This window comes from Hypanus sabinus, chromosome 8 (genome assembly GCF_030144855.1).
Source record: "Hypanus sabinus isolate sHypSab1 chromosome 8, sHypSab1.hap1, whole genome shotgun sequence".
NCBI lineage: Eukaryota > Metazoa > Chordata > Chondrichthyes > Myliobatiformes > Dasyatidae > Hypanus > Hypanus sabinus.
In genome coordinates this window covers 31349954-31638311 of record NC_082713.1, presented here as the reverse complement: position 1 = coordinate 31638311, position 288358 = coordinate 31349954, and the positions used below count along the sequence as shown (strand labels likewise).

The following is a 288358-nucleotide window of genomic DNA, read 5'->3' as shown; positions in this document are numbered from 1 at the left end:
TATATATATATATATATAGTAAATAGTTAAATTAAGTAGTGCAAAATAAAACAGAAATTGAAAACAATGTAGTTAGTTAGTGTTCATGGGTTCAATGTCCATTTAGAAATCAGATGGCAGAGGGGAAGAAGCTGTTGCTGAATCATTGAGTGTGTGCCTTCAGGCTTCTGTACCATCTATCTGATGGTAACAGTGAGAAGAGGGCATGTCCTGGGTGGCAAGGGTCCTTGACGATGGAAGCTGTTTTTCTGAGGCATCGCTCCTAGAATATGTCTTGATTACTACGGAGGCTAGTGTCCATGATGAAGTTGACTGATTTTACAACTCTCTGCAGCTTGCTGTGATCCTGTGCAGTAGCTCCCCCTCCCCATTCTAGATGGTGCTGCAGCCAGTCGGAAAGCTCTCCATGGTAAATCTGTAGATTTTTGAGTATTTTAGGTGACAAACCAAATCTCCTCAAACTCCAGATGAAATCTACACAACAGTATTGAAAATTGCTCAGGTATATCCCATTCACAAAAAGCAGGACCTATTCAATCTTCCTTAATACCACCTACTCTGGTCTCAATGATCAACAAAATGACAGAAGCTATTGTCCAAACATGGAATAAAGAGATGAATTCCAGAGGTAAGGTGACATTAACCAATTTAACATTGAGGAAACGTATAATCAAATGTGACATCAAGGAGCTCTGGTAAAAATTAGGTCAAAGGTTGCTATGGAGAGAATAGCCCAATAGACATTATAGAAGTCACACAAAGGAACATATTATAGAGGTCAACCTTTCCTGCCTCAGGTTGCCATTGCACATGTTCCACTGGACATAGCCTTGAACCCAAACACTTTAAGCTGCTTTATCATTTTCTTTTCATCATGTAGGACAGAAGTAGAAATGTTTACTCATGATTGTTTTCTTTTCAATTCCATTCTAGCTTCTCAGAAAAGGAAGCCATTTATGTCACTTGCAGCTATACACAGGCAACACAAGACCATAAGACAGAGTTAACAGAATTAGACCATTTGGCCCATCGAGTCTGCTCTGCCATTCAATCATGGCTGATCCTTTTCTCCCCTCCTCAACCCCACTCCCTCGCCTTCTCTCCGTTACCTTTCATAGCGTGTCCAGTCAAGAACCTATCAAGCTCTGCCTTAAATACACCCAACGACCTGGCCTCCACAGTTATCAGTGGTAATAAATTCCACAAATTCACCACCTTCTGGCTAAAGAAATTTCTCTGCATTTCTGTTTTAAATGGATACCCCTCTATCCTGATGCTGTGACCTCTTGTCCTAGACTCCCCTATCATGGGGAACATCCTTTCCACATCTACTCTGTCTAGGCCTTTCAATATTCAAAAGGCTTCAATGAGATCCTCACTCAACCTTCTACATTCTAGTGAGTACAGACCCAGAGCCATCAAACATTCCTCCTATGATAACCCTTTCATTCCTGGAATCATCCTTGTGGGTCTCCTCTGAACCATCTTCAATGCAAGCACATCTTTTCTTAGATAAGGAGCCCAAAACTATTCACAATGTTCAAGTGCCTTATAAAGACTCGGCAACACATCTCTGCTTTTGTACTCTAGACCTCTTGAAATGAATGCTAACATTGCATTTGTTTTCCTTACCACCGACTCTACCTGCAAGTTAACCTTTAGGGTGTTCTGCACAAGGTCTCCCAAGTCCCTTTGCTTCTCAGTTTTTTGTTTTTCTTTCCACTTAGAAAATAGTCTGCACATTTATTTCTACGACCAAAGTACATGTCCATGAATTTTCCAACATTGTATTTCATTTGCCACTTTCTTGCCCCTTTTCCTAATCTAAGTCCTTCTGCAGCCTACCTGTTTCCCCACACTACCTGCCCCTCCACCAGTCTTCATATCATCAGCAAATTTGACAAAGAAGTCATCTATACTAGTATCTAAATCATTGATATACAGCATAAAAAGAACTGGTCTCAACATCAACACCTGCAGAACACCACTAGTCACTGGCAGCCAACCAGAAAAGGACCCTTTTAATCTCATTCGCTGTCTCCTACCAATTATCAGTGTTCTAACTATGCCAGTAACTTTCCTGTAATACCATTGGGTCTTAACTTGGTAAGCAGCCTCATGAGTGGCACCTTGTCAAAGGCCTTCTGAAAGTCCTAACATACAACATCCACTGCATCCCCTTTATCTATCTTACATGTAATCTCCTCAAAGGTTTGCCAGACAAGATTTACCCTCAAGGGAACCATGCTGCCTTTGTCCTATCTTGTGCTGTGTCACCAAGTACTCCATCACCACATCCTTAACGATTGACTCCAACATCAACATCACTGAGATCAGGCTAACTGGTCTATAACTTCCTTTTTGCTGCCTTCCTCCTTTCTTAAAGAGTGGAGAACATTTGTAATTTTCCAGGTCGTTATGTGAAAACAGTTTCCTTATACATCTCGCTCTTAAGTGACTGTTAGTTTTTTTATTTAGACCCTCAGAGATTTCCTGCGTTTTACATTCTATTTAAGGGTATTCTGGACCAGCACTAGTCACTGATACCTGGATTTGTGTTCGTTGTGAGCTACTGTTTGTATGCTCAAGTCCTGAGTAAGTGAGTTCTGAGATTGAGGGTTCTTTACTGCCCTGTAGATACCTTTGATGTCACTTTCAATGAATTATGGGCCTGTATTCCCAGATCCCTTTGTTCTACTGCTCTCCTCAGTGCCCTACCACTCCCTGGATGACCTACCCTGGTTGGTCCTCCCAATGTGCAGCATCTCACACTTGTCTGCATTAAACTCCATCTGCCATTTTCAGCCTTTTTTCCAGCTGGTCCAAGCTGCAAGCTTTGATAGCCTTCCTTACTGTCCACTATGCCCCTAATCTTGGTGTCATCCACAAATTTTCTGAACCAGTTAACCACAATATCATCCAGATTGTTGATCTAGAAGACGAACAACAACTGACCCAACATATCCCTGCAGCATGCCACTCGTCACAGGCTTCCAGTCAGAGAGGCAACCATCTACTACCACTCTCTGGCTTCTCTCACAAAGCCAATATCTTTACTATCTCATCTTGAAGGTCGACAACATCCACTGCCTTGCTTTCATCAACTTTACTAGTAACTTCCTCAAAAAGACTCTATAAGATTGATTAGACATGACCTAACATGCACAAAGCCATGCTGACTATCCCTAGTCCCTGTCTATCCAAATATTCATATATCCAGTCCCTTAGAATACTTTTCAATACCTTACCCACTATAGATGCGAGGCTCACTGGCCTATAATTTCCTGGTTTTTTCTTAGAGCCTTTTTAAAAACAGCAGAACAACATTAGCTATGCTTAAATCCTCTGGTATCTCATTTGTTAAAGATAATTTAAATATCTCTGCTAGATCCCTGGCAATTTCTGCACTTGCCTCTCATTTGGTCAAAGGGAACATCTTATCAGGCCCTAAGGATTTCTCCATCCTAATTTGCCTCAAGACAGCAAACACATCATACTCCGAAATCTGTATAGGCTTTGCCTCACTTCTATGAACTATGTGGCCATCTCCTAAGGAAATAGAAATGTTTTGGCTCCATGCATAGATTACCATTCTGGTCTTCCAGAAGATCAATTTTGTCCCTTGCAATCCTCATGCTCTTACTATATCTGTAGAAGTCCTTAAGATTCTTCTTCTCCTTGTCTGCTCAAGCAACTCATGCCTTCTTTTAGCCCTCTTGATTTCTTTAAGTGCTCTGTTGCATTTCTTGTTTCTCATTTGTTTCTACCGATCTGCAATGCACGTTTTTTTTCTTAGCCAGGGCTTCAATGACTCTCAAAAACCAGGGTTCCCTAAGCCTTGCATTTTATTCTGACAGGCATATGTTAGGGCATATTCTGGAGTTCCACATGTGCCAGATTATTACCATTTTAAAAAAGAGAGTGTGCAGCAAAGGTAGAATAGGGGCATAGAAGGGGGTAAATGCAAGTAGACTTTTCACATTGAGAGTAGAACTAGAAGACATGTGTTTAGAGTGAAAGAGGACATTTTTAAGTGAAACACAAAAGGGTATTTCTTCATTCAAAGGGTGGAGAAAGAATGGAAAGGGCTGCCAGTGGAAGTGGTGTATGCAGGTACAATTTTAATATTTAAGAAAAATTTGAATCGGTACATGGATGGCAAAGTTATAGAAGGCTATGGTCCAAGTGCAGGTCAATAGGCAGATTAATAGTTTGGCATAGACTAGATTTGCTGAAAGGTATGTTTCTGTGCTGTAGTACTCTATCATCCCATGACTATGAGAAAATGCAAGAAAAGCTTAGCAGGAACCAGGAATCAGTATTATTATTGTCTTATATTATGTTTACAGGACTGTTTCGGGCTGGCCGGTGGTGTAGTGCCATCAGCACTGAACTTCAAGGCAGATGGTCCTGAATTCAAACCCAGCCAGGTCACAACCTGGGCAGCAGCAGTATCTGCGTGGAAGAAAAAGGTCTGGAAATCTACTTCCGTATCTTGCCATGAAAACCGAATGAGCCCTATGGTCTGTGAGGTCACGAAGAGTCAGATTCGACTTAACAACTGAACAACAACAACCAATTGTTTTGCAGCAGCTGTACAGTACAAAGACATAAGATTACTATAAATTACATCAACAAGTTGAGGAAAAAATGGTGATAAAGTAAATTTTAATATTGAATGACATCACCATTGCTGAAATGCCTACTATAGGTGCTTAGTGTAATTGCCTTACAGCACCAGGGATCACCAATCAGGATCTCAGTCCTGCCACTGTCTGCAAGGAGTTCATACATTCAGCTCATGACCACGTGGGTTTTGTCCAAGTGCTCCAGTTTCCTCACATATTCCAAAAATGTATGGTTAGGGATTATAAGTTGTGGGCATGCTATGTTGACATCAGAAGCATGGAGACGTTTGTGGGCTACCTGCCCCTAGCACAAACCTTGCTGATTTGATTTGATGCAAATGAAACATTTCACTGCATGTTTCGATCCACATGTTGAAGTGACAAATAACAATCATTGTTACCTTTGTCAACACCTTGGATCATCAGAAACTAGAAACTTAACTGGATCAGTCATCTATTGGTGGGCTGGCTGCAAGAGCAGGTTAGAGGCTGGGTATCCTGTGAGGAGTGACACAGTTGATGTTGTCTTGCAGCGCAGCCATCAAGCCAGAGTAAATACAATCATTATCTGTACACTACAGCATGGTCACTGAGGGTTGGGTGGCTGTTTTTTGAGTGTTCATCATAGGATTATCAATTTCTCATAAATAACAAAGATTAGTTGCACTTCCGTGGGAACTTCATTGGAGGTAAAATGCAGTATTAGAGCAAGAACCCAAGTTTATTTAACACTTGTCTTCAGTGAGACTGGTGCCACTCACCTGGTGGTTAGGATTTTGGCTTGCATTAATAAGGAACACATGCAATGCAAATGAAATTCTGTGGCAGTCAAATTCACTTTCCCTCCTGGCTAATGGAAGTAATAATTTTTGATATTTATTCCTGGGTTCTCACAAGATGAAGATGATGCTCACCATACTTCTAATTGGACAAAATCCACTCTGCGAGATGGGGTTATAGAGAAGGATCCTGGCAATGAGTTTCTTTGTGCAATACAGCAGGAAAACCTCTCTGCAATTACCACAGTTAGTTCTGTTTCCTTCCTCAAAGCTGAGAACGATGTTCTCTGTTATCTGTTAATAGTGAAAGAGGAGAGGATTTGGGGGGTGGGGGGGGCAGGGGGAGAGGGAGGGGGAGGGGGAGAGGGATCGGGAGAGAGATCCCTTCAGGATCAGTGTAATAATTTATACGCAGTGCTTTTATGTGACAATTCATGTGTAAGGTATTAAATTAATATTTCTCATCTGTATTTATCATGGAGAAGAACATAGAGGCCAGCGAATCAGGGAAATAGTGCTATCCTGAATCATCTCAATAGCATGATGTGCAGCATTATTAAGGATATTATTCTCTGAAAGTGTTGAGACAAGTAAGACCGAACGGATAAGAACTTGAATGAATTGATACAGGAGTTTAGACATCATATTACAGTTGTTGGTTAGACTGAACGTAAGAGCATTGTGTGTAGCTCTAGACATTGAAATAGGAAGGACACAAGGGTGAGGGAAGAATTCACAGGTATGTTACCTAGACTGGAGGGTTTGAGTTACAAGGTGTGACTAGATAACATGGAACTGTTTTCCCTAGAGAAAAGAGGCTCAGGAGTGCCCTTGTAAAATTCTGAGGGATACAGATGGTGTAGATGGTCAGTCTTTTCTCCAGGATAGGGGAGTCTAAAACTAGAGGGAATTGCTTTAAGGTGAGAGAGGAAAGATATAAAGGAGATATGAGGAACAAGTTTTCTCCACACAGAGGGAGGTGCATAAGTTTCCAGAGGAGGTAGGAGCAATGACAGTGCTTGAAAGAGATTTGGACTGGTACATTGCTAGGAAATGGTTAGAGGACAGAAACTGTTGATCAATCTAAGCTTAACAAATTGCATATGAATTCACATTTTTCTGTTATTTTTCTTACTGTCATATACTATGAGATATCTCTATAATTGCTGAGCAACCACTGTTTTTAGATTAACCCAATCAATTTCAGTAAACAGACCTTCCATACATTTCCTTCCTGACTCAGATCTTAAATTGGATATCTGATAATATCTTTCTTCTTGGTTGCTGCTGTATCTTGCATTTCATTTTCTGAATTCTTGAGAATAAACCTAGTCTTTAGATGCAGTTCTTACTTTTTATTTACATCACTTACCTAATTAGATCATAAATCCAAAAAAAACCCCCACCAAAAACTCTACCTGCGATCAAGGACGTACCTACAGAAGGGTGCCAGAAAAAGGCCAGTACCATCATGAAAGAACCACACACCCCACGCATGGACTGTTTGTCCCACTCTCATTAGGGGGGTGACATCCACGCCAAGACCACCAGACCCAAAACCAGTTACTTTCCCCAAGCAGTAAGGTTGATCAACACCTCCACCCACTAACACGCCTCCACACCACCCCCCACTACTATTACTTTATTATTTCCTGTCAGAGACACCTTATGTACAGACAATTAACCCATGTACATAGACTTCCTTATGCATTTATATGTTTTTATTGTATAGTTTTTTTGAGTACTGCATTGGATCCAGAGTATCAATTATTTCATTCTCCTTTAAACTTGTTTACTGGAAATGACATTAAACCATCTTGAATATTGGAAGATTACATTCCAATGACTTGTTAATTAACCTTGAGCTTTTTTTTATTCTGACTTGCCATTCTGCTGCTTCAGCTTTTTTTTTTCTGGCCTAAATTTATTGAAAAGAGAAAATGCAGTTCACACATGTCCACTTACTAATCACCCCACACGGTCTTGTGTCAATTTTAGACAATAGACAGTAGGTGCAGGAGTAGGCCATTTGGCCCTTCTAGCCAGCACCACCATTCACTGTGATCATGGCTGATCATACACAATCAGTACCCTGTTCCTGCCCTCTCCCCATATCCCTTGACCCCGCTATCTATGAGTGCTCTATCTATCTAATTTTGCATTACTCTATTTAATTTACTCTTTTTCTCTCCCCCAACTAAATCTGCAAACTCAATACCTTCCATCCCACAACACAGACTTCGCTAACTTGGCTTCAATGAAAAAATTTCTTGTGTGTTTTGAGCTTAAAAAGAAAAAGGAAGCTAGGCAATTATCTAGCGGTGTAGTGCACTTTTGAGACTGCTTGCACCTGGAGTACTGCATTGTTCTGGTCTTCATATTTAAGGAAAGATATACTTCTATTGGAAGCTGTGCAATGAAAGTTCACTTGATCGATCCATAATAAAGGAGTAATGCACGTAGAGACGTTGAACAGATTGTCTATAGTCTAAAGGAGTAGAATAGCCTTGTCCTTCTGTTTCTTATATTGTTAAAGAGCTTTATAGTCAAAGAAGTACTTTTGAAGTGCATTTACTATTGTAACTTTACAGGATGCAACTGCTGCACCTTAAGCATCCATTTTCCACACCATCAACCTTTTCACCCACACCCCGAGATAATTTTCCATTGCTATCATCTTTCTTGACATTTTAATCCTCTCCTGTATATGTCCACCTTTCTCCTCAAGCTCTCTGCATTCCTCTCCTCACACCTTTATTGTTTAGCCCCCTCACCACACCTTTCCCTTCTTCTTTCCCTGTAACTCATCTCATTTTCTTCTCCCCACGTCAAGCTCTTTGCCTCCCTCATCATTTTAGTTTTGTCCTCTAGTTTATACATTCTTTCCACCCTAACTTCTCCCTTTAACCTATTTTGCCTATTATCCCTCCCAAATCTCAGATGACCAGCCAACATTATTTTATCTTTGTAGTTCTTTTTGCAATGAGGAATGTACAAACCAGAGTTCAGAAGGCAAGTTAATAAACATCACCTGCTCACCTCCATTGGATTGAATTCTTTGAAGATATTACAAAATACATTGATGAAGGTAGAGCAAGCATGTCGTGTATATGGATTTCAGTAAGGCATTTGATAAGGATCCCCATGCAAGGCTCATTCAGAGAGTAAGGAGCCATGGGATCCAAGAAATCCTTAGTTTGTGGATCCAGAATTGGCATGCCCACAGAAGGCAAAGGGTGTGTAGACGGTTCGTATTCTGCATGGAGGCTAGAAGTGTTCCGCAGGGTTCTGTTCTGGGACCCCTCCTCTTTGTGATTTTTACAAATGACCTGGATGAAGAAGTAGAAGGGTGGGTTAGTAAGTTTGTTGATGACACAAAGGTTGGGGGTGTTGTGGATACTCTGGAGGGTTGTCAGAGGCTACAGCAAGACATCAATAGGATGCAGAACTGTTTCATTTGGTTGGTCAAATGTAAGGACAGAATATAGTATTAATGGTATGACTCTTGGCAGTGTAGAGGATCAGGAAAGATCTTGGGGTCCATATCTATAAAACACTCAAAGCTGCTGCGCAGGTTGGCAATGTTGTTAAGAAGGCATATGGTGTGTCGGCATGCATCAGACGTGGGATTGAGTTCAAGAGCCGTGAGTTAATATTACAGGTATACAAAACCTTGGTCGTACCCCACTTGGAATACTATGTTCGGTTCTGGTCACCACACTACAGGAAGGACATAGATACTATAGAGTGCAGAGGAGATTTACAAGGATGCTGCCTGGTTTGGAGAGCATGCCTTATGAGAATAGGTTGAGTGAACTTGGCCTTTTTATCTTTGGAGGATGAGAGTTGACCTGATAGAGATACATAACATGATGAGAGGCATTGATCGTGTGGATAGCCAGAGGCTTTTTCCTGGGGTTGAAGTGGCTAACACGAGGGGGGCATAGCTTTAAGGTGCTTAGAAATAAGTACCGAGGGGGTGGTCATGGGTAAGACTTTTTTAAAACAGTGGTGGTTGTGTGGAATGCACTGTTGGTGACGGTGGTGAAGGCGGATACAACAGGATCTTTTAAGAGACTCTTAGATAGGTACACAGAGCTTAGAAAAATAGAGGGCTATGCAGTATGGCAATTCTAGGCAGTTTCTAGAGTAGGCTACATGGTCAGCACATATTGTGACGAAGGGCCTGTAATGTGCTGTAGGTTTCTATATTCTATCACAGGAAATGGAACGAAAAACACTGAATTAAATTTTAACAATAAATCTTAGTTTCATTTTCTAGGAGTCAGTAACACTTATTCAGTGCACCCTTCCCTTGCTCAGTTCTTTTTCATTCAATGAAATTTGCCATCTTGCAGTGTAATTATGTATATATAATCTTAACGACAGGTTAAAGTCCTCTAATTCATCAGCCTATCATGAACAATTGCAGTGTGGGCACTTTTAAAATGCATGCACCTCCATCCCATCATAAGCCCATGTGATCTCCTGAAAAAGACTCAGTACAACAACATGGGGATTCTTTACCAATTTACCCAGGTAGTCAACACTAGTTCAGGAAATATTTCTAGCCTTTTATTCCCTTCACTCTGTAAATGGCAATACCACTCCAGAAAGAAATGAAGCTATCAATTTAAGGAATTTGGTAAGCTATCACAACACAAACCCACCTGACATCTAAAAAGGATACAGTCTTACGTCAAATATCTGTAAATTCCATCGCATATACAAATTACCAATAGAAGCTGCTCATATTTTTATTTCTTCTTTTCATAAACTTCAGAAGTAAAAGACTCCATGCTTGATTCCAGGTTCCATTCTGTTCTCACTACTTTGGAGGTGGTAGAGAGTTTCAAGTTCCTAGGTGTAAATATCACCAACAATTTGTCCCAGGCCAACCATGAGGATTCTTTGGTTAAGAGTGCAAACTGACTCCTTTACTTCCTTAGAATGCTAAGGTAATTTGTCATACACCCAATTACTCTTACCAATTTTTATAGAGGCACCACAGAAAGCGGCCTATTCATATGTACCACAGAATGGAAAGGCAACTGCTCTGTCCAAGACAACAAAGTTGTGAACACAGCCCCGTCCACCATGCAAACCAACCTTCCATCTATACTCCCGGCAACCTTGGAAAAACGGATAACATTATCAAGGATCCCCTCTGCCCCAGAGATTTTCTATCCTCTCCTGTCACACAAAAGATACAAAAGCTTGAGAGCACATATCACCAGGCTCAAGGACTGCAGCTATTATAGATTTTTAATCAGACTATTGAACATCCTTTCTCATATGCTAAAAAAAATTCTTAATCCCATAATTTATTGTATTGTACTTTCTCTGCAACAGTATATTTTTCTTTTCACTCTCTCGATGTAAATATGCATGTCATGATCTGTCAGAATGCCATGCAAAAGAAAAGCTTTTCACTGTGTATCTTGGTACATGTATAAATCAAAATCATGTCTCCTAATCCAGTTTGCAACATACTCAAAAAGTGGAAATTCCCATCAATATATTCCTGAGAGCCATTTTTGATTAATTGTTGCTTAACCATTGTTCTTTTGTTATTGACTCAAAGGCATAGTCTGCAGTTATAAAATGCTGAAGGAACTCAGCAGGTCAAACAGTTGTCAAGTTAAATTTGACCCCTTCTGCAAACATACGTTATACTTTCAGTCTTCCCAGACCATAGAGTAGCCGAATGGCGCAGACATTTCTCCCTTCCGGATTCAGATCACCTTTGGCTCGCATGTTCACAGGCACCTGCTGTGCGTGGGATTACCTGAATACCTGAACTCCTCTTTGAAAAAGGCTACAAGGCTGAACTTTCTCAGCAATGTATTAACCCAGGAGAATTAATTTCCCTCCGCGCTCTGCAAAATTGCCATTTAAGTATAACGTCAACGACGGGGGTCGACAATCCACCTCCCCCCCCCCCCCCCCCACCCCGGCTGAAGGCTGCGAAATGCGCAACGTGATCGTCAAACCGCGCCGTATATGACGTCACCGAGGCGCGCTCACGCACACGGCCCGCCCCCGCACGCGCCCGGCGCAGACGCGGGGACGGCTCGTGCCCCTCAGTCCGACATGGCCGACTTCGATACCATTTACGAGCTGGACGAGGAGGACGAGCGTGTGGTGATGGACGAGCACTTGATCCGATACACGCCGGATCCTGTCGTGGTGCGAGGGGCAGGCCACATCACAGTGTAAGTTTACGTGATGCAGGGGGTATGGTGGAGACCACCACCACCATCCGGTAGGAGTCGGGCTGGGAGCCGGCCTTTGCTGACAGTGAGCCGGCCCCGCTGTAACCAGGCAAGGGACGCGCAAACGCTTCCACGGAGAGCCACAGCACTGCAGTGGCTTCGGGCTCCTCTTGTAATTTGCAGATCGCTTCCTGTTTAATCTCGAATTTACAGTATTTTTAAATTCCTCGCGACTGTTAATCACTTTCAGCTATTACCACTTTTATAATGACATTACAATTTATTGTAAAACCATCTGATCCCCCCCCCCCCCCCCCCCAGCAGTTGTCACATCATTTCGCAAGAGCTGGGCATTCTGTCACCAGTAGGAAACTGCTTCGTGAAATTTATGTAACCTGAACGTTTTGGCTGCTAGTCTACTCAAGCAAATAGCATTTAATTTTGATCACGCGATGACGTTTCAATGAGTGTCCCATTTTAAACCCAAATTATTGTGATCTGTTGGTCCGAAGGTAAAAAGCCCTGCGTTTGTGTTGATTCCTTGATATTTATTCGTGATTTCATTGATTTAATCAGCGATGCAGTGTTACCCTGTTTTGCAATGCTTTAATCATCGGCTTTGAATAAATGCACCTCCCTTTTTGTTTGAAGTAGAACTATACAGGTTATACCTACATGGTTGTGGTTTTGCCCTTCCAGTTGCCTTTTGTACAAAGATTTGGAAGAATCCTGAAGAAAATGTTTGAATCAATACCTTTTCAGGTGATTCTGTTTCTTGATATTGAACTAATCCATCTCACTTAACAAATCTGAATATTGGTGATATGGCTTAACATGGTAAAACTGTTGTTTGTCTAAAAAGATGGTCAACAGTAAATCTGATTTGTAAATGCAGGAGGGCGATACTGCGGGGAGGGCAATGCACTTTGCTGTCTCAGCACCTTTGTGTTGTTAAAAGCAGGGTATTATATTGAAATTTGACACTTCTGATACAAATCTAGTAATTCGAGGAATATGAGAACTCCGAGAAATTAACTTTCCAATGAATAGAATAGGCTGCTATTATGGAATTGCTGAAGGGAAAAATATGCTTGTACACAGTTATTTCATGACCTTGGGATGTCACAGCCAATTAAATATTTTAAGTGTAGATGTAGTTGTTGTAGTGTAAGTGCCACAGCAGCCAATTGGAGAAGAGCAAGCTCACCCAAATAGAAATGTTAAAAATTGACTTGGCAATCTGCTTTATTTGATATAGCAGAAATAAGTATTAGTTAGGACACTAGGAGTAACTTGCCTCAATTCTCCAAAATAATGTCATTTTATCTTTTGTGTCCAGTAATGGAGGTGGGGGTGTGCTGGGGATGTTTTTATTGTCTCATGAGAAGCTGTCCACTTCAAATACCTTTTTTAAAAATAAGGAAACTAAATAAGGTGTAATATTGGTCACCTGATTTTTTTCAGTTATTTTGTACCATGTGTTTGTACCAAAACTATGGTTTGTGTGTATGCTATATGCAATTCAGTGATTATGATATTTTAAGAGAATATCAGTACATCTATTTGACCATTAGTATTTTCTCCAACTACTTGGAGATTCTTCAAAGTGAAAAATTGTTAAAGCTTTTCCTGAGTATGGGTAAATCAAATTGTTGTAAATGAACACTTGTCATTAGATTGGAGTGAATATATATGTGTATACAATGTGGTGCAGTATTGAAAACACATAATATTGTTTGAGCCACAAAGGTCCACTGTTCTTCAAGTCTGCTTGCTATCTCGGCTACTGGTGACAATGTTGTTGGTGAAGGTTCTGCATTAGACTTTGGCATCCTTGCACATAGGGGAAAATGGTTCAGCAAGGAGCTTTGGTAAATTGCTACCTCACGCTTTGAACATCTTTTGAGATTTATTCACATAGTGCTGGGATGTGAACTTTTTAAATGGACGAGGGGAGTGAATGTGAAGCTGATTATGCAGTATTGTAAATAGAAGGGAATGATTTCATGGGAGATGAGAATTTTTTTTCAGAAAGCTGGGAATTGGTGGCAAGGCCAGCATTCATTGTCTGCCTCCAGTTCTCTTGTAAAGATAATGGAGAGCCATTTTTTAAAATTGCTGTTTTTCTTATGGAGCAGTTGGATAGGGTTTAGACCAGCAAAACAGGATGGTGATTTATTTCCAAGTCATGGCCTGGCAGGGAAACTGCAGGTGGTAGTATTTGCATGCACCTATTGCCTTTGTTCTTTTTGGTGGTGGAAGCTACAGGTTTGGAAGGTACTGTCGATGTGGTCTGAGTAAGTACCAACAGGTGCAGCTTAAAGGAGGATATCTTTAATATGTAAAGTCAGAGTTAACTTGTGAAGTCAGAATTCAATGCAAGACTGTTTTCTTTGGAAAGGAAAAAAAAAATATGAAAATAGTCTATTTGTGATTCTAGTCAATCAATAAAATTGATTTCAGGATTCCGAAGTTATTCAGGATAATGCATGAGTGATTCATGATTCATTGTGTTGGGGAAACTTCCACAGGCATGTTGTGACTTGATAATGGTAATTGACATCTGGGAAATAGAAATAATGACATCCATGGGATTTGATTAATGCAGTGAGCCATTATATTTTAGACCATATTGCCAGAATGGCAAATGGAATCAAATTCAATATTAATTTTCTAAAGAAAATTGAATATATTCTACATATAAAAATGTAGATGTGGGGAAATGGGAAGAAGTGACTTCCTACCTATGTAAGATGTATGGGCTCCAGTGCTGTGATTGTTTTTCTGTGAACCTGACTGCCTTCATCCTCTCCTACTTCCAGCACGTTAAGTAAGTGCACACAGACATCAAAACAATGTTCTAACTATGCTTGTGAATATGTACAAAAAGGTTGAATCACAAAAATGGGCTTAGTACTAGGCCCAACAATGTTGAATCACCACTTCCCTCCTTATGAGTAATTACTTCCATTGGGAATAAATTTGTTTTTATGAGCAATTATATCAAGATACTGAAATTATTACGGCAGGTTTTTGAGAACATGACTTTATTATGTTTGTTGAAAGTAAAAAAAGAGATTGGGTTCTTATTCTTTTTGTGAAATGTTGGAGAAGTGAATCCTTTCTCAAACAGTAGATGAAACAGCAAAGGGAAGGTAATAAAATATCAGACTGTGATATAGGACTTTAAGAAGAGAGCAAGGAAGTTTGTAGGGAGAACTAAACAGTCTTCAGATTAATATAAAACATACAGGAATATATTGGAGTGGAAAAATCAAGTGTTGTATTGTTTAAGGAGGAACAGAGAAATGAATACAAAACAAAAGTATTGATTTTTCTGTTATACCAAAACAAAGTTGGATGTGATTATTAAATTCCTCTTTACTTTCACCACATTTACAGAAGAAAATCCTAAATGTAATAATCCAAATAGAATTAAGTAATTTTGAAATTAATTCATTACAAATTCCCAACAGATAGAAATAGGTTAATCAAATGAATTTCTGTAGGCAAACGACATTTATTCTTATGTAATAAGGGAGGTGGGGTATTAAGTTTGTTGTTTCTAATAAGTGTATTTATTAATCAATGGAAATTGAGATATTAGAAATGGTAATGAGAATGAGAATTATTCTGTCTTCTTCCTTTAGGTTAATTAGTTGAAACTTGAAGATCACTGTAGAATCAGCACCTGCATTTAATCTGGGCAATGAGCAGCCTACTTGACTCCTTGATGTATTGCACTCCTCGCAGCAATGGAACATTTTGTTTTTGCTTGTCCCTTGGCTGTCAAATGCATTTAGTAAAGTTTTCTTTAAACTTGAAAGTAGTGGATATTTAGTGAAAATCAGCATTATGTTGGGAATTGTTGGGCTAAGTTTTCTATCAGTAGTGTTAGAGGAGCCCCACTGGCTTGATATTTATTAACATGGATTCAGAAATTTGACACAAACACAAAGGGACATTAGCACACCTAATAAAGAAAAATACAAAGTGTGAAAGCGGGTATAATAATGTTACATCAAGTTTGATATGAGGGAAAAATATATTGGCATGACTACATTAGTATTGAAATAAAGACATTCTAAATTTTACAAATGTATTATGTTAATTATCAATTCTTGTCAAGCACTATTTGGCAGAGCTATTTGATATATAGATATTCACTATTTGATATACTGAATATCTGAACAAAACATAGAACTTATGAAAGCATGTCAAACAGAAGGGCAAATCATTAGTCATTATGCATTGCTGTTGTTTATTTTTGAGTTAAAACATAATTGATAAATTCCAGGATTGGTATTGACTGTTTTTAGATATGAGTGCCTTCTGTTCCTTTCAATTAAAGTTTGTGTCAAGTTGCTATTTGGAAAGATGAAAGTTGCCTTGCTGTAGTGATTCAAGAGAGTTTATTGTAGATACAGCAGATGCATTGGTGTACAATAGACTAAATATCAATATATTTATATTGGATTCTGGTGTATTGAAACATGCAACATATATCTCAGAATAATAATCCATGCTCAAACTTCAGATTTTGACCAAATGCTATTGTAATCATTCTAGAAAACAGATGGTAGAATTTGTATTGTACTAATCCATCTCCCTGTAAGCAGGTTTTTGAGATATGCTGCTTCCACAATTGTATCAATTTTGCTCTTCAGTGATAGACAGCATCTCACTGTAACTCATTTCAAAGTTCAGAGTGATTATCGAAGTACATATATGTCACCATATACAACCCTAGATTCATTTTCTTGTGGGTATACTCAATAAATCCATAATAAGACAATAATCATAATAGAATCAATGAAAGTCTTCACCAACTTGGGTGTTCAACCAGAGCTTTATTGTCTCCTTCCTTTTATTCCCTCAGGATTTTAAGGATGGCAACTTTTAGCTCTTCACAGCAGTATTCAATTCTTTCATAATAATTTGAAAGATAGATTTCAGTGATGTGACTATAGATGTGGAGGGAGATTTAATTCTGAAACTATTGACTGTACATCAAATCCCTAATTATAGCAATATTGTACAGATGTCCCCTGCTTTATGAATGTTCGCTTTACGCCACTTTGCTTTTACAAAAGACCTACATTAGTAACCTGCTTTCGCATTACAAAGAGGATTTTTGCTTTCACGAAATTTTTTCCCATATAAATTAATGGTTCTTTGCTTTGTGCCATTTTGGCTTAAGAAAGGTTTCATAGGAACGCTCTACCTTTGTACAGAGGAGAGACATAAGTAATTATTAATCTACTATCGGGGCGTCAAATAAATTGGCCTTTTACTGTTTCATACTTTTAAGTTTTCTGGATGAAGTTTTTAAAATTTTATTTTTCATAGAATGGTGAGACCTTTTAAATTGAGAAGAAAAATTTACTTTGAATTTATTTTATGGGAACATTGCATACTTTCAAATGTTAAATTTCCACCCCCCCCCCCACTCCCACTCATTTCATGTTCTTAATGTTTGTGTTAAAGATAAAAAGAATTACCTGATTTGAAAATTTTCTGATCATACATGGTACTTTTGAAAGTAACACTATCTAAAGAAACAACAAAAATCCAATTTGAAAGATAATCTTTCAATTTCAGGGCTAAGCTTTAACACTTTGGTGCACCCTTCACTTTGCTGCTGCCATTTAAAAGAACTCTGGAAATATAATATTAAGAGCAATTGAACAAGACCAGACACTGGTTTTATAGCTTGTTGCTGAAATTTATGTTGGCACATGTAAGGAGTTTGCACAGTTACCATTCTTACCTATAAGTAAAAGGAAACGGAGTCCCCTGGTGACAGGTGTATGTAAAAGAAGTTAGTAGTTTGGAATGTGGTTCCTGGTTATCAGATTTGCTGTTAATGTGATTTTAAACAACCTCATCAAATCAGGAAAAGTGAGTGTAACAGGTCTACCTATATCCTAATGCATCTTTTACTCATCCCATCTGCTTCAGCACATCACACTTTACATTCAATGTTATTTTCCAGTTACCCCCATTCACTAAAATCTATGCATTTCTTCAAGCTCATCTATCAAGCAATTCCTATGACTGAAACTCATCTAGATGTTACCATCAGCATTAATTTTATATTCAGGCATATGACAACAGGAAGACAAGATAGCCCTGGGACAATGCAGTGAACCAGAGGTAGCTGTATACCCATCTCTTAACAGCTGCAAAAAGTGGAAATAACTGAACGATATAATGCACAACTTCTGAGAGCTTCATAGCTATTTGGTGTCAGAATTCTACCTAAAAGAGTCATAATGCACCACAGCACAAAAATACTTCAGTCAATCTAGTCCAAACCAAACCATTAATCTGCCTATCCGATTGATCTGCACCCAGACCATAGCCACCCCCTTGTACCCCTCCATTTACCTAACCAAATTTTTCTTAAATATTGAAATCGAACCCATTACCACCACTTGCACTTGCACATTCTCACAACTAATTGAGTGATGAAGTTACCCCGGTATTCCCCTTAAGCGATTCACCTTTCACCTTTAACCCACAATCTCTAGTTGTCTCACCCAACCTCAGTGAAAAAATTCTGCTTGCATTTACCCTATCTATACCCCTGATAATTTTGTATATCCCTGTCAAATCTTCCCTCAATCTTCTATGTTCTAGGGAATGAAGACCAAACCTATTCAACCTTTCCCTATAATGCTGGCAACATCCTTGTAAATTTTCTCTGCACTCTTTCAATGTCTACTCATATACCGATGTATAAAGGCCAATGTGCTATAAGCTTTCTTTAGGACCCCACTACCTGTGATGCCACTTTCAGTGAATTATGGATCTGTATTCCTAGATCCCTCTGTTTTGTCATACTTCTCGGTTTCTTATTACTCTCCAGACTCCATAAGATTGATTAGATGCAACCTACCATGCAAAAAGCCATGTTGACTATCCATAATAAGTCCCTGTCTATCCAAATACTTATATATAAGGTCCCTTAGAATACCTTACAATAATTTTCCCACTTGATGTCAGACTCAACAGCCTAGTTTCCTGGCTTATTCTTAGAGCCTTTCTTAAACAACAGAACAACACCAGCTGTCATCCATTCCTTCAGGACCTCACCTGTGGATAAGGATGCCCTAAGTATCTCTGCTAGGGCCTATACAACTTCTGTACTAGGCTCCCACAGGGTCTGAGGGAACACCTGATCATGTGCTGGGGATTTATCCATCTTAATTTGCCTTAAGACAAGAAACACCTCCTCCTCTTTAATCTGTATAGGGCCCATAACCTCGCTGCTGTTTTGCCTTACTTCTATAGACTCTATGTCCATCTCCCAAATACATACAGATGCAAGATATCCATTTAGAATCTCCTCATCACTTTTGGCTCCACGATAGATTACCAGAGGATCAGTTTGTCCCTTGGTATCATTTTGCTTTTAATATTATCTGTAGAAGCCCTAAGGATTCTCCTTCACCTTGACTGCTAAAGCAACCCCTGATTTCCTTCTTAAGTGTTCTCTTGCATATCTTGTACTTCAAGTATTTCATTTGTTTCTACCTGCCTTTACCTGCTATACACCACCTTTATTTTCAGAACCAAGGCCTCGCCATCTCTCAAAAACTAAGGGCCCCTGAACCTGTTATCCTTGCTCTTTATTCTGACAGAAAAAAGTAAATTCTGTTCTCTCAAAATTTCACTTCTGACGGCCTCCCTTTAACCAAGTACACTTTTGCCAGAAAATAACCTGTTCAAATCCACACTTGCCATATCTTTACTGATACCATCAAAATTAGCTGTTCTTCAATTTAGAATTTCAACTTTAGAACCAGACCTATCGTTTTCTATAATTATTTTGAAAATAATTCATTATGATCGCTAGACGCATCTTACCACATTGCATATAACAATTGGAGTAAGCAATAAAGGGAAACATAACCATGTATTGATATAATCAGGTATTGATAAACATTATCTTGGTCTAATTTAAGTGTTTCGCCCTGACAGGACATTTATGCATTATGTAGAATGAGAGCAATACCTTGGAGAAGGACATTCACTGGAAATGCATTTCAGAAAATTATTACCAACTATATTCCAGCTTGGATGGTCCAAATTGGGCCTTGTTTCCAAAAAGAGAATGGTGCGTTTACATCTGGTAGTATACACATCACATATGATTGTGTATAGATGTGGAGTTGGGGAAAAGCAGTGTAAGAATCTTGGCTCAGCTGGACACTTTGGTGGGCATCCATGTACAGTGGTAGCAAAATGAACTTTGTACCACAACCTAAATCATTTTAGAAGGGTTGGAAGAGGTGGTCTTGAGCACGAGTAAATCTGTTGTAGGCATTTGCTATGATGGAAGAATTTGTGTCATCACTGCAAATGATGGTCTGTCCAGTTATGTTTTTCTAGTAGTTCAGGACAGTGAAATGTAGATATGATTAGAGACGTGTATTAAAGCTACATGTGAAAAGTGGCATGTTTTAGGTGATATCATTTGGGGTGGAGTATCCTGGTTACTTTACACCCAGCAGGATAGCTGTTATTGGCTGCTCATTAACAACAAACATGCACAAATTTTAGCCCACATTATTCTGAGAATTAATTTAATTCTACTTCAATAAAAATCTATTGCAAGGTTTTTAACTTACTGACAAGCTTAAAATGTAGAAGTCAATTAACTTTTAGGCTTGGTGATATTTTCAGTGAAATAGTTTTATCTTATGTTGACAAATTATGGTCATATGACCCCCCCCCCCCATCCCACTCTTTACTGTATTTCTGATCTAATCCATAGTTTGGATTGTATGATTGTAGACAAAGATTAAAGTTTAGCTTTATTTGTCACGTTTACATCAGAACATTGAAATACGCAGTGAAATGCGTCATTTGCATCAAAAACCAACACAGTTCAAAAAAGTACTGTAGGCAGTCCACAAATGTTGCCTTATTTCCAGTGCCAACATAGCTTGCTCCCCACCCCCCCCCCCCCAACCTAACCCATACATTTTTGGAATGTGGTAAAACACCAGAGCATCTGGAGGAAACCCACACGGTTGAGGGGAAATGTATAAACTCCTTACAGACAACAGCAGGAATTGAACCCTAATTGGTGATCCCTGACAATTAAAGCTTTGCACTAACTGCTATGCTCCCATGCCACCCACAATATTTGAACCATTCAATACTTTCTGTAATTGTATATAATGTTTAAATTGTTCTTTGCCATAAACAGACCTTTATAAATGTTTATGTGCACTCCATTCTAAGATAAAAAAAGAATTTTAAGGTGACAGGAATTGTTTCCTTCTCTTCTTGATTTTTGTATATAGTGGTAATCTTCCTGCTATATCAAACTATTTCATAAGCTTTATTTGCCTACATTTAAAATCATGATGTTTTTCACACAATTAATCAAAATTACATCTGCATATCTGTTGAATTAGTAGTAAATCAGGAATCCCAATGGGAATGGTTTCTACTCATTTTGGAAAATGTCCTAAGTAGAAATGTTGGTTTGAAACATGTCTTTTTATTATATTGTAACACACATAAGATGCTGGAAGGACTCAGCAGGCCAACCAGCTTCTATGGAAAATAGTAAACAGTGACATTTTGGGCCAAGACTCTTCATCGGGACATCCAACATTTTGTGTGTGTTGCTATGGGTTTCCAGTATATACAGATTTTCTTGTGTTTGTGGTTTTTATAATAGTTTTTCTCTTTTTTTACATACTAATTGGTTCTTTAGTGTTATATCATCTTGCTTTAGAACCAGCATTACAATTTGGATATACTACTCTGATCAGAGGTAGAATTGAGGTGGTGTTTTGAAAAGTATACATAAATAGACTACAATTTAAAATTTGAGAGTTATGGAAAGTCTTTTCATTCACATATTTACGATTGAAAGTTGATGTTTGTTTAAAAAGACAGAAGTGACTCCCCCCCCCCCCCCGAAAGTCTGTAATGTACATGTATCAACTCTGAAGGGGGAAAAGCACTTAAAACTTTGAAACTGATTTTATATTTTATTTCATTCCCAATTGGTACCATATCATTGACTCATCCTCGATGATATTTTCTTTATTGATTCAAATAAATCTATTCTTATTTGAGATTAGAGAGACATTACATGAAGTTATTTTGCAGGTTGAAATTAACACTCTTGTCTGTCTCTGTCCTGTGTAAAATATCTGTTTACTATGAAATAAAATTCTATTTGAGTGGAACTTAAACAGTTTTATTTGGTTTTTTTTAGGTTTGGCCTCAGCAACAAATTTGATCCAGAATTTCCTTCCGTTCTCACAGGGAAGGTGAGTTGTATTTAAAGAACTGGCAATTTTCCTCTGTTAGTATCTTAATTTCTTTCTCTCCTTTCCTATACAGCATGTATTGCTGTCCAAAATTTATTCAGAGAACCAGAAACTAAACTGATTCATACTAATTAAGCAGAAATTTTCCTGATGTACTTAGCTCCTTCTACTGAACTAACAAAAGGAGATGTTGGGTCATATAGACCAGATTCCATGTTTGGTCCTTGATCCATGCAGATCAATTATTTCTGATGAGTTTATAAATTTGGCTTATAATTTTGCTTTTGTAGCTGTGGATCATGAAGGATAATATCGAACCTGCTTTCTGTGTAGTCTTTGTGGCTAAAATGAATTCTAATGTTTTAATTATTGTCCTTTTTAAAATTGACAAACAATTCGAGCATTTGGCTCGAAGGCTCAGTAATATATGAGAATCCACTGACATATCAGTTATTAGGAGTTACATGTATTTTAGTTTCTTATTTCTCTTTGATAGCAACAATTAACTATTAAGCGAGTAATCCTAAATTAGTAAGTAACTTTATAATGGAATTTTAGTAGACACCAATTAATCTGAATTTGCCTTGATTATCATAATGTTCAAATTCACATAATGGTATCAAAACAGGGTTAAGAAAGAACATTTACTGTGGGTTTTCATTGTATAGAAAGTTTCAGATTATCAACAGCTGAATTTATTATTTAAGACATAGTCTAATGTTTGGTGAATTTAGGAAAATGTCGGTCTTTATTCGGTAACTACCTAGACAAAGATAATTTATTCTTTTGCTTGTATTTGTATTCTGCAATTTCCTGTTTCAGAATCATCATTATGGGTGTGATACAGTTACATCAATCTATGATTCATACTGCTAACTTGCATAACAAATGAAAATGCCAAACTACTGTAATTCTGTTCACTGTGATCCATTGGTAAAATATTTTCTTCTGAGTCAGAAGGTTGTGATTCAGATTCAGAGATTTGAATGCATAAGTCCCAAATCAAAACTAGACTACTTAGCTGCATTGTCTGAGGTGCCATCTTTAAAGTGGGGTATCTACTGATTTGCCACATAGTGAATATCTATTAATTTAATTTCAGGATTAATTAGGGGTTAGTGCAACAATTTTTCATAGAGAATCAAAATGGCCACAAAAATAATTGAAAGTTTCCAAAGTGTTCAGTATTTGTTGCTAGTAGTTTTGTAGGACTGCATTGTTTTTTGTGACTAATCCACATCAAAGCATTTAAAGATCTTTGTTTTCATTCTTCAAAGTACCCTCCTTAATTCTCCAAAAATTGCTTATCTTTATTCCATTCATTCAAATTATATTTAATGATTAAGCATAATTCAAATGTTAATTTGATAATTAATGAGTTAAATTTTGCTGAGGATTTTTGTGTGTTTTCCCAAAATACCACCCACATCTTTTCCTTTCCTGAAGCATTGAATGCTGGTTAGATTACAGTTCTGCAAACTGTAAACAGTTCTCAGATCTCCCAAAGAGTTTGTATGTCTTTGATGAATATTTCCAGCAGTGATCAGTTCAGTCCTTGAAAGAAATTGAGATTGAACCAATGCCACATAAAAATAGGTATCAAAGTGAGTAGCTTTTTGTGGCTTAAATGCTCACAGTATTAACCTACCCTGGTAGAAAAATGTGGTTAGATGACCATTAAGAGCAGCTGGGGAGGTGGGGTGAGTTAGGTGGGTTGGGGAAGAGAATCAGTGCAGAAATTCAGCATAATAATTAACACTGTAGGTTTTTGAGTTATTATCTGTATTTGCACAAATTTTTTTTATAAACTATAGATTGTAACTTAAACTATCATGAGTATAATCCTGAGCTTTCCTTTCAATGATTTGCTTAGAACTTATGATCATAGTTTTGTTCTTGACCCAGTACTTTCTCTTTGCTTTCTCCCATTACAACATTAGAACTGAAGTGTAGATTAATGCCACGTATGTTGTAATGTACAGCTACCAAGGAATTCACTAGATGAGTAGACACTAATACTTACTGGGGGGAAAAAAGAGCCTTCCCACTCTAAATCTGCAACAAAGCAGGGGCTTTTTGAGAGGTGGTTGTGCATTGCAGAGAAGTGCAAGCAATAAACCAAGTTGCATTGTGACTGTACCTGACAGTTGATAGATTACACGGTTTATTATGATTGAAGAGGTATGGTTAGCCTGCTGGGCTTTGCCAGTCTTTTCACTATTTGTGAAGTGTTTTTTGCATCCTGTCGTAAAATGTTACAACCATGTTTTATTAGCAGGTCTAATATAGAGGTAGGAGGAAGTATGGCTCATTTGAAGTGTGGGAATAATGCTTCCTGAGCAATAGCTAATAGTTACTTGCATTTTTTGCAGCAAAATACACAGCTCATTGTTTATAATAAATATTTTGTTATTTGCTAATAATTCAAAGGTGCTTTTTGACCTTTGATTATATTTGCAAATGTGTAATATTTGAACATTTCTATTAAGGTGTCTTGTACAAGTTATAAGGAGTATTTAGTTCATTAATATTAAAGAGAGTCAAAACCTGCTTTTTATAACGGCTGGATTGATAATAAATAAGTTTCAAAACTATGTATGCCCATTGCATTTGAGGCTCAACTACTGAAACAGTGAGTTCAATTTAATGCACCACAGTTAATGGCACTCAACGTGGAATCAATTTTCGATGTTCAAAAAGCTAGAGGATATCTGTAATGGGAAAACAGCACTTCTGCCTTGGTTAGTTTAAACTAAGTTAATGAGCACTTGTTTTTCCCCCTGCACCTGTTTCTTTACCTACACCTACCCCCTTTTAAAGGATAATGCAAGACTTAGCATGCTGTTTAGAATATTTTTGCTCATCTTCAGTTATTTAGGTGATCACTTGCTTTGGTGTTTAAAATTGTAAGAAAATATAGAAAAAACATTTTGTAAGCTATATTGTTAGTGTCCATTTAAAAATATTCACATTACCTCGCATGTCTAAAGAAAAACTAATATGTTACTTCATTGTCTCATTAGACAACTTTCAAAATAAGAAATCCAGTATACGATGTCCATAAATATGGAATGATTATTGCATCTTGGGAATTTAATATATCTGATTTTAAATAATATTTATATAGCGTTCATAATTTTGACTAGCAGAAAATAGAAAATAGTATTACAGTGAATCTTACCAGAATACATGAAGGGAGGGAATGAGAATGAGGATAGAATATCTCATTATATTAATTTCTTTTCTGCATTTTGAAGCCAAATAGAAAAATGGATAATGAATTATTTAAGAAAATTGTAAGAATATAGATAGCTTGCTCATCACTTTTATATTGAATTCACTAAATACTTTAATTAAATTGGATGTTTGCAATGTGAACAGAGCAGATTGCTAGTCTCAGGTAGAGGTTACAATCAATGTTCCCTCTAATTTTTAGTACTCAGTGTGTGCAAAAATTTTACGTTGTGCAAATATTTTTTCTGTGACAAAAATATATGCGCACTGAATGCACACATGGCACAGTTTATGTAGGTTTACAAAATATTTGACATAAAACTGCACAGAATAGCAACAAAATGACATACATATTTAAGTCACTCAGTTACCTTTTCTCTCTGCTGTCGTTGGCATTTACCCATTTTTTGTAAACTGTGTCTAGACTAATAGAACTACCATCCAATTGATAACTTTTGATTACCATTAACATATCCAAATGACATTCACCTAAATGGTTTTTCAGCTTGTTTTTGAGTTGATTCATTTGGCTAAAACCTCGCTCACAGGCTGCACAAGACACAAGAAATGTTCCCCCAATGACAATCAACTGTGCAAGGTTGCAAAACTGTTCATTTTGAAATACAAATGCCACCATTTGAGCAAAGTTAAGAATCCATTTGAATTTAATTTTTTCTTGCATGGAAAATTTGAAATCATTTAACTATTACAGTATTTTTCAGCTAGAAAATCATGATACTTTAGACATAAGGCATTAACTTGTTCATCACCAAATGTGAAGACACAATCTGCAATTGCGGAGAAATCAAAAGCTGACCATTCTTGTACCTCATCTTCAGGAAACCTTTCTTCTAGATGAACACAAAGACTATTTATAAAAGTCAACAGCGAACTTGTATCTAATGTGACATTTTCTTCATGTTGTTGGCTTAGCAAAACTTTAAAGAAATTTGCAGTTCTTTTGCGCTTCACGCCCTTTGCCTCTTTTGAATTCGACGTAGTGAATCAATATTTTTTTCAATAAAAATTTAGTAAGCTATCTATAGGATTTGAAATAGATCTTTGTAAACTTTACAATGTGAACTGTCCGCCAAAGATGGCTGCCGCCGTGATGCAGCTGTACAAAGTGGAACAGGAAAGGTGAGGTGACGTAAATTAGTGACGTGCATTGTGGTATTTGGAAAACCGACTAGTGAACAGAAACATTTAGCTAAAAGATTATTTTCAATAACTATAATTATTAATTACTATATTATTTTAGGTAACTAACCTTTTGTGTGCATATTAACTTCCTTTGTGCGCTGGTTGAAAAACGTGTGTGCACACACACTCGTACAGCTTAGAGGGAACACAGGTTGCAATATTGTCATTGTACTTAAGTGGTATACACAAGAACAAATCAACTGAAAACTGTAAATTGGGCTTGTTTCATTGATAGCTGTCAAAGAGATGTTTCTTACTTGTTTGCTAACAATTTAAAATGTACCTGTTTTGCTACAGACATCATTTTGATGCATTCTTTCTGGTACAGGTGGCCCCAGAAGAGTATAAAACGAGCATTGGTCGGGTAAATGGATGCTTAAAGAAAAATCTTCCCATCAATGTGAAGTGGCTTCTTTGTGGTTGTTTATGTTGCTGTTGCACCTTGGGCTGCAGTCTGTGGCCTGTCATCTGTCTTAATAAAAGAGTAAGTAGTGTGCAGTTCTTCATAAATTGTGAATTGTGTACAAACTAATGCTATTAAGTTGGTCTACTTATGAAACATTGTTTTTAGCCCTTCTCAAAGAAATACTGATTTTCTTGATCTTGTACATGTGCAAAAAGCAGTAATCCAAAAGACCATGACATAGGAGCAGAAATAGGACATTTGACCCATCGAGTTTGCTCTGCCATTCAATCGTAACTGATCCTTTTTTCCCCTCCTCAGCCCCACTCCCCAGCCTTCTCCCCTTACCTTTGATGCAGTGTCCAATCAAGAACCTACCCAGCTCTACCTTAAATACACCCAATGAACTAGCCTAAACAGCTTCCAGTGATACCAGATTCCACAAATTCACCACCCTCTGGCTAAAGAAATTTCTCTGCATGTCAATTTTAAATGGACACCCCTCTATCCTGGGGCTGTGCCCTGTTGTCCTAGACTCCCCTACCTCAGGAAACATCATTTCCACATCTACTCTGTCTAGGTCATTCAACATTTGAAAGGTTTCAATGAGATCCTCCCTCAACCTTCTAAATTCCAGCAAGTACAGACCCAGAGCCATCAAACATTCCTTGTATGATAACCCTTTCATTCCAGGAATCATCCTTGTAAACGTCCTCTGAACTCTCTTGTATGAGGAGCCCAAAACTGTTCACAGTACTTAAGTTGAGGCCTCACCAGTGCGCATAAAGACTCGGCATCATATCCCTTCTTTTGTATTCTAGACCTCTTGAAATGAATGCTAACATTGCATTTGCCTTCCTCACCACTGACTCTCCCTGCAAGATAACCTTTATGGTAACCTCTATAGTTGTGCCGTGGAAAGCATTCTGATAGGCTGCATCACTGTCTGGTATGGAGGGGCTACTGCACAGGACCGAAAGAAGCTGCAGAAAGTTGCAATTCTAGACAGTTCCATCTTGGATACTAGCCTACAAAGTACCCAGGACATCTTCAGGGAGCGGTGTCTCAGAAAAGCACCCAGGGCATGCCCTTTTCTCACTGTTACCATCAGATCGGAGGTACAGAAGCCTGAAGGCACACACTCAGCGATTCAGGAACAGCTTCTTCCCCTCTGCCATCTGATTCCTAAGTGGACATTGAATCTTTGGACACTACCTCACTTTTTTTTAATATACAGTATTTCTGTTTTTGCACATTTTTAATCTATTCAATGTACATAATTGATTTACTTGTTTATTTATTATTTTCATTTATTGTTTTTTTTCCTTCTCTGCTAGATTATGTATTGCATTGAACTGCTGCTGCTAAGTTAACAAATTTCATGTCACATCCCGGTCATAATAAACCAATTCTGATTCTGTTTTTGGATTTTTCCCCCATTTCGAATATAGTCTGCACATTTATTTCTACTACCATAGTGCATGACCGTTCTCCTAGTCTGTCTAAGTCCTTCTGTAGTTTACCTGTTTTCTCAACACTACCTATCCTTCCACCAATCTTCATATCATCTGCAATCTTAACAACAAAGCCATCTATTCCAGTATCTAAATCATTGATATATAGCATAAAAAGAATCAGTCCCAACACTAACCCCTGTGGAACTCCACTAGTCACTGGCAGCCAACTAGAAAAGGATCCTTTTATTCCCACTAATTATCTCCTACCAATCAGTCAATGCTCTAACCATGCCAGTAACTTTCCTGTATTATCATGGACTCTTAATTTGGGAAATCGCCTTGTATGTGACTCTTTGTCAAAGGCCTTCTGAAAGTCCAAATATACCGTACATCAACCATTTCACCCCCTTTATCTATCCTACCTGTAATTTACTTTCAGCAGGTTCATCAGGCAAGATTTTTCCCTTAAGGAAACCAAGCTGACTTTGTCCTATCTTGCCCTGGGTCACCAAGTACTCCATAACCTCATCCTTATCAATTGATTCCAATATCTTCCCAACCACTGAGGTCACGCTAAATGGTCTATACTTTTCTTTCTGGTGCCTTCCTTTTTCATAAAGAATGGAATGACATTTGCAATTTTGCAGCCCAGTGATGTTTGAAAGATCATTTCTAATGCTTCCACTATCTCTACCGCTAACTTTTGGTTTGTTGTATGCCCTCTCTTTTGCTTTTGCATTAGCTTTGACTTCCCTTGTCAGCTATGGTTGTACTATTTTGTTATTTGAGTATTTCTTTGTTTTTGGAACACATCTATCCTGCACCTTTCTTACTTTCCCCAGAAACTCACAGCATTGCTGCTCTGCTGTTATTGCTGTCAGCATCTCTTTCCAATTTACTTTGGCCATCTCCACTCTCATTCCACTGTAATTTCCTTTACTCCACTGGTCACTATTGTTATATGTGGTAACTCCGAAACATAAAACTAATTGAAGGGAAAACAAGGGAACCAAGAGATAACTCACATATGTTTGTTTTTTCACTTTAAGCAAGGCACACATGTATAACGAGGTGATGTATATCATTCGCGTAGTTTGTACATATAACCGTAATGAATTATATAAATAATAAAGTGTGCAATCAAACAATATATTTACAATATTACTCGTATATTACTGATATATTAAATACACAACAATCATCTTGCCTGAGCAGCTGGTGTCCAAGTTTAATCTTTTCCAAGTATTGTCAGACAATTTGATCATTGGGGTTTTCAACTGACTCTACTATCATCCATGTTTATTTGAGGAGCTAGTTGAAGAATATACATTCAATAACATTACCTACCTTTACACATACAGACTGGCCTGTTTTCTGCTGTGTTCACAAAATAATATTAATATTCAAAGATCTCAGCATTTGGCTGTTTTATTTAACATGAAATATTTCTTTTCAACAACATATTAAATTATCTAGGACCATGGTTTTACATTTAGAAAAAATCTTTATATACCAGGCTAAGAAATAAGCTAATTTGTTTGTACGTTCTTTTACATGATACAATGTTTTTCATTTCTCTTTCCCTAATCCAACTTCTTATCAATGCAGTCTTTGTTCTTTTTTACCTGGTCTTATTTGCCTTAAACTTCAAATATCTGCAACTCTGCCATTTGCTGAAATTCAAAATCCTTTATGTCTTTTACTCACTTTTCAAAATTTTCTTTCCATTCAGGATTTTTCCAACAAATTTTAAGTCTTCTGTTTTGTTCTTTTGTTCTTGTTTTGTTGTTTTGACTCCTCACTGTAAATATATAAATGTCTCTTAATAACTTAGGTTCTTGCTTTTTGTCTTTTTTTTTTTGCCTCCATCAATGTTGACATGGTGTGTGGGGATTCATATTGATGCATTTTGTGTGGGTTTTTAATAGGTCATCTTTTGAGTAAATTATTTATTGCATTTGTAGCAGTTATTTAGTTTTAATGATTGTAGAGGGTTAATGATTTTCCTTTCTAAATGTTTATGGTTGTGTTTTACATTGATGCAATGGATTAAGGTCATTATTCCTCAGTTGCTTCCTCCCAGTGGTTGCTTGCTCCTCAGAATCACAAGACAGGTTCTGACTATTAAGAGGCACCATTGACATGATCTTCATCATGTAACAAATCTAAGAAAATATCAGAAGATCAATCATCCATAATATAGAGCCATCTTTGACTACACAAAAGACCACAAGAGGATTATAGAGGATCCTTCTTGAATAAGGCTTTCCTCAAAATTGTTACCATCCTCTTCTCTAGGATGTAATGCAACCCATGATTCTCATCAATGGCTTCTGCACATTTATTTCTACTCCCTGTTGCCCTTGTCCTTGAGCCACTACAATTCTTCTCTAGAAGATACACTCACAACATGGCTGGTAAGATATTTGGAGGTTTGTACCCAATAAAAATGAAGGAATAGCAATATATTTCCAAGCCATTTCCCACGTATTAGTTGCTCTGGTCTTCCTTGTTGGTAGAGCTTATTTGTTTGGAAAATGTGAAAAAATTCTTATGGGAGTAATTACATATAGCAGCCATGGTGTGTGAATGGAGAGAGCAAACATTTTAGATGATAATGGAGTAATAATCAAATGGGCTGCTTTGTCTTGTATATTCACATGTTTAAAATTTGTAAGAGTTGCATTCGGCCAGTCAAGCAGATAGTATGACTTGTGCCTTTACAGGTGGTGGAAAGGCTTTCGGGTATCAGTGACTTGTAGAGGATATCTAGCTTGTGATGTGCTCTTGTTGCCACAGCATTTGTGACTAGTCAATGATGATCAACTCCACTCAGAGTTTGTTTAATGTTAGGAGATGTGGTGATGGTAATGCAGCTTAATATCATGCATAGGTGATTATACTATCTTTTTGGAATGTAATGCCATGCCATTTCACTAACGATTTTCTCGTTCCTCCTTGAAAATAGATTTCCTCACCTCCCAGAAATCTCCCTGATAGGGAGATGAACTCCCTGACAGTTCAACTTTTGCCATCTTCACTCCATACCAGATCTATTTCACTTACTGAACAATACAGTGGATTCTAGTTTATTGCAACAGCTGCTTATTTAGGACAACTCTTAAAGAACAAAAACAAATTGAAAATAGCTGGATTCCCTTTGTTTATTTTGAGCGATACCACTTAATTGGAGCAGAACACTGTTGTCAAACAATTTATAACTGGTGTCAGGCACATGTGCTTGTGTAGCTGTTAGACACTACTCCATGTTTAGAGCAAACTGTTTTTAAATAACATTAGTTGTGTGTGCTTGTGTTCAAAGGCTCTGATTTTATTTTGTCACTAATAGTTGGCAAGAATAAGCAGTCAGACAATTCAGAACTGTTTTGTTCACTGCAGTTTCAAGCATTCATGCTTGGAGATCCCAGACACAGCCGGGAGTTAAAATGAAATAATTTCACTACTTCCAAGTTATGAACTACAAAGGTATCGACAATCATCTTGAATGCTACAAGGAAAGTGAAAATTTGAAAGATGCGATTGTCGATACCATTGAATGAAGGCAGTCCATTATCTACATTAGGTGTCTGTGTTGATTTTGTTCATTTATAGTGAATCAAAAGAATGTACCAGCGTAATCTGGATGAATTTCTCTGTTGATAAATATTGGGAACTAATAGACAATTTTATGATACGGTTAGCAGTATTAGTCATGTTCTAATTAGTTTTGTATTTTATTTAAATGCATAATTTGTTATTCTATGGTAGCTTTTTATTCTTTTTTACTAGTTCCTTGAAACTTCAATGAATTGGGGCAGCCGTTTAATTGGGTCAAAATGTGCCAGTCCTGATGTGTCCCAATTAACCAGACTCTACTGTATTAAACACTTGCAGCCTGTGTGTATGCATACCTAGAGATGGTTCTCCAAAATCACTGAATCCTTTATTGAAGCATAGAAGTACATGAATCTAGAGATAACCATTCTAAGACAAAATAACTTCAATAATCTTCCCTGCTGCACAATGTCCCCTAATAATCAAGATCTGCGATGAGATCCTGATTAACTTGAATCACTTCTCAGATTTTGAAAGTAGGAAGGGTAAATAGAAATATGAAAATCTACCATACCCTCCAATGTACCAGCATAACTTTAAGCTGCCTGCTGAAAATTATTAATTAGGAACCAGGACCTCAGGTAACAATGATCCCTGACCATTCCCAATATTTGTCTGATGCACATACTCATGTTGAACAATAGATTCATGAAACAGACATTACACTGTGATCTCTATCGAGGCTAATGATTTCCAGGAGAACAGCAAATGCTTAAATCTCTCTGAGAAGCTGTAACATTCTCCCTGACTTATTGGAATCCCCAGACCAAGACAACTCAACCATCATGGAAGATGCCACCACACACTTGGTCTCTGGGAAAAATTACAACCGGCAAGTGAAACATGAAATAATACAATCAACCTATATGTGTAATATTTACTTGTGCCATGTGAGGCCGAGTCCACGGCTTTCACTTGGGCTTTGTCAGTCCAACAGAACTGGAGTTGATTTAAGTCAACTTTGACCCAAAGGGACAACTGAAGAAATAATCAGAATCAGATTTGTTATTGCTGGCTATTGCTCTCAAAATGACTTGAAATTTATTGTTTTGCAGCAGCAATACATTGCAAAGACTTTGCTATAGATTACAAAATTAAATAAATTGTGCAAAATAAAACGACCATGTTCACAGGCTGGTGGTGGAAGGGGAAAGCTGTTTTTGAATGGTTATGTCTGGATCTCTGGGTTTCTGTCCCTCCTCTCCAATGATAGTATTGAGAAGAGGGTATACCCTGGATGACAGGAGTCCTTAGTGATAGATGCTGACTTCTTGAGGCACTGGCTCTTCAAGATCTCCTCAATGTTGGGAAGTGTGCCGATGATGGAGCTGACTGAGTCACCAACCCTCTTGCAGTCCTGTGCTTTAGAGCCTTCACGCCAGGCTGTGATGCAGCCAGAGTACTTTACACTATACATTTATAGAAAATGTAGTTCAGTAATGGAGCAAGTGAAGTTGAATCAAGTTAACCACTCTGGTTCAAAGCCCTAATGGTTAAGGAGTAATAATTGTTCCTGAACCTGTGTGAGTCATGAGACTCCTGTACCACCTTCATGAGAGCAGCAGTGAGAAGAGAGTATAGCTTTGTTGGTGGGGGTCTTTGATGGTGGATGCTGCATATGACAGTACTCCATGTAGATATGCTTAGTGGTGTGGAGGGTTTTAACTGATGGACTGGGCCATATCCACTATTGTTTGTAGGCTTTTCCGTTCAAGGGCATTAGTGTTTCCATACCAGGCCGTGATGCAACCAGTCAATATACTCTCCACGCATCTATAGAAGTTTGGCGAAGTATTAGATGACATACTGAATCTTTGCAAACTTCTAACAAAGTAGAGGTACTTCCATGATATCTTCATAATGGCACTTGTGTGCTCGACCCCAGTGCGATCCTCTGACATGATAACACAGAAGAATTTAAAGTTGCTGATTGATGCTCTGATGAGGACTGGCTCATGGACCTCCAGTTTCCTCCTCCGGAAGTCAATAATCAGCTCTTGGTTTTGTGACGTTAAGAGGTTTTTTGTTGTTGCACCACTCAGCAATATTTTCAATCTCCTTCCAATGTGTTGATTTGTCACCGCCTTTGATTTAGCCATCAACTGCAAACATCAAGCTTAAATAAAGCTTGGAGCTGTGCTTAGTCTCACAGTCATAAGTATAAAGCAAATAAAGCAGAGGATTAAACACAGAGACTTGTGGTGCACCTATATTGATGGAGATTGTGAAGATGTTTTTACCAACTCGAACTGACTGGTCTGCAAGTGATCAAGGATCTAGTTGCACAGAGATATTGAGGCAAGGTCTTAAAGTTTATTGATTAGTTTTGAGGGGATGGTAGTATTGAATGCTGAGCTGTATAGACAATGAAGAGCATCCTGATATATGCATCGTTGCTCTCCTGATGTTCCATGGTTGAGTGAAGAACCAATGAAATGCTATCTGCTGTTGACCTGTTGTAATGGTAGGCAAATTAGAATGGATGCAAATTCATTTTCAGGCAGAAGTTGATGTGCTTCATCACCAACCTTTCAAAGCACTTCATCACAGTGGGCTAGTCATTGACGCAGGTTAACTTGTTCTTCCTGGGCATGGTATAATTGAAGCCTGCTTGAAGCAGTTGGGTACCTCAGACTGCCGAAGCAATATGTTAAAGATATCTCCAGCAGTTTGATCAGCACGGGTCTTTTGTACTCGGCCAGGTACCCCAACTGGACTGGATGCTTCCTGTGAGTCCATTGACTGTACATTTGCTAGCAAAGTACCGGGTAGAGGAAGTTTCATACTTCAGCGTTTTAGCCAAGCTTGAAGTCCTCCTCCCTTTGTTTTGGTTGTGGCAATGTACCTTCATCTGCTTAAAGGTTCCATACCTGCATGCCTGACAGTTAAGTCTGTCAAATCCTTCAGAAGATCATGGAATCACTAGTTTGTTAAGATGGTTCAAAAGTACTTTTATTCAAGGGAAATTACAGGCTACAGACTGCAGTAAGAGCAGTTCAGAAGAAGCACATTTGGAAGCTATCTTGCAACATCTTACACACTTTTATTGGAAGTCTCCCCATGGAATTTCAGGAATTATATAAGTTGAGCTAAAGAGCATCCAAACCACATTTACAACTGTGTGGTGCTGAAATAAAAAGCTTTGGACAATCAAATTTCTAAGATAAGAGTTGTTAATGTCAAAGTAGATCAAAAGCACAAACTGCAATTTGAAGAACTATTTAGCTGAGCTTACCATCACTCACATAGGTCATGAAATTTGTTTTATTTTTGCGGGCAGCAATACCATGTGATACATAAAATTACTAGAGTACTGTGCAAAAGCCTTGTGTACTTGAGATGCGCACACAGTCGTGCTAGAAAGTTTGTGAACCCTTTAGAATTTTCTACATAAATATGACCTAAAATGTAATCAGATCTTCAAGCGAAACTAGATAAATAAATAACACAAAAATTGAACCTTTTCATTTATTTACTGAGAAAAATGATCCAATATTACATGTATTTGTTGGAATAAGTATGTGAACCTCTAGGATTGTCAGGTCATTTAAAGCAGAAATTAGAGTCAGGTGTTTCAATCAATGGGATGACAATCAGGTGTTGAGTGTGGGACGTCCTGCCCTGTTTCAAGAACATATACGTGGATCTTCACCACCCAGGTTTTTCAAAGTGTGACAAACCTTGATCAAAGGAACAACACACATAAAGAGCTGATGGAATGCAGAGAGCCAGACAGCATCTATAGGAAGAAGCACTGTCGATGTTTCGGGCCGAGACCCTTCATCCTGCTTATTGGTTTGCAGAGTGTTCGCCTAAGTATTTTTCTTTTTGGCTTCCAATATTTCCAGTCACACTTTGAAAGGGAGAACACAACTAGAGCTGTGGAGATCCCTGCAGCACCTGATGACCCTGTGATCTCCATCTCAGAGGCTGATGTTAGGCTGTCTTTAAAGAGAGTGAACCCTCACAAGGCAGAAGGTTCCGATGGAGTGCCCGGTAGGCTCTGAAAACCTATGCCAACCAGCTAGTGGGAGTACTCAAGGAGATTTTCAACCTCACTGCTACGGGCAGAAGTTCCCACCTGCTTCAAAAAGGCAACAATTATACCAGTGCCTAAGAAGAATAATGTAGTCTGCCTTAATGACTATCGCTGGGTAGCACTCACATTGACAGTGTTGAAATGCTTTGAGAGGTTGGTCATGACTAGACTGAACTCTTGCATCAGCAAGGACCTGGACCCTTTGCAATTTGCCTATCACCATAATAGATCACCAGCAGACGCAATCTCAATGGCTCTCCACACAGCTTTAGACCACCTGGACAACACAAACACCTACGTAAGGATGCTGTTCATCGACTATAGGTCAGCATTTAATACCATCATTACCACAATCCTAATTGAGAAGTTGCAGAACTTGGGCCTCTGAACCTTCCTCTGCAATTGGATCCTCGACTTCCTAACCGGAAGACCACAATATGTGTGGATTGGTGATAACATATCCTCCTCACTGGCACAGCTCAGGAATGTGTGCTTAGCTCACTGTTCTACTCTCTATGTATACATGATTGTGTGGCTAGGCATAGCTCAAATACCATCTATAAATTTGTTGATGATACAACCATTGTTGGTAGAATCTCGGTGACTAGAAGGCATATGGGAGTGAGATATGCCAACTAGTGGAGTGGTACAGCAGCAACAACCTGGCACTCGACATCAGTAAGATGAAAGAGCTGATTGTGGACTTCAGGAAGGGTAAGATGAAGGAGCACATCCCAATCCTCATAGAGGGATCAGAAGTGGAGAGAGTGAGCGTTTCAGGTTCCTTGGTGTCAAGATCTCTAGAGGATCTAACCTGGTCCCAACATATCGATGTAGTTATAAAGAAGGCAAGACAGCAGCTATACTTTATTAGGAGCTTGAAGAGATTTGGTATGTCAATAAATACACTCAAAAACTTCTATAGTTGTGCCATGGAGAGCATTCTGACAGGCTGCATCACTGTCTGGTATGGAGGGGTTACTGCACAGGACCAAAAGAAGCTGCAGAAGATTGTAAATCTAGTCAGCTCCATCTTGGATACTAGCCTACAATGTACCCAGGACATGTTCAGGGAGCGGTGTCTCAGAAAGGCAGCGTCCATTATTAAGGACCTCCAGCACCCAGGGCATGCCCTTTTCTCACTGTTACCACTAGGCAGGAGGTACAGAAGCCTGAAGGCACACACTCAGTGATTCAGAAACAGCTTCTTCCCCTCTGCCATCCATTTCCTAAATGGACATTGAATCTTTGGACACTACTGTATTTTAAAAAAATATACAGTATTTCTGTTTTTGAACAGTTTTTAAAATCTATTCAATATATATAATTGAATTACTTGTTTATTATTACTATTTAATTTAATATAATTTAATTTATTTTATTCTATTTTCTCTCTGCTAGATTAGGTATTGCATTGAACTGCGGCTGCTAAGTTAACAAATTTCACGTCACATGCCAGTGAAAATAAACCTGGTTCTGATTCTGATCTCTCCAAAAATTAATTTCTCATGGCTTTTACAAGTATTTGCTGTTTACTCAATGATTAACATAAAACCCAGAAGTAAAAAATAGTTTCAGAGATTGCACAGAACTCCAAAAGCCAAGAGAAGAAGCAGCAGGTGTAAATTATTGGGATTAAAGGGTGCAAATGTAGAGATTAAATAAAGAGGGAGCTGAGATTACAGTACAGTTGTACCTGGATAAAGGGTTAAAGTGGATGATGTTGGTAGCTCTAAGTTGTTTCATGTATTTGCACAAAGATATTGGCCTACTTGAGCATTCAGCTTCACTGCAGTTTAACATAGGAAAAAGGTTCTGTTTCATCCACCCACTACATCCCTACTATTTCCTCACTGCAATTAAAATTGATCATAATTACCTATTACACTTGTTTGAAAATTGATGGACCTTGAATAACAATTATCTGTGCTGATTTTTGATGTTGTTATTAAATTTTCAGCTCTCAGTCATTGCACAGTGCTTAATTTTTTCAAATTACTGTTATTAGTAAATTAAAAAAAAACATTTGCACTCTATCATAGAACAGTTTTATTTACCACTACATCTCTACAACTTGAAAACTGTTTGATTTATACCTTTGTTCAGAGTAAAGATCATCAACCTGAAATGTCAATGCTGTTTTTTTCCTTTTTCCATTGATGCTGTTTGACCAGAGTATAGTTTTTGTTTCTGTTTCAAAGCATTCTTTTGTTGTACTACACTTGTCTTTGGAACATTCTCTATTAACTTCCAGCACTTCACAAAAAGTAATTGTTGCAATATTACTTGTGAAGTGGTAATTTGTAGGTTTGAAGACTTCGTAGTTTCTCAACTGCAGATGTAAATCACTACCATTGTAATGTTGTACCAGATATAGACGATAAGATATAGGAGCACAATTAGGCCATTTAGCCCATCAAACCTGTTCAGTCATTTTGTCATATAGGAAATACATGTAAGGAGGAAGTGTTATTCTCATTGTATTACTATATTTCTTCTCCTGAAAAAAGTTGTACAAAATGTTTGCAACATACTTTATAATTCCTAAGAATGGTGAATTTACAAAGTTACCTATTTTCTTAGTGTTAAAACATTATTTCCATCTCTTTCTACTCGTGCTCCCTGACTTGCTGTGTATTTCCACTATTTTCTCTTTTTGTAAAAAGATTTTCTTCTGTGCTTGCTTTAGAACGTAGAACGGTACTGTCTCTATAGTAATGATGTTGTGCCAACCTTTTAAACTTGATGATTCCCCCCCACATCGCCCTCCATTTTTCTTTCATTCATGCACATATCTGACTTCCTGATTTCCTGAAATTCCTGTTTAAGGCTAATACCTACTAATGCCGTCTTCTTGCTGCTGCCAACAGGAAGGAGGTACAGGAGCCTCAGGACCTGAACCAGACCGGATAACTTCACCCGATTTCCCTCACTGAATTGTTTCCACAACCCATGAACTCACTTCTGTGGACTCTTCATCTCATGTTTTGAATTTCTTTTGCTTATTAATTTTTTTTTTCCTCAGCTCAAACTGATAAAACCTGAGGTATGGGAATAGCCAAGCACATTAATTTCTGAATTGTTAGGAACTTTCAGATTATCCTAGCGGAGTTCAGGGCTTTGGCTTTCTGAAGATTTTCTTAAGAATTGCTGTGTAGGGCTAATTGTTTAATGCTATTGTGTAATGACTTTGGGATGATACCGGTAGTAGATATTACTATTGGGACAGTGTATACCCTATTCATGTTTCATAGTCGTTCAATTTCCTCTCTTAATTCAGAATATTTCTGGTGGTTTTCATTATTGATTTCTGTAGGTTATGTTGTTTGGAATGACTTTATCTATTAAATAAGTTGTTCTTGTTTATCATTATTTCTGGACAGTTATTATGGATCATCCTATCTGTAATAAAGGATTGGTTGTAATATAATTTGTAGGACTCTGACTCTAAACTGGATCAGGCTTGTATTTATCATAAGGCATAGCGTCTTTTATGAGTTGTATTTTAAAGCAAGATTTTGGTGAATGATGTTTACAACTTGATTGAGCTATAGGATCCTGCAATGAGTTGAATTGTTTCTGGTTTCTCTTAACATTTTCTGTATTTATTATCTTGAAGTTGTTGGTATTTTATTATATATTTTTGATAAATTTTGTGTAAACTGCTTGGTCCTGTATTGCCACAAGGGATCTCTCTGTTTCTGGGAAAAGGTCTCTAAGCCAGATGTTCGATGCTTTCTTGTAGATATCTGTTTTGCTCAGGTTACAGGGATGTCTTCCATGGAGGGGCATACTCTTCCATTGGTTAACCTTTTCTTCCATAGTGATAATTTCTTCACTTTACTGGGTTGTACTTTTATTTAAGTTTTGAAGTGTGCATTACTTATCAGAATTGCATGTGCTCACATGGCGTGCTGATTCCTGTTTTTGTTGATGAAAGTATACCCTTAGAAGTTTTATCTTACTGTTGTGTAGATTTTTAATGTCTGTTATTCCTCTTCCTCCTTCTGTCCAAGGTAATGTTAATCTAAATAGATTTGAGTGTATATAGTGCTTTCTAGAAATTTGTCATTTCCATTCTTATTTTTCTTTGTAAAATTTCCAGATTGGTTATTATTACTATTTTTTTCTTTTTTGTATTTGTACAGTTTGTTCTCTTTTGCATATTAGTTGTTTTTGTCCATCCTGTTGAATGTGGTCTATTGTGTTTCCTAGATTTACTATGAATGCTCAGGGTTGTTTATGGTGATGTATATGTACATTGATAATTTACTTTAAACTTTTGAACTTAATACTCTTGCTATTTAATAGTATTGTTACTATGTAAATTTCTGTCAAAAGTGTTTTGGTCTTTATGATTTTTAAGTTGATTGGTTATAATATCTCAGAATTTGATTTGGTAGATACCGGTAAATGTGGAACCATTAAATTCATGATCAGCAGCTTTTCTAATGCTATAGCAAAATTATAACTTTTTGCATAATTAATCTTTACTTGCCTTCTTTACTTTACTGTCTGTTTTATTGTATAAGTTCTTTGTGTTAAGTATAATGCTAAAAGAATATCTTCTATTCTGTCTTTTCCAGACTAGAAGATCAATACAAAAGCTGTTAGAGTGGGAAAACAACAGATTGTATCACAAGGTAAAAGCTGAGTAATTATGCATTGCGTATTCACACATTATAATTCTGTTATTTTATCACTTGAAAATGAAACTTTCTTGCAGGCTATTGATTAAAAATTATCAGTGTGGATTTTGAATGTAATTTCCACTTGGTGGCGCTCTATTTTGTTTGTACACTAACATCTGGACCCGAGGGAAAGTATTAATGCTATATTAAAGTGGCCGCCACAGTAACACAGCTGTTAATGTGATGCTATTACACGTCGGGCCTTTGGAATTCAATACCAGCGCCATCTGTAAGGTGTCTCTGCACATCCTCCCCTTGGAATGCTTGGGTTTTCCCAGATACTTCGGTTTCCTCCCACAGTCCAAAGACCTACCAGGTAGGCTAATTGATCATTGTAAATTGTCCTGTGTTAGGTTAGAGTTAATCGGTGTAATCGGGGATTGCTGGGGTAACGTGGCTCGAAGGGCCTACTGCGCCCTGTATCAGTAAACAAATAAATAACATCTTCTTCACAGTCAAACTATTGTATTAGGAATTAGAATAATCATTTGCATTGACTGTGAAGGTTTCTTTTAGGGAGGGCTGAATGAAATTAGGACAGCACAGTAGCTTGTGGTTAGCACCCCACTTTACAGTGTCAGCTGTAAGGACGGGGTTCATCTCCCACCACAATCTGTAAAGAGTTTGTATTTTCTCCCTGTGACTGCTTGGGCTTTCTCCAGGTGCTCTGGTTTCCTCTCATGTTCCAAAAGACAAAGATCAGTGGTGTTGTGGATAGCAAAGAATACAGCAGCATATAGATCTGTTGCAGAAATGGGCAGGGAATTAGTAGATGGAGATTAACCCAGCCAAAGGTGAAGCATTCCACCTTGATAGCTCAAGTGTAAAGAGGGAGTACATTACGGCCAAGACCCTTAACAATGTTGATGAGCAGAGGGATTTTGGGGTCCAAGTTCATAGCTTCTTCAAAGTGGCTACATAGGTTGATAGGGTGAGTAAAAAGGCACATGGCATACTTACCTTTATTAGTCAGGGCACTGAGTTCAAAGGTTGGGAAGTTATGCTGTAGCTTTATAAAACTCTAATTAGTCTGCATCTGGAGTATTACGTACAATTGTGGTCACCCCATTATAGGAAGGATGTTGAGTCTTTGGAGAGAGTGCAGAATGAGCATTGAAAATAGAAAAGAGTAAATAAGTCACCAAAATCCTCCAATATTCTGCAAGCAGATATTTTAATAATGTACTGATTTTTTTTATTATTGGTGTTAGTTGAGGTTTGATAACTTTTGCATTTGTAATTTGACCATATGACATAAGAACAGAAACATGCCATTGGGCCATTCGCTCTGCCATTTCAAAGTACACTCAGTGAGTGAGTGAGCCAGTGAAGGGGTGGAGATTTGAGGCTTTGACTCAAGAGGGTTCGACGAAAAGAGGCGGAGGACAAGCTTGTTCCCAGTTAGTCTTTACAATGCTTCCTGAGACGGTGATGTGCCTCTCCTGTGAGATGCGGCAGTCTTGGGGGAACTCCCCTCTCCTGCAGAGTCACATCTGCCAGAAGTGCTTGCGGCTGGGCAATCTGGAAGACCGTGTGAGGAATCTAGAGCAGCAGCTGGATGACCTTCGACTCATAAGGGCGAATGAGGCAGTCATAGATGAGAGCTACAGGGAGGTAGTCATACCTAGGCTGCTGGAAGCAGGTCGTTGGGTGACAGTCCTAGGGGGGGAAGCGAAGGAGAGTAGACAGGTAGTGCAGAGCACTCCTGTAGCAATTCCCCTGAATAATAAGTTTACCTTTCTGGATGTTGTTGGTGAGGACTACCGACCAGGTGTGAGCCACTGTGGCAGGGCCTCTGGCATTGAGTCTGACCCTGTGGTGCAGAAGGATGGGACGGAGAAGAGGAGAGCTGTCATCATTGGAGACTCTATAGTCAGGGGAGCAGACAGGAGATTTTGTGGATGTGAGAAGGAAACCCACATGGTTTGTTGCCTCCCGGGTGCCAGGGTCTGGGATGTCTCTGACCGGGTGCATGACATCCTGGTACAAGAGGGAAAGCAACCAGAAGTTGTGGTACATGTTGGGACCAACGACATAGGCAGGAAGGGGGATGAGGTCCTGAAGTGTGAGTTTCGGGAACTAGGCAGAAGGCTGAAGAACAGGACCTCAAGGGTGGCGTTCTCAGGATTGCTGCCAGTACTATGTGATAGTGATGGTAAGAATTGGAGGAGATGGCAGTTGAATGCGTGGCTGAGGAGTTGGTGCAGGGGGCAGGGTTTTAGATTTTTGGACCATTGGGATCTCTTCTGAGGAAGGTGGGACCTGTACAGATTGGTTGGGTTGCACCTGAACTCGAGTGGGAACAATATCCTTGTTGGTAGGTTTGCTAGCATGGTTCGGGAGGGTTTAAACTAATTTGCAAGGGGGATGGGACCCCGAGCGATAGAGCTGTGAAAGAAGTGCATGGAGTAAAGCTAGATCTAACATATAGAGAGGCTTTGAGGAAAGAGCAGCAGAATAAAGGGTATAAAGGTAGTAAGGTAGAAGGGCTAAAGTGTGTGTACTTCAATGCAAGAAGCATCAGGAACAAAGGTGATGAACTGAGAGCTTGGATACATACATGGAATTATGATGTAGTGGTCATTAAGGAGACTTGGCTGGCACCGGGGAAGGAATGGATTCTCAATATTCCTGGATTTCAGTGCTTTAAAAGGGATAGAGAGGGGGGGGAAGGGGAGGAGGGGTGGCATTACTGGTCAGGGATACTATTACAGCTGCAGAAAGAGTGGGTAATGACTCCTTTTGAGTCAGTATGGGTGGAAGTCAGGAACAGGAAGGGAGCAGTTACTCTACTGGTGGTATTCTATAGGCCCCCTGGTAGCAGCAGAGATACCGAGGAGCAGATTGGGAGGCAGATTTTGGAAAGGTGCAAAAATAACAGGGTTGTTATCATGGGTGACTTTAACTTCCCTAATATTGATTGGCACTTTATTAGTTCCAAGGGATTAGATGGGGCAGAGTTTGTTAGGTGTGTCCAGGATGGATTCCTGTCACAGTATGTTGACAGGCCGACTGGGGGAATGCCATACTAGATCTAGTATTAGGTAACGAACCGGGTCAGGTCACAGATCTGTCAGTGGGTGAGCATCGGGGGACAGTGATCACCGCTCCCTGACCTTTAGCATTATCATGGAAAAGGATAGAATCAGAGAGGACAGGGAAATTTTTAATTGGGGAAGGGCAAATTATGAGGCTATAAGGCTAGAACTTGCAGGTGTGAACAATGATGTTTTTGCAGGGAAATGTACTTTGGACATGTGGTCGATGTTTAAGGATCTCTTGCAAGATGTTAGGGATAAATCAGTCCCAGTGAGGAAGATAAAGAATGGTAGGGTGAAGGAACCATGGATGACAAGTGAAGTGGAAAATCTAGTCAGGTGGAAGAAGACAGCATACATGAGGTTTAGGAAGCAAGGATCAGATGGGTCTATTGAAGAATATAGGGTAGCAAGAAAGGAGCTTAAGAAGGGGCTGAGAAGAGCAAGAAGGGGGCATGAGAAGGCCTTGGTGAGTAGGGTAAAGGAAAACCCCAAGGCATTCTTCAATTATGTGAAGAACAAAAGGATGACAGGAGTGAAGGTAGGACCGATTAGAGATAAAAGTGGGAAAATGTGCCTGGAGGCTGCAGAAGTGAGTGAGGTCCTCAATGAATACTTCTCTTTGTTATTCACCACTGAGAGGGAGCTTGATGACGATGAGGACAATATGAGTGAGGTTGATGTTCTGGAGCATGTTGATATTAAGGGAGAGGAGGTGTCAGAGTTGTTAAAATACATTAAGATGGATAAGTTCCCGGGGCCTGACAGAATATTCCCCAGGCAGCTCCACAAGTCAAAGGAAGAGATTGCTGAACCTCTGGCTAGGATCTTTATATCCTCGTTGTCCACAGGAATGGTACTGGAAAATTGGAGGGAGGCAAATGTTGTCCCCTTGTTCAAAAAAGGTAGTAGGGATAGTCCAGGTAATTATAGACCTGTGAGCCTCATGTCTGTGGTGGGAAAGCTGTTGGAAAAGATTCTTAGAGATAGGATCTGTGGGCATTTAGAGAATCATGGTCTGATCAGGGACAGTCAGCATGACCTTGTGAAGGGCAGATCGTGCCTAACAAGCCTGATAGTGTTCTTTGAGGAGATGACCAGGCATATAGATGAGGGTAGTGCAGTGGATGTGAGTTACTAAGGCATTTGATAAGGTTCCACATGGTAGGTTTATTGAGAAAGTCAGAAGGCATGGGATCCAGGGAGGTTTGGCCAGGTGGATTCAGAATTGGCTTGCCTGCAGAAAGCAGAGGGTCATGGTGGAGGGAGTACATTCAGATTGGAGGGATGTTTCTAGTGGTGTCCCACAAGGGTCTGTTCTGGGACCTCTACTTTTCGTGATTTTTGTTAAAGACCTGAATGTGGGGGTAGAAGGGTGGGTTGGCAAGTTTGCAGACGACACAAAGGTCGGTGGTGTTTTAGATAGTGTAGAGGATTGTTGAAGATCGCAGAGAGACATTGATAGGATGCAGAAGTGGGCTGAGAAGTGGCAGTTGGAGTTCAACCCAGAGAAGTGTGAGGTGGTACACTTTGGAAGGACAAACTCCAAGGCAGAGTACAAAGTAAATGGCAGGATACTTGGTAGTGTGGAGGAGCAGAGGGATCTGGGGGTACATGTTCACAGATCCCTGAAAGTTGCCTCACAGGTAGCTAGGGTAGTTAAGAAAGCTTATGGGGTGCTAGATTTCATAAGTCGAGGGATAGAGTTTAAGAGACACGATGTAATGATGCAGCTCTATAAAACTCTAGTTAGGCCACACTTAGAGTACTGTGTCCAGTTCTGGTCACCTCACTATAGGAAGGATGTGGAAGCATTTGAAAGGGTACAGAGGAGATTTACCAGGATGCTGCCTGGTTTAGAGAGTATGGATTATGATCAGAGATTAAGGGAGCTAGGACTTTACTCTTTAGAGAGAAGGAGGATTAGAGGAGATATGATAGAGGTGTACAAGATATTAAGAGGAATAGACAGAGTGGACAGCCAGCGCCTCTTCCCCAGGGCACCACTGCTCAGTACAAGAGGACATGCCTTTAAGGTAAGAGGAGGGAAGTTCAAGGGGGATATTATAGGAAGATTTTTCACTCAGAGAGTGGTTGGTGCGTGGAATGCACTGCCTGAGTCAGTGGTGGAGGCAGATACACTAGTGAAATTTAAGAGACTACTAGACAGGTATATGGAGGAATTTAAGGTGGGGGGGGGGGGGTTATATGGGAGGCAGGGTTTGAGGATCGGCACAACATTGTGGGCCAAAGGGCCTATAATGTGCTGTACTATTTTATGTTCTATGTTCATCATGGCTGACCCTGGATCCCATTCAACCCCATACACCTGCCTTCTCACCATACTCCTTGATGTCCCGACCATTCAGGAATCTGTCAACTTCCACTTTGAATATACCCACAGACTTGGCTTCCACGGCACTCTGTAGCTTAAAAAAAATTCTTCCTTCCTTCTGTTCTGAAAGGTCACCCCTCAATTTTGAGGCTGTGCCCTCTAATTCTGGATACCCCCACAAGAGGAAGTGTTCCCTCCACTTCCACCTGATCTAGTCCTTTCAACATTCGGTAGGTTTCAGTGAGATCCCCATGTATTTTTCTAAATTCCAGAGAGTGCAGGCCCAAATTTGCCAAACACTCCTCATATTTGAACCCCTTCATTCCTGGAACCATCTTCATGAATCTCCTCTGGACTCTCTCCAATGACAATACAAGCTTTCTAAGGTAGGGTACCCAAAACTGTTGACAGTACTCCAAGTGTGGCCTGGCTAGTGTCTTACAAAGCTTCAGCATGATCTCCTTGTTTTTATATTCTATTCCCCTTGAAATAAATGCCAACGTTGCATTTGCCGCCTTTATCACAGACTCAACCTGTGCATACCTCTGTAATTCCCTTTATTACATTGTGATACTGATAGATGAGACTTGGGCTCCCTCTCAAATTGCAGTATGAATTCAATCGTATTATGATCTCTGCCTCCTAAAGGTTCCTTTACGTTAAGCTGACTAATAAAATCTGGGTTATTTCACAACACCCAATCTAAGATAATCTAAGGATAGCCTTTCCCTATTTAGAAAGGAAAAAAATTTAGAAAGGAAAGCCTTTCCCCTAGTAGGCTTGAGCATAAACTGCTCTAAAAAACCATCTTGCAGGCATTTAACAAATTCCCTCTCTTGTGATCTGGCACCAACCTGATTTTTCCAGTCCTGCTGCATGTTGAAGTCTCCCATTACAATTTTGCATTACCCTTATTACATGCCTTTTCCAGCTCCCTTTGTAATCTCAATCCAACAATCTTGGCTACTATTTGGAGGCCCATATATGATTTCCATAATGTTTCTTTTCTCACTTGCATTTTCTGAACTCCACCCACAAAGATTTGGCATTCTCTGACCCTATGTCACCTCTTTCTAAAGATGTATTCCATCTCTTACCAAGAGAGCCACACCACTGCTTATGCCCTCCTGCTTGTTCTCATGATACAAAGTATATCCCTTGATGTTAAACTCCCAACTATGACTTTCTTTCAGTCATGACTAGGTAAAGCCCACAACGTTATACAGACCAATCTCTAATTGCGCCACGAGTTCGTCTACCTTATTACAAATGCTATGTGCATTTAAATACAGCACCTTCAGTCCTGCATTATTCACTGTTATGAATTTTGTCATAATAATTTATTTCTCTTCAATTAAATCTACTTTTCTTGTTTTGGAATTAGCTTGGGTTGCACTGGAAGTTAAGTAAAAGGAAATGTGAGTCCAGTAACATGATGGAATATGTAAGTACAGCTGCTTTCTAGTCAGACAATGTTTTACACATGTGTGTGTATATAGCTTGTTAGTGTCTTCTGAGGAGATGCAGGTAACTGATAATGATTTTAAAGTCTATTTCTGACACTTCCCTCCCCTTTCTTGATCTTTCTGTCTCCATCTCTGGAGACGGCTTATCTACTGATATCTACTATAAGCCTACAGACTCTCACAGCTACCTGGACTATTCCTCTTCCCACCCTGTCTCTTGCAAAAATGCTATCCCCTTCTCACAATTCCTCCGTCTTTGCCGCATCTGCTCTTAGGATGAGGCTTTACATTCCAGGACGAAAGAGATGTCTTCCTTTTTTAAACAAAGGGGCTTTCCTTCTTCCACCATCAACTCTGCTCTCAAATGCATCTCTCCCATTTCCCGCACATCTGCCCTCACCCCATCCGCCCACCACCCCACTTGGGATACGGTCCCCCTTGTCCTCACCTACCACCCCACCAGCCTCCAGATCCAATGTATTATTCTCCGTAACTTCTGACACCTCCAACGGGATCACACTACCAAGCACATCTTTCCCTCCCCCACTCTTTCTGCTTTCCGCAGGTATCGCTCCCTACGCGACTCCCTTGTCCACTCGTCCCCCCCATCCCTTCCCACCGATCTCCCTCCTGGCACTTATCCTTGCAAGCGGAACAAGTGCTACACCTCCCTCACCACCATTCAGGGCCCCAGACAGTCCTTCCAGGTGAGGCGACACTTCACCTGTGAGTTGGCTGGTGTGGTATACTGCGTCCGGTGCTCCCGGTGTGGCCTTTTATATATTGGTGTGACCCAACGCAGACTGGGAGACCGTTTCGCTGAACACCTACGCTCGGTCCGCCAGAGAAAGCAGGATCTCCCAGTGGCCACACAATTTAATTCCACGTCCCATTCCCATTCTGATATGTCTATCCATGGCCTCCTCTACTGTCAAAATGAATCCAAACTCAGGTTGGAGGAACAACACCTTATATACCGGCTGGGTAGCCTCCAACCTGATGGCATGAACATTGACTTCTCTAACTTCCATTAATGCCCCTCCTCCTCCCCTTCTTACCCCATCCCTGACATATTTAGTTGTTTGTTTTTTTTTTCTCTGTCTCTGCCCATCACTCTGCTCCATCTCCCTCTGGTTTTCCCCTCCCCCTTTCTTTCTCCTAGGCCTCCTGTTCCATGATCCTTTCCCTTGTCTGGCTCTGTACCCCTTTTGCCAGTCACCTTTCTGGCTCTCAGCTTCACCCCAACCCCTCTGGTCTTCTATCATTTTGCATTTCCCCTCCCCCTCCTACTTAAAAATCTCTTACTATCTTTCCTTTCAGTTAGTCGTGACGAACGGTCTCAGCCCAAAACGTCAACAGCGCTTCTCCCTATAGATGCTACCTGCTGTGTTCCACCAGCATTTTGTCTGTGTTGCTTGAATTTCCAGCATCTGCAGATTTCCTCGTGAATGATTTTAAGGCCATTGACATTCACCTGTTCTCATGAGCTTGGGCAATGTCATATGTGAAGAAGATGCTGGAGAGTTTCACATCTGAATTTAATCTCATTCAAGTCTATTACATACATGAATAATTTGTAGCGGGGTCCACTGGATAGCATGGATATCATATGCTAACAAAAGATAAGTTAAGGCTTTTGACAACAATCCTAGTCAAAACTGCAAAGTTGGCACTGGAATATGTGGCACTACTTGCAGGCTGCCCCTAGCACATTCTTCGGTTGTGTTGGTTGTTAACAAAATGATGCTTTTCACTCTACGTTTGGATGTACATGTGATAAATAGATTAATCTGAATCTGAAAATGGATGGTTCTTCTATTTTCCTCCTGATGACACCATCATCACAATAAACAGCCTTCAAACAATTGAGTTTATTCTGTGTAATGTATTAAGAAATAGCTGCGTCTACTTGCTGAAACAAAGGCTGTCAGTCCTGATAACAAGTTGGCTATAGTGTTAAAAATTGGTGTGCTTTGATTAGAAACACAGAAAACCTACAGCACAATACAGGCCCTTCTGCCCACAATGCTGTGAAGAATATGTACTTAATTTAGAAATTATCTAGGGTTACCCATAGCCCTCTATTTTTCTAAGCTCCATGTACCTATCCATGAGTCTCTTATAAGTCCATATTGTATCCACCTCTACCACCGTTGCTGGCAGCCCATTCCACGCACTCACCACTCCCTGCAGAAAATACTTACTCCTGACATCTCCTCTGTACCTACTTCCAACCACCTTAAAACTGTGCCCTCTTATATCAGCCATTTCAGCCCTGGAAAAAAGCCTCTGACTATCCACATGATCAATGCCTCTCATCATCTTGTACACCTCTTATCAGGTCACCTCTCATCCTCTGCTGGCTCCAAGGACAAAAGGCTGAGTTCACTCAACCTAAGACGTGCTCCCCAATCCATGCAACATCCTTGTAGATCTCCTCTGCACCTTTTTTATGGTTTCTACATCCTCCTGTAGTGAGGTGACCAGAACTAAGCACATTACTCCAAGTGGGGTCTGACCAGGGTCCTATATAGCTGTAGCATTACCTCTCAGCTCTTAAACTCAATCCCATGGTTGTTGAAGGCCAATGCGCCGTATGCCTTCCTAACCACAGAGTCAACCTGCGCAGCAGCTTTGAGTTTTCCATGGACTCAGACCCCAAGATCCTCCACATCCGAGAGTCTTACCATTAATACTATATTCTGCCATCGTATTTGACCTATCAAAATGAACCACTTAACACATCTGGGTTGAACTCCATCTGCCACATCTCAGCCCAATTTTACATGCTTTTGATGTCCTGCTATAATCTCTGACAGCCCTCCACGCTATCCACAACACCCCCAACCTCTGTGTCATCAGCATATTTACTGACCCATTCCTCCACTTCCTCATCCAGGTCATTTATAAAAATCACGAAGAGTAGGGTTCCCAGAACAGATCCCTGAGGCAATCCACTGGTCACTGACCTCCATGCAGAATATGGTCTGTCTGCAACCATACTTTGCCTTCTGTGGGCAAGCCAATTCAGGATCCGCAAAGCAAGGTCCCGTTGGATCTCATGTCTCCTTACTTTCTCAATAAGCCTTGCATGGGGTACCTTTTCAAATTCTTTGCTGAACTCCATATACACTACATCCATTGCTCTACCTTCATCAACGTGTTTAGTCACATCCTCAAAAAATTCTGTCAGGCTCTAAGTCATGACCTGCTTTTCACAAAGCCATGTTGACTATTCCTAATCATATTATGCCTTTTCAAATTTTCATAAATCCTGCCTCTCAGGATCTTCTCCATCAACTTACTAACCACTGAAGTAAGACTCACTGGTCTAAATTTCCTGGGCTATCTCTACTCCCTTTCTTGAATAAGGGAACAACACCTACAACCCTCCAAACCTCCAGAACCTCTCCCGTTCCCATTGACAATGCAAAGAGCATTGCCGGAGGCTCAGCAATCCCCTCCCTCCCCTCCCACAGTAGCCTGGGGTACATCTTGTCCAGTCCTAGAGACTTATCCAATACAATGTTTTCCAAAAGCTCCAGCACATCCTCTTTCTTAATGTTTATATGTTTATAAGCTTTTCAATCTGCTGTAAGTCATTCCTACAATGGCCAATATCCTTTTCCTTAGTGAATACCAAAGCAAAGTATTCATTAAGTACCTCTGCTATCTCCTTCGGCTCCATACACACTTTTCCACTGTCACACTTGTTTGGTTCTATTCTTTCATGTCTTAACCCCTTGCTCTTCAAATACTTGTAGAATGCCTTGGGGTTGTCTTTAATTCTGCTTGCCAAGACCTTCTCATGGCCCCTTCTGGCTTTCCTAATTTCATTCTTAAGCTCCCTGCTAGCCTTATAATATTATAGATCTCTATCATTACCAAGTTTTTTGAACCTTTCGTAAGCTTTTCTTTTCTTCTTGACTGGATTTTGAACAGCCTTTGTACACCACGGCTCCTGACCCTACAATCATTTCCGTCTCATTGTAATGTACTTATGCAGAACGCCACTCACATATCCCCTGAACATTTGCCACATTTCTGCTGTACATTTCCCTGAGAACATCTGTTTCCAATTTCTGCTTCCAAGCTCCTGCCTGATAGCTTTATATTTCCCTTTACTACAATTAAACACTTTCCTAACTTGTCTGTTCCTATCCCTCTCCAATGTAATGGTAAAGGAAACAGAATTATGATCAATGTCTCCAAAATGCTCTCCCACAGAGAGATCTGACACCTGACCAAGTTCACTTCCCAATACCAGATCAAATACAGCCTCTCCTCTTGTAGGCTTATCCACATATTGTGTCAGGAAACCTTCCTGAACACACCTAACAAACTCCACCCCAAATAAATCCCTTGCTCTTGGGAGATGTCAATCAGTATTTGGGAAATTAAAATCTCCCACCACGACAATGCTGTTATTACACCTTTCCAGAATCTCTCTCCCTGTCTGCTCCTCGATGCCTCTATTACTATTGGAACATCTATATAAAAAAAACATCCAGTAATGTTATTGACCCCTTCCTGTTTCTAACTTCCACCCACAGAGACTCAGTAGGCAATCCGTCCGTGACTTCCTCCTTTTCTGGAGCTGTGACACCACAGGTTTTCCCCACTATCCAAAGGTAGAGTGTTCCTGTGGAACCTTTTGTAAGCCGAAATGTCATAAAGCGAAGAAGCAATTACCATTAATTTAAATGGAAAAATTCCTGAGCGTTCCCAGGCCCAAAAAATAAACTACCAAATCATACTAAATAACACATAAAACTTAAAATAACACGAACATATAGTAAAAGCAGGGATGATATGATAAATATACAGCCTATATAAAGTATAAATAATTTATGTTCTGTGTGGTTTCACTTATCAAAATCGGGAAGACAGTGAGCTGAAATTGATCTGGAGAAAAAAATCGGCACGTACACGCATGCACACACAACTGCCCACACAAGACTTCATGGTCATGGTAGTCTTTCTCGGGGTAAACACACGTATAAATCGGGTGTCTTTTTTTTCGTAAAAGCGTAAACCCTCTTTAGTTAGCAAAATCGGGTGCTAATGTAGGTCTTTCATAACAGCGAGCTGTAGTAAAGCAAACGTTCGAAAAATGGGGGCCACCTGTATCTCTGATCAGCAGTGCCACACCCCCCCATCCCTTTTTCCTCCCTCCCTGTCCTTTCTGAAACATCTAAATCCTTTTTCTTTTTACAATATTTTTATTCATAAAAAAAAGATTTACAGAGTGCAACACATTGATACATCTCAACATAACTTGAGTACATTCATATATTGTAATAAAATTGATCAAAATGTTATAGCATAACACATAAAGGTATACCACTCTGTAATCAAAAAATTTAAAGATAAGTCATACATCATAAAAGAAATTTTTTATATATAAAAAAAGTCAACGCCCACCAACTACCAAAGAAAAAAGCTGATGGATGACATTGGATAATTAGAAAAAAAACATAATCACATAAGAAGAGAAGATAAAAATATACATAAAAGTCTGTGCACTGTTAAACTTTATAAATTGGAAAAGTAATTTAGGAAAGGTCCCCAAATATCATAAAAAGATTGTTTCTAAATCCTGGCACTATAAATAACCATTCCTGCCTCTGAGCCATCCAAGTCTCTGTAATGGCCATAACATCATATCTCCAAGTACTGATCCATGCTCTAAGCTCATCTGCTTTGTTCATGATGCTTCTTGCATTAAAATAGACACATCACAAACCATTGGTTTGAGCATATCCCTTCTCTATCACCTGCCTATCCTCCCTCTCACACTGTCTCCAAGCTTTCTCTATTTGTGAACTAGCCCCCGCTTCCTATGTCTCTTCAGTTTGGTTACCACCCCCACAATTCTAGTTTAAACTCTCCCCAATAGCCTTGGCAAACCTCCCTGCCAGGATATTGGTCCCCCTCAGATTCAAATGCAACCCGTCCTTTTTGTACAGGTCGTGCCTGCCCCAAAAGAGGTCCCAATGATCCAGAAATCTGAATCCCTGCCCCTGCTCCAGTCCCTCAGCCACGCATTTATCCTCCATCCCGCTCTATTCCTATACTCGCTGTCACGTGGCACAAGCAGTAATCCCAAGATTGTTACCTTTGAGGTCCTGCTTCTCAACTTCCTTCCTAACTCCCTGTAGTCTGTTTTCAGGACCTGCTCCCTTTTCCTACCTATGTCGTTGGTACCAATATGTACCACAACCTCTGGCTATTCTTTCCACTTCCCGATATCATGGACGCGATTAGAAACATCCCGGACCCTGGCACCTGAGAGGCAAACTACTATCTGTGTATCTTTCCTGCATCCACCAAATCACCCATCTGACCCCCTAACTATAGAGTCCCCTAATACTGCTGCCTTCTTCCTTTCCCTACCTTCTGAGCCACAGGGCTAGACTCTTTGCCAGAGGTATGGCCACTGTTGCTTCCCCGGGTAGGCTGTCCCCCACAACAGTACTCAGGCAGGAGTACTTACTGTTAAGGGGGACAGTCACAGGGGTACTCTCCAGTATCTGACTCTTGCCCTTCACTCTCTTGTTACCCACTTATCTGTCTCCTGAGGCCCCAGTGTGACTACTTGCCTATAGCTCCTCTCTATCACCTCCTCACATTCCCTAACCAAAAGAAGGTTATCAAGCTGCAGCTCGAGTCCCCTAACGCGGTCCTTAAAGAGCTGCAGCTCGACACACCTGGTGCAGATGTAGCCATCCGGGAGGCTGGGAGTCTCCCGAACTTCCCACATCTGACACCCAGCACAGAACACAGGCCTCACAGACATACTTCCTGTTTCTATTCCTCACAGGTAACATACCTCGCCTCAACCCGTTATTGCCGAAGCCCGAATGAGCCAAAGCCCTACCACTGTGCCTCAGATCACTCTGTCAATGATGCTTCTTTGTTGATCGCTCCGCTAGACAGTGTCTCCATTTTATGCCTGAACCTTCCCTGCTATCAAGCTCACGATTAGCTGTAACTCTGCTCAAACTCTTTCAATACTGCTACAATACTGTCATCTACTCTAACACAGAGGGAAATTGGGTATGTCCTGATCACAGAAAGAGAGCAAACAAATCAGCTAGTACCCCGTTATTGCAGCAGTTGTTCCATTAGCCTACTCTCTAATCGCCATTACCCCGGTCAATAGTGCTTTCAAACAGCATCTGCTCACCAAAGCTATATTGGGTTTTGCTGTGAATGCGCTTCTGCACACTTCGTTAGAGTTATGCCCAAATATTGACAAAAAATTTAATTCCTGATGTTAGGTTACAGTAAATTCCTTTAAAACAATATTTGTCCAGAAGTGACTTTATTGAGACCTTGGAAAAGCAAAGTTAACAGGAATTGCATAGAAAACTCTACATTTAAGTTATAATGTGTAGAAAGAAGTCATGGGCAGTTATCTCAGCCTCAGAAAATTTTTGGAGAAGTTTCTCATGCTTGGGAGAGATGTTTCTCTATCCAGTGATTTTCTTGCATCATGACTTCAGAAGATGTTTACTGATTGCATACAATTCCATATTCAAGCTGAAGTGAGATCTTTGATTGGCACTTATTATGCAAATCCCAAGCATTGACTATAACCAGGAAGAAAATTTGACCACCTCTCTTGGACAATCAGTTACTGTTATCAAGTTATCCCACTGTCAAAATTATTGGTGTCAACTTTGACTAGAAACTTGGCCAGATCAGCCATGTTTTTACTGTGGTTAAAGCCATTCAAAAGTTGGGTGTTCTGTCTTGAGGGACTCTTCTGCCTCAGAGCCCATATCACCCACCCCATCTCAAGAAGTGAGTTATAAGCAGAGTGAAATGCAGTTTATTTTCCTAGATGGATGCAATTCTGGCTCTGAGAGTTTGAAACATTGAAGTAGCTTGTTTTACTGGCAACTCATCCACCATGTTAAACATTCAGTACCTCCAATGCAATGTACGTATATCATGTACAGTATGTACTGTAGCAAATTGTTAAGACTACTTTGATAAAAACTTCCAACTGTGCAAGCTCTTGCTGCTAAAGCAAGGACACCAAGCACATCACAACACAACCTATGAACACTATCATCCCCACCCCAGAAAATCATGTGTTGCATACTAGCTTTATTTGGATTTGCTGTGTCAAAATCCTGAAACACCTGTAAATCTATTTTCACTGCAAAGACTGGAGATGTTCATTTAGCAATATATCCCCAATGTCCCTGGGTGGGCAACAATGGGTTTTGGCAGCTACTCTATTTGCAATTGGCTAATCTGTCACAGACCTAGAGTTAAAGTGAAGGGAGGATGCAAAGGTTAGTAAAGCCATCAGCTCCATTCTTAATGGAGATATAAGTGCTGAATTCTCGAGCAATGAACAATTTGATGGAGGATCTCAATGAGTCAAACATCATCTATAGAGGGGTGGGGAGAGGGGAGAAACCCTGCATTAAGATTAAGAATAGAGAGTGGAACAGGTCAGTATAAAGTGGAGAAGGGCTATGATGGAACAGGAGCAGTTTTCCTGCTTGTTACCTTCCAGTAGCTGTCTCCACTTTCACCCTTCCTTCACCTCCACTTCATTCCATCTGCCTTCCTTTTATCGGTACCTCAATATATCATTGACCTGGTCATTATCCTTTGACCCTCAGGCCACCAATCAATTTGGGCTCCTGTCTGGGCAGTCCCCTTTTCATTATCATGGCTGAACTGCTGCTGCTGCTAAGTTAACAAATTTCATGACACATGCCAGTGATAATAAACCTGTTTCTGATTCTAATCAATTTGTATTCTCAGTCCTGATGCAGGGTTTCAACCCAAAATGTAGACAGTTCCTTTGCCCCTAGAGATGCCAATCGGCCCACTTAGTTTCACCAGCAGTGTTGTTTCTGATTCTTAATGGTGCCTCAAGAATAGCTTTGGTAGAAATATTAAAGTATAACTCTCCTGTTTTGGTTAGAATAGAGTATATATTTTTTTTAATGTACTGTGTGTATGTATATGTTTATAATACACATTTCAGGTTGTTGTTTTACTGTCTCGAGCATGTTTAATGCTAAATGTTGTTTAAGGACAAAGTAACTTCCTCTTGTTCTTTACAGGTAATACTAATAGAATTCTTACCAAAATTTCCTATATTCCGACCGGACTAAGAAAAAAAGCCAACTGTCAAGAAAAAGCATATCATTCCTGCCCTGAGTGCCTTGTAGATACCTGAACAGATGACTGCCAATACACCTGTTTTAAGAGTAATCTACTGTAGTGAGTGTAGATACCTTCCTAATGTACTTTTTCCTTCACAAGCATATTTTGCACATGTATTATTTTCTTTCTTTGAAGTGTTGCACTCACTCACTCGATAAAGACAGAGTTGTTTCACTTTGAAAGAATTTCAGTCTTGTACATAATGCTTCAGTTCATATTGTACAGTGTGGTATGTTAATGTTTACAGAATGTTGCTCTTTTACTACACCCCCAAATACTGAAATGTAGGACATTTTTGATTAAATGTGATAATGCGTAGATCTCAATCTGTATTCTGTATTCATAATAAGATTAGCAATGCAACCGGAAGAGAAAGTGCCTTGGTATTATTGTAGGAACAATTACTCCCATTGAAGTGCATATATTAAAAAAAACACGTCTAATATATAATGTATTTGAAAGTGACCAAGGAAGTGTAATGGATAAAACATATCAGGGGAGTAATAATTAGGTCACCATTGTGAAATTGATGGGAAGCATCAACTACAGTGTACCTGACTCCTGAAAATTGGATCAAATGGAACTAAGATTTTGGAGGCAGGTACATTAATGGTTAATATGCTCACAACCGAAACTAATTTCTCCCCGAATACTGCTGACAGCAACTGAATTAATCTTAAGTATTCTGGGCATTTAAGTGTAAAATTTACTCTGCTAATCATTGAAAATAAAATTGAATGTTATATTTCATTTTGGATGAATGAGGAAATGGATGAAGGAACAAGCATGCAGCAATTAAAGGAGGTCATTTTCTTACGGTTCCAGTGATAGTAGTCCTTAACCACTCCCACCCAACATTCACTGGTCAAAATCTGTTTTCTTTGTCTTTATCCTGCTAGTACTCCCTTAAATTTACTAAAATATTGATTTGAGAAAGTGTTCTTGTCTTTGTTGGTAACCCTCAAGTTTGATTCCTGATAAGTATTACTTTCAGGCTGATTAAATGTTGGAAGTTATTATTGTAGGGAATGATTTATTATCAATACATACTTCAATAAAATATATATATATTAATTCTTCTTGTCCAAAGCATGCTCTTATGAAATGGGAAAATCTACATCTCCAAAGATAGAGGAGAAAAAATATATATGTAAGGATATATATGTTACTGGACATTCTGCAATATTAATTTGCATTGCAAATTTTATATTTAAAACATCATTATACCTTTTAATGAAAAGTTGATCATCTGAACTTTTAAGAATTGAATTTAAATTTAAATTCCTTTTTTTAGGTTTTCAGTAACTTTTTGATTAAGAAATTCATTAGGAGTAACAGAGGTTTTCTTTGTATTATCACAGCACATGAGAACTTAGTGAACCCAATCCAGATATGTATTGCATTCAGAACAACCTTTTTCTGATGTAGAGGATAATCTATTTTTGTGTTAGAGATTAGGAAGTTGACCTTTTTGATCCAATGAAACCAATATTGTAATACCCTAAATCTTCTGTCACCGTATCTAACCACATTTTTAATGTGGCTGATGTGTTTGGCTCTACATCCTGGTAAATTATTTCAAGAGTCTGATCATTTAAATAAACCCATAAACTTGGCTTTTCCTAGATGCCTAAATGATCATAGTCAAATCAATTCACTTTTTATGTAGTACTTTAAAGATCCCATTTTTGCTACTAGCCCCCTTCTACTCAATTTCCGTCTCTTACCTCCCTTACAGTAAGCCATATTTTAATTTCTAGAATTTTTTAAAAACTGTCAGTTGCAAGTTTTAACTAGTTATTAGACTGAGTAAAATTGGTTGAGTTCTGCTGAAAGTGCCAAAATAACTGTGGTTATACCTGTGGGAGTAGTTGCCCAATCCACTGAAATCAATGAGAGTTTTGCCTGTTAATCTAAAATGACAGAATTCAGTACAAGTACAGGATTAAACTATTATAAAGGTTTATGGATTACAAATATATCAAGTCACAATTGACCAAGATAATTTCATGGTAATTCCTATGAATCAAATAGGTTCCCAGGTACACAATGCATGTTGATTACCATTTAGCTTATAATCAACAAACTCGGTTAAGGACAGTGAACCAGATCCTGTATTGTATTTTCTCATTTCAGTTTTGGGTGGATTAGTTTTAAAATAAGTACATGCACCAGTCGCTAAACCTTGCAATAGGAAAGAAAGGACATAACTACCATCTAATTATGAGGTAAAATTTAATACACATCAGATTTTAAAAGCTTGTGTGTTTGGCATGTTGGATCATAGTCTGGAAGTTTCTTGCATACTTGCTTTTTGTTGCCTAATTTACCATAATTGTGCTTTTTGCCAGAAATTTTTGTCATAAATGGATAAAATATTGTAATTATAATAATTTGAAATCTTCAGGCAATACCTGTGAAGCCTGATATTCCTACACAATGTCTTTTAAAAGCCTGTACTTAAAAAATGGATTGATCTTTTTGGAAGGTAGGGAATGTTTATTTTTGAATTTTGTTTATTTGAATGTGCCACATATGGATTTAAACTGCAGAATGACAAAAATGGAAATGCAGTTTTATACTATTGAGGATGCAAATTCCTCAAACCTGCCTGTGGATAAAAGCAGTTTCAAAAACAAAATAATTGTTCCAACAATCAAGATCATAATGCAGATGCATGATAGATTCGACACTTGTAAATTACATCAAAATGAAAACTATTATTTGCTGTCAATCTTGTAAGTGAAAAATGCAGAACACACATTCTTAATTCATTTTAGTTGTTTAGTAACATTACTTAACACATTAATTACCAAATGGTGCATGTTAGTTTTTAAAGTGATGTCAGCAGATGGATATAAATACATTTTCATTTGAATAAAGAGTTAAATTTGCAAAGATCCACATTATTTGTGTAATGTTGGCTTTATGTATTTATTATTAAACAAGCAGGAGAAGAGAAGAAATAAGTACCTGATCATTATTCTTTGTACTGTATTTCAAGTTTTCCATTCAAACTACATGCTAAAATGTTGAATGTACTGTAGTGCAATGGATAAGTACGTGATTAAAAATCCAGTGTTTTGTGAAAATAAGTATTGGCCAAAACAGTAAAATGCTGTACTTGTGAATTGTACATGGCATTAGAAAATTTTAACAGGCTATTAGTTAAAAACAATCATTAACACAGTTTTTTGAATCTTTATGACTGAATTCCTTTTCTTCTCTTCTCCACTCCTTTCCCAAAGTCCATGTTGTTATAGTTAAGCTGTTAGCTATTTGTCTATTTCTGGAATGTATTATTTTCAGCTGATGTTTTTCAACTTACCAAGTCATTTATCAATATGTATAAATAAAGTAAGTTTAAATATAGTATGTTTTGATTTTCTTCTAATCTTCTTTGTACTCTTATTAAATCTTAAAATGTAATTATTACAAAACTACAATCAACCCAACATTTTAATTTTGTGCAATGGATTTCTGTGTAAGTAGTGATGTTATGGGATTGCATATTAGTCATTAAAACCAATTAATTCCTATACACTATACCCTTTTCAGCCTCTAAAGAAGATGGAGATGGTAGGATGTTCACTGTTTGCTAACTAAATGGAACTGAATAGGTAAAATCATATTTTCTAAAGTTATTTTTCTTCAGAGTACTAGTTCGCATCATTTTAAAAGAAGTGTTTTGCACAGATTTGGTTACTTTATCCTGGAAAAAAGATAACTTTACACATTAAGTATTATAGAAATCTGATCATTGGTTCAGCTATGCCCATCACTCAATCAAATGTCAGAAAAACCAGTTGTGACATTTAGAGACGTGTTTAAAGACAATAAAACACTCAAAATTAACTTATTAAAGTATTGCATTTCTCTTAAATCTTTGAGGCTTACCTAAGCTTTCCCTTCTTCCCACCCTTTTAATTGAAGGGTAAAGCTGTCTGCACCAAATTCATCTTTGGCACCATTTGTTGGTCAATTTTCATACTACTGCATTCAGAAGCTTCACAGCTCCTCTCTTTCACTTGATTCTGAGGTGACTAATATATGAAGAGCATTAAACTAAGTACTGAAACTTGAGGTTCATGGTCAAGTTGGTTGTCAGCTGACTGTACATATATACAACAAAATGAAACAGCGTTCCTCCAGATCACAATACATAACACATAACACAAAATATTACCATAATTAATTTATTAAATATAATTCAAATGCATGTAATATGCAGCACAGGTAAGCAGTAAGTAGTTCACTGTCCTAGTAAGGAGACCACGGTGGTGGCAGGTATTATTTATTCTCATAGCCTGAGGGAAGATGCTATTACCCAGTCAGTCTTGATTAACTATAAAGACCCTACTGGAATCAGTCACATGAAGTCAAGGGAGCACGTGGTGCATATCACATGTCCTGGTTATGTGACAACTGATGCTAAACAGACAATCTCTTAAGGGTATTGATAGTGGCTGGGGTTATCCATCTCGTAAAAGACACTGCCCAGAAGAAGGCAATGGCAAACCACTTCTGTAGAACTTGCCAAGAACAACCATGGTCATACACCATGATTGCCACGGCTCAGAATGATGGTGACTGCAATTAACAGAAACAGAGACGCAGTTGTATGGTTTGTCCATTAGCTATTTAAGTATCCAATCATGCCTTTTATTTATAATTTAAAAGCTATTTATTATTAGAAAGTCACAGTAAGTTTGTTAAATACCATACACCCTTTATTTGTGGTACTACCACTGAGTAACACGTCTCTCAGATGTCTTCTTGCCGTGTAGCATAGATCTTATCTGAATGAACTACCAAATCCAGAACAACTTATCATAGGCAATGTGTAATCTACATTGAATTGTGAAATTGGTTGCTAATTTCTTAACTTCTTTCTCTTTCACATGTTGACAAAGATTAGCTCCGTGCCAATCCAATCTCACTGAGCCAAGTACAATTCCTTTTTGGAAACAATCCCTTCAATGAGTTTTATTGCTTTAAGCAAATGGACAGACTTCATTATCTTGTCCAGAGTAAATAGTTGGTCTTAGCCCTCCTACTTACTGTCCTCTAAAACCTTCAATACAGATGCCAGAAATTTGTGTATGTGTGGTGTTAATAGTGAAGAATAGACAAGCTGCAAGATTAGGCTGTCTCCATTTTCCTTAAGGCTGGTAATTACAGAGCTTCTTCTGTAAGCCTTTTGGAAGAACTGCCAAAACATTAGATGCTCTTCCCAGGGCAGACTCATTTGGAAAATGAACCTGTGGACTCTTAAGGAAAAGAGAGTGATCTGGTGGCTCTTTTTCTCTTGAAACTCATCCTTGAAAACTATCCCCAATCCAACCATAGCACAACCAGACTTTGAATGTTTTTCTGGCATTTTGACATTTTCTATTATACTCTCTCATTTTCTGAACACCATTAAGAATAGAGAATCTCTTGCTATTTGGTCTGATCCACCAGTGAATCAGAATCAAAGGGATGTTTGAAATCAGAGGATTACGTAGTTTTCCAATTTGTTCCTTTAAAGTTTCTCTGCATTTCCTGAATCATTAGCTTCATACTTAATGCCCATACTCCATTAGACCAAGTTACAGGAGCAGAATTAGGCTATTTTGCCTATCAAATCCATTCCACCATTTCCTCGTAGCTGATCCATTTTTCTCTCAGCCTCAATTTCTGCCTCCCCCCCCCCCCCCCCCATATCCCTTCATGCTCTGCCCAATCAAGAATCTATCAACCTCTGTTTTAAATATACATAAAGACTTGGCTATTCCTTCTGATTGTCTTTAAGGCTTCCTGTAGCAAACAATAAATGGGGAGCAGGTGGTGGTCAAACATTGGCATGACATTGAAGATTCAGAAAATGTTTGAGACAGAAATGGGAAGCATATCCTAAGCCAAATTGACCCATCTAGTCTTGACCAGTTATATTGCTGTAGTGCTCTACCTGCAGGATCACTAAAGGTATCAAACAGTTCAGCATCTTTCAACGTTTCATTCAGAATCTGGATATGGGATCCATTTGGCTGACAAGTCTTGCCAGGTTGCTCAGCTGCATTGAGAGTTGCAGTTTTATACCTATCACTATGACTACCAGCTCCTTTATTACATGGCAAAATGATCTTGCTGTTGCATAATGTCCTGGAACAATTATATTGCCTCTTAAGTGCTGTATAAATCTATGAATCTAAACATCACCTGCAAATGTCAAATCTGACTGATGTGCATCACTCTGTAATTTTGTCTCAGTTTCACTTCGCGCCATTGCACTCTTTCAATTCTCAGGCCAGAAAAGAGTACATGAGCCAAGTAAAGGATGCCATCATACTGCTTATTAGTAATGGCCAATATAATAACAACTTTTGGCCATTTAGGCATAGGCCTCCTTCTATCATGATTAGAAAAGTTCTGAATTTATTTTGCTATTTAGGCTAGAGGTGACAACACCAATTTTTGCATTGGTCTCACTGCGGTTAGCTAACTTTGTGACGGCTGTTAATCAAGTTCTGAAGTTTCTAGTTGTTGTGACTTTGATACAGTACGTGTGAAACCGGGCTTTGGTATTCATGCCATCAGGGACCAAACAGCCTCACCTCAGATGCACAGGTATGCATCCAATGGGAAACATGTCAGATCCCATTTATCTGAACAGGTTTGCACATATGCACAAACATCATTCATAGAATATAAAGCAAGCAGATTATGAATATTCAGCCTGCAAGGTAGATTTGTATCGAGAGCTGCCAAGACAATGGTTAGAGTGTCTTAACCTTGTACAATTGAAGACAATGTTAAACTGCAGGAAGGATGCCAAGCTCCTCCCAAGTCTTCCTAACCAATGATGCTTAAGGAGATCATAAACTACTCGTGAATTAGTTACAGGATTATTTTTTTTCTAGCTTTTGTTGCAAAACTGTTTTATAGAACCTTCCTACATTTGCCTAAAATTTCAGTATTCCATAAGGTGTATTGATGTATAAAATGGAGTAATGATGCAGGTAGGTGGAGACTGCAAATGTCACTACTGGGGAGTCACGGCATTAATTCTGTCTTGCCAGAGATGAGTAAGAAGAAAGGACAAGAGCTGTCAGCATGTCCAAATAATGGATTGTAGACTTCAAGAAGGGGAGCTTGGGAGGACATACACAGAGGGGACCACAGTGGAAAGTATAAGCTTCAAGTTCCTGGGCATCAACAGAGGATCTATCTACTGCAAAATAACACATTTCACAACATGTTTCAATGTTAATAAATATGATTCAGATAATATGTACAGAATTTATTCAGATTGCAGCTCTTCCTAACCATTGGGATTTCATGGTCTGACCGTGCACTTTGCAACATTTCATTGCTCCTTAACAAGTCAAGGTTTAACATTTTGACGTTCAGCCCTCACAACATTCCTCTGGATTTTAATCTAGAACTCAAGCATGTATACACAGCAAGACTATTGTGGGAGTGTCCAACAGAAACCTCCTTTTAAGAGCTGCTTCCAGTTTCTAAAGTGCTTTGGAAGAGCCTTACCACACTCAGCAAGTGAATATAAAGATTGGCTGCAGTGTGTTGCATACCATGTGACCAAATTATCCATGGGGAATTAGCCCTAACAATCACTGTCCAGTTACAAAGTTAGGAATATGAACATAAGGAAGAAGAGGTGAAAACAAGAAAGTGTGAAATTGGGAAATCATAAAATCAGTATCTCTTCTAAATCAATAATTCTGCATTCAGATTAAGTGTTGACTTTTTACTTCCTTCCATAGATGCTGCTTAACCCTCCTTGATCCAACCCACGTAACCTAATCACTACCTCAGTACTGCAACACTCTGACCACTTTGATCACTGCACTACAATCGATTTTTTTTGTTCTAATTGTGTTCTTGGAAAATGTTGTTTATAATTTATGTTTAATGTATGTTTTTGTGAATGTGAAATTTGATTCCACATGCCTTGATGCCACTCAAGTCAATTTTTCAATGCACTGTACATATATGTACTTGTGCATATGACAATAAACTTAACTTTGAAGTGCTGAGTTCCTCCAGCATCTTGCTGATCCAGATTCTAGCATCTGCAGTCTCTTGTGTCTTAAGACCTTAAGACATAGGAACAGAATTAAGCCATTCAAACCATTGAGTCTGCTCTGCCATTCAAACATCACTGATTTATTATTCCCTCTCAAACCTATTCTCCTGCCTTCTCCCTGTATACAGGTATACACAATGGCCATGAACTCCACAGATTCACCACTGTTAGGCTAAAGATATTCTTCCTCATCTCTATCTTAAAGGAGCATCCTTTCATTCTGAAGCTATGCTCTCAGGTCCTAGTCTCTCCCACTGCCGGAAACATCCTCTCCATGTCCACTCTATCCAGGCCTTTCAAAAATTTATAGGTTTCAATTAGAACCCCCCACCACCATGCTCATTCTACAACATGGCAGCCAGCATAGGCCCAGAGCCCTCAAACACTCCTCATACATTAACCATTTCATTCCCAGGATAATTCTTGTAAACCTCCTCTGTATGTTCTCCAACACCAGCATATCCTTATTTAGATATGGGGCCCCAAACTGTTCACAGTACTTCAAAAGTGGTCTGATCAACATCTTTTAAAGCCTCAGCATCACATCCACACTTTTCAAAGTTCAAAGTACAAAGTAAATTTATCATCGAACTACTTAGAACACCTATACAAATCTGAGATTTGTTTTCTTGTGGGCATACTCAGTAAATCCAAGAACCATATAGAATAAATGAAAGACGGCACCCAACATGGCTGACAAACAACAAAAGATAATAAAATGTGCAAATACAAGCGGAAAAAATAATTAAAAAAGCAATAAATAAGAGATGAAGAGTCTCTAAAAGTGAGTCCACAGGTTGTAGGAACAATTCAGTTATGGGGCAACTGGAGATGGGTGAAGTTATCCCCACTGGTTTAAGAGCCAGATGGTTGAGGGGTATTAACTGTTCCTGAATCCTGTGGTGTAAGTCCCGAGGCAGTAGCGAGAAAAGAGCATGGTCTGGCTGGTGGGGGTCCCTGATGATGGATGCAGCTTTTCTACGACATTCTAGCCCTCTCAAAATGATGCTAATTTATTTAAATGTATTATTAAGATTCCTTTAAAACCATTGTATCAAATACCAATGGATTTACATGTACAGTAAAGTTAATTAATTTTGATAGAATTGCAAAGCCATTCCAAGCAAGTGGAACCATACATAATTTTTAAAAGGGGCATTGTTTTGCCGGAAATTAATAGAACCTAATAGGCAGAAAATTGTCCTATAAACATGCAGGGGGTAACGACTCTCTCTAAGCAATATTTATCAAAACAGACTGATTAAAAGATGAGTGCTTAGTGAGTGGTATGGGTCTGTGCTTGTAGCATTGAGGTGGAAGGCGGGTGGGCGCTATGACCTAGCGGAGGTGCGCGCCGGTGGGATGGCGGTACGGACTCGGTAGAGTGGAGCGTACGGCAGACGCCAGCGGCAATGGGTGAGCGCCTCGATACTGGCCGCCGCTGACTGAGCGGCCCAGCGACGTCTTTTCAGTCTTTAAGATCTCGGTTTCGTGTGCTGGCTTTCGGTGCCGTCGGTCGAACTCGGCCTCCGCCTCACCTCCCACCACCACCCCCTCCCCCGAACACTCGGCAATGGCCACCGACATGGAGGCGCTGGGCTCGGCCGCGGAGTCTACGGCAGCACCGGGCAGTGGCAGCGGCCTGGACGATGAGGAGGAGAGCTGGTTGTACGGAGGTGAGCCTGTCCTTTCTTTGCTCACGGTAAATGCACTGGACGGAGTTAGTGCGAGCCCGCAGGAAACCTCTTGGGGCCGCGAACGGTGCATGTACTCGATTAAACACTTCCCTTAAAGGGTCGAAATCCTTTGTGTCGGCCTAACAAAATGCGCACACTTTCCCTTCTCCAAGGTTGCCTGACTGTGTGTCTTCAATGTGAACATTTACGCTGTCTACTCTTAGCTCATGCACTGTAGAGTGTTGCAAGGAATTCACTCGACGTACTCCAAGCTTCGAAGTTTATTGCAAAGGGAGGGACAACTACTGAGTTCACCAGTTGGCAGCTTGTGGAGGAATGCATTAAGTTTTTATTTATATATCTGTTGCAATAAACAAGTGTAGTAACTTGTATTTGGCTCATAGGGTCGCCAGCTAACTAGAAAGGACGGGTTGGTCCCGTAAATTGTTCCGGTTTTTATGATTTGACTGATTCATGGGGGTCATTACAACCAGAGGAGTACTTTTTGGAAGTTGTCTCTGGTGGGTAATGTGAAGCGCAAGAACGAGCTTCTGTACTGCAAGGTCGAATAAACAAATGTATAAACATCAACCAGAATACTAGGGATAACTCATCTATTCTTGGTAATTGTGCCTTGGGAATTTCACCGTCAACCCGAGGGCCTTAGTTTAACATCTCATCTGAAAGATGGTATCCCAGAATCACAATGGTTGCAGTAGGAAAGGAGGCCCTAAGACCTCTTGAGTGTGTACTGGCTTTTATGTAAGAACAATCCAAGTAGTCCCTCTCTCCACACTTGCAACATTTTTTAGCTGTTTATCCAAGACTTTTGTGCACTCTAATCGAATTGCTTCAATTAATAATCTTGCTGATGCATCACAGACCATAATAATTTGTTATGTAAAAACAAAAAAAAATCAAGTCCTATTTATCTTGGTTATTTTACTAATCACCTTCATTCTATTTCTGGTTCTTTTGCCTTCATGATTGCTACCTCCCCCTATTCATAAACCGGGAAGTTACTCTATTAGATTTCCTTGTAACTTTCTCTGTTACAGGAAGTATAGCACCGACTTCTTCAGAATTTCAGCATAATTTTAGTAAGTTTCTTTGGCATCCTATCCATAGTTTTCACATCTTTCTGAAGAATCTCATAACTTAATTTGCAGTCCAATCAGTATTCCATAATGACCTCTGTGCCAGGTACTCTGTACCTGTTTAGAAAGTTGAGGTTCCTATTTGCATTTTTTAATCTCTTTTCTCAACCTTGCCTACGATTTAAAACGAACTAACCATGGGCTGGTGAATCTGCGGAATTCATTGCAATTGCGAGGCAGCACTTCTACTTTGTAGGAGTTTGCAGAGATTTGGCATGGTATCTAAAACTTCGGCAAACTTCTATTGGAGATATTCTAGTGGAGATATTGACTGGTTGCAATCCAGGCTGATGTGGAAACACCAATGCCCTTGAATGGAGAATCCTACAAAAAGAAGTAGACACAGCCCAGTCTATCACAGGTAAGGCCCGCCCCATCATTGAGCACATCTATATGAAATACAGTTGCAAGAAAGCAGCATCCATCATCACGGAGACCCATCACTCAGGATACTTCTCACTGCTTCCTCATGAAGAAGGTATATGAGTCTTAGGACTCACCAACAGGTTCTGGAACAGTTACTACATCTAAACCATGAGGCTCTTGAACCAAAGGACTTAACCACTCAATTTCACTTTTCCCATCTGAAATGTTCACTTTCAAGGACTCTTCATCTCATGTTCTCAATATTTATTGCTTATTTATTCATTATTATTATTATTTATTCATTTTGCTTTTGCACAATTTGTTGTCTTATGCACTCTGGATAATTACTCTAGTTGGGCGGTCTTTCATTGATTTTGTTATTTCTATTTATAGATTTATTGGGTATGCTCACAACAAAATGAAACTTGGGTGTATATTGTGACATATATGTTCTTAAGTTGCTGGGTATATTTAAAGCAGAGTTTAATAAGTTCTTGATCAGTAAGGGTGTCAAAGGTTACAAGAAGAAGGGAGGAGAATGGTGTTAAGAGGGAAATTAACAATATTTAATGCCCAGCTGACTTTTTCAATTTTGTGTTTTATATTCTGTGTTTTTGCTCATTTGTTCTTGTTGCCATTTGTGCATAGTGGGGGTGGGGGGTGATGTTATTCAAGAAACCAGTTGGCAGAGAAAAAGCTATTCCTGAATCTGTGAGTGTGTGCCTTTAGGCTTCCATACCTCCTCCATGATGGTAGCATTGAGAACAAGGCATGACCTGGGTAATGGGAATTCTTATTGATGGATGCTGCCTTTTTGAACCTTCGTTCCTTGAAGATGTCCTGGATACTATGGAGGCTAGTACATATGATGGAAATGATTCAGTTTACAACTCTCTGCTGCTTATTACGATCCTGTGCAGTAGCACCCCCCCCCCCCCCCCCACCAAATGCAGCCAGATAGAAAGTTCTCCACGGTACATCTGTAGAAATTTGCAAGTGTCTTTGGTGACTTACCAAATCTCCTCAAACTTGTCATGAAATACAGTCATTGTTGTGCCATCTTTGCAACTGCATCGATAAGTTGGGTCTAGGATAGATCCTCAGAGATATTGACTCCCAGGAACTTGAAATTGCTCACCCTTTCCACTTCTGATCCCTCTATGAGGACTGATGTGTGTTCCCTTGTCTTGACCTTTTTGAAGTCCTCAATCATTTCTTTTCTACACAACTAGCTGATAATATCACACTCTTGTATACACCCTGTCATCACCACCTGAAACTCTGTCAACAATGGTTGCATTGTCAGCAAATTAATAGAAGGCACCTGAGCTGTGCCTAGCCACACAGGCATGAGTATGCAGAAGGTAGAGCAGCGGGCTAAGCACACATCCTGAGGTGTGCCATCGTTGATTGTCAACAAGGTGAAGATGTTATTTCCGATCCACACAGATTGTGGTCTTCCAGTTAGGAAGTATGATACACCACTAGCATTAAACAGTTTATTTTTTAACTTGTAGCATATATGCACAATATTATTTGTTAATTTATTTGTAGTAATATTATTTAATGTGTAATCTGTGTGAGTTATATGTGAGTTATCTGTGCTGTGTACATTGGTCCAGACAAATATTGTCTCAGTATACATGAGCATGGTTGAATGACAATAAACTTGAACTTCAAACAATTAAACTAAAGGCACAATTTTGCAAAACACACACAAAATGCTGGTGGAACACAGCAGGCCAGGCAGCATCTATAAAGAGAAGCACTGTCAATGTTTCGGGCCGAGACCCTTCATCAGGACTAACTAAAAGGAAAGATAGCAAGAGATTTGAAAGTAGTGGGGGGAGGGGGAAATGTGAAATGATAGGAGAAGACAGGAGGGGGTGGGATGAAGCTAAGAGCTGGAAAGGTGATTGGTGAAAGTGATACAGAGCTGGAGAAGGGAAAGGATCATGGAACGGGAAGCCTCGGGAGAAAGGGGGGGGAGCACCAGAGGGAGATGGAGAAGACAGAGTGATGGGCAGAGAGAGAAAAAAAACAAAACAACTAAATATGTCAGGGATGGGGTAAGAAGGGGAGGAGGGGCATTAACGGAAGTTAGAGAAGTCAATGTTCATGCCATCAGGTTGGAGGCTACCCAGCCGGTACATAAGGTGTTGTTCCTCCAACCTGAGTTTGGATTCATTTTGACAGTAGAGGAGGCCATGGATAGACATATCAGAATGGGAATAGGACGTGGAATTAAATTGTGTGACCACTGGGAGATCCTGCTTTCTCTGGCAGACCGAGCGTAGGTGTTCAGCAAAACGGTCTCCCAGTCTGCGTCGGGTCTCACCAATATATAAAAGGCCACACTGGGAGCACCAGATGCAGTATACCACACCAGCCGACTCACAGGTGAAGTGTCGCCTCACCTGGAAGGACTGTCTGGGGCCCTAAATGGTGGTAAGGGAGGAAGTGTAAGGGCAGGTATAGCACGCTCCGCTTACAAGGATAAGTGCCAGGAGGGAGATCGGTGGGAAGGGATGGGGGAGACGAGTGGACAAGGGAGTCGCGTAGGGAGCGATACCTGCAGAAAGCAGAAAGAGTGGGGGAGAGAAAGATGTGCTTGGTAGTGGCAGACATAACGGAGAATTATACGTTGGACCTGGAGGCTGGTGGGGTGGTAAATGAGGACAAGGGGAACCCTATCCTGAGTGGGGTGGTGGGCGGATGGGGTGAGGGCAGATGTGCGGGAAAAGGGAGAGATGCGTTTGAGAGCAGAGTTGATGGTGGAAGAAGGGAAGCCCCTTTGTTTAAAAAAGGAAGACATCTCCTTTGTCCTGGAATGAAAAGCTTCAACCTGAGAACAGATGTGGCGGAGACAGAGGAATTGTGAGAAGGGAATAGCATTTTTGCAAGAGACAGGGTGGGAAGAGGAATAGTCCAGGTAGCTGTGAGAGTCTGTAGGCTTATAGTAGATAAGCCGTCTCCAGAGATGAAGGCAGAAAGATGAAAGATCAAGAAAGGGGAGGGAGGTGTCGGAAATGGACCGGGTAAATTTGAGGGCAGGGTGAAAGTTGGAGGCAAAGTTAATGAAGTCAATGAGCTCAACACGCATGCAGGAGGCAGCGCCAATGCAGTCGTCGATGTAGTGAGGGAAAAGAGGGGGCGGATACCTGTATAGACTTGGAACATGGACTGTTCCACAAAGCGAACAAAAAGGCAGGCATAACTGGGACCCATGCAGGTGCCCTTGGCTACACCCTTGGTTTGGAGGAAGTGGGAGGAGCCAAAGGAGAAATTATTGATAGTAAGAACTAATTCCGCTAGACAGAGGAGAGTGGTGGTAGAGGGGAATTGGTTAGGTATGGAATCCAAAAAGAAGCGAAGAGCTTTGAGACCGTCCAGGTGGGGGATGGAGGTATATAGGGACTGGACATCCATGGTGAAAATAAGGCGGTGGGGGCCAGGGAACTTAAAATCATTGAAACGATTCAAAGCGTGAGAAGTGACAGCAACATAGGTGGGAAGAGATTGAACAAGGGGGGATAAGACAGTGTCAAGGTATGCAGAAGTGTATTCGATGGGGCAGAAGCAAGCTGAGACAGTAGGTCTACCTGGACAGGTAGGTTTGTGGATCTTGGGTCTTTCCCTTCTCCCCCCCCCCCCCCCCCCCCCCCCCGCTTTCCGCAGGGATCGCTCCCTGCGCGACTCCATTGTCCACTCATTCCCCCCCCCCACCCAATCCCTTCCCACCGATCTCCCTCCTGGCACTTATCCTTGTAAGTGGAACAAGTACTACACCTGCCCTTACACTTCCTCCCTCACCACCATTCAGAGCCCCAGACAGTCCTTCCAGGTGAGGCAACACTTCACCTGTGAGTGGGCTGGTGTGGTATACTGCATCCGGTGCTCCCAGTGTGGACCTTTATATATTGGTGAGACCCGACACAGACTGGGAGACCGTTTTGCTGAACACCTACGCTCGGTCTGCCAGAGAAAGCAGGATCTCCCAGTGGTCACACATTTTAATTCCACGTCTCATTCCCATTCTGATATGTCGATCCATGGCCTCCTCTACTGTCAAAATGAATCCAAACTCAGGTTGGAGGAACAACACTTTATATACCAACTGGGTTGTCTCCAACCTGATGGCATGAACATTGACTTCTCTAACTTCCGTTAATGCCCCTCCTCCCATTCTTACCCCATCCCTGACATATTTAGTTGTTTGTTTTTTTCTCTCTCTCTCTGCCCGTCACTCTGCTTGTTCTCCATCTCCCTCTGGTACTCCCCACTCCCCCTTTCTTTCTCCTGAGGCCTCCCATCCCATGATCCTTTCCCTTCTCCAGCTCTGTATCACTTTCGCCGATCACCTTTCCAGCTCTTAGCTTCATTCCACCCCCTCCTGTCTTCTCCTATCATTTCACATTTCCCCCTCCCCCCACTACTTTCAAATCTCTTACTATCTTTCCTTTCAGTTAGTCCTGACGAAGGGTCTCGGCCCGAAATGTCGACAGTGCTTCTCCTTATAGATGCTGCCTGGCCTGCTGTGTTCCACCAGCATTTTGTGTGTTTGAATTTTCAGCATCTGCAGTTTTCCTTGTGTTTGCACAATATTGCAGATGAGTTGGAAACAGAAACAGCCTCTGCAAGTCAAACAATTTATGTGGAGAGTGTTGGCGCACGGCCTAGTGGGCAAGGCATCAGACTAGTAACCTGAAGGTCACTGGTTCGAGCCTCAGCTGATGCAGCATGTTTGTGTCCTTGAGCATGGCACTTAACAACACATTGCTCTGCGACGTCACCGGTGCAAAGCTGCATGGGTGGCATGGAGAGGGGAAGGCCCGCAGCTTGGGCAACTGCTGGTCTCCCACACAACCCTGCCCAGGCCTGCACCCTGGAAGCAGATCCATGGTCTCTCGAGACCGATGAGATGCCACCACCATCTGTGGAGAAAGAAATAATGTTATCATTTCAGATTGATGGCCATTCATGTGTTTGGGGTAAGGAAAGGGGAAAGGGTGTGGAAAATGAAAGGACGCTCTGAAAGAATGGAGTTCAAGTAGATTTCATATGGTGGTTCTGATTGAAGGTACATATTGAGGAAATTATGAGGCCCCCTCACGGTCCTCGGCAGCCCTATGTCCACCGTGGAGAACTTCAGGTTCCTGGGAACCACCATCTCTCAGGATCTGAAGTGGGAGCAGAACATCAGCTCCATCTGAAGAAGGCCCAGCAGCAGATGTACTTCCTGCGGCTCTTGAGGAAATATGGTCTGCCTCAGGAATTGCTGCTGCAGTTCTATACTGCAGTCATTGAGTCTGTCCTGTGCACCTCCATCACTGTGTGGTTTGGAGCCGCCACCAAGCAGGATAGAACCAGACTGCAGTGCACGGTGAGGACTGCCGAGCGCATCATTGGAGCTTCCCTGCCCTATATTGTGGACCTGTACTCTTCCAGGTTGAAGAAGAGGGCGGGGAACATCATAAAGGACTCCTTCCATCCTGCGCACGGACTGTTTGAACTGCTTCCGTCTCGTAGGCACTTCAGATCCCTCCAGACTAAGACTAATAGGCACTGGAGAAGTTTTTTCCCTACTGCGGTCACTTTTCTGAACAGTTAACTGCCGGTTAACTGTCAGCTAACTATTACTTGGATTGCACTACTTGTATGTATAATCTATATTTTCATTTATATTTATCATTATTATTGTTATGAGCAGAGAGACAACATCTGCCGGAAGTAAATTTCTTGTGTGTGCACAGGTACTTGGCGATTAAAGTCTGATTCTGATTCTGATTCTGATTTAGTAAGAGACAAATTAAATCTAAAATACCAGACGAGGAGGGAAAAGAAAAATGCAGGAAATATGTGATACAAAATTGTAAGATCTTATTATCTGAAGCAATGAATTTGTTGTTGAGCAACACACACAAAATGCTGGAGAAACTCAGTAAGTCATGCAACACCAATGCAGGGAATAAACAGTTGACATCTCGAGTCCCTTCATCATGATTGGAAGGTGGAGGGGGGGGTGGGTCAGAAGCCACAATGAAAAGCTGGCGGGGTGGGGGGGGGGGGGGAAGGAATACTGGCAAAGTTTGTGGATGATATGAAGATAGGTGGAGAAGCAGGTAATGCTGAGGAAGCAATAGGGTTGCCACAGGACTTGGACAGTTGGAAGAATGGGCAAAAAAAGTGGCAGATGGAATACAGTGTTAGGAAATGTATGATAATGCATTTTGGTAAAAGGAACAATAGTGCAGACTATTTTCTAAATGGGGGAGAAAATTTCAACATCAGAGGTGCAAAGGGACTTAGGAGTCTGCATATTAAAACTTCTAGAAGGTTAATTTGCAGGTTGAGTCTGTAATAAGGAAGGTAAATGCAATGTTGGCATTTATTTCAAAGAGAATAGAATATAATAAAAATGCTGAAGCTTTATAAGACAGTAGTCAGGCTGCACTTGGAGTATTTGGGCTCCTTAACTCAGAAAGGATGCACTTTCATTCGAGAGAATCCAGAGAAGGTTCACGAGAATTATTCCAGAAATGAAGGGGTTAAAATATGAGGAGCTTTGGGCCTGTAAACACTGGAATATAGAAGAATGCATGGGGATCTCATTGAAACTACCGAATGTTAAAAGACTAGATTAAGTGAATGTGGAGAGGATATTTCCTGTGGTGGGGGTATCCAGAACTAGAAAGAGTGGTGATTCTGTGGAATGCTCTTCCACAGAATGCGGTGGAGGCCAAGTCCATGAGTGTATTTAAAGTGGAAGTTGATAGATTCCTGATCGGTCAAGGCATCAGGGGATAAGGTGAGATGGCAGGTGTATGGGGTTGAATGGAATCTGGGATAATCTATGATGAAATGGCAGAGTGAACTCTAGATCTTAGGGTCTTGTGGTCTGAGCTGGCAGGTGTGGGTGAGAGCAGATGAGGAAGATGGTGGGTAGAGTGATGGGGGGGAGGGGATTGGTGAAAGGTAGAAAGCTAAAGCAGATAAACACAGTGGACTATGGAAGAAAGGGAAGGAGGGGGGAAACCAGAGAGAGCTGATGAACAGATTAGGAAAAGAGAAGGGGTGAGAGGGTAACCAAAATGGGGAATGGAGAAAGAGAGGGAGTGAGGAAAAATTACTGGATATTAAAGAAATTGATGTTCATGCCATCAACTTGGAAGCTGCCCAGATGGAATATGAGATGTTGTTCTTCCACCCTGAGTTTGGCATTATCATGGCCATTTAGGAGGCCATGAATAAACTCCTTAACTTTTCCTGGCCTGACTCTACTTCCCTCGTTTCCCTCCTTCCCTTTCTTCCGTGGTCCACTATTCTCTCCTATTGGATTCGTTCAGCCCTTCACCTCTTTCCCCTATCCCCTCCCACATTCTTCCATCATTCCCCCTTCCCCCACACATCTTCCCTCATCTGATCTCACCTTTCACCTGTTAGCAGGTACTCCTGTCCACACCCCCAAACTTATTCGGGTTTCTGACCTCTGCCTCTTCAGTCCTGGTGAAGGGTTTCAGATTGAAACGTCGACTTGTTTACTCACTTCCATAGATGCTGCCTGACTTGAGTCCCACAACCAATTATGTCACTTTAAGGTCTCTTTACCTCCAACATTTTGTGTGTTGCTCAAGATTTTCAGCATTAGGGTTAGGGACAGTGATCAGAGCTGAAGTGGCTGAAAACTGGAAGTCCTGTGTGTTTGTTGTAGAGTCAGTGGTGGCAAAGAGTGGTCAGCCAGTTATTTTTTGATATCTCCAGTGCAGAGGCTATTTCATCATACATTTTAAGCTGTATACTAAATTAAAAATATAAGGTAATCACCTGGAGTTAAAGGAAGTTATCTATCCTTCCTGGTTCAAGTTGCTAAATATTGGGGCTGATGAGATGTTTGCATTAGTGGGGAAAAAAATAGCACTCAGTAATGTGGAAACAGAATTTGAATTTTTGGTGTTTTCAAAAACTCTCACGATCTATTAAGAACTTGGTTTTTATTATTTACAATGAAATACTGTGATGTCAATGAAATATTGGGCTTGAATTTCCAGTGTCTGCAGATTTCCTTGTGTTTGCATTTTGAAATATTAGCAAAATATTTTGCCTGAAATGTTCTCCAAAGTGCAGTGTTTTGTGCACAGATTGCTGACCAGTTACGTTTTTCATGATGAAAACACTCCGTGGTACCTCCTATACCTAGAAGTGGTCACTGAGCCTATGTTCATGTTCTTCTGCTGCTATAGCCCCTCCACTTCAGGGTTCAAAGTAAAACTTATCAGAGTGAGTGTGTGTGTGTGTGTGTGTGTGTGTGTGTGTATATATATATGTAACCACAAACAAACCTGAGATTCTTTTTCCTGCGGGCATACTCAGCAAATATAAATGAATAGCAATAAATAACAAGACCATGAAATAACAAGATCAAGAGTCCTTAAAGTGAGATAATTGGTTGTGGGAACACCAGAAATAGAATGAGTGTAGCAATCCCCATTTCTTCAAGAGCCTGATGGTTGTGGGGCAGTAACTGTTCTTGAACCTGGTGGTGTGAGTCCTGAGGCACTTGTACCTTCTACCTGATGGCAGCAGCGAGAAAAGAGCATGACGTGGGTGGTGAGGATCACAAACAAGTGAAAATCTGCAGATGCTGCTTTTCTACTACTAAATGCTTCATGTAGATGTGTTCAATGTTTAAGAAGGCTTTACCTGTGATATACTGGGCCAAATCCACTATCTTTTGTACGATTTTCCACTCAAAGGCATTGGTGTTCCCATACCAGGTCATGATGCAGCCAGTCAATACACTTTCCACCACACATCTATAGAGGTTGGTCAAGGTTTCTGATGACATGCAGTGCTGTCATGCTTTCTTTGCAACTGTATTTATATGATGGGTCTAGGCCAGGTCCTTTGAGATGGTGACACCCAGGAATATAATGTTACTGACCCTCTCCACCTCTGCTCCTCTGAATACTGGCTCATGAACTTCTGGTTTCCCTCTCCTAAAGTCTACAACCAGTTCCTTGGCTGTACTGACATTGAGTTAGAGGTTGTTGTGACAACACTCAGCCAAGTTTTCAGTCTCCCTCCCGTATGCTGACTTATCACCACTTTTGATGCGCCCCGCAATAGTGGTGTCCTCAGTGAACTTGAATATGGTGTTGGAGCTGTACTTGGTCACACAGTCGTTGGTGTAAAGCGAGTAGAGCAGGGGGCTAAGCACACATCTCTGAGGTGCATCTGTGCTGATGGGAGATTGTGGAGATGTTTTTGCCAATCATAACCAGTCTGCATGTGGGGAAATACAGGATCCAATTAGACAAGGGATATTGAGGCCCTTGTCTTGGAGTTTACTGATTAGTTTTGAAGGAATGATGATATTAAAAGCTGAGCTGTAATCAATGAAGAACATCCTGGTGTATGCATTTTTGCTGTCCAGATGTTCCGGGGTTATGTGAAGAGCCAATGAGATGACATCTGCAGTAGGCAAATTGGAGTGGATTTGATGTGTGTTCAGAGATGCTCTTCTGTACTCCTGTGTTGTAACACATCGTTATTTGAGTTACAGTTGCTTTTCTGTCAGCTTGTTCCAGTCTGGCCATCGTCTCTCATTAACAAAGTGATTTCCCACAGAATTGCTGCTCACTTGATGTTTGTGTTTTTCACACCATTCTCTGTAAACTCTAGAGACTTGTCCATAAAAATCCCAAGACAAAATCAGAGGATTCTGAGATACTCAGGCAACCCAACATCATTTCACAGCCAAGTCACTTCATTCAAAATTTCAAAATTCAAAGTAAATTTATTATCAAAGTACCTATGTGCTTGTATGTTCTTGTAGGCATTCGTAGTAGATTGTAATTGTAATTCATTCATTGTACACTAGTATCAATTGGTGACAATAAAGTGTTTGTATTTGTAGATTCAAACAAGCACAACAGAATCAATGCAAAACTGCATACGGTGGACAGACAAATAAAATAATGTGCAAAAGGCAACAAGCTATGCAGATACGAAAAAGAATAATAATAAGTAAGCAATAAACATTGAGAAGACAAGTTGTAGAGTCAATAGACTGGAATCAGTTCAGTGTTACCATGAGTGAAGCTATCCACTCTGGTTCAAGAGCCTTATGTCACATAAGATCATATTTCTTTCCCTTTTCTGATGTTTGGTTTGACCAACAACTGAATCTCTTGACCATGTCTATGTTTTTATGCATTGAATTGCTGCCACATGATTAACTGATTTGATATTTGTATTAATGAGCAGATAAATATGTGTACCTAATAGAGTGCAAACTGGGGGTAGGCATATAGAACATACTCATTTTAATACCCAACTTAGGCTTTGATGGAATGTCTTACAAAAATAAGGCATCTTGAAAATCTTGTGGCAGGTCTGATTGAGTGTTTGGTCAATGACAGATGCTGGGGTTTTGCTGACAAGAGCAATCATGATAATGTAATTGAATTTTGGTCACTCTGATTGAAGATAATCATTGCCTGGCACATATAACCATATAACAATCACAGCACGGAAACAGGCCATCTCGGCCCTCCTAGTCCGTGCCGAACTCTTAATCTCACCTAGTCCCACCTACCCGCACTCAGCCCATAACCCTCCATTCCTTTCCTGTCCATGTACCTATCCAATTTTACCTTAAATGACACAACTGAACTGGCCTCTATTACTACAGGAAGCTCATTCCACACAGCTATCACTCTCTGAGTAAAGAAATACCCCCTCATGTTTCCCTTAAACTTCTGCCCCCTAACTCTCAAATCATGTCCTCTTGTTTGAATCTCCCCTACTCTCAATGGAAACAGCCTATTCACGTCAACTCTATCTATCACTCTCAAAATTTTAAATACCTCGATCAAATCCCCCCTCAACCTTCTATGCTCCAATGAATAGAGACCTAACTTGTTCAACCTTTCTCTGTAACTTAAGTGCTGAAACCCAGTTAACATCCTAGTAAATCGTCTCTGCGCTCTCTCTAATTTATTGATATCTTTCCTGTAATTCGGTGATCAGAACTGTACACAATATTCCAAATTTGGCCTTACCAATGCCTTGTATAATTTTAACATTACATCCCAACTTCTGTACTCAATGCTCTGATTTATAAAGGCCAGCGTTCCAAAAGCCTTCTTCACCACCCGATCTACATGAGACTCCACCTTCAGAGAACTGTGCACTGTTATTCCTAGATCTCTCTGTTCCACTGCATTCCTCAATGCCCTACCATTTACCCCGTATAGACAATAGGTGCAGAAGTAGACCATTCGGCCCCTCGAGTCTGCACCGCCATTCTGAGATCATGGCTGATCATTCACTATCAATACCCAGTCCCTGCCTTGTCCCCATATCCTTTGATTCCCCTATCCATCAGATATCTATCTAGCTCCTTCTTGAAAGCATCCAGAGAATTGGCCTCCACCATCTTCCGAGGCAGTGCATTCCACACCTCCACAACTCTCTGGAAGAAGAAGTTTTTCCTCAACTCTGTTTTAAATAACTGACCTCTTATTCTCAATCCATGCCCTCTGGTACTGGACACTCCCAACATCTGGAACATATTTCCTGCCTCAATCCTATCAAATCCTTTAATTATCTTAAACGTTTCAATCAGATCCCCTCTCAATCTCCTCAATTCCAGTGTGTACAAGCCCAATCTCTCTGCGTAAGACAGCCCTGCCATCCCAGGAATCAACCTAGTGAATCTACGCTGCACTTCCTCAATTGCCAGAATGTCCTTCCTTAAACCTGGAGACCAAAACTGTACACAATATTCCAGGTGTGGTCTCACCAGGGCCCTGTACAAATGCAAAAGGACATCCTTGCTCTTGTACTCAATTCCCCTTGTAATAAAGGCCAACATTCCATTTGCCCTCTTCACTGCCTGTTGCACTTGCTCATTCACCTTCATTGACTGATGAACTAGGACTCCTAGGTCTCTGCATTTCTCCCTTACCTAACTCTACACCGTTCAGACAATACTCTATTTGGATTATTCCTACCAAAATGTAGAACCTCACACTTCTCAGCATTAAACTCCAATCTGCCAACGCTCAGCCCATTCTTCTAACCGGCATAAATCTCCCTGCAAGCTTTGAAAACCCACCTCATTATCCACAACACCTCCTACCTTAGTATCATCGGCATACTTACTAATCCAATTTACCGCCCCATCATCCAGATCATTTATGTATATTACAAACAACATTGGGCCCAAAACAGATCCCTGAGGCACCCCGCCTCCATCCCAATAAAGAATTATCCACCACTACTCTCTGGCATCTCCCATCTAGCCACTGTTGAATCTATTTTATTACTCCAGCCTTAATACCTAACGACTGAACCTTCTTAACGAACCTTCCATGTGGAACTTTGTCAAAGGCCTTGCTGAAGTCCATATAGACTACATCCACTGCCTTACCCTCGTCGACATTCATCGTAACTTCTTCAAAAAATTCAATAAGGTTTGTCAAACATGACCTTCCACACACAAATCCATGCTGGCTACTCCTAATCAGATCCTGTCTATCCAGATAATTATAAATACTATCTCTAAGAATACTTTCCATTAATTTACCCACCACTGATGTCAAACTGACAGGTCTATAATTGCTAGGCTTACTTCTAGAACCCTTTTTAAACAATGGAATCACATGAGCAATACGCCAATCCTCTGGCACAATCCCCGTTTCTAATGACATCTGAAAGATCTCCGTCAGAGCTCCTGCTATCTCTACACAAACTTCCCTCAAGGTCCTGGGGAATATCCTGTCAGGACCCGGAGATTTATCCACTTTTAAATTTCTTTAAAGCGCCAGTACTTACACCTCTTTAATTGTCATAGGTTCCATAACTTCCTTACTTGTTTCCCACACCTTACACAATTCAATATCCTCCTTAGTGAATACCGAAGAGAAGAAATCGTTCAAAATCTCTCCCATCTCCCTCGGCTCCACACATAGCTGACCACCCTGATTCTCTAAGGGACCAATTTTATCCCTCACTATCCTCTTGCTTTTAATATAACTGTAGAAACCTTTCGGATTTACTTTCACCTTATTTGCCAAACCAACCTCGTATCATCTTTTAGCTTTTCTAATCTCTTTCTTAAGATTCCTTTTACATTCTTTATATTCCTCGAGCAATTCCTTTACACCATGCTGCCTATATCTATTGTAGACATCCCTCTTTTTCCGAACCAAGTTTCTAATATCCCTTGGAAACCATGGTGCTTTCAAACCTTTAACCTTTCCTTTCAACCTAACAGGAACATAAAGATTCTGTACCCTCATAATTTCACCCTTAAATGACCTCCATCTCTCTATTACATCCATCCCATAGAACAACTTGACCCAATCCACTCTCTCTAAATCCCTTCGCATCTCCTCAAAGTTAGCCTTTCTCCAGTCAAAAATCTCAACTCTAGGTCCAGTCAGTCATGTGAAACAATTTCATTGCAGCCTTATTGTCCAAGGAGTTATAAATGGAATTGAGCATTGTGTAATTGTATGCTGTATTACAGGAAGGATGTGATTGTGTTGGATTAGAGTGCTGGTAAGATTGATCAGGATTGGAGGATTTAAGATATAGGGAGAGATCGGATAGACTCGGTTGTTTTTCCTGATCTGATCTGCCAGAAGTATATAAAATAGTAATAGAATTGAATTTACCATGGTATCAAAAACAAGAGGGCATTGGCTTAAAATAAAAGGATGAAGTTTTACACAATAGACAATAGGTGCAGAAGTAGACCATTCGGCCCCTCGAGTCTGCACCGCCATTCTGAGATCATGGCTGATCATTCACTATCAATACCCAGTCCCTGCCTTGTCCCCATATCCCTTGATTCCCCTATCCATCAGATATCTATCCAGCTCCTTCTTGAAAGCATCCAGAGAATTGGCCTCCACCGTCTTCCGAGGCAGTGCATTCCACACCTCCACAACTCTTTGGGAGAAGAAGCTCTTCCTCAACTCTGTTTTAAATAACCGACCTCTTATTCTCAAATAACCGACCTCTTATTCTCAAAAGGGTTTTGTGGGAAATTATTTTTTATGTATAAAAAAAATCAGAATGGTTGCTATCTGGAAGTTGCTGCCAGAGCTGGTGGTGGAATGAGATACATTCACTACATTTAAGAAATAGACCTGCATTTGAATGAACAAAGCATGAGGAAACAGTAGTTCAGCAGTTCCCAGATTGTGTTTTTTTTTTCATCTTTTACTTTCAGTAACTTGGGCAAATCCATTTTGAGCTGTGAAGTGTTAGGTTACATGTAAGTAAGCAGCCAATAAGCAAGATCTTTGAGGCAGTCCATCTGGCAAATGCAGAGTGTAGTTATGACAGAACAAGACCAGCAGCTTGTTTCTGTAATAAGAGACCAAAGCAAAACGAAAAATAGAGAAGGAAAGAAGGTCAAAATAGAGAAAAAGCAGGGAATGAAAAATAAGAAAATTTAAATATTTACATTTTAACAGCTTATTTTGTGAAGAAGAATTGGCACATGTAAAATGGTAGGCTTCGAGGTTGAAAGGGGTGCTTGTTATTTTAGGAACCTAAAGCTAATTTAAAAAGTTATTAACCTGATGAATTATAAACTTGCATTTTCCACAGCAAGCATAATTGACAATCAATGAGTAATTGCAGCAACTTCATCAAATTTAGAGGAAAGTTCACGGTTAACAGATATTTTTACAAAGTTAGTGCACTGGCAAAAAATCCTTTGCTGGTTCTCAGTTCACGATTAATCTTCACCACAAATAGCTTACTAGTTACACAAATAGTTGAGTTTTCTATTAATCTTAGTTCAATTTACAGGTGATTTCTTGGATATCATTGGTTGGCAAATATAGTGGAATGCTCTGTCACTCATCTCCCAATCCTCAACTCAGGCACTCTACTGGTCACTTATCATCTTTTATTGCTGCTGTTTCTCACTTATTTATACAACTGCCTGTTTTATTATATTCGTGCCAGTAAGCATTATACTGTTTTGCATAAACATTCTGTCAACCTGTTAATCTTCAGATCATGCCACTCAGGGACTTGTGCTATTATTTTGTGACTGTACTGTAAGTGTTGGATCATATGTGCTGTGTGTGATTATATGTACTTTATTTTATACCTTTACCACCAAGGAACGATGTTTTGTTTAGCTGTATACCTTTGAATGGCAATAAACTTGAAGAACAGCACCAGATTTTTCACAGAGAGTATTTTTCTTAAGTGGCCATGTATTTGGAGGATCAGCCTCTGAGGAGATCTTTGGAGTCTTCAGATTCTGTGAATGGTAGATGAACAGAGACATGCATTTGTGTCCATTTCTGCATTAGCCCCAAGAAGACTAAAGTTTCCTTTTATCAATCTCAAAGTCTGTAACAGTTCTCTTATTCTTTACATGACTGTAATTAGGCTACTTTACAGAAAGAGGCAGAGGTCACCTGAGAGTTTTTTGAACCAACTTTGTACTGAATATTGCAATCCCCTTCACCTATCAGTTCAGTGTAATTGAGAAACAATTGACATTTGGATTTCAACTGCAGTTCAAGTTTTGCGTTGTTACAATTTCAAAGCTGGTCAATTATACACCTAGTTACAATCTGAAGATTGCACTTTGTCACAGTGTTGGTTATTTTCCTAAAATTATTACATTTTAAATAATTTGTTTGCTGAGTTACACCACTTTTTTACTTACAGATGAAAATCCGGGTAAACAAGAAGAGGTTGCTTTGGTTGATGGGTAAGAATCTCAATTTTAATATACAATATTCCACTGGGTGGTTTGTATTCCTTTTGTTCGGAACCTGAATGTTGTTTCTCAGTACAATGGAGCTATCATTCCTAAATATTAACCATTCACTTGAAACCTTTTAATTGATTCCTTGTGCTTTTTTTTATCAGCACTGTATTTTTGGACATGTTTTATTTAACAATTTATCTTTTCAGATATGATCAATGTCTTAGCATGAAACACTATTTCAATCTGTCTAAGTCTTTTCTCTGTGGCTCTATGTATAAGGTATTTTTTTTTTGTTACAGAAATTATTCTCCCAGGGCCATCTAGCTCTAATCTTCAATACCCATGATGCTTTGACACTTAACTAAGTGGCCTATAAGTTGGATGTTCTCTAACTTTTCTGAATCTTGATAAGGTTATATTTTTAAGTGTTTTTCAAATATTTACATACTGCTTAAGTTGTAGTTTTAAATACCAATCTAGACAATGCACATTGATATTTTTTCTTTTAAAAAACATTGCTTGATATGACATGCTTCTTGTCCAGCTGTCATTGCCACAACTGCTATTGTTGCTGAACTCAGCAAAGCATTTTTTTTGGCATGAAATGAAAGAAAGTGGGTTATCAAATATGTATAGTATTGTTATTTGTGAATCTTAATATTTGTTTTGAGAAAGGTATTTAGTTAACTACCTACTTGCACCATAAAAATACCTTCCTTTTTTTTCCCTTTCGCTCCCATTCTGTGAGGTGCAAACATGATGAATTTCTTGCTCATAGTATAATCAGACATGAAAAATTAGCAGGTTAAACAGAAGCAGTTTGATTTTTTTTCTGGAAAAAAATTTATTCTAATTTTTATTCTAATTTATTTCTAATTCTAGTCCTAGCACGGACTAGGAGGGCCAAGATGGCCTGTTTCCGTGCTGTGATTGTTATATGGTTATAATTCAATAGTGTTGCATGTAAAAATTCGACCAAGAAATATAACTGGCAAGTACGTTTTGTGCTTTATCGTTAGAGTTTGCAAGCCGTTTATCTTGACAAGGGAGCATGTTACAAATAATACTTCTGTTTATACTGATAATTTCCAAGTCAACTGCAGCAGATTCCAGTTAATTGGGACACATTGGGACCAGTTTATTTTGGCCCAATTAAGAAGCTTCCTCAATTAGCCTAAGCTTAATGGAAATAGGTAAAAAGTATATTTTTTAAATGGCAAACTAACAAATTGTGTATTCAAATGAAAAAAATGAACAAATGAGAAAGAATATTACCAATACTACTACAGTACTATAAAACTGTATTAGTTCACTAATACTTATCCACAGAGAATTCATCTACTATACGCAATGATCAAAATCAGCACAGACACCTAGTGCGGATAATGGACTGCCTTCGTACAATGCTATCGACAATTGCATCCTCTAAATCTTCATTTTCATTGTAACATTCTGGTTTTTTTTTGACACCAGTCTCTTGCTCCAATTAAGTGGCACAGTGTCCCAAATAAAGGGATTCCTGGCAATTTTCTCAATTTTTTTTTGTGAAAACATGGTAGGCAAATGACGTATAGACCCACATTATCTAGACTAACAAATAAAGCACAGATTCTTGTATCAAATATTACTATAACTATTGGTTTCCAAGCAACGATTATAAAGGATTAACGCTAAATATAAAGAAAAGAATACCGTTACATAATTGAATTGACATTATTTCTTAACACCCTTCACATACATGAGGAATAAAAATCTTTGTTCTGTCTCCATCTAAATGTGCAATAACAGTAATGTATAATTATAAATAGAAGAGTCAGTGTAATATATAGTACACTCAAGTCAGCATGAGTTCATCAGTCTGATGGCCTGGTGGAAGGAGCTGTCCCGGAGCCTTTTGGTCCTGGCTTTTATGCTGTGGTACTGCTTGCTGGATGATAGCAGCTGGAATAGATTGTGGTTGGGATGGCTTGGGTCCTCAATGATCCTTCAGGCCTTTTTTACACACCTGTCCTTATAAATGTCCTGAATCATGGGAAATTCACAACTACAGATGCGCTGGGCTGTCCGCATCACTCTCCGCAGAATCCTGCGATTAAGAAGGTACAAGTCCCATACCAGGCAGTGATGCAGCCAGTCAGGATGCTCTCAATTGTGCCCCTGTAGAAGGTTCTTAGGATTTGGGAGTCCATACCAAACTTCCTCAACCACCTGAGGTGAAAGAGGCGCTGTTGTGCCTTTTTCACCACATAACTGGTGTGTATAGACCACGTAAGGTGTTCGCTGATGTGGATGCTGAGGAACTTGAAGCTGTTTACCCTCTCAACTCCAGATCCATTCATGTCAATAGGGGTTAGCCCTTCTCCATTCCTCCTGTAATCCACAACCAGCTCCTTTGTGTTTGTGACTTCGAGGGAGCGATTGTTTTCATGACACCACTGTGTCAGAGAGATGACTTCATCCCTGTAGGCCACCTCGTTATTGTTTCAGATAAGGCCAATCAATGTAGTCAGCAAATTAGGAGCTGTGGGTGGCAATACAGTCATGGGTATACAGGGAGTAAAGGAGGGGACTCAGTACACAGCCATGAGGGGCTGCTGTATTGCGAGTCAGAGGGTTGGAGGTGAGGGAATCCACTCGTACAATGTACTGGCGATTTGACAGAAAGTCCAGGATCCAGCTACACAAGGCAGGGTCAAGGCCGAGGTCTCCAAACTTCTTGTCGAGCCTGGATGGAACTATGGTGTTATGCTTGAAATGACCTTTCAAGTGTGTCAAATGACTTCATCCTAAATGTTATATTTTGGTTAAATTTGGCTGCTCATTTTGATATATTTGTTTATGCAGGGGTGAAGACTCTGTAAAACCGCTGCAGGAAACATCACCTGAATTCAAAGTCAGCAACTTAGAAATGGCTGAAGGTGTAAGTTTTAGAATGGCATTTGCATCATTAGATTGCATTCCTTACTTAATTGGCTAAATTAAATACATTCCAATTAAAATGAAATTTTACAGTGTATAATTTTGCATTCCATGTAAGAGTTTTAAAAATATTATTGTATTATCCCAGTGAGTTGTAGGAGTAATTGAAAAGATTGCAAAGAAAATTTTTGGCATTTTATACTTTAGTGCTGCCTTTGACACAGCTGCACTGATAAGACATTATTTTCTCCATTTTGCTGACAAGTGAGTGTAGAAAGTGAAGAATGGGGTAGTTGATATTCATGTTCTTTATCTGGCAAACTGGTTATCAGCCTGAAAAAAACAATTTCTGCTTTTACTGGCTGTGGATAGTCGGGAGAGGTTCATAAATGAAGTGCTGTGAGTGAGCAAACAAGCGACCTCATGAAAGGTGGTCTGATGAGGATAACAGAAGTATTGTGCGCCAATATTAGTCTATTCAGATCCTTTTTACTGATATTTAATGTTGCCCGCGTTAGTAGGTTACTGTGAAAGAAAGCAACCAAGCAATATGTTTCTGAATATTAGGTCAATCTGCCATCAAAGTGATTGAGGACTCCATAAGTGGGGGGAATAAAATCATGGATATTGGGTTGCAGTTTCATGAACTGGCATTTGAAGAAATTTTCCCAAAAGACAGATGTTCTGATTGTTTATGGATGATGGGGATAGCTGTCGCTCGGTCCAAAACTAAAAGATGAGGGCATTTGTAGAGAAAGCAAAAAGCGGGGAAAATCAAGGTTGGAGACAGAGGAGCTGCAGTAGGAATAATTGTCGGTTATGTGACATGAGGTCAGGTGCTTTGGTTCACCATGCCCATGCTGACTATATATTATCCATCTGCATCAGTCTCCTTAACCAGCACTTTATCCATAATGTTCTGTGATTTTGCAATTTAAATTCTCATCTAAATACTAAAATGTTATGTGAGCACCACCTTCTACCTCACAAATAGGCAATGCATTGGACAGCACTAAATTTGACACTATTCACTATTTTCTTGATGGAAATTTGACTTTTAAGTATTTTAATTCCTTCATAACCAGCTGAGTAGCAATAAAAGCAATATATTAAAAACAACTCTGTTCTGCTCATTGGATTTCATGAATAAATGATTGATTTCACTGGGGAGAATGACAGGTCTACAGGGGCAGCAAAAGCCAACGATGGAAGGAAAAGGAATTTCATTGTTGTTTTCTTGCATGCAACCTTTATTCAATGGTCACCACAGAAAGTCTATGTCTGGAACTATTGGCTGAGATCAGTATTTTCTGTGAATAATCCCTGCTAAATATGAGTACTATTGTTATTTGTGTAATCAGAAATGGAATATTATTTGCTGAAAATAGTTTTTCATTGTTTCTCAACAATGTTGTGTAACCCATGTCAAAAGGGCTGTCCATGCTGTCACTATAATGTTTCCATTGCCAGCCAAATGATAGCTATCTGAATTAATGTGCTACAACCACTTAAAAGTTGACTTGCTGGCTTTATTCGTGGCAAATTCTGCCAGCTGTTGCATTTCAGAAATTTCTTAAAATGTAAGTGTGCCAATGCGCTGCAGGATCCTTCCCCAACTAAATAAACCAAAGAAATTGATTGTACTTTAGGTACAACCGCCAGCAGCAACAAATTGAATTGAGCACATGTACAGTGCTTAATTGAAAAAGTATTCAGCCCCCACAACTATTTATACATTTTACTGTCTTATTTTCTAAATATAAAATATATTGAAGTGAGATATTTTGAGCTAATCTACAAAGCATTGTGCATCTTTCCAAAACTTGTCAACAACTAGAAAACAAAATTGTGAGGCTGAGAAAGTATTCATCCCCTTTGTAATTACTATGCTAACTTTCCTCAAGTGCAATACAAGTAATACCTTACCAACTCACCCACTTTATTGATGCATAAAATTGGAGGATTTGTTTTCAGTGAATTCATCAGAATAAACACCCCTTCTCTCTGAGATCCAACAGTATGGTAGATTTTCAACAGACCAAACCAAAATGAAGCCAAAAGAGCATTCAAGGAAGGTCAGAAAAGTGGTAATAGAGAAGCACAAATCTGGGGAAGACTACCCATCTCAAAGGCACTGAACATACCTCGGAGCTCACTGAAATCCATTGTGAAACCACAGCCATGTTGTCTATGTCACACCACCTCTCTTAACCTATTCACTGGTGTAGGAGGCTACTGTGATGCCAACAGTCACTCTGAGTGAGCTGCAGGAGTCATTGGCTGCAATTGGAGATGAAGCACATCACCCCACAATCTCTTAAGACCTTGTACAAATGGGTATTTATGGCAGTGGCAAGGAAGAAGCACTGGCTTAAAACACTTACCTGTAAAGACTTTGCAAAGCAACACTTAGAAAATACTGTAAAGATGTGGAAGAAAGTCTTGTGGTAGGATGAGACTAAAGTAGAACACTAACATCATCCCTATGTAAAGTATGGTGGAAGTAGCTTTATGCAACAGGGACTGGAAATCTGGTCAGGATTGATGGGAAGATGAAAGATCCTAAAAAACTTCCTAGCAGAGGCTAGCAGGATTTTAAAACTGGGGAGGAAGTTAATCTACCAGCAGGACAATAACTCAAAGCACACTGCCAGAGCGACAATGAAGTGGCTTCAAATGAAGAAAGCTGACGTCCTTGAGCAGACCAGTCAGAGTTCTGACCTCAGGATTGCCGTCCACCGCCACTCCCCAACTAAACTATTGTACCTTGAGCAATTTTGCAAGGAGGACTGTGCAAATCTTCCTCCATCACATTGTGCAAAGCTAATAGAGATTTATTCAAAAAAGACTGCTGGCTGTGATAGCTGCAAGTTATGGTTGATCTGAGTACTGAGAAAAGGGGATGAATACTTTTGAACTGCTAACATTTCAGATTTTGACGTTTTAGTTTTTCATGCTTTACAATTTTCCATTTTTTGGGCTCTAATGTGAAAAAGGAGCACACAATTCACAAATAAAAATTCTCAATTAAATTAATCAGAATTAATTAACCTGTTTGTAATACTCATTTATGTGAACAAATGATTAAGGGCTGAATACTTTTATAAGGCATTGGATCTCACTTCGAGAAGCAAATTAAGATATTTATGTCCTTACTTGCATCAAGAGGATACTGGTACATTTATGATTGTAAAAGATTTTTTTATGTTTTTAGGTGTCACAAAATGGTGGTGATGAGGATGACAGTGATAGTGACAGCGATGATGATGATGTGAAGGTCACGATTGGCAACATTAAAACGGGTGCACCGCAGTATATGTGAGTTGGCATGATTTTAATTAAGTAAATACTTTTTATTTTATTGAAGTTAGTAAAGTAACATAAATAGTGGTTTTGGAAATAACTTCACTGCTACATAGAACAGTACAGCACAGGTACAGTCCCTTCGGCCCACAATGTTGTACCAAACTGATTAAATCAGTAATCAAATGGCCAATTAAATGAATCTTTTCTGCCTGCACAATGTCCATATCCTTCCATTTTCCTCACATTCATGTGCCTATCCAAGTATCTCTGAAAAGTCCCATATGTATCTGCCTCTGCCACCTCCCCGGGCAGTGCATTCTAGTCACCCACCACTCAGTGGGTGTATAAATAAAAAATGCCACACCCCCATCTCCTTGCAACTTGTCCCCTATGCCCTCTGGTATTAGGAATTTTAAACCTGGGAAAAGATGCTGTCTGTCTAATCTATCTATGCCCTTCTAGCCTTATAAACCTCTATCAGATCTTCCCTCAGTATCTGCTCTTGAGGAAACAACAGAAGTTTGTCCAGCCTCTTGTCATCATGCATACCCTCTAATCCAGGCAGCATCCTTGTAGGCCTCTTCTGCTCCCTCTCCAAAACCTTGACATCCTATGATGAGGTGGCCAGAACTCAATGCAATGTTCGCAGTTCACGGCTGAACCCATTACCCACCTACGGGTTGTAGGGGCACTTTCACGTGTCTTGGGCTAGTGAGACCTGGCAGCACCCATCCCTCTTCAGGCCAGACCACAGACAATGTCCTACAGCTCAGTGGCTCTCCCTGGTCTTGAACACAGGGCCGATGTAGTTCTGCAAAGGACTCATTCAACAACGAGGCCTTTGCCCAGTGGTGCTGTGTTAACACATTCTCTAATGTCTTTTAGCCCGCCGGCTGAAGTGGTGTACGAGGGTGTGTCACTTGGGGGCAGACATGGGAGATTTAGGAAATGGATGAGGACCAGTAATGCCTGTCCATCCTACTAGATAGAGCAGTGGTCCCCAACCACCGGGCCGCAAAGCATGTGCTACTGGGTCACGAGGGAACAATATGATTTGGCGATATGAGTCAGCTGTACCTTTCCTCATTCCCTGTCATGCCCACTGTTGAACTTGGACCCACGCGAAGTCATTACCCACACGAGGTCATCAGTCGCCTAAACGCAGTGATACCCTCACGCCAGGGATCACTGGTTGACTTCGGGTAACCGGCCGCCTCACACGGCTGGTGGGAAGAGCCATTGCTACTGGCCTGGAGAGCAGACGGATGGGCGCTGCCACTAAACCTGTTTAGCACACCGAATGTTTATGGGGAACCTGATGCCAAAATATTCACAGACCTCATTTGAGCTCAGGGTTTTGTAAGTAGCAGAGTAGCTAACTCGCTGCGATCCGCTGAAAGTCATCCCTCGAGCCAAACTTTTGTCGGCCGATAGATCCTACCTACCTACAAGGGGGGCGGGCACGCACCCTGTTGCACTCCTTGCTTGGTCAGTTGCTCTCTCCAGACTGCGACCGCCGCGGCCCTGGCACGGGGACCTCCGGCCCTTACCTTGTCCTCTCACCCCTCCCACGACCAGCTGCACCTGCCCAAGGCGTCTGGTGGGAGGCTGGAGTTCAGGCCCGGAGACTTTCTATTGAGGCAATGAAGCCTTCAATACTGCTTCAGTACCTTGAGTTCAAGCACCCTGCACTTAAGGACAAACCCGTTGAGATTTTTGAGCGGAAAGAAACGTGAACAAGCGGGACAGAAGCTAAGTGCTGAGAGCCACATAAACTAAATTGTGGAATAGACTGGACATAAGGAACCTGCTTCGAGTATCGCAGTATTCCCATCGTGTTTAACAGCCCCCACCTTCCCACTGCAAGAATATTGTCAATATTAAACTGGTCCGCGGTGCAAAAAAGGTTGGTGACCCCGAGATAGAGTGCAGCTGCCAGACATCAAAGGTATTACCTCTATCCAGAGTCCACTACCCTACCTAGATACTCTAGATGCTGTCTAGAGTTTTACACAGCTACAGCATAATTTCCTGTCTTTTGTACTTAATGCCTCAACTAATGTAGACAAGCATGCCATATGCATTCTTAACCACCCTATCAACCTGTGTAGCCACTTCCAGGGAGCTGTGAACTTGGACCCCAAGATCCCTCTGCTCATCAACACCTTTTAAGGCCTTTAACAGTGTACTGTCTCTTTATATTTGGCCTACCATGGTGCAGGACTTCACATTTGGCTGGGCAATGCTTCATCTGACATTTTTCTGTCCATATATTCAACTGCCAGGGGTGGGATGGAGTCAATATGATAGAGGCTCATAGACAAATGAATGCACATAAAATGAAAGAATATGGACATTGTGTAGACAGAAGGGATTCATTTACTTAGTTCAGCACAACATCGTGGGCTAAAGGGCCTGTTCCTGTGCTGCTGTGTCCTATGTTTTGTGTCCTGTGGTCTTTGAATAGTAGGAAAGGAGAGGAGTAGATTTTTGTATCTGCTGTTGCCGTAAGGAAGACTGTTGTAAGAAGGGGAATGTGTGTTGGCAGAGATGGAAGAAAAAATGATGAGGTTATGAGATGAGCATTCTTTACACAATGCTGGAATGGGATGGTAAAATATGATTGTGATAAGAATTATGCAGCATTATCTGTTGAATAAAGTGTCTGGGAAGCAGTGGAAGGTGAAGACAAGGGAAATCCAATTGCTTCTCTGAAGACATAAAGGAAGATTTCCAGCATCTGTAGATTTTTGTTACTCAATTTTTGTTAATGTTTACACTCTGTGGCCACTGTATTGTACACCTGTACACCTTATTAATGTAATTATCTAATCAGTCAATCAAGTAGCAGCAACTCAATGCATAAAAACATTCAGACATAGTGAAGCAGTTCAGCTGCTGTTCAGACCAAACATCAGAATGAGAAGAAATGTGATCCAAGTGACTTTTGAACATGGAATGACTGTTGGGTGTCAGATGGGATGGTTTGAGTATTTCAGAAGCTGTTGATTTCCTGAAATTTTCACATACAACTTGCTAGAGTTTACAGAGACTGGTGGGAAAAGCAAAAAAACATCCAGTGAGTGGCATTTCTGTGAGCAAAGATGCCTTGTTAATTAGATAGGTCTAAGGAGAATGGTCAGACTGGTTCAAGCTTACAGGAAGGCAGCAGTAATTCAACTAACCATGTGTTATAACAATGGTGTGCAGAAGAGCATCTCTGAACCCACAACACATCAAACTTTGGAGTGGATAGGCTAAAGCAGCAGAAAGCCACACCAGGTTCCACTCCTGTACCTAGTGAAGTTGGCCACTTAGTTGATTTTCTAATAATTATCATTTTGCTGTGCCCAAATTAACCAGAGAAGTTCTTCCAGATACTAATTAATTGATTGCAAAGTATTCTAGGGATGACTTGTAGTCATGAGAAGGCAGCTCAATGGTGCAGCAGGTCGCACTGCTGACTCACAGATGCAGACACCAAGGTGTGGTCTCTATGACGTTTTAATATTTGCCTCTCACATCCCTGAGACATGCTGGTAGGTTTATTAGCTTGTGTAAATTAGCTCCAAGTGTAAGTTAATGGGGAGAAAAGAATATGTTAATGAGAGAATCAAAGTAGAAATGGTAGGCATGTGCTTGAAGGAATAGGTTGCAGGGATTCACAAAATGAGAGTGTGAATGGAGCTAATAGGATTGCTTCTCAAGGCACTAGCATAGATGGGATGGGTGAAATGACTTCCTGCATTATAATGTGTATAAGTAAGAGATAAAAATGTACATTTATGCTATTATGATATACTGCCTTCCGACTATCATAATCATCCTTTCTGAAGTAAGAATCTTTTTATAAAATAATGTATATAAATCTGTTTTTTTTACAATCATACACTGATGTGGAATATTCGATTAAATAATTGAAACATGTATGAGATGCACTAATTTCTTTAAAGTTATGTTTTATAAAATGTTTTAATTTAATGCTTTAAACTTACAAAGGGGCACTCCAATGAATTTGAATCTGAAGAGTGGACGCACATATGGTTCTTCTGCAGGTTAGTGAAGGTGTTTATTCAGCAGTTAGTGAATAAGTGGTGGTAGTTGACTCAGAATGCACATTTGTTTATAGACCTCGCGTTAATAACCAATATAGTTGAAATTAGATCACAGAAATTTCGAACATTGAAAGGACAAAGTAAATCCTTCCAGTATGGGCTAACCTTTGCAAAAGGAATCCCAATCCAATCTCACTGTTCTGTCCCTTTACATACCTCTGGATCTTTTTTTTAATGCATCCATTTACTCTTGAAACACTACCATGTTTCATTCTGACTTGCAGCTGGCACAAAAGCTCTTAATAACCCAGTACAAAGAAACTTCTCTTATCTCTCCTCTTTTTGTAACAAGTTTTACATTTTTTGGGTTCTGTCCAGAGGAAGTTGTATTTTTTCTGCTTGCTCTGTTGAAATACTGTAGGTTCTTTAGAAATATATTTGATTTTTGTCTTCAGTATCTCCAATTATTTTCTCAACATTTTTATTTAACTTGTATTCAGACCCAAAGCTGGGATAATTAATGTTGTATGCTCTCCGTTGTTTTCAGGTCCTCTTGTTGGACATGAGATGTCCTGAACCATTTACAGTGAACTAATTGGGCTAATACATCACTTTTATTCTTCTGTACTCCCACTTTGAAAGATTTAAATATGTTTTCATAGGTATATGTTTAGCTACATTATTCAGTGTTTTTACTTCCAATATTTACTCACTTTTGTTTTTTCATAGAGCATGGTTCATCAAATTTCTTTGCATAATTGCATCTACTACCAGTCAGCTCATTCCACTAATTTGAGTTCCTAAGGTCTTGTATAATTCTCGGGGGGGGGGGGGGGATCCTTAATTGAACCTCCAGGATTATCTTTTCTAGGTTTAGTTTTTTTTTATATATATATAATCCTTTAATGCAGAGATGTACAAAGAGATGAGGAGGTGGGCAGTCATATTTTTTGCTGTTCAAATAAATTAGCTAAAAATAATAAATACACTAGTAACTTCTATTTAATTATAAATGATTGGAGAGAGAATATTATCGCCAACAGCATTGATCCCTTGTCCTTTGCGCAATTTTAAGATTATAGCTTTTGTATTTATAATTTTTATTTTAGGAATTGGTTCATGGATTCTTAGATTGTTTGAAGAGGGAAATAAGCAGGAACAGAAGTGTTAAGATTGTTTGAGGAAGGTAGTAGGTTGTCAGACCCATACAGAAGTGTAAAAGATACACAAATCATTGTAGAATTAGGGAGCTTAGTAACACAGTATCTCAAAATAATATAAGATTTCAAGTTAATTAAACATAAAAGAAAGAAGACTATTGAGAACCTTGGAAAAGATGACGATGACGGTTTGACAAAAATATTAAGAGTGGAATAATGCAATGTAGAGCAGTTATTTCTGTTCTTAAACCATGACCTGCTTGGAAAGGTGATATTAGTTTACATTATATCTGAAACTATATGACTTGAGGAAGTGCGAGTCAATATACATATAATACTGTGTAAAAGTCTTGCGCACATATTTTTAAAAATTGTGTAAAGATGATTTCAAAAATAAATGAGAAGTTTATAATTATCAAAACAAACTAAATTACTGTATTAATCACTTTTTCTTGGATACAATTGCTGCAATCAATAGCCTGTAGCATCGCTTTCAGAGCTGAGCTTTTGTACTGCCTGTATAACCTGGCATTTTTGCAACGTGAACTGAAGTCTGGAAGGTACAGGATGGTTGCAGTGTGACGGGTACAGGCCGGATCGATGTGGCAGAGCCCAGGTTCAAAAGCAGGGAATGAGCCAATGTTTGTCCATTGCTGGAGTGGACTTGGATGTGGCAGAACTGAGGCCAGCTGAGGTGGCGTGGCCCAGGCCCAGGTCCGAGAGCGAGGATCTACCCAAGGTCTGCCGATTTAAGTGCCTGGCCAGATTGTAAAGTCAGGGTGTCAGGGCCGGAGGTGAGGGATGAACTGGTGTTCATCTTGCTACTCCACGAGGTATGCTCATCTCTGTGCAGAACTACGACAGTGGCCTCAGACAACGGACTCCTGGATTGGCTGCATTGATGTCTGGTTTTGAGGCTGTGGACTCCTTTTTATGAACTTCTGTTTTGAATGTTATTTGCTTGCTTTATTGTTTGCACATTGCGTTCAATGATCTTTTTTAATGGGTTCTATTGGATTTCTTTGTTTTGACAAATCTCAGGGCTGTATATAGTAAATATACTTAGAAAATAAATGTACTTTGGACTGTGATTTTGCTATAAAGAGCAGTAACCACCCTTTGCCTTTGAAACTGTCAATTCTCTTACAGTAGGTAGATTATCATGCAGTTTTATAAGAAAATCAGCCGGTAAGTTGTTAAAAGCATCTGAATAACTTGCCTCAGTCCTTTTGCAGACTTTGGCTATCTCACTTGCTTCTGTCTCTCCAGGTAATCCCAGACAGCCTCAATTATGTTGAGTTCAGGACTCCATGAAGGCCATTCCATCAGTTGCAGAAATTGTTCTTTTCACTAAAGATTGTTCTTTATGACCTTGGGCCTGTGTTTGAGGACATTGTCCTGCTGCAGAATGACGTTGGGGTTGATCAAATACCTCCCTGATGCTATTGTGTGAAGGATGAGAAAATGCTTATACTTCTCAGCATTGAGGATCCCATTAATTCTGACCAGATCACTAACTCCCTTTGCAAAAATGCAGCCTCAGACCTGCTGGGAACCTCCACTGTTTCAATGTTGGCTCATTCACGTAACGCTCTCCAGCTCTTCTATAGGCAAACTGCTTTCTGTTGAGCCAAACATTTCAAATTTTGACTGGTTAGTCTATCGTGCTTGCTGCCATTATTTAACACTCCAGTCCTTGTGTTTTGCAGCAACTCTTCCATGAAGACCACTTGTGATAGTACTTGTCCGGATTCTAGAGGGGTACGTGGATTCCAAAGGTTTCTGTGAATTCTGTTGATAGCAGTGCTGGACTTCTTCTAATTTAGGAGGTTTGCTAGTATGATGTATCTCTTCTCTCCTGCACTCAGTTTCTGTGGCCAACCAATGTGGTTGTGATCCTCAACCTTGCCCGTTTCTTTGTGCTTCGCTTCAGAAGAACTTGGGCAGCACACTTGAAACTCCCACCTGCTGTGAAATTTCAACTTGGGAGAGGTCTTGCAGATGCAGGGTGACCACCTTGTGTCTTGTTGCTATGCTCAACCTTGCTATGGTGTAAGAATTGATGATTTGAAGGTTAAACTGTCACATCTGTCATACCCTCACCTTTTAGTTTGGTTGTCCTTTGCCCAGTTTGGTTCCTTTGACACTGATTTCTGTTTCAGTTAATTAGTTTAGTTCATTCAACTCATCAACACATGCATGAGTAACACAGACTACCGCCATCTTCATCCCTTCCTTGCCCTGCACCTACCAATCACCCCTCCACATACCAACTGCTATCATCCCAATCTTCACGTCCCTCAGACCCCACCTTCCACCAACTTCTCAGTCATCATGGACTCACCTTCACTACTAACAGGTGAGAAGGGCTCTGGGAAAACTCAGACACGGCAAAACATTGGGACCTGATTATATGAACCCCAAGATCTTGAAGGAGTTTGTTGAGTAGTCGTGTGGAGTTCTCCAGCACATTTTTAATCTTGAGTCTCAGCCTGGAAATGGTCCTGACTGTGTGGAAAACATCATGTGTGTTTCCAGTACTTGAGGAGGGCCAACCGAAAGTCTTGAATGATTACTAGCCAGTGACCCTGACCTCACACTTCGTGAAGACCCGAGAGAGAATGGTCTTGGTTCACTTCTGACTCCTGGTCAGATCAGCCCTACATCCTCTGCAGTTTGCTTACAGGACCATGTTGGAGTCGACGACGCTGTCATCTACCTGCTGAACAGAGCCTACTCACGTTTCGGTAAGCGGGGCAGCACTGTGAGGATTATGATTTTTGCTTTCTCAAGTGCCTTCAATACCATACAGCCCTCATTGCTGGGGAGAAAGCTCTGTTCAATGCAGACTGGCATTTCCATTGTATCTTGGACAATGGGTTACCTGACTGGCAGACCACAGTTCGTGCAGCTTCAGAGCTGTGTGTCAGACAGGGCTATAAGCAGCACTGGGGCCCCACAGGGTACTGTATTGATTCCCTTCCTGTTTACCCTTTCACCTCAGACTTTAGATACGACACTGAGTCATGTCATCTGCAGAAATAATAACTCAACTATAGTTGGGTGTATAAAGGCAGGATGGGTGGATGAATATGGGGCCTTAGTGGAGGACTTTTTCAAATGATGCAAGGTGAATCATCAGCAGTTCATCATCAGTAAGACAAAGAAGATGGTGATGGACTTTAGGAAGACTAAGCCTGCATTGCTCCCTGTTACTGTTGATGGTGAGGACCCACAGGTACCTGGATGACAGACTTGAGTGGAGCACCAACACAGCGCTGTTTACAAGAAGGGCCAGAGTCACCTCTACTTCCCAAGGAGACTGAGGTCCTTTGGAGTATGCAGGCCTCTCCCTCACATGTTCTACCAGTCTGTTGTTGCCAGTACAGTCTTCTATGCGGTAGTGTGCTGGGGCATGGGAATCAACACGACTGATGTTAATAGGCTCAATAAACTGATTAGAAAGGCTGGCTCTGTTATATGAGTCAAACTGGACACACTGGAGACTGTGGTAGAACAAAGGATCCTGCCAATTCTCGACAACATTTCTCACCCTCTGAGTTCTCGACAACATTTCTCACCCTCTGCATGCCACCTTGGATGAACAGAGGAACTCTTTTAGTAATAGACTAAGACAACTTTGTTGCTCCAAAGAGCACTATATGAGGTCATTTTTACCCTTGGCCATTAATGAGACTACCTATAGCTGAGGAAGTTATGAGCCCCCTCCTGTAGATTGTTTGAGGTAGCCTTTTTTTATATTCTTTCATACTTCTAATATTTGTATATCTGAGAACTTGTAATGCTTCTGTGGCACTGTAATTTCCTTTGGGATTAATAAAGAATTTATCCAAGTCGTTGATCATTAGCACCTGCTTGTTATCTTTGTTTGATCAAGCACCAGGCTATATACCTACAGAGTAATCAAGTGGTCTGGTATGTAACTTTCTTTAGCAAAATACAAAAAAATCACTAACTTTTTTTGTAAAGTGTTTGGAAATCTAAAAATTTGTTCTTTTCTACTTGCACGCTAATGCAGAAGACACAAATAAAGCATCTAAAACCAGATTTTGCACTTTTGCACAGTACTGTATATTGAGTTGCCATATGGATGGAAAGAGCCAACTTCAGCTCTACTTTAATGTGCAAGACAGTTTAAAATGTTACACTATAATTTGAAATTACTGCATGTTTTCTGATTGTGGAATTACGTTGTGCTTGAATGTAAAAGTTGACAAATTGTATTCAGTAATGTCTCTGGGTTCTATTCCGTTCTGAATATCTTTGTAAATGTATTTAAATAGCAGTTCATCTAATATTATACAGTAATGTTGCTATTTGCCAAAAAGAAATGTAATCAGTGTTGATTGAACAGGTGTATGTAGGATGATTGGAATTGACCTAGGTTAATATCTATTTTTAGTAGCTGGACGATACAAATCCAAATATTTTTTTCCCCACTTAGTTTCTGTGTTGGATTGCTAATCTCAATTGGCAATTGGCTCCAACAGTTCTACAAGAGGAAGAACAAAAATTCTTTTATTTTTGACCACTGATTACTCCAATGGCTGGTATAGCAAACATGTTGGAGTGTTTCCAGTTGAAACAGCTTGATGAATTTTCAATGCCTGCCTACGATATAATAACCACATCAGAGAATAATTAAAAGCCAATATTGTTCTTAAAGCTGAAAGTTTGTAAAAATCACCATAAAAGTTCAGCTAACTAAAGCTGTTGTTTTAATAATTCACACATTAAAGATAAGTTGGCACATTTTATTGCTGAACCCATTAGCTTATTATTGATTAAATATTCATTTAATGTTTCACTTTTCATGTGATTTTAAAAATTACTTAGCAATTTCTGCATGTGAAAGTGAAGTTATGTAGACGATGGACAGTGAAAAGAGATTTCAACAGATCCTTAAAATTGAGATTCTTGGATATTTTATGTTTTGGTCTGTTTTCTGTTTACATGTTCACACAAATTAAGCATTTTATATTTAAAAAAATGCCACCTCTTGAAAGATTTTGTTCACTCTTATTTTTGATGAGAGAGAAATGCAGTGACCCTCCAAATATTGCAGTTATCCAACAGCACTAATGACCGAAATTTCATTATGCAGCTTTCAAAGTGGAATGATTGTGTGCAATTTCCTTGGGTGCTCTGAATTCCTTCCTTGTCCCAAAGATGTGCTGGTTTTTAGGTTAATTAACTATTGTAAATTTCCCGTAATGTATGTGGCTAGTAAGTGATGTAAGTGGCTAGAGTAGTGTTAATTGGCTTGTGCAAGAGAGAAGGTTACAGAAATAATTGTCAGAATGTGACTGAATTGTTCTGACAGCTGGCATGGATGTGCTGTGCCAGTAGCCTCCTCCTGGGTAATAAGGAAATATAATATGAGCGTAATATTATTATGGATCTGATCGAATTCATGTAGTCAATCTGATAGTGTTGGATGAATATGCATGTAGAGATAACCCTAGTCACTACTGGAAATCCATGAAAAGGCAGTAACAAGAATCAGGCAGGTTAAGACACATAGAAATTCAAATAGTGTTAAATGTCTTCTCTTCCTTGCCTCAGCAAAGCTGCATTCTAAAGGCATTGATCTTGAGGCCCCTGGAAGCATCAATGGAATTCCTGTGATTGAAGTGGATTTGGATTCATTTGAAGTTAAACCCTGGAGGAAACCAGGTAAGTTTGTTTTACCTTTCAGTGTTTAGCACAGTTTACCTTGCAAATGCACAGTCGGCTTCCCTTGTCATCTAGTTCCTCAGAGGCATAGCTGGCAGGAATGGTTGGGCTGGGGTTTTTTTTAGTGTGTTTTAGCACAATAATTCTTGATTGCAACCATTAAAACAGCTAATTCTGTAAAACTGACATCAATTTCAGCAACTTCCCTGTTCCTGTGGAATTTCCAAAGAGGAAGTTTTACGGAGCTTGAAAGAATTAAAAGGAGTCTGGGATCATTGGACTACAATTTTCCTGTATGAATTTATTTGAATATTGAGTTGTTAATGTGAAGAAATATGGATTTTGATGCAGGCAAAATTACACAGTGAGAAACTAGTTACAGTGAAGTTTTCTCCACAAATATAACATTAAAATGTAATATATGATTTAGATAATTAAATGTAATTATGTATGTATTTCATAATACATACAAGTATTATGAACAGTTCTGGAACAGTTATTACCTCTCAACCATCAGGCTCTTGAACCAGAGGGAATAAATTCACTCAACTTCACTTGCCCCAGCACTGAACTGTAAATATTTATTTATTGTTTATTTATTATTTTTTCCTTCACTTTGATTGTTCACCCTGTTGGGTACAGTCTTTCATAGATTCAGTTACGTTTCTTGTATTTACTGTGTATGCCCGCAAGAAAATGAATCTCGGGATTGTATATTTGCTTAGAACTTTGAACTTCTCATTCAAGGGCAGCATGGCCAGGGGATTATTCCTTTCTCTAAGGAAATGTTACTGTATATCTATGTCAAAGAAGCTAGAGCAACAAAGACAGATACTGGTTCAGGTTTGAGTGTCCTGGGCAAGAACCAGTGCAGAGAATGTGGGGCAAATGATGGCATCCTGTGTTGTCTACAATTTATATGGATGGATGTCGGAATAGAAGGGCAAGGTTAATAAAAATAAATAATCCACTTGGAAAGTTGGAAGGAAAATTTGCTGTTGGATTAATTGGCCCTTAAGCAATGTGTACCTATTTTCTTTCCATATTTTTTTTCCCCTTAGGGGCTGACCTTTCAGATTATTTTAACTATGGCTTCAATGAAGAAACATGGAAAGCTTATTGTGAGAAACAGCGAAGACTTCAGTTAGGACTTGATCCTGTCGTTGCATCTGGTTCAGAGAACAAAATATTGGTACAGAAAAGTTTTGTTGTTTAACAACTAAAACGGATAATGATTAACTTGTAACTGTGTCATAGAATGTAGAAATCTTAAAAATTCTTTGGATGGAGTAAATTCAAACTGAAATAAAAAATTACTTGAATATTTCTTTTGCTTTGAAAGGTAATGAGTCCAGGTTTTTTATTCTGAATTGGTTAATTACAAGAAACCAGGAACCTTGAGGAAGTCTCCTTGTCAGAAGTTGAATAAAATGTGTGTCAGTTCAATGGTCCGTATTTGGGGATAATGTACAGAGCACACTCCATGGGCCCCAGATTTTCTTCCTGGCATTTACAGTAGCATGTGAGCAAAGAAAGAACTCATTTTTGTACACTTGATTTGGTACTCAAAATGTCAAAGCACTTCATGGTTTATATGGTGTTATCGCATAGATAAATGTGGATGTTTAAGGAAAATGGATAGTTTTTTAATAAATAAGCTTTTGGTAGTTATAGGTATGAGAAATATTGTCTTAAGTGCATACTATCATATAATCCTTTCATCCATGGATTTCACTGATAAGACTTTGTTAACATTTTGTATATCTGCTTTAAGGTATTATTTAAGACACTTTCTTTTTACCTAGTTTCAGCAAGGGAGAGTGTGCAATGTGGAGAAGGATGTCGAAAACAACTTGCCAAAAGTGGAGTTGAAGACTGATTTCACATCTCCACCTGGAGGAAGGATGAAAGCAGGCCCACCACCCAATAGGTAAGATGCACAGCTACTAAAGTCACCCAGTGTTTCTGTTGGAATGTTAAATAAGTCTTAAAGTTCTGTACAACAGGTGGAGCTGAAGAGAAATGTAAATTCAGGATATATTTAACGTTGATAATACTTCAGTCAGAAATTACAGATTGTGAATGAAGAAAATCTAAAATGTAAAATTCAGCACTGAGCTATTCAGATTAGGAAATTTCCAACTCCAAAATCAGTCCATGATCTGCATTAATCTGACCAGTCTAAACCAGCTCCAACAGTCATGTAACATAATTAGCATTCAGGTTTACAGTGCAGTGATGTAACTTCTAAAAACGATGCAAGAGGAATTCCTCCGACGCTACTGGTTTCTTTAAAATGGAAATGAGTGTACACCAAATCTTTAATTTTTATACAATATACTGAAATGCATATTCATCACCCTTTAGAAATTTAATCTTTAGTCATTTAATCTGTAAAATTTAGTGATATCTTGCATGAATAAATAGGATATTTTTACAGCTAGTGAAATCAATGGCATTGTATTAACCTGATGCATAATCATTGATAGTGGCTTTACTGAAGACCATTAAATAGCCATGGGTATTACACTGTTTTTACTGGATTTAATATAATATTGCCTGAACTGTTATTTGGAGTCACTGGACAAAGCCAGCATTGTCTGCATGTAAATCTCCTTACTCACCTTTACTTCCAAGAACTTGAAAATGTAATTTTTCTGGACTGAACTCTGTATGTATCTGTGTGCTTTTCCTATCCATTGCAGTGAAGTAATACTGAACCCTCAGCATAAAAGGTTGAGCGAGCTAGGGTTTTTCTCTTTGGAGCAAAGGAAGATGAGAGTCAACTTGATAAAGGTGCATAAGATCACAGTATAAGAAGCATAGATAGAGTGGACAGTCAGCACCTTTTTTCCCCAGGCAGCAGTGGCTAATATCAGAGGACATCCTTTTGAAGTGAGCGAAGGAAAGTGTTTGGGGGTGGATACAAGAGGTAGATTTTTTTATACAGACAGTGATAAGTGGATGTTGGTAGAATTGGACACATTAGGGACATTAGGACTCTTTTATGTAGATGAAAGATTATGGGCTATGTAGGAGCAAAGAATTATGTTGATTATTGAATAAGTTTAAAAAGTCAGCACAACATCGTGGGCTGAAGGGCTGGTACACTGTTGTACTTTCCTATGCTCTAAATTAGTAATGTATGAAAACTAAAGTTTTCCCTTTATCCTAATAATTTCCTAATTATCGTGAAGTATCACAAATGTTTTCATTCTCCCCACCCTTCCCATTTTTGCAACAGTGCAGGACCATTTAACATTTGCATGCATGAGTTGTGGCTTGTGGAATTATTTATATATAGGCAACCCCTATGTTATGGGTGTTTGGGGTAACAGAAATCTGTCCTTACAGAATTCACAAATATGAAAACATTTAAATAAAGAACTTCCTCTTTCAACTTGTGTTTCCTGATGCATGCGTGTTATGGAAAGTTGTGATATGGTTTATTTTTTAGGAACACAATCCCCATTACGCAGGGATCATTTGTATTTACAGTATATATAACATTGTTGGAAAATCTGATTTAACCAGATATTTTTAAATGATACTAATTCTCAGAATTTTTATTTGACCCAACTTTTTGGAACTATCAGATTTAATGTAAAAATTAAGTGTTTCCTCCAGAAAACTTGCGGGCACAATTGACGTTATTGGTGGATACACGGGTTCCATCAGGAGAGTAGAAGGAAGGCGGCGAGACAAGCATGGAGGAGATGAGAGTACAATTCAGGTAAAGTAATTTCTTCCTGATATTAATGGCAAATAAAATTAGATTGTTTTGTTATAAGGATACATTGCTGTTAGATGTTATGGACAGAACATATTTCAGTTCAGTGCTTTGTATGGAGTTGCTTCATTGTGAATTGTGTAATTTTGATTTGCTTCTAAGCTGTTCAGTGCCTTGGTACAATATTGCAGCAAGATCATAATTTCAACAGAAGAGATGAGAAAGGTATTTAGAGTGGGTGTCAATCTTGGTTTGGGTCAGTATTAAATGAAAGTGTTACATTATATGAGAATGTAACACCATATACAAAATGTGTGAATGGTTTTGTCAGACTTGTCATTTTCCTAATCAGAAATTAATTCAAGACTCCTTCAGTCTGTTCAGGTGGATGGAAAAGGTTCTCTGAATCTATTTAAAGAAGAAAGTTTCCCCAGCATCACAGCCAATGTTTATCCTACATTTGGATCATAAATATTAGCTAGTCATTTGACTTGTTCCTGGAATCTTCCAACTTGACTATTGTAATGACACAGAAGCAGATGGGAATAGCAAATAATTCAAGACAAGTACAATTTTTGTTCATAGATTCTATCAGTAGGATGCTTTTAGACTCTTTTAATTACTAGTTTTGCGAAGAATTAATTGAGGTGGTTTCTGGAGTGCCATTCTTTAGCAGAAAGTTTTTAAAATGGTTTAAAATCCATATGTACTACGGATAATCAGAAAACGTTTTGCCTGATTCAGAAAGTCATTGAAATCATTTGTATTATGCCTTCATAATCTTCGCTGAAATCAAATTAAAAGGGTAATTTGTGCCATTATAACTTCTATAATTAATACTGATGTCCTTTGAGAAAGATTTTCCTAAAACCATAACTGAGTAGCTGTATATTTAGCAAATAGAATTGGCATATGCTGATCAAGGTAGGTTAAGGAATTGGGCAAACAAATGGCAAATGCAGTACAATAAACTCATGCACCTGGGCTATGGAAATCAGCAGTGAGATTGTTTTTGTTTTAAACTGCAAAAGGGCCTAACAGAAGAGTAGCCTCAAGATTGGTAAAGAGCTCAGTGAAACATATTCCAGAATAAATCAGAGCCAGTGAAAACTAGCACAATTTCAGTATATATAAAACAGCAAAACTCCTGACAATTTGGGGTAAGGGGTGGGCAAAGAAACAAGATTTTTTATAGTGCACTTGTCACTGCCAAGTTAAAACACTTGATTTTGATTTTATTTTAGACAGGATACTGAATATGTTGATAAAGAAAATTTGGCATTTGAAAAGCAAAAATGGTCCTTGCTGTGGTTACAAAAATATTAGTGGTTTAAGTATGTGTATATACAATGCAGTGAATTCTGATCGAGTTCTGAGTGGGAACACTAACACTGTTACATATTGCCTGCTATAAGCTCAAGAAGTCATCGTATCTGTAATGATGTTTGTGAAACCAGGAGAATTAGGGTAGGAAATCTGCATGCAAACATTAAATGGAAACACACAGCAAGTCAGGCAGCAATTGTGAAAGGAAAAATAAACATTTCAGGGTATTTAAATTGCAACATTAACTCTGCTTCTCTTCCCCATAATGCTGATTGACCTGCTGTAATTTTTATTCAGATTTCTAATACTTGCAGTCGTTTGGCTTAGTCTAGCCTTTTGACTTCGGACTCAACTCCTGCTTATTTACCAAGTACTGTATTAAATAACCCAGCGGAGTATTCAGTTTAAGGGAAAATTAAAGATTAGCTAGCTATTGTATAAAACAATATATTTTTGTTTGGGAGAACAGGTTCTTGGAGACCATGGAAACAAAAGACCACCATTTCCCACGCCTACAGGCCCTCCTCCTCCAATGCCTGGACCACCCCCTCATTTCTTGCACCCACCTCCTCCTGTCACAAGTGGACCGCCACCCATGCACCCACCAGGTAAGCTGTTAAATATAGTTGTTTCTAATTTCATATTACTAAATAAGGATTCAATAAGAAATGAATAGCAGGTAGGATAAATACTGGAATTTCTGTTGACAGAAACAGATTTTAAAGCACAGCTCCCAGGAAATTAACTCTGCCAGAGCTAACCTGTAAATTTACTATTTGCAGTTTGTCATATTATTTAATTTATCATCTACGCTGATTTAACTTTTTAATTTGAATTTTGAGCACCTTGATTTACCTCCTCCACAGCTAAGGGGAATTTAGTCAAACATTTTAACTTGCTTCTTATCTCATGATTTTCCATTAAATACTTCAGTTATTGTTATTTCCAGAGAGACACTGAATTTAGTTTTTTTTCTAAATTTACTTGCTTCACTGCACAATTTAAAATAATTACGTCAAGGAGTCTTTACTTGTTATAAGACATGGAAGTGAAATTAGGCCATTTGGCCCATTGAGCCTATTCTGCCATTCTATCATGGCTGATTTATTATCCCTCTCGCCCCATTCTCCTGCCTTTTCATAATGCATTGGAGCAAAATTTATTTATAACTTTACTGAATAGATGAATAGAGGAGAGTGATTAGGATGAAAGTTGCTTTTGCCCACCTGGATCTGTAGAGATAAAGTTGTTATTTGCTGTTTTAGTAGACATTGTAAATCAGAAAGGATGCTAATTTGGTCCCTGGTCTGTAAAGGGAGTTAGCAGTATAGTAATTTATTTTTGAATTCCCTAAATCAGGAGGTGATTTTGAAACGTATATACCTATGTAGAATGGGTAGAGGGGGAGCTGAGTGTAGATATATTATCGTCATGTTGAATAATTTGCCAACACTGACCTGAGCTTACTAGGAGTTCCACAGCCATAAATTATCCCAACAGGGGAAGATGCACTTGAATTTAATTGGGTAGATAAGTTGCATCCTAATTTCAACAACATTGTTTGTAAGAGGAGAAGGAAATCTGTAGACCTATATATCACTTCATGTCCTCCAACAGATTACAAATGCCAGTCAGTTTGCCTCCTATTTGCATCCAGCAAGTAAAATAGCCAATTTCCAATCCTCTTCCACAAGTTTGTCCTTGAGCTGTAGATCAAATTGACTAAATTGTTGTTTGTAGGATGCCTTTGTAAATGAAGAGCATCTGGAAACTTATTCTATTTGTTTAGTTGAGTTCAAAACCTCACAAAATAATGGGTATCTCCTTTGAATCATGAGTAAGAGGCCCCTTGGTAAAGGAAAATTATATTTTTGGCATTTAACCTTATACACTGTATAAAGTTATCACTGTTGCCACCTGACTAGTAAAAGAGCTTAAGAGAAAATCTGCATTATCTTTTGTTTGGGTGTATCATTAACTCACAGTTTCAGTGTATAACAGTTCTTGCACTGCTACTGAAACATATCTCTTGGATGCAGTAGAATTTATATTTATCTTTTTAAAATGTGCGTTTGGGAGCCCGCTCAACAAAATGTTTGGTTATCAGTCAGATTAATGTGTCAGTAGTCTGGTGTTATTTACTGTAACTATGTTGGTTCCTCTTACTGTAACTTAGCTATGTTACTATGGTTCAGAAGGAACCTCTCTTCAAGGTAATTGGAGAACATTTTATCAATTAAAGTGAATGTTACGAGTCAGCGTATTTTTTTCTGCACTTGGTTTGTTTAAAGACAGTGAAACTTTTTGTGTTTACAGGAATGCCGCCACCTGGGTCTCTACCAGGTAATCCTGCATTCAATTTACATATACAACTGTGAGAAATGCAATTGGTTATCTCAAAACATTGCAATCAGAGGCTGATAATTCTGCTGCAATTAGCAATGTAACTTCCTTTTCCCACTGAGTTCCATTTTGGAGTTGATTTTACAAATATTAGGAACAACATTAGTGAGATCATCTCACAGTTGGTGCAGAGGGTTAAAAGGATAATTAGTACTTTTGTACAGGGTCAACTTTAACTTTCTGACAAAGAAGAACTCTTCTAACTGAAGATATTTTGTAATTTATAACAAACACAATTCTATATGAGCCCATCTAAACCCACGTGTAAAATTCAGATTTCTTGACTTGAACATGTTGTGCATGGATAGTACAGATACACTTGACTCTTGCAACATTTCCTCAAATATTCCTATTAAGTTAACTGTTTATTGCAATACAAAAGGACAGTGTATGGTGTGTGGGTCTTGTGTGTAAAGAAGCTGGGTAGTTAGTTTTAAGACCTGCTGCCAGTGCTGAAGTAACATTGGACTCCTGACATATTTTTGCAAAAAGTTGAAAAGTTATGTCTGTGTTTGTCTCTTCAATGTGACATGTTGAAGGCACTTTAAAGCTATCATTGATGCCCAAGCTGACACTTAGTAACTCAGCACTGATCTGCGATTTGGTTTTGTAAATTTCCAATCTGTACTGCTCTGCCAGTTGCAAGATAGATGTTGAAACGACTGGGGAAAAGTCTGTACAATTATTCATGTTGTTTCTGCACTTTACAGTGACTAGTTGGATCAGAGGAAAAACTGTAATATACCAAATAGCTGTTACTAAAGAATTAAAATCTACTGTGTAAACTCCCAGACAACAAACTTTGTAGTTTTAATGAACCATAGTTTGTTTGGCTGTGTAAAATAAACTTTTTTTCTTTATGCAGGATTATTTCCACCACCAATTGTGCCCCCTCCAGCTTTACTGTTGCCAACTGTAGAAGGGTAAGATAAAATATGTTATCACAAGTTTCCGATTATCTGTCAGATGCACATTGTACTGAAAGAAAGATTTTGCATTCTTGTGTCATTTAAGGTAATTTCTCAACCACTATATAGTCAATATCCTTTTTGTTTGAACCTGGAAATTAATAAGCTTTCAGAATAGGCATGTAATAAATAAATTTAAAGGTGTTTAAGGAGGGCTATTTTGTTAAACAGAACAATTCTATGAAAGGCTTTGGATAATTGTCTGATTGGCTCACACATTAGTGAGCCCCACTTCAAAGAAGTGTATTCTTTTCAAATTTACTCCATTTTACTTGCTAATTATAAAGCATTAATTGCTGCTTTCTCCTAATAGATTCCCTTCTTCCAAGGAAGAGTCTCTCCCTCAGTTGTAAATTAAGCTCTGAAGATCTAGGGAGGCAGACACACTAATCATAAAAGATAGTCATTGGCACAAAGAAAATTCACGTTTAAAATGTAACCTAAAGGATGCAATTACCGAGGAAGGCTAATCAGGCTAATCATTTTATCGTAGGAATTAAGCAGATATTTTCAAGGTTTTTCTCTCAGTCTGAGTTCCAACCATGCTGGGGTGAGAGCGATCAGTGGGAGAAGTTGTATACTTAACATTACTGATCCAATTTTGAGACTAGGATTCTGGTGGAAAATAAATGGGCTTGCATACCAAATGTTATTCCATATTTGCACCACCTTCTGTACATATTAAGTTTTACTCCTCACTTTTGCCTCCAACTTCCACTCAGCACTCAAATTTACTTGGTCCATTTCCAACTCCTCCCTTCCTTTTCTAGATCTATGTGTCTCTATCTCTGGAGACAGCTTGTTTACTGATGTCTGGTACAAACACACGGACTCTCATGGCTACCTGGAATATACCTCCTCCCATCCTATTATTTGTAAAAATTCCATCCCCTTCTCTCAATCCCTTCATCTCCACCACATCTTCTGTCCGGATGAACAAAGGAAATGTCTTCCTCCTTCAAAGAAAGGGGCCTCCCTTCCTCCTCCATCAATGTTGCCCTGAACCGCATACTGCATCTTCCATTTCACGCACCCCTGCTCTCACCCCTTCCTCCTGCCACCCTAGCAGGGATAGGGTTCCCCTTGTCCTCATCTACCACTCCACCAGTTTCCGCATCCAGCACATAATTCTCCAGAACTTCTGCCAACTTCAGTGGGATCCCACCACCAAGCACATCTCCCCCCAATGCCCTTCACTTTCTGCTGTCCGCAGGGATAGCTCCCTACGCAACTCCCTTGTCCCTTCCTATTGATCTCCCTGCTGGCACTTACCCTTGCAAGCGGAACAGGTGCTACACCTGCCCCTACACCTCCCTCACTACCATTCAGGGCCCCAAACAGTCCTTCCAGATGAGGCAGCACTTCACCTGTGAGTCTGTGGGGGTTATTTACTGTGCCCAGTGCTGCTGTATATCAGCGAGACCTGACATAGATTTTCCCGCCGAGTACACGCTGTTCACCAGAAAAAGCGGGATCTCCCAAGGCCACCTGTTCCTGTTCTGATATGTCTGTTCATGGCCTCCTGCACTTTTGTGATGAGGCCACGTTAAGATTGGAGAAACAACATCTTGGATTCCATCCCGAGAGCCTCCAACCTGATGGCATGAATATCGATTTCTCGATCTTCCAGTAAAGGTCCCCCCCCCCCTTTTCACCATTGCCCATCCCCTTTTCCCTCTCTCACCTTATCTCCTTGCTCACCCATTACTTCCCTCTGGTGCTCCTCCCCCCTTTTCTTTCTTCTATGGCCTTCTATCCCCTTCTGTCAGACTCCTCCTCCTCCAGCCCTGTATCTTTCACCAGTCAACTTCCCAGCTCTTTACTTCATCCCTCCCCCTTCAGGTATCACCATGTGATTCTGTCTCCCCTCCCCCAACCTTTTTAAATCTACTTACTCAGCTTTTTTTCTGCTCCAGTCCAGCCGAAGGGTCTCTGCACGAAACGTCGACTATATTCTTTTCCATAGATGCTGCCTGGCCTGCTGAGTTCCTCCAGTATTTTGTGTGTGTGTTGCTTGGATTTCCAGCATCTGTAGATTTTCTCTTGTTTGTCATTAAATTTATGGTTACTAGCTTTGGACCCCCCCCCCCCCCGCCCTGAACCCTAAACTGGCTGTTCACCTTATCTTCAATTATATAAATGTTTGTAAGTCACCCCTCAGCCTCCTACTCAACAAGGACAAGTCATAACTTAGTCCAGCCTCTTCTTGTAACTCAGACACTCTGTTCTTAGCATCCTCATAATTCATTTTTTCACCCTCTCCAGTTTAGGAGGGTGATCCAAATATTATCTTGCAAACATCTTGTACTAGTTAACTCAATTTCCCCACTTTGTGTACTCAATATCCTGACCAATGAAGCAAGAATGTCAAACAACTTCTTCACTACCCTACCTTCCTTTCAAGGAACTTGCCTTTGGATCTCTCTGTTCTACAGAGAGATTTACTAGAAGATCATCAAAAAAAACATTTGCTTTCTAGAGATAACATTTTAGGTTTAAAGTTAGGATTCAAATGAACTTTGTTTCTACTTAGTAACTGAATGAAGAGGGATCAAATTGGTTTGTAGGTATGATCAGGGCAAGAAAATGGAAATGAGATCATCAACACTCATAATTAACATTTGAACAATCTTTTCACCAACTGGTGGCAGTACTTTTTGTTGGGAATCACTGTTCCCCATATTGTCAACTGTAAATCTAGAGTTTAAAAACTAAGTTAGATTGTGTGTAAATTTAAGAAAAGTAAACTTTTAATTTCAAAATGAAATTGAAACCAGTTGATGTTGCACAGGAGAAAATTAAACTGTTGATTTGAATTTAAGGGTTCTGTAAAACTCAAGTTCCCTTTAAAAGTTTACCAAATTTGTTGAATAGAATTACCTCCTTTCAGACATCTTTCTATTGAATGATGCGATGTTGGTAGGTCAACTTTGCTTGTGTTTCCATTGATGTTGTAATTTGCAAGATATAATGGTAATAAATTGACATTGTGTGAATATTATTTCTGATCCCTAATGTATTTAACTTCCTGCTCTTCCAGTGCTCCACCTCCAGGCTATGACACCAGGCCACCCCCTCTATTTCCCTATAATCCTACAGGTGATTGTTATTCAATTTCACTGGATATATCCTTATCTAATATTCAAGATATGTATTCAATATATGTTACAGTTGTATGTTTTAGTTAGTACCTCCAATAACATTTTCCTGAAGTGCAGAATCTTTATTAAAAATTCTTAATTTTGATTTTGGTCATTATATTGAAGTTCTGTACTCCTTGGGTATGTTGTGTAAATAGCCATTGTAACCTTTTGCTTGCCTGTACGATTGAGATTTCTTACTTAAATATTTTTCAATTTCTTGTTCATATTTAATTTTTTTGTATTTATTTTTCTTACATAACCATTTGTTACATCTATTATTGACTAATTCACTTTTTGAAAAGATAATTGTTGTAAGTGACTTCTCAATTGATATGATTTTTGCTGTTAAGTGTCCACTCTGCTTTCTTAAAATTTATTTTCCAGAATCTGGACTAATTGGTTATCCAGCAGTATCCACAGCCCAAACACCCTGGATTAATACACTTGATAAAACAACCAATAGCCCCTGGGAGTACAAAGGGGCACGACGAGAACGAGACCGCGAACGAGAATCTGATCGAGACAGAAATCGTGAACGAGATCGAGGCCCAACCCCAACGACAACTGAATATAAGTGAGTCAATATTATTCTTTCTTTGCTTGAAGGATGTTGACATCACTGGCATTGTCATTATTTTGTTGTCCATGCCTCATTGCTCCTGAGGGGTGGAAGCAGTTTTAGGAGAACCACATTGATAGTTCAGGCATTGGATAGGATCCAGACCAGTTAGAATGGTACATTTCCTTCTTGAAGCTCATTAATAAATTTGATAGGATTTGGTAATTAATTAGCAATTTCATGGTTACCGTCATTGAAACGCGCTTTCTGTAAATTCCCAGTTTGATTTCTTGAAATTAAAACTCAGCTGCTGAAACGAGAAAAGGTAAGTGCCAGAATTGAGAACAAAAATGTTAGTTGACTACATAAGCTGTTTAGAAAGGGTGAGAGCAGTCCATTTGGGAGTAAGCGGATAAAGCAGAGGCTACGACAATGAGTAGTAAATCAGGATGAGATTAAAGTGATCTGATCAGGATTTAAGTTACGGCTGCATGTAGTGACGATGCTATTCCAAGACACAGTGCGTGTGATTATTCAAAATAACATACAAAATGTTGGTAGAAGTCAGCAGGTCAGGCAGCATCGATGGAAAGGAATAAACAGCCGAGTCCTGATGAAGAGTCCCAGCCTGAATTGTCAACTGTTTATTCCTTTCCATGGAGGCTGCCTGATTTGCTGAGTTCCTCCAGCATTTTTGTGTGGGTTACTCTGGATTTCCAGCATCTGCAGAATCTCTTGTGTTTATAAATTATTCGGCTGCTGTCTTGTTCTTTCAGCTTTTACCTTGGGGTAAGAAATGAAGTATAATGAAACAATTATTAGAGTTGTCTTTTCACTCTTCATTTCTCAAAAGAAATTTTCCCCTTGAGGTTTACTCTTGGCATGAGGATAGGTAATGGGATCATGTCATGTGGATTAATTTCTTCCCTCTTTGCTGTGACTGCTGAGAGATGGTGAGAAACTTTTAACACTCTTTGCAAGCCAATAGCTAATGTGCTATGCCTCTGAGACCAGTAATATTACAACAGTGATGTTGACAATATCTTTGAAATAGTTTTAGATTAATATTCTCAATTAATAAACTGAAAATTATGGTCAGCCATTATTTTTTCATTTGTTCTGATGTTTTAGAATCAAAGGACTCATACAGTATAGAACAGGATCCTCCAGATTAATATTTCATGTAAGATGTAAAGTACCTGTCTGCTAAATCCATTTACCATCACTCATGCCATAGCCTTCAATACCATGTTGATGCATTGTGTAGCTAGATACTTAATGTTGTAAGAGTACCTACTCCACCAACCATTCATTGTATTCCAAATTCCATTTGCATTCTTAGTTAAAAAAAATCCTCAGTTGGTTGGATATTCAGAGTCACAGAGCACTGCAGCTCAGAAACAGGCTATTCAACACATCTGGACCATAGCCCTTCATACCCCTGCCATCTATGTACTTCTCCAAATTTATCTTCAATGTTGGAAGTGAAACCCTCTCACCAGCTTCCGAGTGAAAATGTTCCCCTCAGGGTCTCCTACGCACCAGAGAATAAAGTCTTAACCTTTCCATGTAACTCAGGTCCTCAAGTCCCAGCAACATCCTAGTAAATTTTATCTGTACGCTTTAATTCTTATATGTAGCTATCTTCTCAGTGCACAGTACTCCAAATTTGGCCTCACCAACTGCAAATTCAACGGAGTTAGTACTATGATTTATGGAGGCCATTGTGCCAAAAGCTCCCTTTACGATTCTGTCTATTGGTGACATCAAGGAATGATGGTTCAATATTTCCATAAACACGAGGAAATCTGCAGATGCTGGAAATTCAAGTAACACATACAAATGCTGGTGGAACACAGCAGGTCAGGCAGCATCTATAGGAAGAAGAACAGTCGACGTTTTGGGCCGAGTCCTGATGAAGGGTCTCGGCCCGAAACGTCGACTGTACTTCTTCCTATAGATGCTGCCTGGCCTTCTGCTTTCCACCAGCATTTTGTCTATATTTCCAGTTGCTTTTGTTCTACCACACTACTCAGTACCCTATCGTTCACTGTGCATCCTACCCAGGTTTGTCCTTGCTAAGTGCAACACCTCACACTTGTCTGCTTTAAATTCTATATGCCATTTTTTTAGCCCATTTTTCCAGCTGGTGCAGGAATATTAACTGTACACAGCTACTAGGAATTTGTTCCAGTTAATCAGAAATGTGTAGTATTGCCTATCCTCAATTATTTATGTTTTTGCAGCAGAGAACGGAACTATGACAGAGAGTATCATCGGAGCAGAGATCGCAGTAGAGACAGAGAAGAACGCCACAGGGAACGGAGGCACAAAGATAAAGATGATTCCAAGCACAAGTCATCAAGGCGGTGTGTACTTTTTCAGAAATTCTGCTTCCGTGAATTTTGTACATCGATACTTAATCTTATCCAAAGTATGTAGGTCGGTTTTGGTGAAATGGTCAAGCAGAGAACCATTTGGACACTAATGATTACTTCAAGGGATTACATAATCATGATTCAAAAATTACAATTAAGAAATTACCCATTTTGATTCCTGGAATGGAATGTTGTCTGAGGATTCACTTGGTTTTAAAAGAGTATAATCTCATTGAAACAAACTTCCTATGCTGCTGGACAAGATAGGTAGATAATATTCCTACTGACTGAAGTGTCTAGAACTATAGCTCAAGTCTCAAATGAGATTTATTCAGGATTGATGAGAAATTTCTTCACACAAAGAATTATTAGCACTATACAAAAAAAAACCGAGGCTCCTTAAAATTGAGCCATCTTGCTTGAGAGGCTTTGCTCCCTGTAAGTTTGACAAACTTGTCTCTTGACCATGTGGTTTTCAACGGATGATGTGATCTAAAGCCTCATTAGATGACCAACAGCACCAACCCCAAACTTTGTCCATGCTTTGTCTGGCTAGCACCAGATGAAAAAAACAGATAAAGTTAATGCAGAAAGGTGGTGCTGAGGAAAAAGAATACGAATGCACAGAATACGAACATGGACCCCATGGTCGCTTGACTCCTTCATATGTAGATTTTGTTTAAGGATAGAACAGGAAAACAAAGCAGTGGATCTTTTGATGAAAGGGAGAGATATAACTCAAGTAATAAGGAAAGGAAAATTCAGCTACTAACATTAGAATTAAAAGGAAATAGAATCTGTTGAACACAACGACATGGAGGTTTTAACCCACATTAAAACATGCATTGCACCATAAAGGTTCCTCTTGACTATGAAGCTCTAAAGAATGAAATGTTTAATAGAATGCAGATGCACTTCCAGACTTATGAAGAAAGAAAAGTTAAATAGTTATCTGCTGGTTGCTTTAATACACCTAGCCTCAGGGTGAGTCATCCCAATTTTTTTTGCCAAGACTGGACTTAAATTATTTTCTCAAAAGTAACTCTTCTAGCTCTGTGTCTAAAGGCAGCAACTAGACTAGCAAGCATTCACAAGAAAATACTAGGGTAATTCAAAAATATGCTGCAATGGGTTACCTTGCTTCAAATTCCCAGAATTACTGGCACTGATTTTCAAAGAAAAATACTTACATTTCTCTTCATGACTTCTATTGAGAAAATTATGCTGGATCCATTAAAACAGTGGTTCCCAACCACCGGGCTGTGGACCGGTACCGGACCGCGAGGAAACGATATGATTTGGCGATATGAGTCAGCTGCACCTTTCCTCATTCCCTGTCACGCCCACTGTTGAACTTGAACACACGAGAGGTCATCAGTTGCCTAAACTCAGCGATACACTCGTCAGGGATTACTGGTTGGCCTCAGGTAACCGGCCGGCGAGAATCTCCATCGCTACTGGCCTGGAGTGTGGACAGATGGGCGCTGCCTCTAAACCTGTTTACCACACCGAATGTTTGTGGGGAACCCAGTGCTAAAATGTTCACGAATGACCTAATTCAGGCTCAGGGTTTCGTAAGTAGTAGAGCAGCTACCTCGCTGCGATCTATGGAAAGTCATCCCTTGAACCAAACTTCTATCAGCTGATATATCCTACCTACCTACAAGGGGGCAGGAGAGCACCCTTTCTGCACTCCTCTTCACTCTCCGGACTGCGGCCCCGGCACAGGGACCTGGCCCTTAACTTGTCCTCTCACCCCACCCACGACCAGCCGCACCTGGCCAAGGCGTCTGGCGGCGGGCAGTTGGGAAGCTGGAGTTTGGGCCTGGAGGCTGTCCAATGAAGTAATGAAGCCCTCAAAACTGCTTCGGCACCCTGAGTCCAAACACCTGCACTTAAAGACAAACGCGTTGAGTTTTTTGAGCGGGAAAATGGTGAGCAAGCACTGATAGCCACGAAAACTAAATTGCAGAATAGACTGGACATAAGGAACCCCCTTCGAGTATCGCTGTATTCCGGTTGTGATTAACACCCCCCCCCCTCCCTCCCCCACCCCATCAGCCAGTCCGCAGTGCAAAAAAAGGTTGGTGAGCCCTGCATTAGAGGTGTGAACATGAACAATGGTAGCTTGCATTGAGTAGAGGTCAGTCACCAGTTTATTTTATCATCTCTAGGTGTCTGCATAGGCAACCATAATATTTAACCCAGAAAATATTTGTTCTCAACTTTACTGGTTTCAGGATAACTTTCTCAGTAGAAATCACTGGGGACAAAGTAAGCCTTCAACATATTTTAAGATGCTCATAACTGTAGTAGGATTCCAGTTGCCTTGGGAAAATTATAAACATTGATAGAAGAATCACAAATCCTGAACAATAAATTAGATCCATTGGTACAACAGTTCATCTGCCTACAGCAGCTACTGATTCTGCACTTGATCTCAGAACTACAAAGGGTTACTTCCTGTTGTTTATTTAATTTCACAGCAAACAGCACGAGAACGAGGAGGGAGAAAGTCACAGACGTCACAAACACAAGAAGAATAAACGAAGCAAGGAAGACAAAGAGGCTGCAGATGAAGGTACTACGGCACCAGAGGCAGAGTCAAAGGAATAACTCATTTGCTGAACTGGTCCCCATATCAGGTCATATTCATGACGCTGGTTCTGTGAATACCACCATGGGGAAGAATCAACTCCATGAACTCTAAAGCCTAATAGTTCAATGTGAAACCTGATCCCACCTTTCTATGTACTTACACTTTGATTTTTTTTTGTAAAATGTGCTTGTAAAACAAACATTAAAAGTTTTTTTTCTAAATAGTTTATGATTATCTTGTAATTTAGGATGACAAATTCAAGCAGACAGATTTAGAAAATTTCTAGAAAATTACATCTGCATTATTCAAATCTATTGCAAGTACTGACTTCAGAAACAAATCTGAAAGGGTAAGTGAACCACTATCTTGATTCACATGGTTGAACTGCAACTTTAAAAAGCTTGTCAGACCTGACTAGATAGATAAGTATTGAAGAATATTTAATTTCATGTTTAAAGACAACCCCTTTTACAACCAAAAGGACTGCCCTTTAACATTGAGGTTTTGAATATGAACCTAATAGGTGTAGTAAACCCTCAGGCACTTCAAGTCTGGGACACACTTTTCTCTGTCCTCTGCATCAATATAACAATTCAGCTCCCATCACCCAGAGTGACACCACCTTCTCCATGTTTAAATTCTACTTCTCATTTGAAACCACAGCCTGCCCCTTGCAGTTATGGTTCCTTGTTTAAGATCTCCCATGAGATACCAACATCTACTCTGTCAAGTCTCCTTGTATGCTTGAATAAGGAATACAGGCCCAAGGCCACTGGAGTAAAAAGTGATTCTAGCAATCATCAATTGTAAACATCCTCCGCACTATCTTACCTAATAATTTTACAGCATCACAGTTATGAGTATTTACCTTGTTAACACCAAGTAATTTGTGTAATAACATTTAAATTGTATCATTGCTAAGAAAGAAAGCAGAGACAGAGTTTGAGTTCAGCCTCCAGAATTTATTTTCACTGCTACATTGAAGTAGATCAGAAAAAAAATGAACTGGCATTTGAATGCAAAAATTGACTGCATATGCAGGTAATGATGAATCTTTTAAAAATATGTTCACTAGGTCTGATCCTGCTTCTGCCAATTCAATGAATAATTCCATTTTAGAGAGTTGCACATCCGTGCTCCATGAAGTCCAGTTACATGACAGATGTATCTACCAAAACTCAAACTTTGGATATACATTTGGAAATTTATGGCAGGGCTTTGTTCACAAACCCTGGCACCTTAAAAGTTTTTAATAAAGTTTATAAAAACAGCAAAGTATCAGGTACACTGCTGCTCAAAATTGCATAGCAACAATGCACTTTGGTGAATTGGTAATTTGCACTGGTCTTTCATGATTAAAATCTTGATCATTTTTGTCTTGCCATTTTCATACACAACTTCCTGGCCATGAGACGACAGTGAGAGTGACTCTGTTCCTCTGTTCTTTCAGCATTGGGATTACAGCCGAGTTGCTCATGCCTGCTGTGGAAACACCATTCACGGCAACAATTTCGTCCCCACACCTATAGAGGATAGAGAAAATTAAATTCCATTTCACTGAACATGAAGACTAAAATGCATTTTGTATTGAGACATATTAAGAAAAAGCAAGTATTCAGGTCTTGACTAGCCTACATCTTGTTTTCACTTACTTAGCTTGGTTTAGCAATGAATTAGTTGCCTAATTAAAATGCAACTTGTTGGTGCGTGGCCTAGTGGGCAAGGCATCAGACTAGTAACCTGAAGGTCACTGGTTCGAGCCTCAGCTGAGGCAGTGTGTTTGTGTCCTTGAGCATGGCACTTAACAACACAGTGCTCTGGGATGTCACCGGTGCCAAGCTGCATGGATTCTAGTGCCCTTCCCTTGGACAACTTTGGTGGCGTGGAGAGTGGAAGGCCTGCAGCTTGGGCAACTGCTGGTTTCCCATACAACCCTGCCCAGGCCTGCGCCCTGGAATTTCCAGGCGCAGTTCCATGGTCTCTCGAGACCGATAGGTGCCACCACCAATTAAAATGCATGGCTCAGAAAATCATCTGCACAAGAAAAATGTATATCCAAAAATATACCTAATTATAGGAATATGTCAGACTTTGAATCTAGATCCATGACTAGTTACAAGCAAAAGGTGCTATGAAGGGAGAAGAATGATCTTGTGCGCAAGGCACGTAGGACATCATTGCTACCATTTGAGTGACAAATGAAGGTTGCAAGTTGCACCTTTCAGCTCTATGTGCATTGGCAAACCCCTTACTTATATGGACTGCTTATCTTCCTTCTACACACTGTCGTTTTGCAGGGTCTTCATCTGAAATGTCAACCTTTGCATTCACAGATGCTGTTTGATCTGCTGAGTTCTTTAGCAGTTAATTTTTCACTCCAGGTTCCAGTATCTGGTTTCTCCAGGAAATAAGTTGGTTCATTTGTAGTGCTCATTGATAAAATTCCAATCTTCTAGGTCACCCTGATCTTGTCAAAAAGTTGAGAATGTAGATAACAAGTCCATTTGTTGTCAAGTCTTGTGACTTGGTGACCATTTCTTCATGTCATTCCAGCTACAGTCTAATCAATGTCTTACATGCAACCTTATCTCCAAGCTTTTCTAAATAAGTGATAAAACTTTGTAGCCAATTTACTTTTTTGGTGCAGCCAAACATCATTTTGTTTGCAATGAATTTCACTTACTTTAGTCTTCCATCAAAGTATGCTGGTGTTCCAGGTACAATGGTTTTGATGAAGAAAGGTTGGTTTTCTTGCCCATCCTCAAAGCCCCCAACAATGCTAAATCCCCAGCTTTCACAGTTGCTCTTGTACAGAGTAATGTCATTGCAACAGTGAAGGTAACTGCAAACAGAGCAAGGGCCATTAATATTTTTCTATCCATTATGATCATTTATATTAAATATGATTTTTAACACTAGGTAGACAACTTTAAGTGAGACTTTTCTTTATGACAATTAAATCAGTTATGCCCCATCAGATTTCAATACAAATTAGTCTATCTGTAATGTACAGCAATAAAGTTTTAGCTTGAGCATATTAGATTTCAATTGCTTTATGTGTATTAAATAGTTTAAATTTGAATAACAAGCTCCTAACAAACCAATGTATCTTCAAACAAATTTCTCAAATACAATTTAAATTTTAAATCACAACTTGCTTTTATTTAATCTTACAAAGCAAGTTGTGATTTATTTGTTTGCCTAATGGATGACCATATTCTTCTTGATTACTGTTATGTAACAGAAAATCCACCATTTTCTCTTCTCTCCACCCGGTCCTTTTTCACTATAGTACTTAAGGCACGTAAGTATTCCTTAATTTCATATCACTTTGTAAGCAGTCATCACCTTGGTAAACTTAGCCACATGATCCATAATGGTGACCAATCATAACTGTTCTCTTTGCTTGCTTCTGAAGGCTCCTCTGATGTTGATAACATCTCTGTAGTAGGAAATTCTAGGACTTTCAATACCACGCTCGAGGAGGCCGCATTCAATTTGAGAACTGACACTGCTTCATTGTAACTCAGCTGTGTGAGGTCCACTCCATTTATATTCAGAAGTACATTTCCTACAGCAGAAAATATTAAGCATCAGAATTATATCAATAGCAAAGATAATCCCCTCCCAGGATTGCTGACTACCTATAGTTTGACACTTTCTTTTAACTTTCTCCTATCAGAGCTCTGTGTGGCATATAACCAGTAAAACAATGGTTATTAAATTACATATTCTTCATGTGCAGAACATAAAATAGTACAGCACATTACAGGCCTTTCGGCCCACAAGGTTGTGCCGACCCTCAAACCCTGCCTCCCATATAACCCCCTGCCCCTTAAATTCCTCCGAATACCTATCTAGTAGTCTCTTAAACTTCACTAATGTATCTGCCCCCACCACTGACTCAGGCAGTGCATTCCACGCACCAACTGCTCTCAGTAAATAAAACCTTCCTCTAATATCCCCCTTGAACTTTTCTCCCCTTACCTTAAAGCCATGACCTCTTGTACTGAGCAGTGGTGCCCTGGGGAAGAGGTGCTCTATTCCTCTTAATATCTGGTACACCTCTATCATGTCTCCTCTCATCCTCTTTCTCTCCAAAGAGTAAAGCCCTAGCTCCCTTAATCTCTGATCATAATACGTACTCTCTAAACCAGGCAGCATCCGACTAAATCTCCTTTGTACCTTTTCCAATGCTTCCACATCCTTCCTATAGTGAGGCGACCAGAACTGGACACAGTACTCCAAGTGTGGCCTAACCAGAGTTTTATAGAGCAATTAATGACAGAAAAAATGGAGTACCAATTGTGAGGGAAGAGTTAGATTGATCTTAGTGTGGGTTAAAAGGTTGGCAAATCATTGTTGGGTGAAGAGCTTGTACTGTGCTGTAATGTTAAATGTTCTAAATGTGTTATTTTGATCCAGTAGCATATCAGGTGTGCATTTAACTATCCACCCAAGCCAATCTTAGCAGCTATAAGAACATAAGTAGTAGGAGTAGGCTTTTCCCCATAACCCTTAATTCCTCTACAATGCAAAAATCTATCCAATCTTGTCTGAAATACATTTACTTGGGTAGCCTCCACTGTTTCACTGGACAGAGAATTCCACAAATTCACCTCTGTCTGGGAAAAGCAGTTCCTCATCTGTCCTAAATCTATTCCCCCAAATCTTGAGGTTATGTCCCCTAGTCCTAGTCTCACCTACCAGTGAAAACAACTTTACTGCTTCATCTTATCTATACTTTTCATAATTTTGTTTCTATAAGATTTCCTCTCATTCTTCTGAATTCCAGTGAGTACAGTCCCATTGGACCTAATCTCTCCTCATAGTCTAATCCCCTCATCTCCAGAATCAACCTGGTGAACGTCCTCTGCACTGCCTTCAAAGCCAGTATATCCTTCAAGTAAGGAGACCGGAACAGCATGCAGTACTCCAGGTGCAGCCTCACCAGTGCCCTGCAGCAAAAACCTCCCTGCTCTTAAATTTAATCCCTCTAGCAATGAAGGCCAACATTCCATTTGCCGCATTGATAGCCTGCTGCGCCTGTAAACCAACCTTTTACGATTCATGTACAAGCACTTCCAAGTCCCGTCTGCACAGCAGCACGTGGTGATTTTTTACTACTTAAATAATAATCTGCTTTTTCATTTTCCTTCCCAAAGTGGATGACCTCACATTTCCCAACATTGTAATCAATCTGCCAGACCCTTGCACTCACTTAACCCGTCTATATCTCTCTGTATCTTATGTACAATTTGTTTTTCCACTCAATTTAGTATCATCAGCACACTACACTCAGTCCCCTCTTCCAGATCACTAATGTATATTGTGAACAGTTGCAGGCCCAGCACCAACCTTTGCCACACCGCTCACCACCGACTGCCAACCCGAGGAACAGCCATATATCCCAACACTACTTTTAGTTAATCAGTCCTCTATCCATGCTAAGTTATCACCCCCAACTCTATGCATTCTTATGGATAAGTCTTTTATGTGGCACCTTATCAAACACCTTCTGGAAATCCAAGAAAAATAACATCCATATGTTCCCCTCTATCCATTGTGCTCATTATATCCTAAAACAACTTTTGCACTTTTCTTCACTCTCTTACTTTTCTCATTTTCTTTTGTTTTTTTTCTTTATCCATACTTCGAATCTGTTGAACCCACTCCACTATTTAGTTTAAAGCCCTATCCACAGCTCTAGTTATGCGATTCACTAGGATCCAAGTCCCATCATGGTTCAAGTGGAGCCCATCCCATTGGTACAGCTCTCTTGTTGTTGTCTAATACCAGTGCCAATTTCCCATGAATTCAAATCTTCTCCCACACCAATCCTTGAACCATGTGTTTAACTCTCTAATCTTCATAACCCTATGACAATTTACATGTGGCTCAAGTAGTAATCCTGAGATTACTACCTTCTTAGGTTCTGCTTTTTAATTTAGTCCCTAGCTGTTCAAATTCACTCAGCAGAACCTCTTTCCCCATTCTACCCTTGTCGTTAGGTTCCCATATGGACCACGACAACTGGATCTTTCCCCTCCCACTGCAAATTCCTCTGCAGGTCAGATAAGATTTCCCGAACCTGGGCATCAGGCAGGCAACACAGCCTGCGGGTCACTCTAGCCCCACAGCAGAGAACTGTCTATTCCCCTGACTATACTATCCCCAATTAGCACTACATTTCTCTTCTTTCCCCTCTCTTGAATGGCTCCCTGAACTATGGTGCCACAGTTAGGTTGCTCATCCTTCATACAGCCCCCTCTGTCACCCACACGGAGCGAGAATCTCAGACCTGTTGGACAATCTCAAGGGCTAAGGCTCCTCCAGCACTGTCTCTTGGATCCCACTACCCACCTCACTCACAGTCACACCCTCTTGTCCCCGACCACAGAGCGAATTTGAGGCAGCTAATCTAATGGGTGTGACTACCTCCTGAAACAGAGAATCCAGGTAACTCCCCATCCCTGATGTGCCGCAGTGTTTGAAGCTCAGACCCCAGATCATCAACTTTGAGCCTGAGTTCCTCAAGCAGCCAACACTTGCTGCAGATGTGGTCCACCAACTCCCACACCATGCAGCTATAGCACATCACCTGATCCTGCATCATCCCTTTATTTCATTAGCTGTAATTTAGTGACTTTTTATTCAACCACAACAAAAACCTTACTTGCTACTTTACCTGTGCCTCCTTACCAAAGCCTCAAATTCCCACTCCTACACTGGTCCCCTTGCACAATGGCCACTCTGCTTTGAACCTGCTTTACTTTTACTTGCTCCTGCTAATCGATTGGTCCGCCACTAATGCGCCAATCGTCGCGAAACATTCCTTTTTTAAACTCTTCTCCCCAACATATGTGAAGCGCTTCGAATCGGTTGATCTGCCTCTAATGCGCTGTGCCCCGCGAAATGCTCCTTTTTTTAAAAAAAACTCTTTTCCCCGACCTCTGCAAAGCTCTCTCCGAATCGATTAGTCTGCCGCTAATGCAGCTGATTTGTTGATCTATGCTTCAGCCTATTCTGTATCTCTAGCCAGGGTTATCCAGAGATAAGGTTAAGGAAGGAACTTAGATTTTTTTTTATTGAGCAGTGCCAGCTGTAGATCAGTTGGATGTACTCTCACTTCCGAATTGAAGTTTTTAGGTTCAAGTCCCATTCCAGCAACGTGAACACACTTGACACCACTGCACAAGAGTCCTGTGGTACTCTAGTGCAGAAAAAAAAGGAATTGAACAGAAAGGAGTTGGACTGCATTGATCAGAAAATGCAAAGTTTTAGTCTTTGTGATCAGCTAATCTCAGAACAGCACGAAATTAGAAATCCAAAATTGTTTGTACCTCATATTAGGGAAGTGAAACTCAGGAAGTATTCCCATTCCTAATCACCAATTCTGTAATGCAATTTTTTATACAGCAGTGGGCAATAGTTATAAAGTTTTGGCTTTACTCCTACAGTTCATAGCTTGCTGATGATTACTGTTTGTAATACATCTCCACTTAAGATAAAAGGTTTCAAACTCGCATCAGTGGAAATAGTCCCCTTACACAGTTAATGCCTTGAGAACAAAAACGGGACCCACACTGAATAATTATGTTTAACATGGTTTCAGTCCCTTGCAGTCTAATGAACCAGAAATAGAACAGTTGATGATGAATGAGCAGATTCCAATGTAAAGCAATACAGACTGTTGAGGCTTGAAATCCGAAAGCATATCACAATGGTGCACGGCATACATTTAGACCATCAATGTGATACATGGTGATGTGGCAATTACAAAAGCCACTCTCAAAATATTACCTTTTTTGACTCTGCGATCCCTATAGAGGCAGCCAACAGGCTGGATGCTGGTCACATATATCGGAACCTTGTACTTATTTTCACGTCCGCCTGAAATTGTTATTCCAAGTGACTCACGAGGTTCCTTTTTTAACAGAACTGTCTTCTCTACACACATTGAAGTCTGTGATAAATCCTTAAGAGAAAAACATTAGTCAAAAGTTCAAAATAAATTTTATCAAAGTTCATATATCACTGTATACAGCCCTTAAATTAATTTTCTTGTATGTATACTCAATAAATCCATAATAGAATAATAACCATTACAGAATCAATGAAAGACGACATCAACTTGGGCGAACAACCAGTGTGTAAATAAATAAACAATACAATTTGAGAACAGGAGATGAAGAGTCCCAGAAAGTGAGTCAAGTGTGGAAACATTTCAATAATTCAGTGAAGTTATCCCCTTTGGGGCTGAGGTGTAATAACTATTCCTGAACCCTGTGGTTTGAGTCCTGAGGCTCCTGGACTTTCTTTTCTACCTGATGGCAGCAGTGAGAAGAAAGCATGTCATGGGTGGTGGGGGTTTCTTAAGGTAGATGCTGCTCCTGCGACATTTTGTGGAGATATGATCAATGGTGAGGAGGGTTTTACCTGTGATGGACTGGGCCATATTCACTACTTCTTGTAGATTTTTTTTGTTAAAGGGCCCTCCAAGGGACCACAACCTTGTAGGGTTTGGAAGATGGCATGCCTCAATGACCCAGAGAGCTATATTAGCTGGAATCAGGGCTTTTTGCTTTGGCTCTTGATAGGGTCACCCATGCCAAACAGATTAGAGAGAAGCCATCAGACTAACAGTGGTCCACTGGTTCTCCAGATTCAAGGGTTCAGCTCAAGGCGAACAACCTTGACTGGTCAAAGAAAAAAAGAAATGAAGAATCCTTCTACCTCTGTGTGCGATGGTATTCCTGAGTCTCCAGCTTCAGACTTGTATGACTGATAGTGAAAACCGAGAGGGAGCTTCTGACGTGAATACCGTCAGAGATGGAGGACCTTCATTGCTGCCCTTAAATGCCTGTGGCATAACAGGCAGTAACTAGCTAACTCCAGGCAAGGATATTTCTGTTTCCAAACGAGGCTGTGATACAACCAGTCAATATACTCTCTACTACACATCCATAGAAGTTTGTCAAAGTTTTAGATGTCATGCCAAATCTTTGCACACTCCTAAGGAAATAGAGCCACTGGCATGCTTTGTTGCTAATTGTACTTATGTGCTGGGTGTAGGACTTGTCCTCTGAAATAATAGCACTGTGGAATTTACAATTGCTGACTCACTCCACCTCTGACCCTCCAATGAGGACTGGCTCATGAACCTCTGGTTTCCACTTCCTGAAGTCAATAATCAGCCCCTTGGTCTTGCTGACATTGAGTAACAGGATTACATCGAGTAAGGGGATTAAAGGAATAAAGATCCAGATTTTCAATTCATAGATAGTTGGCTAGTTGTTTTAAAACAGAGTATTTTGGCCCAGTTTGCACATTCAAATGGTTTCAGACCTTTTGCTGCCAAGTTCTGGTGTACCTGGAAGTTTGTTGTTGAGAATTTAAAAACAATCTCAAATTTAATGATAAATTATAGATTTGCAAATCAATGGTCAAGATAATTAGTACGAAGAGATTTGCAATTAGGTTGCGGAAATAAACTATATGGTTTACCCCTAAAATTAAACGAATATTTCCTTCTCCCTGTCTGTGGCTGTCCAGGAAAGTGGGGGGGGGGGGGGGGGGGGGAATTTTAAAAATGTTATGTGCTTATCCTAATGAAAGTTCATAATCAGAGGTATGTCTAACAAATTTTGCATGCAACAGAAATCTCAATAGCTTTGCCACCTATCTACTGCCAGCAAGAAGTCTCAATCAAACTAACTTAAAAGGATATTGTAGAATCTTTATGGACCACTGAATCTATGCAAGCTCTTACTACCACATTACTGTTCCCAATTCTTCTACAAATTATTTTCCAAGGACCTTATCCTATTCCCTTTTGAAGGCAATAATTGCCTCTAAAGGTAGCAGAGGTCAAAGGATTAATCGGGTGTTATGGAATTATGCACAATATATTAATTTAAATGCAAACCAGTATTCAGGAAATAAACCTGTTCACAATTTAATTTCAACTGATACATTAAGGCTATTTCAAACAATCAAGTGTTGTACATTTTAAGTCTCCCCTATTAAACTACTCAGGATAAGACAATAGAGATATGTTCATATTAATTGGAGATCATTCAAACTTCCATGAGATCAGGGAAGGAATTAAGTGACCATTTTCTATATTAACACATTGGTAATTTTGTATCCCTGCCTCTTAATTTGCAATTCAGGACAGGTCCTGTCACTTGATATTCTGGCTCGTTGTACTGTATATTCATGGAGTCATCCCTCAACACGGTGACAAAAGGATTATGCAGTATTTTGGGTGCCTGGAGTTCGTGCTCAGAAAATTTCAAAACAGACTTTGGTATTAAATATTCAAAGGTGTCAGCTAATTGGGATGTACAACCATTGTAAATATGTAATTTAATTCTGCAAAGTTACCTGCTAAAGTAGGTGATTATAGCTATTGAAGTTAATTGTTTGTTGTTATCTTTTGGTTAAAAAAAATATCCAGCCCAAAGATGGGCATGACAAAGATCTGTTTTTGTCCAATATGGCCACCAAATAAGAGGCAAACATAAAAAGATATTTCCTTATTAAAAAAGTGTGTCAAGCTAATTAACTCTTCGTTTGCCAGCCAAATTCCTCTTTCAGCATTTGACCTTTCTCCTACATGTCATAACTCTTAAAGTACCCTTCCAATCTCTCTAAATGGGATGGGGTTTTCTGTCTGAACCACACACTGAGGTAGTGCGTTCTAGACCTTTATCAACCAAGTGAAAAGAAACCTTTGTCCCGTCTAATCCTTCTACAAATTACATTAAATACATAGCTATTGGTTTAGACCAGGGGTGGGCAAACTTTTGACTTGTGGGCCACAAAGGGTTCTAAAATTTGACAAGGGGGCCGGACCAGGAGCAGCTGGACGGAGTGTTTTGGTAATACACCTCATAAGAGAAAATAAAATATCATGGGATACGTAGAAAACATGTGCTTTAATTTCAATTGAAAATGAACAAATGCATTACAACAAAATATCTGTCTTTGAAGTCCCATGATATTTAGCTATTTATTGAAATGACTTAAAACACTGAAAATTAAATGAATAAAATACAGCTTTTTTAAATAGTAACAGTTATTATTTTAAAGCACTGAAAATTCTGTTATCCTTCAAGATATTATCATCATCACTCTCCTCCTGCCTGTCTTTATTTCAAAAATGGTAGGAGATGCAGGTCTACTTCTCCTGCTCCTTCTTATTCAATTGTCCCGTGCCAAAACTCAACAACAACCCGCACAAGGACAGAACAGTGACAGCGCGCCAGTATGCGGAGCGCGTTATTTGATCTGGAGCACATTTTTTATTTTGAGAACGTACGTGCACCTGCGCACTACTCATGTCCATCACTTAACAGAAATGACATGTAACATGTAAGGCTTATTGAAAAAAATATTTTCAAATGCATTTTTTACATAACACAATGAAGAAACTTATTTTTAATTTCAGTGGGAACAGTGTTGTTGGTCTCCCTTTTTAGCCAGCACATCAAAGTCTGGATTTAGTTTTGTTGTGGCGATTCTCAGGATGGATCTGAGGTGTTGGTCAGTTAACTTGGATCTGTGGCTGGCTTTGTTGATGTTCATGACGCTGAACGCCTGTTCACACAAATAGGTCGAGCTGAACAAAGAGTAAAGCGCAAATGTGGAGTAATACGCTGCACCTCAACAAAGATCAATGTGTAGCGGTGTGCTACATGCAGCGCTAAAATTACGACATGGAGTCGGTAACTGCAGCCGAAGAAAAAAAACTTTACTCGAAATCCCCAGCCTCACTTTTAAGCCTCCCTCAACCTGCCCTCCATGGCACAGAGGCTCCAAAGCTCTGTGCTCGCAAATCCCCGCAGGCTATCTCCCTTAGCCGGAACGCTGGCTAATTGTGAGCCGGTTCGGATGTGCCAGGAAATGGGTTGCCACAAATGTATATAGAGTGCATCATCTATTGGGAAAACACCAGAATTGCGGGGAAAAAACGTTAACAAGGTTTATTAATATGATTTCATCAAGTTCTGCAGGCCGGATTAAAAAGCTTAACGGGCCGCATATGGCCCCCGGGCCGTAGTTTGCCCATGCCTGGTTTAGACTCCTCGGCTGAAAGAAGAATATCCTTTTTTACTCTTAATCAGGCCCTGTAACTTAATCTCCTTTCATTCTGTTCCATCTCTCAACAAAGAACCCTGGCTTATTCTTTCAGGCTTCAGCAATATCTATAATATAGATTCTGTTTCGATAGATGCTCATTTGTATATAATTAGGAAGTGATTTCGGATCAGAGTGAGGGTGGCAGGCACAGAAATGCTCAGGATTTCTGATTGACAGAATGTGACCTGTGGAATCCACAGGTACTCCACAGCAATTTACGAACTCCTTAGACAATGGAGTGAAAAGATTCATAACCGAGGCACAAAATGGGCTGCATCACATTAGTCGGTAAATAGATGCAGAATAACTTTAAGAGTTAATACAATTGGGAAAAGTTAAGATAAACAGAATGGGTTATTGCCAAATATGAGGTAATTCACAGTGAAAAGCTAGACATTTGGGAGGCACAAGCAGGCTGATCAAGAAAATATCTTTGAGAGAGACAGAAAATCAAAAGAGAAAATGAAATGTCGACCTTTATATCTAAGAGGTTGGTGTACTTGGTGGGGGGTGGGAAGGTAGAAGTTTTGTCATTATTATACAAAACACTAGTCAGGTCATTAACTGGATTAGCAAGACCAATTCTGGATAGATTCATTTTGTAGGATATTTTAGCTTTGAATCAGAATACTGTTTGAAGTCCAGGGCTGATTTATGAAAAAAGATTGAGTCAACGGAGCAGAGAAGGTAAAGATATGATCTGAATGAAGCTTTTAAGATATCAGAATTTGTTTTAACATCCCTGATATATGTCATTAAATTTATTGTTTCGCAGCAGCAGTGCAATGCAATACATAAGTATAAATTACAATAAGAAATATATATAAAAACTAAATTAGTGCAAAAATAGTGAGGTAGTGTTGATGTGGTAGTGCATTGTCTGTTCACAAATCTGATGGTGGAGTAGATGACACTGTTCCTAAAATGTTGAGTTTGTGTCTTCAGGCTCCTGTACCCCTCTTGATGGTAGTAATAAGTAGAGAGCAGGCCCTGGGTGATGGGGGCCAATAAGATATTAAAGGGAGCTGAAGGTTTCTCCTGGTTGGGAGTTAGGACCAGTCTGAAATCAGACACGGACCTCCCAGCAGTCAAGCAGGAAAACATGCAGGATGATTTAGAGATTTGAACAGCAGGTAATGATAAAGTCACTCAGTGGTTTTTAATGCATGACACATGGCTTCTACCAAACAAATAGTAATAAGCAACATGGGGCAAGCACAGGTAGATGGAGTTAGCTGAAGATCTCATTAAATGGTTAAAGAAAGTCTTCCAATTCCTTTTCCCATCTTCCCTTTAATTAACTATATTCTATTTTTATCAGAGTGTCAGTGATATAAAGTACTGTAACTTGCTCCTTTATTATTGGCCACCACACCCAGGACTGATTGACAGGTGCCAGACCCACTTCCTTGTTCCACAGATACAGAAAGCATCACTGGAGAAGCTGCAGGAATGAGTGATCAACTTTCCACAGTAAAATCTTCTCCCAATGGATCTAAAAGGCATAATATGTCTATGCTCATGAATGGTATGAATTACAAACTGATGAAAAGAACCTAAGTGGAGTCTTTATATTCCAAATACCAGATTAACTTACAGTAACTAAAAGCAAAACCTGGGAAAAGTCATGTTAATACAGATTTATTTTTCATGTGTCTACATGTGACATTCTCATGCTGCAAAAAAAGAAATCAGTGTTTCCTTAAGGTTTCATTAAACAAAAGAGGGACTTCAATCAGTGTCTGTAAGCTGCCAGTTTTTTGAAAGCTCTTATTTGTTTTCCCCTCAATAAACCTGCCCAGAATTCAAATTCAATATGTAATTACAATTTTCTTTGCATTGGTTTCAATTGTACTGGCAGGATTACAAAATCTTAGCTTACATATGTTACAGCATCTAAACAATAACTCACCAATAATTAATATTTTTGCAATGCATTATCCATAACCATTAATCATCACCCGAAATTATGCTCACAATATGTTTGAGAAACAATGTCCTCTTAAAATTATGGATTCATTCTATTGTCCTCTTATTATTCTTATTGCGAATGCACCTCACACCCCAAGGTTAAACTCGATTTACTTAGTAATTTGTTTATGATGCTGATGATGTTGGCTTTATTTTAACTAGCCTTGCTGAGTGAAAGAACAGAATCCAATAAGTACAGCTTCCAATATTTCCATCCACCTGGAAAATCAGAGATTGATCTGTCCAACAGGAACACACAGTATTTTTGTACTCTCCAGCTCATTTGAACTGTCATGAGAGACATCCATCATAGTAAGATCATGCCTATATATGACTGGGTGCATTCAGAACCAGTTTGTTTGTTTTTTCAATGATCCCTGTGATGCAGGTGGAAAGCCCACACAAGTGTTAGTCTCTTGCCATAATGAAATTGCCACACTACTTACCTTTTGGTAGTGGGAGCGTCGACGACAATGCTGTTGCAATGACTTAGTACGCTGCCGGGAGGGGCTGTTATTGCTCGAGCCAACTTCATCAATAATTTCTGGGCTTTGTTGATCAAGGCACCTCTGGATTATAAAGTTGACGGTCCCCTCACTAGACTGAAAAGAGAGAGCAATAGTAATTTACTTATCTACTATATTTCATATGGGTGGGGGTGTGGAGATACATCTTACCAAAGGAGGTGTAAGATACTCCTTTCCTCCACTAGCCTGCATATCACCCCTAGGCAAAGTGTAGCATCTACTGACCCCCTCTCCCCGATCAGGGTCACTTGATTCCAAGGGAGTAGGTAGTGGATGATTGTATGAGCAGCTGGTGCATATCACAAGTCCTGCTTATGCGACCACTGACACCAGGCAGACAAGCTCTGAAGAGTATTGATAATGGCTGGGGTCGCCAGTCTTGTGAGGATACTGCCCAGTGAGGATACTGCCCAAGTGGCAAACCACTTCTGTGAAACAAAAATTGCCAAGAACAATCACAGTCAAAGACCATGATCGCCTGCATCATCAACCTGGCAAATAGTGATGATGACGACTATATTTCATTGAATTAGAATATTTTTTGGCCTTAAGGCTGACTTATAAGCTGACCATGTTATTCAGAGTGTAGTGGCATTAGGGGAACTCTGCACAAACCAATGAGTTAATGTTGGGAGTCGAAGCTCAATGTCTGCAAATCCAGAAGTCTGCTAAAAACTGGAGATGGCCTGACGTGGGGTTGGAGGACTGTGTATGTGCGTAGGTGGGAGGCAGGAAAAGAGCTTGTTTTGTTGTTGTTGGCTGCTACTTGCTGTGTGCTATGTTCTGCCGAGCATTGTGGGCACACTTTGTTGGCATGGGAATGTGTGGTGACACTTGCAGGCTGCCTCCATTGCACTGTTACGTTGTGTTACTTGTTAGTGAAAATAACAAATTTCACTGTATGTTTTGATGTACATGTAACACAGATAAATGAACCTGAAAATAACATCTAGTCTGAACATTGTTTATTTTTTTTTAAAGCTACTATTAGCTATTTTCTCTGGAGGAAAGGATGAGAAGAGTACAAAAGGAAGAGGGAGAAGTAGCAGGACAGAGATGAGAGAAAGAAGAGGGAGAATAGCAAGAAATACAGTAAAAAAAAATCAACAATTTGATTTGTATGAAAAAGGGATGAACTTCTTTCGCCTTGATCCAAGAGCTTTTTTGCTCCTAACGTTTAGAGCAGGCGCAGGAGAGATTTACCAAGATGCTGCCTAGATTAGTGAGCATGTCTCATTTAGAAGGGCTGAGCAAGCTAGGGCTTTTCTCTTTGGAGAGAAGGATGACGGGTGACTTCAAAGACGTATACAAGATGGTAAGAGGCACGGATCAAGTGAACAGACAGAGACTTTTCACAAAGAGTGAAAAAATAGCTAAAATGAGGGAGCATCATTTTAAGTTGATTGGAGGAAAGAATAGGGGTGTCTCAGAGGTACTTTTTTTTTTAAAAAACAGAGAGTGATGAGTGCGAGCAACTCTTTTCCAGGGATGGTGGTAGAGGAAAATACATTAAGGGCATCTAGGAAAGACTTAGACAGGAACATGGATGATAGAAAAAGGAAGGGCTATGTGAGAGGGAAGAGTTAGATTGATCTTGCAATAAGTTATAAAGGTTGTCACAATTTCAGGGCTGTAGGGCCTGTAATGTGATGTTATGTTCTATGTTCAAGAGCACAGGCTTCATTTACCTGTATTATCTGTGCTGCCATCTCTGGAGTTCCATTTTTGATATCCTGCTGATTAATCATAAGCACTTTATCATTATTATGTAGCTTTCCATCTCGAGCAGCCAAGCCACCAGCTAGAAGATCCAGGATAAACACTCCAGGCTCGTCTCCCTTCCGAATTAGTTTTATGCCCAGTGGCTCATTGCGATCTCTCTTATGCAAGGTGACGTGCACAGTCTGCTTCTGTGTGCTGCTGCTGCTTCTTTCTTGTGAAGATCCTCGAATAGCAAATCCTCGCTCTTGGAGCACAGAGAGCCGAGAGACAGAACAAGGTTGCCGCAGCACATGGATGGCGTAGCTATGTGGAACACTGGTGATATTTATACCATTCACCTGGACAGGAAGGAATTAGATAAGAACGCTGGATACGCAGCTTCTTGAGCAAAACGTTTTATGGCCAATTTTAACTTTGGCAGCAGGCAACCCCAAATCTTCACACCCACCAAGTTCTTGTTGAGAAAGTGATGAGTTCTGGAGTGGGTAATGGGAAGAGGTAGAGCAAGGTGACTGCAGAAAGTGGAAGATAAGTGGTAACATAAATCTTAGGCATGGAATGGCCAGCTAGGACCAAAGGAGTTGTAACTAGAACTTGAGTAAGAGACTGGAAGAGGTACTGGGATATGTTTGCTTACGGAGGGAACTTCTGAGATACACTCTTACTAGGAGACTTAGTCATTCTAGACTATAAGATAAAAGTTCCATGATAAAAACTACAATAATAACGTAAAACAGAAAATAAAACAGCCTACAACTTTACGACAACTTTTTGCTGTTGGAATTGGACAAGTGTCTCAAATTGAAGTAGCCTATTTTGAAGATTGACCAAGAAACATGACTAGGACCAAGGAACCAGGATTACTCTGTGCCAGTTTCAACAAGCCAGTGATAAGAGAGTCAAGTGGAATTCAGGACAAATATCAAGAAGTATTCTCTACACTGTTGCGCTTATTGCATTTTCTTTAAAGCATGGTACTCTTGCGTATTCGTCAATAGCTGGGCCAATTGCTGGGTCAATATCAACAATGTCACTGAATTCAGGATTCTAGGTATCTGATGCAATGGAAAGAATACCACGTCACACTGGGTGGTTATGCTCTGCTTGTGGATATGAACACATAACTTAGCCACGGTTACATCTTGACTCTTGATCTGACAGACTTCCTTTCCAATTTATATTACTGTAATCTGATTGACTTCTAGTTACACCATACCCCACCTAGACCTCCAATATATCATAGACCTGAGCAATATTTTCACTCATATCATATGAATGTCCGTTCTCAATAAATAACCATTAACTTCATAATCTGAATAAAACTGCAACTTCTACTCTGCTATGAGCTGTATTGCCTTCAGGGCAGCATGCTAGAAAGGAGCTGTAGCCGTTAAAACTCATCTTGACAGATTGGACACAGAGAGGATGTTACCTCTTGTGTGGCGATCAAGAATTAGAGGCCACTGTTCAAAATGAGGTGTTGCCCACTTAAGGAACAAGACAATTCTTATTTCCCGGAGGATTCGGACTATTTGTAATTCTCTCTCCCTCAAGGGATGGTGGAATCAGAAATATCTTTCAGGCTTATTCATCATGAATGAGGGGATGGAAGGTTTACTGCGAGTGACAAGTGACCTAGAGATGAGGTGAAATTTCTTAGAAGGGCATAGAATAGTCGTTCTCAAAGGACAATGGAAGCAGTCTTTCAACATTGGGATGAAGGCAGTTACAGATTACTACGTGAATATGGAATTGAGGGCAGTCATGAGCTTATAAAATAGTAGAGCCAATTGGAGATCAGCGGCCTGCTTCTGCTCCTAAATTGCACACTCAAACACAAGAGATTCTGCAGATGCTGGAAAATGTAGAGCAACAAACAAAATTGATAGAACTCAACAGGTCAGACATTATCTATGGAAGGGAATAATCAATTGACATTTTGGGCTCAGATCTGTCATCAGGACTGGAGGGAAGGGGGAAGAAGCCAGAATAAGGTACTGTAGGGAGAAGAGTGATTGTTGGCTATAGGTGAAACCAGGAGAGGGGGAAGGTTTCTAAGTGGGGGAAGCGAGATGAAGTGAATAGTAACCTCATGCAGGAACTCGATGCAGTCACAAAGACAGGGTACTTGTATCTCATGCATCATGTTACCCTGAAATCATCACCCAGTTATAAAATGAAAATCCTATTAACCGGTTTCCCCCCTTGAGCAGTTGCTTCTATTTCAAAAGAATTGCACACAGATTCAGTATGACATAAATAGCTCCAGGCTGATTCAGTTATTTAAAAAAAGGATAACACCTGCGGCTTTGCGATATTTGTTGCACGTCTCACCAGTTTTATATGCGGCAGGATTGGCCATCAGCCAGTTACCTCTGTTATATGATCCCCAGGTGCAAGCCTTCCATTCCTAGCAACAATGCTGTCACGAAGAATCTCCTGGATCACAATGTTACAAAGCGGTGTGTCTTTCCCACCAACTATCCGAATTCCCAGCTCTTCCTGAGGGTCTGTGCGATTAATTTCAACTATGGTCGTTTCTGCCAGAAGACTGGACAGCCGAGGCAAATCTGCAATTACATAAGGCCATCTGAGTTTCATATGATTGGAGCAAACCATCACAAAGGCAACATACAATTAACAGATTACTTTTCAGTACTTAAACGCAGGCACCAATTGTAGAATGCAACAGCATCCAGGAGTAAAAGAAGCTATTTTTTTTAAATCTCTTTCATATTGTCAATGCCCTGAGGAACTTTAGTCATGCAAATCATGCAGTTACTGTGGAAGAAATGCTGCAGCAAGTTTCCAAGCTGTCATTATCAGCGAAGTGATATAGATCAGATTATTATGTTTTGACATTGATTAAGGAATCTTCATGATCTTTAAGATAGTGTCACAGACTTTTTTTTATTGCTCTGCCAAGGTTGAAAACTGGCCCATGGCTTAATATCACAACATAAATATTACACCTTTACACAGCACCCTTCATTTCAAAACCACACTGGATCAGTCTTAGACTATGTGCTGGGATGTCCTTCTAAAAGGACCCACTTTACTGACTTCATTAATTTCCAGATAAGCATCATGAGCTTATAATAAAAGGATAACATACAGGATATAACAGAAATCAAAAAAAAGTTCAAAATAAGTTAACAAGGTAGATATATGTCACCGCATATTATCCAGAGATTTATTTTCTTGAGGGCATTCAAAGTAAGTAGAACAAAGAAATAAAACAGTGCCAATGAAAAACCACAGAAAGCTGATAAGCAGCCGACGTGCAAAAAGGACAAATTGTGCAAATATAAAAAAACAAATAATAATAAATAACTAGATAAATGAGAACATAAGCTGTAATGCTCTTGAAAGTGATTCCATGGGTTGTGTTCAGTAATCAGTACAGTGTTGAGGTGAGTGAAGTTATTCATACCGATTCAAGAGCTTGCTGGTTGAAAGATAATAACGTAATGACGCCGCTCTATAAAACTCTGGTTAGGCCACACTTGGAGTACTGTGTCCAGTTCTGGTCGCCTCACTATAGGAAAGATGTGGAAGCATTGGAAAGGGTACAGGGGAGATTTACCAGGATGCTGCCTGGTTTAGAGAGTATGGATTATGATCAGAGATTAAGGGAGCTAGGACCTTACTCTTTGGAGAGAAGGAGGATGAGAGGACACACGATAGAGGTATACAAGATATTAAGAGGAATAGATAGAGTGGACAGCCAGTGCCTCTTCCCCAGGGCACCACTGCTCAGTACAAGAGGACATGGCTTTAAGGTAAGGGGGTGGGACATTCAAGAGGGATATTAGAGGAAAGTTTTTTACTCAGAGAGTGGTTGGTGCGTGGAATGCACTGCCTGAGTCAGTGATGGAGGCAGATACACTAGTGAAATTTAAGAGACTATTAGATAGGTATATGGAGGAATTTAAGGTGGGGGGGTTATATGGGAGGCAGGGTTTAAGGGTCAGCACAACATTGTGGGCCGAAGGGCCTGTACTGTGTTGTACTATTCAATGTTCTATGTTCCTGAACCTGTTCTATGTTCCAGGACCCAAGGCTCCTGTACCTCCTTCTCACTGGCAGCAGCAGGTCTTTTTGGCCCATCTTTTCCGTGCTGATCAAAAGTCTAATCACACTGGGTGTGTAGCTCTCCAGATCACTGTTCTTCACATACACATCCAGGTACTTCTCCAATGCAATGAATGTTCCACCTCTACCACCCTTTCAGGCAGGAACATCACTGCCAACTACTGGATGAAAATAAGTTTTCTCCTCTCCACGGTGATCCTGCTAACCTCTGCCCTTCTGCTTTCTTTCTTGTTCACTTCACACAAATACATTTACACTCTTCAACTAACGCCCACTGTCTTAAAGGAAACAAACTCAGACTTATCCCATTATTCCTCACAGAGGTTAACATCCTGTAATTCCCTTCTGCACCCTCTCCAGTCCCATCATATCCTTCCTATAACGTGTCGATCAGAAGTGCACGTACTCAGGCTGCTGTCTGACTAGTGTTGTGACAGGTCAGGCTATGGACAGGAAGAACAATTCGAGAGACAGGAACAGGCTGTTTATTTTCCATTTGTCTCTGAATCTGTTCCACCATCAGTGAGATAGCGGCTAGTCCACGAGACACCTCCACGTACCTGCCTCTTCGCTGTCTCCATTATAACTTCAATAATCTGTGTGTTGTGTCTCTGATGTTGTAATACTGCTGCAAGTAAGCTTTTCATTGCACCTGTGCTAACACATACTTGCCCACAAAACAATAAACTTCATTCTGATCTGACATCAACAAATGGGCCTAAAATTAACTAGTGTTTTCTAGAGTGTGGGTCCAAATATTAAAAGTTTGCCTGCTCTAATATTTAGACTATTCCATGTCTAACTAACCATCAGAAATAGTTTCTATATGGCATAATAAGTTTACTATTGGTTTGGTTTTTTAATGTAATGGTAAACAGATAAATTGAAATGAAGCTCTTCAATCTAGTGCTGATGGCAAAACATTAAATTTTAAATGACCCTGGTCTACTTTATGCTTGAACAGCTACAGTAGGTATTTCTTAACACAAAATGTTCACTAACTTTATCCTGTGTTTCAGCAGCATGAACAAGGAACTTGCAGAAAACTGAAGTATATAAATAGAAGGCCCTAGACATATTGCTGTGCTTATGAATGTTTGCTTTCTCCGTCACCGAGACAAGCCCTTGCAAAATTAGGCATGCAGTCAGTGGGCACTTATGAGGTACATCGGCTCGGTAATGCAAATATCTAATCAGCCAGTCAGGTGGCAGCACCACAATGTATAAAAGCATGCAGACGTGGTCAAGAGGTTCAGTTGTTGTTCCAATCGAACATCAGAATGGGGAAGAAATGTGATCCAGGTGACTCTGACTGTGGAATGATTGTTGGTGCCAGACAGGGTGGTTTGAATATCTCAGAAACTGCTGCTCTCCTGGGGTGGTTGCTTTTCCCCACATGGGTTCCATTCTTATACCTAATAAAATGGTCACTGAGTGCATTTCCAAGTCAGAATGTTATGTGCTTAGCATGCTTGCAAATCCAAAGCCAACACAATCGGCAGCCCAAACACTAACTTGGGAGTTGTACAATTTAAATTCAAGCTCATTTTTAATTTTACCAATTCTCACCAGTAAAACTTTTAATGTGTGGCAAAAACGATATTCTATAATGCTACCTTTAAACAGCTGGCATATATTTAATTCCAAACACTCAGAAAACTTTACTTGTCACATGTAGATCAAGACATACAGTGAAATGTATCATTCGTGTCAAATCAAATCAGCACGGATTGTGCCAGGCAGCCCTCAAGTGATGCCATTCTTCTGGAGCCAACTTAGCATTCCCACAACTTACTAACTCGAACCATATATCTTTTGGAATGTAGGAGGGAACTGGAGCGCGTGGGGGAAATCTAGCTGGTCATGAGACAGACGTATCAAGCCAGCTGGAAGGGAATAATACAGAGGGGCCATACTGTCATGTTTAGTAATTCCAAGAATAAAAAAATAAAATCTAATTGTACGAAAAACAATGGACCTAAATGGTGTGTGTCTTAGTTCATTTTTACTTTGTGAGGCATGTGCAAGACGTGGCATCGTAATGACATATGTCACTCACATACATATATAAAACCATAATGATTTAAACAAAGAATGCTTAATTAAACAATATATATTTACAATATTATTCAAATATTACTGAAATATTAAACACACAACACATATAGCATTGATTTAGACATCAAATTCACTCATGGCAAAGGCACTAAATTGAAAATATTTCCCCATTTCTTTCTTTGTCACCGGGTATAAATCTCACAGCACTGTGGAAGAACTACTCGAGAAGGCTCACCCCAACCTTTTTCATTACTAAGAACAGGCAATAAATACCACTCTTGCTAGCCAAGTAAGCCACATGCCAAAATACAGGTATTTTTAAAAAAGTTGCCAATCCTGCTACATCACATTTTCAGGAATTAAGTGTGGAATTTTAATAGCACATGGACAAAGTTTCTCAATTTGAAGTGCACTGCTCTTGAGAATATTGAACACCAGCAGCCTGTGATGACAATTAATGAGGCTATTAAAAATAAATTAGTACAACAAATAGTCCCTATAAAAAGAAAGTATTAGGAACACTTGTCATGTCAGGCAGCTCCTGCGTACAGTTAAAAGTTTCCATTTCAGAGTCGGTCCAAAAGAAAACACATCTGACCAATCAAGCTTTCCCTACAATATTTATTCACTTTTCAGATTTTCTGAAGTTCTGCAATATTGTACTTTCTGGAATCCCCACAAAAAAAGTGAAAGAAAACATCATTGTGCATTTTTAAACAAAAGCCATGGTGCATGCTCACTTCGGTGGCTCCAGACACAACGATTATTCTAATCACCAGAACATGCAGTTCACATTCCATATTCCATGTGAATTGGCAATCAGCCGAGAAGCAGAGGGCTCTCATGAGATTGCAGTGCTGATGGAAATAAAAACAAATCACCTGTTACTCCTCAAAGCATATAACAGGTTAGGCAGCATTTAATCTGAGATGTAAGCTTGATCAGTAACTTAGGTCATTTGAAACATTAACTGGTTTCACTGAAGCAGGCCGGTTTGTTGAGTTTTCAGTACCATACCTTTGTATTTTACCTCTTACTGTACTGCCTGTGTTGGTCTTTCTTCTGAAGTTGAAATAGTTTATATGAAGTACAGACAATACCCTACTATATCCTAGCACAGGGCAGCAAAAGTAACCTATTCTGGACAATCCTTAGTTTGATTCCAGGGGATATCATTGCTATAAAATAGAATACCTTTCCGATTTCTTAGCATTCAGTATTATTTGCTATTAGTCCCAGGTCATTGACCATAGTGAGATAGTAGGGAAATAGGTGGAGTGTCAAATAGACTGGGATTCATGGAAGAAGAAAAAAAAGATTAATGTGAAAGTGCATGAGATAGATTGATATAACAATGAAGTGGACAGGGAAGGGTTCAAAAGGACAGGGCAACTACAATTTACATCCCTGGAGCTTGACTTTATTGCTCAAGGCGCTGGTCATTGCATTAATTTCTTCATTGTCTTGCAGTTCCCCTCAAATGACCCTTGTTTCCTCAACCAGAGGATACTTAATTTACTTTACTAGTTCATGTGTCCCCAAAGCCTAACAATATTTCCTTTTGCACAGCTTCACTGAAAGTTAACTGATTCACTCCCTCAGTGTCCACTGTGCCTCACGGTCTGCCATTTGTTTAATTATTGTGACTTCCCCCATTCTGATTTTGATTCCACAGCCACCATTAATTAATCAACCAATTTTCAAACACTTATTTCATTCACTTAGTGCCTTACTTGCCTAATTGGTAGTGAATGCAGTTTAATTAATTCAAGAAACAGCAATGCAAGACTTGAGGGGGACGGAAGAGAGATAGAGGTGTCACCGGTCTGGACCCACTAAGAACAGAAAATAATGAGAAGGGGTGCCAATTATAACATTAATTGCAGGTGGCACTCAAGCATCTTCAAACCAATCAGAAAGCAGAAAATAATATTTTGTCTTTCAAATTGCCCTTGGATATCTATTAAATTTTATCTAAAAGCTCCTAAACTGTGGAGCTCAATACCCAAAACTATAAGGATACAAACTTAGTTCACACTTTTAAACACAAGCTCAAAACCTACTTATGCCTTGCTTTTAACTAACATCATTTTGTCTTTTGTTTTTATGTTTGTATCATATCCCATTGTAACACAGTTTGTACTCCATTGTATGTAAAGTGCTCTAGAAATGTGTTATGAATACTATTATTATCGATTTTAAAGATTAGTGGCTTTCTTTTAAGTCTTTGGCTGCTGGTTTGGTTTACACTCTGGACACAGAAGCCTATACTGGATTGTTAAATAATCCATCTGAGAGCTCATAAATACAAGTGACATACACCAAAAGGAGGGGCCTGCGACCCAGAGTAAAACTGGGGTTAACGATCCTTTGAAAACCAGAGAAAAGTTGAAAGAAAAAAACAAGGAATTCCCAGCATTTTCTTTAAAAAACTCTCTCCAGGCCAAACTATTTACTTTGTTCCTGAGCCAACTCTTACCATCTTCTTCCTGATCTTCTTCAAATGCAGGGTTAACAAGTCCAGGCTCAGCGGCTTGGAGTGAACCAGCAGCAGCTGCAGAACCTTCTGCTGCTCCAATTGTGTCATTCTGTGTAGGATGTTGGTTTCCCTTTAAGCTAGGCTGTCGCTTGTGTTCAATCTTTACTCGATACTTCATCAGACCAGGGCATCTAAAAGAAGCAGAAGTTCATCAGTGCACTAACAAGTTACAAACAATGAAACACGATCAAATTATCAAATGTGAATCTTGAAAAAAATATTTTTTTTTCCTGAGACTATAGTTTTCAGATCTCTGTGGAGACTTTTGAAACTGCCACATCATGTCACGGACTCCCATCTCACATTTCAGGAACCCTCCACCAACACCACTGTGGTTCCAGGACTCCCTCTACCCTGGTATCCAAAACATGGTAGAAACACTACGACAAGCAGCAAGTTTCAATGTATTATTGTGAAATCTAAGTTTGAAGAAACATATATAGTCTACATGACATCAAGCTGTGTTTGCATTCCACATCCAACACCAAACACACAGCCAAATATATCTCACATTCCATTCTCAAAAGAATGTTCCAGAAAATGAATAATTTGGCACTTATTCATTCTTCACGGCTAACTAATTACTTGGCTTATTTAAAATATATTGACAGCAATTCTGTACAAAGTCTAATGAAAAAACAAAATGTAATTACATCAAATCTGTCTTTTTAAAATTATTTTTGGATAATGTATGCCAGGTAAAAATCAAGCGACAAGGTGCTCCATCATGGGAGCAAAGACCTAAGCAATGCATCAACCTCAGATCTACCCCACCCCATCCCTAAACCTTTCAGCAGTGAAGCACTCTTGCAGTATCCCACTGATCCCACATGACCATACTCATAACCAATAATCACTGAGCTAATCTGATACTTCTTTACAGCTAAATGACATGACAGCAGGACAACACAAATGCTGAATGCAGAATATTCTACTTTATTAAACTTCCGCCTGAGAGGACAATCTCCGAACTGTTCCATCACGTCTCATTTGATGTCACTGTGGTGGATTTTTATTTGTCATTCAAATGTCTGCAACTTTACTCAAATTGTATCTTCATTTAACATATTTAACACGTCATTCTAGTAAACAAATTCAAAGACACAAGAGACTGGAATCAGGAGCAACAATTTGCTGGAAGAACTCAGCAGGTTGAGCAGAAATTGTTGGGTGGGTTTGTTACCTGGGTTTCAGCACCTAAGTTGCAGAGAAAGGTTGAACAAGTTAGGTCTTTGTTCTTTGGAGCGTAGAAGGTTGAGGCTCCCCTCAACCTTAATAGAGGTATTTAAAATTATCAGGGGGATAGATAGAGTTAACATGGATAGGCTTTTTCCATTGAGAGTAGGGGAGATTTTAACAAGAGGACATGAGTTGAGAGTTAAGGGGCAAAAGGTTAGGGGTAACACAAGGGGGAACTTCTTTACTCAGAGAGTGGTAGCTGTGTGGAATGAGCTTCCAGTAGAAGTGGTAGAAGCAGGTTCGATATTGTCATTTTAAAAAAATTGGGTAGGTGTATGGACAGGAAACGAATGGAGGGTTATGGGCTGAATGCAGGTTGGTGGGACTAGGAGAGAGTAAGCATTCGGCACAGACTAGAAGGGCCGAGATGGCCTGTTTCCATGCTGGAATTGTTATGTGGTTATATGGGAGCAGGTATTGTCAACATTTCAGTTGATTTCAGACTCCAAGGTATGATTTCAACCCAAATATGACAAATCCTTTTCTTCTCAAATTTGACGAACTGATTTTGCAGATTCTTCATAAGACAACATTTTTCAAACACAGAAATATTGTAATGCACACCTTCATTGCATATGGTAAATAAAATAGTTGTCAATAAATGCCAGCTAAAATCCAAGATACGTATGATGGGAGCAGATCAATTTGTGAGATCTGCAGCATTGAAATGTTCTTTTAATAAACAGCCTTTGACCGTAAGTATGTCTGTCAGTTCTGTTAATGTTCTGATAGTATTTTTCCAAAGATCCTTTGTTGATCCATTCACAATTATACCTGTGTGATTCTCCATTCAAATCAAGAAAGCTACTGCCACCACAAATCCCTAAAGAATCTATACATATTTGCCTTTTCATTCTCATGGTCAGATCGCAAAAGAATTGTTGTCCAGTGACAGATGATATCCTATTCTTCAAACAGTTGAGAAGGATGGATTCAAGTCGTAATATTAGCATCAAAATACATCTTGAAATGCATTAAGAAGTAGGATTCTTTTATGTTATGGGGGTGGAGCTCAATAGAACTCCTTTTCAAATGGATTGTCATGGGGAATTTTCTTTAACCTTGACATCACCAGTTCAAATTCCATCTGGGGTTTGAACAGAAACCAACATCAAATTGCCAGCGGCATTCATTCAAGATGACAATCAGCTCAGCCCCAACACAATCAAAATAAATCCTGTTTCATTTGAACTGCAGTCGGTTTCTTGGAGCCTTCATCGTGACTCCATGTAGTCTATAGTCTAAAAGCAAAATACAGCACAGAAACAGCCCTTTGGCCCATCAAATCCATGTTGAGCCATTTAAACTGCCTCCTCCTATTTATTGACAATCAGACCATAGCCCTCCATACCCCTATCCAAACTTCTCTTAAACGTTGAAATTGAGCTTTCATGCACCACTTGCATTGGCAGCTCATTTCACACTCTCATGATGCTGGTAGAACAAGTTCCCCTTGTGTTCCCCTTAAACTTTTCACCTTTCACCCTTAACCCATGATCTCCAGCTGTAGCCCCACCCACCTCAGTGGAGAAAGCCTGCTTGCATTCACTCTATCTATACCCCTCATTATTTTGCATACCTCTATCAAATATCTCCTCAACTCTCCTTATATCTCGGGTCCTCCCATCCCGGCAACATCTTTGTAAATTTTCTCTGCCGTATTTTCGCCTCATCTTTCCTGCAGGCAGGTGACCAAAGCTGCACACAATCCTCCAAATTGGGCCTCATGAGTGACTTGTGCAACTTCAACATATCATCCCATCTCCTGTACTCAATAATAATGATTTATCAAGGCCAATGTACCAAAAGCTTTCTTTATCACCCTATCTACCTGTGCCACCATTTCCAAAGAATTTATGGACCTGTATTCCAGATCCCTGTTTTATACTCAGTGCCCTTCCATTCACTGGGTAACCCTGGATGGGGGTTCTATGGGAGGCAGGGTTTGAGGGTCAGCACAGCATTGTGGGCCGAAGGGCCGGAAATGTGCTGTACCATTCTATGTTCTATGAAGTGCACTTGTCTGCTTTTAATTCCATCTATTATCACCCCATTTTTCCAGTTGGAGCAGATTCCACTGCAAGCTCTTACAAAAGCACTGCAAAACCTTACATTTACAATGTCGTCCAGGGTATACGCTAACAACGCACCACTGGATGGCATAATCCAATTGGTTCACAGCTTAGCATCATGCTCTCAACTTATTATTTATGCACCATGTTACCACCAACACTCCACAATCTGTAGAACAAATGATTGATAACATTAATTCACAAGTATCTATCAAATCAAGGTCTTCAGTGGGTCATGATGCTAAGAGAGCTGGATTTAGTAAAGACAGGGAAGAGGGTGCTTGCTACTTCTAAGTAATTGGTTCTGTGTAGCTTAATGAAACCCAGCAACGGGCTCAATTGAGTCAAATCTGAAAGGTTTTGTCGACGGGGAGACAGAGGAGGAAAATGGGCGTGCAAATCATTGCAACGCTCACAAAATGCTGCAGGAACTCAACAGGCCCAATGGCATCTGTGGAAGAAACTAGAGCCGGCGCCTCAAACCGAGACCCTTCGGCAGGACTGGAGAAAAAAAGATGAGGAGAAGGTTTAAAAGGTGGGGGAGGGGTGAGAGAAACACAAGGTGATAGGTGAAACCAGGATGGGGAGGATGAAGTAAAGAGCTAGGAAATTGATTGATGAAAGAGATACAGGACTGGAGAAGGGGGAGTCTGATAGGAGAGAATAAAAGATCATGGAAGAAATAAAAAGAGGGGGAGGACCTCCAGAGGGAGGCGATGGGCAGGCAAGGAAATAAGGTGGGGGGGGGGGAAGGGATGAGGAATGGTGAAGGGGGAAGTGGGGGGCATTACCGGAAGTTTGAGAAATCAATGTTCATGCCAGCAGGTTGGAGGCTACCCAGACCGGAATACAAAATGTTGTTCCTCCAAACTGAGTGCGGCCTCATCACGACTGCACAGGTGACTAAGTAAATGGCCTGACCTGCTACCACAACTTGCTGGAGTTAGAATGAGGGAGGCTCTTATCAAAACCCATCAAATATTGAAAGGCCTCGATAGAGTGGACTTGTAGAGGGTGTACTCTATAGTAGGGGAGTCTAGAACTAGAGGGCACAGCCTCTGAATAGACAGATGTCTTTTTTAGAACAGAGAAGAGGAGGAATTTCTTATCTACAGCGCAGTGAATCTGTTGAATTCAATGCAACTGACTGCCGTGGAGGTCAAGTCATTGAGTATATTTAAAGCAGAGGTTGATCGGTTCTTGATTAGCAAGGACGTCAATGGTTATGGGGTGAAGGCAACAGAATGAGAGGGATAACAAATCAGCCATGATGGAATGGCAGAGCAGACTTGATGAGCCAAGCAGCAGTTCCCCTCTCTTATGAGTCCCAGATATACTGTACAGCTAAATACAACTCTCTAGAGTCAATCCACACCGGGAGACAGTAGTTAGTGTTATTGTTTGTAGATCACACCACAGTTGTAAAATAAAAGACCTGTTAGTAAGTCATCAGACAGGATTTTTAAAAAATAAGTGGTGTTTAATGCAAATAGAGGTTGGTGGATCACATAATCAATGGGTGAGAATCCAGCACAAAAGGCACTCTAGGTTTCCGTACCACTTCATAGACTAGATCAAAATGTGACTGCCTTGCCAAGACAAGGAAAATACTCCATATTCAATTTCCCATCATTACCATTTCAATTATGCTGGGTGTAACTAAACCCACAAAACAGCAGTGTTCCAATATTACAAAGAGCTCAATGTGGGAGTAATTTTTTAAATGAAATACCAGGTACTTTAATTAACAATAACTTGGGTATTTTGATAGGTTTGGAAATAGATGAAAGAGGAACCCGCAGAGTTATGGAGGGAGTGGTAAAGTGTCTGTTATGACACCTCACTGAAGGTAATGTTAATTACAGAAGATGTGGAGGTGGGGAAAATGAGCAAGACCAGATGTATAGAAAATAACACTGCCGGTTGAGACTGAGGAGGAGAAACACTTCTTAAGGAATAAAAGGAAGTCATCGAAGAAGCAAAGTTGTAATACTCCAAGTGTGGCCTAGCCAAAGTTTTACAAAACTTTGATAGGGAGGCTTTGGTGGAGAATTAAAAGAGGTTTAAGGCCTTAAAACATATGAGCAGAATCAGGCCTTTTGGCCCCATTCCTGGGATCTTCAGAATCCGATTCAGGTTTAATATCACCGGCATTTCATGAAATGAGTTAGCTTCACAGCAGTACAAAGAAATACATGATAAATAAATATTAAGAAAAAACTGAATTACAGTGTATTTATATATTAAAAAGTCTATTTTTCTTTCTTTCTTGTGAACCTTGTCTTCACCCTCTCCATTGCCAGCACATCCTTACAGCACTTAAGGGGTCCAAAACTGTTCACAATACTCCAAGTGTGGTCTGACCAATGCCTTATAAAGCCTCAGATTTATCAACATGCTGCCTGGATTAAAGGATTAACGATAAAGAGAGCTTGGACAGAACTGGATTGCTTTCGAGAGTGTCAGACTGATAGAGGTTTATAAAATTAGGAGAGGTATAGTCAGCCAGAATCTGATTTCTAGACTAGAAATGTCCAATACTTGAGTGGCTTTCTGCCACTCACATTAAATACCCTATTTAAGGTGAGTGGCGGGAAGCTTAAAAGATGTGTGGAACAACACAGAAGGCATTTAAGAGACAGTTAAACAGACAGGGAATGGAGGAATATGGACATCATGTAGGAGTCCTACCAAAGGGTCTCAGCCTGAAACGTCGTCTGCATTTTTTTCCATAGATGCTGGCTGGCTTGCTGAGTTCCTCCAGCATTTTGTGTGTGTTGTTTGGATTTCCAGCAGCTGCAGATTTTCTCTTGTTTGTGTGGGTAGAATTTAGTTGTTATTGGGCTCAGCACATACATCACAGGCCAAATGGCCCATCCCTCTGCTACACTACTCTAATAGCATAGAAAATCCCACTATCAGAACAGATATATTAGAGTTAGGGAAGCATTCTATTGAAATGAAGATGAATTCATCTTTTTTCTCTCTAATTTTTCCATTCATCTCCTACTTGCATCTTTTCAGGCAGATGCATTGCAATTAACAAACCGGCTTTAACATTCTCTCTCAGCCAGCAGTAACACCTCCTTATCCTGTCTTGCTCTGCAATTGCCTTTTGGTCTCTTTCCCACCCTACCCCCCCACCCCTGTTATCTATGGTTTCCTAACCTAGTCTTGATGAAAGGTCACTGACCTGACACTTAACTGCCAACACTTCGAGCATTCATGCCATTCCTAACACTTCTCTACCCTTTCTCAATCTCTCCGTCTCCATTACTGGGGACAGATTGTCTACTGATATCTCTTATGAACTTACTGACTCTCACATCTATGTTGATTTCTTCCCACCTATCACCTGCATAAATGGTGTTCCCTTCCCGCAGTTTCTTTGTCTCTGCTGCATCTGTTCCTACGATGAAGCTTTCCTCTTCAGGATATTGTTTTTCTTCTAGATTATGTATTATATTGAACTGCTGCTGCTAAATTAACAAATTTCACAGCACATGCCAGTGATAAACCCAACTCTAATATTAAAACCTCCCTCCTGTCACCTGTGAGTGGGCTGGTGTGGTATACTGCATCCAGTGCTCCCAGTGTGGCCTTTTATATATTGGTGAGACCCGACGCAGATTGGGAGACCATTTCGCTGAACACCTACGCTCTGTCCATCAGAGAAAGCAGGATCTCCCAGGGGCCACACATTTTAATTCCACATCCCATTCCCATTCTGAGATGTCTATCCATGTCCTCCTCTACTGTCAAGATGAAGCCACACTCAGGTTGGAGGAACACACCTTATATACCGGCTGGGTAGCCTCCAACCTGATGGCATGAACACTGATTTCTCTAACTTCCGTTAATGCCCCTCCTCACCCCATCCCTTATTTATTTATTTATTCACCCCACCCATTTTTCTCTCTTTTCTTCTCTCTCTGCTTCTCTCACAATCACTTCTTGCCTGTTCTCCATCTCCCTCTGGTGCTCCCTTCCCCCTTTCTTTCCCCTAGGCCTCCCGTCCCATGATCCTTTCCCTTCTCCAGCTGTGTATCCCTTTTGCCAATCACCCTTCCAGCTCTTAGCTCTATCCCTCCCCCTCCTGTCTTCTCCTATCATTTTGGATTTCCCCGTCCTCCTCTCAAATCTCTTACTATCTTTTCTTTCAGTTAGTCCTGACGAAGGGTCTCGGCCCAAAACGTCGACTGTACTTCTTCCTATAGATACTGCCTGGCCTGCTGCGTTCCACCAGCATTTTGTGTGTGTTGCTTGAATTTCCAGCATCTGCAGATTTCCTCGTGTTAATGTCAGTTGGTTATTCAGTTCCATAGATGATGCCTAACCCGCTGAGTTCCTCCAGCATTTTGTGAGAGATGCTTTGGATTTCTAGCATCTATAGAATCTCAAATGTTTAAGACTTCCTGGTGACCAATCATTTTGATCCCAATTCCCATTCCTTTTCCAGCAATGTTGATTCATGATCTCCTCTACTCGCTCTGATGAGGTCACGTTCATGTTGGACAAGCTACACCTCATATGCCAGCAGGGTAATCTCCAACCCGAAGGCATGAACACATTGATTTCTCTAACTTCTGGTAGTTTTCCCTCCTCCCACTTCTCTCATTCTGACTCCCCTCTTACCTTTTCTCCTCACCTAACCATTACTTCCCCATGATGCCCCTCCTCCTTTCCTTTCTCCCATGGTCTACTCTCTTCTATCAGATTCCTTCTTCTTCAGCCCTTTACCTTTTCCACCTACCAGCTTCTCATTTCATCCCCCTGTTCCACCACCAGGCTTCACCTACCACCTTCCAGCTTATACTCCTTCACCTCCTTATTCTGGTTTCTTCCCCCTTCCTTGCTAGTCCTGAAGAAGGGCCTTGGCCCAAAACTTGGGAGACAGATCATGCCTCGGTAGACTGATTGAAGAAATGACAAAACAAATTGAATTCTTTAAAGGCGTGACAAAGCGCACAGTAGAGCTGTGGTTGCTGTGAATATGGGTTTTAGTAAGCCATTTGACAAGGTTCCCCATTGGAGATTCATTCAGAAAGTCAGGAAGCATGAGATCCAGGAAAACTTGCTGTGGAGATTTGTAACTGGCTTGCCTGCACAGGGTGATAGGAGATGGAGCATGTTCTGCTTGGAGTCAATGACCAGTGGTGTTATGCAGGGATCTATACTGAGACCCCGCGCTCTTTGTGATCTTTATAAACGACTTGGATGAGGAAATGGAAGGGTGGGTTAGTAAGTCTGAAGGTTGGTGGAGTTGTGGATATTGTAGAAGGCTCTCTTGTAGGTTACAATATGACATTGACAGGATAGGTTACAACAGGACATTGACTTTAGGTTGAATGTGAAGGCAGAAGGCAGAATTCATAGCACTATGGAGGAAAGGAGAGATGTTAGGGTCCACATCCTTAAATCCCTCAATGTGCCACACAAGTTGATTGGTGGTTAAGAGGGCATATGGTATATTGATCTTCTTTAATTGAAGAAATAAGTTCAAGGCCACAAGGCAGCTCTATTAAATCCTAGTTAGAGCATATTTGGGAATATTGTGTTCAGTTCTGGTCACCTTATTTTACGAAGGATGTAGAAGCTTCAGACAGGGTGCAGAGGAGAATAACCAGGATGATGCCTGGATTAGTGAGCACACCTTATGAGGAAAAGTTGAGCGAACTACGGCCTTTCGCTTTGGAGCAAAGGAAAATGAGAGGTGACTTGACAGAGGTGTATAGCATGATCAGTGGTATAAAGTCCACATTCAGTACTTTATTTTGACAGGGCAGCAATGGCTAGTATGAGGGGGCATAATTTCAAGAGGATAGGAGCAAAGTATAGGTATTTTTTTTAAGAAGAGTGGTAAGTGAATGGAATATACTAGCAGGTGTGATGGTTAGCACTCTGGGCCTAAGGGCCTGTACTGTGCTATACTGATCTGTGTTCAACGTTAAAGTATGAAAAAAGGCTATACAAATTAATTACTTTTACTTGCATCAAATCTTCTAATAAATATCCTGTGTGCCAGATATAGGTTCAAAGTGATCTTTTGCTTGATCCTGTGTAAGATGACTGAAGTGCTGAGATTCTAACTGATTAGGTAGTTTTTGGGGTTAACTGTGAATTTAAAGAACACGGGGATTTCAAAACAAAAGGTACAATTTAAACATGAGTAAGATGCAAAAGAGCAGGTCAAATGATCCTTTGAATCTGCATGGCCAAGCAACAGTATTATGGATGAACTTTGTTATATCTACATTCCCATCTCTCCCTGTGTCACTCAGTCCCATTTTCCACCCGCCCCCCACCAATAAAATAAAATGGGTTATCTAATGTCTTGAATATCAAAATTCAAAGCAAAATTTATTATCAGAGTACATATATGTCACCACATACAAGCCTCAGTTTCTTCTTCCTGCAGGCATACTCAGCAAATCTATAGAACAGTAACAGTAAACAGGATGAGAGAACAAATATGAATAGTAGCAAAAAAATAACAAGAGCATGAAGTAACAAGATAAAGCATCCTTAAGGTGAGACCATTGATTGTGGGAACACCAGAAATACAATGAGTGTAGTTGTCCTCTTTTGTTCAAGAGCCTGATGGTTGAGGGGTAGTAACGGTTCTTGAACTGGGTGGTGTGAGTCCCAACGCATCTGTACCTTCTACCTGATGGCAGCAGCAAGAAAAGAGCATGACATGTGTGGTGAGGATCTTTGAGAGTGGATGCTGCTCCTCAACAACTTACATCTTCAATCGCTGAGCTACGTATTTCCATCGGTCATTGCTTGAAGAAATTCCTCATTTCAGTTTTAAGTGGTCGACTTTGCATTATAAGATTGTCAGTCAATGAACACCATCTGAAGACAAACAGCCTCTCACTGCTATCCAACCATTAAACACAGCTACATACTATATGCCATTGAAATTGTCCCCCCCCCCAAAAAAAAAAACAGGGGAACACAACCCCTTCCTCTGCAAAGTCTGCTGATAGGATTACTCTCTCTTGCATAAAATAAATGTCCATTTCATTTCCCACAGATATATTGTGCCTTAGGTTAGTTAGAAAACATAATCTAAAGCAGAGCAAGACCACAATGGGAATACTAAAGCTCTATATAATTGTGCGAAGGTTTCCTGACCACTACTCCGACCACTTATGCAATCCTGATTGCTTTCTGTACCAATATGTAAATCCTCTGATGATTCACGCAAGAGCACTGCGCCTCCAAAAACCATCCTGTCTTTTTAATTTGCTAGTGTCTCACCTTTTGGGGAAAAAATCTGCAGAACTCAGTGCAGGATAAAGTGTAAAGCTACAGAGAGAGTACTGTGCAGGTAAATAAAGTGCAAGATCACAATGAGCTAGAGAGGTCAAGAGTCCATATTATTGTTCAAGAGGTCTGTTATAACAGTGATGGGAACGGTCCTCAAGTTTGGCGATGTGTGCTTTCAGGCTGTTGCATCTTCTACATGAAGGGAGAAGGGAGGAGAGATAATGTCTGGGGTGGTAGATGAGAGCTTCGAGTATCCTGGCTGCTTTTCCAAGGCAGTGAGAAGCACAGACAGAGTCAGCAATGGGGAAACTGGTTTGCGTGACGTGCTGAGCAATGCCCACAACTTGTGTCCTTTAAGGCAGAGCAGCTGCCACACCAAGCCATTGTGTATCCAGATAGAATGCTTTCTGTGTACATTAAGAAAAATAGGCAAGGGCCAACGGAGACGAGCCGAATTTCTTTAGCCCCCTTCAGAGGTGGAAGTGTTGGTGAGCTGTTGAGTACGTTACATTAACATGGTTGTTTATATTGTTCCACATTTGGGAGAGGATCAAACAATGAACCCTGCTGTTCACTCATTAGGCCCTGCCATCCTTAAAAGCACTGGATTATTTCTGCTATGCCTTCCAACTACTAAGCAAACCTCACTCAACTCGAACAGACTACACCAAAACCCTCTATAAACACTCAAAAAAATCCCAAAGGAGTTGACTCTTCAGTAAACAATTGTAAGGTAAAACAGTTTTAGCAAGGGCCAGAAAAGTGAGCAACACAGGATTGAAACATCACTGGCCACTCAAGGAAGATGGGTCTTAGACACTTAAGAGCAACTGGTCGCAAATCTTTGGACCCCTCTTTACTGAGACCCAAGCACAGATAAAACAAACACAACTCTGGTCTTTCCAGTAGAAATGAAGGACCACTTGTATTCTTGCAAACTCCAATATATGCAGAGAGGTTTCAATACACTTGCAATGACACAGAGCGACGTGCTAATGTAGTAGTTAGCACAATGCTTTACAGTACATATGAACTGGCTTCATTTCACACTGCTTCCTGTAATGAGTTTGTCCATTTTCCCCTGGACTGCGTGGGTTTCCTCTCACAGTCCAAACACATACTGGTTGGTAAGTTAACTCTCATTGTAAATTGTCCTGTGATTAGGCTAGATTACAGGGCAGTGTGGCTCGAATTCTACACTGTACCTCAATAAATATGTATGTTGGAAGTATAATGGTGCCAGGGCTAAAATGAAAAGCTGAGGTGGCCACTATGAAATGTGGGAAGGCTGCTTTGTTCTGTTGTTATTGTCTTTGTTGTTGCTACTTGTTGTGTTGAACATTGTGTTCACGCTCTGTTGGTGCCAGAACATATAGTGACACTTACAGGCTGCCCCCAGCACATCCTCGAGTGTGTTGGTTATAAATGCAAATGGGATGGATGGATTAAAATAAAATCTGGGATCCTACTGGAAGGACCATACCAGAAGGATGCTGTTGCTCCTACACAGCTAAAGGCCCAGAGACCATTTCAGAGGTGAATCTTAATCCCAATTCCTCAATGAGATTAGTGTAATGTTGGGGAGGGTGGTTGAGAAAGGTGGCGGTGATATTCACAGTACAGCAGGGGAATTACAGATTGCAATCTCTACCTTCCTTTTGATTCCAAGGTACACAGTGGCAATGCCAAGCTGTAGTTAGTGACCCAGAAGCATGTATTGTGGCTCCAGCTGAGCTGCTGATCAGTGCATTGATATTAATGAGCTAATAATACACTGATTAAGTTCCACCCAAGTGCACAAACAACCACTGGTCTAAAAGGTATCTCGTTCATCAAATCTTTTCATTCCAGATGTCAATGTTCAAACACTCCTGCTATTGTCCCATTAATAGAGTTGGCCAAGAGGTCAGGCTATTGGAACACAAAGTTGCAGCCAGGAACCTTAGTAACACAGTTTGTTAAAGTCTTGGTGACACTTGTTTGGCTGAGGTTATCCGAAACACAGTGCAAGATTTCAGAGGATAAAGACATTTTAGGTAGAGGACAGAGGAGCCAGCAGGGCCTACATTTTAGAAAGACATAATAGCTTTTACAGAACAAAAATGCAACTGGACAAGCTCCAATATAAAACAGCCACAATAAATAATTTGTCTTAAACATTTAAAGATGCCTCATGCTAATAGATAATAGTCCTTCTGGCAACTTGACACTTGCTCAACTGACACAACTGAACAGCAAGTTCATGGAGTCAGGCACAGAGCATTACAGCATAAAAACAGGATCTTCAGCCCATCTAGTCCATGCTGAACTATTATTCAGCCTACCCCCATTGACATGCACCTGGACCATACCCCTCCATACACCTCTCATCCATGCACGGTCTTATCTAAATTTCTCTTAAACGCTGAGATCAAACCTGCAATCACCATTTCTGCCAGCAGCTCATTCCACACTCGCACCACGCTCTGAGTGAAGATGATCTCCTTTATATTCCCCATAAACATTTCACCTTTCACCCTTAACCCATGACCTCTAGTTCTGATCTTACCTAAACTCCATGGGAACAAGCCTGCCTGCATTTATCCTGTCTATACCCTCATGAATTTATATACCTCTATCAAATCTCCCCTCATTCTCCTACAGTCCAGAAAATAAAGTTCCAATCTATTCAACCTGTAACTCATCTGGTATATCCTTGTTTCAACCAGACCAGGAGCATTTGAAGTTATTTCTGAAGTTTGTGCTAAAATTCTACAGCTGTCAGTTTTCAGTATCCGAGGGTTACAAAGCATTGCCTCCTGTTCTTCTAGTAAGAAAGCATTTACCTTTTTCCTGTGTCCATAACTTCTACACAGACACTTTCTTGTCTGCTATGCAAAGCCACCAACTCCACATCCGCTCACCTACTCCTCCAGTTTCCACACAGCCATCCGTCAGGATGAGACAGGCACCATAGAGAATTATTGAGGATTGTTGACTGTATGATGACTAATCAGCTACACAAGAGATTCTGCAGATGCTGACAAATAACAAATCACCTGTCTGGCTCAGAATATAATTCTGTTCCGAACAACGTGAATTAAAGCAGCAAGCACTTGATACAATATGCTCACAAGATGAAAAGCACAAATTTGTCTGCTATTCATAAGATCTTCACACTGTGCTCTCCTCTCCATGAACACCTCCAATTATGCTTCACAGCCAGTGGATTATATTCTGAATTCTCATGACAGCTGAACGTAGTTAACATGACTCAAGCCCCACTGAGATAATGACTATGTCAGGTATTTTAGTTTGATTTATTAAGTCAATTATGAAATGTGGACGTCCCTGGAAAAGATAACATTTATTGTCTAGACCCAACTAACTCTTGAACAAGGAGCCAGTCAGAGTCAACCACATGGTAGGCCTGGAGTCACCTACAAATCAGACTGGGTAGGAATAGCAGATGCTTTCCCCTCAGGGACGTGTACAAACCAGGCAGGCTTTTTAATCACAATATGTTTACATCCTGGTCACTATTACCTTTACTAGCATGGTTTCTCATTGCTAATTAATTTCCCCACCATATGGGGTAGGCCTCAGTCTTCTGTCTCCGAAGCAATTGTCCAGACCACTGAAAACTTGTCCAGCAGCTTAGGCACAATATCATAGCATCCTAAAGTGACACAGATTGAAGAGTCACTTTGTTGTCCCAGACCCAAGAGATCTTCAAAACAGTGCCTTGGATTAATGTATCATCCAAAGACAAGAGCAGCAATACAGCATGGCCTCTGGAGTGCACTGCAGCTTCAGCTTAAACATCATCTACATTCAAATCACCGGAGAGGAATTCACAACCTCATTCATTCCTCAAGAGGCAGAAGTCACACCAGCAGCAGTAATTGGAACAGTCAACAAGCTGAGTCTTGAGGAAGAGCTAAACCTTTCTGAACCTTTACCCAAACAGCTAAAATTTTTCCTTTTCCTGAACATGCTGAGTGACCTGCTAAGTCCCATAATTTTTATTTAATTAGATGTAATTTTAAATAAACAATACCAAGTTGTTAAAATCTGGAATGCACCGTAACATGGGGAAGCAGTTATAGTCATTCATGGCACTGACAAGGGAAATGAATAAGAAAGGATGAGATCAGCAGGGAAGAGGAAATGGGGTGAGATCAGTATTCTAAGCGATAATTTCTCTGTAAATAGAGGATACACAACACCACCCATTTTCTCACTGGAGCTGAATCTCCACTTCTGCCACAGAGATCACCAGGTACACCTCACCTAGAACGGTTTTAAAATCTCACAGACATTGGTCCTGGTGGGAAGATCACCAGAACTATAATTTATCCTTTTAAGCCCAATTGTTGATTGGGATTCATCCTTATATCCACTTTCTGTACGATAGTTAACTTTTTTTGTACACAAGGTCTTTAAAACCCTGTTTATACAAGTTTCCAGCCATTGAGACCCTCACCAATGATGCAAAAGAAAATTTCAAAATGTATTAACTAAGCATAACGAGCAAAAAGTTAATATAACTAAAATAACTAAATTTAATTTAAAAAAGTAAAGCAGGAAGAATATAAGCAGGCTACTACCATTCTTTCAGAAGCTCAAATCAATTGTTAGGTCATCAGATTAAGAGGGGAGAGCAGAAATGACCACAAGGTTCACTACTACCTCAATAAGATAGGTTTGTTGTCGCATAGAGCGGTAGTGCATACAGCACACTACTAGGGATAGTGGCAGAGGCAGTTACATTAGGGACATTTAAGAGACTCTTAGATAGCACATAGATGAAAGAAAAATGGAGGTCTTTGTGGGATAGAGCTGCTATAATGAGCTTGCAGTAGGTTAAAAGGTCAGCACAACATTGCTGTACTGTTCTATGTTCAATGAATCTTCATGTGACAACTACCTGTGAGTGCTCAGCAGAAATCAGGAGCAAGAATCTTAACTGACGTTTCTTTGTCTCCCCCTGTTCCAGGAGTTTGAGAAACTTGCTGTAGTGTTCCCTTGCAACCTTGGTTGAAGTTGGTCAAGTAAATGAAGGCAAAAATCAACCAAAGATTTCCTTTTGTCATTTGGATGACAGCAAGCTCCTACAGCAAAAGTAGCTACACTGCTGTTGTAGGGGAAAGAATAGCAAGGGCTAATGACTAGTAAATAGGGATGTGGATTGTGCTAATGTGGTAACAGGGTACTGCAGGCATGGAATTCAGCAGCGATAACAACTCAAGTTTCAGGAGCTTCACTAACTATGAATCAGAAGCAGAATCAGGTGTATTATCACCAGAATGTGTCGTGAAATTTGTTATGGCACGATCCCATAGTAACAGAAAATTGGATTTACTGTTAGACCTGGGGATAATCAATTTATTCTGTAATGAGGACCTAGTCTGTTACTCAATTAAGTCTTCCTTTAGCCACCATTGTTATCAAAATGTGGTTTTACTGGTAATATTGTCAACACTGTATTAAATTCATGTTCAGGTAATCAGCTTCAGCTGACTTCTGGCTCAGGTAGCTTCAGCTGACTTCTAGTGCACATCAGTTTTTAATAAATTACCCATTATTTCAAACAGCAGCTCCCTGTGATCTTTCAATTTGCCCCTAAAACTGCACGTCGTGAAGTCTTTGCAGAAAATAAATGGCATTGAAATTTTAGCTTTTTTTAAATGGCTAGGTGTTGATTTTAATCAGAAGATCTGACAGTACTTACAAAGGGATTATTTTTGTTTTTAATATGAGTAGATATAGAGTTAAAGAGTTATATATAGATCATAGAAAAGTACAGCACAGAAGGCAGCTCTTTGGCCCATCTAGAGCCATTTAAACTGACTACTCCCATTAACCTGCACTGGGAACATAGCCCTCCATAACCTACCATCCATGTACCTATCCAAACTTCTCTTAAACATTGATACATATATGACATATCAATGCAAATCAGTCCTTTCCATGTCAGATTTCCTCTTTCCCACCCTAAGTTCTGAATTTCAGGCCACCCATTCCTTTGGCTAAGCAGGTCATATCAAATACTTGCTGCACACAACTCATTCTCCAGGTCATAATCAAATGTCGGTTGCACTAAAAGTGAAGCATGCAATACCCACCTATTTTGGAGATGAGGATCAAGCTCACAGCGTTGCATCACTTTATCGCAGTCCAGTCGAAAAGGACAGTGAACAACCAGCTTATCGAGGAGATTTCGCACCAGTAAACTAGATTTCCGACAGTGCTGGAAGTGAAGCTTCTTGCGATCCATGGGACAGAAATCCTGCTCCTGTAGGAAATTCTCTAGGCATTTGAAACAAAATGTATGGCCACACGGAGTGTCCAGAGGCTGCAGCAATGGCTGGAGACAAATGTGACAAACTAGTTCATCGTCCACTTCATCCTGATAATCAAATAGGTGGTTCTCCAGGACCATATGAGCCTGACCACACTCGTAACACAATTCGTTCATGGCAGAACTTGCATCTTCAACAACCACGTCACTCATGATCTTCACAGTATCAAAAACTTCTTGATGTGTTACACTTCCTTCTTAAATGCTCTAAGCCAACCTGTAGCCAATATTTACTGCAAAAGAGAAAGTTTAAAAATAATACATCAATCAAGCGAATACTCACTGTGAAATCCAACATCATTAACAAACATTCAGTTTAACAGGGGAAAAAAGCAAACGATAGAAACACTAGAACATGCCAAGCCAGGAATGAGAGATGGAATTAACATTTCAGGTCAATGCTTGTTTGTCAGAATTGATTAAGAATCTTAGAGTCAATATTTTGGACTGACATTGCAGTCTCCATTTCCTGACGACAACAAATACAAGAAACACTTGTCCATCCCATGTTTAATATTGTGGGCACGATGCTTTGAGCAGAGGGGGAATTAATGGCCTTAATTCCACAGGTGCTTGCTGACCGACTGACTTTCGACATCTGCAGTGCTTTCCATTTTCAATGCAGTTTATAGGTCATACAGTAACTCAAGCTAGATTCAACCAAGCCAGAATTACCAGCAATTTCAACAAGTCCACCAGGCCTGTTCATTTATATTCCCTTCATTACAGCATAAAACGGACTTTCCTTCACCCCCAGGTATGTGTACAACACTTCAAAAGTGGCAAGGCCATTAATTTCCCCTCTGCTCAAAGCATCGTGCCCACAATATTAAACATGGGAAGGACAAGCGTTTCTTGTATTTGTTGTCGTCAGGAAATGGAAACTGCAGTGTCAGTCAACTGCACTGCGGAGTTCTTCTGGGATGGTGAACCTCTGGGTGACTTGACTTGTAAACAATATTCTGGAGTGTGTATCCAATGGAGTTTAACAGAGGCAAAGTAAGAAGAAATCAGAAACACAGTAACTTCCAAATGATGCACTTCCAATTTTACTCTGTTCATGCTGTTAGCTCTTGCCTGCATCCTTGCAGAAGCAGGAGGAAGTGGCCTTTTCTCTATTTCTATTACATTTGAATGAAATTATTTTAGATTTAGAGCAATATTCTTTACTTATGCTATAAAACAGTTGTATTGCACAAGAAGACATTCACCCCATCATACCTGTGTCAGCTCCTTGAAAGGCCTCATAAATTAAGTGCATTCCCTAAATTTTCTGCCCCAGTCTACAGTTTAACTGTAAATCTAACTTTTTATTAAATCTTCCTCCTTACCGATTAACTGATCCCATAACAAAAACTTACCCATTGGAAAGAAAATTCCTCAATTTCCTTTTTGCTTTCCAGTTGTCCAAAATCAGTGTCCTCAAGTTTCTAATCTAATTCTTGTCAGTGTGGATGAGCCATTGAACAAGCGGCTAATTGTGATCAATTTTAATCTCTATATAGAATGGTCAAACTAAATTAGCAATAAAACCATGGAGGATAAATTCCAGGAGTGTGTTAAGGAGCAGTACCTTGAGCGAGCTAACTAGGAAAATGGCTGTCTTAAACTTGGTGCAAATGAGAAGAGGTCAGGTAATAATCTTGTTGTACATGGCACTTCAGGGAATGTAACATGAATGAATTATTCAATAAAGTGAAGAGTGAAACAGTTGAACCCTGGACCAAGGTTCTGCATTTAAACAAAAGAAACTGTACACAATATAGTAGCCGATCAGCACATGCTTTCAGACTTTTGTAACTTCTGCCAATGGAAAAGGGAAGAAAGAATGTCTAGGGTGGATGGGGTCTCTGATTATGCTGGCTGCATCACTAGGGCAATGAGAAGTAGTGACGATATTAAGGAAGGCTAGTTTTCATGATGTGCTGAGCTGTGTTCACAACTCTGAGGGTTCTTGTGGTCACCTGTAGAGCAGATGTCATACTAAACTGTTATGCATCCTGATTGGAAACTTTGGTGCAGTGAATAAAAATTTACTTATTTATTTAGTGATACAGTGCAGTGTTGGCCCTTCCAGCCGTTTGAGCCAAGCCACCCCAGCAACTCCCAAAAATTGGTAGGGATCAACAGGGACATGCTGGATTTCTTTAGCCTCCTGAGGAAGTAGGTTAGCTGGTGAGCCTTGTTCACTGTGGATTCTAGGTGGAAGGACCAGGACAGGCCATTAATGATTTTCACTCCTACGAACTGTCAACCCTCTTGACTTCAACACTGTTGATGTGGAAAGGACCATGTGCACTGTCTCCTTCCTTAAATTAATGATCAGCTCTTTTGTTTTGCTACCAAGGGAATTGTCATGACAAGTTATTGTCATGACACCACATTTTAATGAACTACTCCAACTCATTGTTATTCAAGTTATGGCCCATTATCATCTGCAAACTTGTGGCTAGTTGTCATCTTCAAAAATCTGGTGCCTGAAAAAAATGGAGGGTGTGAAATATAATCCCATGATCTAAATAAAGAGAACCAGGAAATGCAGATCCATTAGCCTATGTTTGTCTGTCAAAAAGGATGTAATAACAGGGCACTTGGAAAATAAACTTGAAATCAGACAATATAGCTTTGTGAAAAGAAAAATTCTACAAATCCACTGGATATGTTTGAGGATGTAACCAGTAGAACAGATAATCGAGAACCAATAAATGTGGCGTATTTGGATTTTCATAAGGACTTTTCTATGGTTCTGCAGACATTAGAATGGAAATGTAGTGGTCCATGTAGGGACCAATGATGTAGGTAAGGTGAGTGAGGGGGTCCTGCTTAGAGAGTTCAGGGAGTTAGGAGTGAAGCTGAAAGGCAGGACCTCCAGGGTGACAATCTCGAGATTGCTACCTGTGCCACGTGTGAGTGAGGCAAAGAATAGAATGATTATGCACATTAATACGAGGCTGAGAGCATGGTGCAGGAAGGAAGGGTTCAGGTTTTTGGATAATTGGTCTTTGTTCCATGGACATTGGGATCTGTTTCGAAGGGATGGTCTACATCTGAACCGGAGGGGTACTAACATTCTTGCAGGAGTATTTGCCAGTGCTGCTCGGGGGGGTTTAAACTAGATGTGCAGGGGGCAGGGATCCAGATCCAGAGGGTTGGTCAGAAGGTGCATGGGGTTAAATGTGTACAAGGTTTGGGTGATCTTGAGAAGGTCATCAAAATTCAGGGTGCAATTTGCCCGATGGAAGTTCAAGGAGCTGGGTTAGGTACAGTAGACAGTGTTTTAAGCAAAGAGAGGAGGAATGGGCTAAGAATTCTATACTTGAATGCGCGTAGTGTCAGAAATAAGACAGATGAGCTTGAAGCTCAGATGAAAATGGGGAACTACGATATTGTTGGGATAACGGAGACATGGCTGCAAGGGGATCAGGCCTGGGAATTGAGTGTACCAGGGTATACGTGCTATCGTAGAGACAGAAATATGGGAAGAGGGGGTGGGGTGGCCCTGTTGGTGAGGAATGAGATTCAGCCCTTAGCAAGAGGTGACTTGGGAACAGGGGAAGTAGAGTCTGTGTGGATTGAGCTGAGGAACAATAAGGGTAAAAAGACCCTAATGGGTGTTGTGTACAGGCCCCCAAACAGTAGCGTGGATATTGGGTACAAGTTGATTAGGGAGTTAACATTGGCATGTGCTAAAGGTAATGCAGTCATTATGGGAGATTTCAACATGCAGGTGGACTGGGAGAATCAGGTAGGTGCTGGACCCCAGGATAGGGAGTTTGTGGAGTGTCTAAGGGATGTATTTTTGGAACAGCTTGTGCTTGAGCCAACCAGGAACGAGGCTATTTTGGACTTGGTGATGTGTAATGAACAGGAATTGATAAGTGATCTTGAAGTAAAGGAGCCATTAGGAAGTAGTGATCATAACATGATAAGTTTTTATCTACAATTTGAGAGGGATAGGGGCAGATCAGAGGTGTCAGTGTTGCAATTAAATAAAGGAGACTACGGAGCCATGAGGGAAGAGCTGGCCAAAGTTAAATGGGCAGATGCCCTGGCAGGAAAGACAGTGGATCAGCAGTTGCAGATATTCTTGGGCATAATACAAAAGATGCAAATGCAGTTCATTCCAATGAGAAGTAAGGATTCAAAGAGGGGGAAGGGGCCACAGTGGTTGACAAAGGAAGTCAGAGATTGTATAGCATTAAAGAAAAAGAAGTATGACAGGGCTAAGATGAGTGGGAATACAGATGATTGGGAAAGTTTTAAGGAACAGCAGATCTTAACTAAAAAAGCAATACGGAGAGAAAAAATCAGGTATGAGCTCAGTCTAGCCAGGAATATAAAAGGGGATAGCAAAAGCTTTTTTAGCTATGTGAAGAGAAAGAAGATAGTTAAGAACAATGTTGGCCCCTTGAAGAATGAATTGGGAGAAATTGTTATGGGAAACAGGGAAATGGCAACAGAATTTAATGCATACTTTAGATCTGTCTTCACCAGGGAGGACACAAGCAATCTCCCAGATGTATGGATGGGCCAGGGTCATAAGATATCAGAGGAATTGAGACAGATTGACATTAGGAAAGAAACTGTGATGAGTAGACTGGTAGGACTGAAGGCTAATAAATCCCCGGGTCCAGATGGTCTGCATCCGAGGGTTCTAAAAGAGGTGGCTCAGGAAATTGCGGATGCATTGGTAATCATTTTCCAATGTTCCTTAGATTCAGGATCAGTTCCTGAAGATTGGAGAGTGGCTAATGTTGTCCCACTTTTCAAGAAGGGAGGGAAGGAGAAAACGGGAGAACTATCACCCTGTTAGCCTAACGTCAGTCGTGGGGAAGATGCTTGAGTCCATTATTAAGGACGAAATAGTGGCACATCTAGATGGCAGAAATAGGATTAGGCCGAGCCAGCATGGATTTACCAAGGGCAAATCATGCTTGACTAATCTGTTCGAGTTTTTGAGGGTGTAACAAGGATGTAAGCCAGTAGATGTTGTGTACCTAGATTTTCAGAAGGCATTCGATAAGGTGCCACATAGGAGATTGGTGAGTAAAATCAGAGCTCATGGCATTGGGGGCAGGGTTTCAACATGGATAGAAAACTGGTTGGCAGATAGAAAGCAAAGGGTAGCAGTGAATGGGTGTTTCTCAGACTGGCTGGAGGTGACTAGTGGGGTACCACAGGGCTCTGTATTGGGACCACAGCTCTTTACGATTTATGTCAATGATTTAGATGAGGGCATTGAAAACTATATCAACAAGTTTGCTGACGATACTAAACTGGGTGGCAGTGTGACATGCGAAGAGGACGTTAGGAGAATACAGGGAGACTTGGATAGGCTGAGTGAGTGGGCAGATACTTGGCAGATGTCATTCAATGTGAATAAATGTGAAGTTATCCACTTTGGAAGCTGGAACAAGAGGGCAGAGTATTGTCTGAACGGTGTCGAGTTAGGTAAGGGAGAAATGCAAAGAGACCTACGAGTCCTAGTTCACCAGTCAATGAAGGTGAATGAGCAAGTGCAACAGGCAGTGAAGAGGGCAAATGGAATGTTGGCCTTTGTTACAAGGGGAATTGAATACAAGAGCAAGGATGTTCTTTTGCATTTGTACAGGGCCCTGGTGAGACCACACCTGGAATATTGTGTACAGTTTTGGTCTCCAGGTTTAAGGAAGGACATTCTGGCAATTGAGGAAGTGCAGCGTAGATTCACTAGGTTGATTCCTGGGATGGCAGGGCTGTCTTACGCAGTGAGATTGGAGAGATTGGGCTTGTACACGCTGGAATTGAGGAGATTGAGAGGGGATCTGATTGAAACGTTTAAGATAATTAAAGGATTTGATAAGATTGAGGCAGGAAATATGTTCCAGATGTTGGGAGAGTCCAGTACCAGAGGGCATGGATTGAGAATAAGAGGTCAGTTATTTAAAACAGAGTTGAGGAAGAGCTTCTTCTCCCAGAGAGTTGTGGAGGTGTGGAATGCACTGCCTCGGAAGACGGTGGAGGCCAATTCTCTGGATGCTTTCAAGAAGGAGCTGGATAGATATCTGATGGATAGGGGAATCAAGGGATATGGGGACAAGGCAGGGACTGGGTATTGATAGTGAATGATCAGCCATGATCTCAGAATGGCGGTGCAGACTCGAGGGGCCGAATGGTCTACTTCTGCACCTATTGTCTATTGAAATGTAAAGCTAATGGCTTTGTGGGTAATAATCTAGCCACAATGAAAACTAATTGACTCACTAAACAGTCAGAACGTAGAATTTTATGAATAAAATATGCAAGTCATTTTCTGTACGAACATGACAAAAACAGTCACCTTACAAAGATATCATTATATCAAACATCGTTCCTTTAAGTGAATACAACAGCTCAATGATGGTGTTTGTGAATCATGCAGAAGAGTTACTATTAAGTACAACATGTGCCATCTGTTACCCATTACATTACCCTACACAGACCCTCCCAAAATTCACCAAAACCAGCATTCTGAGTCTGTCTGGAGCTCGTAGTTGGCTCAGGTGCTATCTACCTTCGTTGGAGTAACAATAGGTGTCTCTGACTTGCCAAGAAGTGTGCCGACATGCACATGGTCGTGTGTGATCAAGGGTACAGTAGGAGAAACATCCAGCTCTTGGTGGGCCGGTTTAGGGTGATCTACAGAAATACAATCAGGTTTACCCTTCCTATCTATAATATTATAGATATAATATCTATCTACAAACGGTGTATAATAATGGGACATCATAAGGAGGTTTAAGGGGGTGTTGATGTGCATCATGGAGGACAAAAATGAATGAAATAGAACTGGAACCCAAGAGTGTTGTATGCCATGATGGGAGGTAGGAATATGTAAGAGACCTGGCACCATAGCAGTTGGCATACACCAACTCAGCTATGGAGAACTGCAGGTCCTCTTTTGGAGGCACTCTGAGTCCCAGAAGGACCCACGAGAGATGATCGTGCCAACTCTTGTCCGTCAGGGAGGCCCTCAGAGCAGTAAGGAACGGTGAAACCGGTCGCACAGGCCATTGGACTGTGGGTGATATGCCATGGTGTGATGCAATTTAATGCCTAGGCTTTGGGCCATTGCAGCCCAGTGGTCTGACATGAATTGTATGGTCCCCCATGGTTGGGAGGGCAATGGAAATGAGTACGAACCAAGTCCACAATAACCTGTTCAAACCATTGCTCAGAGACCTCAAAAGGTGCCGATGGTGCCCAAACATGACGGTTAATTTTCACCCACTGACACACAACAGAAGCTCACACATCCTTACTAAGGTTGTGCCACAAAAGCTGTAAAAAAGCTGTAAGCAATCAGTTTCTGTGAAACTTTCCCACCTGGATGCGAGATTCCATGAATAGCATTAAAAACAGTACAGCTCCAGTTTGCAGGCACTATGGGGCTAGGTCGACCAGTTCGGACATTGCACAGGAGAGAAATATCTGCATCCCTGAACTTGACATCAGCCAAGCACAATTCCGTGACTCCAGTCCTGCAGGCCTGGACCTCTGGGCCGGTAGCTTGGTCAGCTACCATGCTGGGATCTGGGATAGTCAACCCTAAAACGTATGGCACCTACAGCGGCCGGGCCCCAAGAAGCAATCGTCCACAGCATTCATTTTCCTTTCAAAGAGCTACGTGTCAGTCATGAATTCTGAAATGTAGGTCAGGTGGTGTTGCTACCCAGCAGGCCCAGGGGCTGATGCTTTGGCCATTGCACACACGAGGGGTTCATGGTCAATGAACACTGAAATGCTGGCCATCCAGTAGAAACTGAAAATGGCAGAAAGCCAAATTGAGATCGAGAAGCTCATGGTCAAACGTGCTGTACATCCTCTCGGGGGGTGGGGAGGGGGGTCAAACTGCCCGCTGAAGAAGGCGTGCGGCTACCACAAAGTCTCCAACCAACTGTTTATGCACAGCATCCACAGCATAGTCAGAGGCATCAGTAGTGATGGTGATAGGTGCACCAGTAGGGACACATTCGAAAGAGTTCATCTGCTGTCACCAAATACTCTGGTCATGTCTGGTGACTACTCAAGCTTCCGATTAAGGACACTGCCTTTTAGGACACTATACAATGGTCCTAAACTTACACTATATATGTTCAGCAGTTCCCAGAATGAAATGGTGATAGAAATTCACCATACCTAAAAATACTTGAAGTGCTTCGGTAGTGCAGGGCAGCGGAAAATCCATAATAGCAGCGATTTTCCACAGCAGGGGTGTCAGACCTTCTGCGTGGATGTGGTGGCCAAGAAAGTTAGTAGCAGACAATCTGAGATGTACTGAGCAGGGCTAACAATCCGTCCATGTTGGGTTATGTGCTTGAAAAGTGTGCAGAGGTGTGATAAGTGTTTGGTTTTGGATGTGCTGGCAACAAGTGCGTTGTCCAGGTAAACAAACAGAAAATCTAAGCCATTTAGCACAGTGTCCATTAGTCATTGTAAAGTCTGTGCTGCATTTTTCAGCCCAAACAGCGTGCACAAAAGCTCAAATAGGCCAAACAGGGTTTTGGAAATGTCCTCAGCACACAGGCACCTGATGGTAGCCGTGACCAAATCCACTTTAGAAAAAGTTATCTTTCTGGCCAGACGTGGTGAAAAATCTTGACCAATTGCAGGTGGTGGCGTCATTAAAGTGGTGTTAATCGCCGCACAGATGGCAACCATTGTCTGGCTTAGGGACCACGTGGAGGGGTAAAGCCCAAGGGCTATTCGGCCTGTGTGAAATGCCAAGCATCTTCACGTTAGCAAACTCAGCCTTCGCACTGGCTAACATGCCCAAGTCCAGTTTACGCACACGGGCATGGACTGGTGAACCGGTTGTGGAAGTGTGGTGCTCGACCCCATGCTTTGTGACTAGTGGAAAATGCGCTTCAAAGCAGTTTAAATAGTTTAATCAGAGGTCAAATGTGGCTCCTTGGTACACAAAAAACACCTATTTTTGCATTTATTGTTGTATTTAGTATGACCATGTATACTGTTTACTCTGTGAGATTACTGTGGGCAAGGAATTTCATTGCACCCTGATGGGTGACAGTAAACTAATCTGAATCTGAAAGGCAAGATGGAGATTTAAATGGTTATAGATTGGTACACAAAAGAATCCAAGTCTCCCTGCACGAGACCAATCACTGAAAGGTGCAGCAAGTGCATAAGAATGAGAGAGTTTCAGAGTACAGGAGACCACACCTCGAGTACTATTTGCAGTTCACGCTATGTTTCGATGTACACATGACTATAATAAAGCTATATATTATAATAATATAATAAAGTTTTGATCCCCTTACCAATACCTGCCACAGAGGGAGTGTAATGAAAGTTCACCACACCAATATCTCTAGGATGGCCGGAGTATCATACAAGATAAGACTTGTACAGTCAGACATGTATTCATTAGAGTTTTAGAAGAACAAGACAAAATCTCGTCAAAACGAATTAGATGCTGAAGAAAATACCAACTGGTTATACAACAGAATACAACTAAGGGTCATATTCTGGGTAAGGATTAAGGTGGAGAAGCTTCTTCACTCAAAGGTTGTAAACCTTTTTTTAACCACACAAGCTCATATAGACTAAGCTGCTGAATGTATTTAAGGAGGAGGATGGCAGAGTGGGAAGAGTGGAATATCATTTTGATAAAAGGTGAAGTTGGTCCTATTGAATGGTGAAGCAAGCTTGAATGGCCTACAGTTGCTTCTATTTTTGTTCATTTGCATGAATTTCTATTATCAGTGCCAACATAACTGAGCATCTATGAAATCTCTTGCAAATTCCTATTCCTAAAGGCTACATGAAGAGACTGGAGCTAAGAATTCCTAGCTCTCTAGTCACTCAGTGCAATAATTCATCTTTTCAGATTACATCAGATACTGTGTTTAAAATGAACAAAAACATGCTGTAGTTTATCTGATTACAACAGTGATATTTATTCAAGGTTTGAATTGATTAGGTACTTTATTTATTTATTCCTATTTATTCCAGTGTTGACAGCACTAGCAAGTTCAGGATTTACTGTCCATCTCCAGTCACTGTTTGATCTTAATGAATGACTTCTTAGGTCATTTCACATGACCACTATCAAAAGCATAGGCAGGACTGGAGTCAAATAGACCTGACGAGGTTGGCAGAGATACAGTACAACCCTTTCCCAAAGGATGAGGATTAACTAGATGGATTCTTGCAAAGTTTCAGCAGTTTCCGACTACGTCCACAATAGACCAGATAATTTTGAAAACTCCAGTTTTGCGTAAAAACGATAGGCGTCCACACCAGGCTTCTTTGAATGTACCTCCATCCACGTTAAAACAGGTATTTGGGTGAATCTCCTCCTTCTGGGCATGCACAGGGCTCATCTACAGAAAACAAGCAAAGAGGAAACGGTATACTATTTCCGTTTCCGCAGCAATGTTGTGCTAATTCCATTGGTCAAAACTAGAGTACCTACAACAACAGTGAAAGAAAGTTTTCAACAATGTCTTCGAGGAATACAAAGAAAGGGGAGTAGTGAAAACCCATATCAAGTTAGGCAGTATTTATGAGCAGGAAAACTGAGTTAACAACAGTGTTTTTATATGAAAATTGTTAAGTCTAGTTATCTATAATTGTTCAATTCAGTGATGGCTGTAGAATACTCATAGAAGATGCGATGCTGTTTCTTGAGCTTTGCTGGAGCAGGGAAAGGTCAAATGGGGCACAAATGGGTTGGTATCTGCCTCATCTTTTCTGGCATGTCATGACAGCATTTTTAAAAAGCTCCAGGGTTACCCTGTACACACTACACCGCCCAACCGGCGTTTTCAGATATACACACTCTGGAGAGCGTTTTAGAAAAACTCCATTTTCAGGGGAGGAAAACGCCATTTCAGTGTGGACAGAGGGTGAAAACTGTTACGAACCCCGTAACTGGGTCACTTACCAGCAAAGATAGAGAGGTCAGTTGAAGTCTGATGGTACTATTTTTAAAAGTCTTTATTTATAAAGGGGCACAAAAATAAGATTAATACAGACATTCAGATAATATACGTCGTCAATAGTCAATCTAAAAACACGGGTATAATAATCATCATCAATAAGCAATAGCTCTATCATTTGTCTAGGGCAGGGGTCGGCAACCCGCGGCTCTGGAGCCGCATGCGCCTCTTTCATCTCTGTGCTGCGGCTCCCCGTGGTTTGTTAGTTTTTGAAATGTAATTCGAAATTTGAAGATTATGGTGATCTTGTACAATCTAAAAATGTTGTGGAGACCCCATTTCCTGGCACATCCGAACCGGCTCACAATTAGCCACCGTTCCGGCTAAGGGAGATAGCCTACGGGGGTTTGTGAGTACGTGTCTTTTGGAGCATCCTCACCCACGGGGACGAGTTGAGGGAGGCTTTAAAGCAAGGCTGTTTAGTTCGAATAAAGTTACCTTTGACTGCAGTGTCTTTATTTTAGCGCTGCATGTAGCGCTACACCGCTACAACGTGTTTTTTTATCGCTATTAATATACGTCACCACTGCCAATGCCTGACACCTGCCAGTGCGCACTTTCTTTTAATTCTTCGATCCAAGGTAGGCTAACTATGGAGAAACCTTCAACCCAACGTCTTTTTTTCAGAGTTCAAAATGTTTTTGTTGCATGCAGAAATGTAATTTTGTTTTCTCTGCAGGAGTTCATCAATTTCATAAATGCAACACATTATAGTTTGTTTATACATAGCATAAAGGCAAAAAAAACATTGTATGCAGTGTTATTTCATTTTAAATGTCAAACGGGTTTTGTGGCTCCCAGTATTTTCTTTTCTGTGGGAAATGGGTCCATATTGGCTCTTTCAGTGGTAAACGTTGCCGACCCTTGGTCTAGGGGATATTGTATTGTCCGATGGAAAGATAAAAGTCACTGTCCTTTCAAGCTGCAGCTCTTTGGGTTTAAGAGAGACGGTTTTAAACTTGCCCGGGTCTTTTATGAGGCCAATCCGTTGAGTCGGGGGAGTTGGTTCCCCGTTGTTAGTTCAAAGTCGTTTTCCGTGGTACCAGCCACCAGCCCCCAGGCAAGGGAACCGAACGCGCGTGGCTTCCTTCAAATGGCTTCCCGCTATTACGGGATCGCTAGCGTTTCTTCTGGTGCGTCTGAGGGGCTGTTCCTACAGCCCCTCTTTTATCTTAACTCGCCGGGTAGTAGATGTCAATCAGGTTGGGGTGATGCAATCTCTCTCTCAACCAGCCCACTTTGCCCGAGGGCTTGCACATAGCATAGTCCCCAATCCTCAAACGTTGTCTCCAGGAGACAATGGCCATGTCTCTCTCTCATTTCCTGGGTCCTCTGACCCAACCCAATAATGCTCTTGCGATTCTCACAAAGGAGGGGGCTACCCCGCACCCTTCAGCCCCTCAGAGCTGTGGTACATTCATAAAAAAGAGAAAAAGCTTCGGTTACGGTTTATCTGGTCTAGTGTGAACGTAGACTTAGGGTCCTGGTACAGTGCCTAATTTGTTAATTATTGATGAATTAGGCTTCCTGACTACAACTCATGACATTTGATCAATGGCTGGACTTTGATACAAGAATCTGTTACCAAACCCTCAAGAAAACCAACCCATTCCATTCAAATGTAAACACAAACTTCTTGCAGTATTACAATGAACAATTAGGGCTTACTGACAAATTTGAGGTTAGACAGTTACCTGGTAATTACACAAAAAAAACAGTAATTTATAAACACAAGAGATTTTGCAGAGGCTGGAAATCCAGAGCAACACACATAAATGCTGGAGGTAATAGCTAACCCAAATTAGAATACATTAAGTCCATGATCATATGATTGTTGGATATCCAAGCCACTAAGACACCACAACTTCAGCTGCCAGTTCTTATTCCTAATACGTTTGGCAATAGTAAAATATGCACCCTACCCCAACTTCTCTACACCTTAATGTAGAATCACCTGCCCTGCAGTGTAGTGAATGGCAAGAATATCACGTACCTAGTGCCAGGATCACATTACAATGTCAAAATAATCATTTTTTAAATAACCAGCAAGGAATCCGCAGGAACTGTCAGCACATCCTGTTTGCAAGTCAGGATAAGCTTTCAGTCCAAAACACAATGTATGACGTCAAATTTAAATACATCAAGAATAACCAAAACTATACACACAGCTGCATGTAGGCCTGGATCATAAACAGTGTTCAATGGATTGGCACAAGGATGCTGGAATAATTGAGGGGAACCAGAAGTGGGAGAGTCAGATCTAACGTAACAAGTACAGAATTTATCAGTTTAGAACATAAAGGATCAAAACATTAAAATACGTTTCAATAAAACACTCAATATGAAAAGTGTCAATAAATATAAGGAATCTACTTGGTGGGAAACAATCACTCATTACCAAAGATCTTTTCTTGATGCCTAGCTGACCCATTTCTTTCCATTTAACAAAATGGAAATTTCAGCCACTCAAGTGAACTCGGGCTTTGAATTTGTTTTTTTTTGGATAAGTAAATTATCTATTTAATGCTCACTACAACCTTTAGTTCAGTGGTGAATCTGTGGAATTTACTGCCATAGAAAACTGTGGAGGTCAAGTCACTGAGTATATTTAAAGCAGAGGTTAGTAGGTTCTTGATTAGTAAGGGAGTCAAAGGTTATGCAGGAAAGGCAGGAGACTGGGTTTGAAAGAAATAATGAATCAGCCATGATGGAATGAAGGAGCAGATTCAATCGGTCAAATGACCTAATTCACTCCCATGTCTTATGGTTTATCTCTGATCTGATTCTTCCATTAATAATGAGTTCTGAACTCATTTCAACTAAGGATTAAACTGCAACAGTAATTTTTCTATGAACGCACAAATTAATTCAATGCACTAGCAATCATTCTTTTTCCCATACCTCTATTTTATGAAACTCTTTATACTTGTGTGCTCTCTTCCTTGTACAACCTACAGATCATTAACTCCAAGTTTGTCTTCAACATTTCACTATTCTTCCTCTACCTGAACCTGCCCCTTGCTCTTTACTGCTGTATTCAGTATGCAGACCGGGGCCATTAATGTCTTTCTAATCTGCCTCTGCTGCCAAATGGATCCCACACCTTTCTATATAACACCAAGATAAGCCTGGATCTTTGATCTGGTTTCCCCATCTTTGAACAAGCCTTGAGTTGCATCATCAGTTGTACCAACATTCCTTCCCTGATGTTTACTGCACCTCCCTGAAAGGGAATTTGACTGCACCACCATTATTAACTCAGGGAATAAAAAGGGCAGGTACTTCCTCAGCTTTTCAACTAGTTGTTAGCACCTCCCACCCTGACAATAACAGTCTTGGCTGCTGTTACTGATAATAAACATTTTGTGTAAAATACCACTAATGACAATAACTTGGTTGAAAGTGTGTAAAGCAATCCAAGAGGCCAATTAACAAGTGTTATTGCTCATTAAAAACTTACTGAATTGTGCGGTTCTAAAATTGTCCATTGTCAGACACAGAATTCAATAAGACAGAGCAAGCTGTTAGAAATTGCAGAATGTTGGCTGTATATGCATTCAATAAAAAGAATCTCTGCAATATACAAGACACAGGCCTTAATGATGGTTGAGTATAATATGCTCCCACAGGGTAGACATTCCCTACAGGAAGCCCAAAACATCTTACTCCTTTCCATAGATACTGCCTGACCTGCTGAGTCCTTCGAGTATTTGTTTTGTGTTACCCTTAATTTTGCTCCTTGGGCTCTCTTCAGTGATTAGCCGGGATATGACTAAATGTTCTAAAATTAATCTATCCTGGGACAATCAAGCCTGTGAACAATTGGGTAAGGATTCAACTCCTTCTCTGGAAAGCACATCGATATGCAACATTCGGAGAGGAGAGTTTAGCTGCAGCTTGTTTTATCAGCAAAGAATCTGAGACAGTAACCGTCCACAGGACTAAATACAGCTTGCTGCAAGCGCAGCCCATTTAGAAGCGGTGGAGAAAATTGCAGGGAAAGAGAAAAAAAATACACAGAACTGTAAAACAAGTGTGCTTCAAGATTATCAAATTGAATGCAAGGAACTGACTTTAACTTTACATGAATTCCAGCATTCACTTCAATTAGTAACTCCAGCAATTTGGCACATTTGTCCCTAAATTCACAGATATCAAGTCAAGTCAAGTCGCTTTTTATTGTCATTTCGACCATAAAATGCTGGTATAGTACACAGTAAAAACGAAACAACATTCCTTCGGGACCATGGTGCTACATAAAACAGCACAAAAACTACAGTAGACGACAGACTTACACAGGACTACATGAACTGTACAAAACAGTGCAGGGCAGTACAATAATTAATAAGTAATTAATAAACAAGACAATAGGCACAGTAGAGGACAAATTTCAATATAATAATAAATGATGTAGATGTCAGTATAGACTCTGGGTATTGAGGAGTCTGATGGCTTGGGGGAAGAAACTGTTGCACAGTCTGGTCATGAGAGCCCGAATGCTTTGGTACCTTTTGCCAGATGGCAGGAGGAAGAAGAGTTTGTATGAGGGGTTTGTGGGGTCCTTCATAATGCTGTTAGCTTTGCGGGTGCAGTGTGTGGTGTAAATGTCTGTAATGGTGGGAAGGGAGACCCCGATGACCTTCTCGGCTGACCTCATTATCCACTGCAGAGTCTTGCGATCCAAGACAGTGCAATTCCCGAACCAGGCAGTGATGCAGCTGCTCAAGATGCTCTCGATACATCCTCTGTAGAATATGGTGAGGATGGGGGGGGGGGGGGGGGTGATGGGCTTTTCTCAGCCTTTGCAGAAAGTAGAGACGCTGCTGGGCTTTCTTGACTATGGAGCTGGTGTTTGGGACCCAGGTGAGATTCTCTGCCAGGTGGACACCAAGAAATTTGGTGCTCTTAACAATCTCAACAGAGGAGCCATCGATGTTCAGTGGGGAGTGCTCACTCCGTGCTCTCCTGAAGTCAACAACCATCTCCTTTGTTTTGTTCACATTAAGAGACAGGTTGTTGGCTCTGCACCAGTCTGTTAGCCACTGCACCTCCTCTCTGTAAGCTGACTCATCATTCTTGCTCATGAGACTCACCACAGTCGTGTCATCGGTGAACTTGATAATGTGGTTTGAGCTGTGTGTTGCAGCACAGTCATGGGTCAGCAGAGTGAACAGCAGTGAACTGAGCACTCAGCCCTGAGGGGGCCCCTGTGCTCAGTGTGATGGTGTTGGAGCTGATATGGAGTTCTTGAAATTCTTTCCTTAGATCAAGCTGCATGGCAAGTGTATAGAAATTCTCTGTTTCAGTATGAATCCTGAATCCTCAGATTAGCAGTCCGGAGATCATTTTCTGAAGCCACTTCCATATTTTCTTTTAAATTAACCATTTCAGGGAGACACATTTTGCTATTGGAACTGTAAAGACAAGAGATAGCGAAAGCACAAGGGGATAACATTCCCATTCTGCACAAGGCTGTCCTGTTTGAACTTTATTCAAATAACCACATCAGAATTAATTAACCCTGACAGTGTAGTAATTAAATTTCCTCTGGTGTTCTAGTCTAGGTTTTGACCGTGATGGCACCTGCCATTCTGAATTATTATTATAACGCAATTCACTATTCCATTGTTTTCTGTTAGATTTTCTATTTAGAAACAGGAAAGCAGTGTAACAATATTTAAATCACGTTTTTCTAAATTAACCTTGCCCTTGTAATTATACCCATTGTACCATGAATCCTCAAGGGCAAAAGAACTATCAATAGCAAAGAACTATTACAGGACACTGGAAAGTTTCAGTGCAGGCTTGAACAGTCTCAATTCATTTCCCAGTGGACCCAGGATATTTTTGCCCTTCAAAGAAATGTTAGCTTTGAAGTCTACTTGTCAAAGTATGAGTGGCTCCTACACATGGCTCATGTTTAGAGTGATTTTTGGGTTTAGGTCATTTACATTTAGCAAATGGCTTTGGCTACCAGTCTTCTGTTCCTTGAAAAGGTATTGTGGATTTAATTTGGAACAATGCATTCCTAAAAGCTGTGAATCCAAGTCCAGTCGATGCTGGTGTCTGTGGGATGAATATGAATCAGAAGGTGTGAAGTTTGCATGTAGTTTCAAAGAAAGCATTATCTATACTTTGTAAATATGGATTTGTCCTTTATGCTAGCACAGAAAATACCAAGTAAATGTATTGTGCATTCAGTTTGGAACAATGCATTCCTAAAAATCTGTGGATCCCAGCGGTGTCAGAGGCATGGATGCAAATCACAAGGTGTGAAGTTATGACAATTAACAATTACAGCACGGAAACAGGCCATCTCAGCCCTTCTAGTCTGTGCCGAACACTTACTCTCACCTAGTCTCACCGACCTGCAGTCAGCCCATAACCCTCCATTCCTTTCCTGTCCATATAAAACCATATAACCATATAACAATCACAGCACGGAAACAGGCCATCTTGGCCCTCCTAGTCCATGCCGAACCCTTAATCTCACCTAGTCCCACCTACCCGCACTCAGCCCATAACCCTCCACTCCTTTCCTGTCCATATACCTATCCAATTTTACCTTAAATGACACAACTGAACTGGCCTCTACTACTTCTACAGGAAGCTCATTCCACACAGCTATCACTCTTTGAGTAAAGAAATACCTCCTCGTGTTTCCCTTAAACTTCTACCCCCTAACTCTCAAATCATGTCCTCTAGTTTGAATCTCCCCTACTCTCAATGGAAACAGCCTGTTCACGTCAACTCTATCTATCCCTCTCAAAATTTTAAATACCTCGGTCAAATCCCCCCTCAACCTTCTACGCTCCAATGAATAGAGACCTAACTTGTTCAACCTTTCTCTGTAACTTAATTGCTGAAACCCAGGTAACATCCTAGTAAATCGTCTCTGCACTCTCTCTAATTTATTGAGATCTTTCCTATAATTCGGTGACCAGAACTGCACACAATATTCCAAATTTGGCCTTACCAATGCCTTGTACAACTTTAGCATTACATCCCAATTTCTGTACTCAATGCTTTGATTTATAAAGGGCAGCGTTCCAAAAGCCCTCTTCACCACCCTATCTACATGAGACTCCACTTTCAGGGAACTATGCACAGTTATTCCCAGATCTCTCTGTTCCTCTGCATTCCTCAATGCCCTACCATTTACTCTGTATGTTCTATTTGGATTATTCCTGCCAAAATGTAGAACCTCACACTTCTCAGCATTAAACTCCATCTGCCAACATTCAGCCCATTCTTCTAACCGGCATAAATCTCCCTGCAAGCTTTGAAAATCCACCTCATTATCCACAACACCTCCTACCTTAGTGTCATCGGCATACTTACTAATCCAATTTACCACCCCATCATCCAGATCATTTATGTATATTACAAACAACATTGGGCCCAAAACAGATCCCTGAGGCACCCCGCTAGTCACCGGCCTCCATCCCGATAAACAATTATCCACCACTACTCTCTGGCATCTCCCATCTAGCCACTGTTGAATCCATTTTATTACTCCAGCATTAATACCTAACGACTGAACCTTCTTAACTAACCTTCCATGTGGAACTTTGTCAAAGGCTTTGCTGAAGTCCATATAGACTACATCCACTGCCTTACCCTCGTCAACATTCCCCGTAACTTCTTCAAAAAATTCAATAAGGTTTGTCAAACATGACCTTCCACGCACAAATCCATGCTGGCTACTTCTAATCAGATCCCGTCTATCCAGATAATTATAAATACTATCTCTAAGAATACTTTCCATTAATTTACCCACCACTGATGTCAAACTGACAGGTCTATAATTGCTAGGCTTCCTTCTAGAACCCTTTTTAAACAATGGAACCACATGAGCAATACGCCAATCCTCCGGCACAATCCCCGTTTCTAATGACATATTAAAGATCTCCGTCAGAGCTCCTGCTATTTCTACACAAACTTCCCTCAAGGTCCTGGGGAATATCCTGTCAGGACCCGGAGATTTATCCACTTTTAAATTTCTTAAAAGTGCCAGTACCTCCACCTCTTTAATTGTCATAGGTTCCATAACTTCCTTACTTGTTTCCCATACCTTAGACAATTCAATATCCTTCTCCTTAGTGAATACCGAAGAGAAGAAATCATTCAAAATCTCTCCCATCTCCTTCAGTTCCACACATAGCTGACCACTCTGATTCTCTAAGGGGCCAATTTTATCCCTCACTATCCTCTCGCTTTTAATATAACTGTAGAAACCTTTCGGATTTACTTTCACCTTATTTGCCAAACCAACCTCGTATCTTCTTTTAGCTTTTCTAATCTCTTTCTTAAGATTCCTTTTACATTCTTTATATTCCTCGAGCAATTCCTTTACTCCATGCTGCCTATATCTATTGTAGACATCCCTCTTTTTCTGAACCAAATTTCTAATATCCCTTGAAAACCATGGTGCTCTCAAACCTTTAACCTTTCCTTTCACCCTAACAGGAACATAAAGATTCTGTACCCTCATAATTTCACCCTTAAATGACCTCCATTTCTCTATTACATCCTTCCCATAAAACAACTTGACCCAATCCACTCTCTCTAAATCCCTTCGCATCCCCTCAAAGTTAGCCTTTCTCCAATCAAAAATCTCAACTCTAGGTCCAGTCCTGTCCTTCTCCATAATTATATTGAAGCTAATGCTATTGTGATCACTGGACCCGAAGTGCTCCCCAACACATACATCTGTCAGCTGACCTATCGCATTCCCTAACAGGAGATCCAACACTGCCCCATCTCTAGTCGGTACTTCTATGTATTGTTGCAAAAAACTATCCTGCACACATTTCACAAACTCTAAACCATCCAGCCCTTTTACAGAATGAGCTTCCCAGTCTACGTGTGGAAAATTAAAATCTCCCACAATCACCACCTTGTGTTTACTACAAATATCTGCTAAGTTTGTATATAGTTTCAAAAGAAAGTATTGTCTATGCTTTGTAAATATGGAATTGTCCTTTGTGGGTAGCACATAAATATCGAGCCCCACGTTGGACCAGCACTCCTTTCCACCAAAAGCGTCTCCATATGATGCCTGCTGTACCTTGTTTAATTGAATAAAGAAGCTGCTTTGTATTTACCAGTAATTTTCTCTGGCAATTTCATTCACGCAACAGTTCACATTAGCATAAGGTACCAAAGGTGCAAGAGACTGACTGATTTTTATGTCAATATTTCTCACTTTCTACAATGAGTCCATTGTTAGTGCTCAGTGATCACTTTGGGGATTAAGAAGATAGATAATTGGCATGACCGTCAGGGTCAGAAGGTGTGGAAATTTGTGCAGCAGCTCACCTCTTTTTCAGACCATCATCTCTCAGTATTTTTTACAATTACTGCTGTCACATTGCAAAGATCAAAGCCAATTTGGACAAGTTCCCACAGACAATAATTTAATTGCTGTGATATTCTGTTCAAATTTCATAGTACATTTATAAAGTACACATATGTTGCCAAATACAACCCCGAGATTAGTTTCCTTGTGGACATGCTCAGTAAACCCAAGAAACAAAATAGAATCAATATAAGATCACACCTAACAGAACAAACAACAATGCAGAAAAGACAAACTGTGTCAATACAAAAGAAAAAAATAATAAAGAAAGAATAATTATCAAGAACAAGAGATGAAAAGTCCTTGAAAGTGAGTCCATAGGTTTTGGGAACAATTCAGCGGTGGGGTAAGTGAAGTTATCCTCACTGGTTCAAGAACCTGATGTTTGAGGGGTAATTACTGTTCTTGAATCTGGTGGCAAGGATTGTAAGGCTCCTAAACCTCCTTCCTGAGGGCAGCTGCATGAAGAGAGCATGACCTAGGTGGTGGGGGTTCTTGATGACAAATGCTGCTTTCCTGCAACAGCACTCTGGAGGTGTGCTCATTGGTGGGCAGGGTTTCACCTCTGATGGACTGGGCCATATCCACTGCTTTTTGTAGGATCTTCTGATCAATGGCATTGGTGTTTCCATGATGCATTCACTCAATAGGATCTCCAGCACACATCTGTAGAAGTTTGTCAAAGTGCTAGTCGTCATGGCAACTCTTCACAAACTTCTAAGGAAGTAGAGGTGCTGCTGTGCTTTCTTCATATTTGCACTTACATGCTGGGCCCAGGAAAGATCCTCTGAAATTATAACTCAGATTTTATGTTGCTGACCCTCTCCACTCCTGAACCCCGAATGGCTCATTGACCTCTGGTTTCCTCCTCTTATTCATAATCAGCTCCTTGGTCTTGCTGACATTGAGTGAGAGATTGGTGATGTGGCACTCAGCCAGATGTTCAATCTCTCTTCTATATGCTGACTTATCACCAAGTTTGATTTGGCCAACGACCTTGGTGCTGTCAGAAAACTGAAATAAGGCATCGGAGTTGTGTTTAACCTGACAGTCAAAAGTGAGTAGAGCAGACGACTAAGCAAACAGCCCCCTGCAGCACACACAAAATGCTGGAGGAACTCAGCAGGCCAGGCAGTATCAATGGAAAAAAGGGCCGAAACATTGACTGCACTTTTTTTCCCCATAGATGCCACCTGTCCTGCTGAGTTCCTCCAGCATTTTGTGTGTGTTGCTCAGATTTCCAGCATCTGCAGATTTTCTCATTTGTGAAACAGCCCTGTGGTTCACCTGTGTGGATGGAGACTGTGGAAGAGATGTATAGGATAACTAAATGTTAAAAGGATGTAAATGGTGTTCCAAACCTTATTCCAGTGACAAGCTCAATATCCAGAGTCTAGATTGACATCTACATCATTTATTATTATATTGAAATTTGCCCTCTGTGTGCCTATTTTCTTGTTTAATTAATTATTATACTGTCCTGCACCGTTTTGTGCATTTTATGTAGTCCTGTGTAGGTCTGTAGTCTAGTGCTGTTTTTGTGTTGTTTTATGTAGTCTAGCGTAGCCTTGAGTTGTCTCACATAGTCTAGTTTTGTGTTGTTTCATGTAGCACCATGATCGTGGAGGAACATTGTTTCATTTATACTGTGTACTGTACCAGCAGTTTACGGTTGAAATGATAATAAAAAGCGACTTGACTTGAACCTTGATCCTATATGGGATAGGAATGAACACAATAAAGAACAGAATTTCTTTTGCAAATGTCTAACATGTAGAAGACATTTCAGTTAATTTATGGACATCGCTGTAGGAATTTTCATGCATACTTTTCATATGCTTGCCATTAAGGGCCTAAAGCAGTACAAAACATCTGATATGTTTATACAAATTGATATCAGTATGGTCTACCTTTCCATACTCTGCAACATTACTCTTTTTGCAAATCATAGCCGTGATTGACTCCCACCTCTTACAATTTATCCAGTAAGCAATCCATTCTAGAGATGACTTTCCATCACCTTCATGAGCCTATAAGTGATCGTTTATAGAGTTAATATATATGAAACAATGACTAGTTGTGATATTTATTTCTCAGAAAAGCAACTTATGCATTTGTTGGGGATATAAAAATTCGAGACGAGTTTTGTTGAAAATCAAGTAGAATTTAGACCACAAGACCATTTGGTATAGAAGTAGACCATTTGGCCCATTGAGTCTGCTCTGCCATTCAATCATGGGCTGATCCAATTCTTCTAGTCATCCCCACTCCCCTGCCTTCTCCCCATACCCTTTGATACCCTGGATAATCAAGAACCTATCTATCTCTGCCTTAAATACACCCAATGACTTGGCCTCCACACCTGCGCATGGCAACAAATTCTACAGATTTTCCACCCTCTGACTAAAGTAATTTCTCCACATCTCTGTTCTAAATGCAGGTCCAATCCTAAAGTAGTTCCCTCTTGTCCTGGACTCCCCACCATGGGAAATAACTTTGCCATATCTAATCTGTTTAGGTCTTTTAACATTTAGAATATTTCTATGAGATCGCCCCTCATTCTCCTGAACTCCAGGGAATACAGCCCAAGAGCTGCCAGACATTCCTCATACGGTAACCCTTTCATTCCTGGAATAATTTTTTGTGAATCTGCTCTGAACACTCTTCAATGTCAGTATATTCTTTCTAAAATAAGGAGCCCAAAACTGCACACAATACTCCAACTGTGGTCTCAAGAGTGCCTTATAGAGCCTCAACATCATTTCCCTGCTTTTATACAGGTTTCCCCTGCTATTCAATGGTAAGAGCGTTCCTATGAAACGGTTCATAAACTGGAATGTCGTAAAGTGAAGAACCAATTACCATTTATTTATATGGGAAGTATTTGTGAGCATTTGCAGACCCAAAAAATAACCTACCAAATCATACCAAATAACACATAAAACCTAAAATAATAGTAATATATAGTATAAGCAGGAATGATCTGATAAATACACAACCTATATGTAGGAATACTTCTCTGCAATCACTGCAGCACTGTCCACCTTAGCGAAGATCTCACACAAGCGCTCTCGGCGGAAGCACTCTCTCCAGTAAGCTTTAAGCTATGAAGCTGCCAAATCATACCAAATAACACATAAAAATACACAGCCTATATAAAGTAGAAATAATGTATGTACAGTGTAGTTTCACCTGCTGGAATCAGGAAGACAGCGAGCACACTGATGATGGTGTGTTAGGCCGAGTTGTCAGAGGTTGGGGTGGTGTGAGGTAGAAGAGACTGGGGTGTCACCTCATTGTCATCTGTTTCCATCAGGGCAGGCAGGTCACCTTCTCCTATGTCTGCCTGTCTCAATGTTGAAGATCGAAGTTCGTCGTCTGCTGTGGCTGGTGTGAAAGGCTTGAAAAACGACAGTATGCCTTCAAATTGCAGACCTGGATATCTTTGACATATGGGAGAAACTGGTGCACCCGGAGGAAACCCACACGGTCACTAGGAGAATATACGAATGCCTTAGAGAGCAGCGGGAATTGAACCCCAATGGCTGGTGCTATAAAGAGTTAAGCTTGCCGCTACGTTACCATGCCATTCATGTGATATTAACCCTTAGTTAGTGTGAGGTTACTGTAACTTAATCTTGTTCCTCTGTTTGCAGATTATCTACCCAGATTTCAAAAAACAATATGAAAAATTAGGACAGTCCTTCATCATTACCTATTATTCAAGCAGTACAAAACCTGGTCTTCCCATTCAGCACACAATCTGACTGATCTGATGTAAACAGTACATTACAATTTACAGGCATTATATACAAGCCTGAAAAGGTCAGTTCCACTGAGAAACACATTAAGGTCATCTTCTATTTTCTGTCACTTTGCTGCTGATTATTGATTTAATTCATCTTGTCATCAGTTTGAATTAGAGTTATAAGTGCTGCAGAGGTGTAAAATAAATCACACAAATGCTTCTTATTTAATTTTCTGAGATGGAGTAAGTGCTTGGATGCCTTTCTATTACCCAGATGTTTTCTGATGCCAAGCAGACTCTAGGAGATCTAAGCCCAAAATATAGAGAGTTACCAGCCTCTGTAGCATTGGAAAGCTATGTATTTTGGACTCTCTGTATTCATTGTGTACACTTTAAGTGGATTTTTCCTTCATTCGTCTGGGTGAATATGCACAGATGAATATGCATCTGAGCAACATGTAGTTGTGTGGTAACTAGCAGACTTCCAACGTCTTGCTAAAAATCAAACTTTATATTTGAAATGTACAACTCCACAGGCCTGCAGAAACAAGAATGACCATATATACTCAGTACAACCACCCCTTCCTTTAATTATTCTTTATTATGAACAGCCATCAGTAATTAAGGCCGAAGTTCTTGCTGGAAGTCTGGTTTTACAAATATTAAAAATAAGGCTGAAGGGATGGTACGTGAATAAAGTAACACTGTGTTCATTTCTTTGGGATGAAGGATAATCTCTGGCCTGTGGAAGATCCTATATTCAACACATTCAGTTGAAGCCAAGCCAAGAACAAGGGTGTGTAACCTGAGCGTTGTTGATCAGCAAAACAACGACAAGGGTTTTTACTCCTGAGCACGATCTAGTGGCAACCACAAGAAAAGGGAAAATCGAGGTCCTTGATGAAGGTAAAACACACCCAACAGAAACAACTCCCTGACTTGATCAGTTTTACTTCAGTTTGTACCAATGTGATGTTGCCCCCAAAACCAGAAGTCAAATAGTACAAAAATGTCACCCTCTACTGCTATCTTAATGTTCCCTTTCAGACATTAGTTCTTCAATGGATACAGATCCACATTCCTCAATAAGAAGCTCCTTTATATTTTGCCGACAAGTAGCCGCCAGCAATTGCCTAGTACAAGGAGGACAAGCACAACAATTTTAAAATCAAATGATGAAAGATAATAAGAGGTCTCATTAAAATTTTGTCTGTCCCAGATAAGAACGTCTCAGACACTTGAATTCCACTTGAGTTCCAGACGACACAACAGTCCACCAATTATCGTCAACTGCACTTCTAATCTGCATTTTACTCAGCTATGATAACAACAGTCTAAACATATTACTGGGGTGGAGCTGCTATAATATGAACTGATTAGTAATGCAGAATATACATGGAGATCAAATAGCAACGAGTGATTTGAAATATTACATCATATGAACAACTCAAACAGACACTAAACATACATATTTTGCAATCCCGAAGAGTGATTCAAAGCAACTCATGGATGTCTGAAACTTGGAAAAAAAAATGTCTATTCCTGAGCCCCACCTGGCAACGAATAAAGTGTCACTGTAAATATTATATATATATACACACACACACACACACACACACACACAATGAGAACAAAAAATATAATTGTAAACATTTTTATACACAAAGCACAAGTTATAATACATTTGCTTTTCATAAACTATTAAATGCAGGGGAATATATTGTTTAGGGTATAATTCCCCTTTTCTCTCTCCAAACTGTTGATTCCTTGTTGATCAATATACCTTCACAGGAACCAATCCTTCTCCTCTACATCCCAAGGATTACAGAAATTGAATATAGTTCAAGTACTTCCATCAGGAATTACGGAGAAACAATCTAGAATTGGAATACAGATGGATATCCTAGTCCCAAATAAGAGGGTGGTACAGGCAGCTGTGGTACATTATTAAAACCTGTCTCGGACCTCTTTCAGTTCGGGAAGAGTCTGGAACCTTCGTGGTCTGTGACTCATCTACATTCTGACCAAGCTCACGGAGCTGAGAAGCAGCAGTTCATTTCATCTACAGGTTGTACTGGAGTAACTCACAGAGAGTCCTTATAACAGCACATTATAAACCCATAACTTCTATCAGCTCAAAGGACCAGGGCAACAACAGCATGGGAAAATCATCTGGAAGTTCCCATCAATCCTCCCACCATCTCATCTAGGAAACATACTGCCATTCCTTCACCATCAATAGGTCAAAATCCTGGAACTCGCCCCACAGTTGATTCAACCCATTCTCCTGCATTCTCCCCATCCAATATCCACCAGTGTTAGAAAAGAGGTTGGATATCGGCATAATGTCCTTCACCCTGAAAAATTGTGAGTGAACCTTGGACACAGAACAATTACGGTTGTTGATAAAGGGTTTCGGCCCAAAACGTCGTCACTACTTCCTCCCATAGATGCTGTCTGGCCTGCCGAGTTCTGCCAGCATTTTGTGTTTTTATTTATTTCCAGCATCTGCAGATTCACTCGTGTTGTTCTTGATAAGAACTTGCTGTACAAGTTTTAAAGAAGTTCCCTCAGATTCCTTTGGCTTCCAACAGTGAAAATTACTCAACACCCTGCATAATTTTTGTATATTTTCATAGCAACTTGAACTTCTTGGCTCTATCGATAATATTAGTGTTCTGGCGACCCATTTCCTGGTGCATCCAAACCGACTAACAATTAGATAGCCTACGGGCGTTTGCGAGCACAGAGCTTTGGAGCCTCTGCGCCATGGGGGGCCGGTTGAGGGAGGCTTAAAAGTGAGGCTGAAGTTTTCGAATAAAGTTTTTTCCTTCGACTGCAGTTACCGACTCCGTGTTGTAATTTTAGCGCTGCGTGTAGAACACCGCTACAGTGTTATCACTTTCTCACATCTCTTCATTCTTGGTTACACCTCAACCAGACAACACCAAGGATTTTACATTTTTTCTCTGCACTTTTACTCTTGTACTTATTTTTAAAGCCACATGTCTTGCAATTTATCTTTTCACTTCCAAATGTTCATACCTGTAACAGAGTTCGTTCTGCAACTTTGGAGCTTCAGAGCCAAGGATATAATGCTGAAGCTTTATAAGGCATTGGTCAGATTGCACTTGGAGTATTACGAGCAGTTTTCAGCCCCCTAACTATGAAAAGATGTGTTCGCATTGGAGAAGGTCTCGAAGAGGCTCACAAGAATGATTCCAAGTATGAAAAGATTAACATACGAGGAGCATTTTATGGCTCTAGGAGTTAAGAGGACTGTACTCGGTGGACTTTAGAGGAACGTTGGGAGATCTCATTGAAACATATAGAACAGCATTTCTCAATGTTTTTGCCCTGGAGGAACCCTTGAAATAATTTTCTGGTGCCAGGGAACCCCTGCATAAAAATTATCATATCTACAGCTCACCATACGTTAGCATGATCAGGGAGATGTACATACAATAATCCAAAAATAATTTTCAATGCTCTTGAGTAGAGAATGAATTTTTAGCCAGTCTTCCTTAGAAAAAAAGGTAGTTAAGCTTAGCTTACCTTTCTAGAAATTAATCTCTTTCTTTCCCTTTCATAAATTCAAAAACTCATAAGGTACAACATAATAAATCTCTCAATTCTGGGGCGAACTTGAAACACACGGATTTCACCTTCAACTGAAATGAGACGACTTCTATCCTTGCTCTTAATGCTTGCTTACACACATTAGAAGTTGAACCTGCCGCAAAATGTTCATTGTTTTCCAATGGATGGCAGGATACTCTTTTACAGAAATTCAGAACTTGTTCAGGGGCAGGTCAGTAAATCTCATCTTGAGTTCATGATCAGAAGATTCAGAGAAAGGGTCCTTCACCCCACGTGTGTTCCAAGGGAGGCAAAATACTGTTCAATTTTGTTCTACAGTTCTTCCAGGTGGTTTTCAATAAAACTCGAGACTTTCTAACATACCCTTCTTCACTCACAGGCCCAAGCAGCAGTGGAAACACTTCAAGATTACCTTTTGCAACAGGATTTTTCCAAAGATTCAGTTTCCTTTTACATCCAAGAATCTTGTCACTTGAAGTCAAAACATTTTCTCCAGGGCCTTACAAAGACTTGTCCAAATGATGAAAAATGTCTGTTATGTAGGCTGGTTTCTGCAGCTATTTTTCATCTTCAAAGCACTCACCAAAATCTGATCTATTATTTTCTTGAAAGTTCTCCTGCAATTCCCCTTTCAGCTCAAGCATCTTGTTAAGACATCTTCCTCTGCTAAGCCACTGGATTTCTGTATGTAGCAGGAGATTGGTGTTCCCTTTGTCCAGGTTTTCAGTTTTTTTTTAAAAAACATTCTCCAGTGAACTGGTCCTAAAACTATTAAATAACTTGCTTCCTGAACCTTTTTACTGATTCACTTTGGGTTTCAAAATTTTAAATCTGTTGGAGCTTCCAACAGTCATTTAAAATGACCAGTGTCATCTGACTGTGATTTGCAGTTTACTATTTTGCTGAAGCCACTGTTAGGTGTGTAAATTGTTTACCACAGACGAGGCACAATGGAATCACCAGTCCATGTAAAACACAATAAGTAGCTTTCATTGCAAAGACGGACTTTTTTTTGTGTTTGTTGCTGCACTAGTGTAGTGAAATGACTCCAAAGACTGTAATTCTTCATCATTAACTTTATCAGAATTGTCGGTAGGCTGAGGCGTAGAATCCTCCTCTTCCATCTCACACCTCCTTTTCAAATATCACCACTCTGGACTGTCTTTAGAATGAAAATTTCCCTCTAATTTTTGACTCTACTGGTAGTTTGTTCGTTCCCATAGTTCAGGCGGTGGCACTTAAGGGGAATTTGGGGGAGGTAATTTAGGAGGGAGAGGATGACGCTCCAGCCCAAGTTGGTCGAGTCCATTCAATGCTTGGAAAACGCACTTCATATTCCTACCATCCTCCCCACCGTGTAATACAGTGCACACCAGTGCCCTATCCCATAGACTCAACCAAGTAAACACGGTCCGACTGCACGCTGCCATATTGGGGTGAGAGACCTGTAAAAGATTGCTAATTGAGGTGCTCGATCACTGCCCACCACTGCAAGTAACAGCATCGCACATTGCACGAAGTTCACAATCTCCCGCAGAACCCTCAGTGACCTCTCACAGAACCCTGGTTGAGAAACCCTGCTGTACAATATTGAAAGGGCGAGATAGAGTGGATGTGGAAAGAACGTTTCCTGTAGTGGGAGAGGCTAGGACCAGGAGGGAACTGCTTCAGAATAGAGGGATGTTCATTTAGAACAGCAATGAAAAGGAATTTCTTTAGCCAGGGGGAGGGGAACCTGTAAATTCACTGCCACTGATGGCTGTGGGTCATTGGGTAGATTTAAAGATTGATAGGTAAGTGCGTTTTACAGGGAGAAGGCAGGAAAATGGAGTTGAGAGAGAGAATAAATGGACCATGATGGAATTGCAGAGAAGACTTCTTAAGCTGAATAGCATGCAGTCTTAGTGCTGGATAGCCTGATTTGAAATGTAGTGCTCAAACAGGTAATTGATATATTATGGTCACATGTACAGAGATACAGTGAATGGCTTTGTTTGTCCCTTCAAACAGATCACTCCATCCACAAGTATATAAAACAGTAGAAACAAGGGGGAAATTGCAGAATATTGTGTTGCATTTATAGAGAAAGTGCAGTGCATTTAGACAAAGTGCAAGGCTCACAATGAGGTAGATTGAGAGATCAAGACTTCATCTTTATGTGAAAAGGGGTTCATTCAAGAATCTTCAAGCAGTGGGAGAGAAGCTGCTCATGTTCAGAAGCTTTTCAAGTATGTACCCTATTCCACTCTAGCAAAAGCTGGCATGGAGCTGCAAAATGGGTGTTTAAGAAATGCCTTCCACGCCAATGAAGGACACTGATTAAATAAATTAAGTTACAACCACTGATTCCATTGACTAGAGTTATATTCTGTGGAAAAACACCAAGAGGGATGTCCTAGTTGAGACATGATTGTTGAATTCAGCAGGACAACAAAATTAATTTTCACTCCTTGAAAAAGGGTTCAGAACAAGGTAACAAAGACTTAAAATTAAAGCAGGGCTCTTCAGAGCTAAAGGCAAGAAGAGCTCTGCACAAACGAAGAAGAAGAGTCTGAAAGTCTCTTCCTGTAGAGCACTGAATGAAGCATTTAAAGCCAAAGCTGATCTTATACAAGGGTAATGAAACCAATGCAGATGTCACCAATGGCAATAGACAATAGACAATAGATAATAGGTGCAGAAGTAGACCATTCGGCCCTTCGAGCCTGCACCGCCATTTTGTGATCATGGCTGATCATCTACTATCAATAACTGGTTCTTGCCTTGTCCCCATATCCCTTGATTCCCCTATCCTTAAGATACATATCTAGCTCCTTCTTGAAAGCATCCAGAGAATTGGCCTCCACTGCCTTCCGAGGCAGTGCATTCCAGACCCCCACAACTCTCTGGGAGAAGTTTTTGCTTAGCTCTGTCCTAAATGACCTACCCCTTATTCTCAAACCATGCCCTCTGGTACTAGACTCTCCCAACATCAGGAACATATTGCCTGCCTTATTTTGTCCAATCCCTTTATAATCTTAGGACACAACGGCCAATATACACTCATCCAATGATGAACTAGCTTAGATAAAAATTTTAAAACAGCAAATATTGGAACTTGGATATAAAAATAAAACAGAAAATGTTGAAAACACTCTGGAGTGAGAAATGAAGTGAACATTTCAAAATCTGACTGAGAATGTTAACTGTTTCACTTTTCATAATTTTGCTGCCTGATCTATTACATACTTCCAGCACTTTGGATTTTAGTAAAGTAAAAATAATACATATAGCCTTAATTCCAAATAAGCATATTTAACAATTTATCACAGACCACTTTGGAAAGGTATTTCCACACACACATGCAATGTCCATTCTGTTTATAATAGGCAGAATTGAAATTTTGATTATATTTTATAAAATGGCTACAAAATCATAATCTTAAGGACATATTTGAAATCATTTTCAAAATACTGGAATATTTGAATCTCCTATGAAGAAAAGGGGTCATCAGCACAAACTAAAGATGACCACATGAAAATAAGAGCAGGCCCCTTGGGCCTTCCCCACCAATCTGTCTAATCATGGTTCATCTATCTTAGGCCTCAACTTTTTCTGTGCCAAATAGCCTTCAATCCCCCGATCTTTCAAAAATGTATCTGTAAATACTTCTAATGAGCTCGTCTCTGCAACTCTAAGGTACAGAATTTCAGAAATTCAGCACCCTCTATAAGAAATTTCTATATCTCCGTTTCAATGAGCAAGCCTTTACCTTGAAACTGCATTGCCTCATTCTAGGAAAAACATAGAGACATCTTACATTAGATCATGCTCATTCTTGTAAATTTGGAAGAATGTAGGCTCAGTCTGTTCGGCTTCTCTTGATAGAGCAAACCTCTCACCTCAGCTCTCCATTACTGGACTACTTCTAATTCCAAAATATCTTTCTAAAGTAAGGGACCGAAAGAGGGAAGGGGGGTGGGGAAATCAGAAGGTGATAATGGGAGATGTGAGAATGGTGTATGGAATCCAAATCACATTGAGCAACAGGCCACTGTGACAACCATCTGGGAATAGCTACTTCTGAAAGGCGCCAAGAGCTACAAAGGTCAAATTAGCACATCTAGGAAAGAGCATTGTGATAGCTGAATTACAAATCTGACGACTCTTTTCCGAGCCCACAGTGGTCAAATTGATGAAAAGCTTTCTTTAATAGACCCTTATCTTTGAAAGGATTGCAGTAGAATTGTGATTGGCTTTTAATGGGTAGTTTTCAACTTCATTAAGTTATTTATAATTTTGTCAGTTACATTTAATGCTAATGCAAATGGAAACTACTTCAGTATCTGCTGAACAAGTCAGGTCAGACTAAAATTTCTGCACCTTTGTCAGGTTGATCAGGACTCGCCCAATTTGTACTTCCTACGTAGGCCAATGGTTCAGTCAGGAATGTTAAACTGTTCTGAATAGCAGGAAGTAAATTAAACAGAACGCTCTAGTCTCACAGATTTGAACTAACAGTACAGCTTGTTTGATTTTGAAATCATATAGAAGCAGAGCATTCAGCCCAAGACCATGCCAACCACAGTGCACCCAACCATATTCAGCCAATTTTCCAGACTTTAGTTCATGCCCAGACATTCCCTAAATGCTGCCTGAGAGTCTGATTCTGCACTCCCTAGCAGTGCATTCCACCCTCTGGGTGAAGAAAAGATCTCCCCAATATCCCCTCTAAATCTTTTACCCGTTACCCTAACCTTAGGCCCAGTTTTACACATCTCTGATCAGGGGACAAGTTGCTGCTGCCTTCTCTGTCCATATCCCTCAATTTTATATACCTCAATCATGACCCCCCACCCACCTTAATCTCCACTGCTCCAGGAAAAAAAGTCTCTGTCCAGTCTCTGTCACTCTTACTATCGAAATGCTAAATCTTAAATCTTTGCGATACAAATGGTACAGGCAGAATAAGGCTTTGCGGTTTGCCTCCCTCAAGAATGTTCCACAATTAAGTAAAATCAATCTGAAACTGTGGCTTGACACCTTAACTATCCAAAACGCTTTGACACAGCCCTGAATATACACCCGACTGTGCACCACATTTCTCCATATGTCCATTCTCAGTTATTTACAGTACTCCAGGTACAAAGTGTTTTCTTCAATTCAGGGCTAAGTGGTCAACGTCTGATCCTTAAGATTACAACTTCCTGTTCTCAGCTCCCTACCAAGAGGAAACTGAATCTCAGGCTCCTGGGAAGGAACAACAATCTCGGAAATCCACACTACATTGACACGATGGTTCTTCAGTCACAGAGCTGCAGATTCTAAACAGCTCTCAAAATATGGTCTCAGCAAAGCCCAATACAATCTCAGCAGGATATCCTTGCTCCAACACCCTTGCAAAGTACCATTTGTTGCCTTAATTGCTTTGTCTCGGGATGTTTACTTTCTGCATCTTCTAAACACAACATGCAGATCACACTATGTATGTGCAATCATTAACTCGGTTCTCACCATTTCATAGCCATATAGCATGGACACCTTTTTAAAAATTCTTTTTTTCTTCTCACATTTTCCACATCAGACTCCAGGTTTTTTTGGGGACTCTTTGGGACGGCTGAGTACAGTGAAGTACAGTGTTCTATTTTCAATACCTTTTCATATAAGAATTTGTCTTCTCTGGCAGGGAGAATAGTTCCTCACCTGAAATGCACTACTCCAGAAATTCAAACAGGAACCAGGATACTGGTGGCTAAGTTAATTCCTGTTATTCTTGGTGATAACTACTACAATCAGGCAGTTCTCTGCAGCACTAATAGAACATGTCTCCCCAAGCAGGTCAAAGGCCAGTTGCTGGAATTGGTTTAATATTGTCACACGCACCAAGATACAGTGAAAAAGTTTGCCTTACACATTGTGCATACAGATAAAATCATTACACAGTGCATTGATGTAGAACAAGACAAACAATAACAATGCTGAATAAAGTGTAACAGCGACAGAGAGAGGACCTGCACACATGCTTGTTAATCCAAATAGTTAATCAGTCAATATGGCAGCAACACTATGCATAAAAGCATACAGACATGGTCAAGAGGTTCAGTTGTTCAAATCAAACATCAGCATGAGAAGAAATGTGATTCAAGTGTCTTCGACTGTGCAATGATTGTTGGTGGTTTGAGTATCTCGGAAACTGCTAATCTCTTGGGATTTTCATGCTGAAATAGTCTCTAGAGTTTGTAGAGAATAGTGTGAAAAACAAAAAAAAAATCCAGTGAGTGGCAGTTCTGTGGGTGAAAATGCCCTGTTAATAAGAGATGTCAGGGAAGAGTGGCCAGACAGTTTCAGGCTGACAGTAACTCAGAGCGTCCAAATCGAAGGGTGACGTTTTAGAACAAAGATAAAGAAGAATATTTTTAGACAGAGCGTAGTGAATCTGTGGAACGCTCTGTCAGAGACTGCAGTGAAGGCCAAGTCCATGGGTATATTTAAGGCAGAAGTTGAATGGCGGAGCAGACTCAATGGGCTGAATGGTCTAATTCTGCTCCTATGTCTCATGGTGTTGTGATGCCAGGGTTGTGGTCTCAGGATTGCTATCCATGACACGTGTTAATGAGACCAGAACTAGGAAGATTATACAGTTTAATACATTACTAAAGGATGGAGGGCATAATTGGATCATTGGGCTCTCTTCCAGGGAAGGTCAGGCCTACACAAAAGGGACAATTTGCATCTGAACTGGAGGGGGAAGGATTGTTAATGCTGCACGGTGGAGTTTAAACTAGAGCTGCAAGGGGATGGGAACCTGAGTGCCAGAACAGTTAGTGCAGAGTTTATGGAAGCAGATGTTGGTAAGGCATCAGACAAAGTTAGGAGTCAAAACACTGAGTGTGGTATGACTAATGTCATGAGCTGCACATATTTCAATGCAAGAAGTATCAAAGGGAAGGCTGAAGATGATGTAGCTGGTTTACAAACAGAGGCAATGTGTAGTGAGAAGAGGCTGTTGACAGGACTGAAGTGTTGTATTTGAATATGCACAGTATGTGGAATACAGTAGGTGAACTTGCAGCACAACTGCAGATTGGCAGGTATGACGTTGTAGGCATCACTGAATCGAACATTACAGCTGGGAGCTTAATGGCCAATGACACACAATGTATCGAAAGGACAGGCAGGAAGGAAGAGGGGATGGTGTTGCTCTATTGGTAAAAAATGAACTCAAATCATTAGAAACAGGAGACGTATGGTTGGAAGGTGTTGAATCATTGTGGATGGAGCTGCAAGGGTAAAAAAGACCCTGATAGGATGGGTATAAAGACCCGCACACCCAAACAGCAGTAAGGATGTGGCCCACAAATTACAAGGGGAGACAGAGAATGCATGCCAAAAGTGCAATATTACAATAGTCATGGGGTTCTTCAATATGGAAATAGATCGGGAAAATCAGGCAGGTTCTGGATTCCCTGAGAGGGAATTTTTAGAATGCCTATGAGATGCAGCTTGTGGTTGAGCCCACTAGAGGATCAGCTATTCTGGATAGGGTGTTGTGTAATGAACCAGAATTGATTAGAGATCTCAAGGTAAAAGAACCCTTAGAGGCAAGTGATCATAATATGTACATCCTAAAAAAAGTTATTCTAAAGGAAAGATGAATCAACTGTGGCTAATGAGAGAAGCCAAAGCCAGCGTATAAGCCAAAGAGAGGGCATATAATACAGCAAAAATTAGTGGGAAGTTGGGGGACAACGAAACAGCAGACAAACTGAATAAGTATTTGCCTCATTCTTCAGTGTGGAAGACACTCGTAGTATGGTGGGAGTTCCAGGTGCCAGGGGTCATGAAGTTATTTTAACTAGAGAGAACATTCTTGGGAAACTGAAAGGTTTGAAGGTAGGCAAGCGACCTAGACCGGATGGTGGACACACAAGCGTTCCAAAAGAGGTGGCTGAAGAGATCATGAAGGCATTAGTAATATTTTTTCAAGAATCTCTATATTCTGGAATGGTTCTGGAAGACTTGAAATTTGCAAACGTCACTCCACTCTTCAAGAAGGGAGAGAAGCAGAAGAAAGGAAACTATAGGGCAATTAGTCTGACCTCAGTGGTTGGGAAGGTGTTGGAGTTGATTATTAAGGATGAGTTCTCAGGGTACTTGGAGGTACATGATATAACAGGCTACAGTCAGCATGATTTCCTCAAGAGAAAATCTTGGCTGACAAATTTGTTGGAATTATTTGAAGAAATAAGCAGGATAGACAAAGGAGAAATGCTTGATGTTATGTACTGGATTTTCAGAAGGCCTTTGACAAGGACCACACATGAGGCTGCTTAACAAGCTGTGAGCCGAAGGAATGACAGGAAGGATTCTAGCGTGGATAAAGCAGTGGCTGATTGGCAGGAGGCAAAGACTGGGAATAAAGGAAACCTTTTCTGGTTGGCTGCTGGTGACTAGTTATGTTCCACAGGGGTCTGTGTTGGGACCAGTTCTTTTTAAGTTATATGTCAGTGATTTGGATAATGCAATTGATGGCTTTGTTGCAAAGTTTGCAGATGACAACGGCACCGGCAACAGCACCCCCAACCCCTACCAGCAAAAGACAACAGCCCCCTCCACCAAGCGCTAAAGCATCAATAAAGACACAGACTTGCAGTACCCCAAAGACTGCTCGTTCATCCAGTAATTCAATATACCCCAGGTTCTCCCTCTCTCCCTCCCCCAATAAGGGAAAAAGAGGTGTGAGAATCTGTGGAATTCTTTGCCACCGGCAGCTGTGGAGGCCAAGTCTTTGTTTACATTTAAGACAAAGAGGAAAATTGGTTCAGCCACAATGAAATGGTGAAGCAGACGTGATGGGCCAAGTGGCCTAATTCAGCTCCTATATCTTGTGGTCTTATGATAAGAGGAATAGATTGAGTGGACCACCAGAGACATTTTTCTAGGGTGGAAATGGCTAATACAGTGGGGTATAACTTTAAGGTGATCAGAGGAAAGTGTAGGGGAGATATGAAAGATGTCAAGTTTTTTATTTACACAGAGACTGGTGAGTGTGTGGGACACCTTACCAGGGGTAGTGGTAGAGTCACTTAGGGACCTCTAAGTAACTCTTAGATAGGTAAATAGATGATAGAAAAATGGAGGGCTATGTAGGAGGGAAGGTTTAGATTTATCGTAGTGCACGTTAAAAGTTCAGCATCGTATTGTGACCCAAAGCGCCTGTACTGTTTTACATTCTATTAATGTGAAATATCCATGGCCATACAGGTCACTGTGGAAACCCAGGGATATTGTTGTTTCAATCTGAAAAAGACCCGTTAATTGTGTTTTCTGTTGGTTAATTAATACTAATTCCTCACCATTAGCTTACCTCAGGAATTTGTTCTCTAATGACTTATATGCGCATATGCTTTGCCGCAGTAAATAATGTCATTAGGTCTGAGTTTCATCAAATTTAAAAACAATCAAGCTGTGATCCAAGTTTTCATATACTTGTGCAGTAAGAACTGAAGTTCTCAGCAAGTTCAGCAGCATCAGCGGAACTAAAGAAAATATGAGTCAATGTTTCGGTTATTATTTCCATCATTTCTATTTGGAATTTCTTGAGACTCCCCCGTGCTCCTCCCCCAATCAACTGTATCTATTTGAGTCTGGGTAGAAAGACAGCAGCAAGATAAACCAGTCGGGGAATAGAAGCTACAAGTAAATGTTCAGTTACAGCCTTGTTGGGATGGCATTATGGAGTTAAACAAGTGTTGTGGAGAATGCCGAAGTAAAAATTGTGGCAGGCAGCAGCTGGAAATAAATACAAAATCAGTTGAGCATTTTTGGTATATTGCCTTTTATATAAATATACTAATATAACCTTTCACCAAGTTGTGAAAATATATGCTTTAAGATCAATACTTCAAAATCTTCACAATGCTTACAGTCGCACATCCCTGCCATCCTGCATGACTTCTTGACTGTACCAACTATAGCTTTTGTTTCCATAAAATCCTTCAAATCCACGGAGGGAATAAGCAAACCCACATCAACATCCCCAGCAAGAGTTTCTAATTACTTTCTGCTGGGCAGGCCACATCACGTGAATATCCAATGCCAGACTCCCAAAGAAGACACCCTGTTAATGCAACAGGGAAAAACAGATTGAGCTAAAGTTTCAAGAATGTTCTTGAAACCTCTCAGAAAAGTGCAACATATCTACAAACTCATGAAATTCCCTCTGTCATGATTACTGAAGGTGCAAAAGGAGAGAATATCAAATCCATGCGGTCAAGGCTAGAATAGATTCCTGCCTGAGCAATAACCTGGACCCACTGCAATTCACCTACAGATCTATAGCAGATGTAACCTCACTGCCTCTCCATTTGGCTTTGGAGTACCCAGTCAACAGTTAATGATCAATCACAGTCTAGCATTCTACATCATCAAACCTTCAGTCTTGATCAACAAGGTTCCAATTCTGAACATCTGTACCTCACTCCACAACTGGATCTTTGTTCTTTATCAAAAGACCACAGTTAGTGCAGATCAATAACAACATCTCCTCCTCACTGACATCAACACAGGGATTCCTCAAAGATGTGTGCTTAGTTCCCAGCTCTGGTCTCTCTACACTCATAACTGTGGGGCTAAGCACATCTGAAATACCATCTATAAGTTCGCTGATAAAACCACTGTCGTTGGGAGCAGCACAGAGAGCGACAGGGAGGCACAGAAGAGTGATATCTGAACAATAACCTAGCACCCAATACCAGCAAAGACGAGCAATTGATTGTGGACTGCAGGAAGGGGAAGTCAGGAGAATTCACACCAGTCCTCATTGACAGGTCAGCAGTGGAAAGAGTGAGCAGCTTCAAGTTTCTTGGCATCAACATCTTGGAAGATCTACCCTAGGCTCAACACACTCATGAAATCACGAGTGAACCAGCGGCTCTACCTTGTTAGGAGTTTGAGGAAATTTGGTATGTCACCAATGACTTGTAGATTTCTATAATTGTACGGTGAGGAATATTCTTATTGATTGCATCACTACCTGGTATGGAGGCTCCGATGTGCAGGATTGAAAGAGGCTGCAGAGGGTTGTAGACACAGCCAGCTCCATCAAGGGCACAACGATCCTCATCATTAGGAACATCTACAGGGGGTAGTGCCTCAAGAAGGAATCATCCATCATCAAGGACCCTCACCATTCATGACATGCTGTCTTCTCGTTATTACCATTGGGGGAGGAGATACAGGAGCCTAAAGACCCACACTCAGAATTTTAGAACAGCTTCTTCCCCTCTGCTATCAGATTTCTAAAACAGTTCATTACTCTTTTCTGCCTCTTCTGCATTCTCTATATTTTTGTAACTTCAGTAATTTATATCTTGCACTGTACTGCTGCAACAGAACAATAAATTTCACAACTTTGTCGGAAATATTTATGTTCACTAATGACACCACTGTCGTAGGAATCAGCGTATAAGAGGGAGATTAAAACTCTGGCTAAGTAATGCCACAGAAACAACCCCTCACTCAATGTCAGCAAGACTAAGGGGGTGATTATTGACTTCAGAAGGAAGAAAACAGAGGTCTATGAACCAGTGCTCATTGGGGATCAGCGATGGAGAGAGTCAGCAACTTTAAATTCCTCAGTGGTATTATTTCAGAGGATCTGGCCTGGGTCCAGCATGCAAGTGCTATTACAAGTAAATCATGGCAGCACTTCTACTTTCTTAGAAGTTTACAAAGATTTGGCATGTCATCTAAATCTTGGGGGAACTTCTATAGATGTGTGATGGAGAGTACTGGTTGCACCACAGCCTGGTATGGAAACACAAATGCCCTTGAACGTAAAGGCCAAGAAAAAGTAGGTCCATCATGGGAAAAGCCCTCCCCACCATTAAACACATCTACACTGAGAGCTTTCATAGGAAAGCAGCATCCATCTTCAAGGACCCACCCCATCACCATTTCTTCTCGCTGCTGTCTTCAGGAAGATGGTAGAGGAGCCTTGGGACCAACACCACCAGGTTCAAGAATAGTTATTACCCATCAAGCATCAGTATTTTGTACCAGAAGGGATAACTTCACTCGACTTCACATGCCCCATCACTGAACTGCTCCAATAGCCTATGGACACACTTTCAATGATTCCTCCTCTCATGTTCTCAATATTTACTGCTTAGTTAGTTATTTATTAGTTCTACGTTTTTTTTTGGTATTTGCACAGTTTGTTGTCTTTTGCTCATTGGTTATTTGTCCATCCTTTTGGGTGTGGTCTTTCACTGATACTATTGTGCTTCTTCTACTTACTATGAATGCTGGCAAAGGGGATTTATTTGATTATATATTTACTTTGATTGGAACATATCCTGAATAGAGAGAAACCCTGCATTTGCATCACTTCTCAAATTATCCATCTACTCATCTCCACCCCATCTGAGGGAGCATATAAATTAGGTGTTCCCTCAGTTCTTCACCACCATTCAATAAAATCACGTTTGACCTGACTGCAGCTTCATCTCATCTCACCTTTCCCCTGAAAACTTTCCACCAGACACTTCAGGAATCTTTGTCCCACATTCCGTCTTCAGTCACCTCGGAGCATCTTGGAAGAAAAGTCATCTTTGATCCCAGGGCACCGAGGATCCTGAGGAGTTAACTCCAAACATCAGCACTCCGATGCCAGTTTAGAGCTTGTTTTGATGTACAACCCAGTACAACCTTACAAACGAATGTAAAAACAATGGTTTTGAAGGACTTGCCAAGCCTTTAAAACGTAGATATGGAGATTATAAAGATAATCTCTATTAAATACAGATATCCGTAAATTTGAGCAAATTGCTGCACTTTAACCTCTTTTGTCCGCTCAAATCTTCCAGTGGTCCACAAATAGAACATTTTAACAGGGTGGTTTAACATCAGGCAAATCCGATTCCCAGTCGGTCTGAGGTGTTTCCACACTTGTCAAACAGAAAGCCCTTGACTTAACGTCGCCTACAATACTTTCGCAACTCCGGCTGCTCTGTCAATAACTGCAAGTGCCTAACAGTGTCGCGTTAAGTATTCACAACAGGAACTTGTCCCGTGGTGTCCGGACCAGTAAATGATTTGACATTCACATAACCATTTTCATCATAATACCTTCTGTAAATTATTACACAGGTAGCTATCATCCTACAGCCGATCTATACACAGTATTGCCATCGCCTGGGATAAATACAGCACGATCTTAAAGCCTGGGTCTGACCGCCATCGTGTATTGCTCGGATCCAGAGAATCGGGATCAATCCTGACCTCAGACGCTGTATGCGCGGAGCTTGCTCATTCTCCCTTTGTGCGGGGTTCGAGTTTTGCTCACGTCTCAGATACGTGTGGACTGATAAATCGATTGACCGCCGTAGGTTTCCCCTAGCGTGTGGGCGAGAGTCAGGTTCTCGGGGGTGGGTGGGGAAGTAGAAGAATTAGTGCGAGTGTGGGGTTAGTATAGAACGGGCGATTGGTGGTCAGTACGGACTCGGTGGGCCGAAGGGCCTGTTCCCTGCTCTATCACCGAGTTCCACATCCATCTGCGGAAATCGACCCTGCACTTGGGTCTCAATTACCGTCCTCATTTCGATGTAAATTCACTGCTTTAGGGTCATGGACTTTCGAATTGCACTAGTTTTAAATAAAACCTTGATTGCAGACTCTGCCACTCACCACTAGACCAGTGAACTGAGCCGCTTTCCGCGGTTGAAGCCACGCGTACTCCCTCCCTCGACACCTACCTGGAAGACTGCTCCTCGGACCCCGAGCTAACGCTGTCTGAAACAAAGAGCCGGCGCAAGAAGACTGCAGGACAGCAGATAATGTGGCCGAATCTGAAACCAGTCAGCCAAACGCTTCTCAGCAACGAACGCGCCACCTAACCTTAGTTTTGAAACCTACCTGTGGAACCTTTCCGGAAAGTGGGAGGGAATTAGCAAAAGCCAACCAGTCCTCTTTTGAGCGAGCAGGAACAGGGGGAAAAAGTCTTCTTTTCGCCAACAAACACTTTAAAACATTGATCAGTCCTTCTCCCGGCAAGTATAGCACCCAGTTACACCACTTTCACCGTGATAATGAGTCACCGTGGTGGCCAAGTTCACAATTAAAACTGAGCCTAAAATCCCATTCTTCACCTAGTCCTGTTACGGGGGGGTGGAATAAATGAAAGGAACTGACGTTAGGGAGGCGGGCAGCGTCAGCACTGAGACCTGCACGTCAGCTAGCCACCCTGAGAGGTTTCTGCCTCATCAATGTGTGATCATGCCTTTGGCTTTAATAATTAGCTCTGAAGTATAACTGCACTTTAGGAAGGTTAGCAACTAAATATTTGCTGGTAAATATTTGGATTTGCCATGCCAAAAATCAATCCAAAAGAAAGAGGGAGACACCTGGAGTTATATACTCACAATTTAATATTCAGTGGAAATATGTCCAGTATAACTAATACCTCCCGATGTTAAGTCATAGAATAATTGACACTACGTTTTGTGTTGTTTTTAAAAAGGATGAACTCCCCAGACAGAACTGTCAGGTGCGGCACCTGTCAAAACATGGCATCATTTCCAAAACAACTTCAAATGCAGAAAGTCTGAAACTACCACAGGATCTAAAAACTGTTCTGAGGTCAAAACAGAAATTTCCTGAAGCCTGATGATGAGCTGAAGTTTTAACTTGTTCTCTCTCTGTTGATGCTGACTGGCCTGCATGTTATTTCCAGTACATAAAAGTCCGATAAATTGTAAACACTGGAAATACAAAATAATAATCAAAAATGTTGGAAACACTCAGCAGGTCAGATGGCATCAATGAAAAGACAAATGGTTAACATTTCAGATCCAGGAATCTTCATCAGAATCCTTTTTTATTATCTCTGGTATTTCATAATTACATTTTAGATTTACAGTATCTTTTTTTATTTTATGGAGCCGTAAAGTTGTACAGCATAGAAACAGGCCTCAACCCATCAGGTCTATGCGACTATCATAGACCTCCACCAACTTGCCAGCAATAATCCCTTCATGTAAGGATTCGTAAATGGCTGACTGTCCTACACCTGTTCCCATTTCTCATGTTCTTATCAACCCACCAAATTCAAAGGTTCGAAGGTTCATTTATTTTCAAAGGATATAACTCTGAAGTTCTTCAGTTCTCTGGGTAGCCATGATCATCAACCCCCAAGTCCCTCTTCCCACACAAAAAAAACCAAACAGATCAGAACAGGCACATCAACCCCTCCCATCCCCAAGAATCCTTCTTCCTGCACAAAAAAAGCAAACAAAATGAAACAAAAAGGATCAGGTACATCGACAACCCCCCCCCCCAAAATCCCTCCTCCCTGCGCAAAAAAATGAGTAAAACGAATCAGGCACATCAACCCCCAAATCCCCCTCCCTGCACAAAAAAACAAACAAAATGGATCAGGCACATTGACCCCCAAATCCCCCTTCCCACGCAAAGAAACGACCAAAATGAAACAGTCACATCAACCAAATTAAACCAGAAATCGCTACCACTCGCCCATAGCTACCAAATAGTTAAAACAATCTTTGCACTTGGACATAAGATTACAGCTTTGGGCACATGGACATTATGTGATCAACACTCTGGCACAGTTAATAGAACTGGATTCCGTGCTGATCTCCTTTTCATTTATATTTGCTTCTTCTAAATTTAAAAAAAAACTATTGCCAACATTTTTCTGAGCTTTTGAAAGAGTAATGCCTGTAGGATCACAAAATTCCAAAATATTACCTCCCTCTTTGGCAATCCCACTGAGCCAAAGATGACCAGATGCTGCTCTTGTTTGGTGAGCTCCCAAGTGGCAGAAGAGACATTGTGGGCTGTACAGATTCTGCCAGATGTGAGCCAAGGTAGGCAGGTAGGGAGAGTTGGACATGATGTTCTCCTAGTGTTGTTGTGCCGTTCTGAATGTTCCTTTAACTGACTGGGACAAGGATTCTCAGTAATGGGTGAGAATGCCGCTTTTCTTTCATAGAAATTTTAAGAACTTGAACAATTCTTCCCTTTCTGCTCATACTGTCTTGCCCTGAAAGTTTTGGGAACCCTTGTGTCAGGGATCCAATGTTAAGCATAGAAATATGTGATCTGCCCATCGGAGTTGACTAAAGGTGTTGAGACCTCTGTGCTGGGGGCATTGGCCTGAGAGAAAATGCTGTTATTTGCTCTGTCTGCTGATTGGAGTATTTATTATTGATAGCTCACCAGTGTTCTGAAGTGTAAAACTCTAGATTGTTCATGTGTCTGACGCTTAAGTGCTGCCGCAGGCTGTGCTGGAGTGATGGAGCAGGTGGTGATTTCATCACTGATATCAGTGTTAGCCAAGAAATATCCTGCAAGATATGGAAGATGGTCTATGTGTTCCCAAGGACCTGTCATTGATCCTGACCGTCATGGGCAGTGTGGTACAGCAGGGTCAGTTACTTTAGACAATCTTTGTTTTGTGCATGTTGAGAGGGAAGTACATTACCTCAAAGAGTTCAGTGAATGAGTCGATGACGACAAAATCTGACTCACAGCATACACATGAGCAAGTTCATTCAGTGAAGCACCAATAAATATCACAGGAAAGAGTTCCATTGTATAACTGTAAGGTTAACAGCTGAACTTTGGTTTTACAGGAGCATAAAGGGAAAAGAGGCCAACCCCACAATCTATATTGAAAGTTGAACTAGACAGCTGAGTCAACAGCCACCCAAGGTCTAAGTTACTCGATCTTAAGGGAATAAGGATAAGGGAACAAAGCAACAGATATGTCTTGTTTACCAAATCCTTGAATGGATGGCCTTGGAGTCTTGAGGATACTGGACAGAAGTACAATGAATATTCTCCAAGGCTGAAAGTAAAGAACTCTCAAGGATATCAATAGGGACATCCCAGAAATAACAACTGCAGAAGCAAGATGCTGAGTTTGAAACAGGAAAGACCTTAGCACATTGGAGTGCAGACACAGGAAGTTCCAGATGCTTATAGATATATTTAACAGAGTGTCTGGGTCAGATCTAGACCAACTACACCTATAGTACAGGCACCCAATGACAGCAGCTGGACTAGTAATCTGGTGTCCTTTTCCATCGACAATAGCATCAGAATCAGAACCAGCTTCGTTATCACTGTCATATATCATACACTTTTTGTTTTGAGGCAGCAGAGCATAAAAGGCATAAACTTACAAAAAGTTGCAAAAACTACGGAGTTAATTAGCGCAAAAGAGGATGAGCAAGTTAATATTCAAGGTCCATGGACTATCTAGAAATCTGATGGTGGAGGGGAAGAAACTGCTCCTAAAACATTCAGGCTCCTGTACCTCTTCCCTACTGTTGTATGAGAAGAGGGCATGTCCTGGATGATGAGGGTCCTTAATGATGGAAGCTACCTCCTTTTTATGAAGATGTCCTCAATATTGTAAATATTGAGCATATGAAGAGCATTCAGGGTTGGATAATCCAGGGAGTCTTCAGGAAGGGCAGAGATCAGCATAGTTTTAGATTTAGGGATAGGAGTGGGATCCGCCTATTCAGCAATAGTATCAAGGGCAGGTGAGAAATGGCAGAGGAAGGGGAAGAGGAGTGGTAAAGTGGCTGTAGTGAATGTATTGTAGTCACTGTGACGTCACAGTGAACTTGTTTTATGTGCCATTAGGTGGGGCATGTAGCAAGACACTGCTGGAATAGACATGGGATGGTAAAGCAGATGATTTGTTACAGCTGCGCTTTCTCAGGCCACGGTTGGGGGCAGCGCCCTGAAAAAAAGAGTGTGAAAATCCGGAGTCTGCAAGGAGATGAATGACAGTGCAATTATCTTAAGGGGATGGTATTCTCTCTATCAGTTTTGTGGTTCTGCTTGAAAAATTTATATGAGTTAACAACCTACTGTTCAATATGTTCACTTCCTGATCAGTAATGGAATAAGGCATAGTTTCCTTCTCTTCAACACACAGTTTCCAGATCAGCTCACAGGGTAAAGTATTCATTGAAGAAGTAGGTCATGGATTGATGACACATGTCCATGAAACTATTTGTATGCAAAATATGAATGATGTCATTGTCACGTGGGAAGTTTCAACCACAGCTAACAATGTTACACTTTCTGAAGTTTCATCTGAAACAATGTCATAACACTACTGAACCACACCTTACACCACAGCAGGACATCCTCCTGTTGAAATGTTAATGAATAGGAAAATTTGAATGAGGTTAAGTAATGCCCAACTCAATTTGGAGGAAAAAGTGGAGGAGAAGAAATGAAAGAAAGGGTTCAGCCTTCAGTCGTGTTGGTGCACTGATATTTAGGTTAAAGGTCCAGAGATGGTGTATTGATGAATTAGTGGCAGTGAAAGACTGGGAAATATTTAGTGAAAGTTGAGAAGTCTTTGCCCTATTTATTCCACACCAGATACTCAGGATCAGAGTAAGGAGAACTGTAAGGTCTAAGATGCTCCTGAAGTGCATCGTGTGGTTTGCTGTTGAGAGTAATGATGAGGCAATAGCACAGAGTGTAGACTGAACAGTATCTGGAGAACCTACAAGTCACCATAATTAACATAGGGAAGGTCACAGAGAGGCTTGTAAAACATGGAAAGTTTCAAGTAAGTAAATGCAATTTTGAAGCTTCTTTCTTTAAACAAAAGGGAAGCAGTGTAGAATGAGAAATATTCGTCACATACAATAATTGTTTCTTTAAAATTATTGCTTCTTTAGTAATTCTGCCAGGTACCTAATTTCTCTCTGGGATGCAACTATGCCTATAGAAATTTCTAGAATTACAATCTGTAGAATCGCACAAATATTGATGATGTATTTTCTTTGATCTCCTGCATTTCACGTAAATTTCCCTGTGCACCTTGCAGGTGGACTTGTTAGATGCTAGGAATCTGCAGAAAATACATATCCCACCCTATGTATCATCAGCTGCGGACACAGGATTATTATCTATATAGTGTGCAGAAGAGTCAGAGAGTCAATGGTGGCTCTGAATGTGCACATAAGTAAAATATCACTCATATATTACTGATGGGATGGGCTTTGTTCTAAAATATATATGGAAAAGGTTCAAGTGTTTCTTGTTCATTCTGTAGATTAGCTAAGTTACTTAGAGATGAAATGCAGAATTGTAACGAGAACAATTAAATCTAAGGTTACGATGATGACATAACCCTGCTTGAGTCTGAACTGCATTGGGTTTTTGTTTATTATGGACCCTTGGTTTAGGATCATAACTTTCATATTGCGCAAGCGGGAGAGTCAAATTTGGGAAAGATTCTCCATCTACTGTGAAACCAATATCAAAGACTTATTAAGGTTTTATTTTTCATTATGAAATTCAAAGCAGAAAGTGTGAGGTATTCAACAGACCAGACAACATCTTTGGAGAATGAGAAATAATTATCTTATAATGTCCATAAGATCATCAGAAGAAGGCTCAAAGTTCAAAGTAAACTTATTATTGAAGTACATATATGTCACCATATTCAACCCTGAGATTCACTTTCTTGAGGGAATACCCAATAAATCCAATAACCTTAATAGAATCAATGAAAGGTTGCAATACAACCAGTGTGCAAAAGACAACAAACTGTAAACACAAAACGAAAGGAATAATAGTCATAAATAAATAAGCAATAAACATCGAGGACATGAGATGAAGTGTCATTGAAAGTGAACATTTCAGTGATGGTGTGTGAAGTTATTCCCTTTGGTTCAATGGGGGTAATACTTGTTCCTGAACCTGGTGGTGTGAGATCCTGTACACTCATCCTTATGGCAGCAGCAAGCAGAGAGCATGACCTGGGTGCTGGGGATGTTGCTTTCCTGTGCCAACACTCTGTGTGGATGTGCTCAATGGTGAGAAAGGCTTTACTCTTGATGGATTGGGCTGTATCCTGTACTTTTTGTAGGATTTTCTGTTCAAAGGCATTGGTGTTTCCATACCAGGCTGTGATGCAGCCAGTCAATATTTCTCCAACACACAGCTAACGAAGTTTGTCAAAGTTTAGAAGTCACACCAAATCGTTTCAAACTCCTAAGAAGCAGAGATGCTGCCATGTTTTCTTTATAATTCCACTTACATGCTGTGTTCAGGACCTATCAACCTCTGCTTTAAGTATATATTACCATATAACTATTACAGCATGGAAATAGGACATCTTGACCCTTCTAGTCCGTGCCGAGCACCTACTCTCACCTAGTCCCACCAACCTGCACTCAGCCCATAACCTTACATTCCTTTCATGTCCATATACCTGTCCAATTTTTTTTAAATGACCAAATCGAACCTGCCTCTACCACTTCTGCTGGAAGCTCATTCCACACAGCTACCACTCTCTGAGTAAAGAAGTTACCCCTCATGTTACCCCTAAACTTCTGCCCTTTAACTCTCAACTCATCCTCTTGTTTGAATCTCCCCCACTCTCAATGGAAAAAACCTATCCACGTCAACTCTATTTTTCCCCCTCATAATTTTGAATACCTCTATCAAGTCCCCCCTCAACCTTCTATGCTCCAAAGAATAAAGACCTAACTTGTTCAACCTTTCTCTGTAACTTAGGTGCTGAAACCCAGGTAACATTCTAGTAAATCTCCTCCGTACTCTCTATTTTGTTGACATCATTCCTATAATTCGTTGACCAGAACTGGACACAATGCTCCAAATTTGGCCTCACCAATGCCTTGTACAATTTTAACATTACATCCCAACTCCTACACTCAATGCTCTGATTTATAAAGGCCAGCATACCAAAAGCTTTCTTCACCACCCTATCCACATGAGATTCCACCTTCAGGGATCTATGCACCATTATTCCTAGATCACTCTGTTCTACTGCATTCCTCAATACCCTACCATTTACCATGTATGTCCTATTTGGATTATTCCTACCAAAATGTAGCACCTAACACTTATCAGCATTAAACTCCATTTGCCATCTTTCAGCCCACTCTTCTAACTGGCCTAACTCTTTGAAAGCCTACTTCATCATCCACAACGTCACCTATCTTAGTATCATCTGCATACTTACTAATTCAATTTACCACCCCATCATCCAGATCATTAATGTATATGACAAACAACATTGGACCCAGTACAGATCCCTGAGGCACACCACTAGTCACCGGTCTCCAACCTGACAAACAGTTATCCAGCACTACTCTTTGGTATCTCCCATCTAATCACTGTTGAATCCATTTTACTACTTCCCTTTTACTTTATACACTGTGACTTGCCGCTATCTGTGGCAATTAATTCCACACATTCTCGGCTGCAGGAGTACGTGCTGAGGGAAGCACTCAAACTTGGTGCAGTCACCACAAGGGCCCGGTGGGGAAGGACCACAGTCTAGGGTTCTTCTCCCGCGGGAGTTGAGGGGTGGGGGGGCGGGGTGTACGCCCCTCAATAAGAGAATGTAAATATGGAATAACAGAGTGCCACGTGGGTGGTGAAAAGTGTGAAAATGTAAAGACTGTGATGGAAACAGTTGTAAAGGATTGAAAGTCGTTGAATGGTTTATTGTATATAATTTTATTTTTGAATAAAGTATATTTTGTTTAAGAAAAAAATTAATTCCACAAATTCACCACCCTCTGGCTAAAAAAATTCCTCTTCATTTCTGTTATAAAGAGACATCTTTCTATTCTGGGACTTTGCCCTCTGGTCCTAGACACCCCCACTATAGCCAAACAATTACTCATGATTCTCTCTCCACAACATTGCCTGACTTTCTACTTATTCTGTTCTTTTTATTTCAGTTTTCAGAATCAGAATCAGATTTATTATCACCGGCTTGTGACATGAAATTTGTTAACTTAGCAGCAGCATTTCAATGCATTACATAATATAGAAGAGAAAAAGAATAAAATCTAAAAAAAATAATAATAAATAAATAAATTGATCAATCAATTACAGTAAACTTATATTGAATAGATTAAAAAACAAGCAAAAATCAGAAATACTGTATATTTAAAGAAGTGAGCTAGCGTCCAAGGATTCAATGTCCATTTAGGAATCAAGTGGCAGAAGGGAAGAAGCTGTTCCTGAGACACTGACTGTGTGCCTTCAGGCTTCTGTACCTCCTACCTGATGGTAACAGTAAGAAAAGGGCATGTCCTGGGTGCTGGAAGTCCTTAATAATGGACGCTGCCTTTCTGAGACACCGCTCCCTGAAGATGTCCTGGGTACTTTGTAGGCTAGTACCCAAGATGGACCTGATTAGATTTACAACCCTCTGCAGCTTCTTTCAGTTCTGTGCAGTAGCCCCTCCATACCAGACAGTGATTCAGGATTGCTTTTATTTTTATATTTAATTGTTTCATTTCTATATCAATGACAAATGGACAATGGACAGCAATTTCTGATCACCTATTTTAATGCCGTCCTATGCTGGGAATCTTTCTCCATGTTCTAAGAATATAAATAGCTGGAATTTCATATATTGCTTTTTTAACCTTTTTAGAAAATAGCTGAAAGAAGCTGAAAATAAATTGTTAAAGCCATTAGGTGAAATGACGGCCAAACTAATCTTTGAGTCTCCTTTTTCCCTTATTCAACATTACTGGGCGCTAACAAGATTTTTACCAGGATGTTGCCCGGACTAAAGAGCATGTCTTATGAAGATAGATTGAGTGAACTCGGGACATTTTAGAATCTCTTAGGTGCATGGATGATAGAGAAACATGGAGCATTCTGAAGGAGGGAGGGTTGGATTGATCCGAGAGTAGGTTAATGAGGCACATTGTGGGCCGAAGGGCCTGTACTGTACTGCAAAGTTCTATGTTCTTCTTAAGCTACAAACAAAATTTGGCAGGATTTCCCCATAGAAATTTATACATTTGTTTACATACAGTACATTCAGATTCCTTGTTAAAGAATCACTGAGGCATTCAGCCGCAAAACAACTTCTTCAGATTACTGAGTCTGTGGCAATGATCAAGGCAATCGTTTACATTATCCCATGCTAATCTAATTGTATCTTCTCTGCATTCCCATTGACCCTACAGCCCACCCATATTCTACCCTTCACCCACCCACAAGGGACAATTTACAACAGCTTATTAACTGGCCATCCATACATCATTGGCACTCATCAGTACCAACGACAAAGAAAGCAGAAAATTTCAAATGTAAAGTTGCCTCAAATAAAGGTGGCAATTGCATATGCCTTGTCACTAAAAAGGACTAACTAGCAAATGTTCAAGGAGGCCACCAGAAAGCTCAAGGAATATGCGTTATCTATCACTGACTACATTGGTAGGGTATAGGTGATGTTGATACCTCATGAACAGTCATCTCACAGCCCAGCCTGAAGCTCTGGCTGAATCCAGAGGTTTACTCCTGTCCTTCCTTCTTCAGGACACATAAGTCCTGATGAAGAGTCTCAGCCCAACACGTCGACTGTTTACTCTTTTGCATAGATGCTGCCTGGCCTGCTGTATTACTCTGACATTTTTGTTTCCTCTTCTTTGGGGAATATTCTGTGACTATCTATGCTATTGATGCCCCCTATAATCTTATAAAGGTCACTCCTTAAGGCTGATTTATACTTGTGCGTCGCATCTACGCCGTAGGTACCACGTACCCAACGCCGTACCTACGCTGCACCCTGCACCGTAGGGTGACGTGCAGCTCCCCAAAAAAGTAACTCACGCGTTGCGGCGACGCAGACCACAACAACTGTGATTGGTCCACTTGGTAGCATAGCATTTCCAGTTGCTTTTTCTCCACCATGTCTGTACACCGATGCGAAATAGATGAACCGAATCGTCAAATCTACCTGCCAACATGAGAAAATGTTTGAAATACATTTCCTCGTCCATGTCTCTCACGAAGAAACTCGACACAGTGGCATAGAAACCCCACCGCCAACTAGAGTTTTGGCGCACACCAGCACATGCTCGGTGCGGAGTGGAGTGACGCAGAAGTGAAAATCAGGGCTGCGGCGTAGCCCGTACGCAAAAGTATAAATCAGCCTTTAGCCTCTTCCACTCTAGGGGACAGTTTATCCAATCACTTGTTATAACTTGGGCTTTCCAGTCCAGCCAACATTCCTGCGAATCTTTTCTGTACTCTCACTAGATTAATCACCTCCTTCCTAGAATGTGATGACGAGGACAATACACAATGTGACCTAACTGAAGATTTGAACAACTGTAACATGGTGCCCCAACTCCTATATTCAATGTCTCAAATGATGAAGGCAGGCATACCGTCCATATACCTTCTTTGCCAATCTGCCTAGCTATGTCACCTTTTTCAGAACCCGTGTAGTTGTAGTCCAGTGTCTTGCTGTTCAAGAATACTCCCTAGAATCCTGCCATTCACTGTGTATATCCTCGCGTGGTTTAATTTCCCAAAGAGCATCAATTGGCACTTGTACCAGTCTCTGCAGCACACAAATGGTTACAGGTATGCAATCTGAAAAGCACCCCTCCCTTTCTGCAGTCTACCTCTTAAAATCAGGCATATACGGTATCAAATTTGCTATCTCATCCTGGATCTCGTGTATTTTAACCGTAAGGACCAACCTACCATGAATGATATTGTTGAAGGCCTTTCATATGTCCATGTAGACAACTTCCACCTTCTTTATCATCTCCTCAAAAAATGAAAGCCATCAATCCTCTTGGTCACTTCCTCATTTTAGGGCAGCAAGACCGTCACTCAGAAGTGCCTGATCACTGATTTTATGATGCGTTATTCCACCTCAGTAATTTGTTAAAATGGTAAAGGGCTAGACCGGATCAACAGTGGGACTTCACATTGAATCACCTCAAGGCACCCCGTGGGATCACCTCGAATCACTTTGCAGTTAATGAATTGGTTGGAAATGCAGCCAGCATTACTTTGCTGGTAAACATTGCTGCGAGTTTGCCAAGTGATGTCCCACAGGGAGGAATGACATATATCAACAGCTACATTACATTTGATGGTAAACAATAAACCTTATTGAGAGAAGCATTAGAATTACAGTGTTATGCCTCAGATACTGCTGGTGGATCCTGAACCTCTGCCTGAGTAGAAGTGCAGTGTAATATCTAATCCCTTTCAATCCTGCCGAGTGTTTTAGCTTAGATTATGTGTTTCTTTATCGAATACGGTTTTAAGTCAAAGTATTCTTATTGAAAATTGAGAGTGCTACTGCTGGATTAGGCTGACAGGGAAGATGGCCACAATAAGTATAAAGAGCCTGCTGAACATGACTAGATTTCTAAATTACCTAGAGTAGGATCAAACCTTTTCTGAGCTGGGCAGTAAATTTATCCACTTTTAAGCAAATGGCCAATCGAAATCTCTTTGGTTTATTTTCTACAATTCTGTAGCCACAGGACAAGATGACGATGGAATTGATGATCATCATAGTAATCATGATCGCAATGAATGCTCAATTAAAAAAAGAGCATTAGGGAGACTAAGCTGTGGGTTTCTTCCAGGGTCATATTGGATCTATGCTTTTTGTGGCATATGTAAATGATTGTATGTAGGGTCCGTGACTAGAAATTTTGAATTCAAAACCACCATTGGCAAAATATTGATAGTGTTGAAAAAGATATTAGGCTAAAGGAAAAGACCAACGGGCTATTTGCTGGGTACAGGTGTTGGAGAACATTTTTGTGAAGAGCAAACAAGGTAAGGAATATAAGCTAAATGGAGGGATATTATGAGAAATGGGTGTGTGTGGGGGGATCTTTGAATACATGTTCACTAATTCTTGACATTAGTAAGAGAATAAGGTATAAGGTAGTGGAGAAGGCAAATAGGCAAACGGTTTCTTTTTGCTTTCATTAGTTGCATAATACAAGGAAGGAGAGGTCACATTAGAACTATATAAAATATTACTTATTCCCTGGCTGCTGGTCTGTGTGCAGTTCTGGTCACCACACTCCAGTAAAGATGCAATGGTGCAAGGGAGAATACTGAGAAGGTTTATGAAGACATTGTCTGAGCTGGAGAAATATAGTTACGTGGAGAGACTGCAAGAGAAAGGATATTTCCCTTAGTGGAGAGATTTGTGACTAAGAGGCAGAGATTTAAATTAACTAGATGAAGATTTGAGGGAGTGTACTGTATAACAAATTCAGGGGTGGGGGTCTTGAGCTCAAGATCTTAAAAATGGGAGTGGAGGCAGAAAATCTGACCACATTTAAAAAGAAGTATTTAAGTCAGTAGCAGGAGAGATATATCCTGCAGGGTTATGGACCAACAGCTGTGAAGTGGAATTCATTCCAAGCTCAGCCAGCCAGGACATAAGTTAAGTGGCTGAAACACCGCTTTTGCCTTAAATTTCAGTGATTCTGCTACTCTAATAGAGTCAGGGATTCTCAATGAGTGATCAACTGCATGGCTTTCAAAAGCAAATAAATTGATTACTTCACGAGAAATGTTTCTCTTGCTCTCTTTGATGACCTATGGTTAACATTGCAACAGGAGACTAATAGTTACCTGCCATTAGCTGAGAATTCAAAGGTAGCTTATGCTGGCAATAAGTATTGACTCAATATGAGACAGAAGTGTGCTGAGGTGAAGCCAAAAGAGTAGATATTGATTGGCTGCATCTGAACAGGCTTTTGCATGGGCAAGTAAGAAGCCTTACACTTTAAGTTAGAGGGCTCCATGAAGCAGCGGCGGTTCGCTTTTGATGCACAAGGCCAGATGCTGTCAGGAAAATCAGGATAACATACAATCAAACCAATATTTTCTAAACTGGTCCAGAAAGCAGAAAAATTGCAGATGCTGGAAATCTGAAATAAAGATGAAATACTCTGTACGTAGAACAGTGAACGTAGAACAGTGCAGCACAGAACGGGCCCTTTGACTTACGATGTTGTGCCAATGTTTTAATCTACTCCACAGTTCAGGCAGCACCTGAGGAAATGTTTCAAGTGGCATGTAAGGTTATCAGCCCAAAGTGTTAACTTTCCTTTCCATTCCACAGACTGATATTGTGAAATGCTGAATTTCTTCAGCATTTTCTTTTCTCAACTGGCACCATCGATAACTGACATACGCATGAAGCTTGAAAGGACTAGATTGCCCCACTAAAGCAACAGTAAACTGGTGCCAGCGGTGCCACTATGACCAGCACCCCCTCCCTGAACTATCCTCTGTATCAATACCCCCAACGTCCCCTTGCTGATACCCTAGTTTATAATTGCCAACCACTTCCCAGTTGGCAGACCTGCATCCCCTTTTCCTTTAATGACCCATGCCAGGGTTTGCCAGTGGAAAGTCCTTCATTCTGTCATTTTTTTTTTCATCTGCCTTTGGACCTTCAGCACAGATCACCAATCACGTTTAAGTCTAAACCTGCTAAAGAAGTGCTTGAAGGATATGGACCACCAGAAAGTGTGTGAGAAAGTCTTTGACCAATGCTTGATATCTAAGGCTACAGCTCATACAGCTGAGAGAAAATTATTGAACTGCCTTTGAAGTTAACTATGCGACAGGAGACCAGATTCTCAGGTTACAGGATCATGGCTGTGTGCTCAGATTGACAGGGTGTGAATAAATATGTGCTAGACTACAACTAATTATAATATTTAGAAATGACTTAGGTGATGGATTAGAAAGTCATTTATCCAAAATTTTAAAAAAGGAAATTGGTCTACTCTGACCAAATGAATGATTATAAAATTAAGAGAGGCTTGGATAGGCCCTAGATATTCAGAGCCTTTTCCCAAGATAGAATCATCAAGTAACTCAGGGCATAGCTTGAAGGTGAAAGGCGGAGAGTTCAACGAAGATGTGTGGGGAAATTTTTTTCACACAGAGAGTGGTAGGTGTTGGAACATACTGCCAGGGGTATTGGTGGAAGGAGACACAACAGTGGCATTTAAGAGGTATTTAGATAGTCACAAGAATATGCAGAGTGGAGTGGGGTGGGAGAATATGAATCATGTGCAAGCAGATGGGATTAATTTAATCTGGCATCATGCTCAGCACAAACATCATGAGCTGAAGACCTGCCCCTCGTGTGCTGCTGTTGAATGTTCTATGTTCTAATGTGTGCCAGTATAGAAGCAAAGTTAACATTTCCAACTGGCGACCTTTCATCAGACCCGCAGATCTCCAGCATCTGCACTGGTTTGTCTTTTTGGAAACAAGAAGCCACAGACACAAAAATAGCGTGGATAGAAGCAAAAATTGTAAAGAAATAACGAAGGATAAAGAAAATAGTTAATCACCTGGTAAATTATTTTAATGAGACATCATTCATCAGTGGCCAAGACATGCGCCGAGTGTGCAGCTGCAGTGTGGATTGGGGGAATGGTGGGAATGTGGACCAAGGCTTTAGGAAAGAGGCCAGCAGAGCGGTCAGAGCCAAGGATCAGGAATGGTGACAGGTGCCAAGCGTTGGGAGCAGACCATATGTGTGGCTGCAGCTGAGGTTCAGGAGTAATGTGGGAATGGGGACCATGTACACGATACTGGCACACATTAGTCAAAGGTTCAGAATGAGATCCAGATGTGTGCCTGGGAATCAGGATTGTGTGTGTTTGTGTGTGTGTGTGTGTGTGTGTGTGTGTGTGTGTGTGTGTGTGTGTGTGTGTGTGTGTCTACAGGTAGAGAGCGAGGGGGAGAGGGAGAAAGAGAGGGAGAAAAGAGAAAAGGAGAGCAGGAGAAAGGATGAGGGAGAGGGAGAGAAAGAGGGTGGGAGGGGAGAGGTAGAGAGGGAGGGAGGGAGGGAGGAGAGAGAGAAAAAGGGAGGGGAAGAATTGGGATGGGGAGAGGGGAGAGGGAGCAGGAGAGAGAGAGGAGAGGAGAGACAGGAAGGGAGAGAGAGAGAGAGAGAGAGAGAGAGAGAGAAAGAAAACCTCAAGAACCAGGTTACACTCATATGTCTGCCCCCGAATGTATAAAGTTATTAGATTATTCCATCCAGAAAAGCTCATCTCCAATTCCTTGCCACTGTATTAGGATAAGGTGGTTGTTGACATGCAACACAGGTAACTACCACTGTGAAGTCTGCGATCTGGTGCATCAGTAGCAGACATAAAGGCCATGATCATAGTCCAGGAACTCAAACATTGATGCCCTAAGTGGGACATGATGGGCAAGAGATAGCCAACTCACTTTTTTCATGATATGAGCTTTGCCATGAACAAAGAGCTATTGCAGAGAATGGGCTGAGGAGTTAATTAACCTCGACCAAAAGGCATTGTTGAATTGGAAGCTCCAGCTTTCCTCAGAGAATTTCACAGATACCTGAACCAGAGATCCAGCAGAAGATCCGCAGCCTACAGAACAGGGTGGGTAGAGACTGCAGAATGCTCAGCATCTCAGACAGCCATGACAGCCAAACACACAAGATCCCATCCCAGTGAAAGGCAGGGACAAGGGGAACATATCAGGGATACCGAGGTAATCCTGACGCCACTCCAACTGATAAGAAGGTATGAAAACCAGAATGTAAAACGCTGGCAGCTGTGAAATCCACACTGAAATTCTAAAGTCAGTAAACCTCTGTTATGAATCCATAATCTCATTGTCCACATTTGTGAAGAGGAGAAAATCACAGGTGAACTCAGAGGTGATACCTCTTTGCAGAAATCCATGTTGAGGAAAGGAGATGACTTGACTGTGGTAAGCACACAGGGACTTTGGGCAGGCACCGTGAGGGTCCTCCTCAACTATCTCCTTCCGGTCTCTAAAGTGCTGATCCATACCTCACAGGGTGGATCCCGTGATCCTAGACACAGCATGCAACAGATCTCAGAACATCTGCTGTGGAAAACTGGAGTTAGGTATGGAATGACGAGTCTTTCCCAGTGAAGCTGGCCAAGTAACAAGGGCCTCAATACTGGATACAGGATACTGACCAACATAAAATGCTGGAAAAACTCAGCAAGTCAGGGAGTATCTACGAAGGGGAATAAACAGTTGACATTTCAAGCTGAGATTCTTCGTCAGCGGATGCTGGTGGTGGTTTGGTTATCTTTCCAGTGAATTGTGATGACCTCATGGAAGTGCATGAGAAGAGATTGCACAGGAGAAGAAAAATAATCAACCTACGACATTATCTGTTTCTCCCTCTACACTTACCACCTGCCTACTGAATATTTCCAGCCATATCTGTTTTGATTAATTTTTTATGTGTATAACTGGCAACATTTTGAATACTACAGTGTCTACTTGCAAAAATGCTTTGTTCATTTTAAAGTGTTTTAAGAAATCTTAGATTGACAAAATAACTTCTTTTTGCTGGGATCCATGGTCTATCTCAAGACTTAGTCAATACCTAAAGTTCAAAGTAAATTTATTATCGAAGTATATACATAACCACCATATAGAACCCTGTGTTCATTTTCTTGTGGACATACTCAATAAATCCAATAACCGTAATAAAATCAGCGGAAGACTGCACCCAGCAGGGCAGGAAGGCAGTATGCAAAAGACAAATTGTTCAAATACAAAAGAAAAATATTAATAATTAATAAATAAGCAATAAATATCGAGAACATGAGACGAGATGGGAAAGTAGCATTTTCTGGAAAAAAAGGAAAATTATCTTTTCAGGCTCTTTTAAAATATAGTGGTTTTGATAAAACTACAATTTTTCTCAAATAATGTGAAATGATACCAAAAGATATTCACCACAACAGCAGTTTACTCAATCAATAAATTAAATTTTAATGATAAACTGTTGTGGCTGATCAGCTTTCCTGACAACCCCATGAAATGCGGCTGAACACAAGACTATGCAGACACCTGGTGGAGAAATGAAGAACTGCAACACATCCAGTCAATGGTTTCAAGTCAATTTAAGGAGTCAAGCCATTGTGATGTGTATGCTGGAATCTGTGTTGAGTTAGCTGATCTCATCTGAATTGCTTCAAGGTGCCACAATAATTAGGGGGCAGAGTTATTGATTCACATATGGCCTCTTGAGGAAGATGCTGAAGGTTCATATGAAACTTTACTTAAGTAGAGAAAGCAAACACCTTCAGTCTTTGTAGATTTAACCATTAAGTGAGTGGCTCTAATGAACAGAACTAATAATCATCCAAATTAGAAATCTCCATTTATAGCTACTGTTGCCTAAATAATAGGCCTAAGATTGGTAAATACATGTTCTAAATCAAATCTTTTTTTATTAGGAGTACAACAATCTGTTGGCAATTATTGCTTGATAAGCTTTCCGTCACTATATTTTAAGCATAGATATTAAGGCTTCAGGCTCGAGGGAAGAACAATACACAATTTCCTTAGGCGGCCATGAGCCGATAATTACCTGCAGCTAGACTAAATCCACTGAAGTGGTTCGGGTGACCTTTGAACTATGAGGCAACAGTGAGTTTGCTTTTCTTGTTCAGTGAGTGTAAACAAGCTCCCTCCCACTGACATTGAGCTGACTGAAAATAGCCATTATTAGATAAACTCTTGATAAAGTGAATCTAATGGCATGTGAATCAAAGTCAAAATAAAATTTATTATCAAGGTACATATATGTTACCTATTTAAATTTTTGCAGGAATTTACAGAAAAATAAAAAACTACAATAGTATTTATATAAAAATATACACAAAGACAGGCAAACAACCAATGTGCAAAGGAAGACACATTGTGCAAATAATAAAATTTTGAGAATTTGAGTTGTAAGGTGAGGGGTGCAAACCTCACACTCAACGTCAGCAAGACCAAGGGGATGATTACTGAGTTTAGGAGGAGGAAGCTGTATGTCTATAAGCCTCTCCTCTTCAGGGAAACAGAGTGTTGGCAACTTTAAACTCCTCACTGCTATCTTTTCAGAGGAACTGTCCTGCAACCAGCATATAAGTGCCATTATGAACAAAACAAGGCTTAGAATTTTCTTAGAATTTTGTGTAGATTTGGCAGGTCATCTAAAACTTTAACAAATTTCTATAGATGTGCGGTGGAGAGCGTATTGGCTGGTTTATCACAGACTGGTATGGAAACACCAGTGCCCTTGTACGGGCTAGCCTACAAAAGGTAGTGGATATGGCCCAGTCCATCACAAGTAAAGCCCTCTACACCATTGAGCATATTTCCAAGGAGTGCAGGAAAGCAGCATTCATCGTCAAGGACAGCCATCATCCAAGCCATGCATTGTTAACATTGCCGCCATTAGGAAAAAGGTACAGGAACCTCAGGACATGCACCACCAGTTATTACCCCCCCAGCATCAGGCTTTTGAACCAGAGAGATAACTTCACTCACCCCAACCCTGAACTGGTCCCATTGAACTGCTCCACTTTCAAGGACTCTGCGTCTCATGTTCTCAATATTTATTGCATATTTATTTCATTTATTCATTTATTATTACTATTTCTTTTTTCTCTTTCATATTATATTTACACAGTTTGATTTTTTTTACACATTGGTTGTTGTCCATCTTGTTGGGTGTGATTTTGCATTTATTTGATTGTGTTTCTTGTATTTACGGTGCATGCACACAGGAAATAGAATTGCAGAGCTGTACATGGAGATATATATGTACTTTAATAATAAACTTTCTTTGAAATTTGAGTCCCTGAAGCAAGTATGCAAGTTGTACAATCAACTAAGAGTTGTAAGAAGTGAAAAGTTATCCACAATTCCACATTACCAACACCGCAGATAGTTTACCACAAGCTTAGACGCTGTCTTCAGGTCCTGTTCTAGGTTTTGTTGTTCCATAATAAGCAGAATTACCTGCATTTTTGAAAACTATTTGCATTATGATTCACATTTCAAAGAGTTAGCTGCATTGACTGGAAAAATGGAAAACAAATGAGCACCGTGTCGCCGCCCAGAGCTCCGATCTGCTAATTAAATTTACTGATGCCACTGCACTGATTGGCTTAATCTCAAATAATAACGAGGCAGCCTGCGGAGAAGTTACCTCTCTGACACAGTAATGTCAAGGAAACAACCTCTCCCTCAATGTCGCAAAGACAAAGGAGCTGGTTGTGGATTACAGGAGAAATGGAGACAGGCTAACCTCTATTAACAACAATGGATCTGGGGTTGAGAGAGTGAACAGCTTTAAGTTCCTTGGTATGAACATTACTGAGGATCTCACTTGGTCTGTTCATACTGGCTGTGTGGTGAAAAAAGCTCAACGGCACCTCCTTCACCTCAGATAGTTGAAGAAGTTTGGCGTGAGTCCCCAAATCCCAAGGACTTTCTGCAGGGGCACAACTGAGAGCATCCTGACTGGCTGCATCACTGCCTGGTACGGGAGCTGTACTTCCCTCAATCACGGGACCCTGTAGAGGCACAAAGAGGCACGAGCAGCATGAGGTCAGGAAGAAACCAAGATATAGGATATATATTTAAAGCGGAGTTCGGTAGGTTCTTAATTAGTAAGGGTGTCAAAGGTTACAGAGAGAAGGCAAGAGAATGGAGTGAGAGGAACAATAAATTAGCCATGATGCAATAGCAGTGCAGATATGATGGGCCAAATGGCCGAATTCTGCTCATTTACCTTATGATATTATTGTCTTATGTAGAATGAGATAAAGGAAAAGAGTCAGAAATACACTCATTTTTCAGTATGGTCCAGCATCTGGCCTTCTTTTTGGTTGCTGAACCCATAAGATCTGTTTACCACTGACAATGCCATCCCTCCGGTCAATACAGCAGTAGCTTTACCAGAGAGCAACTGAGTTTCAAACACAGGAAAGCTGCTAGAGTTCTGTAAAAGAGCAGGCGTTATGCTACACAAACCACTGATGCCTTTGCAGTGGATGGTTAAGTTTGACATTTTTCCTTATACTAGTGCAGACTCATTGAGAGCTGAACGGCACACATAATCAGTTGGATTGGGTTTGGAAGTGGACAGATAGGAGGTGCCAGCCCTGACTCACTTTGGCAAGGTATGATGTGGCATGCTGTGATTGAATCATGAGGTCAGAGGGGCTTTCACAACGGATAGCCATGTTAGCAGAGACTACAACCATATCTGGGTGGTTTGCATTCTTGCCCTGTTGGTGCAAGATCCACTGCTTCTGCTGGACAGCTTCGTTTTCCTGGCATCCTTTTATCCTTCTGCAAAATTGAGCAATTCAAATAAATCCTGTGTATAATCCTCTGGCACCAAGTTAGGGAGCTCAGAGCAAAAGAAATGCCTAATTTCACTTGGCTCTGAGATCATAAAAACTGTTAAATCTAAGAGGAGAAAAAAAATGAAGGTACCAAAATAGTCTTTAAAATGTAGGGAAATGTAGGGAGAGAATAGCAGAGGTAGTACTGATGAAGGAGCAGCACCAATGGTGTTATGGCCAAAATTAAAGGACTCCAGGATTCACAGAGCACAGTCAGTGTACATGAGGTTACAATGATAATAGGGACAGAAAGATGATGCGTGATATGAAATATCAAAAATTTCAAGGAGCTTTAGAGCATATTTTTGGGCCAGAATTTGATGTAGTTAGTTAACAATGATATTTATGGAAGTGAAATTTAAAGAAAGGTATTTACAGTTCAAAACTCAACATTTAAAGTTCAAAGTAAATTTATTATTAAAGTACCTATGCAACCCTCAGATTCATTTTCTTGTATACATACTCAATAAATCCATAATAGAATAATAACCATAATTGAATCACTGGAAGACTGCACCAACCTGGGCATTCAGCCAGAGTGCAAAAGACAGCAAACTGTGCATACACAAAAATAAACAGATAGATAGATAGATAGATGGATAGATAGATAGATAGATAGATAGATAGATAGATAGATAGATAGATAGATAGATAGATAGATAGATAGATAGATAGATAAACAAACAAACAATAAGTATCAAGAACATGAGATGAAGAGTCCTTGAAAGTAGGTCCATTGGTTGGGGGAACATTTCAGTGATGGACAAGTGAAGTTATCCCTTTCAGTTGAAGATCCTTATGGTTGAGGGGTAAAAACTGTCCTGAACCTGGTGGTGTGAATCCTGAGGCTTCTACACCTTCTTCCTGATGGCAGAAGTGAGAAGAGAGCATGACCTAGGTGGTGGAGGTCCCTGAAGATGGATGTTGCTTTCCTGCGACAATTCTATTGCACAGTTGTGAAATAAAGGATTTTAACAACTTTTATTAATAGAGCACCTTTAAAGAAATGTAGAAAATCATAAAGCCCATTGCAGAAGTGTTGTCAAAAAAGATTCTGATGCTGAGCCACACAATTAGTTACTTGGAGAAATGCTGAAAAGCTTGAGCATTTGGGCAAAAACTTGAAAGAGCACTCTGACCTGTTGCCTGGTCTGGAAGCTCCAATGCACTGGATTGAAAAAAGCTGTAGATGGTTGTAACCTTGGCCACCTCCATCATGGGCACTAGCCTCCCCGCCATCAGATTAATCTTCAAAAGGTACCTCAAGAAGACAGCATCCGTGATTAAAGACCTTCACCACTCAGTCCATGCCATCTGCTCATTACTAGCATCAGGGAAGAGGTACAGGAGCCTGAAGACACACACTCAACATTCTAGGAATAGTTTCTTCCCTTCTGTCGTCAGATTTCTGAATGGTCTGTGAACCCCTGAACACAGCCGTTATCATTTTGCTCTCTTTTTGCATTCCTTATTGAGTTATTTTTATATATTTTTTATTGAAACTTAGAGTGAATTTTTATGTATTGCATTGAACTGTTGCCACAAAATAACAACTTTCATAACATATGTTCAAAGTTCACAGTACATTTATTATCAAAGTATGTATACATTATACAACCTTGAGATTCATCTCCTTACAAGCAGCCTCAAAACAAGAAACCCAAAAGAACCTATTAATGAAAAGAAGGCCAACAAGCGCCCAAGGAGCAGAGAGAGAAGGAAAAACCGTGTGAACAATAGAAGTATCAAATAGCATTTAGAACGAAAGTGAGTCCTCAGACTCGAAGCCCAGAGCCTCATCCTCAGTGTAGCAGAGAGCAGAGTAAACATCCCTGAGCAGCGAGCAGAACCAGCCCATCCGCCCCTCACTTCTCGTCCCGACACCATGCCTTCTCAGTCCATCAGTGTTTAAATCATCTAAACATCGGGTTGTTTCCTGCTCTAGGACCTGGGTCCTGTTGCGTCAATACACTCTGGGCTTGGAACCCGCCACCATATTTCGATGCTCCCAAATTGGATCAATCAAACCTCATCCCCAGTTTAGGTAGAGAAGCACCAAATCTGTCTTCCCTCTTTTATTCTAACTTTTCTCTGCTCCACCTTCTCTGACTTTGTTACAAGCGTTCCTTGACCTCACTCCAACTTTGAATTGAGCATATACCTTGACCTTGCCCTGATTTTTCCTCAACACGCACAGTGCAACCCCCGTTTCTGCAGTTCGCTCCCTTCTTCACTGTTTGCAGTGATTGTTTACTATCATTTTTGATGGGAAACTGTTCATAATAAAGTAGTTAGTTCTATTTCTTGCTTTGGGAACTGCCAGTCGGATGTCGCCTGCGCTCAGCAGCACCATCTGAAACCAGAAGAAGCTGTCAGTGGGCCAGCATGGTAGCGTAGTGGTTAGTGTGACACTATTACAGCACCGGCAAACTGGGTTCAGTTCTGCTGCTGTCTGTAAGGAGTTTGTACGCTCCCTCCCTGACTGCGTAGGTTTCCTCCTGCATTCCAAATACGTATGGATCAGTAGATCAATTGGTCAATGGGTGGTAATTGGGCACGTGGGATGTTGGGACAGAAGGGCCTGTAACTGTGCTGTATTTCTAAATAAAAAATTTAAATAATGAACCCCATTCTGATTTTGATGGACATAAGGATAAAGAGCTTATTCCTGTTTCTGTTTCTTATCTACTTGTCCTTGCACTGTAAGCTTTAATTCCATCCAAATCTTCTAAGTCAACAAAAATGAAGAGCATAGCTCATAGATTTTGCGATGTGCACATTTCATAATGTATCTGTGGTGAACTGCCTGTCTGGACATGCCCCCTGCGGACTGCTCCTGTGGCTCCTCCCACAGGCCCCTGTATAAAGGCGATCTGAGGCCTGACGCTTGGCCTCAGTCTCCAGGACATAGTATGATGGACACTCACTCCTGGTTCCTTCTTCCAGTCAATAAAAGCCGATATCTCGCCTTACGTTTCAGTGTGAGTTATTGATGGTGCATCAGTATCGCTGGGTTGGTAGTGAATACCAGGGCCAGTAGCGTAATGAAGAATCCCACTTATCCTGCTCATGGACTGTTTGCCACACTCCAATCAGGCGACGTAGCTTCCGTACTAGGACCACCAAACTCAAATACAGGAAGGCTGATCAACACCTCCACCCACTAACCGACCCTCCTCAACAACCCTATCGCCACTACTTTATTAATTCCTGCCAGTCACCTTATGTACAGACACTCCTGTGCCTAGCGTCACTTTACGGACATACAATCACCCAGTATATATAGGCTACCTTATGTATTCATATTTATTATTTTTTTAAATTATTCTGTTCATTTTGTATTTTTCGGGGCTGCCTCTAATCCAGAGTTTCAATTAGTTCATTCTCCTTTAATGGGCATACGAAATGGCATTAAACAATTTTGAGTTAACATCTTGAGTGTCCCTCGTCACTGCTAAAAAATTGCATTAAATAGATAACAGATAACCTGATTTCACTTAAGTCCTGTATCTCTTTTCATCGGTCAAATATTTATCCAGTTCTTTATGGTACTTTTATTTCTTTTTGAATGAACCATAGTCTGACATCCTTGGTCTAATTAGCTGCTTTATTACATCGGAAGAGCTTTGGAGCAAACAATTAAGTAATTAGCCTTCGTTCAGAGAAACATTTTATCCTGGTTTTACCATCCCTCCCCCTCCCCCATTCAGCCTCAAGGTTTAAGCTCCTCTGCTGTATTGTTCTCAGGCCTTGGGTTATGTCTCAGAAGGGCACTTGATTGCCAAGCTGTTGTGTTACAGGTGCACAACAGGTTGTTCCAACTCTTGGGGATTTATTGCAAGCCATAAAAATAAATGGTGAAAGATAAAGAATCCACCCCCTTCCATCTCTGCTGGGCCTAACAAAGAGGATCAAACTGTTTAACATCTGCTTGCACCCAGACATATCTGAACACACAGATCCTGTGACGAAGCTATTGCTTTCTTCTCAACGCCTCCCGAGTGACCATAAATTGAGACAGACTCCCAGTCCATATGAGCAAAAAAGGATAGGATGGTATTCCAAAAAGCAAATACAAAGTAATAATAGTGTGCTGCCGCTAAGCTTCTTTTTATAAACAAATTGGTCAAGAGCTAGACCAAACTCGAAGTGCCAACCCTTATACTTGCTAGATCTCTTGTAACTCTGCTTCAGAACATGAAGTTGTTCCCATCTGAGAGCAATGTGAGGTCACGGTAGGTCCAATTCCATTGTCACAACGTGGAATGGAAGTGATTTGTTCAGACCAGATGAGAACCATATTCGTGAATCCATGAAGTAGTGGGACTGTAGGTTTAATTTCTGCGACAAAGTTGGGCTCCCTTTAGATTCGGCAGGGCAGGAAGCAGGTTAAGCTTTATTTCAGCAACACACACAAACTGCTGGAGGAACTCAGCAGGTCAAGCGGCATTAATGGAAATGAATAAACAGTCGATGTTTCGGGCCAAGAAATTTCTTCAGGACTGGAAAGGAAAGGGGAAGATGCCAGGTGCTTTATTTTGGATTGCTTTCTAGAAACAACAGAAAATGTGCCGTCACGGAGACTGTGTGAGGATGGGATCACACACGATGCTGAAAGGGTTCTAGGAAAGCTCTGGATCAGTGAGTGTTTTCATATCATAAAGGGTAGGATTTGTGAGTGGGAAGTTCAACATAGAAGTCATTGGTTTAGAACATGATAATTGAATACAGCAGAATTTTAAAGATATATCTTTTGTTTATTGTTAGCTGCAGCCTAAGCTTTCTCATTCATCAGTTTCCATCAACCTTACATTGCTGGTTCCTGATCACCTTCCTTTTCTGGATCTTCATATCAGTCACACCACATCAGACAGGTTTCACCGTCACTGGGTGCAAGGATTTTGGTTCAAGCTTGACACACTTTAACAATCGTAATGAGAGTACTGGCTGTCCTGACATAATAGTGTCTTTTGGATGGATTTTTTAACCAAGACCCACTGGCCCATCAGTTGAATGGATCCCACTGCACTACTTTGAGAAAGAGCCTGGCAGGCATCTCTAGTCTCGGGTGATATTTTACCCCTCATTTCGCATCATAACAGCAAATGATCTGGCCATTATCTCACTGATGTTTATGGGAGCAAACACGAGGAAAACTGCAGATGCTGGAAATTCAAACAACACACTCAAAATGCTAGTGGAACACAGCAGGCCAGGCAGCATCTACAAATGTTTGTATAAGGAGAAGCACTGTCGACATTTTGGGCTGAGACCCTTCATCCTGTTTCTCGGCCCGAAACGTCGACAGTGCTTCAGATGCTGCCTAGCCTGCTGTGTTCCACCAGTATTTTGTGTGTGATGTTTATGGGACCTTGTTGTGCAAAATTTTCTACTTTTTTTCTTGCATCATAACAATGGTGCACTTGAAAGACATTTTGTTGGTGCTAAGATTCACAGAAGCTGTGAAATATAGCAAGGAACTTTCTTTCAATCACCTTTTTATTTTTCTTTGCTTGTCGCTAATGTTTTTCTTTCTCTTTTCATCCACTCTTGTCTGATAGACCAGATCTATCAAAAGATCTTCTGACTGAAACAATACCTCCATTTCCTTTCCTCAGATGCTGCCTGACCTGTTGAGTTCTTCCACTATTTTCTGTTTATATTTCAGATCTCCTGCAACTGCAATTTCTATAGGTGTGCTGTGGAGAGCACACTAACTGGCTGCATCACCATCTGGTATGGAAGGACCCCAGCATGGGATCAGAAACGGCTGCAGTAAGTTACAAACCTAGCCAGCTCCTTCATGGGTTCTAGCTTTCCCAGCACTGAGGACATCTTCAAAAGGTGATGTATCCATCACTATGGATCCCCATCACCCAGGCCGTGCACTCTTCTCATTACCACCTTCAGAGATGAGGTACAGGAACGTGGAGTCTGTTTTAGAAACAGCTACTTCTCCTCCACCAACAGATCTCTGAACATTCACTGAAATAACCCATGCACGCTACCTGACTATTTTCACTGATTTTGCACACACACACACACACACTCACACACACACACACACACACACACACACACACATATGGTACTGTACTGCTGCCGCAAACCAAGAGGATGCATGACGTACAGTACATAAGTGATAAGAAACCTGATTTTGATTCTAATTCTGATTCTTCAGATCTCTGAGTTTCTTTGTCCGATCATCTTCCTTTCGCACAATTCTTCTCTTTGTCTCATTCTGATTATGCTCCACACTTTTCAGTTTCTCTCACCCAATTAAGCATATAAGATAGCTTTAATGTGATTTGAGAAACAGGCTGTTAGTCCGTACTTCCATACTGAAAAAACAATGAAGACAGAACACAAAGAGAAAGGGATTATACTGTAGCCTGTGTTTGGCAAAGGAAACAAGAAAGTAGTTTGAACTACTACTTTATGTTGTTATGTTAATGTTGTCCTGTGTTGTTGCAGTTCCCTTTTAAAACACTGAGTGTATTTCTTCTTTAAGACTGTGTCCGGTCCTGGGCGTGTCCCGTGCCTGGGGGTAGTAATAAAGAGCATGGACATTGATTGCACTGTACTCCGCAGTGAGTCTATTTAATTGATCCCAAATATAAGGGTTAAGTTAATCAGAGCTAGAAAGTTGTTCACCAAACTTCAATAAGTTTGCATTGCACCATTTGAAATTGGTTTAACTAGGAGAGAGCAAATTTACGCATATTTCTGGATCTTTAGTGACTTTAAGAAACTTACCTCATTTGTCCAGTTGAATTTTCATTCTTCGGCACTACTTTGTATTGTTAAACTTCCTCAAGTGATGCTAAACATACTGCAGCATTTAACATTTATCCACCGTGTGATGTTCACCTTACTAGTTTGAAAAATGATTGTTCCTAATTAATCAGAAAATAACCAGCATTTACTAACCTGTTTTATTCAATTTAAGGGCCATCATTTTAAATGTACTTTATGTCCTCACTGAGATCTATGACCTCTTGAGACCTTATCTACAACTTCACACGTGCATCTCAATTATTTTGCCTGTAAAGGTCAAGGTCATGGTCAAACTAGGCTTCAGCGTCTCAGGATCAGTTCAGTCTGCAGCTGCTGATCTCCGCCACAACCCCCTCAATTGGTGACTGCTAAACTAGGAGGGCAATGCAGCCTCTACACTGATGATGAGGAGAACTCGCTTTCCCTTCCTTTAGCCCACTGAGCGGACAGATCGAACATGAACTTTTACCTGTATTGCAGGCTTCCCCAAAATGCAAGTCTTCATGGGCTACACCCATGTCGTTGTGAAGGTGTCCCTGGAAAATCTGGCAGTATCTCTGAAAGGTCTCATACACAAAGAACATACTCTCTGTGGGTTGTGTGCTTCAACAGTCTGTCTGTGCCCCTCTGGCTCCTAGAGAGTATTAATTATTCCTCCCATGCCCGAGTGCAGCAAAACCTGCTTCTTTCAGGATGCATCTCTTTAAGGGGTGCAGTGAAGATTGTCCCATTTGCTGAGAACTTTACTCCTAACACATCAATAGGGAATGACTTGCTGAAGCTGTTAATGTCAATTTCGGCCTGGTGTTACTTCTGTTAACTGGTTGCACCATGGCCTGGCATGGAAATACCAATGCTCAGGATGGAAGTGTCTACAGAAAGAGGTGGATCATCAAGGAACCCCATCACTCAGGCCATGCTCCCTTTTCACTACTACCATTGGGCAGGAGGTACAGGATCCTTGGGTTCAGAAACAGTTATTACCCTACAACCATCAGGCTCCTGAGCCAACATGAAGACTTCACTCACCATAACTCTGAACTGATTACATAATGTACAGACTCACTCTCAAGGACTTGTTCTCAAAATTATTTATTTTTTATTTGCACAATTTGTCTTCTTTTGCACATTGGTCATTGGTCAGCCTTTGGTTTGGTTTTTCATAAATTTGATTGTATTTCCTTATTTTCCTGTAAATGTCTGCAAGAAATTGAATCTTGATGCACTATATGGTTGCATATACATACTTCGATAATACATGTATTTAGATTTTACATCATGAGCAAAACCATCCCAATTACTGAGCACATCTACACGAAATGTTGATGTAGAAAAGCAGCATCCATCATCAAAGATCCTCACCACCCTGGCCATGCCCTTTCCTCTTTTCTTGCTGCTGCCATCAGGTAGAAGGTACAAATGCTTCAGGCTTGCACCATCAGGTTCAAGTACACTTACTATCCTCAACCATCAGGCTCTTGAACAAAAGGGGATAACTACACTTATTCTTCTTCACAACCGATGATCTCACTCTGAGGACCCTTTACCTTTTTATTTCATGCTCATTATTTATTGCTGTTTATTTATATTTGCATTTGAAGTTTGGTATCCATTGATTCTCTTTACAGTTACTGTTCTATAGGTTTGCTAAGTTGCCTGCAAAAAAAATCTCAGGGTTGTACGTGGTGAGATGTATGCACTCTGATATTAAATTTTACATGAAACTTTGAAGTAAGAAGAGGGGAGTGGGTAAGTGGAAGAGTTAAATGGCTGAAGAGGACAGTAGATCATGGAAGAATGGAAAGCAGGAAAAGAACCAAAGGGAGATGATGCGCACATGAAGAGAAGAGAAGGTAACTAGAATTGGGAATGAATAAAGAGAGGAGGAGGGAGCAGGAGAAATTAGTGGAAGTTAGAAAAATCATTGTTCATGCCTCAGGTTGGAGACCTCCAGCCTGAGTTTGGCCTCATTTGACAATAGATAAATATGTCAGAATGGGAATGGGAAATGTGCAGCCACTGAGAAATCTTGACTTCTGCAGTGATAGAACGAAAGTACTTGACAAATCAGCCCTCTGGTCTGCATTGAGTCTCACCATGGGTTATTTTCCGATCGGGAGCCTGTGGTTATTGATATTTTGCAAGGATTGGTTCTACAGCATTAACAATCTACAGTAGATCAATAATGTCTTTATGTTTCCATTACTGAAGCACAGATGGGTGTTTGTGTGACTGTGAGAAGGTTGCAAAGACTTCAATAGCCAAAATAAGTGAACATGTGAAGACAGGCACTGTAGAGGCCAGCATGCACCCTGAGAAATTCCCGCAATGATGTCCAGGGACTGGAATAATTGCCAACAAGCACAGATGTCTTTCTTTGCTCAAAGATTCTCTGAGCAGTGCACATGTCACCTTGGGATGATCCATGGAAACATTAACTCCTAATTACATTAAATTGTAATGTTAGATTAGAGTGCACAGTTGTTATTTTTCTTGTAATTTAACTATTCTATGCTTGCTTATAATTTTTATGTATCATTTGTATGTACAATGCGTATAAAAATATTCACGCTCCTTCAAAGTTTTCATGTTCTATTGTTTTACAACATTGAATTACAGTGGATTTAATTTGGCCTTTTTGACACTGTTCAACAGAAAAAGAGTCTTTCATGTCAAAGTGAAATGTGTTTTGTCTCTCTAGTCTGAGCTAGTTTTTAGAATAAGACAACTGTGCTTTCTTTGTTCGTTTTCCTTCCTATGTTCTCCTTCACATTCTCTCTCTCCCTTACAGTAGCATGAGTGGATTATTGTTGTTTTGATTGTTATGAACACTTAAGAAAACAACTATAAGAAGAAGAAGAACATGGTTACCTGCCTAATTGACTATTGTCCAGTAAACCTTATATTCACAGTGATGAAGTGCTTAGAGAAGTTGGTGATGAAACATATTAACTCCTGCCTGAAAAGCAAATTTGATCCACTTCAATTTGCTTACTGGAGCAACAAGTCTACAGCAGATGCCATTTCATTGGCTCTTCACTCAATCTGGATGCTCTTTGTCAACTACAGCTTGACATTCAATATGATCGTCCCCTCAAAACTAATCAATACGTTTCAAGACATTGGCCTCAATACCTCCTTGTGCAATTGAATCCTTAATTTCCTTATTTGCTGACCCCAGTCAGTTTAGATTGGCAACAACAGTTCCTCCACAATCTCCGTCAGCACTGGTGCATCACAAAGCTGTGTGTTCAGCCCCCTGCTCTACTCACTTTGCACTTAGGATTCTTGCGGCTATGCACACCTACAATGTCATATTCAAGTTTGCTGGCTACACCTCTGTCATAGACTGAATCAAAGTTGGTAATGAATCTGCATATAGGATGGAGAATGAGCATCTAGTAGAGTGGTGCCACAGAAAAAAACCTCTTACTCAATGTCAGCAGATCAAGGAGCTAATCATTGAATGCAGGAGGAGGAAGCTCTCATCAGAGGATCAGAGGTGGAGAGGGTCAGCAACTTTAAATTCCTTGGTGTATCATTTCTGAAGACATGTCCTGGGACCAGCATATGTGCAATTATGAAGCAGCATCTCTACTTCCTTAGGCATTTGCAAAGACTCAGCTTGACCTCTAAAACTTTGGCAAACTTCTATAGATGTGTGATGGAGAGTATGTTGACTGGTTGCACCACAGAAAGGTATGGAACCTAGAATGGAAAATACAACACCCTAGAATGGAAAATCCTGCAAGAAGGAGAGGATGCCGCCCAGTCCATCACGGGTTAAGCACCCCCACCATTGAACACATGTGTACGAAGCGTTGTGGCAGGAAAGCAGTATCCATCATCATGGATACTCACACCCAGGCCATACTCCCTCCTCACTGCTCTCATTAGGAAGAAGGTACAGGAGCCTCAGAACTCCCACCACCATGTTCCAGAACATGTAATACCAAAGGCAATAAATTCACTCAATTTCACTTGCTCGCAACCTATGGACTCCCTTTCAAGGACTCTTCATCTCACGTTTCAATGTTTATTTTCAATTTTTTTTCACGGTTTGTTGTCTTTTGCACACTGGTTCAACACCCAATTTGGCATGGTCTTTCATTGATTCTATTATGGTTATTATTCTATTATGGATTTATTGAGTAAATTGAGAAAATGTATCCGAGAGTTGTATATGGTGACATATAAAGTACCTCGATAATAAATTTACTTTGAACGTTGAACTTTGAACATAATCACAAAATTTATGCCTCACTCTTGGGTACTGAAGAACCTTCTAGATCAAAACATCTCCAGAATCAACAGCACCTATATGCACAAGCTGAGCATTCAGCAAAAGCATTACAAGAGAATAACATGCAAAGTATGCATGAAAAAACGAGTATACATCAGGATGTGACTAAAGCTGTCTGGAGTTTAGAACCAAACTCATGATGTACCTGTGATACCACACCTTCCATTTATTCACAAATTCTATTTTAACATTAAATTTCCATTTTGTATTTTCTCATGTCTGACACGTGCACTGTGCTATTTATGTCCTTTATATCATTTTCCAAATTATAAAAAAATGTGAAAACTTTCTTTTAAAACAGCGTGAAAAGTTGATCATTAGTACTTGTATAAAAAACTTTAAAATTGCGTTCAGCGACAGACCTAGAATTATTTAATGCCTCTTTTCACAAGCCCTCATAACTGGGGGGGACATAGATTCAAGGCAGGAGGGGAGAGATTTTAAATGGTCCTGAGGGGCAACTTCTTGGTACAGGGGGAGGTGAGTGTATGGAAAGAACCACCAGAGGCAGGTACATTTAAGAAGCCTCAGATAAGTACATGGAGGGAAGGGGTTTGAGGTGATAATGGGATGAGCGAAGGAAATTGGGACTGGCTAGGTGGAGATTATTGTTGGCATGGACTCATTGGGCTGAAGGGCTGTATTGCTCTAGGACTTCATGACTATGTGTTACTTTCCCAGTATAAGCTGCAGTCGATGTTTCCCAGAGTTATCATCTTTATGTGGGTTACCATAATTGTAACTACTGGCTGATCAGTTGATTAAAGGTGCAGACAATTTGAAGATAAAGATCGGCTTTATTTGTCACACGTACATCAAAACATCGAAACAAACAGAAAAAATGTGCCGCTTGCATTGGGAATGTGCTGGAGGCAGCCCTCAAGTGCACCAAGATTCTGGCGCCAACATAGCATGCTCACAACTTACTAACCCTAATCCGTAAGTCTTTGGAATTTGAGAGGAGACTGGACAACCTGGAAGAAAATAATGTAGTCACAGTGAGAACATGCAAATTCCTTACGGTTGTCAGTGGGAATTGAACCCTAATCTAACAGATGATGTGCTGTAAAGCTTTGAGCTAACCACTAAGCCCTGTTTGAAAACTGAAGTATTTGGCCTTCATGTCCCCTTCAGAACTTCCCACACTACTTTACAGAGGAAAAAGTGTGATTTGAAGCATAGTACCTGTTGTACTGTAGGTAGTTCAATAGCTAATATGCATGGTAAGCTTTCACAAACAATATTGCAATAATGATGTTAATTGTAGGATAAATATTGGCCAGGGCACCAAGGTTAATTTGCCTGTTCTTCTTTGAACATTGTCATAGGATCTATTACATCCAGGGCAGAAAGATTAGATTAATGTTCTATTTGATAGATGGCACGCCCAATAATGCAGTTCTCCCTCAGAGCAACACTGCTGTTTCAGGCTAGAAAGTGTCGAGGGAAACAAGTTTGATGACCAAATATATTTTCTCATTTCATTCTTCATTGTAAACATACAATTAGGAGCCCAGAAGACAAAAAAAAAAGTCTGGATCTGTCCGCTTTCTGGTCTAAATGTCGTGGTGGTACAAAAGACTTAACTACATCGAGGGGGATTGCAGAATTTTGGTTGTGCATTGGATATGGAGTGTATGCACAGAGTAACGTAATCAAAGTTTAAAAAGGATCACATAAAACAGCAAACAGACATTTTTAGTTGCTTCAAATTCAGGTGCTGCTGTTTTTTCCCCCCCATGGTTTCTTTCACTAAAAATCTCAGGAGTCTGTTACAAGGAATTTTCCTTGCTAAAATACCTTTATCTTTCTCCCATCCTGAGTCAAAAGCATTCAGTTTGCCTTTAGGATAGGAACCTACTGACAACATTCTGGGATTTATTGCCTCTATAGCACTTTATCTTGTAGCCAGTATTAGGGAACATCCGGCAAATTCCTTCCATATATTTAGCCCACAGAATCAGACAAATCTATTTGCAGAGCCTGTTCTTTTACAATAAAACTGTCTAATTAAAATCTTACACAACGTTCCAGTTGATATGTCACTTGGACTGAGGCCCAGAGCTTTTATCTAAGATTAATAGACCAAATGAGCAATAAGTCACTTGTTTAAAAGGCTCACTTTCCAGCTCTGTAGTATTATATCTGATTTATATGAAAGTAAACTGCCACATTTAATGTTATCCAATGATTTATAGGTGGGATAACTGAACACATACCAGGCCACTTGCATTTCATCCAAAAATTACAGAGCATCAGACAAACAGTCCAATAGTTATCAACCTATAATCTTTCCAATTGCTCTCCTTTCCTAGGAAACTTCAGTTAAGCAATTAGAAGTAAATTTTTTTAAACCAAATGTTAAGAGAGCATGATCTCTTTGCCAGGCATTTCAGCTAAGAAGAATGTTCAGTCACTCAGAATACAAAATAAATATTACTGGGGATTCTCTTCCTTCTTTCATTTGGATATCAAACACAGGATCCTTGCTGTACTGTGATGTTAATAATTACTTTGGAGCAACGTGATCATTAAAGTACATAATGAGAGGCAAATAAAAACCAACACAGCTGCCTTTCCTGCTGATAAAGGCCAAAGAACTGTCTCAAGCCTCCGCTTAGGGTTAGGGTCATGTCGCCAAGAGTGAGAGTGAGCATGCGAGTGAGTGTGTGTGTGAGAGTGTATGTTGAGTACAGCTAACAACAAATACACAGAGATTCTTCCTCATCAGCTGCACTCCTGAATATTAATGACCCAGTCTTCCTGGATGTTCTGCCCCTGAAAAGATAACTGCTGGAATGTATCCTTTCTCACCCTACGCACTGACCTAATGGATCTGCTCCCAATAAAGGAGTGAATCTGCTTTTCCTACAGAGATCAGATCTCAAATCTAAACATGGTGAAGGAGCTCCACAAATTAATTTCCTACTGACTAGAATCAGTAACAAGGTAAATATGGCATGTAAGAAATTACTGACAAATCTGCTACTGCAGGTGGGCAAAATCTTTTCAATCAGAACACAACAAATCAGAATCAGGTTTAATATCACCGGCACACTGTACATTGTGGAATTTTTTCAGTAAATGAGATACAAGATTATCTTAGTAATATTCTTCTACAACAATCCAAATAGCAACTGGTATAAAATGAATTAGGGATTATACCATATGTCCTCTTGGACCTGGTGCCAACTTAACTAAAAAGTTTTTTCATTACCCCTGTTCATACTAGCCCAGCCAATTGTAGAATGACAGTTAAGAAAGTTAAATGTTTGCATCTTTATAGCAAAGGTGACAAAATAGAGAACAAAAGAGACAAAGTTTAAATAGGTGCATAATATCTGAGGGATACACACATATTAACATGTGAATTTGGACAGAAGTACACAAGTTAGCCTCACAAACCACCTCTGAAGTTTAAAAACATCTTATTAGCAAGGTGCCTTTGCTCACATAACTGCCACATAATCTAGATCTTTTTATTTGCTTTTGAGAGACTGTTGTCCATCCAAATCCCTGGAGATCAGTAGTTTCTAAGGTACTCCCATTCTGTCTGGCACCAACAATCATTCCGTGGTCAAAGTCATTGCCTGTTCTGATGTTTGGTCTGAAAAACAACTGAACCATGTCTGCATGCCATTATGCATTGAGTTGCTGCCACATGATTGGCTGATTAGATATTTGCATTAATGAGCAGGTGTACAGATGTAATTAATAAAGTGGCCACTGTGTGTATGGCAGTGACAATAAACCTGATTTTAATTTGGATTATGATTCTTAATGATTGTTAAACTGAAGAAGAGTACTTTAGTAATTTATATAATCATGAACCATTTTTCTATAATCCAACTGCAAGCCATGTTAGAAAATGGAAAACTCCTTACAAACACATGGGTGGGAGACAAGACATCAAAAAACATGCAAGCTCATTTAAAGTGGTGGAATCGTGACTGTGCGTGACTTCCTTAACTGTTCCTAAGCTTACGGACAGAATTATTTGGATATTCATGAATGGTTTGGTTTCAGTTTGATTTATTGTCATAAACACCAGGTGCAGTGAAATGTTTGATTTGCATGGAGCCTCACATGGCAAGAATAATTCAACAATAAATACAGTGATGAGCACAAAAAAGTAGAATGGTGCAAAGATAGCTGTGCATTCAAAGAGGTATAAGAAATGCTAAAGTAACAAAATAACTGTCCGATAAACAGAATTATGAGTCTAAGAACATTGCTGCACCAAAGGAAGGGGGGACGTGAAGGAGGTGATTTGTTCAGAAGCCTGATAGCAGTGGGGATGACACTGTTAGGAAAGGTGACTAAAGACCATTAGATTCTTAATGGTTCTTGAACCCACTGAACACTACTTTATTGTTTGTATTTTGCACTATTTACTGTATTTTGTAAGTTGTAAATGTTACATCTTGCTCTGTACTGCTGCCTCAAAGCAATACATTTCCCAACATGCATCGGAAATACTAAATTTGATTCACAAGCTCATGGTTTGTTCACAGAGTGAAGTCTTAAGTGACACCATAAGGCGGGAGGGGGAAGAGGGGCAGAGAGGTGGAGTGGTTTACAGAGGAAATTCCAAAGTACATTCAATGTAATGCTACTGAATGGAACTTCCAGAAACGAAAAGGAAAAGCACACCTTCCATTACCGGAGGCTGAATTACAGGAGGGAAGAAACAGATGTAGGTTTCACTGAAAGAAAAATCACAGCCTGCATCCTTCCCAAATGCTCCAGAATTCTTTCTGTTATAGGTTAGAATTTGCAGCCACAAGGGCCTGTTTTCCGAATCAGCTCAAATGAGCCGATTGCTGAAAAAGCTTTTGTTACACTTCACAATGCAAAAATGTTTTAATGAAAGCCTCACAATGAAAGCCCAGTTTATACATTACTTTGTAGATTGCTAGGAAGGAAAGGGGAAGTAACGGCAACATAACCTAGTGTAAGAAGTCATGACCTTGTGCTGACCCCTCAGTAGGAAGTGATGACCATCTCAAAGCAAAGCCTGGAACCACTTCAGATGAACCCATAATTGTGGAGGAGAAAGAGGAGCCATTATCTAACAATGGTCCACACAACATTTTGGTATGTGATTAACAATAAGCAAGGCTGCTGTGCATATAACTGCTCCACCCAGCTCCTATTTAGCACTAGGTTAGAGTGTTCACACATCATCGTCAAATTCATCACTTACATGGCTGCCAAGCTGAAGAGTTAAAAGAAGATGTTCCTTGTCAGGTGTAAGCTAAGTACTGTAAAGAAGCATTTGAACAGTTCAATAAATTTAAGTACTTTCTCAAATTTAAATTAGCCTAAAATATCCAGCTCTGATGAATTTTGCGTGATAAAGCGACATGCTTTAACCTATGTAAGATATCCCCCATGTATTGTCCAGAAGACAAAGAATTTAATACAATAATGCTAAAACTCTTGGTCCACTTTCTACATGCTGTTTCTGCAGTCTTATGAAGATAACTTACATTCATTCCCATCCTTTATGCTCAGAGGCGGCTGATGATGACAATTTTGGGCACACAGGCACTGCCATATATGGAGCTGGGGCTACTTGATGGGGTAATCCAAGAGGTGCTGAGCTTCTCCCAACCATCTAAACTGGATTTCCGTGTTCCCCGCTGAATAGATTTGTAGTCCTGAATGCCATCTCATTTTGAATGGTGGTATGTCAAGGATTCATAAGACATATGAGCAGAGATAGGCTATTTGACCCATTGAATCTGCTTCACCATTTCATCGTGGCTGATTTATTATCCCTCTCAATCCTATTCTCCCACTTTTTCCCGTAATTTTTGGTGCCCTGATTAATCAAGAACCTATCAGCCTCCACTTTGAATACATCCAATGCTGTGCAATCGATAACCTATAGCCGGGGAAGTGATGACTCCCACCTGTTAGAGGCTTTCAGGTAACTTATTTTTTACTCTTTCTTATTTCTCTTCTAATATTTTTATACTTGTATATCTGTGCACTTGTAATGCTACTGTGATGCTGTAATTTCCTTTGGGATCAATTAAGTCTCTATAACCTCTCCAAGGTCAATCCAACTCTATAGGACATTCTGATCCTGCACCATTATTACTATACGGGGAATAGACAATAGACAGTAAGTGCAGGAGTAGGCCATTCGGCCCTTCTAGCCAGAACCGCCATTCACTGTGATCATGGCTGATCGTACACAATCAGTACCCCATTCCTGCCCTCTCCTCATATCCCTTGACCCCGCTATCTAAAAGAGCTCTATCTAACTCTCTTGTGAATGCATCCAGAGACTTGGCCTCCACTGCCTTCTGGGGCAGAGCATTCCACATATCCACCACTCTCTGGGTGAAAAAGTTTTTCCGCATCTCTGTTCTAAATGGTCTACTCCTTATTCTTAAACTGTGCCCTCTAGTTCTGGACTCACCCATCAGCGGGAACATGCTTCATGCCTCCAGCGTGTCTGATCTCTTAATAATCTTATATGTTTCAATCAGATCCCCTCTCATCCTTCTAAATTCCAGTGTATACAAGCCCAGTCGCTCCAATCTTTCAACATATGACAGTCCTGCCATTCCAGGAATTAACCTTGTGAACCTACGCTGCACTCTCTCAATAGCAAGAATGTCCTTCCTCAAATTTGGAGACCAAAACTGCACACAATACTCCAGGTGGGGTCTCACCAGGGCCCTGTACAGCTGCAGAAGGACCTCTTTACTCCTATACTCAATTCCTCTTGTTATAAAAGCCAGTATGCCATTAGCTTTCTTCACTGCCTGCTGTACCTGCATGATGGCTTTCATTGACTGATGTAAGGGAAGATAAGAAATAATGTCCATGTCATTGAAATCCACCTGATGAGAGGCCAACCACTTGGCCTCCACAACCATCTGCGGCAATGAATTCCACAGATCCACCACCTTCTGGACAAAGAAGTACCTCCTCATCTCTATCGTAAAGGGGCGTCCTTGTATTCTGAGGCCATGGTCATTGATTCTAGATGCTCCCACTAAAGGAAATGTTCTGTCCGTATCCTCTTCCTAGCACTTTCAATATTCGATGGGTTTGCATGAGATTCCTACAAAGTTGGGGGAGATGTTGCACTTAAGATGGCTTTGAGAGCATTTGAGAGAAAACCTCCGCCCATCTTATTTTCTTTGCCACAAAGAACCTCAGAAGAGAGTACCGGTATCTGTTTTCAGAACCTGATACCAGGCTTGTGTGTGAGATGATCGGCCCACTGGAGTTGCCTGGGTATAATTAGGCCTCGATGCTGTGGATGGGGCTGGCAAAGGACCCTAATATTGATTCACTTATTCTACTAGTAGGCTTGGGGGATTTTAGCACTTAAAGCATTGCTTTAAGGTTCCTGCCATATGGAAAAACATGGATTCCTAGTGCCCAGTATGACATAAGATTTGTACTGGGCTTGGGTCTTTTCCTCGGACAGCTAAAGGCTGCAATGGAATTTCATCATCAATTTCTGCCTTCCTTGAGAGATAGACTTTGAGATATAGGAAGAGGTCCACATTTTCCAAGGTATTCTTGTGAATGGGAGGGGTGGGCTGGTAGTGGAAGGATGTCTGACTGCAGGCATTAAAATGTTCTCATGTGAGCTTCAGTGAATGAATGAACAAAGACTTCAAGTGAAGTTCAAGTTTGTAGCCATGGGCCTACATGACAATAAAGTTGACAATGCTGACGATACAATTATTGTTGGCAGATTTTCAGATGGTGATGAGAGGGCACGCTTGAGCAAAATATATCAGCTAGTCGAGTGGTGTCGCAGCAACAACCTTACATTCAATGTCAGTAAGACCAAAGAACTGATTGTGGAATTCAGAAAAGGTAAGATGAGGGAACTCGCAGAGTGAGTAATTTCAAATTCCTGGGTGTCAATATCTCTGAGGATCTATCCTGGACCCAACATATCGATGCAGCTACAAAGAAGCACTAAAGCAGCTATATTTCATGAGGAGTTTGAGGACATTTGCTATGTCACTCGCAAGTTTCTACAGGTATGCTGCAGAGAGCATTCTAACAGGCTGCATCACTGTCTGGTATTGGGGGTGGGGGCTACTTATTTATCAAAATAAGCTGCAGAGAGTTGTAAACTTAATCAGCTCCATCATGGACACTAGCTTCCATAGTATCTAGGACATCTTCAAGGAGTGATGCCTCAAAAAGATGACATCCATCATTAAGGACCCCCAACATCCAGATCATCCCTTGTTCTTATTGCTACCATCAGGAAGGGGGTACAGAAGAATGGTGAAAAAAAGGAATATTGAGGTAGCATTCACGAGTTCATGGACAGTCTAGAAATCTGATGGCAGAGGGGAAGGAGCCGTATTTGAATTCTTGAGTATGAGTATTTAGGCTCCTGTACCTCCTCCTGATAGTAGTAACAAGTAGAGTGTTAGCCACTTCTGTCCTCTTTCTGTTGTATATACTGGGTTAAAATTAATTCCTTCTATTCATGAAGGTTCATTCATCTGAAATATTTGCTCTGCTATGCAGAAGATAGTGAACTTTCATCAAGAGCCCACAACCAGTGTGGATCAGAAGAACATCATCTCCTATCTGACAATAAACACATCTGTGCTTAAACTACTGCTCTGCTCTCTCCCAAGAGCTCAAGTGCCATCGATAAATTTGTAGGTGACACTCTGTTGTTGGCAGAATCTCAACTAATGACAAGGAGGCGTACAGGGAAAGATAGATCAGCTGGTTGGGTGGTGTCACAACAATAACCTTGCACTCAACATTAGTAAGAACAACAAATTGATTCTGGACTGCAGGAAGGAGGAGCTGGGAGAACACATACCAATCTTCGTCGAGGGGTTGGCAATGGAAAGAGTGAGCAGTTTCAAGTTCCTGGGTGTCAACATCACAGAGGATCTACCCTGGGCCCAACATATTGATGTAATCACAAGGAAGGCACGCCAGCAGCTATACTTCACTACGTGTTTTAGGACATTTGGTAAGCCAGCAAAGATTCTAGCATACTTCTACAGCTGTACCATGGAGAGAGTTGCATCACCACCTGGTATGGAGGGTCCAATACACAGGAGTGAAAAAGCTGCAGACGGTTGTACACAGCTACCTCATTCATGGGCATTAGTCTCCTTACTATCAAGGACATTTTCTAACGTCAATGCCTCAGGAAGGTGGCATCTGTCATTAAGGAGCCTCACCATCCGGTACATGCTCTCTTCTCATTACTACTATTGGGGAGGAGTTACATGAGCCCGAAGATACACAATCACATTAGGAACAGCTTCTTCCCCTCCACCATCAGATGCCTGGATGGTCCATGAACTCATGAACAGTACCTCACTACTTTCCTCTCTTTTTGCACTACTTATTTATGTTTTTATTTTTATTTTTGTACGCTATAGTAAGTTTTATGCACTGTACTGCTGCTGCAGAACAACAGATTTTGCGACGCATGCTGTGATAATAAACCTGATTCTCTTCTGATTCTGATTTCTATCCAAGAAAGCTCTGGAGGCTCAGTTGCTGAACACATTTGATTCATGGCTTTATAGATGCTAAATTATGAACAGATGTGGGATTAGTGCAGAAAGTTCCATTGAGGTAAATGGTCAATCATGATCTTTTTGAAGAGCACAGGCGGAATGAGGAGCCAAATGGCCTTCCCTACTTTGATTTCTTATGCTCTTATATCATGCAAAATAACTTGGAAACAACATTAACTGAATCACAGTTGAAGCAGACAAATTGAATAGCTTAAGTATAATAGAAATACATATATAATAAATTTCCTTCTGGAAAATGCAGTTGTATTGAGATTGCAAAATTGTTTCTTTTATCCCAGGACAATGTGAAGCACTGCCCTCAAGCACAAAGTGAGTAAATCTATTCTTTGCTCTTGGATATATTCAGCAAGAAGTGGGCAGCATTGTTCATCTCTAATGATTTGCTTATCATAGATCTGGCCATTTGTAAGGGTAGGTGAATATCAAACGGAACATCCATCACTTTGATGTGATACTGATACACAAACATGCTTTTGTATGTGAATCAAATAGCTCATCTGTCTTCCATAGTGAAGTGCGTGCCTTAAACATATCTTGGTATTGAAGGACACAGAATGAGATATAATTCACTGAAGGGGTAAGGTCTAGTCTGACAAATCTCATTAAGGGATCAATTGCACTCTGTGCAACATAATTTGGTAAGACCAGAACAAAAATGGTGCACACATATAAAACAGCCTTTTGGGATTTTGTTCTTACTGACTCCAGCAAGGAATCAACAGCTCTGGAAAAGGGAGTGAAAAAACAACCTGAAAACTCCCACTGAAGCAAATGGCATAAAATGACATGGAATTTAAACTGGTAACAGAAAATTCCATAACGCTGCTCAGTCATTCCTGGTTTGTCTATCCTTTGCTTTTATGATTTCCTGGCAATGATAGATAGCACTTGAGAAGAGAGAAAAAGAACTGGTCACATATTCGGACAAGGGGCAGCTGCATTTGCAGTAAGTGTCAGGCACAACAAGGAAGGAAGTGGTCATGCTAAGCAGACACATACTAAGGATAAACAGACCAGCCCACATGAATTGATTGAAACTCTCACATCACCCATGTGACAGAACGGCAATGACCTCAAGGTCAAACTAACCCTGGGTGAGACCAGTCTATCTTGTGAAAAGGTATAAGGCCTGCCATAAATGATTTTTGTTTTTTTTTGTTACATGAGTGCCTTGCAAAAGCAGAACAGCATAAATTCAGAACCATAAATTATACAGGGAAAATAGAATTGCTGTAAAATATACTTATTCTATCAGGAATACATATATCTTATCAAGTTAAAAGTCTCATAGGCTTCCAAGTACAAATAAGGACAGAAGATTAATCGATTGGATCACAGTTTACTGCCATAAAAATAGATACAAAGCTACAGAGAATTACCCGTAAACCACAACAAGCCTCAGTAGCATGGTAGCTGTAAGATCAGGATTAGATTCCTGATGCTGCCTCTGAGGAGCCTGTACGTTTCTCCATGATTGTGGTTTCCCCAGGTGTTCTGGTTTCTTCCCTCATTCCAAAGGACATACAGTTAGGGTTAGTGAGTTGTGAGCATGCTATGCTGGTGCCAAAAACACGGTGGCACCTGCCAGCTTCTCCCTACAATCCTCGCTGACTTTTTTTTGATGCGAATGACACATTTCACTGTATGTTTTGATCTACATGTGACAGGTAAAGCGAATGTTTAAGATCTTTATCTTTCAGTGGATACGAGCAAGGGGTTCCATTTATTGTCCTACCGTGTTAACTATGTCGGTCATTTGCATATAAAAACAATATTTGCAAAAGTATTTTGCAAGGAGTCCTTTGTGAAGTTTTATGTGCATTTTGTACGTGCAAGTGACACTTAATATCAATTTCTAATGTCGCTTTGTTGTGATGAGTTTGACATAACAGCACAGAAATTATAGTGCAGGAAAAAAGATAGGTTAAATAATTATGGACCCAATATTGTAGAGTTCAATCTCATTTCAGGTTTAAGCCATCATTGAAAGGAATGAGGCATTGGAAGTGTGGCACTTGTGTGTGAGGCCAGTTGCAGTAAGCTGGAGAGCTGGCAACAGCTGTGACTGTGAAGAAGCCACTGGAGATTGAAGGCAGTAGCTGTAGAAGGTTTTCATTCTCAAGGACATCTTCTGGAGATTCTATGTCTCCTCTCCTGAAATGTTGTTGTACAGTGAGGTTTTATACTTTTCAAACATAAGGATGACAATCCATGATTCACTACAGTTTTGATGGTTATACTTACCTACTTTGAACATTTTGAGTATAAGCAGTAATTTTTCCAGGGTTACTTATTTACAAAGGCAGCACATTTCAATGAGTAGAACCTCTTTGAGCCTTCAAGTACCAGTGGCCGGCCCAGGGGGTTCCCAGCACAAAACATCACACACCGAAAGTATAGACCCTTTTTTTACATTGCTAGGGGATGGTTTGCAGGGTATCAGCAGATATATCAGACATGTCCTGATCTGTGCATTAAGTAGCTGAGTTAATGTGTTGATACAAGAGGCGACCACTTTATGACATTCCTGATCTCATCATGTGGGTTTTAATGAGGATCAATCAGCATAAATATTTATTTATTGCCTTTTCTTATAGTTCCTGATAGTTATCAGAATCTCCCAAACCTGTTGGCCAGTTTCAATATCTTTAAAATACACCGAGAGCTCTTCTTTTTGCTTTAAGACTGGTTCTCATTTGTATTAACTGGCTAACTCCCCAAATCCGCAACCCTTGGAAGGTATGCCATGTCTAACAATCGTAACAACAACACACAGTAAAAAGTAGGTCCTGGGGTTGGGTGGACATGCAAGTGGCTGAGAGGTGTCGGGAAGGGAAGAGGTGGATGGTTCTGCCAGACAGACTTGTGCAGAGCAGGGTGGGAGGGGCGACGGATTAGGTAAGTGATTGGATGAGAGTGGGGTTGGGGCAGCTGTCAGGACAGTCAGCAGACTAGGAATTGGAACTTGTTTCTTAATTCCATGGGGGCAGGAGCCCAAAGGATATATGGCGAGGTGAATACAGAACACCTTGCAGTGGTACTAAAAGCTGGTTGTCTCAGGATGCAATCAACATGGTCTCTCTCAGAAACTTTGTCTAACTTTTCCCAACACCAAAGAATACATTGCTTGGGGAATTATTAGCAGAAAGGGCTTGAGGTCAGTTAGCACCAATGGAGAGAGAAACAAATCTAATATTTCAGATCATTGGCCCATCACTCTTCATCCTTTATGTAATTTAATACATGATTACTTCCTCTTTTTAAGCTGTGATGACAAATTCTGCCCGACCTGCATCGTCTGTTTCCACTTTAGGTTTATCTTTTGAGTTAGGTCTCACCACCTGCCACAGACCTGGTTTGATAACTCAATCATTGACTGTGTTATAGAATTGTGCAATATTGAAATTCTTCACCCAGATTTAATGTTGTGCTCATTCTTCATGGATTTATTAGCTGTGCTTTGGGAAGAGGATTCATTACCCATATTTTACTTGAAGCCATAAGATATCAAATAACTTAAAACAATATTCTGGGCCAAGGTATCCTAGCTGTTTACCACTGTACCACCACAGACATGATGTACTCAATGATTCTTTTGGAGGAATCGGTCATGTTGACTGTAGAGTATGTGTCTTTGACTACCTCGGGGCTCTCCTACTTCAGACATCCTTTTCTAGATATTTGTGCTAAAGAGCAGACTGGAGAACTTCTACAGAAACAAATTTTAGAAGCATAGAAACCTAGAAAACCTACAGCATGATGCAGGCCCTTCAGCCCACAAAGTTGTGCTGAACATGTCCCAACCTTAGAAATTACTAGGCTTACCCATAGCCCTCTATTTTTCTAAGCTCCATGTACCTATCTAAAAGTCTCTTAAAAGAGCCTATTGTATCCGCCTCCACCAGCTTTGCCAGCAGCCCATTCCACGCACTCACCACTCTCTGAGTAAAATCCTACCCCGACATCTCCTCTGTACCTACTCCCCAGCACCTTAAACCTGTGTCCTCTTGTGGCAACCATTTCAGCCCTGGGAAAAAGCCTCTGACTATCCACACGATCAATGCCTCTCATCATCTTATACACCTCTATCAGGTCACCTCTCGTCTTCTGTCGCTCCAAGGAGAAAAGGCCGAATTCACTCAACCTTTTCTCACAAGACGTGCTCCCCAATCCAGGCAATATCCTCGTAAATCTCCTCTGCACCTTTTCTATGGCTTCCACATTCTTCCTGTAGTGAGGCGACCAGAACTGAGCACAGTACTCCAAGTGGGGTCTGACCAGGGTCCTATATAGCTGTAATATTACCTCTTGGCTCTTGAACTCAATCCCACAATTGATGAAGGCCAATACACCTTTTGCCTTCTTAACCACAGAGTCAACCTGTGCAGCAGCTTTGTGTGTCCTATGGACTTGGATCCCACGATCCCTCTGATCCCTTCCCCACTGCCAAGAGTCTTACCATTAATACTATATTCTGCCTTCATATTTGACCTACCAAAATGAACCACTTCACACTTATCTGGGTTGAACTCAATCTGCCACTTCTCAGCCTAGCTTTGCATCCTATCAATGTCCCGCTGTAACCTCTGACAGCTGTCCACGCTATCCAAAACACCTCCAACCTTTGTGTCATCAGCAAACTTACTAACCCATCCCTCCACTTCTTCATCCAGGTCATTTATAAAAATCACCAAGAGTAGGGGTCCCAGAACAGATCCCTGAGGCACTCCTCTGGTCACCAACTTCCATGCAGAATATGATCAGTCTACAACCACTCTTTGCCTTCTGTGGGCAAGCCAGTTCTGGATCCACAAAGCAATGTCCCCTTGGATCCCAAGCCTCCTTACTATCTCAATAAGCCTTGCATGGGGTACCTTATCAAATGCCTTGCTGAAATCCATATACACTGCATCTACTGCTCTTCCTTCATCAATGTGTTTAGTCACATCCTCAAAAAATTCAATCAGGCTCATAAGGCAGCACCTGCCCTTGACAATGCCATGCTGACTATTCCTAATCATATTATACCTCTCCAAATGTTTATAAATCCTGCCTCTCAGGATTTTCTCCATCAACTTATTAACCAGTGAGTTAAGACTCACTGAGTTAAGACTCACTGGTCTATAATTTCCTGGGCTACCTCTACTCTCTTTCTTGAATAAAGGAACAACAACAACACTTTCCCAATCTGCTCCAGCCAATTCTTGTTACATGCCTCAATTCCTCCAAACCAGATTCCCAGCATCTTTAGGTAATCAGACAAGGTGGTAAAGGGGACATTGAGTTGTTCGATCTCGTTTCTGAAGAGCCATTCTTTATGTGGTTGATTTTGGCCTCCAAAACCAACTCAGCCTGGTCACAGGCATTGATCAGTCTGCAAACTGACTGTGGATTTGAGCAGAAGATGGCAACATTATCTACGTACAGGGAAATTTTGGCTTGTGTGCATCCACTGCTTGACGTCATTACTCCTCATATGCACTTGTCCATCCTTGCAGATTTGGCAAGGGGTTCTACGCAATATACAAGGGAGAGTGGACAAGTCTGATTCCAGACTTGATGGGGAAATTATCTGCCTTTGACCCGTTAATTTGGATTGCTCTACAGGTATTTATCTGGAGCAGTTGAATCCAGTTTTTGATTCCCTCTCCAAAACTCATTTTGAAGAGCACATCCATCATGTTCACGTGAGATATCCTATTGAAGACCTTCTACTGGTCCAAGCTGATGTGGTCCAGGCACCCATAACCTTGTCCTGCATTTATTCAATAGTATCCACAAGGCTGGTAGAGGTTTTCTGCCTGATAAAGATAAATGTTGTAATGTGAACAAAGTTACCAGCGAGTGACTGAAGCTAGTGGAAACAGAGGTGTTTTCTTCAACAAAAATGAGCAGCAGGCTTCATACTGAGACCCTTTTGAAGGAAGAGGTCTGTTCGACCCAATATTACATGACATTTTATATGCTAAAGATCAAAGGATAATTCTCTATTTACAATGTGTCTACAATGCTTCCTTTCTATTACATATTATTTTCATAGCTCCTTCTTCACACCCACACTCCAGACATCCAAAACAGAGCATTCATCAGCATTGCTTGGTTTTTCAATTGTCTGCTGCCACAGCTCTAGGAACCTACTGTCCAGGGCTGTATTTTAAATTTCATCTGCAATCCACATTCAGGACTAAAGATTGGTTGCTGAAGTTACTTGTTGAAGTTAATTTTTGCTATATACCCTAATTGCAGAATATGCCCTAACAGTCCCTCCTCTTGGTCCTTCTGGACAAAAATAAGTTTGTTCCAGGAAGGCCAAACCTTAAGGAGGATCAAATCAAACAGGGCAGCAAAAATGCCCTGTACTTTGGAACCCCTTCCTCAGTTACCCTATGTGCATCTACACCTACACTACTATCCCTAATGACTACCTACGAAACTCTAAACAGAGATTGTTCCAGAAATTTGACGAACAGTCTTTAAAATGCAGTTTTGCCATTCGTGCGCCTGTTACCTCCTTCCCTGCTGGCCAATTGCTGTTTTAATCATATTCTTTATCTTCATTTTCTGATAGCTAAATCTCTGCAGTGACTATCAGTGGCTGCCTTCTTGTCAAGAGCATCAGCAAGGTAGGTGTATCAGGCTCACAGGCCCGCTCATCAATGTACAGGAGGGGTTGTGGTGGTCTCTATTTGAATGACTGCAAGGACCTCTCCCCGGTGTCACCCCCTTCTGGACTGCCCAGTTAATCACTGGCCCAACCACTGAAAGGACCCAGCTCATTTGTATTCACTCCCCATTCAGGCTGGGGTGATTGAATTCAGATGCCATGTGCAAGTTCATCTCTTTCTCAGTCCGCCATGCCATCAAAGTTGTGGAACCTGATATCTCTGCTGTAACTCAGATCCCTTCCCATCTATTTACCCAATGCTTTCTTTCTGTTCTACACTACACAACTATTCATCTGCCTTCAGCAACCAGCCTGCATTACACTTTAACATGCTATTCATGGCTTTCTGTCATGCTCTCAGTGTCCTCAGCCTTTGTATTTGCTGTGGGTTTGCTTCCATCAGGTCTGATACAGCCAGCTGGTGCTCATCACATGGGTTTTCTGCAGTGACGCTGTTACCGGGTACAATCTCCCGCTCAGTCTCTGGGGGTGACAAGAAGGTGTATTGTACACTTTAACCCGAGTCTGGTGTTTCCACTACTTCGCCAAATTGTACACAGACACAAGTGTTACTTGTCAAAAGTACCATCTGTGGTCCCGTCCATCTGGGAGAAAAAAAACCAGCCTGTCAGGCACCATCCTCACCATGATTTGGTCACCCAGTTGTAGGAGGACAATCTCCTTTCCCTCCAGCTCTCTCTGATCAGCGATGAGCTGCTGTTGTTTTGCTCGGTCCGTCAACGTTTTAAGGTGGTTACAAAGGACTTTCACTTCTCCAAGTAATCTTACTAAATTGGCAGTGGTAGTTCCTTGTTCTTCCACAGCCCTCCTCACACTGATGTCTGCCCACTCATTCACTTTCTGCTCCTTACTCTCCCCTTTCTGGTGAGCCTTTAATCGCTGCTACCCTCTCAGACCACTGCACTCCTTCCAGCAGCTTCTGACTGTGCTCGTCCCCTACCTTGGCACCTCCTGACATGATTCCCTCACATCACCCTGTCTCTCTGTGGGCCATGTCAGCTGCTCTGTGGGTCACAAACATTCGTTGTTCCTGCCTGTGCATGTTATTTCTCCTTTTCCAGAGTCCATGATAGCACCTGCCTTACTTAGTGTGTCTATCCCCAGGATAATACTTCCATAGTTTGAGCACATCCAAAAATCTGCAGGAAGCTGCACTCCCTCCATCTCAACCACCTGAGGCTGATTTCTCTCCATCCCCCTTGTTTCACCTCCTGCACTGGTAATGTGAATCGCCTCTCCAGTCATGAGCAAGGATAGGTCAGTTATCGATGCGGATGACCTCGTGTCCACTAACATTTCACATTGCTGGCCCCCCTAGTAAACCTCTTGTGTAGATCTGTGGATGAGCATCACTTGCAATAGGGGAAGCTGTCTGACCTCACCAGCTCTATAATGTGGTCAGCAGCCAAATCAGAAGGAGAGGGCGCTGCTGTGGATTCTGCCTGCTTTGGTGAGTGATTTTCACACTTTCTTGATTTTTCAGGGCACTGCTTCCAACCATGGCCTGAGAAGCCTCAGCTGTAACAAATCATCTCCTTTACCCTCCCATGTCTATTCTAGCGGTTCCTCGCTACATGCCCCAGCTGCTGGCAAACAAAACAAGTTCTCTGTGATGTCGCAGCAGCTACATACACTACAGCCACTTTTATTCACCCTCCTCTGGTTTATCTCTCCGGCCCATGCATGGTGCTATCATAACATCATGAGATATCGAGCAGAATTAGGCTATTTGTCCCATCGAGTCTGCTTCACCATGACTAATCCAGTTTTGCTCTCAGACTCAATCACCTGCCTTCTACCCATATCTCTTCATGCCCTGACCAATCAAGAATCTATCAACATCTGCCTTAAATGTACACAAAAACTTAGCTTCCACAGCAGCAAAGAATTCCACATATTCACCACTCTTGGCTAAAGGAAGTCCTCCTCATTTCCATTCTAAAAGGATGTTCCTCTATTCTGAGGCTGTCTCCTCTGGCCTTAGACTCTCCCACCACAGGAAACACCCTCTCCACATATATTCTATCAAGGTCTTTCACCACTTGATAGATTTCAATGAGGTCACCCCTCATTCTTCTGAATTCCAGTGAATACAGGCCCAGAGCCACCAAACACATCATATGACAAGCCATTCAATCCTGAAATCATTTTTGAGAGCCTCCTTTGTACCCTCTCGAGCTTCAGCACATACCTTCTAAGATAAGGGGCCCAAAAATGCTCACAATATCCAATTCAGGCCTCACTGCTGCTTTATAAATTTTCAACATTACATCCTTGCTTTTATATCCTTGTCCTCTTGAAATGAATGTTGACATTGCAGTTGGCTTTCTCACCACACTCAACCTGCAAATTAACCTTTAAGAATCCTGCACAAGGATTCCCAAGTCCCTTTGCAACTCCATTTTTGTATGTTCTCTCCATTTAGAAAATAGTTAAACCTTTCATTTCTTTAACAAAGTGCATGACTGTACACTTCCAGACACTGTATTCCATCTGCCATTTCTTTGCCAATTCTCTTACTCTGTCTAAGTCCTTCTGTAGCCTCTTTACTTCTTCAAAACTACCTGACCCTCCGCCTATCTTCATGTCATCTGCAAACTTTGCAATAAAGCCATCAATTCCATCATCCAAATCATTGACATAGCATAAAAAGAATCAGTCCCAAACAGACCCCCATGAAACACTGTTAGACACCAACAACCAGCCATAAAAGGCTCCCTTTATTTCCACTTTGCCTTCTGCCAATCAGCCACCGCTTTATCCATGCTAGACTCTTTCCTGTAATACTAAGGGCTCATAGCTTGTTAAGTAGCCTCATATGTGGCACCTTGTCAAAGGCCTTCTGAAAATCCAAGTACACAACATCAACCGATTCTCCTTTATCTATGCTGCTTGTTATTTCTTCAAAGGATTCCGACAGATATGTCAGGCAAGATCTTCCCTTGAGGAACCCATGCTGATTATGGCCTATTTTATCATGTGCCTCCAAGTTCCCTGAGACCTCATCCTCAATAATCGACTCCAACATCTTCCCAACCACTGAGGTCAGTCATTCTTCTGCCTTTCTCCCTTCTTGAAGAGTGGAATGACATTTGCAATTTTCCAGTCTTCCGGAAACATTCAGAATCTAGTGATTCTTGAAAGATCATTACTAATGTCTCTACAATCTCATCAGCCCCCATCTGGTCCAGGTGACTTACCGTATCTACCTTCAGACCTTTTAGTTTCCCAAGAACCTTCTTTCTAGTAATGGTAATTTCACACACTTCATGACCCCTGACACCTGGAACTTCCACCATACAGCTTGTGTCTTTCATAGTAGAGACTGATGCAAAATACTTATTCATTTCATCCACAGTTTCATTGCCCCCATTACTATCTCTCCAGTATCATTGTCCAGCGATCAGATATCCACTTTCGCCTCTCTTTAACACTTCCTGTATCTGAAGAGACTTTTGGTATCCTCTTTAATATTATTGGCTAGCTTAATTTTGTAATCCATCTTTACCTTTTAATGACATTTTGGGTTGCTTTCTGTCAGTTTTTAAAAGCTTCCCAATCCTCTAACTTCCCACCAATTTTTGCTTTATTATATGCCCTCTCTTATACTAGCTTTGACTTCTCTTGTTAGCCACGGTTGTGTCATCTTTCCTTCAGAATACTTTTTCCTCTTTGGGATGTCTATATCAGATGCCTTCTGAATTGCTTCCAGAAATTCCAGCCGTTTCTTCTCTACCATCATCCCTGCCCGTGTTCTTTTCCAATTAATTCTGGCCAAGACCTTTCTCATGCTTCTGTAATTCCCTTTACTCAACTGTAATACTGAATCAACTGACTTTAGCTTCTCTTTCTCAAATTTCAGGGTGAATTCAATCATATTATAATGACTTGTCCTTAAGGTCTCTAATCAATTCTGGTTCATTGCACAACACCCAGTCTAGAATAGCTGATCCTCTAGTGGGCTTAACCATGAGCTGCTCTAACAAGCCACGCTAGAAATTCCCCCTCCTGGAGTCCAGCACCAGCCTATTTTTCCCAATCCACCTGCATATTGAACAACCCTGTGACTATTGTAACTTCGTCCTTTTGTCATGCATTTTCTATCTCCCATTGTAATCTGTGGGCTACATCCTTATTTCTGCTTTGGGTGTGTGTATACAACTCCTATTAGGGTCTTCTTACCCTTGTGGTTCCTTAACTCTATCCACAATGATTTAACACCTTCCGACTCTATGTCACCTCTTTCTAATGATTTGAATCCATTTTTTACCAATGGAGCAATGCCATCCACTCTCTCTTCTTCCCTGTCCTTTCAATACAATGTGTGTCCTTGGCCATTAAGCTCCCAGCTGTAATGTTCGATTCAGTGATGCCAATCTGCAGTTGTGCTGCAAGTTCACCTACTGTATTCCACATACTGTGCATATTCAAATACAACACTTCAGTCCTGTCAACAGCCTCTTCTCACTACACATTGCCCCTGTTTGCAAAGGCCATAACATCTTTAGCACTATTACCTGCCTTTCCTGTGATACCTCTTGCATTGAAATATTCGCAGCTCAGAACACTAGTCACACTGTGCTCAACTTTTTGACTCCCAACTTTGTCTGATACCTCACCAAGATCTGCCTCCAGAATTTCTCCACTAACTGATCTGGCACTCTGGTTCCCATCCCCCTGCACAGTTTAAACCCCATTGTGCAGCATCAACAAAGCTTCCTGCTGGGATATTAGTCATGTATTAAACTGTATAATTTTCACATTCAAGAAAGAATCTGCAGATGGTGGAAATCCAGAGCAACACACATCATTAGGTGGAACGCAACAGGTCAGGCAGCATCTATAGAAAAAAGTACAGTCAACGTTTTGGGCTGAGACCCTTCAGCAGGACTGGAGAGAAAATGATGAGGAGCGAATTTAAAAGGTGAGGGAGAAGAAAGAGAAACATAAGGTGATAGGTGAAACCAGGAGGGGGGGTGATGAAGTAAAGAGCTGGGAAGTTGATTGGTGAAAGGGATACAGGGCTGGAGAAAGGGGAATCTGGTCAGTGAGGATAGAAAGCCATGGAAGAAAGAAAGTGGGGAGGGGCACCAGAGGGAGGCGATGGGCAGGCAAGATAAGGTGAGAGAGGGAAAAGGGGATTGGAAATGGTGAAGGAGAGGGAGGGGGGCATTACCAGAAGTTCGAGAAATCAATGTTCATGCCATCAGGTTGGAAGCTACCCAAGTTTGTTCCCAGACAGAATAAAAGATGTGGCCTCATTGTGACAGTAGAGGAGGCCATGGATTGACATATTGGAATGGGAATAGGAATTAAAATGGGTGGCCACTGGGAGATCCTGTTTTTTCTGGCAGGCAGAGCATAGCTGCTCGGTGAAGCACTCTCCCAATCTACATCAGGTCTCACCGATATACAGGAGGCCACACCGGGAGCACCAGACACAGTGTATGACCCCACTTCACCTGGAAGGACTATTTGGGGCCCTGAATTGTAGTGATGGGGAGGTGCAGGGGCAGGTGTAGCATCTGTTCCACTTGCAAGGATAAGTGGCAGGAGGGAGATCAGTGATGTGATACAAGTGGACAAAGGAGTCATGTAGGGAGTGATCTGTGTGGAAATCAGAAAGTGTGGGTGGGGTGGGGGGAACAATGCCTGGTGGTGTGATCCCCTTAGAGATGGCAGAAGTTCCGGAGAATTATGTTGTGACGCGGAGGCTAGTGGGGTGGTAAGTGAGGACAAGAGAAACCCTATCTCTGGTGGGGTGGCAGTAGAATGGGGCGAGGGCAGATACACCTGAAATGGAAAGATATGGTTGAGGTCAGCATTGGTGGTGAAGGAAGGGATGACTGGACTGCAGAAGGAAGAATTGCTGCTAGTCCCACTGGAGTCAGAATAATTCCCCTGACTCTGAATGGCTTCCTGAACGTCCCTGAGGATGAAGAATCTCTTGATGTTATCCTTAGATGTTTCTCACCAGTGAATCAGAGAGTCTGAAGGGTTTCACAGTTTTAAATATTTGCTTTCAGCATGGTTGAGGTTAACCAGAGTGAAGAGTTACAGTATTTTATGTCTGCCACAGGAGCCACCCAGAATCCCAATCAGATCGAATTTCACTGGCCTGTATCATGACAGGCTTTGTTTCATGGCAGCAGTACTGTGCAATACATAAAAGCCGTAACTTACAATAAGAAACATGTATATACATCTGAAATTAAATAGTGCAAAAATAGTGAGGTAGTGTTCATGGGTGGCTTCACTGTCCAATCAAAAATCTGATGGTGGAGGGGAAAATCCTGCTCTTAAAACATTGAGTGTGTGACTTCGGGCTCCTGTACCTCCTGCTTAATGATAGCAATTGGAAGAGGGCATGTCCTGGGATGTGGGGGTCATTAATGATGGATGGTGCTACTTCGAGGCATTGCCTTTTGAGATGTCCTCAATGAAAAGGAGGCTAGTGCCCCATGATCGAGCTGGATGAGATTGCCACCTTCTGCATCAATTTCTGATCCTGTGCAGAGGCTTCTCCATACCAGACGGTGATGCAGCCAGTTAAAATGCTCACCGCAGTACATTGTTAGAAACTTTCTAGTCTTTGGTGACATACCAGATCTTCTCAAACTCTAATGAAGTTTAGCCACTGTTGTGCCTTCTTTGTAACTGCATCAATATGTTGGGCCCAGGAGAGGTCCTCAGCGATGTTAACACCCAGAAACTTGAAACTGCTCATGCTTTCCGCTGCTGATCCCTCAATATAGTGCGTGTTTCCTTGACTTTTTCCTTCCTGAAGACCGCAATCAGATTCATATTCAGATTCAGATTCAGTTTATTGTCATTTAGAAACCACAAATGCAATGCAGTGAAAAAATGAGATAACGTTCCTCCAGAATGATATTGTAGCGGTGTGCTACACGCAGCGCTAAAATTACGACACGGAGTAGGTAACTGCAGTCGAAGGAAAAAACTTTATTCGAAATCCTCAGCCTCACTTTTAAGCCTCCCTCAACCTGCCCCCCATGGCGCAGAGGCTCCAAAGCTCTGTGCTCGCAAACCCCCATAGGCTATCTAATTGTGAGCCGGTTCGGATGTGCCAGGAAATGGGTCGCCACAATATCACAAAAGCATATGACAAAACAGACTACACCAGAAAATCCACATAACGTTTGGCAATCCCCAATCCAGAGTCTGGAGAGGCTGCTGCCACACAGACATGCAGACCACACAGACTGCTTACTATGATGGTGAGGACATGAATGGGGTGATGACCTACAGTTACCTGGGGGTGTACTTGCATGACAGACTTGAGTGGAGCACCAACACAGAGGCTGTGTACAAGAAAGGCCAGAGTCACCTCAACTTCCCAAGGAGACTGAGGTCCTTTGGAGTATGCAGGCCTCTCCCTCACATGTTCTACCAGTCTGTTGTTGCCAGTACAGTCTTCTATGTGGTGTTGTGCTGGGACAACGGCATCAACATGGTGATGCCAGCAGGCTCAATATAATGACTAGAAAGGTTGGCTCAGTTATAGGAATCAAACTGGACTCACTGGGGGCTGTGGTAGAACAAAGGACCCTACAGAAAAGCCTGGCATTGCTTCTTACCCTCTGCATGCCACTTTGGCTGAACAGAGGAGCACTTTCAGTAATAGACTAAAGCAAAAGAATTGCTCCAAAGGGCAGTATATGAGGCCATTCTTACCCTCGGCCATTAGGTTCTATAATGAGCCAGGGAAGTGAAGACCCCTCCTGTTAGACTCTTTGAAGTAACTTATTTTTTATTCTTTATTACTTCTCTTCTAATATGTGTATATCTGTGCTACTGTGACACTGTAACTTCCTTTGGGATCAATAAAATACCTATCTATCTATCTATACTTTGAACTTTTATCCAATGATGGAGCAAGAAGTCAGATGCATTGTTGAGGATAGTGATACTCTTGGAGCTTGCTCCTTTCATTTGCTTTTTAATTGGTAGATGCAATAGGACTTTAGAGCTTTGACAGGATCCATTCATTGTGACATCATTTAGCTCTGGCTACTGAACTTAAAATAAAACTCTTTTGGAGACAAAATTGGATGTAATATGCATTTTGAAGTTTTGGGAATCCCATTCCTGGACTTCTTAATACCAACCACAGGCACTGTTTTAATGTTCCTCATTGGGATTTGGGGTTTTTAATTTGTAAAATGTTTTGAAAAACTAATAAAAAATAAAAATAAAAAAATACCAACCACAGAGCAACCGTGTAGTAAGAAAAGGGAATCAAAACTCTCTTGACATACATGGTCCTGAATGAGTTCTGAGCCACATTGTTGTTTTCTAACTTGATAATCTGCTATTTCAAGTTTACATTATACAGGCATGTGTGATTTGCACCTCATCCATTGTCTCAGTGATCTCGCAATCTGGAGAGTATTAATTTATCAACCACCTGTGAATTATCCTTAATGAGCTAGGTCATGATGAAGGAACTACTATAATTTCTATCACTGACTCTTGACGTATAGTATGTTTTGGCTACCTTTATCCATACAAATAGGACAACTTACTAAATCCATTTGTCAGAATTACATCCACGATGGATTATCCTGACACAAGAACATTATTTTAGGTATGGAAAACATGAAGTTGAATATTTGGAAATATTACTTAACCTAAACTTTGAAATTAATGACAGGCATTACAGTCCAATGGGCCTGGAAGCTTGGGACACTGGTACATAGAGAGCTTAATGTTTGAAACTCAGCTAATTAGATCTTGTGTATTCACTATAAATCATGTTGTGGCTTTAATCTGCTGCGCAGCTGGTCATCATATATTTGTTTCTTGCAGTTTCACCAACCTGCAGGGTAATCCAGCCCAAGAAGGCGCAGTACATTCATTTCAAAAGCAAGTTCTGAATTAACCTTTAAGTTTACCTCCATGATAGCAGGAATAGTACAAATGAATTCAGTATGCCTTAATATCAAAGTTTGAAGATCAAAGTAAAATTTATTATCAAAGTACATAATTGCCACTACATACAATCTTGAGGTTCTTCTTCCTGCTGGCATCCTCAGCAAATCTATAGAATAGTAACTGTAAATAGGATCAATGAAAGAGCAAGAGCATAGAATACAACAAACTTTGAAATGCAACTATAAATAAATAGCAATAAATAACGAGAGTATGAAATACCAAGACAAAGAGTCCTTAAACTGAGATAATTGGTTATGGAAACATCTCAATAGATGAGCGTAATTATCCTCTTTCGTGCAAGGGCCTGATGGTTGAAAGGTCGTAACTGTTCCTGAACCTGCTGGTGCGAGTGCTGAGGCACTTGTACCTTCTACCTGAAGGCAGCAGTGAGAAAAGAGCCTGGCCTGGGTGGTGAGGATCTTTGATGATAGATCCTGCTTTCCTATGACAACATTTCATGTAGATATGCTCAATGGTTGGGAGGGCTTTACCCATTATGTACTGAGCTGAATCCACTACCTTTTGTAGGATTTTCCTTTCAAAGGCATTGGTGTTTCCATACCAGGCTGTAATGCAGCCAGCCAATACAACTTCCACTCCACATATCTGGAAGTTTGTCAAGGTTTTAGATGTCATGGCAAATCTCCACAGCATAAGGAATTCAAGAGTTGTTTGTAAATTCCTGAACCAAGTGATCAGATGCACTTCAAATTGAAAATCAAAGTAAAACTTGCCATCAAAATATATGTTACCATATATTATCTTGAGATTTACTTTCTTGCATGCATGTACAGCCCATAAGATATGAATCTCAAGGTTGTATATGGTGACATATATGCACTTCAATAATAAATTTACTTTGAACTTTGAAGTACCATAGACTTTGTGTAAAGTACACATAAATAAAAAGGCTCAAGAACAATGAATGTGCAAAGGAAGCCAAGTTGTACAAGTAAAAAAGAAATAATACCTAGAACATGAGTTGTACGAAGTACTTGAAAGTGAATCTGTAATTGTTGAATCAGTTAAGAATTGTGGTGAATGAAATTATCCATGCTGGTTCAGGAGCCTAATGGTTGTAACGTAATAAATGTTCCTGAAGTTGGTGGTGTGGGATCTAAGGCGCCTGTACCTTTTGCATGATGGTAGGAGATAAACGGTTCCAACAGTTTTACATTACCCATTACTGATGCATCTAATGTAGTCCCATTCTTTTGAGTGGCCTTATCAAACTTCAGTTAAAAGCAAAGTTGTTCTTCTTCCTTTTTCAAATAATATTTATATTTTAGATCAATTGTTTAATTTCTGTTTTTTGAAGTTTTTTTTAAAAATGTTGAACTTTTTAAAAATTTGTGATTGTAGATATTTAAGAAAGAGTGAAATAGTGTCTGAGAGCCCAGGTTATCAGAAGGCCAGATGGTTTTTGGGCAAGATCCTTCCATCTATGTCCTGATCACCATTTGTGAGCCCCTGCACCCTGCAGAAAGGCTCTGATGATAATAATGGGAGGACCTCAGGAGCAGCAGGGAGGCATAGGTGGCAGCTGTGAGGCTCGTGCCAGAATCATTACCATCGGAGAACATTATTGCAACAAAGGAGCTTACATCAACACCTGGCTATCTTTGTCAAGGAATCAATAAGTAGGAAGAAAGGAGATGTGCAGAAGGAAATGGTGCGCATCAGCTTTGCATGCCACTGGCTCAATTCAAATGTAACATAAATGCCGTTAGTCTTCAAAGATCAAAGTATATTTATTGTCAAAGTATGTGTACTTGACATTTGTTTTCTTAAGTACAGCCACAAAAACAAGAAACAGAATAGAACCCTTTAAAAACACCACACAACAAAGATTGTCAACTACCTAATGTGCGAAAAAAGAACAAATTGTGCAAAGAATAAAAAGTAAACAAGTAACACACAGAATATTAACCGCAGAGTCCCTGAAAAGGGAGACCAATCAGCACTGAGGCGCATGAAGCCAGTCCAGGAGCCACTGAGAAAGTTGAGTGCTGAGGCAAAGTGATGGTTGCAGACCACAGATGCAGAGTCAGTTCAGTGCTGAAGTGAGCAAGCCTCACGGGGTAGTGAGCTGAACACTGGTTTGTCCTTGACTCCTTGATCAAATCGTCAAATTGCTAAAAAAAAGTAAACAGAAACACATGGAGCATGGACTGCAGAGACCCGAAAAGTGAGTCCACACTGCGGAACATATTCAGCACTGAGGCTTGAGAAGACCGTCCAGGAGCCCAGTAACTGCAGGGCAACGATTTCTCCTGAGGCTGGTGGCATCAGATACCTTCTGCTTGATGTTAGTAGTAGGAAGAGAGGAAAACTGGTCAAATGCAAGGAGATGTCACTAAACATCTGTATGTTTTGTGCTCTCATCCTCAGCAATTTTAATTTTGTTTAATGCTTTTATTGGCGCGGAGTAATGGAGCTAACCATGAGTTCGTCTTCCGTCATCAGGCCTCGACTCAGCATCCATCCTCCTCCAACTGCCCTTGGCCATACCTGCACTCTCATGAGTCTAGCTCACTAAATTGCCCTGGAGATTGCAAAAGCACCAGATCATTATCAGTTCAAAAGAGCATCCTTAAAAGCTTCTGGTACATGAAAAACATCACTGTAGACCACAGATCTTTCATGTAAGAGAGATTTATATTTATAGGTCCTCACCAGCTTAGAAATACCTGACTTATGTACAGTCCATGAATGAGTGTTCAGGAGAGCTGTGGCTGGTTGTTTTGCAGCTGCAGGCACGAAGGAACTTGGTTTGTGGCCTCACCACCAACATGTTATGAACAGTTCATGGGAATGGAACCCTGTCAAAACTTTGTGTTTTACCATTAGGGCTGGGGATTCAATACTATCATCCCTCAAAACTAATCAATAAGCTTCAAGACCTGGGCCTCAATACCTCATTGTGCAATTGGATCCTCAATTTCCTCACATGCAGATCCCAGCTAGTCCGGATTGCCAACAACATCTCCTCCACAGTCTCCATCATCAAAGGTACCCCACAAGGCTATGTGCTTAGCCCCCCCCGCTCTACTTGTTTTACACTAATGACTGCATGGCTAAGCACAGCTCCAATGCCACATTCAAGTTTGCTGCTGACACCACTGTCATAGGCTGAATCAGAGGAGGTGATGAATCAGAAAGAGATTGAAAATCTGGCTGAGTGGTGCCACAACAACGACCTCTTTCTCAATGTCAGCAAGATCAAGGAGGTCATTAGTGATGTCACGAGGAGGAAACCAGAGGGCCATGAGACAGTCCTTATTGGAAGATTAGCTATAGAGAGGGCCAGCAACTTTAAATTCCACAGGACCTGTCCTGGGCCCAGCACGTTAGAGCAATTATGAAGAAAGCACGACAGCACCTCTACTTCCTTAGCAGTTCGCAATGATTCAGCGTGACATCTAAAACTTTAACAAACTTCTATAGTTATGTGGTGGAGAGTATATTGCATGACTGATCACAGCCTGGTATGGAAACACCAACGCCCTCATAAGGAAAAACTTATAAAAAGCAACGGACACGGCCTCGCCCCATCACTGAAATGTTTCTACAAGCTACGGACTTTCAAGGATTCTTCATGTCAGGTTCTCAATATTTATCGTTTATTAATTATTATTATTATTTCTTTCAGTTTGAATTTGCACACTGGCTGTCTGTCCTGTTGGTCTGTCATTGATTATCTTATGGTTATATTGATTATGCCTGCAAGAAAATGAATCTGAGGATTATAAATGGTGACATATATGTAGTTTGATAACCAATTTACTTTGAACTTTGAGTGGGGGATTTCAGCATTTATTTCAGTTATGGTAGGGATCAAAATGACAGGAAGATTACCTACAAAGACAACATTATATCTTAATTAGCCTTGAATGCCTTTACAGCTTTATTATCACAATGACTGCAATTTCTTCACCATATTAGATTAAGAATACTCAGTTACACGTGCTAAATGTGCAAAAATTACCATGGCAAGTAATGTATTCCACCGGTAACTTTTGAAAGGTAATAGCAAATACATCTGCTCAAGGAAATAATCAGACACTCCACTAGAGGTCAGTCTTGTCTGATTCTGCATCATCTCAGGACTGTTTGATTTAGGCTCTAAGCCAAATGTCAGCTTAAATTAAATTATGGGCATTTTGGATCTATATCTGTTTTACATATATATTCATATCATTAAATATTGTGGCTTGATTTAATATTTCAGAGGATTCAAGCAAATTATATTTACTTCTGTGCTTTAAGTTCATTTGATATAAAATAAGAAAATGGTATTCTATTTGATTACTGAGCTTTCCATGAGCACTATGCTGGCTTGGGGACTAGCGCCTCCCATTGGTGCTGCCCTCCAGTATTCGCTCAAGGGATTGAGTTAGTCTGCGACTGCACTTGCATGTGGTGATCGGACTGCTGCGTGCTTGCTCTTACAGAAACATGGCCCCAGGACAACATCCCATGCACCATCAATCCACAGGACTTGAAACTCAGGGACTTGGGCAAAATTATTATTTTTTTTGTGACTACTTGTTTACTGCTATCGGAATTATATGTGCGAAAGGCGCTGTGTGTGACCGATGGTACTGTGTCTTGCAACTTGGTCCAGGAGGAATGTTACTTCGTTTGGCTGTACATTCATGTACAGTTGAATGGCAATTGAACTTGAACTAGCCTGGTGGTGTAGTGGCATTTACACCAGACTTTGATGCACATGGTCCCAGATTTGAATCTAGCCAGCACTTTGCCATGCTCTCCATCCATGCTGGATTGCACATTGAGCTGGCGACTCAGCCTCATAAATCACTGAAGAAACGGCAAGGTTGTCACCAGGTGCACCACAAGGCCTGGAGAGGAACAGCTTGAACTTGAAATCAAACAAAGAACATAGGATCAACTCTATTGACCAGATACATTTACATGTATTTAGAATTTGCTGCAGTGTGTTGGTCAGGGCATGACCAGCAAAAAACCTCATTCAACAATTATAAACAATTACGTAAAAATAAAGTTAGAGGTTGAATTATGGGTATGGAATAAAATGTGCATAAACACATAAATTCCAGTGTGTATTTACAATGTAAGCAGCATTATAAAAAGTGGTTTAAAGTGTTAACAGTGAAGTGCTGTGTCAGGATAATAGAGAGCATGGGATGGGAAGGGGAGGGGCAAAGTCTAGGTTAATTGGAGCACCTTGTATTATCAACTCCGAACAGTTTCTAAGATTGATTTTCACAGTTATCATTTCTAGAAATCTTTGGGGTCTCATGGCAGAAGATGAAAAAATGATAAATAAAAATTAAGAATTAAAATAAAACTGCAAATACCTCACTCTTATGAAATGAGCCTGTTTGCTTTTTGACTAATGCTACAAGGTGTGGTGTAATCCTGGCTAAACACGAACACCTTATGCCGCAAAGCACTCCAGCAGGTGGTGAAAACTGCCCAGCAGATTATCAGCACCCAATTGCCCACCATTGAGAACATCTACCATAAACGCTGCCTGGGCAGGGTGAAAAGCATTATCAAGGAAGCATCTCACCCTAACCGTGGACTTTTTACTCTCCTCCCATCCAGTAGGCACTACTGGAGCCTCCACTCCTGCACCAGCAGGCACAGGAAGAGCTTCTTCCCTGAGGCTGTGACCCTGCTGAACCTCACATCATGGCGATAAGCAGTTTTGCACCCATATTGTACTGTCTCAGTACTTTTATATTTGTGTGCTGTAGCAGTTATTTTTTATTCGCAGTTATTTTGCAAATAACACTATTCTTTGCATTCTGGTTAGATGCTAACTGCATCTCATTGGCTTTGTATCTGTATTGGTATTGAATCTAATCTAATCTAAATTACCTGTGCATTAATGCAATTTGATAGCAATGTTGGTCCAATCTTCAAGTCAAGTCAAGTCAAGTCACTTTTATTGTCATTTCGACCATAACTGCTGGTGCAGTACACAGTAAAAATGAGACGTTTTTCAGGACCATGGTGTTACATGACACAGTACAAAAACTAGACTGAACTACGTAAAAAAAAAAACACAGGGAAAGCTACACTAGACTACAGACCTACACAGGACTGCATAAAGTGCACAAAAACAGAGCAGGCATTGCAATAAATAATAAACAGGACAACAGGACAAGGTGTCAGTCCAAGCTTCGGTGACCCCAATGAACTTCTCAGCTGACCTCACTATCCGCTGCAGGGTCTTGCGATCCGATGGTGCAATGGTGCAATTTCCAAACCAGGCAGTGATGCAGCTGCTCAGAATGTTCTCAATACAACCCCTGCAGAATGTGATGAGGATGGAGGCTGAGAGATCATTTTCTGAGCATTGAGGGGACTGATTGGACAATTGTTCGTGAATGATACAAAGGCAGGGGGCAGGGTAGGCTGTAAAGGACAGAGATAGATTAGGAGAATGGACAAGTAAGAAGCAGATGGAATTTAGTGCAGGGAAATGTATGGTCATGCACTTTGGTAGCTAAAGTTTACAGGGAGAATGCAAAAGAATGGGATTGAGAGCAATAATAAATTGATCATGATGGAATTGTGGAGCAGATTCTATGGGCCAAATGGCCTAAAATTGTTCCTACATCTTATCATCATATGGTGTAATTGTCCTGACTTGTGTGGACAGAACAGGCCTTGTTAGTAATCTGCTTTGTGTGGGATCACAGTTGCAGGAAAATTGGAACATCTTGACTAGAAGCACATCATGATCTGGAGTACATGCTATATTCATCCTGCCAAGCCTTTGCTATACCCTGTGAAAGAAGGATTTCCTGATACCATGCTGAGCGAATCAAATTATCTGGAAGCTGGGGCTTCCATGATGACAGGCAGCTCAGGAGGGGGCTGAGACAGATTATCCCATGACTTTTCTGGCTAGAAGCGGCTGTGTATTTAAAAAGTGCTGTCAATGAGATTGGACCAAGATCAAGCAAAGAGATTACAACCAAAGGTAACGAGCTAAGAAAGGAGCAGGCAAATGCACAAAAATTAAGAAAAACACCTTAAGATATTTTTGTAAAGCCTCTCTTTATACAGTAAGTGATTGCTTATTGCAAGGGTCAATATTTTTACAATTTTATTGGTGGCTGCTTCTAAAGTAAGAAAGCCAAATATGATGGGCATAGTCAACCAATGAAAGCAATAGAAACCCAAACACAAGGAAACCTGCAGATGCTGGAAATTCAATAGAAACCTGTTCAGTGCCAGTCCAATAATTTGACTTCCGGCCCCAGAAGTTAGCCTCAGGAGCATTAGTTAACTTTGCCCTACTTCCAAACTTGGGATTTTTCATGCACTTGACAAGGCCAAGTATTTAAGTCAGGGTAAGGGTGGACATCTTTCAGCTTTCAACAAGATGCCAAGCAGATAGGGATAAGCAAGCGGGCTTTTACATCGAGGTTGGGTAGGTCTACAACCAGAGGTTGTGGGTTAAGGGTGAAAGGTGAAAGGTTTAAGGGGAACGTGAGGGGAAACTTCTTCACTCAGAGGGTCGTGAGAGTGTGGAATGAGCTGCCAGCTCAAGTGATGCATGTGACCTCGATTTCAATGTTTAAGCTAAGTTTGGATAGGTACACGGATACTAAGGGTTTGGAGAGCTATGGTCCCAGGGCAGGTGGTTGGGAGTAGACAGTTTAAATGGTTTTGGCATGGAGCAGATGGGCCAAGGGGCCTACTGCGGAGCTGTACGTCTCTGTGACACTATTTCTGTTAACAACCAACACAATCTAAGGGTGTGCTAGGGGCAGCTCACAAGCATCGCCACATGATCCGGCGCCAGGAAATTATGCCCACAATGCTCGGCTGAACGACACAGAACACAACAAGCAATAAAACAACAACAGCAAAGCAAGTCCTTCCTGTCCTCCCACCTGTCCAGCCACTCACACTCACAAGCAGTCCTGCAATCCCAGGATAGGCCTCTAGGCCTGCTGCCTCGAGTGGACTCGTGGACTCGTAGACAATGGGACTCTGACCTCTCCAGTAGAATTCAATCTTGTAGAAATGAACTCAGTACTCCAGACGTTGCCGAATTAGAGTCTCATAAAATTTATTTTATTTAGTTTTATAAATTTAAAACAACTTTATTTCTGTTTTTCCATTTACTGATTAGACTTCACTGCCATGAGTCACGAGCACTGTTTAATCCCTCACAGATGTTGGCTGACCTGCTTTGGTATGTTTGACCATGCAGTAAAAATCTCCCAAAAATAGCAACACATGCTCACCATAAATTAAAATTCTTTATGTGTTATCTTCCACATAGCTAGGACACCTGTGACACTCTCAAACATTACAGCTGTGATTCACATCCATGAATTTATAATCATAAATAACCTGTATATTATTTTCTTCTATTCCCTGAGTGTCTGAGTCAGGACTCAAGGGCTTGTGTTATAGGGAGAGGTTGTGCAACTAAGCCTTTATCTGTACTGTAGGAGTTAGAGGGGTGTATAAAATCATGAAGGTTATAGGTAGGATGATCACTTTCTCAAGAAGAGAAACTAAAAAACTCCTGGGCTTAAACTTAAGCTGGGAAATGAAAGGTTTAAAAGGGATCCAGGGGCAGCTTCTTCGCACAGACAGTGGTGTGTATAAGGAATAAAGTTCTAAACTCAAAGTAAATTTATTATGAAAGTACATATGCATATGTCACCATATACAATCATTTTCCTATGGACATAATCAACAAATCTGTAATAGAATAATAACCATAATAGAATTAAAGAAAGCCCATACCAATTTTGGCATTCAGCTAGTGTGCAAAGGACAACAAACTGCACAAACACGCAAAGACAAAATAATAATAACAAATCAGCATCCAATAAATATTGAGAACATGAGGCGAAGTGGCCTTGAAAGTGAGTCCATAGGTTTTGGGAACATTTCAATAATGGAGCAAGTGAAGTTATCCTCTTTGGTTCAAGAGCCTGATGGTTGAATAATCTGCCAGAATAGCGGTTAAGGCATGTGCAATAGCAATATTTTAACAAGGTTTGAGTTAGCAGGGGTTTAGAGGGATATGTGATAAAACAGGAAGACTTCTACAGATGTACCACAGAGAGCATTCTGACAGGCTGCATCACTGTCTGGTACAGAGGTGGTGGTGGGCTACTGCTCAGGATCAAAAGAAGCTATAGAAAATTGTAAAATTACTCAGATCCATCTTGGGTACTAGGCTCTGTCGTATCCAAGACATCTTCAAGGAGCAGTGCCTCACAAAGGTGGTGTCCATCATTAAGGACCACAATCATCCAGCGCATGTTCTCTTCTCATTGTTACCATCAGGTAGGAGTCCAAATCAACCCTATTGTGTACACTGGTGTATCATAAGCACCATTTGGTAAAGGCAATAGAAACCTGAAAACCATATCCTCCTGCCAACATTTTTACAAATTTTGCTTTTGATCCTGTACTCCCTCAACTCCTTTGTCAGAAAATGTATTTAACTTCAAAATCTTTGTGGCTTGTTTTCCCCTAGTTTGGTAGATCTAAACTGCAACTCCAACTACCATTCCTATGATAAATCATCTTCAAATCAAAGCAGTGAAAATTGCATGTGTTTCACATGTAATCCCTTTCCGTCTTTAGACTTCCACCTTCCTAGCTCAGCCAAATGGTTTGAGTGATTGATAATATCAGCAGGCAAATTGTTTTTGAAAGGGAACTGTGACATGTTCCCAGGACAATTAACGTCCAATGCCTGTTTTTGCAATTATTTCTCATGTTATACATATAAGTGCCACATAATCAAGTTGCATCCTTTCACTTCATTTGGCATATAAGCTGATCCCCTAAACTGTGGTTTGTACCATGTAGGCATTTCCTTTACCGTGTGTAAATGTACACATGCATGTAAGCACCCCATCCACCAACACCAACATCATTTGCCACAGTTCCTCCCACCCCATCACAGCTTATAGCATATCCCAGGTAATCTTTTGTTTCATGAGATGCCCTGTACATATGGTAATGTCAAAATTCAGGGTTCAAACTTATTTATCATGTGTACATCAAAACAAACAGTGAAATGCATTGTTTGCGTTAACAACCAACACACCCAAGGGTGTGCTGGGGGCAGCCCGCAAGTGTTACCACACATTTTGAGGCCAGAATATTTGGCAAAACAACAACAGCATTTTTTCCCTCTCACCCATGCACATACACCGTCCTCCAACCCCAGGACAGGCCGTCTTCAGTCTCAGCCTCCACAGACATTTCACTTCCACTTTGACTTCCAATTAACTCTGTTACACATTGTACTTTCTCTTTGGCATGAGATGACAGGTACACTGCTTTCAGATTTCAGTGAGGCCACACAATGTACGATATTTCTATTAATGACAAAGTCTGCCACAACTGAAAACGTCATTGGCCGAAGATTAAAATACTCTATGGTTTTGTGACATTACTTGCAGTGTTTGTGCCTGTAATGAAACCGTTGGCCACTACAGTAGCACATCCCTACCCAGAGTCAATATTACCACTCATTTTGATCACGTGACATAGTTTGCCACAAATTGTCATAGACAGGAAAGGTCTTTATATTTCTTTATTACCCTGAGCCTGTTAAGTTTGATCAGTCTGACGAACTAGTACAGCATCATTAGCATAGAAGATTTAGCTGCCTTGCTGTCTTCTAATCTTCGATTTCTGTTCTGAACAGATTGAAAAGCTTTCCAGTGGATCATGCAAAAGAAGTGTGAGAAGCACAGTGATGATGGTGTTTCACCGCTGTACCAATATAACAAGAATGACAGACAGCTAAATGAGCATGAATGCAGTTTATGTTATTATACTTACAATGATAGTTCATTAATTCCCTGCTGGATTCTATGACAACCGTCAGACAATCTTTATTCACTGCTGGAGCTGGCTTTTATTATTTATGGACAGAAAAATGCAAGAATAAAATCAGTTTTGTATTCCATTTTCCTACACCCATGTCAAAACTGTATCCACAAAATTATATCCACAAATTTGTATCTACAAAGCTGTTAAACAAAATTGTATCCACAATTGTGAATTCCACAAAAATGGAGACTATTAGATTTTTGTTAAAATTCAGTTTTACATTCTGTAAGAGTCTTTGTGCACCAGTTTCCTTACAAAATAAAAGTAGATTATTCTGGAAACTCACGGCATATCAAACTACATCTGTGGAGAGAGAGACAGAGTCAAATGCTTCATTTCAATGACCTTTCTTCAGAACTGAGAAAACTTAGAAATCAAAGTTGTTGCAGAGAAGTGGGAGGGGTAGAGAGAACACAGGGCATGTTTGTGATGGGTTGAGACCACCTGAGATTGAATGACATACAGTAAATGGTGATGGAACAGTTGATCTGTCAGGATCAGATTTAACATGATGTGAAATTTGTTAACTTTGCGGCCACAGTACAATGAAATACATGATAAATAAATATAGAGGAAAGAACTGAGTTACATTAAGTATACATATGTCAATTCAATCGTTAACTTAAAATAAGTCATGCAAAATAACAGAAATAAAAATGTAGGGAGTTAGTGTTCATGGGTTTAATGTCCATTTAGAAATTGGATGGCAGAGGGAAAGATGCTGTTCTTAAATCACTGAGTGTGTACCTTTAGGCTTCTGTACCTCCTTTCCAATGGTAACAGTGTGAAGAGGGCATGTCCTGGGTGGTGGGGATCCTTAATAATGGACACCTCCTTCCTAAGGCATTGCTCCTTGAAGATGTCTTGGATACGAGAGAGGCTAGTACCCATGGTGGAGGTGGCTAATTTTACAAGTTTCTGAAACTTATTTTGATCTTGTGCAGTAATTCCCTCCCCCCATACCAAATGGTGATGCAGCTAGTCAGAGTGCTCCCCACAGTATATTTGTAGAAGTTTTCGAGTGTTTTAGTTGAAAAACCAAATCTCCTCAAACTCCGAATTAAATATAGCCACTGTCTTGCCTTCTTTGTAGCTGCATCAATATGATGCTTCCAGCTTAGGTCCTCAGAGACATTGACACCCAGGAACTTGAAATTGCTCTTTCTCTCCACTTCTGATCCCTCTATGAGGATTGGTTGTGTTCCCTTGTCTTACCCTTCCTGAGGTCCACAATCAGCTCTTTAGTATTGCTGACATTGAGTGCAAAGTTATTGCTACGACACCATTCAACTAACTGGTATATTTTGCTCTTGTACACCCTTTCGTCACCATCTGTGATTCTGCTAAGAATGGTTGTAACATCAGCAAATTTATAGATGGCATTTGAGCTATATCTAGGCTCACAGTCATGAGTGTAGAGAGAGTAGAGCAGCGGGCTAAGCACACATCCCTACGGAGCACCAGTGTTTATTGTCGGTGAGGTGGAGATGTTATTTCCAATCCGCACAGATTGTGGTCTTCCAGTTAGGAAGCTGAGGATCCAGTTGCAGAGGGGGGTACAGAGGCCTAGGTTCTGTAGCTTTTCGATCAGGATTGTGGGATTGTGGTGTTAAATGCTGAGCTATGGTCAATAACCAGCATCCTGACACAGGTATTTGTATTGTTCAGGTGTTCCAAGGACACTTGGAAAACCATTAAGGTCATGTCTGCCGTAGACCTGTTGTGGTCCAGGCCCTTGCTGAGGCAGGAGTTGATTCTAGCCATGAACAATCTCTCAAAGCATTTCATGACTGTAGATGTGAGTGCTACTGGATGATAGTCATCGAGGCAGTTCACACTGCTCTTCCTGGGCACTGGTAAAATTGTTGCTCTTTTGAAGCAGGTGGGAGCTTCCAACTGTAGCAGTGAGAGATTGAAAATGTTTTTGAGTGCACCTGCCAGTTGGTTGTCACAGGTGTTCAGAGCCTGATCAGGTACTCATTCGGGCTCTACTGCCTTGCACTGGTTCACCCTCTTAAAAGACAGCCTGTCATTGGTCTCTGGGACAGAGGCCACGGGGTCATCGGATGCTGCAGGGATCCTCTTAGCTGTGGTTTTATTCTCCCTTTCAAAGTGAGCATAAAAGGAGTTGAGCTCGTCTGATAGTGAAACATCGTCGCCATTTTTAATGTTGGGTTTTGCTTTGTAGGAAGTAATGGCCTGCAAACCCCACCAGAGTTGACATGTATACGATGGCAACTCTAACTGCTCCCAGGATCACCTCTTCCTTGTGAATTAGCCCTCCACATGTCGTACCTGGTTTTCATAAACAGACCTGGATTGCCAGACTTAAGTGCCGCAGATCTAGCTCTCAGTAATTACAAACCTTCAGGTTCATCCACAGCTTTTGGTTTGGGAATGTACAGTAAGTTTTCATAGGCACACACTCATCCACACAGCTTTTAATGAAGTTGGTGACAAGTGACATACTCATCCAGACTTGAAATGGCTCCCTGAACACACTCCAGTCCACCAATTCAAAGCAGTCCTGTAGGTGCTCCTGTGCTTCCCTGGTCCATACCTTCTTGATCCTCACTGCTGGTGCTGCAGTCATCAGTCTCTGCCTATACTCAGGGAGTAGAAGTACAACCAGGTCATCAGGCTTACTAAAGTGTGGGCATGGAATAGCACAGCAGGCAGTCTTGAACTTAGTGTAACAGTGGTCTAGTGTGTTATTTCCTGTGGTATTATAGGTGACATTGATAATAATCTTGCTGGAAAGGAATGGTAACCAAAAGTGAAATAAATATTACTGGAACCGTGGAATATAAAACACTACAGTTGCCAAAACTATGAAATGTAAACAGAAATTGCTGGAAATATTGCCATTTTAAAGTACATTTATTATCAAAGTATGTATACAGTATGTGACCTTAAGATTCATCTTTTTACAGACAGTCACAAAACAAAGAAACACCAAAAAGCCTGTTCAAAGAAACACCCTCACAATATCAGATTTACAAAAAAAAACAGAACACACAAACAGCAAAAAGCAACCATAGATCCAGTTCCACACTGAAGCTCCTTGATCAAATCACCCAAATTGTAAAGCGCGTTTTTGTTTTCATTTCAATGAACGTCAAACCGCAACTGCTACGAGCCACGAGGCAAATGAATCTCGCAGAATGGGGCCAAAGATTCCTTCACCTTCTGCCAGCAGCAGCGAGATTAAGACCAGTCAAAAGCAAGCAGACAGCACCGAATACCTGGCAAACAGGAGGAAATCTGCAGATGCTGGAAATTCAAGCAACACACACAAAATGCTGGTGGAACGCAACAGGTCAGGCAGCATCTATAGGGAGAAGCGCTGTCGACGTTTTGGGCCGAGACCCTTCGTCAGGACTGAAACGTCGACAGCGCTTCTCCCTATAGATGAGCACTGAATACCTTTTCATTTTCTATCTCATCCTTGTCAATTTTAATCTTTCTTGACGCTTTAGTCAGTGTAGAGAAATGGAGCCGACTATTGGTTCATATCCCGCCATTAGGAATCAACACAGTATGTACCTTCATCGACAGCTGTAGCTGCACTCCACGCCAAATCCCCCAGGCGATCGCACAAGCTCCAGATCATTCAGTCAGCCCAAAAATATCCATGTCTTGTCCTCCTAATCTCTGTTCTACAGGGAAATCTTTTTATTCTGAGGCTGTGCCCTCTGATCCGATATTATCCCACTATTTAAAGCATCCTCTCTTTGTCTTCTCTATATCCCAATAGGTTTCAATGAAATACCATTTCATTCTTCTTAGATATTTTCTCAACAGCTTAATGGCACATTATAAAAAACATTCTGTAGGTAGCACAGTAATGGAACTAATGACAAGATTTCATATCATGAGACTTGATTAGCTACAAAAATAATAGAAAGATCAATAAGGACAATTACATTGATCCGAATCCCCTGCTGGGAATGGAGCATGAGCCTGAGATGAAACAATGAAGGAAAGAAAGAAAACATTTTTAATGTTCTTAAAAATTGCAGAGCGAATGTTCAGGGAATTATAGAAGTCAAAGAGAAAAAAAATAGATGTCCAAAGGAAGAGAAAGGAAGGAAAAATCAAATACCTCATTAAAAATATGAATATTAATTCAATTTAAATTTTATTGATACCTCTGTAGCTTTATTTGTGTAGAATGGAATATTTCACATTAGAATGTAAACCGTTTGTAATTAGAATTATTTTAAAAGGATCCAGTTAGAGTTTAAGACAAAAAGATATAAGAGCAGAGTTAGGCTATTCAGCCCAGCATTCTGCTACACCACCTGATCATAAACAATTTATTTTCCCTCTCAACGCCATCCTCGAGTCTTATTCCCATAATCTGCGATACTCTTACTAATCAAGAACCTATCAACCTCCACTTTAAATGTACTCAATGACTTGGCCTCTAGAGCCACCTGTGGCATTGGGTTCCACATATTCAACACCTTCTGGTTAAAGAAATTCGTCATCTCTGTCCTTCAGGGAAATCCTTCCATTCTGATCCTCTAATCTTAGATACTCCCATTACCTGAAGCACCTTCTCTATGTCCACTCTGTATTTCAATATTCAGTAGGTTTCAATGAGATCCCCTATCATTCCTGTAAACTCCAGCAAGTACAGGCCCTGAGCCATCAAATGCTCCTCATACATTAACCTTTTCATTTCTGGGGTCATCCTTGTGAATGTCCTCTGGACCCCTTCTAATGCCAGCACATCTTACTATGGTAGCCCAAACTGTTCACAATACTCCAAATTGAATTGACTTTATTACTTACGTCCTTCCTAAGGAGTAAAAATCTTTATGTTACGTCTCCATCTAAATGTGCAATGTGCAATTTATAGTAATTTGTAATAAATAGAATGTACAACAGGACAGTGAATATAACATAGGAATACAATTGTATCAGCGTGAATTAATCAGTCTGATGGCCTGGTGGAAGAAGCTGTCCTGGAGCCTGCTGGTCCTGGCTTTTCTGCTGCGGTACTGTTTCCCGGAGGGTAGCAGCTGGAATAGATTGTGGTTGGAGTGACTCAGGTCCCCAGTGATCCTTTTACACACCCTTTTTACATCTGTAAATGTCCTGAATAGTGGGAAGTTCACATGGCTGTCTGCAGAGCCCTGCGATTGAGGGAAGTACAGCTCCCATACCAGTCAGGATGCTTGTAACTGCGCCCCTGTAGAAAGCTCCCAGGATTTGGGGACCCATACTAAACTTCTTCAACTGTCCGAGCTGAAAGAGAGACTGTTGAGCTTTTTTCGGCACACAGCTTCGTGATGTGTATGCTGAGGAACTTAAAGCTGTTCCCCCTCTCAACCCCAGATCCACTGGTGTCAATAGGAATGAACCTGTCTCCATTCCTCCTGTAGTCCACAACCAGCTCCTTTGCTTTTGTGACATTGAGGGAGAGGTTGTTTTCTTGACACCACTGTGTCAGGGTTATGACTTTTTCTTTGTAGGCTGCCCTGTTATTATTTGAGATTAGGCCAGTCAATGTAGAGTTGTCAGCAAATTTAATTAGCACATTGGAATTGTAGTTAGCAACACAGTGATGGGTATACAGAGAGTAAAAGAATGAGCTCAGGACACAGCCCTGAGGGGCATCTGTGTTGAGGAACAGAGGTGAGGGAGCCACTCTTACCACTTGCCGGTGAGCTGACAGGAAGTCCGGGATCCAGCTGCACAAGGCAGGGTGAAGGCTGAGGACTCTGAGCTTCCTGTCGAGCCTGGAGGGAATTATGGTGCTGAATGCTGAACTGTAGACCAAGAACAGTATTCTCACATAAGCATCTTTCTTCTCCAGATGTGTAATGACGGTGTGTAAGGACGCTGTGGCTATTGTGTCATATGCTGATCGGTTGAGTTGCTAGGCGAATTGCAGGGGGTCCAGTGTGGGTGGCAGCAAGCTGCAGATGTAGTCTTTGACCAGTGGTTTGATCAGATATTTTTCAACAAAATAAACTTTGTTTACAATAAAAAAAAACATTTACAAGAAAAAGTCATGCCACAGCCTTCCATTCTTTACATTCAAAGATGATGCTTTTAACACTGTTCTATTACATTCCTACTTATCAATCAATTGTACTCCTGCCGCTCACGGGGCCAATCACAGTAAATGAGGGGCTTCCTCCCCCAACCCGGCCCCCCCGCACCACTGGGGGAAGAACCCTACACTGTGGTCCCCCTCTGGAGGCAACACCAAGCTTCAGTATGTCCCTCATCACGTGTGCCTGCTGCCACCTGCCAGCATTTCTATGGGCATCTGGATGTGCTGACGGACGAACAAGTTGTGGGCAGACCGAAGAGTGGTCTTTCACTGAGTCGATGATCTCCGAACAGCACTCGATACTTGCCTTCGAGTGTTTCCCTGGGAACAGACCCTACGTCACTTAGACTCTCAGGATGAACTGTAACACAGGCCCTTTCATCTTTCTCCACACTTAAACATAGAAACATAGAAAACGTAGAAAACCTACAGCGCAATAGGGTTACCCATAGCCCTCTATTTTTCTAAGCTCCATGTACCTATCCAAAAGTCTCTTAAAAGACCCTATCGCCATTGCCAGCAGCCCATTCCATGCACTCACCACTCTCTGCATAAAAAACTTACCCCTGACATCTCCTCTGTACCTACTCCGCATCACCTTAAACCTGTGTCCTCTTGTGGCAACCATTTCAGCCCTGGGAAAAAGCCTCTGACTATCCACACGATCAATGCCTCTCATCATCTTATACACCTCTATCGGGTCACTTCTCATCCTCCGTCACTTCAAGGAGAAAAGGCCGAGTTCACTCAACTTGTTTTCATAAGGCAATATCCTTGTAAATCTCTGCACCCTTTCTATGGCTTCCACATCCTTCCTGTAGTGAGGCGACCAGAACTGAGCACAGTACTCCAAGTGGGGTCTGACCAGGGTCCTATATAGCTGCAACATTACCTCTCGGCTCCTGAACTCAATTCCACGATTGATGAAGACTAATCCACTTGTTTCGCAAATCCACAGTCCACAAAGAGGTGAGCTACTGACTCTTCCCCACTACAGACGTTCTGCCAGGCAGTGTGCTGTGGGATTGCTACTCCTGGCATGCAAGAGGGATCTGGCTGGGAGGGTCCCTCTCACCATCAGCCAGGGAGAGGTGTCGGTACCTGCATCGATGAGGCATCCTGCCAGAGGGTCTGGACCGTCTTCTCAGGAAACTGCGTCCATTGAGTCCTTCCTCTGCAGTGTCAGCAGGACTTTCCATACTGACCACTTCTCAATGGTCTTGTGATCAAAGCTGTTGATTTAGAAGAACCTTTTCCCGAAGGACAATGTCCAGCTGACTGGGATATTGCGTGGCAAAGGGGCCAGACCTGCCCTTCACAACACTGTGAACAGACAGCACCTCAGCATGTAGTGGTTCTTGGTGCCCACGTATTTAGGTTCCATGGCACGAATATTGTCATCAGGGTGAGGGCAACACTGGGTACGCTTTTGCCCACATTATCCAAAGACTTGTGCATTGTGGTCCACCTGACCCACTCCATCTTGGATCCCCAAATGAACCTGATTGGGTGATTCCCATACTGGAGAGTGGCAGATGGGCCACACCTGTTGCAGGTACAGTGTCCCTGAATGCACCTCACACCTGGTGACCAGGTTCTTCTCAGTTACCAATAGGGAGCGCCCTCATCGCAGTGCTAATTTCTGTCTTACCTTCCCAGTCTGCTCCAGCCAGTTCTTGTTGTGCGCCTCATCCCCTCCGAACCAGATCCCCAGCACTTTCACGTAATCACACCTGATGGTGAAGGGGCCACTGGATCGGTCAGGCCAGTTGCTGAAGGTCATGGGCGCTCTCTTTGGTTAAGTTGTCTCCTAATGGAGATGCTGATCAATCTGTAAACTGACCTCGGATCTGAGCAGAAGATGGTGACATTGTCCATTAAGGGGGAAATTTTCACCTGGTTCACTACGATGCCCGCAGCAGCACCCCTCTCATGCTCTCCGATGGCTTTGGCACAGCACACAAACAAAACAGGGAGAGAGCCTGACTCCAGACTTGATGGGAAAGTTATCTGTTTCCCACCCGTTCATTTGGACTGCACTATCTGTGTCGAGTAGTTGGATCCGATTCCTGATTCCCTGCCCAAAGCCCATTCAGGGGAGCACATCCATCTCGTTCGAATGTGATATCCTGTCAAAGACTTTCTGCTGGTTCAAGCTGACCAGGCAGGCAGCCAACAATCCCACATCCCTGTTCTGCACGTAGGTGATGGTATTGCTCGACGGCACAGCTGTCAAAGGTATGGTAGCACAGGTCTGGTCCAGGTGGATCACCCACCCCAGAACAGACTTGACCCTGCTGGTTGCCTTGGACAAAATCTTAATGCTTTATAAAGCATCAGCATTACATCCATGCTTTTGGTTAGCCTCTGGAATGCAGAACCATTGCTGGCTCTCTGAGGAGATAAAATGGAGGCAGCTGACTTCTGCACAAAACGGCATGTCATTTTTATCAGTTGACCAAACCGCACCAATTAAAAGCACTCTGTACTTACATTAAATTGCTTCGTCAGTTATTCAACTGGAAGCAGTAACTCCTCTCAAACAAATGGGAGGTTAATTTAGCACAAAGAGTAACTTGATATGACTTCATTAAATTTCGCTTATGATAGCATCAGTTATTTACATTTTGCTTTTATCTCCAAAAAATTTATGAAGCGGAGTGCAGTGAGAAGTTCTGGCTGACACGTGCTTGTGAATTTCTGGTAAAAGAGTTTTTCTTATCAACAAATTCAATTATTTTCCCATTTGACAAGCACTTTAAGTACTCTTCTGGAATTGTCCAGATCTAATTGCCTTGAAAGTGCAGGGTCCGAGCAATTATGTTTCAGCATCAACTCACCATTTAGGAATCCCTAAGATTTGGGCATTGATATCATTGAGTCCTCATCCACATTCTACAGGTTGATGTGCAGCCGTTTGGTTGATGTTTCTACAGCACAAAATGTATGCCTCTCATAATACAGAACCAAAATACAATTCTTAAGTTGTATCACCTCACACGCCGTGTTAAGCCATTGAAAAAAAACACTCTGGCATCAGGTAAACATCACTCTGATCTGACTGGATAAACTGTAATCTGTCTTAATTAGATCAAATATGACACTCTTGGGATTGTTTCAATTTGGAAAATTGTTTGCAATAACTTCCTGAAGCACTGTCATTAGTTTACACTGTCTTTTAAGGCACTTACATGAGAAGATATGTAAAAAAAAGATAGATTTCAAGCACTATTCAGTGAACTGTGAATAGATCAAAGTGAGGATGGCAATTTATGCTTCTTTTCATTTTTAACTTCCCATTGTTCCATGACACAGTAACAGAGAACGTTTTATGTAAGTATAAGCAACTTAATTGAATACATGCACAATATAAAATTAAATAGATATTAAAATGATTAGAAGAAACAGTCCTCACCTCCCACACCCAAACAAGTAGTTAAATAATCTCCTTGTGAGCTGTTAGGTAAGAAAAACTAATGATTGAAAAGAGCTAAATAAAAATCTGATTGCTAATGAGATTAATGGCAGAATATAGTATTAATGGTAAGACTCTTGGCAGTATAGAGGATCAGAGGGATCTTGGGGTCCGAGTCCATAGGACGTTCAAAGCAGCTACGCATTTTGACTCTGTGATTAAGAAGGCATACGGTGTATTGGCCTTCATCAATCATGGTATTGAATTTAGGAGCCGAGAGGTAATGTTGCAGCTATTTAGGATCACTTGGAGTACTGTGCTCATTTTTGGTCACCTCACTATAGGAATGATGTGGAAGCCATAGAAAGATTGCAGAGGATGCAGAGATTACAAGCACGTTGCCTGGAATGGGAAGCATGCCTTATGAAAACAGGCTGAGTGAACTCGGCCTTTTCTCCTTGGAGCGACGGACGATGAGAAGTGACCCGATAGAGGTGTATAAGATGATGAGAGGCATTGATCGTGTGGATAGTCAGAGGCTTTTTCCCCAGGGCTGAAATGGTTGCCACAAGAGGACACAGGTTTAAGGTGCTGGGGAGTAGATACAGAGGAGATACCAGGGGTAAGTTTTTTTACGCAGAGAGTGGTGAGTGCATGGAATGGACTGCCAGCAACTTTGGTGGAGGCGGATACGATAGGGTCTTTTAAGAGACTTTTGGATAGGTACATGGAGCTTAGAAAAACAGAGGGCTATGGGTAACCCTAGTAATTTCTAAGCTAGGGACTTTGTGGGCGGAAGGGCCTATATTGTGCTGTAGGTTTTCTATATTTCTATATTTCTAATGATTATGAGGACAAAGTAGCTTGTAAAATATCTGGAGCATCCCATCCCTCTATTTCAGTTCCACCCATTTTCCACTTCCTATTCCCATTCTGAAGCACTATCAATAACTCCAAAAGACTGGAGGTAGAGGAAATACTGAAAGGCTTTTTTTTATTAGCAGTGAAACGGAGCACGCCCATGCCGGATGACCGCCCTGGACAGTGGGAGGAGCAGTGACACAATCACCTTTATCCAGGGGTCTGTGGGAGGAGCCACAGGAGCATTCAGCAGAGGGGCGTGTCCAGACAGGTATACATGGTTTACCACACATTCTGACATGTCTATCCATGTCACTACTGTCACGATGAGGCCACACTCAGGTTGGAGGAACAGCACTGTTTGGGTAGCCTCCAACCCGATGGCATGAACATCAATTTCTCGACATCTAGTAATGGCCCCTCCACCATTCCTCATTCCCTTTTCCCTCTCACCTTATCTCCTTACCTGTCCATCACCTCCCTCTTCTACTTTCTTCCATGGCCTTCTGTCATCTCCTATTAGATTGCCCCTTCTCCAGCCCTGTATCATTTTTTTATCAATCAACCTCCCAGTTCTTTACTTCACCCCTCCCCCTCCCGGTTTCACGTATCACCTTGTGTTTCTCCCTTCCCCCACTCCACCTTTTAAATCTGACTCCTCAAATTTTATCCTCCAGTCCTGCTGAAGGCCTCGGCCTGAAACCTCGACTGTACTCTTTTCCATAGATGCTGCCTGGCCTGCTGAGTTCCTACTGCACTGTGTGTGTGTGTGTGTGTGTGTGTCTCTCTATTTTAAGTTCTACTTTTAGAAACTAAGGTCCTACACAAAAAATTTGTTGCATGCAGCTGTTTGTACTAACTGTTCAAATTGTTATTTTCTTTGCAGTTTAACAATTAATTATCTGCTTCTTTGCTCTGCATTAAGAGAATGTGCTTTCTCATTGGATGACTTGATACTGCAGTTTTTGAACGGGTACTTTATAATCGTTCATCTCTTACCTACAAATTCGAATGGAATTTTCCTTATCTCAGTTTTACAAAAATAGCTATTTTGTTAGGCAACATCTTTCAGTTTCTCTCTCTCTTCAACTAATATACCCACTTCTCTGTCTGTTTTCAATTTTCCTCTGTTCTATAAATTTTTAATAAAACAATCGTGATGCAACAAGTTTTCTGCCTCCTTCCTGACTTCTAAAAAAAACTTAGATCAAAAACACCAGAATCCAGTAGTATCCTTCCAAAACCTACCATTGTTTAGGTCAAGATCCTTCATCAGGACTGAACAGGCATTTTCCAGTATGGATGAAAGTTTTCAGCCCAAAATATTGATGGTTTATTCTCCTTCATAGATGCCGGCCCATCTACTGAGTTGGTAGTGGGATCCTGATGGAGGTGGCAGAAGTTACGGAGAATTATAGGTTGGAAGAAGGGAAGCCCCTTTGTTTAAAAAAGGAAGGCATTTCCTTCTCCTTCGAAGGAGATGCCTTCCTTTTTTAAACAAAGGGGCTTCCCTTCTTCCACCATCAACTCTGCTCTCAAATGCATCTCTCCCATTTCCTGCACATCTGCCCTCACCCCATCTGCCCCCAACCCTTGTCCTCACCTACCATCCCACCAGCCTCCGGATCCAACGTATAATTCTCCGTAACTTCCGCCACCGCCAACAGGATCCCACTACCAAGCACATCTTTCCCTCCCCCCCATCTGCTTTCCACAGGGATCGCTCGCTACGCGACTCCCTTGTCCATTCGTTCGTCCCCTGTCCCCCCCCCCCATCTCTTCCCACTGATATCCCTCCTGGCACTTATCCTTGCAAACGGAACAAGTTCTACACCTGCCCTTACACTTCCTCCCTCACCACCATTCAGGGCCCCTGACAGTCCTTCCAGGTGAGGCGACACTTCACCTGTGAGTCAGCTGGTGTGGTATACTGCGTTTGATGCTCCCGTTGTGGCCTTTTATATATTGGTGAGACCTGACACAGACTGGGAGTCTGTTTCGCTGAACACCTACGTTTGGTCCGCCAGAGAAAGCAGGATCTCCCAGTGGTCACACATTTTAATTCCACATCCCATTCCTATTCTGATATGTTTATCCATGGTCTCCTCTACTGTCAAGATGAAGCCACACTCAGGTTGGAGGAACAAGACATATACCGGCTGGGTAGCCTCCAACCTGATGGCATGAACATTGACTTCACTAACTTCCGTTAATGCCCCTCCTCCCCTTCCTACCCCATCCCTGATATATTTAGGTTTTTTTTCCCCTCCCCTTTTTTTTCTCCCATCCCATGACCCTTTCCCTTCTCTAGCTCTGTATCCCTTTTGCCAATCACCTTTCTGCCTCTCACCCCCTCCGGTCTTCTACTATCATTTCGCATTTTCCCTCGCCCTCCTACTTTCAAAAATCTTTTACTATCTTTCCTTTCAGTTAGTCCTGAAACGTCGGCAGCGCTTCTCACTATAGATGCTGCCTGGCCTGCTGTGTTCCACCAGCATTTTGTGTGTGTTGCTTGAATTTCCAGCATCTGCAGATTTCCTTGTGTTTGCTTCTGAGACATCTGCTTTTGAGTTAGAGGAGCTATGTAAATGTATTATCATTATTATTGTGACCTGTTTTCCAAGATTTTATATAGGGATTTGCCTCAGAAGATATACTGGGCAGTGTGGTGAAGGACTGATTGTAATCTTTATAATTGTAATAGTATGTGTACTCAATAAATTTGAAAAGTCTTGGATAATTATTTGGCTAAGAAAATTACAGTCTGGCATGAAAAGTAGTTCAGAGTGTTTTTGACTCCTGACTAGAAGATAAACTGCAGTGTTTCCTTCAGATTCTATAGGCTTTTACCTTGCAATGGAAGACCAATTTGTACACAGTCCGTGAAGGGAACGTTTAAACTTCACAAACTCTGGTCGGACCACATGTAGAGTAGTGCATACACTTCTGGTCATCCCACAGTCGGAGGTATTTGGAAAGGGTGCAGAAGAGCTTTACCAGGTTGCTGCCTGATTTAGAGGGGATGTACTATCATGAGAGGCTTGATAAACTTGGGTTTTCTCTGGAACGACAGAGGTTCATAAGATTGTGAGAGGCATAGAGTAGACAGGGAGTATCTGTTTCCCAGGGTTGAAATGTCGAATACAAGAAGGTATGGATTGGAGGTGGGGGGGGGGGGGGTTGGGGGATGTGAGGGGTAAGTTTGTTACTCAGAGAGTGGTGGATGCCTGGAATGCACTGCCTGGTATTGTGGTAAAGGCAAATATGGTAGAGGCTTTTAAGAGATTTTTGGGTAAGCACATGGATGTAAGGAAGATGAAAGGATATGGACATTGTGTAAGCAGGAGGGATTAGTGTTTAGGTGCTTTTGATTTGCTTTATTGCTGGTTCAGCCCAACATTGTGGGCTGAATGGACTGTTCCTGTTCTGTACGTTCTATATTCTCAAAATACACACTTCTTTATTCCTTCATTCCACTAACTCAGATCCTTCTGTACTTCTGTACTTTGTTAAGAAAATCTGACATGTTAGTCATTCCTCAGTTCCAGTAAGCACATAACTGTTTCCATAACATCGGAACAACTTCATTATTTTGTCAAATATCATCAAAATGGACTAAAAACAAAGAAAATCTGGTTTGAAAGCACAATCTTATTTAGAAGTGTAATACACAAACAGGATTATAATAGCATCATAATTCTGTTATGTCTATCCTCCCACAATGAAGCAAAACTTGTTGCCTACTTAATTGTTTACAGGAAGTTTTAAACATTATGCATATTGCTCATATAAACTATTTGATACAAGAACTTTAATGAGTCACATGAACCTTTTCTGAAATTCTTCCATTATGAGTGATTAGCTGAGATCATTTTTGGATAGAGGAAGATGAAGTTGATACACCAAATCATTTCATGTGATAAGTAATATATAAAAAATAATTCTTGTTCTGATTTTTTTTTCAAATTTATTCTGGAGCTTTTTAAAACTTAACAAAATCATTACATTATTTCTTCTTGGATTAACTGCTTCCAAACCATCACCATATGTTATTTGGTGATAACATATGTGGTCCAATGAACTAAATACTAATTCCATAGCTCTGATATTTGGGTTTAAATCTGTCCCATGCTGTCTAGAAAAGAAAATTGCTTAGTAATTAGAGGTCACCAATTTTTTGCACAAAAAGAGCACGAGGATCCAACTGAGTGACCTGCAAAATATCAGGAAAGTGGGGATAAACACAGTAAAAAATGCTAAGGTGGATTTTACCTTGATTAATATAATAAAACTTAGTCTTTATATTACCAAAAATTATCATAACTGTCAAGACATTGCTTCTCTGGCTGCTAAAATGAGAATGAAATAAAATTCCCCAAAGTAACACACGCAAAATGCTGAAAAGAACTCAGTAGGTCAGACAGCATCTATGGAAAGGAATAAAGAGTCAATCTTTTGGGCCGAGACCCTTCATCAGGACTCGGTCTGAAATATCAACTCTATTCATTTCCGTGGATGCTGCCTGACCTGCTGAGTTCTTCCAGCATTTTGTATATGTTATTCTGGATTTTCAGTATCTACAATCCCTTGCGTGTAAAATTCCCCAAAGTAGCAGGATGAGAGACTGTCACTGGAGGTGAGGGAAATGCTTGGGGAGGAAGAGGAAGAAGGGGACGCCATCTTCTCTTGTGTGTCTGGCCATCCTTCTCTCCCCATAAAATTCTCTAACCTGATGATCTGCTACTCCACAAACAGCCCCAAGCTCTAACAAGGTACAGATTTATCATGCAGACAGTCGTTGGACCATCTCACACTGGGGTGCAGAATGGGCAGATTCTGCTATCATTTTTTGTGGTGTCTGTAAACAAAAGCAGAGAAGCATAGAAAAATATCTCAGTAAGAAGTTGTGACAATACATTTGAGCTCTCATTGATTTGAACTTGCTCATCTCCCATTGAGGATCCTTTAATTTGCAGCTCCTTGTCAAGTTGCCAGGGGTCTTACTTCTTGTTAGTGCAAGTCATGAGTTACCAAACATGAATATGCCATCAAAAAGAAAGCATGACAGTACTTCCTTAGAAGATGGTGTAAATTCAGCATGTCACCAAAAACTTTGACTAACTTCTACAGATGCAGAGTGGAGGGTATCCAAACCTGTTGCATCACGGCCTGGTATGGAACCAACAATGCCCTGGTATGTGAAAGACTACAGAAACAGGTGGATACAGCCCAGTCCAGCACAGGCAAACCCCTCACCAGTATTGACATGGAGTACTGCCACAAGAAAGCAGCATCCAATATCAATGACCACCACTGTCTAGGCCGGGGGTCGGCAACCCGCGGCTCCGGAGCCACATGTGGCTCTTTTACGTCTGTGCTGCGGCTCCCTGTTGCTTTGAGAAATAATTGGTTGTGGCGACCCTTTTCCTGGCACATCCGAACCGACTCACAATTAGATAGCCTACGGGGGTTTGCGAGCACAGAGCTTTGGAGCCTCTGCGCCATGGGGGCAGGTTGAGTGAGGCTTAAAAGTGAGGCTGAAGATTTCGAATAAAGTTTGTCCTTCGACTGCAGTTACCGACTCCGTGTCGTAATTTTAGCGCTGCGTGTAGCACACCGCTACATGGTCAGTATTTAATTAAAATGTATTTTATGTTAGTTTGTTAGTTTTTGAAATGTAAATCTAAATTTGAAGATTATGGTGATCTTGTACAATCTAAATAAGACGGTTGTGGCGACCCATTTCCTGACACATCCGAACCGGCTCACAATTAGCCAGCGTTCAGGCTAAGGGAGATAGCCTACGGGGGTTTGTGAGTACGTGTCTTTTGCAGCATCCGCGCCCATGGGGGGCGGGTTGAGGGAGGCTTAAATGCAAGGCTGTTTAGTTCGAATAAAGCTATCTTTGACTGCAGTTTACTGACTGCGTGTAGCACACCGCTACAACGTGTTTTTATTGCTGGCTGTCCAGAGGGGAGGTGCTGAAACGCTTTGTCGCGTGTCTGGAAGAAGTGAAAACTTTCCTGGGCAGCAAAGGGCTCACCTTTCCTGAGCTGGAACAGCCAGAGTGGCTGGAAAAGCTACACTTCATGGTAGACATGACAGCGCACCTGAACACGCTGAACACAGCTCTTCAACGGGGTAAGGACGTACAGCCCTGCACATGTTGGAGGATGTTTTGGCATTCGAGCGCAAGTTGACGTTGCTTGCCAGAGATTTACAGAAAGGCACATTGTCTCACTTCCCCAATTTGAGAGAGTTCAAACAAGGTCATGACTTGATAAATTCGGAGTATTTACATTCTGCAATCATCGCAATGCAAACGTCGTTTGGGAAACGCTTCTGTGAGTTCAGAGAGGAAAAAAACACATTATCCTTCCCGGTCACTCCCCTAAGCATCGATCCATCCCTACTGAATACGACTGCATTGGCAGGTGTGAGTCAATCTGAACAAGGATGATAAATATTTTAATTGCCTATTATTTTGCGTGTATTCATATGTTTTCATTGTTCAGTGAAATAGTCCTTTTATTTTTCAGGTTGACAGCTGGCTGACGTTATTTTTGGTTTGCTGCTGGCGGCAAATTTAAGTTTGGCGTTTTTCATAAATACAAGAAGGACTCAAATAGACGTTGAGTATTTTACTTAAAAGTAACCTTCAACCCAACGTCTTTTTTTCGGAGGTCAAAATGTTTTTGTTGCATGCAGAAATGTAATTTCGTTTTCTCTGCAGGAGTTCATCAATTTCATAAATGCAACACATTATAGTTTGTTTATACATAGCATAAAGGCAAAACAAAACGTTGTATGCAGTGTTATTTCATTTTAAATGTCAAACGGGTTTTGCGGCTCCCAGTGTTTTCTTTTCTGTGGGAAACGGGTCCAAGTGGCTCTTTCAGTGGTAAAGGTTGCTGACCCCTGGTCTAGGCCATACTTTCTTCTCACTGCTGCCATTGGGCAGGAGGTACAGAAGCCTCAGATCCCACAACACCAGGTACAGGAACAGCTATTACCCTACAATCATCAGGCTCCTGAACTGGCGTGGGTAATTTCACCGCACACAACTCTGAACCGATTCAATGATGTACAGATTCACTTTCAAGGACTCTTTTATAACTCATGTTCTCAATATTTTTAATATTTGTACAGCTTGCCTTCTTTTCCCCATTGGCTGCATGTCAGTCTTAGTTTATGAATTTTTTTTCATAGCTTCTATTGCATTTCTTTATTTTTCTTGTAAATGCCTGCAAGAAAATAAATTTTAATGTATACGTATTTTGATAATGAATTTACTTTGACAGCACAGTAAGTAGCCAATTTCTGCTGGGAGACATAGAAACTGCTTCTGCATAGTCATTGTCATCTGACAGCAGGACAGAGTTCAAATGAGCTATCTAATGTGCCCTGAATTCTGGGGCCGATTTCATAATAGTCAACCAGAAATGATTACCAGTACAATCTAATGTGTGCAAATGCCTTTTATGTGCAAGATGGATTAAAATATGTAAAACTAGGTTCAATTTCTAGGTTTTTGAAAAATGCAAGGATACTGCAGGAAGTAATTTTGGTCAGTACAAAACTGAATTTCATTGTTTAAGGACAAATCATGAGTACCACGGATTCTGCAGATGCTTGAAATTCAGAGTAACACAGACAAGATGCTGAGGAACTCTGCAGGCCAGGCAGCATCTACGGAGAAGAATAAAGAGACAACATTTCAGCAGAGATGCTGAGTCTCAGCATGAAACATTAACTCTTTATTCCTCTCCACAGATGCTGCTTGACCTGCTGAGGTCCTCCAGCATTTTGTATGTGTTACTTTTAATTGCTGCTCCCATAATTGTTGATTAATTGATTTCTAGTGAAGAAACATTAGACACCTGTGCCTTGAGATTGGATTGGACTCCATTTTGCTGTAATTACCACATTCAATACTATTGCTAATGTAGCACCCATCTAAAAGCATCATTAAATTAGATAGAAAATTTTTGAAAATGTGCAAAGTGAGGAATATTTCATATCTCAACTACATATATCACAAGAGGAACTACATTGTTGTCTTGCTAATTACTGCAACCTTATGACATTTTGAAGGACTTCACCTCATTGGCATCCATAGACCAATTACACAAAGAGCCATCATGGAAGTACGGGGAAGAGTGGACATGGCAAACTTTGTGTCTGTGCCTCCACCCCTGCCAGAGACGTGTCCCTCAGAGATTGCAGCATGTTGCAATCAGGTGCATAATGTAAAAAGCTTTAATGATGAATAGACATAGAATAAGAGCCTGCAGGTAACTTGAGCATTTCCAAATGACGCCTGTGGACACTATGTGCAACAGATCAATGTTAGGATGCATAACTTTTAATGCACATCTCATTGGCCACATCAGAGGTTGGTGCTCTTTGATTTTTCTGACTGCAAGATGACGGTAATATTTTCAATGTGGGAGACCCAATTTTAGATGGTGGGGATGAAAGAAGTAGTGCCAAATTGTTAGATATTGAATGCACAACTGTCGTTAAGTAAGAGAGTGAACTTTGACCAGAAGAGCCTCATCTAATTCTAAGGTGGTCAAAACATAGAGTGAAGTGCGACAATAACCAACAGAGTCCGAGGATGCGCTGGAGGTAGGCTGCAAGTGCCACCAAGTTCCCAGCACCAACATAGTACGCCAACAACTTATTAACCCTAAACTGCACATCTTTGGAATGTGGAAGTAAACCAGAGAACCCATAAAAACCCACGCGCACAAACTCCTTACAGACACTGGCAGGACTTGAACCCTGATCACTGATCACTAGTTGGTTGAATGATCATCATAGAATGCCTCTATGGTGCTCCCGTACCCTCCCCTCTCCCTTCCCCCTTTCCCAACCATGGTTCCCCCTTTCCCTGCCCCCTTCCCACTCTTCGTCCACTATAGAGACATATCAGAATGAAATTTATTATCACTCAAATATGTCATGATTTTTTTTGCGGCAGTGGTACAGTACATAAAATTACTACAGTCCTGTGGGAAGGTCTTAGGCATCCTAACTATTTATGTGCCTATGACTTTTGCACACTGCTGTATGCTCATAAAGTCAACTTCACCTGAGATAGTATTGGAAAAAAACCAAGAAATTTTGAGGCACTGGTGTCAAATGGAAGGAACACAAGCGCAGTTGGAGACCCTCTTCAGATGCTGCAAATAGAAGCACAATTCTGGAAGAGCAACAAAAAC

At 40.7% G+C, this 288358-nt stretch overlaps 3 protein-coding genes across 9 annotated transcripts; 2 read left to right on the top strand and 1 right to left on the bottom strand.

Annotated features, from left to right (window-relative positions):
* Nucleotides 1-11454: 11454 nt before the first annotated feature.
* chic1 (cysteine-rich hydrophobic domain 1) lies at nt 11455-58847 on the top strand. The gene is made up of 6 exons (XM_059976937.1): nt 11455-11622; nt 21869-21923; nt 26689-26844; nt 40461-40517; nt 47323-47382; nt 56500-58847. Exons 1-6 carry the CDS (start codon nt 11501-11503, stop codon nt 56548-56550), a joined length of 501 nt encoding a protein of 166 aa, XP_059832920.1. The 5' UTR covers nt 11455-11500; the 3' UTR covers nt 56551-58847.
* A 7120-nt stretch (nt 58848-65967) lies between these two features.
* On the top strand, nt 65968-118108 carry LOC132398026 (pre-mRNA 3'-end-processing factor FIP1-like). Of its 4 annotated transcripts, none has more exons than XM_059976933.1 (16): nt 65968-66367; nt 83602-83644; nt 86489-86564; nt 89778-89881; nt 93869-93924; nt 100671-100781; nt 101843-101973; nt 102587-102711; nt 104397-104514; nt 106307-106445; nt 108154-108180; nt 109106-109163; nt 112249-112307; nt 112736-112925; nt 115160-115279; nt 117775-118108. In XM_059976933.1, the coding sequence occupies exons 1-16, from the start codon at nt 66265-66267 to the stop codon at nt 117902-117904; spliced, it is 1590 nt and encodes a 529-aa protein (XP_059832916.1). In that variant the 5' UTR covers nt 65968-66264; the 3' UTR covers nt 117905-118108. The 4 variants fall into 4 exon arrangements, with proteins under 4 accessions (XP_059832916.1, XP_059832915.1, XP_059832917.1 ...); XM_059976932.1 differs by having other exon boundaries at nt 65972-66367; nt 115157-115279; XM_059976934.1 differs by having other exon boundaries at nt 65973-66367; nt 104409-104514; nt 115157-115279.
* Nucleotides 118109-118828: 720 nt separating this feature from the next.
* lnx2b (ligand of numb-protein X 2b) lies at nt 118829-201725 on the bottom strand. Of its 4 annotated transcripts, none has more exons than XM_059976928.1 (10): nt 201463-201725; nt 159640-160108; nt 142887-143077; nt 136628-136824; nt 134221-134592; nt 132452-132607; nt 125691-125865; nt 121236-121458; nt 120571-120729; nt 118829-119410 (listed from the first exon to the last, which is right to left on the bottom strand). In XM_059976928.1, exons 2-10 carry the CDS (start codon nt 160026-160028, stop codon nt 119275-119277), a joined length of 1998 nt encoding a protein of 665 aa, XP_059832911.1. In that variant the 5' UTR covers nt 160029-160108; nt 201463-201725; the 3' UTR covers nt 118829-119274. The 4 variants fall into 4 exon arrangements, with proteins under 4 accessions (XP_059832911.1, XP_059832914.1, XP_059832912.1 ...); XM_059976931.1 differs by having other exon boundaries at nt 125691-125853; XM_059976929.1 differs by lacking the exon at nt 201463-201725 and adding an exon at nt 201303-201450.
* Nucleotides 201726-288358: the final 86633 nt, after the last annotated feature.

Excerpts from the sequence above, each read along its gene's own strand:
- chic1 (XM_059976937.1), top strand. The coding sequence starts at position 11,501 with ATGGCCGACTTCGATACCATTTACGAGCTGGACGAGGAGGACGAGCGT. Across the intron at positions 40,518-47,322 it reads ACAACAGATTGTATCACAAG|CTTGGGTTGCACTGGAAGTT; the intron begins GTAAAAGCTGAG and ends TTTTGGAATTAG. Across the intron at positions 47,383-56,499 it reads CCAGTAACATGATGGAATAT|GTAATACTAATAGAATTCTT; the intron begins GTAAGTACAGCT and ends TGTTCTTTACAG.
- LOC132398026 (XM_059976932.1), top strand. The coding sequence starts at position 66,265 with ATGGCCACCGACATGGAGGCGCTGGGCTCGGCCGCGGAGTCTACGGCA. Across the intron at positions 101,974-102,586 it reads GTTCAGAGAACAAAATATTG|TTTCAGCAAGGGAGAGTGTG; the intron begins GTACAGAAAAGT and ends CTTTTTACCTAG. Across the intron at positions 109,164-112,248 it reads CTGTTGCCAACTGTAGAAGG|TGCTCCACCTCCAGGCTATG; the intron begins GTAAGATAAAAT and ends CTGCTCTTCCAG.
- lnx2b (XM_059976928.1), bottom strand. The coding sequence starts at position 160,028 with ATGAGTGACGTGGTTGTTGAAGATGCAAGTTCTGCCATGAACGAATTG. Across the intron at positions 143,078-159,639 it reads GATCCTCATCTCCAAAATAG|ATGCCCTGGTCTGATGAAGT; the intron begins GTGGGTATTGCA and ends TGCTTCTTTTAG. Across the intron at positions 121,459-125,690 it reads GGATCGCAGAGTCAAAAAAG|GAAATGTACTTCTGAATATA; the intron begins GTAATATTTTGA and ends TTTCTGCTGTAG.